The sequence below is a fragment of the Neodiprion virginianus genome, chromosome 6 (assembly GCF_021901495.1).
Source record: "Neodiprion virginianus isolate iyNeoVirg1 chromosome 6, iyNeoVirg1.1, whole genome shotgun sequence".
Taxonomy (NCBI): domain Eukaryota; kingdom Metazoa; phylum Arthropoda; class Insecta; order Hymenoptera; family Diprionidae; genus Neodiprion; species Neodiprion virginianus.
The window spans coordinates 5,902,026-6,120,079 of NC_060882.1; the positions used below are offsets into that span (position 1 = coordinate 5,902,026).

The 218,054-nt window shown below is 42.0% G+C and overlaps 23 protein-coding genes and 1 long non-coding RNA gene across 55 annotated transcripts; 14 read left to right on the forward strand and 10 right to left on the reverse strand.

Moving 5' to 3' along the window:
* Positions 1-256: 256 nt before the first annotated feature.
* Positions 257-1,403, reverse strand: LOC124307865 (uncharacterized). The gene is made up of 3 exons (XR_006908878.1): positions 1,354-1,403; positions 679-787; positions 257-556 (listed from the first exon to the last, which is right to left on the reverse strand). It is a non-coding gene; the product is annotated as an uncharacterized LOC124307865 (long non-coding RNA).
* A 2,383-nt stretch (positions 1,404-3,786) lies between these two features.
* LOC124307863 (U11/U12 small nuclear ribonucleoprotein 35 kDa protein-like) lies at positions 3,787-5,603 on the forward strand. 2 transcript variants are annotated; one of them, XM_046770014.1, is made up of 4 exons: positions 3,787-4,229; positions 4,659-4,866; positions 4,964-5,177; positions 5,409-5,603. In XM_046770014.1, exons 1-4 carry the CDS (start codon positions 3,946-3,948, stop codon positions 5,504-5,506), a joined length of 804 nt encoding a protein of 267 aa, XP_046625970.1. In that variant the 5' UTR covers positions 3,787-3,945; the 3' UTR covers positions 5,507-5,603. The 2 variants fall into 2 exon arrangements, with proteins under 2 accessions (XP_046625970.1, XP_046625972.1); XM_046770016.1 differs by having other exon boundaries at positions 4,220-4,355; positions 4,651-4,866.
* A 3,021-nt stretch (positions 5,604-8,624) lies between these two features.
* LOC124307862 (troponin T, skeletal muscle) lies at positions 8,625-21,433 on the forward strand. 2 transcript variants are annotated; one of them, XM_046770013.1, is made up of 14 exons: positions 8,625-8,765; positions 10,545-10,590; positions 13,393-13,413; positions 16,403-16,420; positions 17,855-17,885; positions 17,983-18,087; positions 18,168-18,264; positions 18,396-18,432; positions 18,543-18,645; positions 18,723-18,941; positions 19,034-19,126; positions 19,228-19,308; positions 19,647-19,725; positions 20,658-21,433. In XM_046770013.1, the coding sequence occupies exons 2-14, from the start codon at positions 10,565-10,567 to the stop codon at positions 20,888-20,890; spliced, it is 1,143 nt and encodes a 380-aa protein (XP_046625969.1). In that variant the 5' UTR covers positions 8,625-8,765; positions 10,545-10,564; the 3' UTR covers positions 20,891-21,433. The 2 variants fall into 2 exon arrangements, with proteins under 2 accessions (XP_046625969.1, XP_046625968.1); XM_046770012.1 differs by lacking the exon at positions 19,647-19,725 and adding an exon at positions 20,141-20,219 and having other exon boundaries at positions 8,631-8,765.
* Positions 21,434-27,415: 5,982 nt separating this feature from the next.
* LOC124307864 (uncharacterized) lies at positions 27,416-31,148 on the forward strand. Of its 3 annotated transcripts, XR_006908877.1 has the most exons (3): positions 27,497-27,630; positions 28,003-28,171; positions 29,483-29,581. XR_006908877.1 is itself a non-coding variant. In XM_046770017.1 (2 exons), the coding sequence occupies exons 1-2, from the start codon at positions 27,416-27,418 to the stop codon at positions 30,816-30,818; spliced, it is 546 nt and encodes a 181-aa protein (XP_046625973.1). In that variant the 3' UTR covers positions 30,819-31,148. The 3 variants fall into 3 exon arrangements, 1 of the variants encoding a protein (XP_046625973.1); XM_046770017.1 differs by lacking the exons at positions 28,003-28,171; positions 29,483-29,581 and adding an exon at positions 30,488-31,148 and having other exon boundaries at positions 27,416-27,630; XR_006908876.1 differs by lacking the exon at positions 29,483-29,581 and having other exon boundaries at positions 28,003-28,602.
* A 60-nt stretch (positions 31,149-31,208) lies between these two features.
* Positions 31,209-40,878, forward strand: LOC124307262 (eye-specific diacylglycerol kinase). The gene is made up of 11 exons (XM_046768780.1): positions 31,209-32,365; positions 32,650-32,800; positions 32,883-33,556; positions 33,644-34,038; positions 34,104-34,513; positions 35,180-35,498; positions 35,567-35,720; positions 35,808-36,092; positions 36,287-36,571; positions 36,695-36,858; positions 37,098-40,878. Exons 1-11 carry the CDS (start codon positions 31,209-31,211, stop codon positions 37,145-37,147), a joined length of 4,044 nt encoding a protein of 1,347 aa, XP_046624736.1. The 3' UTR covers positions 37,148-40,878.
* A 530-nt stretch (positions 40,879-41,408) lies between these two features.
* LOC124307861 (cytoplasmic dynein 2 heavy chain 1) lies at positions 41,409-59,843 on the reverse strand. Its single transcript, XM_046770011.1, has 43 exons — positions 59,148-59,843; positions 58,724-59,082; positions 58,298-58,651; positions 58,072-58,184; positions 57,755-57,997; positions 57,452-57,672; positions 57,211-57,364; positions 56,902-57,146; positions 56,522-56,763; positions 56,121-56,444; positions 55,981-56,047; positions 55,561-55,897; positions 55,096-55,385; positions 54,576-55,025; positions 54,259-54,421; positions 53,927-54,146; positions 53,714-53,840; positions 53,308-53,628; positions 52,953-53,246; positions 52,603-52,855; positions 52,013-52,529; positions 51,521-51,925; positions 51,270-51,449; positions 51,011-51,177; positions 50,742-50,940; positions 50,555-50,673; positions 50,170-50,486; positions 49,955-50,103; positions 49,557-49,835; positions 49,238-49,473; positions 48,969-49,106; positions 48,643-48,891; positions 48,038-48,456; positions 47,189-47,763; positions 45,561-46,832; positions 45,153-45,381; positions 44,886-45,039; positions 44,200-44,404; positions 43,822-44,145; positions 43,272-43,678; positions 42,918-43,189; positions 42,386-42,686; positions 41,409-41,876 (listed from the first exon to the last, which is right to left on the reverse strand). The coding sequence occupies exons 1-43, from the start codon at positions 59,376-59,378 to the stop codon at positions 41,593-41,595; spliced, it is 12,405 nt and encodes a 4,134-aa protein (XP_046625967.1). The 5' UTR covers positions 59,379-59,843; the 3' UTR covers positions 41,409-41,592.
* A 1,049-nt stretch (positions 59,844-60,892) lies between these two features.
* On the forward strand, positions 60,893-62,840 carry LOC124307590 (transmembrane reductase CYB561D2-like). The gene is made up of 2 exons (XM_046769428.1): positions 60,893-61,609; positions 61,874-62,840. The coding sequence occupies exons 1-2, from the start codon at positions 61,454-61,456 to the stop codon at positions 62,375-62,377; spliced, it is 660 nt and encodes a 219-aa protein (XP_046625384.1). The 5' UTR covers positions 60,893-61,453; the 3' UTR covers positions 62,378-62,840.
* A 3,549-nt stretch (positions 62,841-66,389) lies between these two features.
* On the forward strand, positions 66,390-67,576 carry LOC124307592 (transmembrane reductase CYB561D2-like). Its single transcript, XM_046769430.1, has 3 exons — positions 66,390-66,537; positions 66,655-66,850; positions 66,979-67,576. Exons 2-3 carry the CDS (start codon positions 66,695-66,697, stop codon positions 67,483-67,485), a joined length of 663 nt encoding a protein of 220 aa, XP_046625386.1. The 5' UTR covers positions 66,390-66,537; positions 66,655-66,694; the 3' UTR covers positions 67,486-67,576.
* A 2,905-nt stretch (positions 67,577-70,481) lies between these two features.
* LOC124307583 (sodium- and chloride-dependent glycine transporter 1) lies at positions 70,482-79,642 on the reverse strand. Of its 2 annotated transcripts, none has more exons than XM_046769411.1 (10): positions 78,528-79,642; positions 78,146-78,398; positions 77,241-77,399; positions 76,965-77,172; positions 76,593-76,764; positions 75,972-76,328; positions 75,678-75,887; positions 75,247-75,588; positions 74,876-75,122; positions 70,482-74,805 (listed from the first exon to the last, which is right to left on the reverse strand). In XM_046769411.1, exons 1-10 carry the CDS (start codon positions 78,579-78,581, stop codon positions 74,615-74,617), a joined length of 2,193 nt encoding a protein of 730 aa, XP_046625367.1. In that variant the 5' UTR covers positions 78,582-79,642; the 3' UTR covers positions 70,482-74,614. The 2 variants fall into 2 exon arrangements, with proteins under 2 accessions (XP_046625367.1, XP_046625366.1); XM_046769410.1 differs by having other exon boundaries at positions 78,522-79,642.
* A 1,833-nt stretch (positions 79,643-81,475) lies between these two features.
* Positions 81,476-85,135, reverse strand: LOC124307588 (NADH-cytochrome b5 reductase 2). 6 transcript variants are annotated; one of them, XM_046769425.1, is made up of 5 exons: positions 85,118-85,135; positions 83,893-83,955; positions 82,556-82,897; positions 82,266-82,454; positions 81,476-82,161 (listed from the first exon to the last, which is right to left on the reverse strand). In XM_046769425.1, exons 2-5 carry the CDS (start codon positions 83,911-83,913, stop codon positions 81,778-81,780), a joined length of 936 nt encoding a protein of 311 aa, XP_046625381.1. In that variant the 5' UTR covers positions 83,914-83,955; positions 85,118-85,135; the 3' UTR covers positions 81,476-81,777. The 6 variants fall into 6 exon arrangements, with proteins under 6 accessions (XP_046625381.1, XP_046625379.1, XP_046625378.1 ...); XM_046769423.1 differs by lacking the exon at positions 85,118-85,135 and adding an exon at positions 84,412-84,693; XM_046769422.1 differs by lacking the exon at positions 85,118-85,135 and adding an exon at positions 84,282-84,340.
* An 87-nt stretch (positions 85,136-85,222) lies between these two features.
* Positions 85,223-86,427, forward strand: LOC124307593 (transmembrane protein 60). 3 transcript variants are annotated; one of them, XM_046769433.1, is made up of 3 exons: positions 85,223-85,301; positions 85,608-86,022; positions 86,113-86,427. In XM_046769433.1, exons 2-3 carry the CDS (start codon positions 85,807-85,809, stop codon positions 86,287-86,289), a joined length of 393 nt encoding a protein of 130 aa, XP_046625389.1. In that variant the 5' UTR covers positions 85,223-85,301; positions 85,608-85,806; the 3' UTR covers positions 86,290-86,427. The 3 variants fall into 3 exon arrangements, with proteins under 3 accessions (XP_046625389.1, XP_046625388.1, XP_046625387.1); XM_046769432.1 differs by having other exon boundaries at positions 85,247-85,358; XM_046769431.1 differs by having other exon boundaries at positions 85,259-86,022.
* Positions 86,428-86,779: 352 nt separating this feature from the next.
* LOC124307591 (uncharacterized) lies at positions 86,780-88,484 on the forward strand. The gene is made up of 5 exons (XM_046769429.1): positions 86,780-86,929; positions 87,169-87,408; positions 87,483-87,617; positions 87,711-87,816; positions 87,946-88,484. The coding sequence occupies exons 2-5, from the start codon at positions 87,169-87,171 to the stop codon at positions 88,128-88,130; spliced, it is 666 nt and encodes a 221-aa protein (XP_046625385.1). The 5' UTR covers positions 86,780-86,929; the 3' UTR covers positions 88,131-88,484.
* Positions 88,485-89,166: 682 nt separating this feature from the next.
* On the forward strand, positions 89,167-90,516 carry LOC124307263 (uncharacterized). Its single transcript, XM_046768781.1, has 5 exons — positions 89,167-89,182; positions 89,276-89,404; positions 89,694-89,814; positions 89,984-90,164; positions 90,317-90,516. Exons 1-5 carry the CDS (start codon positions 89,167-89,169, stop codon positions 90,383-90,385), a joined length of 516 nt encoding a protein of 171 aa, XP_046624737.1. The 3' UTR covers positions 90,386-90,516.
* A 385-nt stretch (positions 90,517-90,901) lies between these two features.
* LOC124307580 (dedicator of cytokinesis protein 7) lies at positions 90,902-159,010 on the reverse strand. Of its 7 annotated transcripts, none has more exons than XM_046769407.1 (21): positions 158,821-158,952; positions 158,394-158,574; positions 157,998-158,176; positions 157,542-157,683; positions 157,243-157,446; positions 156,974-157,165; positions 156,529-156,753; positions 156,184-156,464; positions 155,781-156,096; positions 155,333-155,638; positions 155,032-155,237; positions 153,184-154,953; positions 152,990-153,117; positions 152,631-152,893; positions 152,241-152,500; positions 151,641-152,075; positions 151,202-151,554; positions 150,924-151,126; positions 150,494-150,813; positions 150,336-150,380; positions 90,902-91,047 (listed from the first exon to the last, which is right to left on the reverse strand). In XM_046769407.1, the coding sequence occupies exons 2-21, from the start codon at positions 158,532-158,534 to the stop codon at positions 91,029-91,031; spliced, it is 5,988 nt and encodes a 1,995-aa protein (XP_046625363.1). In that variant the 5' UTR covers positions 158,535-158,574; positions 158,821-158,952; the 3' UTR covers positions 90,902-91,028. The 7 variants fall into 7 exon arrangements, with proteins under 7 accessions (XP_046625363.1, XP_046625364.1, XP_046625362.1 ...); XM_046769408.1 differs by lacking the exon at positions 90,902-91,047 and adding an exon at positions 91,144-91,233; XM_046769406.1 differs by lacking the exon at positions 90,902-91,047 and adding an exon at positions 131,324-131,801.
* LOC124307584 (mitotic spindle assembly checkpoint protein MAD1) lies at positions 91,363-95,053 on the forward strand. Its single transcript, XM_046769412.1, has 7 exons — positions 91,363-91,512; positions 91,638-91,924; positions 92,041-92,271; positions 92,447-92,889; positions 92,983-93,435; positions 93,564-93,868; positions 93,983-95,053. The coding sequence occupies exons 2-7, from the start codon at positions 91,649-91,651 to the stop codon at positions 94,333-94,335; spliced, it is 2,061 nt and encodes a 686-aa protein (XP_046625368.1). The 5' UTR covers positions 91,363-91,512; positions 91,638-91,648; the 3' UTR covers positions 94,336-95,053.
* LOC124307587 (uncharacterized) lies at positions 119,512-131,457 on the forward strand. 4 transcript variants are annotated; one of them, XM_046769418.1, is made up of 5 exons: positions 119,512-119,580; positions 119,931-120,100; positions 128,864-129,121; positions 129,978-130,207; positions 130,749-131,457. In XM_046769418.1, exons 1-5 carry the CDS (start codon positions 119,567-119,569, stop codon positions 131,133-131,135), a joined length of 1,059 nt encoding a protein of 352 aa, XP_046625374.1. In that variant the 5' UTR covers positions 119,512-119,566; the 3' UTR covers positions 131,136-131,457. The 4 variants fall into 4 exon arrangements, with proteins under 4 accessions (XP_046625374.1, XP_046625375.1, XP_046625376.1 ...); XM_046769420.1 differs by having other exon boundaries at positions 119,547-119,580; positions 119,927-120,100; XM_046769419.1 differs by having other exon boundaries at positions 119,512-120,100.
* Positions 158,926-161,736, reverse strand: LOC124307585 (probable dolichyl pyrophosphate Glc1Man9GlcNAc2 alpha-1,3-glucosyltransferase). Of its 3 annotated transcripts, XR_006908838.1 has the most exons (8): positions 161,428-161,736; positions 161,087-161,359; positions 160,830-160,998; positions 160,489-160,698; positions 160,094-160,333; positions 159,851-159,996; positions 159,177-159,668; positions 158,926-159,067 (listed from the first exon to the last, which is right to left on the reverse strand). XR_006908838.1 is itself a non-coding variant. In XM_046769414.1 (7 exons), the coding sequence occupies exons 1-7, from the start codon at positions 161,595-161,597 to the stop codon at positions 159,239-159,241; spliced, it is 1,638 nt and encodes a 545-aa protein (XP_046625370.1). In that variant the 5' UTR covers positions 161,598-161,736; the 3' UTR covers positions 159,167-159,238. The 3 variants fall into 3 exon arrangements, 2 of the variants coding, with proteins under 2 accessions (XP_046625370.1, XP_046625371.1); XM_046769414.1 differs by lacking the exon at positions 158,926-159,067 and having other exon boundaries at positions 159,167-159,668; XM_046769415.1 differs by lacking the exons at positions 158,926-159,067; positions 160,489-160,698 and having other exon boundaries at positions 159,167-159,668.
* A 263-nt stretch (positions 161,737-161,999) lies between these two features.
* LOC124307586 (synembryn-A) lies at positions 162,000-166,231 on the forward strand. The gene is made up of 10 exons (XM_046769416.1): positions 162,000-162,408; positions 162,741-162,880; positions 162,968-163,083; positions 163,224-163,522; positions 163,605-163,768; positions 164,014-164,263; positions 164,349-164,493; positions 164,623-164,770; positions 164,856-164,975; positions 165,223-166,231. The coding sequence occupies exons 1-10, from the start codon at positions 162,319-162,321 to the stop codon at positions 165,311-165,313; spliced, it is 1,563 nt and encodes a 520-aa protein (XP_046625372.1). The 5' UTR covers positions 162,000-162,318; the 3' UTR covers positions 165,314-166,231.
* An 804-nt stretch (positions 166,232-167,035) lies between these two features.
* LOC124307581 (brain tumor protein) lies at positions 167,036-180,231 on the reverse strand. The gene is made up of 10 exons (XM_046769409.1): positions 179,989-180,231; positions 178,795-179,625; positions 176,195-176,526; positions 175,808-176,012; positions 174,704-175,193; positions 174,411-174,581; positions 174,037-174,287; positions 173,569-173,926; positions 173,230-173,462; positions 167,036-173,127 (listed from the first exon to the last, which is right to left on the reverse strand). The coding sequence occupies exons 2-10, from the start codon at positions 179,458-179,460 to the stop codon at positions 173,023-173,025; spliced, it is 2,811 nt and encodes a 936-aa protein (XP_046625365.1). The 5' UTR covers positions 179,461-179,625; positions 179,989-180,231; the 3' UTR covers positions 167,036-173,022.
* A 1,736-nt stretch (positions 180,232-181,967) lies between these two features.
* LOC124308230 (immunoglobulin superfamily member 10-like) lies at positions 181,968-184,645 on the forward strand. 2 transcript variants are annotated; one of them, XM_046770744.1, is made up of 3 exons: positions 181,968-182,284; positions 182,830-182,955; positions 183,075-184,645. In XM_046770744.1, exons 1-3 carry the CDS (start codon positions 182,267-182,269, stop codon positions 184,134-184,136), a joined length of 1,206 nt encoding a protein of 401 aa, XP_046626700.1. In that variant the 5' UTR covers positions 181,968-182,266; the 3' UTR covers positions 184,137-184,645. The 2 variants fall into 2 exon arrangements, with proteins under 2 accessions (XP_046626700.1, XP_046626701.1); XM_046770745.1 differs by lacking the exon at positions 181,968-182,284 and adding an exon at positions 182,300-182,713.
* A 1,035-nt stretch (positions 184,646-185,680) lies between these two features.
* LOC124308229 (NADH dehydrogenase [ubiquinone] 1 alpha subcomplex subunit 9, mitochondrial) lies at positions 185,681-187,932 on the reverse strand. The gene is made up of 7 exons (XM_046770743.1): positions 187,801-187,932; positions 187,401-187,609; positions 186,994-187,287; positions 186,737-186,903; positions 186,496-186,624; positions 186,232-186,418; positions 185,681-186,131 (listed from the first exon to the last, which is right to left on the reverse strand). Exons 1-7 carry the CDS (start codon positions 187,838-187,840, stop codon positions 185,943-185,945), a joined length of 1,215 nt encoding a protein of 404 aa, XP_046626699.1. The 5' UTR covers positions 187,841-187,932; the 3' UTR covers positions 185,681-185,942.
* Positions 187,933-190,751: 2,819 nt separating this feature from the next.
* LOC124308227 (zinc transporter 1) lies at positions 190,752-201,817 on the reverse strand. 7 transcript variants are annotated; one of them, XM_046770741.1, is made up of 8 exons: positions 201,804-201,817; positions 193,883-194,089; positions 193,655-193,759; positions 193,267-193,568; positions 192,924-193,177; positions 192,340-192,518; positions 192,133-192,219; positions 190,752-191,858 (listed from the first exon to the last, which is right to left on the reverse strand). In XM_046770741.1, exons 2-8 carry the CDS (start codon positions 194,069-194,071, stop codon positions 191,451-191,453), a joined length of 1,524 nt encoding a protein of 507 aa, XP_046626697.1. In that variant the 5' UTR covers positions 194,072-194,089; positions 201,804-201,817; the 3' UTR covers positions 190,752-191,450. The 7 variants fall into 7 exon arrangements, with proteins under 7 accessions (XP_046626697.1, XP_046626694.1, XP_046626695.1 ...); XM_046770738.1 differs by lacking the exon at positions 201,804-201,817 and adding an exon at positions 201,257-201,712; XM_046770739.1 differs by lacking the exon at positions 201,804-201,817 and adding an exon at positions 200,638-201,712.
* On the forward strand, positions 195,815-208,401 carry LOC124308225 (protein SPT2 homolog). Of its 2 annotated transcripts, XM_046770732.1 has the most exons (8): positions 202,696-202,766; positions 202,898-203,077; positions 203,315-203,461; positions 203,802-203,931; positions 205,518-205,675; positions 205,780-206,755; positions 206,922-207,134; positions 207,432-208,401. In XM_046770732.1, the coding sequence occupies exons 2-8, from the start codon at positions 203,024-203,026 to the stop codon at positions 207,515-207,517; spliced, it is 1,764 nt and encodes a 587-aa protein (XP_046626688.1). In that variant the 5' UTR covers positions 202,696-202,766; positions 202,898-203,023; the 3' UTR covers positions 207,518-208,401. The 2 variants fall into 2 exon arrangements, with proteins under 2 accessions (XP_046626687.1, XP_046626688.1); XM_046770731.1 differs by lacking the exons at positions 202,696-202,766; positions 202,898-203,077 and adding an exon at positions 195,815-195,937.
* A 2,062-nt stretch (positions 208,402-210,463) lies between these two features.
* On the reverse strand, positions 210,464-216,460 carry LOC124308226 (glutamate receptor ionotropic, delta-1). Its single transcript, XM_046770733.1, has 9 exons — positions 216,203-216,460; positions 215,188-215,321; positions 213,975-214,151; positions 212,826-213,052; positions 211,876-211,985; positions 211,591-211,784; positions 211,384-211,495; positions 211,124-211,313; positions 210,464-211,009 (listed from the first exon to the last, which is right to left on the reverse strand). Exons 1-9 carry the CDS (start codon positions 216,300-216,302, stop codon positions 210,565-210,567), a joined length of 1,689 nt encoding a protein of 562 aa, XP_046626689.1. The 5' UTR covers positions 216,303-216,460; the 3' UTR covers positions 210,464-210,564.
* Between the last annotated feature and the right edge of the window lie 1,594 nt (positions 216,461-218,054).

A 218,054-nucleotide genomic window follows, 5' to 3' on the forward strand; every position in this document is an offset into this window, starting at 1 on the left:
AAATACGAGTCCAATTACCTTACAGATGGCATTACATTGATTTTTGCCTTCTCGCGTCGAGTTATAAATACAGATAAATCTCAATGTGAGCTCATTTCTATAAGATTTATTGCAGTGCTATATTCGTAGCTGTACCTGATATTCTATATTATATACTGTCCTAAATTTTAAACACACAGCACAACAATGGCTGAAAACACAATGGCAAGAAGAGAGGAGCAATCTTCATCTTAATAAATATTCTCTTCTTTATACGTAGCACAGCGATGTCACGTCGGAGGATATGTACTAGTGGATCACTAGGTGTGGCACAGAACTGAAACATAATTGTGTTGAAAATCTTTAACATCTCTCACAGAAAGTAGGTACGTTGCCAGACCTTATATACCAACAATGAATATTCATGGAGGCTATAATCATAAATACTTACAAAAGTAAGCTAATATTAATAATAATAATACTCAGCTATTAAAGTTTCGCTGAGCGCTCCGACCAAGGATTCCATTTCACCGAGAAGCTCTGTTAATTAATTGGCCAGTTGACAGCTGACGCAGTTCTGAAATCAATTGTCAACATGAAATTCCAACTTCAATCAAGACCGTGCAAACATAGATGTTTTGATACAAATGAAGACAAGGCGATATTAGTATACAAGTTAAGAATTCTTGATCTTATTACTTTCTTCGTAGAATGGTGATCCTAGAATCTCCTTACTTCTTTCCAAAGTTTCATCCACATCCAGTAGAGATCCTTCGGAGTCAACAGACCGTTCCATTGACGGACTTTCCTGCAATGCGGAATATTAAAAATTAGTTATATCTTGCAATTACAACGTTGAAGAAAAATGATTAAAATATAAGCGCTAGTTAAGAAGGTTCCTAACTAAAATTACTCTGAGTAAATAATATGATTTAAAAAGAGCAGAAAAAAGCGGCAAGGTGTGGTAGGAGGTGGACGGAGATGGTTGGTGGTGTTTGGCGGGGGCAGGAGGGGGTAGGAAGTGTTTGGCGGTGGTTGGAAGTGAGCGGCGGTAGTCGAGGAAATCGAGGACGACGAGGACAACGAGGCGGCGGAAGAAGAAGAGGACGGGGACGAGGTGAACGAAGAGGACGAAGGTGGTCGGAGGTGGGAGGAGGTGGTTGACTACTTCTGATACTAATTCTTCTCCTGATCCTACACCTACTCTTGATCCTTCTCCTATTTGTACTTCTACTGCTACTCCTACTCCTACTCCTACTACCACTCCTGATCCTATTCCTGATCCTACTCCTACTCCTCCTTCTGATCCTACTTCTATTCCTACTCCTGATCCTGATCCTACTTCATCAAATATTATAAAAATGTTGAACTCACCGAGCACAAACCCTCGTCTTCCTCGTCCACCTTGTTCTCCTAGTCTTCCTCGTCCTCCTCCTCGTCCACCTCCGACCACCGCCTACCACCTCCAACAACCACCGATAACCACCTCAGGTCATTCCTGGAATAGTGATAAATATTTTCAGTATAAGAACACGTCAAAAATATCGTGTTAGGATTGATATAAATGATTAATTAATTAATATTAATAAAGTTTATTTGCGCATTTGAAGCTACTGAATATGTGCTTGCGCGAAAAATCAATTGAAACAACTTATTGTAAACATGACAAGTTCGAAAAATTTTAGAATATAATTACAATTGCCATTGAATATTATAAAAATGTTAAACTCACCGTGCAGAAATCCTCGTCCTCCTCGTCTCCCGTGATCGCCAGCAAGCACCCCTAACCACCTCCGTCCTCCTCGTCCACCTCGCACTCCTTGTTCTCTTCGTCTTCCTTCACCTCCTCGTCCTCCTCGTCCTCTCTCTGAAGTCAAGTTTCACCGGGTATCGGACCTGGAGCGCAGAAACCACTAAGCTTGTCCATGAAATCGAGGTGCACAAAGTAACGTACCCCGAACACAGAAACTACGGCGCGCTCGTCCCTAAAATCGAGTTTCACCAGGTAGCGGACTAGGTCCGCAGAAACCACGGAACGCTCGTCCCGGAAGTCGAGTATCACCAGGTAGCGGATCCGCAGCGCAGGATCCAAGAGGTAGAGAACCCGGTAGTCGAAATCTGCGGAGCGCGAATCTCGTACGTCCGCTCTATTGCACGGTTGTTTCCAGACTGAGAAATTCGGCTAGCAGATTTTCAAGCAGATCGATGACGTCAAGAGAAAAAAAAATTCGGGTGACGTCACTTTCTGAACATCCGAACATCCAAACTTTGATTTCGAACTTTAATACTATTTATCATGTATCATGATGTATGATGTATGATGTATGATGATATGATATGATGTATAATGATTTCAGTTTCTACATTTCAGACAAGAAATACGCACTTTATCTTTCCTGCCGATTCCAGACTCAAGCGGCTAGGCCCTTCGATGGTCAGCCATTGACTAAAGATATATTTTTCAGTTAACGGGTCAGCTAATAACGCTACCGTTCTGCGACAGTTGAATGATAAAAATGTTTGCTCGTACCTTTCAAATGTGTTCAAATATACTGGAAGTTTCAAGAAGCTTTGTTCTATCTTTCCCTATCAAAAAAAAAAGAAAATCGCCGACAATCACCTTTTTAGGTCTTTAAATCAGGACAATGCATTAAATACTGTCTCATATACGAAGCATCCATTTCATCTCGTTCAAAATTAGCGCATCCGTGATGTATTACAGTTACTCCGAATATTTTTCCATCCGAACACTTTTCGAAAAACAATTCTGCTTCTCTACCCAACGTAGATACTTCACTTGCGACTAGATAAAACAGCGTTTCGATTCTATGCCAGCCAAAGTTTAAGATCGAGAGAGCAAATGACAACTGGTTGGAATAATTATGAATATTAATGTTATGGAATACATCGAGCGCGTGTCGAATAGAATCCCATTTCGAAATGAATAATTCTTCTCTTTTCATATTAAAGCCCTATTATTGTAGATAATCTAGTTTGTCTCTTGGAAAATTATAAAATTCATAGTATGCATCACGTATTAATCCTAAATGTATCATATATATCAATATCGTACATGGACCGTATATGCATATATACTTCTTGGTCTCTGCATCATTATCAAATCTGATCTGTTATTATTTATGATGTATATATAAATTTTTCTCTCGGGAACCTATACTTCAATTGAATTACTGTTTTGCTACGAATTCTGGAAGAAATTTACTCTCATTATTAATTTCTTGTATCGCCGACAAGTCGGTAACGCTTCAACTCGATAAGTACACACAGGCTAAGTACTAGCTTGGGCTTACTATTGCGAAGCCTGTGTTACTCGGAAGGTGAATGCAGCCAGCATCATGTCGAAATCGGTAACTCTCTGATGTTCTGCAATAAGTTCTCAACTCTACAGCTGGAACATCTCAGGGAGCGAAAGCGTACGACGATTTTCGGTTGTCACACCAAAGCCCATTAGGGCAACCGTCTTTATATTGTTCAGTCAACGTAGGGGGTGTTTGAAGGAGGTTGGTGGTGATCGGAGGAGGTCGAGAAGAACGAGGACAACGATTACAACGAGGGGGGGTGGAGGAGGTGGATGAGGAGGACGAAGGTGGTCGGTGGTGGTTGGAGGTGTTCGAAAATGGTAGGAGGCGGTAGGGGGTGGTATAAGGTGGTCGGAGATGGTCGGAGGTGGTAGGGGGTGGTAGAAGGTGGTCGGAGATGGTCGGAGGTGGTAGGGGAAGGTAGGAGGTGTTCGGAAATGGCAGGAGGTGGTCAGAGCTAGCAGGAGGTTGCAAGAGGTGGTTGGTGGCGGTAGGAATTGGTCGGCTGCGGCAGGGGGTGCTAGGAGTCGGACGGAAATGGTAGAAGGTGTTTGGCGGTGGCTAGCGGTGATCGGAGGTGGTCGAGGACGACAAAGGTGGTCGGAGGTGATTGGCGGTGGACGCGGCTCCGCTTTTGCTCACGGTGATGACCGAGCTGATCGACATTTCTAAGTCGCAGTTGACAAGTAGTCTGACGTACTCGCTTTGTACCGACTCGATCTCAAGCTTCTATACCGACACTACTTTGGCTGCTACGAATGTCGGTGCGAGCTCGTTGGGTAGAGTCGATACGCTTTCAGGCCCACCTGAGCCCGCCTGCCCGCCGAAAACTGCACAAAATTTTACCCAGGAGTATCAGTCTTCGTGTTCTTCAGTCAACGACTTGTGTCAAGATCTTACCAACGGAGACTTGATATTGACTCGAATGTGGTAAGCTTCTGTCGATAACTGCTAGTGTACTATCTGCTCTGGGCTTCCTGACAACCTTTCACTTAACGTCAACGAAGGTTTCGAACCAAAGAAAACGTGTGAATTGCTAATTCACATTGTCAAATGGTGCGTAACAATTAATAAAAAATAAATAACCATTTGCAGAATCATTATCACAAAAATGGCTTCAGCACTTTACGAAATTTTTATTTTGTATCTAAATCACGACTTTTTCCCAGTTTCAAAGTTAGGTTAACAAATTCAATAATTCGTGTTTTTCAGCTTCGATTACCCCGTAGTTCAAACAATTAATATTGTTCAAATTACACCAATTTATTGAAGTTACATTAAATTGTGGGATATGAACTATAATCGTGTTCTCGACAACGCAGAGAAGTAATCATGTTTCTTGTTTTCCAAGGAGGAAAGTCAGAAGCACTGGAGCCCTTACGCTCGAAAGTACGATCCACTCAAAGCTGGCAGCATAGATGGCACCGACACAGTACCTCACGACAAGGCGGTAAGTCGAGCCATCGAAGCGCACTATGAACCGCCCAGGAATCTGAAGTCAAAGCCAGAAAGAACCTTGTTTGTGGGCAGACTAGGATCTAAAATCACAAAGCACGATTTGAAAGAGGTTTGTTGATGAACATTTGCCATAGGCAGTACTTGTGTTTTATTATAATGCAACTAAAAGCCATGTTGACAATTGAGTTAACTCATTTACTTTGCAGTGTTTTTCCAGACAAGGAGACGTGCTGTCTGTCAAATTGATCGTAGATGTTGTGACAGGACTTCCTCAGGGCTACGCCTTTGTTGAAATGAAGAATGTAGAGCAGGCGCACAGAGCTGTAAGTCGACTTCACGACGTTTCGCTCAACGGTTGTCGTATATTCGTTGATTTTGAATGCGGACGAACTATGAGCGGATGGAAACCCAGACGATTAGGTAAAACATCAAGTATTGAGAACTTGGCTTATAGTTTTGTTGAAAATCCAGTCGTTCAGGATGTGAAAACTCTAGTCTCCTTGTATATTAAGAAATAAAAGAACGATAATTATTCAAGCACTCAATAAATTTATACAATGTGTAGAAACACATGAAACTATAAATAAATGTGAAGTGTGAGAGAATCGATCAATTCCACAATTAAATTCAAATCTTTATTTTATTTTAAAGGTGGCGGCTTCGGAGGTAAGAAAGAATCTGGGCAGCTGAGATTTGGGGGAAGGGATAGACCTTTCAAAAAACCTATTCTACCAGTGTACAATCAGTGAAGCGAATTGCCAAAAATCAAATATTCTAATTTTATTTCCGTGTAAATAATGTAATAAAAACGAGTGAATTCCTGAATAAATATTTTTTACAAATTGATGAGGCTTGAAATTTTTTTCCCTAACTGCGAGATATACTACGGCCATTGTTTGTAGCGATTGTATTTTTTAACAGATATCTTGACGTATAAAATGAACTAGTTTCTAGCGATCCGGATCTCAAGCTATTCGATGATTAGTATAGCAGAGCTAGAAACTGTAAAACAGCTGTTTGAAAGCGACAGAAACAGCGGCAGATCTCGAAATACGCGTTTTACACGTACATCATAAATAAATGTATTTTTAAAGCTTACATTTCAGGCGAGAAAGCCGAGCTGCTAGCCAACGATAAGTTACGCAACGTTACACAAAGCTCACGAAATCTTGGGGTCGATGTTTCACGAAGAATTGGGTAAAAAAAAAATTTCATCAGCGTACCAAACTGTATAAACTAATCAGATTAGTCCCGAGAACAATTACCGAAGAGCCCATTCAAAATTATCGCATAATTATTAGCCAGCATATTGCGAATCGTAAATTGTATATTCGCCACTTTCGTTTCGTCCTCGTTTTTCCTGTTTATTCATTTTATTTTCCATTACATTAACCCGGAGATATGAAATATAAGGACAATAGTGGAATTGTGTTAAGACGTTGGAAAAATTGAAAATTTTCATTACTTCCCATGGCTAATGTGCAAATTTCAGGAACGACACTCGTCGACGCTCTTGAAGAGCGTAGCTTAATTATATTTGCATCGTTATCAACCAACTGTCTATCGCGATGAATCATTAATTTAGTGGAATCGTGCATTTTTAAATCTGATAGAAGTTTTTAGATACGGTTAATTGAAAATGATCCTTGATGCGTGTAACAGGCAAATATTTTTAGCACTGATTATAATCTTGATCTGACGTAACTGCGTGACGCGATGGCGCGTCAAAGCCGAACAGACGTCGAAAACCGTAATTGTGATAAAATTAGGGCCTGTAGAGTCCTGCAGGAATAACTGGATCCCGTTTCTTTTTATCTCTTCGTTGAACCTGTACGAAACGACAGCTAAGGATGTTGGGGCTTGAGCATCCAAAATCTGTTGACGTCGATGCATGAGACGAGCGCTGTGCAGGGTGACCTCGTTTCGCAAGTCGGACAGCATTCTGAAATAGGGCGAAAAAGCTCACGCGTGATTTTAGAAGTTCACCTAAACTCCTCGATTTACGACAAGCAATATTGATATCCGTCGACGATCAGATTTTCTCATACAAAATAAGAGAACAGAAAACAAGCCAGAAGGACTGATTTTTCGCGATATATTTTATCGCCATAAAAAAGGAAAAATCTGTCGGTTTGTCCGACAAACTTTAGCGGTCATCTCGAAGACGACGGAGTGAAAAATCTGAAACTGATAGGACTTGGCAGCCAAATGAAAATGTTTTGAAAGAAAAATTAGAAACTTCTTTTTTTCTGAAAAACAAAGTATTCTTAAATTTTTTAAAAATAAACGTATAAATTGGGAAAAACGTAACACATAAACACACCGAGATTTGTCTGAAAATCTGTTTTTTTGATTCTAGAAGTTCGAAAACGAATAGATTCGGTGAAATTATAAAAAGTGATTTTCGATCAACACAATGCTTTTCTTATATCACGAAAGGTCGTGAAAACTTATAAATACAGGTTGATACGACGAAGTTTTCAAAACGCGTTTGACCCATTTCGAGGTTTCGGACCAAGTCACTCACGTCAGAGTTGACGCATAGCTGCGATAAACTAGCTTTGCGGCGAGAATCGGAAAGATCAAGTAACCGGATACATCGGGTGCGATATCGACGTCTAATTTCAAACCGTTTGATAATTCTCGAAAATTAGGTGTAAGATTCAGAAGATTATTTTCTGCAAGTTCACTGAAACATTTTTTTGTTCCATCGTGTTGGCATCGTTATATACTTAATTTTAGAACATTGTACCGATGTAGATTACGATCAACAAATGTCAACATTAAATTGATTGAAGAAAAAAAAAAAGAAAATTATTTTTAGTGGTTTTGTAAAAAATAGTCTTCCGAATAGAAATATGAGCCACGCTACAGTGACTTTGAACGAGTCAACTAGATTTTCCATCACTTCGAAACTACTCGAATCGAAGCGTCGAAAAAGCCTCTGTTTATAATCCCCTTTGTTTTCTATTTTTATATTTCTAAATAGATCTTCGCAGGTAATTGGGAAAATTGGTACAAAGCATCGATTTTCGGTCAAAATCGTTCGTAACAACGAAGCTTGCGTTCAAATCATCAAATCGCATATTTGAATTAAATCCAGCCAACGACAACGCCTCTCTTAATTCCCGACTGATTGCCGTCCCCCCCAGCGTCGATCCAAATTCCTTAAGATCCAGCGGCAAGCCTCGAAGATAAAAAACCTGATCCTGCAAATACCTAGGCGTGGTGGGGGCGCGTATTTATCCGCGTCGGCACAACATAGTTCTAAGGTGCACGCGAGGCTCTCCTGCTATCGGTGAACGATGGCGTCCGCGCGAGTCGCAAACCGCGAGAGCAACTTTATAGGCGTCGCGACGCCCTCCCCCGCCATATATGGCCGCGACGGCCGCCGCGCTTCGCGCTCTCCCGAGTCGGCGGAGGCCTCGCGCATAATATTATATCTGAAACTCCGGGTGTCATCGGTTCCCCGGTTTGGGGAAACTCGGGGCGAGCTTTCCCGGCCGCGAAATCCGGCTCGAAAATATCCCGGGCAAAAAAGGGTGCCGATTAAGCTTGCGAAGCTCGCATCTCTGCACGTACCGCAACGCCCGCTGACCGCAAACACGCGTATATTTGCACGCCATGACTAAAGATGGATCGTCCCGATATTCAGGGTCAACGTTGGGTCAGATCAGGCTGGTCGTTACGTCGTCCGTGACCAATTAACTCCTCTACAGCTACGGCTACGACTACGGTACTTTTCTCGCTCCCCTTTCTCCGCTGTCCCTTTTTACCTCCGGCTCGCGGTAACGAGCCGAGCTTTAGGCGCTGGGGTGAAGAGGGAGCTTTTAGGGGGCGGACGGATCCCGACGAAAATAGTTGCGGCAGACGCGCGATGCACGGCTAAAACCCCATCATCGGGTAAGCCGAGCAAACGCGACCGTGCTTCGCATCTAATCGGTTCGATCTCGCTGTGCGGAGAATCAAGGCTCTTTGCTGCATCGAACCTCGCGCCTAACTCCTGAGGTAAGTTTACCCCGGATAGACGGACGGGGTAAGGGCACGACGGGGCTTTTTCCCCCGCCCTCTGCGTCCCGCGGATCGCGCGAACATCGGCGTCGGCTCTCCTCCAGGTTTCGCGGTTCTCTTCAATCGAGTAGCGTTATTAATAACTTTGAAAGAAGAGTCGGGTCGGGTCGAGCCTCGGTTTGGTCGGCTTGGCCCCGGACGCTTACTTGCTCCCTCAGAGCCGCTCTAGCTGTCGCGGACTCCACATTCCACCAGAAAAGCTCTTCCGTGTGTGGTGACCAGTCAGTCACTCGGCTAGGGCCCAACAAGACCCTACGACTCGTTAACTCTAACTCTCCCCCAAGTGTAAGTTTCAACAAAATCGACATCGATCTCGACGTGAGACAACCACGATCGAACAACAATAGTAATAAGTTCCGGCGACGGCACGAGACGCGAATTTCGAATTCCGCACCGATTCTACTTCCGAATTTGTATCTCTAAAACCGAAAAAATATCATCAACCGTGTCCCCTGTACTCGTACTACATTTCACGCGGCAGTGCATCCCGTTCCCGACGTCGCCTTGCCGTTTCCAACCGTGATATTCCACGCTATCGTAATTACTCGTGAAAAATGTGAAGGACAGTTTCAGACTACGTATAATTAAGTTATACGGGCAATGGGGTTACCGGGTGATGGTGGGAAACGGGGCAGGGGAAGTTCAAGAAAAACTTGATCAAGTGCAACCCAACCGCGACTGGAGAACGGGAAAATGGAAGTCGTTCAGCACGAACGAGGAATCAATGGCCGGAGCTATCCGAGAGATTCCGGGCAGTGTGGCCGTTGAAGGCAAAGTGAATTTTCCGTTGAACCACATCCCCCTACATGTTTCGACGTGTATACCGGAATCAAAATCAGCAAGTCATAATCGACTCGAACTGGCTTCCGCTTCTAAACGCTTTTAAGAACCTTGGCGATGATTTTGGCGAAACCGTGTTTGCGGAAAATTCTCTTTGCCCTCGACGACCGAGTCGCTGTGTAAATATCTGCAGGGCTTGCAGTTTATGAAATGGTTGTGCGTCTGTGCACTCGCAAAAGGTGCCGTTTCAACAATGTTCAAGCGAATCAGTGATCGTCGACGTTTCGTGCTTGCAATATCATCGTCACGTCAACCCGGAGAACTACCGCAAGGTTGTGTAAAACCTGCTGAGGAATCTCCGAGTCGACGGTCCCCGTCTGGATACCCGTAAAGTCGGAGAATTTTGAAAAAAAGGAAAAGCACGAAGCGTCAAGTAAAAGCTCCAAGTCCAAACCGCGGACGGAAGAAGCTTCCGCCGAGCTGTACAATCTAATGGTGGCGCATTGAAAGCTCTTTCTGCTGCTGAGATCTATAATTAGTTTGGCGGGTCCATCGTGAAGGGTGGGAAAAGGGGCGGGGGATAAGGTGAGGGAGTCGGGGAGGGGGGAAAAACGTCGGTCTGCTCGGCTCCATATAGAGCTTGCGACGAAGAGCGGTGTCGAAGCGCTATCGGATTACCGCACCAGCCAAATCTATCCGTCGAGCTTAACCAGCCCCCGGATTGCCAGCCGGTGGAACGCAGGAAACCCCGCGTTGTAGTAAAATTTTTTTTTACACGGTGCGAATTACCCGAAATTCCGTGTCTTATTTTATCCTGCGCGTAACGCACGCGGAATAATAGGAACCGGATATAAGCGAAAGCTGGGAGTCGGATAAGTTATTCTAGGACCTGAGGATATTCGTAGTTTTTATACTCTTTATCTCTGTTTGTTTCAGACCCATAACAAGCAGCCAACATGTCCGACGACGAGGACCAATACTCGTAAGTATTTTCACCCCACCGCAGATCCTGGACCTTAAGGAGATTTTTCCTCGTCGCGATCGCAGTCGTTGTGAAATACCGCGAATGTTCGAAAAGTACATGCCGAACACCGTTGAATGAGAATATATGTAGCAAGCTCGACCGCGAGCTTTTCTCCCACCGCAGGGCTCGTCAATTTTCATTATCGAATATGTACACTAGTAGTTTTACAATCAGCGGAGGTATGTTTTATGGTGAAACGGAGAACGGCGTGGGTAAATTTTTTTTTTTTTTGTAAAACATTATCGTTGTCTTCACCCCGTCGTTTTAACCCTGATATTCGTCTGCGTTCTGTTTTCTCCAAGTACGTAACCGAGTTTTTTGTACACCCAAGTTATTTTGTGCCCTACGATAAAGTTCGCGTTTGTATTTACATATATATATATGTACGTTTTGCCCCGCGAGTCAACCCTTCAAATTCCCTCTGTTACATATGTTATACATGTATGCACCCTGTCACTGTCAATGTTTGTGAGAGAGGAAAAAAACCATGTGTCCGTTTGTTGATTTACAGCACCGAGGAGGAGGAGGAAGTCGAGGAAGTGTAAGTGTCACCCCTTTGAGTATCTAATAAAAGCGTTATGTAACATGACGAAGAATATTATAAATACATATCTATAACACTCTTCATTTACATACGTTTACCTATCATTTCTCAACGTAACTCCGAAACTATCTGCATCCTTTATACTCATACATGTGTGTTTTTTCTCTCCTTTTGCAGGAAGTAAGTGCAGCCAGATCTCTTCACCGTTCGACAACTGTCTAATAATTCCTTGAGAGCAAAAAGCAAACAAAAAAAAAAAAAAAAAAAAAAGTAACAGTATTTTAGTAAAAATTCACGAGTATAACTGATCGATTTTACACGATATATAATACATACTTACACCTGTATTTAGAAAACTAGGTATCTAGTCGTGTATACGAATACAGAGTACGTAGTGCACAGTAGACACATATAATAACTAAAAAGTATAAGTAGCTAATCAGCCTGCATGGGATGTACCTATACATATCATTGCGTAGTTTAGGTTTTCATCACTCGCTTGAAAAAAAAAAAAAAAAAAGAACACAACACTTTTTTCGCTAGTATTTAGGGATACGTAACATACAAATCATACATACGAACGCATATTTGATTGGAACAAAACTAGGATGGACGTAGAATCGAGGAGGCGCCGGGATTGATAGAATTTTACGCGTGCGAATAATATTGTCAGTGCTCATTGCAGTTATTAGGTAGAGGAAATAGAAAAAATACAGCAACGAAAATCTAAGGTATTTCGGAAGAGTCGAAGAGTAAAATAAAACGTAACAATCTTTCGATCGGGCAGCCCAAATGCTTAAAAATACGATGGACCGACGTCGGCGTCGCCGTAAGCCGTCGCCCTCGTCATTCGGGATAAAAATAGCCGGCTCGGCTACCGTTTGCTATTATAAATAAATTCAAGATACGTATGCATACATATGAACGAGACTCTGCGTTTATTACATAGAAACGCTTCATCATGTAACGCGTACGGTTATGCAGATTACAAAATTGTACTCGTATACGTATACAAATATACGTATAATATTCATTTGCAGTATATTTTATACGTGTATATCTAGCCGGAGAGTTGTTACAGAAATTAATATCACAATTTCTAAAATATCTATGACCGACGCGTGCATCTGGTAATATTTCGCGGCTTGTTACACCTGATAAGTAACCAGGCATGCCGGCTGTAATCCCGAGCTGAGTAGCAACTTTAGGGTCGCATATGCGACTTAGGTAATTATAGTATGTAAGCCGTCCTCGTATTTAGGCATGAGGTGTCGTTGGAATACCGCGGTGCGAATACGTACACCCTCTGGTTTCCCGGCAAGGAGTTGACTTTGCGAAATTCTAATAGCAATCGTATTCTGAAAAACGGAAATTTTCAAAATTCGAACAAAAATCGATTAATCGCGGAGATTTTACTGGCTTTCTTTTGTACGACTAGTTGCAACTCAAATAGATCATCAATTATTAAAACTCCTTGTATATGAATACAGAAATTTGCATGTTACTTTCTTTTCTTTTCTTTTTTTTTAGTCAAATGACTAAATTGTCGTAAGGTGTACAAACTTGATCGTCTATTCTTAGTCCAACGAAACTCTATACGACGCAGGCAATCTAATTGAGCAACTGTATTCACTTCAATTACACATTTTTGCAATAACTGTGATCTAAATCAAGATTTCAAAGAATTGTAAATTACATTCACATAACTACAGATTTTCTTCGTCGAAAATGACTTTTGCCTACACGACGAAATGACTTTGATTAATGCTGGAGAGGTTTTACGCACACGTTTGTCACAGTCAACAAATTTCCCGAGGGAATCAGGCAATGTTTCGCAACTCCCGCGGCAAGGTTCCTCGTCGTATACCTACCCCTCAGGGAATGTTCGAAGAATCGAAGTCTCTGATACACTGTACATACTAACAGATCATACAATCAGCCTACGATAGTGAAAAACGAAACCAAAGAAAAAGTTCAAAAACTCAAAAAAGAAAAAAGAAAAAAAACCATTTAACGAAATTCAAAAAACAAATCACTGACTCTGGTATGTATCTCTGTCTCTGTTTCCCCGCACACTCAACAAACCTTCCAACACACGAAACCAACGCACCGCCGTACGAACGAACGTGTACCTACCCTGATCACGTCTGTCTGTCTGTCGGTCGGTCGGTCGGTCGGTCGGTTCGCGCCGCGATCCCTTGATTCGAACGAAACAGGCACCCGGAGAAGAAGATCGAGTAAGTTCTATCACTCACTCACTCACTCACTCAATCACTCATTCACTCGCTCACTCACTCACTCGCTCACAAACTCTCTTTTTACTTCTCTCAAACTTACCGTCTATTTCCTCTTCTATGGAATATCTTTCTCTCTCTCTATATTTTTGTCTCTTTACCTTTTCATGTTTCTCTCTTTCTCTCTCTCTCTCTCTCTCTGCGTACGTGTACAGCGTATATGAAACACTGCGAGAAAGATTTAAATATTTTTAGAATCAGAAGAAATTGCGGTACAAGAAACTCATGAGTGGAATTAAAGTTGTCAGTAAAACATGTTCTGGTTACTGCAAAGTTATGTTTGTTTTTTTTTAGTATACTAAATTTTTTCGGCTGAACTAGGACTTGGCGTTAATTTTGGTTTGACCAAAATCAAATTATCAAAACAGTTGAAATAATTTTAAAAAATACTACAATTGCGCGTAATGAAAAAGAACGGTAACGTGTTGAGTCATTCTCGTTGTTTGTCAAAAACCATACTTCTATCGGTTACGGCAAAAATGAAATTAGTTTCGGTCTTTACAGTAACAATGATATTGGAAATTTCTCTCAGTGAATTTGCGTGAGGCAAATTTCTATAACGCAGGTACATGCCACGGTCCTTTTTCCCTGACATGTACGCGACGTTTCAATTTGCATTTACACTTTCATGTACGTACTATACGATTTTGTCCGTCCGCAGTAACCGCAATTCATGTACTTCTATGTCTTTGTACATCTATGATCTACATCTATCCACCTGTCTCTCTTCACACACATTACAAATTTTTACATGCCGTTTTATACTTGAGCCGATTTGAACTTTACTTCGTTATTTTTATTAATACGCATATTATTCATTCAGTTTTTGTTTTTGTCTTTCATTCTCTATGCACCTATTTTTATTTTTTTGTTCCCCTTGTCTTCGATTCGCTCATTATTTTCGTTTGTAATATCAATAATGTTATTGTACATGTAACCGCAACGCAATTGTTACCTGTTACTTTTTTTTTCGATAATTTATTCACTGTATTTTTGTAACTTTTTTCCTCATTCACTTCTTTGGCGTATTTTTTTATTATTTTTCGTCCGTCCGTAAGTCCGTCCGTCCGTCGTGTACGTCCGTTTGCGCCTACGCTGAAGAGCTCCGCAGGAATGTTTGGGAAAATGAAAGATTGTTGTGTTTGTCTTGTTTACTTATTCTTCCACCATTTTCTATTTATTTTTTTCAATCACACTATTTTATCCATCCGTTTTAAGCTGTTGCCATTTCTTTCTGATCATTATAAATTATACTTTACAGTGTCATTGTTCAATGCTTTCCCACATCGCATAATCAATTTATTATGCACTTCAAATCGCGTTGTACATTTTATGCATAATACATTAAAATATATGAATATATGTGCAGCTTTGAAGTCGATGTTTTTAATGCACATCGCTGTCGTTTTTTTGTTTTGCTTCTATTTCTGTTTCCACTTCTTATTTTCGACTTTGACTCATTGCCTTTTTATTCATTTTAAAACCAGCACTGTAAAATTCATTGTTACACGTGTATACTTCTGTTTTTTTTTTTTTTTTTCAACTGTACTTGTGACTTGTATCTTGTTTTTGCAACGCGAGCTTTCCGTGCAGTTTTTGTTACGTGGGTACTTTCAAATTAACGGAGATGTGACGTTTATACATTATTGTTTATTTACATATATATATAATATATTTATTATTATTGGTACGATGGTAATGATGATCATGACGATGGTAACGGTGATGAAGATGCGAATGAAGAGTAAATGGAGACTATGACGATGATGCAAGAATAGCGATGCGAATGAATTGATGCTAGTAGATGACAAGACATGAACTAACTTAAATTCGAAAAACCCCAGAGAATATTATAGAATAACAGAAATAATATAGCAATATCGGTAGTTGTACTAGCAGCAGCTGTAGTTTTTCTTTTTTTGTTTCCCCCATTTGAGTTTTACCCAATGAATTAATCGTATGCATAACACAAAAGTAGTTATTTATAATACGTAGGAAGAAATAGTGAAACGGTAAACACTACAATGTTTATGACAATGATATAATAACAAGAGTAGTGAATTATCATAATATATAGCTGCAAAATTAACAAGAGTAACGATTGTTGAAGGGAATGAGTAAAGCGGCCGTATCATACAAAACGAAAATAACACAACAATTGCAACAACAAAAAAATTTCCCTGCAACATGCACACACACACACACACACGCACATATCCGAAATAACAAAATTAATAACCAAAGACAGAATTTCCAACGATCTTTAACGATCGCCACATTATATGAGACACTCCACAATTCCTCCTGACAGCCAATTCAAAATACATGCATAGGAGATACAATTACTTCGAAGATTTGCGCAAAACCTACATAATACATCTTTGCTAATTTATTGAGCTACACGGGCTGTAAAGAAGCGATAAGTACGTATACATGTATAATGTGTATACTGCAGTAGCTGCTAGTCTATAATATCAAGTGCCAGCATTGAGAGATAGGAGAATCAAATACGTCTACGTCGTCTAGGTATAATTCTAATTCGCGATTGTCATTTATTAGCCATAGTCAGGTGATAATTGTCCGTTCGTAGCTTTAGATATCACGATTATGCTGATGATGATGATGATTATGATGAAGATTATGGTGATGATGATGATGATGGTGATGATGATGATTATGATGATTATGATGATGATGATGATAATGATGATGAAATGAGGCGATGAATTAATAATAATAATAATAATGATGATGATGCTGATGATGATGATAATAATAATAATAATAATGCGCATAATGAAATATGGTGTATAATAATAATAATCATAATAATAATGAAAGTAATAATAATAATGATGATCATTTGAAATCGTTAACTTCGGGATGAAAAATAAATTGTTAATTAACTCAAGTTTTGCTTTCTGTTTTATAGGGGTAGGGCGTCACAAAAGTAAGTTGACCTCGAGGTGTTCAAGCTCGTATGACGTGGTGTTACACGTGAATAATACTCGTTGTTCCTCACCCATATGTATAATAATTATTTTATTTATACCTGTGCACGTATATACGTATATTATTTTCTTCGATTAAGAACCAATGCTCCTCCTCAATTAATTCTTCAATCATTAACGAACGACGATTTGGTATTCTTTTTTTTTTTTTGTTTTTTTTTTCTCAGTCTTATCTTGCTCTTCAAATTCTCATTTGTAATACACACGTGAGGTACATGTACATATTACTTTTATATTTTTGTGTCTTATATCTTTGTCAAGTTTTTTTCGTTTTTGTTTCCCCGTGATTTGATTTTTCTACCTCTACAGTCCACGGTTTTTCGGCACTCTTTTTTACTTTTCACCCCTTTTCGTTGGTTGAATAAAATTTCGATAACGATCGACCGAGACGCGTGAATTTTTTGCGAATCAAAGCGGTAGTAGCGATTCTTCGCGTAACTGTATTCACACAGTTTGAACAACGTCAAACGGGATAAATATTATGATAATAACGGTGAAAGTAACGGGGGATGGATGATAGTAACAACAACGATCGCACTGAAGTTACGTTGTAAAACCGAAAATAATTACTGGCGAAATTATGCGAATGACAACCGTTAAAATAATACCAGTATTTGTTACGAGGATAATTATCCACACCCAATACGACAAGGGTGCGGAGGTGAAATACATCGGTGAAATTTATATAACGACGGCAGAGACGAAGTTGGAACGGAATGAAATTCTTGCTCCAATTATCCGTCCCCCTGTCTCATCGTGACTATCGAATAAATTCTTCGCTTTCCCAGCCCTCCTCGCCCGATGCAAATTTCCTGATCCCGAAACTCCCGACCAACTGATATATCATGGACCTGGATTAGCACGGCAAAGGCATTCTGTGAACGTGCATACCTTCAAAGCCTGACTGTAACACTAATCCTCCAAACGTTGTCGTAAGCCGACAATGTAAATATAACAAGACGTGCGAAAAGTGCTCGTAATTTTACCGCATGCCGCCTGCACCTGCCAGCCTATACGTTTATTTATTTGCGTGCGTCCGGCTGTCTGTTTGTCGCGTGTATATACATAATATACACGTGTGTGCGCGTGTGCGTGTATGTATATGTATATATATATGTATGTGTACAATAAGTGTGCGTGATGTGTGCATATTGTGTAAAATGTATATACGTGGGGGCGTGAATGCACGTAAAGTCGGGGGAAAAAAAAAAACAAAACAATATTAGATAAAGAAAGAAAAGAAAGATTTCAACCAAAAAAGGGGAATTCAAAGGGGATGGGGAGGTTTGATTTAAAAAAAAAAAGAAAAGGGGGTGAAGAAGCACGAGGGACGAGACTAAAACGACTTTTGTTTTTGCTCCGGTGATCTTCAGGGAATCCGGCGAGAACCCCGAGTTCATGAAGGTGAGTGAAGAGAGCATCGGAATATTATAAGGTCTGTCGGTTTTCAAACGTTCCGACGTTCACTAATCACGTCGTAATTATTGATTTGCGAGTGCAGAGGCAAGAACAGAAGAGAAGCGACCTCGACGAACAACTGAAGGAGTACATCGCTGAGTGGAGAAAACAGAGGTCGAAGGAAGAAGATGAGCTCAAACGACTCAAGGTGCGTGGGTTATAAACGTCGCGTCGTCATTGTGACTCCTGCCGATTACCCGGAGCTAAATAATTTGCATATTTTAACAGGAGAAGCAAGCCAAGCGCAAAATCACTCGCGCTGATGAGGAGAAGAGATTGGCCCAGAAGAAGAAGGAGGAGGAAGAACGTCGCCAGCGCGAAATTGGTGAGCTATCTTACCTTGTACTGCACTTGAATCCAATTACCGAAAGGATCCCGTTTCGAGCGGTTTTAGTCACGTTCGCGTCATTCGCGCATTACCCCGTCTCTGAATGATGGTGTTTAATGTCTTTTCAGAGGAGAAGAAACAGCGGGATATCGAGGAGAAGAGAAGGTGCGTTTGAAATATTTAACGATCCGTAACTTTGATCTTTTATCCCACGATAAATACGATTTTCCGGTATTTTGCACGACAGTGTTTTAAGATTGTATTTTTTCACGCAGGCGCCTTGAGGAGTCTGAGAAGAAGCGTCAAGCGATGATGCAGGCGATGAAGGACCAGACCAAGAAGGGACCCAACTTCACCATCACCAAGAAGGACCTCGGCGTGAGTATCGATCGTGGTGTAATTTTTGAAGGCACCGTCGAGAGTCGGAGAAATGAATACCGATTTTTTTTGCTCAGGGTAACCTATCCTCCGCACAAATTGAGCGCAACAAGACCACCGCCCAGCTCGAGGAGGAGAAGAAGATCTCCCTCAGCTTCCGTATCAAGCCCCTTGAAATCGAAGGCCTGAACATCGACAAACTCCGATACAAGGCCACCGAACTATGGGACACCATCGTCAAGCTCGAAACGGAAAAATACGACCTCGAGGAGCGCCAGAAACGCCAGGACTACGACGTGAGTCTAATTAGATCACAGCCTCTCCGCCGATTGCCTTGCCCGCTTGCCGATGGTGGAAGTTGATGCTAATTTTACCGATTTTTTCACAGCTGAAAGAACTTAAGGAAAGACAGAAGCAGCAGCTGAGGCACAAGGCGCTGAAGAAGGGTCTCGACCCCGAAGCTCTGACTGGCAAATACCCGGTTCGTCAAATATTTTGCATAAAAAATCGGAGCCGTTGTAACAGCAACGATCACGCGTGAGAAAAATTCTAAGTACATAAGGAAATCTTTATTCTCAACAGCCCAAGATCCAGGTCGCCTCTAAGTACGAACGTCGCGTTGACACCAGGTCCTACGACGACAAGAAGAAGCTGTTCGAGGGTGTAAGTATCAGTAGCGCGGATTCCCAGTGAACGATTTTCGCTGAAAAGTTGAATTCTGCGGACCGGGACTCGCGGAACTAATCGCGAGATTGCCGAGTTTTCCGGTCAGCTTTTCGGGGTGAAATTATTCATCGGGAATCCGACAACTCTGACCGTACGATGACGATATAGCCGACGAATCCGATCGCCAAGACGCGTCCCTGCGTATTTAAAATCGCGATTCGCAAGTCTCGATATAGTCCAGGATGTGCAAAATCGGGAGTGTAAGATACGTAGACTACAGATAAAGAATTGTGTGGTTGCCGATGATTAACCGTGGCGTTTAAATTGAACCGCAGGGCTACGACACCCTTCTCGCGGAGTACAACGAGAAAGTTTGGAAACAGAGATCAGAACAGTTCATGAAACGCAGCAAAAGTGAGTCCCGTGCACGATTGAACAACACATTTGTCTGACCCTTCACCCCTTGACCTCGCTGGCCACACACGGTTTGAATTTGAATGTGTATTTCATTTGCTTTTGTCCTTGGATTACATCACTTTAAGCACACGGTCTCACGTACACCACGTTCACTACACACCAAATACGTTTAATTTTCCCAGTTATACAGTTATACTCGTTAATTTCACTCGTTATACCGTAACCACAAACTAAATTCACTCCGATCTGTCGTGATTGAGAATCTTTTCCGTCCCTGCACGTGAACGTTTTCCGATACGGTATTGACCCGCATAGCCGCATAGCGCAGAGCTCATCGTCGACAGCTACTCGGGACCGATCGAGAGTACGTAAGTGATCGCCCCTAGCATGCCACCTTTCGTTGATGTTCCAGGGTCTCACCGATCTGATCAAGGAGAACCATGAGAAGAACTGGGCCGAACAAAAACAACAGTTCCAGGGACGCCAGAAGGGTAGGTACGCCTCTGCGAGGACTAGAAGGGCTTCATCCCCCGTCCTCGGTGACTTTCGTCACGGCAGAGTTTAGCTTTTTGGATGACTTTTTTCTGCAACGTGAACGCGAGACGATTGTTGGCAAAGACGAAGAAAGTTAAATGGGCTAGTCGGGTACCATTTGTGGCCACCTATACAGACGTTTGCGTTTATTAATTTTAAAATCCGACTTTGAGCTAACCTTAGATAGAAATTTTTCATACTCGGTGATCGTCATTGTTTGAAAATAGTTGTCTACGTTGGTCGAAAAGCACTTCTCGATGCCCATAATATCAAGTGGTACCAAAGTGACCAAAACCTGTATCGGTACTAAACAGTTTCTCGTCTTGCCGACGATCAGCTCGCGGACAGTCCGCGATCACCTACGACGGTGTCTAACCTCGGTTTTCGAACAACAGCGAAGCTGCCCAAGTGGTTCGGTGAACGGCCAGGCAAGAAGGCCGGTGACCCAGAGTCTCCCGAGGGTGAGGAAGACGTGAAGGCCGCCGCCGACGAAGACATCGAGGAGCCTCAATTCGAGCAGGAGGAGGTTGAGGAGGAGGAGGTCGAGGAAGAGGAGGAGGAGGAGGAAGAGGAGGAAGAGGAGGAGGAAGAGGAGGAGGAGGAGGAGGAGGAGGAAGAGGAGGAATAAGCGCAACATCAAAACCACAGTACGAACAGAGGACAAGAAAGAAATAAAATCTTTAAGAAAAAATGATCACAGCGACAAGAATTGCCTACAACAACGAAAGCAAACGCCACGAAAAATAAACAATGAATAATTCGCTCTCTCGCCATCATCTCTCTCGCTCTCCGCAACTAACCCGTAAAGGCCCATCCGCCTCTAGTCATGATTTTCATCACTCATCCTTCATCTGTCCGATAAGCGGCAAACGTGACAAGCGTCCACCTCAAACGCCTCCGAAGAAGCTTTTCGTGTCCCTCGACAACCTTACGGCAGCCGGATTATGCAGGCTGGGGTGCGCCTCCGCACCGTGTGTATAATGCCATACCGTTGAGGGGCGTGTCTCGAATATCACCGTATAATAATAATATATAATATACACTTCACTTATGTCTTAACGTAACGGGGACGCTGCTGGTGCTGCTGCCACTACTACTACTACTACTATTATTATTATTATTATTATTATTATTATTATTATTATTATTATTATTGATATATATTATACAAGAAAAGAAAAATGGAGAAGGTAAAGAAAGAAAAAAAAAAAACGAAAGCAATATAAATAATTATTTAAATAAAAACGGTTTATCATATAAACTGCACAGTAATAAACTCTTGATCGCTTTATCCCTTTATACTGTACACTCACACTTGCACCTCCCGCTCATATCTCTATCCGCACTTCCGTCCTCACACACAGACGCGTTATCATTTTCTGCAAAGAGTTCGTTTTCAGTACTGTATATATTAATCATCAAGAGGAAGCGAGTAGGAAAATAATTTACATTGTTCGCGTTCTGGATCCAACAATTACGATCAATTATAATTGCACCTTCTTTCGATCAGAGATTCTTCAAATATATTGCGGAAGGTAAGATGCCAATAGATTTGAATGAATTGAGGTCTAAAACTCCGAATCGAACCAGGAGCGGAGGACCCGCATTCTCATAATTTACGACTCGACTAATGGTGGCGGTAAATCAATCCGCGAACCTTACAGATGCACGTCATCGAGGGAAGAGAGTCATTTCAGTGGCTCGTTAATCCGAAACAAACTAAACAAACTAGCCACAATTAATGACTTTACTCGTTAAAAGGACCGATAAAACCACTGCACCATCGGAGTACCTCTGGAATCGGGTGAACAAATTAGCATTGATTAGTTACAACTATTCTCCATAAAGGATCGCCTCTCTCAACGCAAGGTGTAGCCGATCGTATACCCGTTACCCTAGCCAAAGCGGGCATAAAATTAAAGTTTGAAACACGTGCTGGTGTCGAATCCACGTGTGTCCGATCCGTGTTTCAGTGCAGCTCTCATCTCGCGAGAAATTGCCTAAAGTGTTTATTTCTCGTTTCACGAGTGTGCCAATGCGGGTTTTTCGCTTCTCTCTCTCTCTCTCTCTCTCTCTCTCTCTCTCTCTGTCTCTCTCTCCTTATCTTGTCGTCCCCAGTCAACTATTTATAATAGCTACTAGGTCGGCCGGAGCACGTTAGCGTCGCGGCCCACAGTGTCACCGAGAAGTTTCCCACTCGACTCGTTCGCAAACGAGTTGGAAATACCTCGCCTCCGCCCCCGCCGCCGCCGCCGACTCTGTTCTTTGCGTCTAGCCGCGGCCTAGCCTGGCCCACGTCGTCGTCGTCGGTGCCGGTGGCGACAGTAGTGCGACGCTAATAAACAATTTACCCACCGAGAGTAGAGTGTGTGTAAACCCAAGTTGAGAAAGAGAGAGAGAGAGAGAGAGAAAGAGAGAGAGAAATAGTGTCGCCACGACGAGTGAGCATTGGAGTGTAGCCGCCGACTGCAGTTGCGGCAGGCGGTAGCCTCGGCATTACACGCGCCACGCGAGTTTTCGGTCCCATGTTAGACCCAACTTCGCGTCATTTTGGGCCCCGGTTCTAAGGGAGGGGAGAAGGGGGGAGGGGCGGGGAGGGGGGAGGGGGTGGAGGGGGGCTTAGAGAGAGCGAGAGAAGTCGGAGGAAGGCGGTAGGTCGGTGGAGTCGCGTATTTCGCGCGAGGCGATAATCGGCGGTACATAGAACTCAAAGAATCGCTTTAGGTGCCTACCTAACGGAGTGGGTAATGTAACGGTGAATAAGCGTCGAGCTGCAACGCGTCGCGACGCAACTCCGATCGAGAGCCGTAGCTGCAGGCTCGAATTAGTGGAACCGGGCGAAAGAGCGAATCTTGTCGACCTTGACTATCGCGAGTGTCATGGCCGGAGCTGCGGCCGATCAAGATCAACGGCTTCGTCTCCCCCAGGCGAGGAAGAGGAGCCCCCGTCACACCTGCAGCAGGAGGAGATCAGGAAGCGGGAGGATGCGGAGCTGACTCGTAGACGTGAGGAGGCTTCGTTCCACTGGCGGAAAGCCGTCCATGCGGTAAGTCAGCTACGATACGGGAGTGCCCTCCGCGATTTATACCTCGAGGTGCAAACGGCAGCCGAAGAGCGGATTTCCGGCGCGATAAGGCCGCCGTAGCGACTTCCGCTCTCCTCCAGATATCGCTGCCTCGTTTCGGGCTATTTTCACGGACCCGTGACGTGCTCTGCACGCCAAAGATGAGCACGCTTCCTGCAGAAGGGCACCTTGTATCTTATACCTATTTTTTCGTTAATCGCCCAGGAACGACACAAGGCGAGGCGAGATCACCGTTATAGGCGGAGACCCGACGCGTGTAGGTGGGAACCTGTGTCATACTTCTTGTATAACCGTATAATACAAGATTACGATATTTGTACAGTTGCATTGCAAGGGGTTCCCATTTCTGTCCGATCCTGCACACCCAACGCAATTTTTCTCCAGCTGTGCTACGGCTGCGTAGATAAGTTTTTTCAACCGCATGCGTTATCGTTCGTCTCAACGTATCGTCATCGTTCCTGTCGTACACGAGTTTGTGAGCTGTTATTCCTTGGAAATTGCAACGACGCTCGGGGACTTTGTAATTTTAATCTGGTATACGGAAATGCATGTACCTACGTTGTATATTATACTACTGCGAAATTGCCAGTTTCGTCACCAACCATTTTTAACCCGACAGCATCTGTTATTCCTCATTTCGTATGCGCCGTTTCGTGACAGTAAAACAACTGATATTATCATGTTTTTCCTGGACTGTAAAAAATTCTAAGAAAAGCAACCGAAACTTGCTCACAATATTTTGTACGCATGCATAGGTATAGCGTGTTACGTGACTGGGAAGCAAAGAATTTAATTTCACCGAGTGGACGACTCTCAACGAGGAAAGGCAGTTGTATTCTTCCTCGGAATTGTATAGCGGTCCGAACGTTGGAATCTGATCGTGAGTTGAACGAATTTTTCCGCTCAAGGAATACGGAAAATTAATTATTTTTTTTTTTCCTTGGTCAACTAATAATACATCGCTACAGGCGTAGCAGCACGTAACAAGTGCTTATTCTGGACGACGAATAGAGATAAGCTTAATAATATTTTATTCGTCGTAAGATAAAATTCTATTCTAAACAACTGCGACCATTTACCTGCCGCAAATAAATCCGAGGGACGCACAAGCCGCGGCTTCCACTATAAGCCGATGCTTGAATCTAAATAACGTCACGAATTTTTTCTCTCTCTCTCTCTCTCTCTCTCTCTAAATATAATTTTCATTTCCGAGGATGAGCGTTTCGCGAATATTATCTAATTTAAACAAAGCAAGAACACCTGAGATTTGAATAAAAATCAAAGTTCAACCGGCGCGAATGACGCAACGCGTAATCTGGGTATCGAGATGTTGTATGTAGGAAGAAATAAAAAGTGTTGTCAAAAATTTATTCTCAATGACGAATCAAAACGATATACATAATAGACAGCGTCAGCACATGCCTGGCAAAGCACGTGTTTGCTAGACGAAGGCAATATTAGTAACCTTGAGGAACACCTGTCGTGGAATAAATATAGACGTTTCAACGTGAAGAAGAAGTACATAAATCGGATTGTACTTCGACGTGTGAGCGTAGTGTGTTGTACGTATTACGGAGATGGAAAGTGAACCATCAACTCACGCGCGGTTGTCCGGATAACAGTGATGGCGATTGTCGAGCGAAGGTGGATCCTGGTTCCTATACCCAAGCGACAGTCGGCCATGTCATGCACGAAGAGACGTGGACAGCAATCCGTGTCGCAACGAGCTAGATTCCGAGCTACGTCAATGTCTAGGTGAACGTCGTCCCGTCTTCCAAACTTGAAGGCCAAGATCACGGGGTGATAATAACCGATGCCAAGGGGACCTGGAGAACGGCTGGATGACAGCGGCGCACGTCGCTCGCTTATTTAATTTGGAATAGCCAGCTAATTGTTGGGCCAGTGGATTAGGCAAGGTCAGGCGCGTAGTCTCATTCCTCCTAATATCTTGAGGCTCCCGGAGGAATGCGGGGCGGTACCCTGCAGGCTAATAGAATCAGCGTATTAAACAAAGTAGAACGAAGCGGGGAATCGTAGGACTTCGGAAGCCGTAGGTGTAGCCGACCGGCCCTCCGGATCCTCCTCGTCAACCTCCAGTCGCTTCATCACGCCAACGGACCTTGGTCATCCGCGCGTGGTGCCGTTTCGCTAACGGGCAGCGATATCTTCTTGGCTCCCCGTCACTTCCGCCGATTCGTTATCCATCCTCTTGCGAAAAGGGAGATTACCACCATTTCCCGAAGTTCAATTTTCCTGAATAGACTCGGACACGATTTAACCGTAAAGAGTAACTTCCCCACTGCGGTGTACCACTAGTGCCAGCGACACCGACTACGGTTGCGGATATGTCCGAGGAGGACACCGAACAATCGTCCCCGAAGGACGAGGACACGCAGGACGACGGGTGAGACATTATCGGAGTGATCGAGCGGTCTCATCTCCGCTGATCTATATGCCCTTCGGCAAAGTTATATAAGAGTACAACGCTTCGAAGTGCTTTTGTAGAAGTATCTAAGTACCTAGTTATGTAGTGACTGCATTATAGCGTGTATGATAATAAAGATGACCTTGTAGATGGTATAATACATATAGCACAGATAGAAGAACCCTGTTAATGCCAAATTCCAATTACGACCGAGGAATACGTACTTTTCATCGCATCTTCGAGATCTGACAAGTGATCGCCGTGTGCGCACTTAGGTGTAAATTTTGTGTTATATTGTTACCGATTCGAGTCGCGCTACCCGGCACAATGTCGGACTAACCGGTTTTAGACCTGTACCGGGAGTCAGCCAGTCTTTGAACCCGGTTCGTGCGTCATGGAATTCGTTAAGTTGAAGAAATGGACGGAGGGAGAGGATGCCGCGAGTTTCAATGCAATGCGGGTCCGAGTAAAGCGTTAAAATTGTGCTCAAATGGTTGCACGTCGAGTCTTTTTCACGGTGAAATTATTTGTATAACCGCGTAGCACGATTCAAAGAGGAAGTCGAGCTCTTGTCGAGCTGATATTAACGAACGTTGATAATAAAACTGTTCCAATTTACCTACTCAAGGAAAAATTTTGTTCGCGTATACGCGGGCATGAATATCGCGGTACACCCACACCGCGTTAACGCGGTTTGAATTTATCCGCAAACTGTACATTGCAGTGAGTTTCGATAATATACCTGCGAGTTTGTTCAGCCTTGACGTTGAGACGCTCTGCTACTGGCCAGCACGATTAATTCATAAATATTTTACGATCTGAGACAGGCAAAACGACACAACGATCGTACTGAACTCCTGACATTTTCACGATAGGTGATGCACGAAGATCAGAGACGAAGGACGTACGCAATGGCGTGAAAAATTATTCAGATCGAGCGAAGATGAGAGTACAAAAATTTTGCCTAGAATCTTCCGCGAACGTACCATTCGTCCAATCTTGACATTAAACCAACTACTCGAATCGTCAGACTGGTACAGAAATGACGAAACATCCGCGATGGAATGGAAGTTGAACCGAAACCGGTTCGCTGATGCACCGAAAATTTCCAGATCAAGATCATTTACAATTTATGAAAATGTCATACCGTTGCCGATGTATCACTCAAGGACTGTTCGTCGACGGTGTAATGTGAAATTCGGCGTCAAACTCGACGGCACTTTTCGCGCGACAAAAGTCCTCCTCTACGCGGACGGTGACTTCACCGTCTACATCCTGCAACAGAACGGCAATACTATTCTCAACGAAATGGTGATAGACAGTAGTGGCGCGTGACGATGGGCAAGCCTCGTGCACCCGGAGTGCCTCCCACCTCTCGTCCACCTCACCTGGTTTTCCTTGATCTGCCTACAGTCGAAACCTTGCGCGATGTAACAGTCCGCAGGTAAAAGTTTGGCAAGTTAGTATCGCGGGTCAGTCGTCGTTCCGATCGAATCGGCGGAAAAATCGCTCTCCCGTCGATCGTCGATCCGAATCGATCTCCTCGACTAGTCTTCATCCGCGCAAGTGAAACACCTCTACCCACCTCGAAAGTGAATCAAAGACCTTCCACCGCACTCGTCTTTTCGCCTCACATCGACCAGATGATAATTCCGCCCTCTTCCTGGCTCGATTACGTCGCTAATCTCGATCGGCCTCCCGCACCTGCTCGACGACGTAGACTTTTCCCTCGAGCCGGTCGCGATCCTCAGCGTCAGGATCACAAAGCGGACATGGTCCCCGCCCTGGACTGGCCGCAATCTCTGTCGGGGTGCGAAGTGCTCGAGAGGCAAGCGCCGATCAACAGCGTTCGGAAAACGTGAGTCCGGAGAATACGTTAACGTCTGAATGCCAGACACATCTGCATCCTCATCTCCTCTTTCACGCTTCCATTCTCCGTCTCTATTCGCTTCTGTCTTTGAACTGCTGGATTGAATGCCCTTTCAACTTGCTCCTCCGCATTGTTATAATCGGCGCGGGAGTCATCTCCGCGTCCCAGGACACAGTGAATGGTTTATTGTGTTCCACTCTATTCTGCTTCGTTCCATTTTCTGTCTCTCTCTCTCTCTCTCTCTCTCTCTCTCTCTCTCTCTCTCTCTCTTTCTATCTCTCCGTCTCTTTCCCTCTTTGCACTCTCCATCTAACCATTTGTATTATTTATCTCACCCGTCTGTCTAACGCCGCTGAGCAGTTTGCATATAATGTACCTACTCACCGAACCAACGACTCACTGCTGGTATGACGGGCTCCAATTCTCTCGGGGCTACGGTCGGTAGACCTTAAAGCAAGGTGACGCAGAGGTGGGTCATACCTGCTTGCTTCTACGGCCCAGCAGCCAGCCTGCAGGATTTCTGACACCCGTAGGGCGTTTGAAAGATAATAAAAATTAAATTTCGAAAATCCAGTTTGATTTTTTATCCCACCTGTTTTCGATACCATGCACCGTGATACAGATCGCGACTATTTTTTGGACTATAGCTGTTGACAATTTTTTTGAGCTTCTTGTTTTGTGTGCAGTGTATTGATAAAGTATGAGTTGAAAATATTTCGATAATTGTTTTCGATGTTTCCATAGACAATCTCTGAGTAAATATATATGTTCTCTCAGAAAGTCTGACAAGGAACGTCAGTTCGATATGCCCCTCCGATTTCGTTGAGGCTCGTGTATGTTGTAGAACATTGAAAACTAAAGGACGCGTTCTTCTTTTTAGCGGCGACATGATGGTTTAAAGGGGTGAAAACGACTCCCAAAGATGGGCTTCCAATGGGGTGGTTTCTCAGTTTCGGACAGATGCGCGCGATGTGTTTGATGGGTTTCTATTTACGAATGAAACATTTAGGCATTGATTTGAATTCGAATACAACAAGCGCATCAAGAAATCACCCCATTGGGTGCCCACCTTTGAGGGTTGTTTTAACCTCTTCAAAGCATTTATCCACCGATAAAAAGAAAATATCTGTCTTTTAGTTTTTAATGGTCTACAACATACTTGAGTTGCAACGAATTCGAAGGAGGCAACCAAACTGGTTTTTCTTGTAAGCTTCGTAGAAGGTAATTTATTCGCACCTCAGGTTCATGTTTTTAATGAGATTATTTGTTTAATGCATATGGAAAATCGCGGTGGTCGCTGCTCTGTTTTTCCTTGAAATCACAACTGAAATTTGAATACTTTTACGTGGGGGCTAGGTTTTGATTGATATATTCTGAAAATTTCGCGAGATGAAAATGTTCGAGCCTCTGATTCGGATACTATAATAATATTTCATTCCGCTAACTTTTTATTGTTAGTATAGTATACTAACGCGAATAAAACGTTACTGCTCATTCGAAAATGCATTAAATTATAGAACTTTAGTGAAAAAAATAAGATAAATAAACATTCTCTAACGTGTGGTGCATTGAAGAAATTGATTGCCATCCTATTCACACCGCCAATATCGGATATAAAATGCCATCGAATCGAAGAACGCGATCTTTCACGTGTGTCTACGCACCGAGGGACCGTATGAAAGCGGGTCCATTTAAGAGGAAACAACCGTGTAAATACTACATGAACCTGCTACTCGTGGCTATATGGTTTTGCCTGCAATATGTATATAATTTAAATAATTTCTTTCTCGTACCTCAGGCTTACGTATTCGCGTATGCACTATTATAATCTGCATTGTAGGTTACTCGGATTGGCACCCGGGCTAGGACACCGTGTGCATTTCGAGGATGGGTTACGAGAGCAGCTTCGCTTGAAAGCTAGTATCGAGGAACAGGAAAGGTTGGCATATACCCACCCACGTCAGCTTAACGAAACCACGCTATGTGAATTGCGAGCCCGTTGCATTCGGGGTCAAGGGGTTATAGATCGCAGACGATTGCAGGCGGGGGAATGAAAAGAGGATCCATAATGAATAGCCGCGAAAGAGGCTCTTGAATAAAGGAATGCGAGAGGAAATAAAAAAAAAAATAAAAAAAAAAAAATAAAAAAACATCCAGCACCCAGAGGATGCTTTCATCCCCGAGACGCGCCGCGATCAGCGCGTTTCTGGGTGCGCGCAATAGAGAATCTTGAAACCGAGTTGGCGCGCTAGTCGCAATAAAGCTTTCGGAGAGCGGCGGCGTCTCGGGGGGCGGCGGACGACGGGTGCCAGGTAGCGAGCGAACCGACCCGACTTGCGCTACGGGGAATAATAAGCAAGCGGGCGAGCGTACGAACGAGTGACTTGCTAGCGAGTAAGAAAAACGAGGGAGGAGGACGGCGCAGTGTGGCAAAGGAGAGGTGGTGCTCCGTTTTCCATACCGTCGGTTACGATGGCGGTGACCTGACTCCATCAGAGTCCCCTGGTCTGCGGAGCGCGGGTTATTCGCCTACCTGGAGAAGCCGGGAAACGCGCGAGTATACATATAACAGTGAAATCGAATTCTAAATAGCACGTCGCGGCGCGCGTCGTCGCCAGCTTCCCCTCTCCTCCTCGGCCCGCGAGTTATAATCATAGAACGCGTCGGCTCGCGAGGCGCGAGAGTAAAACGCGTGCGGATCAAAACATAAAGAGAGATTAATACAAGATATTACACGTACGTGCGTACGTGCGAGAGGGAGAGCGAGAGAACGAGATATATGTATATATATATATATACATAAAAGAGCGTAAAATACTAATGGTCCCGTCGATGCCGCATGCAGGCAGGATCCAGTGGTCAACGTGCAGTTTCGTGGGTGTCTAGTAGACGCTGCGGGACGTTCAGGTGGTGACGAATACGGGAACCGTGGTGCTGGAGGAGCGAAAGTGCGAGAAGTAAAGGGAGGGGAAGGGAAGCGAAGGGACGGTGGGGAGGGCGCTGCGCGGTGTAGAGGCGACTCGACCCCGCGGCACCGTAGGCGGCAGGGGGCGGCGGCAGGGCGGGGGAGGGTGTCGGATCGATGCCAGAGCCCAGGCCAACGAGCCGACGCCGTCACGAGCCTCGCGTCGTCGAGTGATCCGTCAAAGGCACGCGCGAGCCTCGGAGACGACTAGGGAGAGAACCGAGGTGCGACAACTGCAAGCGTTGAGCTGGCAGGGAGATACGAGGAGAAGTCGGGGCCCGGAGCCGTTTGCGAGGAAGTAATTAGTGGGGTAACGGTCGGGGTTCGGGGCAAGAGAAAGAGCCTGGAAAGAGAGAGAGAACTCAGGTGGAGGATATACAATTATTACGGTGACACTGTACGATGGGCCGCGACGTCGTCGCTGCAGGCCACGGGGATGAGGTAGCGGCGACGGCGAGACGGAGCAACGCGGGGGCGGAGGAGGAGGCCGAGGCTGGTATCCCCAGGGGGAGGTAGCTGAAGGCAGCCGGCGAGGTGCGGGCGAGCGATGCAGCGGCTGCGCTCGACGTTCAAGCGGTCGCGAACGCCGACGGGCGCCGAGATGAAGTCACAGTCGAGTCTAGAGGTGCCGAAGCAGGTGAGGTCCGCCTCCTTCGACGAGATACAGCTCGAGGCGAAGCGGCAGGACGGGGCGCGGGCGAGAGAACAAAGCCCCGCCGATCGGGCCGCGGCGGCTTCGTGCAACCCCCAGCAACCCTCGTTCCGGTCGGCATCATCCGCCTTCACCTCCGCCGCCAGCAGCTCCGCCGCGATCGCCGCCCCGAGCCGTTACTCCCACCACGAGTCGGCCGTCAGGAGACTGACGACCCTCCGCGTACCCCAGCTGCGGAGCAACCAGCGTTCGAAGAGCTTCGATGCTTGCGGCATCGACAAGAGAAGCACGGGGAATCCTTCGCCGCCGCCGATTCTCCAGGCATCCGGATGCTACCACTGCGCCTGCGTCGAGGAGTACGAGCGGCGGCAGGCCAGGAAGAACGAGGCCGCGGAATCACCCTCCGCGATATTCGCAGCCAGGACTATCCTCGACGCGAGGGTCGGGAGCACCGAGGATGGTGAGGACGAGGAGGAGGACGACGAGAGGGAGGAGAACGAGGACGAGGACGACGAAGACGCCGACGCCGATGACTTGCAGGACGCGGAAGAAGACGCGCTCAGGTACCGCGAACGATCCTCGGGGAGTTCCTGTTCGCAGCAGGACTCCCAGGAGAGAACGGACCGCGAGAACAGCCCCGAGATTCTGGTCACCCTGACGAGCACGGACTCCTCTTATCCCTCGACGAGACGGAGGTCGGTCGCCTCGCCCAAACTCTCGAGACAGGAAGCGCTTACCTCGTTTCCCGCCGACCTCACCTCCACCCTTAGCATCAAGGACCCCGAAGACGACGAGGGCGACGGCAGCTCCGATCCATCCGCGACCGACGTCGAGTCCGAGGAACGGACTGGACTGAGAGGCGGACGACTCGTCGTCAGGGACATTTTCCTCACCGTTCCAGAGCTTAAGAGAGACCGTGCAGCCTCCGTCGACTCCTGCTTCAACGGCAGCAAGGCCTCCGAGAAGACCGGAGAGAACCAGCAGGGCCTCCTTGCCGTTCCTCAGCAGAGCTTGCGATCGAAAAGCGTCGACATCGTCCTTCCCACCGACGCTCAGACCAGATACACCACCCTCCTACCATCCAACGAGTCTCGTCAGTTGCGAGGGTAGGTTTGTCCGTCGCCACGGCGAAGGGATCTGAAAGGGAGCCTTACTGCGAACTCCCCGTTTGTCTCGGGCACAGGATAATCCTGAAATAGAAGGGAGACGGGGGGGGGATGTGGAATCGTCTTTTTGACCACACAATACCCGATCGTATGCCTGTAGTGTGTCCCCATGCCTGCAGTAGCGTTTATATGATTACCTTAGACCCGTAAGCGGGAGCTGAAGAGCGCTTGATCGCGTAGCGTGCATTCCTGTCCAGCTAAATATCACTACATGTTTATTTCAGAGGGAGAGAGGGAGCAGATGGTGGGTCGAGTGCTGGCCAACAAAGAGAACCCCGATCGACGCCAGACTGGGGACCGAGCGCGATCAACGGGGAACATCTCTGGGTCCCAACCGCTGCTTCCGGGGACTTTTGCTACGTCACTGACTGTTCCGTGAGTCCTGTAACCAGTACATAAATCACTTTTAAAAGCGGTCCAAGGAAGGGTGGGCAAACATTAAACTTCCCTGTTTCAGAAACACGGTCCGAGGCTGAAGTGCGCAGCGTGTCGAGTAGTGGCTCACGCCTGCTGCGCTACGGGACTCGGGTTTGCCTGCAAGCCTAGTTTCCGGGACGTTGGAGTGCGGCAGTACCGGGAGCAGACATCGACGCACCATCACTGGGTGCACAGAAGATCGCAGAAGGGTAAATGCGCCAACTGTGGTAAATCGTTCCAGTCCAAGCTCAGTTTCAGTTCAAAGGAGATAGTAGCGCTGAGCTGCAGCTGGTGCAAGACGGCTTACCACAACAAGGAGGCATGCTTCAACGTCCAGAAGATCGGCGAAAACTGCGACCTGGGCCGTCACGCTTCGGTGATAGTTCCTCCCTCGTGGATAGTAAAGCTTCCGCGTAAAGGGAGCTTCAAAAGCAGCCTCCGTAAGTCGCCCCAGAAGAAAAAGTCCGGCTCGGGTGGCGGCGGCTGTTTGGCCGGCACCGCCTCCACCCGAAAGAAGAAGGACAAGGACAAAGATAAGGAGCAGACCAGACTCTGGGTCGTCAAGCCCATACCGACGGCCAGCGTCAGGCCCGTCTTGGTGTTCATCAACCCCAAATCAGGCGGCAATCAAGGCGCGAAACTCCTTCAGAAGTTTCAGTGGCTCCTCAATCCGCGTCAGGTCTTTGACCTCACACAAGGCGGTCCGAAAATGGGGTGAGATTTACTCCTCGTTACAAGCTTATTCCGCCGCTTATCCGTGATCAGTGTGCGACAACCTTGACCTCCTTCCTGTCCCCGCAGATTGGAGCTCTTCAAAAAAGTCCCGAACCTCAGGGTTCTGGCTTGCGGTGGCGACGGTACCGTCGGCTGGGTCCTCTCCATTCTCGATCAAATCGGGGCATCGCCGCCGCCTGCGGTTGGCGTCCTTCCTCTCGGTACGGGAAACGACCTTGCTCGGGCCCTCGGCTGGGGCGGCGGATACACCGACGAGCCCATAGCCAAGATACTCTCGAACATCGGGGACAGCGACACTACGCTTCTAGATCGATGGCAACTGACCGTTGAGAGGAACACCGACGCTCCGAACGACGACGAGGCTGGTAAAGGGAAGGAGAACCTTCCCTTGAACGTGGTCAACAACTATTTTTCCCTCGGCGTCGACGCTCACATCGCCCTAGAATTTCACGAGGCAAGAGGTGAGAAATCCTGATTTCACAATCGACGTTACAAGATTTCTAAATACTCAATTTTTTCGTCGCAGAGGCTCACCCGGAAAAGTTCAACTCCCGGCTCAGGAACAAAATGTTCTACGGACAAATGGGCGGCAAGGATCTTGTCCGCCGAAAGTGGAAGGACCTCTCGGAGTTTGTTACCCTGGAATGCGACGGGCAGGACTTGACTCCAAAGCTGAAGGAGCACCGAGTCCACGCTATAGTATTTCTCAACATCGGATCCTACGGAGGAGGAACTCACCCCTGGGCTGCGGGGGGTGGTGGAAGCAGCGGGGGTGGCTCGGGAGTGACTGGCGAACCGGCTACCGATGACGGGCTGATCGAGGTCGTGGGGCTGACGACTTATCAGCTTCCCTTGCTGCAGGCAGGCGGTCATGGAACCTGCATAGCCCAGTGCAGCAAGGCGAAGTTGGTAACGACGAGGACGATCCCGATGCAGGTACAGTGACATTTGCTTGCTCGACTGTCAGTGTTGCCAGCCCATACCGTAATTATGGAAACGTAACATAATTTGCCGTCTATTCCCATGTACCATAACGCGTGTACCATGACTCACAAATCTATACCATAATATTACATTTCTTAGATTTTTACCTAATTTGTACCGTATTCCACACATTTGGAATAAATTCACTGCCGTAGATTGTACAATACCGTAAAATTCTGGACTGATAAAATTATCGAATTAAATACCGTATTGTTACTGTAGCTTGACCTACTTCTATCCTTAAAATTTTCTTGTAAAAGGGTATTACAAATTAACTTATACACAATTAGACTGTGAGACTAAAAGCATTTACAGAAATTATACGGTTTAACGTTAATTGCTAAATAAACTTCAGACTAATCACCATAATCCCCCGTAGCAATTTAAATTTAGAAAATGAGCTTTCTTAGTGTTCTCTTAACGGTGACATGAGATGGTAAAATTATCGGTTACAGTTCAACTCTCGTTCATATATACGGTCCTGAGGGAGGTCCTATACACGTACCATAAAAGTACCATAATTTTACGATCCTCGGTGGATAATTTAGTCTCGAGAGGCTGACGACACTGCGATGATCATTTTTCTCACATTCTTTGACCGCGTGTCTAACTCGATAGGTGGATGGTGAGGCGTGCCGCTTGCTACCGTCGACGATCTCGCTATCGCTGCTCAACCAAGCGACGATGCTCGCGAAGCGAAGAAACACAGGAAAACCGCAGCAGAACGTCGGAGCGAAACTGGAGCGGCTAAAGCTGCCCGTTATGAAGATCAAAATGTCCGACTACGAGGCGTACCACTCGGACAAGGAGCGACTCAAACGGTCGGCTGTCTCTTGGCTGCCGGATACCCTCGACCTGGACGCCACTCTGGACCTCGAATCCCTGCGAGGAATACTCGCGAAAGATCTGCCGATGGACGCCTGTTGCTTTTTGGACTGTAAGTGACGATGTCGCGGTAAAGCGAAACCCGCATGAATTCACGGTGGTGCTTTTCCTCCCCCCCAGCTTGCACGGCGGAGCGATTTTTCAGGATCGACAGAGCCCAAGAGCAGCTTCACTACGTCACCGACGTCGCGGCTGATGCTCTTTACGTTTTGGAGGAGGGAGTCGCGGCGGTTCCGCACCCGGATGCGGACAGCGTCGCTCAGCCGTCACCAAGGTAGGTGCAGGTTCCGGCGCGGCAGGGGGTCGCGCTGTTGTCTCCCGGGGGACGTGACCGCGTCTTGAAACGAGGGAACGGTTTCAGCGACGAGGCGGCCAAGCCGGGGACCGGAACTGTGGCCGAGGAGAGGCGACTCTCACCGGGACGCGCGTCTCCCGTGCAGGACCAATCGCGGTCGGCGCGAGAACCGGAACCGGAGCGACGAGCGTCGAGTCGAAGGGTGCCCGAGATCGCGGTCGCCGGGACCGAGGAACCTGGCAAGCTTCCGGATACAACGCCGTCCAACGGCGCCAAGCCTCCCGCCAACAAATCCAACGACGCCTCGTCCGCGGCGTCCAGCCAATCTCATCAGCCTCTTGCTTTCGTCAGGTAAGCCTCGTACGAATTGATTTTCAAAGTTTTCAGCTCGTCAGGGTACAGGGTATAATGCGCACACTTGTGAGAGAGAAGAGCAAAGGTCCGCACCTGAATCTTGGACGTAAACGGCAAAAGAATCGATACCCATTTTGAAAGCACCGAAAGGGCTCAACGCTTTATTCTGCTGAATTGGGGATGAATTTCAGTTCGAGGGATCGTTTGTTCGGACTGAGTGCGGAGGTGCACGAGCACAGTCATACCTTTGGCGGTGGTCTCCTCGAGAAGACGTGCGACGGCATACTGAGGGCGGCAAAAACCGGCGACCTGCCGGCTCTGAAGGATCTGCACTCCAAGGGTTACTCGCTTCTCTCGATCGACGTGAACGGACAGACTGCTTTGCACCACGCCGCGAGGCACGGCCACAAGGACATAGTGAGGTACCTGATCGCCTGCGCCCCTTCGACGATCCTGAACATGGCGGACAACGACAAGTACGTGAAATGCGTTGGGGACACTTGGGGATGAAAAAAGAGAAAAGAACCGAAAAATCGGATAATGATTACCTAATTTTACCTGGCGAGGGTGTACTTTTACTGTGATATTCTCGGTTCCAGGGGACAAACAGCCCTTCACAAGGCCGCCCAGCAGAAAAGGCGCTCGGTTTGCTGCATGCTGGTGGCCGGAGGAGCGACTCTTACGGTTCGAGATCGACACGGTCACACGGCACGGCAGTTGGCCCTCAATGCAGAGGATCGGGAGCTGGCAGCATACCTGGAGAGTGAGTGGAAATTTTCAAGTCTTTCTAGTGACACATATTTAGTAACTTCATTTCATTCCATCCAACGTCACATGATAGTACATTAACTCCATATTTAAAAAGAGGATATTTTCGGTTCATCTTCGATTGATTACCTTTTGAAAGGTTTTCAATTTTAGTGAGTGAATAACGTCCCGTCAGATTTTTGTTCTTGCTTCAGAACTAGCTTTGAAATTGAATCGATTAATGATTGATCCTAGGTCAGGAGCAATTTCACCTGGTGACAGTGGACATGGAAAGCGTTCTTTGACCCACCGAGCTTTATGGTCTGGCTTAAACGAGCCTGCAGCGAATTTAATCAGTTATGTATAGTTACATTATAATATTATTATATATTATATAGACTATTCGCACGTTAAAAGGAAACGTGTGATAATATTCGGTTAACGATATGATATATGTACCCGTAAAACACAAGTATAAGGGTAGGTATAGTAACAATAATTCTGACGATCTTTTTTTTTCTTTCGCTAAAAAATATAAAGATTTTTCACCTTATTCGATCGCATGTGATATAAAAGCACGCGTAAAAGCATTTAAAAAAAGCAAAAACCGAAAATTAAAGAAAAGAAAAAAAAAATACCCACACGTTAACAATTGTTCGAAAAATTTACTCAAACTACGACAAGAATCGAAGTAATGAAACGAAGAGAACAGAATTATATTAAAATTAAATCAATTAATTATTAATATAACGTTTAATGATATTCAACGTAAAGTGTATAATATTTCCTACATAATATCTATGCTCGACAATTTTTACTCTGCTCCATGACTAAATATAGTCTGTTATTGTATATTATATACGTACTATATACAAATTCGCGGATACACGTTTGTTTAAATACATACACCGACGCTAGGCTGTGTTACGAATCTGGGGAGCAGCTTCAGTTTCTAATATTCGTACGGTATACGAATATACCAAATTTAGATACGCGGACCGTACACCAGTTTACATTCAAAAACGCGTAGGGTGAAACCTATATATATATATATAATATATATATAGAGCATACCTATATTCACTCTGTTGACAAATGAAATAAGTATGTATTGTTCGGTACCAAAAAAGAAAAAATGAAAAAAAAATTTGTGAAATGAACGGGATCAACGTGAGAACACCAATTAATTCTTAGATGCGATCAAATGCTACTGCGTATATCTTCTCCTATAATATACATATACATAATTATACATCGTATTATTACGAATTATTACGAAAATTATTCCTTGATATAAAAATTTTCTCAATTTTCCTATGACAACTAAAAAAACACACTAATGAAAAACAAGGATAATGAAGAAAAAAAGGAGTGACATGCAAACCTACACTTTATAGTTACATAATACGTAACAAAGAGATAATCGAACTTGTATTATGAATTCACACATATAAATTATACCAAATTGAGACCGAATATATTATCGGCTTGATTATCGTAAAGTAGATCATCGAATTCATTCAATTTCGACTTGAGTTTTATCGATTCTCCTATTCTTATACATATACCTTGCACTGTTTAAACGAAAAAACGAGAAAAAAGCAAAAAAAGAAAAAAGAGAAAGTTAAACAAGAAAATATTTAACAATACTTGTATACCATTATATTTGTTGTACATATATGTACGTGTATATTACGTTTCGAGAAACGATTTCGCGTCCATCTGTGCGCTATTTTACCGCGTTTTAGGTCGACGCAATTACACGAATTGAGTCTCGTAGTTCCACAAATGATTCAGCAAACAACGGCGGTTACGAAAATAAGCACAATTTGGGTTCCGAGCCACGGGGACTGTTTGATTTTTATATGTGTTAAATCAAGTATCGGAAATGAGCTTACGCGTCAATGAATATGGCATTGTTACGAAAAAACGTATCGTTCTAAATGGAGACAAAGTACGTATGGTAAAAGATTTTTGCCCAAATGACGCGGTAATCGATTAAACATAAAAATGGTGTCACGATTATACACCGTGCAACCACTTGTAATCATATATATTTCGTCTATATTTTTTTGTACTTAATACATAGTGATATTATTTATTTATTTATTGTACAGAAGCGTGCTCGAAAGAGAGAGCAGAGATGGGCGTTATTCCTGGAACTTGTAGTATATAGGTATCATATATGCATATACAGACATATCGATGCAAGTACATATATTATAAATATATAGTACATTAAAATTGTATATAGAATAAGAAATTTAACGGAAATGCCTTCTACGGTCCACATAAAGATATTATTGTATAGTTGAAAAAGATGCGAGAAAAAAAAATTAGGATAAAACGCATAAAAAAAAATTTAAAAAAAAAAACATAAACGCAAAAAATAATAAACCAGAAGAATAAAACTGGTATAACGTAAATTATTGAACATAAAAAAAAAAAAAATTAAAAAAAAATATTTAAAAATTAACGAGAAACTGAAACACAGTATTGCCTTCCTCGAAGAGGGTTTGGACCGCGAGTTTCGTAATTTGTAAAGCAATAAAATGGACAATCATTAATTGCGGTCCGAACCCTTTACACAATATGACCTATATTGTTAGTCTTTATATTTTTATTTCTAATCTTTACGTATAACTATATAAGTGAAAGAATCTCCTACGTGCATACATACCTATGATATATATATATATAATATATATTGTATATCATACATATGTATGCATAACCGTTATCCGATGAGACGACAGGCATTCTGTTGTAATCTATGATACCTCTCGAGTTTCTATTTCTTTCATATTCAACACAATTATTACCACGATGTACAATTTAATAAGTATATTACATTATTCTTTTTCACTCTACCCTCCCTCCGTCCCTCCGCCCTTTGTAGTGCCTCCGTTATACTCAATGTCTTGACACGAACAAATTTTCACGTTCATATTATATATGTATGATAACGTATATCTATTATGTATAGATATTCTATTGATCCACTGAATTTTACAGTTTTACGTAAAATTTATTATATATTATATAGATGATACCATATGTATAATACATTCGTGCATGTATATATATATATATGCATTATCGAATAGAGTAACGGAATACATAGTTATGCGTTGTAACCATCATGATACGAACCGGTTTCACTTAGGCCTGTGTCACACATTGCACACCTTTTCATTTTTAGCCTCTTCGTTGTCACACCGTATTTATTCATTGTAGAATCGAACACTTGTAGTTTTTATCAATATCTTGTACTGTTTTTTGATACTGCATTATCATTATTGATTTGTTTACTATTAATATTATTATTATTATCATCGTTGTTATTACTATTCTTTTTGTCGTGAAGCGAATTCTCTAAAACATTGGGCATAATTTAAATCACCGTTATTTAAGCGACAACATGCATAGACGTGTAATTATTTTATTACGAAACACGATTAGTAATCCGTAAACTCTGAAAACTCGTGCATGTTACTATATTATACCTCTTGTTCAAGTTTTTATCGTTGCTGTTGCTATTTTTATTATAACTGATACCGATTTGTCGTTACGAGATTGTTGTATAACGTATAGAAAATGTGACATTGCAGATTTTAGTTCTCTCAATAATACCACGTTTCTAAAACAAACAAATAAATAATAATAATCATACACATAATCACAATAAAAAAAGATAATAGTAACGATAATACTGAAATTAATAATGATAATGATATATTATAAATTAAAGAAATATACGCGGAGTGTACGCGGACTCGTTATATAGTCAATTTGAATTCGAAAAAAAAAAAAATCCTAAATAATACATGAACGATAAAACAGGTGAAATATTATGGTTAAACTATAACTATTATATAGTTGCTCTGTTTCTAGAGTGTCGAGTTGATATTCGTTGCTGTTTAACAGAAGAAAGAGAGGAAATTATTAACGTAACAGGGATACTCTACGCAAGAGATGTAAGCACGTAATATCGTTGACCAAATAATCGCGGAGTAGGTAATTATGGAAGAGGGGAGAAAAAAAAGATTAACGAAAATGTGATTGGGAAAAGAAGTACTCTACGACACGAAGCGTTTCATCTATATTCGCTGTTTATAAATGAAACACTCGTGTCTATGGTATATGCACCCATCGAATGATGCAAAAACAAAAAGAAGGAAAAAAATTATTACCGTTACATCAACTTGATCAATTATAATACGTTATATACTATTATTATTATGTTTATTATTACTATTACTATTATTATTGTTATTATTATTATTGGTTTATAAGTTTGTCGCTGACGTCGAAGTAACCGTATACGTATATACGATTGTAGAGTATACAATATGAAACGAAAGCGGCAAATAATCTCGGTACTTTCCAATGGAATCTCAACGTACTTCGTATAAAAAAAAATACCTATATAATAATATACTATTACTTACCTTACAATACATATATACATACATAAACATATATTTTCCTCAATTAACAACGTTTATCTGTAAAGTTTATTAAATTTTACGATAATAAATAATATATTCAAAATATTATACATATTACACGCAGGTGTATTTTGATTTCAATGAAACACATCCTCGGCTGGAGTCAAATTTATTTCAGCTTTTTGACTGGAATCTCGACGCATTTCATCGACAAGAAATAATTCTCATGTATAAATTGCGTAAGAAGTTGTCATTGTAATTCTTACAATTTATTTGAAAAAATTATCCGGTTGGCGGATTTACGACCGGGCAACGGACGAGGCCGTAAGATGGAGGGCGACTCCTCGCCGCAGCCATACATCGCGATTTTCGCGATCACAGGCGACTGGCAGGGCGGATATCAGCCGGTTTCTCCTGAGATCCGCGTAAACCGGAACTTCGACGAACCATTCATGGGAATGCCGAGTTGATCCGAACTCACCGGACGTCCCGATCCAGTAGGAAACGCGGCAGCGAGGCGCCGACAAAACCGGAGCTTCGTCAGCGCCGACCTCTGCGAGTCGGCCGCCGCGAATTACCGCACCTGCCGAACAGGATCGCGAAAAATTAAACGAAGATCCGGAGCCGTTACGCGAGTTTGAAGGATACATGGAACGTACGGTCAGGGCGAAAATTTGTTGAAGCAAAAAAGTGACAGAACAACATTCAAAAAGTGCGACTGGAGCTAATTAAGTTCGATCTTATTTAAAAAAAAGTCCCTGTGATTTAAAACGAAAAATCTGAATTACAGATTTTTTATTGTAATCGCCCATTTTCTGTCAACAACTCTAGATACCTCATCTGAATCTGACAAGAAAATTGAATTTTGCCGGTTCAAAAATGACAAAACAATGTGTGTCTCTTATGTTCTTACAATAGCGAACGGTTTACAGTTAAAATTTGCAATTTTAGTTCCTGTGTTACGGGGAATTTTTTTATGTAACACCATTCAAATCATTGTTTTACAATATTTTCAGCTGCAAACTTCGGTTTTGACCTAATTCTACAGCCCATAAGTACTTGCTTGAAACTAATTAACAAGCTCATACGTACCGGTCAAGAGCAGGCCTTCAACTGTGGCACCACAGCGAGATCCTTCGTCCTGATTCACGTCCGATTCCGACCAATCCGCACGGAGCAGAAGCTCCTCGATGGGACGTCCGGTCCTTCGGGCCGTCCTCTGCTTGAGAGCCGCAAAAAACGCGTCCGGTTTTCCCAGCCAAGATAGATCCAAACAATCGGGGATCTCCGTGACTTCGCCGCACAAAAATCGGTGCCTCTCGATCGCCTTCCAAGCAAATGGTACCGCCTCGATTGGACCCGTTGGCCATTCTTCCAGCCATTCTTTAGGCGTCTAATGATAAATCGTTCGTTCAAAAATGAGAAAGTTTTGTTTTTCTAGTCAATATGTTATGGGGGATAATTTATGAAGGATATTAAAGCAACAATTGTAAAAGTCAGATGCTTGGATCTTGAAGCGTCGAAATGAGATCCTCGTTTTCATTTCCGCAATGCAGGTCTTCAAAATAACGATGGTAAATACGAACGAAACACACATGGTACGTACTACATCCGTGTTACAAACCTTTGCATCACCGGATCGGAAATCTTTGTTCTGAACTACGCGTTGAACGCCCTTCAACAGTTTCGTAGCCGCTCTCCTTTCCTGATCGAAGAATTCATTCAGAGGATCCTGATCAGTTTCGCCATGAGATTTGTCCTCCGCAATTCCATTTTCCTTCGAGCTTCGCTGTTTGACCAGCTCATCCAAGAGCTTTTCGACACTGTCGGGACTCGTGGTTCCAACGTTCGGAACACTGTCTCCGTTTGCAATGGGTTCGGACTTCGCTGCTATACCTTTCGAGGTGACAAATTGGAGTAGAAGAAAATCTCAGTTTTCTGGAAATAAAAAAAAAAAAAAAAGAAAAACAACACGTACCACGAAGCAGGAGCAAAGCGGACTCGGCTGCGGCTCTTTCCCAGGCACGGTCAGCGTTGGCAGGAAGTCCGAAGTAATCGCTCGGGGGATCTTGATCCGGAAGTCGGGCAACGGCCTGGAGGATCCGTTTGATATCCTGTTGAACAGAGGCGTCAAAAACTGGAAGAACACCGCCGAGGTCACGACGTCCGGAGTACAAATCCCCCGCCCAAACATCGGCGAGGATAGCACGCAGAGCACGAGCATCGTAAGCATCCTGAAGTCGACCACCGTAAACGGCGGCGTCCAGCAAGCCCCGACCTTGCTCCCAGTCACCCTTTGCTGCCGATCCTGCGACCAGTTTTGCCGCTGCTTCAAGGTCCGTTTCACTCCATTCGTAAGCCTTGATCCATCCCTGCGGTACGAACCTTCGGCGAAAAGATTTGGATCAAGATCCAACGTCAGCACGAAATGCAAAATTGAAGATCGAATGAACTATTTAACGCATTATCGAAATTCAATTATTTCTTGATTACATCTTGACAATTTCCACATGCTAAACTTGTGTCACCTTCTGCGTTCTTGAAGAGTCGCGTGGAGCCAGGCAAGGAGAAGCGACTCTGCCGGGTCGCCGATTTCCTGCCTCTCTTGATACAGTTGCTGCAGCGATCTCCTGACATTTCGTTTGACGCCTTCCGGTGGCTCGTAAGCCAGTTTAGCACAGAGTGCGGAAAGCCCGGGATAAAACCCAGCCAGGCATTCTTCGGTGGTTAGCCACACCCGAGTCTTCGGACTTCGATCAGTGGTGCAGGCCGGGGATCGTAGCAGACTCTCCAATCGTGGTAACCAATTCAAGGCGAGCTGAAGGTTGCTGAGCAAGACCCAGCCTCCTTCCCTGCAAGAGATCGGCATTGAGAATTGCGGCATGTAGGAGAGATTAGCAACTCACCTGCAGGCCACCTCCAAAGCCAACTCAGCTTGCTTCAGCTGACCCTGGCCCATGGAAACTTCGACGAATGTTGTACCGGCGTTCACCGCCAGGGACCGCAGTTCGGGACCAGGATCTGCACCCGGGGAAAGAAGCAAAAGAACGGGACAATCCTCCCAGTCACCTTCACCGAGCGACAGTGCTGGAGGAGCGATGTCTCGAACACCTGGTAATTTGATTTTGGTTACTGGATGGGTTGAAAGGAATTGATAAGAGTAATCGAAACTTTTATTACTAAGTATAGAGCATTTTATAAAGGAGCTTTATGATGTTCCTCAGAGAAAAAAATTTTACAGTATCTATTGCGGCAGCTGAGTGATCTTCGAAATGAATTTTGGAATCTGAATTAATGCTTAAGTTCAAAAAGTCGCAGTTGCAAAGAAAATCGATGTTAGATTTTATTCTCTCAATACATGTCCTGTGAATGAAATCATTGAACAATTGACATTTTGCTGATCTTGAAAATCACCATAAGAAACCTTCTATCAAATATAACTTACATGAATAATTTTGAAAAAAAAAAACTCTGTCACATTCTACCGACCGTGGCGGTAACACAAAGAAATTTACTCAAAATTGCATATTTATTTATACCCTTCCAAAATCATTCACCCCCAAACCAGATTCCTTAGATTACTTATACTCACCAAGCTGACTAGCGGCAAGTTTAGATAGAGCAGTATGAAGGTAGTCAGGTCGCAAGACTCTTACGACAAGAGCCTTCTGGAGTGGCGTCAATGTTGTGTCAGCGAATATCTTCCCAGCGTCTGCAAGCCAGGCAGGACAAAGCTTCGAACCGAGCTTTTGTCGAGTTGGCAAAAAACGGGGTACCACATCAGCATCATATTCTCGCCCGGTGTCCAATTTTAGAAACGAGGTAAATTTCATTTTCATTTTTTATTTTTATTGCGTACCTGTGGCCGAACAGCTATCAGCGCAGCGACAGCCGACTTTCGCTCATCCGGTACCCATTCCGGTGTCATTGCCGCTCCGACGCTCGACGTCGCGCTTTCACTTAGCAGTAGATTCTTTTCTGCAATCGGTACGTCGCCACTCAACGCTAGCACCAAATGTAACGCCAATGCGAGCCTGTGCTTGCGATAAGCTGCTCTAGTGCAATGCTGCAGCGTTAACGCTATCAGTCTGAAAATAAAAAAATCAAAGATGGATTTGAAAATAGTTGAAATTCATTGTTCCATAAAGTCAGAAGCCATCCTTCAAAGTTAAGGAAGGCAATGAATTAATCTGGTTTCAAGGGTTGATCTCAGACTTTTGACAGCACCTAGGTGTAATGTTTATCCAATCACGCATTCTGCACCCACCTCTTCTTCCTGTTCTCATCAACTCTGGATTCGCCGACAATATTGCTTCCAACAATGTCAACATCACGAGGCATCAGTGCCTTCAAATATATGAACGTGAATTCCTCAGCAGAGAATACATAAAGAGGTCCAAGTCGCGGCAGATCCTTAACAGCTTCGTAAAGCCCAGCGGCAAAAGTGGCAAAAGCGGCGTGTTGCTCAGCGCGTTTAGCGACTTCCTCGAGACTCTGCCTGCTGTCTTTCAGAGCGCGAGCGATCTCCTTAGCTTTGGCCTGCGTGGCTTCTAGGGAGCCGAGCAAGCCACCACCGGACGCTTGCTCGCCAAGGAGAAGATCCTGTCCGCGTGCAGCTCCGAGTTGAGCCAGAAGGTCAATGCGTGCAGCGTCACGTTCACCAGCAAGTTTTTCCTCCCGTTCCAAGGCCGCTCTGCGAGCCTCCTCGAGACCGGGAGTTTCACGAAGAAGGGCGCGTTCCACGAGACGCTCAGCAAGGCTGCCGATCCCGGCGCCAAGGACAACCTCCGCGACGACAGCCTCCCTCGGAAGTCCCTCGCCCCTTGTGACGGATTCCCTGCGCGTAGCCAAGAACAGTTTGAAGCCAGGTTGCGCGGCAAGAACTCGATCGCCAAGACGGAGAGGGCCGCGTCTTAGGAGCGGAAGAATCACCGAGGGCAGTGAATCGATCTCCTCGACGAGGAGCGGCTTGCCGAAACGCACGGCGAGCTCCAGGGTAGTAAGGAAACGGGAATCTACGGGACTCGTGACCTCCAAACCGCACGAAGCCTGGTTCGACTTCAACCAAGCAACGGCGACCCCTGATGGATCCAAAAACAGCGGAACCAGGGGCCCCTTCAGGGCCCGGACCGCGCCGACGAGGCTCTCACTGTCGACCGGAAGACCCTGCGCCCTCCAGGAAAGACGCTCACGTTCAGTGGTGAGCAGATCGACCGATGTCTTATCCTCGTCTCGCCGTTCCCCGGAACTCTGGTAAACGAGCAGCGTCGCCGCGCCCGCTGCTTCCCTTGACAAGCGCATCTTTCTCTCGGTAAAATGTCGATGCTGCTCTTCCCAGTCACGGTGCTCCGCGCCCAAACCCTGCAGCAAACCTTGAGCTGCCGCCAAACTCGTCTCTGTGCTTTCTGCTCGCAGCTGGAGCGCCGCGACGCCCCGCGAATGCTCTGCAAGCTCCAGTTGCAGCTGACCAACTCGACCCTCCACAGTGTTCAAACCCGCTGCCAGTCTGCCCAGCTGAGCCTCCGCCATAGAAAGTCGTCTGTGAATTTTCATTTTCTTACAGTCAAATCTATATTTTTGGGTATTCAATTGAAAATGAACGTAAGACTTATCCTTCTTCATTCCTTATTATCAAATTATTTAACCTTCAGACTGCCGGAATTTTAAGAGCTTTATTTCCCTTAGAAAGTCTGAAAATGTGGTGCCTGTAAATTTCCGATCACAGACAGAGACTATACTTAGACTTTCGGGCAGTATAAAGGTTACAGACTGGAATCATTGTAATTATTAGTAAAATTTGAATTACTTTAAAACTCAAATTCTCCGTAACTTTAAACTACTCGCAAAGTCCTAAAGTAAAAAATATCTCCAACAACTAATTCTCATCTCACTCACTCGGCAAGGACTCGCTGCTCCCTCTCAAGTGGAGCGACATCGCGGAGGACCTGGCCGTATCTGAGGTTGGCCAGAACCCACGTTGCAAGAGGAGCAGCAGCAACAGACGCCCTCCTTGCAGTCTTCTCTTGAAAGCTATCCGGCTTTTCGGTTACGAGCTTTTCGACGGCATCGAGACTTGCGGAAGAGCTTTGCCTCGCATCCCAAGTCCTGAGCTCATCTTTGACGCCACGTTTCGCGAGGAAAGTCTTCATGCTATTCCAGGATGTGTCGCGGATTCCCATTAGCCGTAAAACACCCTCGAGGACATCTCTCACCGGCGCGGGAGGTGCTCGTAACGAACGCACTTCCGCCAGGGCATCGGCACTGATTCCTGCGACCGCCTGAGCGGCTTCTGCTACCAATGGTTCTACCCTGCCCAACTCCGCCTCGATGTCACCCTTACGACGGGCCACCTCAGCACTTTCACGCTCCGTCTCAGCTTTCAGAGTCGTCATTTCCTCCCTTTGACCAGTTGCGCCCCGCATTGTTGCCGTTATTTGGTCTAGAGCCGAGGCTGCTTTGCCTTTTTCAATCTAGGTGTCATCATGAATGAGAAAATTGATTAAACGATTGAGGAAAACAGAGCTTGACCTGTTGATGATGAAAAAGGGTTCTTATTCCTCTGTCACAATCAGGCAAAAAAAAGAAATGCTCATTCGGTTTCAATTATAAAGTACCGCTTCTGCTAAACCAAAGTCTTTACAGGACAATGGATCCCAACCAACCTCTCATATAAATATTTAATATTCAAACCACCGCTAAGTAATAAAGATAATCCTGAATTTGTTACAAGTTATATAGGCATACCTCTAGCTCTTCGCGTTGTTTCGATGCCTCTGCCTGAAGTTTAGCAACTCTTTCACCCGCTTCCGTGAGACGTCCGATACCAGCCTCAAGGCTAGCTATCTCCTGTTCGACGTTCTGCATCCACTGCGTTTTCAGAATTTCGTAGGAATGTAAGAGTGCCAGAAAACTTGCAGGTGTCTGCTGTGCAGGATCAGCTACCGCGAGATGAGCTGCAACTACGATTCCTACATCGGAATCCTGCTTCTCATCCCCATCCGCACATCTTCGCACAGCCAACTCAGTCAAGACTGTCTTTGAGGTCCACCAACGATCTCCTCCAAGAAGAACGCATTGTCGCAACACCCCCGATCGCAAAATCCATTCTTCTCTTGTGTCACCCTCGTCGAATATCATAGCGACGCGAAGCAGTCGCTTCAAACCTGATTATGAATTATAGGATCAATGTGATCAACATTGTTTGGACAAAATTATCAGAACAGAAATAGATAATTCGAGTCGTCCAATTTCATACAGCTTCCTGTGATTATTTGACATCAAATTGCATCCAACCATAGACCAATTGGTCTCTCTTTCAAATTTACACAAATTATTGCGTGCTGTCTTACGGTGCTGCAAGTATTGCTCCAAGCTCCCGGTAAAGTCTTCTCTACGTGCCAATTCGCCAAGCGGCACGAGCATGCCATCCAGTTCCTCAGAACTAACGAGCCCTGGAATTTCGCCCTTGTCTATCAGAGCGGCAATCAGAATTGCAGTTTCCTCTTCCCTGAGGTGATGCTCTTCCAAAAGTAAAAGTGTGGGCTGTCCGTCAATTCCCGCAGTTTGAACAGCTGCCTTTACGGCAGTTCGTCCTCGGCCTGAAAACACACACGTCACGATGCAAAACGAGGGGTGAATAAATTTCTTGAGTTACAAGGATTTTGTACGCACGTACCGGAAGCAGCGTTGATCAAGTTGAAAGAGGAAAGCATCGCGGCAAGCCTCACCGCAGTTCTTCGACCTGCACCAGGACGTCCAATCAGGACAAGCCCTCCCTGACCTTTCTGATCTTTTCCAAGTGCCCAACTGACTCCTTTAACGAAAAGTAAATGTGTTCGTAAATAAATTTAATGATTAAAAACTAAGCGACAATAATTTGATATGATGGACAGTCAATCACGCCTTGGTACAATAAATTATAATAAAAAAATAAAATAAAATCACCTGCGACCAACTGCAAAAATTGAGACGTCATTTCCGCCTCAACCGGTTGTCCTTCTCTCGCACATCTCACTGCAGCATTAGCGACTTCTTCGCGCCACTGTTCTAATGCAAACGGAATCAGCCCCGCACCATCGCCATCCCCTTTCCAAGCATAAATATCATCCCCAGCTCCCTTGGTGTCCGGAAACCTCGAAAGAACACTCGATTCCCAGCGTGATCTTTCGCGCTGGGTGAGCCTGAACAACGTGTTCAATTGAAGTATGTAACAGATGAAAGACAATAACAATTTTTATGAGTCCTTGGTGAGCACGAGTTTTACCTTGCGGAAAAAAGGTGACGTCCGGCATCCACCATGTGCTGAACTGCCTCGGAAACGTCTTCTGGGCTCGGGTAAAACTGAAGAGCATCCGCCCAGGTCGCAAGATCACGAGCAGTCCATTCCGTCTCCGTTGATGCAAGTCCCCGAATAGCTTCCAGCATCGCGGTTGCCATTCGAGGTGCAAATGTGTCCGCAGCATCCTTTTTCCCAGTATTATGCCTGAGCGCGGACCGCAGATGAAGCTCAACGATAGCCAGCAACTCCTTAGACCTTGGTTGCCTATGAGTAATGTTAATATGCTTCGCGCACTAGCAGGTGTATATGATAGTTAAAAAGAATCGTCACAGCCATTACTTTGATGAAAAATTGGAAGGTCAAAATCTGAACATTTATCTTACGACATATGGTGAGTTGCCAGAAGAGCTTCCAACCTCGGGTGAAGAGGCGTAACGGAGTCAGCTGTGCAGACAGCAGAAACTGGAAGTTTAGCAAACTCCAGATCATCTTCATAGAATCCGCCTTCCTGAAGTATCTGTCTTACGAGTTCCTGAAAGTAAAAGGAAATGCATAAGCATGGTTAAATATGTAAAAGCACCATGGAGATGAAAGGTACCTGCAGATCCTTCGAAGCCAAGTGAATATTCTCGAGCAGCAGAATCAGGCGTCGCCCGCTCTTCGGTCTGTATGTTCTACCGTTAGCTGTGGACGCGTCTACTTGAATGCAAGCTCGTTTTAAACGCGCCACTAACTCTTCAGGACCGTGCAAAGAAGAGCCCCGGACCACAGAGGCGCCGCTTCGCATATCCCGCGTTGACGCGAGAGCCGCCGCAATCGTTGAGCTTTTTCCACACCCGGGTGAGCCTCGCAACAGAACTGGATGACCCGATTCTATCCAGGGGCTCACGGCTGCCAGGGCAATCTTTACGGAGCCTGTAAAGGCGGGAAATTGGAGTAGTATAAGTAACGTTTAACAACCAGGTATCAAAAACATCGAGTACCTGACAGGAATAGCGGGCCTTCATCCGTGTCCAAATGAATCACAGCATCATCGAGTGGCTCCAGTCGATCCCTTTCCGGGTCATACATAACAGCACAGGGTTTTTTCGGATCTGGACATCTGCCCGTGTAATCAATCGTTGTGATTAAGTACCGATCTCGAAGTTTTTGAAAACAGTAACGACTCACCTGCAGTCACAAATCTCGTATAGAAATCGTGCCAAGTTATCCCGAGATACAGGATCCTCAATTTCACCACACAACGACTGGACTAGAGAAAGAGCTGCTCTAGTGCGAGTCCTGGCTATCCCCAGGTGTGTCATGACACCGTCTATTAGTCCTGAAGCTGATGATCGGTGTCTGTTTGTTTTGAGTGCCACCTCGACACCTAGAAAGAATAGAATGGCCAGGTTATCGGAGAAAATCGCGTTATCAAATCTAGTTGTCGAATTCCTTACTTTTTGATAAATGAGTCAGGACGACCTCCTGCACCTGCGAAGGAAGGTTTTCAAGACGTGATGGCGAAATCAGCGACTTCACGGGAACGGAACCGAGATGTACGACACCCAGACGAGAGACAGTCGCAGGACTTGCTCCGTCGAGCCGATGAGTCTCAAAGATGAATCTTGAGAAGATGAACAAAGTTCGAACTTCAGTATTTCTCCACTTACATCAGGCTTAAGGTAAACATAGAAACATGATGAAGAGGTATGGTACCTTGTTCCAGTGCCTAAACGGACGCCGACTCCATTCGGCAAGGTCAATAGACGGTTGTCGTCCAAGGCGGAATTTAGAGCCTCTGCCCAGGCAGGTTCGACATCTCCATCCAAGACGATCCAAGTCGGCGTGTCTCCTGCGGAAGCAACGTTGCCAGAGAGGAGGCCTTCCTTCCATTCCCTGAGTATTGAATGGTGAATACAGTACCAGTGCAGTTGTGTCTAAAGTACAATATAGATGTGGAAACATACCTCGTCTGTGGATCAACGCGACCGAGAAGTTTCGTCTTAGCCACCGCACCGGGGTAAACTAGGAACTGAGTAACTGGCGTTCCAACGCGCGCCATAGCGCTGACAAGTGTTCGCCGAAGCAGAGTCTTTCCGCAACCTGGAGGACCAACGATAGCAACGCCAGTGCGAGCCTGGAGCTGTTGGTCGAGCTGAACACACCTCTCGGCTATGTCGGTGCCGAGTTCTGAAGCTTTACAAATAGTTTCTACAGCAATGGAAAGCTCGCTGGCATTGTCAAGAGATTGGACACTGGTTGAATTCGTCGTTTTCTCATTTGGAAACACGTCTGACAATAAAGCCGCAAACTTGGACGAATCAGACTCGGTTAGTTTCGGCATTATAGCGATCCGCAATCCTTCCAACAGTCTGAAAAATGTTCAACTATATTTGAACAGAACAATTTTCACCAATCTATGAAGCAAATTGCCATGGACAAAGCCTGGAAGTTCTTACCTCGTAGTTTCAGCATCAGACCGTTTTCCAGAGGTTCGATAAACGGCCTCAAGGACAGACCTGAGTGCCCTGAGCCCCCAGTCGTAGTGAGGCTGTCTGGATAAGAGTTTGTGCGCCAAGTCCAGTGTCTCGACAAGCTGTTTCGCGAGAGTCCGAGCTTCTAGAAAACCGGCACATTCCAAAAGTGAACCAGCAATGTCGAGTTGATCAGGACGCGCCATAGCAACGGGACGGAAGAGTCTTGCCAAAGAATCGGGTAGCCTGTGTCGCCCGCCGTACTCAGCGCCGGCTGGGTTCATCGTGATAAAAATACAGCAATGCGGGTCCAACTTGACGCGATCGGTCCCGAGCATTACCTGAGCCGCACCATCACGAACTGCCTCTTGCAGCGGACCGACGAGCATCGAAACCGCACTCAACGTCTCCTCCTTCAGCCTGTTGAACTCGTCGAAACAACCCCAGGCTCCAGCCTGCGCCAAGCCACCCAGGATTCGACGGACGCTACTTGCATCCATTCCTGCAAGTCGAATTACGTTCAATCTGTTCGGTTTTTACAGATAAATGATCCCGCAACTCCACTACCAACATACCTTCATCGCAGTTGAAAACGAGGACGAGTCTTCCCAGGATAGCGCCGAGTGCCTTGACACTCTCAGTTTTACCGGTCCCAGCTGGACCAGTTGGACTACCACCCAAGCCAAGCCTCATCGCCTGGGTCAAAGCCAGGAAACATCTTTCCGTAAGCGAGGTCCGAACGAGCCCAATACTGGCTCCTTGATACTCAAAACGATACGGAAACTCCGCACCAGCACAACGAATCAGCGGTCCACCAGTTTCGGCAGTCTACGAAAGATTTTGTTCATTTTATACAAGTTGATTTTTTCAAACAACGGTTTCCAAGATTTTCTGAAACTCTGAAAATTCACTGAGTGGGACTCACCCCCCTGTAGGTCCTCAACTGCCGACTCCAGTCCCAGGAGATCTTGGTGGTGCTACCAGGTGCGGTCATGATCGAATTAACCAATGACCGGACAACTCCGAGATGATGAACGACGTCAAGGAGGAGTCCGCGAGCTTTGAGAGCGGTCAGTTTATCCCCAATGTCCTCCAAGCCCCGGTACCGCGCTCGTTGTGCCTCTAAAGCCTCTACAAGGTTCTTTAGAGACGTAATACCTTCACGCATCGCTCGCTCACATCGTTCCGTGAACCGAATTCGTTCCGAGAGAAGTAGAATCTGTAAAGATTTGGCACAACGCTTTATAATGTCGAAATAGAGAAGAAAACCTACGGCTTACCTGGGCGGGATAATGCGAAGGATCGGGTGACGAATCTGCCAAACACTCGTCTAAACTCAGACGCAAAGCATCCCTGATGCCGGCTTCAAGAGCGGCGAGCCACTCCGGTAACGGTTCTGTCAGCTCAATATCTTTGGGCAGCTTGATCACCTCACCCTCCGGAGATATAACAGCTTTCAAAAAATGTTGATCCGTAACAGCGCCACCAAGTCCTGGAAACAACTTCGGCAAGTGTGCCTCCAATCCTCGTCCCCCAGACACCAACTCCAGAAGGTCTTCGTCACTCAGGAAATAGAGCCTCGGATATGCAGCACGCTTTTCCTTTAAATCATTCATATGACTCATGCTTATAAGGAGAACAAACCGAGATGACAGAAAGAGAAAGATAGATCCGCGAGAAAATTACCTCGAGAAATTCGTCTAGGCTGCGCTGACACCGGTCCAAAGCATCCTTGAGATCTACTAGGGCAGGAAGAGGAAGTCTTCGTAATGCTGGGACTCTGGGGTCCCTTGATATATCCGCCATTAGATACCTTAAAAACGCCAATTTTTTTTAAAGAATTCTCTGTCTTTTACTGTCTGCACACCCACAAAAATCAATTCTGGTTTCTTTGCGTACCTGAACTCCTTATCAGCTCTCATCCATTTAGCAGCCTCGTTGGGCGCTGCACCTCCACCGAATATTGGCTCCAAATAAATCCACTTTCTCTGAACTGCGCTCAGGATTCGTACCCTTTCTTCCAACTCGGAGAGAGCAGCTTCCCAGCGAACTGCTCGAGCCGCAAATCTCTCATAGCAAGAAGAACTTCTCGCTCCCTCCAGGAGAAGCCGTAACTCACCTGTTATTGACATTCATTTGAACCATGTACTTGGTGAAAAATTCTCATTGTGGATGTGAAGTATGGGCTATATTATCCATCTTACCCACGTACAGTATACATGAACACAAACCTGCCCTCGCTAAGAGACCAGCGTATTCCACAACAATGTGCACGATTACTCCCTGGCTGTCCTTAGGCGATTGCAGAGGAAGCGAGGCGGATCCTTCCCAGGATTCAAGTTCAGCGAGTGCCTGACGAATACCTCCCTCAGCAGCAGCCCTCTTCGTCACCATCTAGAGCGATGACCCCCATATAATACGTCGAGAGGAACAAAAAATCATAAATATTTTCTGAAAACTGAACTTATCTTAAGACTGAGTATTGCCTCTTTAAAGGGTTTAAATTTTTGCCACTTTTATTCAGTTCGTTTTACGTCCCCATTCTTACCTTGACATAATCAATTTTTTCGTTAATGACAGGAGCAGCGTTCAAAACATGACCAAGAGTTACATCCTGGAGTCTTTTGGCTGGCAGATCAAGGATCTCGCTGAGTTCAGCCCAGTGTTCATCGACCAGATCGTCCGAACGAAGGTGCTGTGCCCACTCGACCGCAGACCTGATCTCACGAACTTTTTTTTCAACAAAAGTAACTCTCCTGGTTGGTTCCTGTTCAAGTCCCGCTCCAGGACCCCGAAGCCGAGCTTCCCACGAGTCAAGCCAGTCCTGAAACCGGGGCAACCTCCTCCTCGCAATGGTCCACTCCTCCGCTTCCTGCTTGCCAAGTTCCTCCATGAACTCAGCTTGCACTTTGCAGTTAGTTTCCAGAGCTTCAAGTTCCGCCTCAATTTCCGCAGACACTGAAAGTCCGCTGTCATCTAGGCCAGTTTGAAGGTCATCCTAAGGTGAAATGAAAATTATTCCAGAAAAAATTGGCCCAGAAAAGATAGAGAGAAAGAAATATACTAACCACCCCAATTTCAACGGGGCTCAAACCGAGCCGATGGCACTCCTCATCAAGCCCCTTTTTTATCGCCTTCAAAGCAAACCATCGCTCTCGTGTCGCTACGAGCCACTCAACGTCAGCCGCTTCCGACCTCGAACTCCACCTCACCTCCCATCGCTCTCTGTCGTCTCGTAACGCAACGTACCTGTGCCGAAGATTCAACTTCGCATCTTCCATCTGCCGCGTTATCACTGTCTGGTGTCTCTCCAACCGATCTCCAAGGCCCTCCCATGCCGCCCTTGCACCGTTTACCCCTGAAGGAAAAAAGAACTATGTATTTTCCACGAATTAATATAATGTAGTTTTTAAAGTTTACACAGCAAACATCAACCTACTAGATTGACAATGTCTGACTATATCTTATAATAATCAGTTTCCGCAACATTCGAACTCCTCGAAACGGGAGTATTGTCAGCTATCGAATCCTACCTTCCAGTCGCTCCCTGGTCCAGGCTGCCAGGACTCTCGCGAGACCAGCGATGTCTTCAAGCTCTTTTGCAATTCCAGTAGCATCATCACGTATTCTTGCGTATGCTTCACGGGCTAATCCAATTTCCTCTATGCTTCTCGGACGTCGGTCGAGTTCCTGTGAAGCCGATGAGAGAAACTCAGTAACTGCAACTAATCGTGATGACGCCTCCGTTCTCAGATCCACCGAGAGACGCTCCCAACTCCTTCGCGTTGTAGACTCAAGGTCTGCTCTTGCCGTACCTGTGTCCACCCGAATGCACCAAAGGCGGATCTCACTTCCCCTCAATCGGCCCACCTGATGAGAAATGTTCAAATGAGTAAAGGTTGTTGGAAAGGGAAAAGAAATTGTTCTCGAATGTGTAAATGGAAAAGTCTCGCCTCCTGGGCCCACTGCTTGGCATCCTTGAAGGCCTTTTCCCACTCGACAGGCGGACGTCCCTTCAATCTGTAATTTATCAATTATTATCAAGTCGATCAAGTGCATGAGTTATTAATCTGCAGAATAGAATTGAACACACCGTTCACCAGGGTCCATTCTTGCAGGAGCAGCGAGTGGTATCCACTTGACACGGGTCGCTTCCATTGCGGCAAGAACGATTTCCGCTTCCGCGTAAACACGCCCGAAGAGATAAGCGCTGCGTCGAACGAGGCCACCGAATTGTCCTTCGGCAGCATCGCCAACACCCCTGAAATTCGTGGGAATTGCAAGGAACCGACGGAGCGCGGAATAAACCTTCGCACGGACCTCTTCCATCGGGGGCCGCCACTGAAGACGGCCATCGTGATATACAAGTTCAACTCGAATTTCTGGAAGCTTCTGGAGAAGCGAGGGTAGCGCAGCCCTGTGAAACATGCAACAAGGTGAATTTAGGAGTGACATAAACGGACGTTCACAGTCAAAGCAGTCAAATTTTCCCACCGGTAAGCTACGCCAAGTGCCTTCAACAGCTGACGATCCCAGTGCAGCTTCCACGCCTTAGTGTTGCCGTACTGTCCTTCAACTGTGTCGACCGTGGACCGCATATTGCGCAGCGTCTCCTTCCATCCGTTTTGATTAGTCGCTAAATTGACGGCATCCCCTTTGAGCAAACTCGCCACGCGTTCGCACAGAGCCGAGTGTTTTTCAGTCAACTCCGAATTCTGTTGCGCAAATTTTCGCACCTGGAATACGATGATCACATAGATCGTCAACGGATGTTCGTAACAACAGTACAGAAATTTAGTTACGAATCGTTCAATTCAATTCACTGTGGAACCACGCCAGTCAAGATTTACTGAAAAAATGGAAAAGACACTCACTAGCTCCCTGAGTCGCGCAGTGTAGGCGTCCACTCTGTGGGGGTCGTTCCATGCAACTCCTGACTGTTCGCGAACGGCACGAGCCAATTCCAACGCAGCCACAAGCATGAGGGGCCTTTGAGACGGGACCATGCGATCCCCGATTGTGTTGTGAAAGGTGGCAACCTGCTGCAAGGCCCTAGCGCGGCTTGCCAAAACTCCTGCCCTCTCGGCCAGTTGGCCAATCTCCCGAGGAAGTTCAATTCCTGGGTATGATTGTAGATAAATTTCTTTGGGTTTTCGATACGTTTCATTAAGGGAGATGCTCACCTTGCCCAGCCAATGCTCGGACTTCGCGAACGAGTTGCGTTAGCCGCGGGTCGTAAGTAACGCGCATCATGCTCGCACCGGTCAGCTCAACCACTGCACCATCGGCGTCAAGACTCAGCTCCTTCGATATCACCGCCGTTCGAACCTCGTTGGTCTGATTCAATGAGTGAGAAGAGAATTGGATTGATTATGAGATCGAAAACCGGTGTCAGTCTGACTGCTCACTCCGCACTCGCCTTACCCACGACTCGATGAGCTCTTGTCTCCGCGATGCAGCTTCTTTCAGAGCCGCGGTGATGGTCATTACCGCATCCTCATATCCAGGAAGATCCGCGAGCAGCTCTTTGACGAGGTTCTTCAGTCCCTCAAGCCTGAGCTCGGCTGTCCTGGCAGCCTGGATATCTTGAAGGATGCGAGGATTATCGAGGAGGCGAACCGTGTCTGGGCCGACTTGACAAGATTCTGTAACCATGCATCGCAATTGTTCGTACCAAGGGGTGGGACGAGATTCGGATCTTTCACTTGAATTAAGCGTTCAACGAACCCACAAGACCACTGACAGCCGAAAGCAGGGCCTCTCGCTCGCCGCGAAGCGCCCTCCTCAGAGCTTCTCTCTTCAGGAGTTCCCCATAGCGACGAAACTCTGCAGCTAGACCAGCCGGACCTCGAACCCCAGAGAACTGGGCACGCAGCTTTGCGGCAACCCTTTCTTCAGCGGGTCCCAAAGACTCCTCAACTTTCCGTTTTGCTCGTTCCCATGCAGCCTCGTCCTCGTCGGCACTAAGGCCTTCAAAAAAACAGGAGAACAGTACAACATGGTGACACCCTAACGGTTCACCTGTCTCAGGTTCAGTATCGTACCTTGAACTTCGTCGAAGACTCGCAAAAGACGATCCGCTCCGAGAGCGGCACGCTCACCCGGCGTCAATAGTCTAACAAGCTGCCGGTGTTGAGCACGAAGTTCCGTAAGGAGCCTGAAACAAAATAGTATTTCAGAAAAGGTGATTCAATTATGCAAGGGCGAAATACCGAAGCACAAATAATACATTTTTTAAATCTACAGAAAGAGGCCTTTCATCTCATATACCTAAGTCGTTTTCCCAAGCTGGCGCATCTTTGAGGCGTGTGAACTGGGCCTTTCCAAGGATGAAGAGATTGGTGAGGCCAAAAGAGTCCGGTTAGTCTTTCACAAGAAACCATCCACTTCTCGCAGAGGCTGGCCCCGACGGCCACAGCTTCATCCCTCGCCTGGGGTCCGTCACCGGCACCAATACCTTGGGCATTGACGAGAGACTCCGCGACGGAAACAATTTCGTTACCAATAACGTCGAGTAGCGATCTCATTCTATGCTCCGAGTATGCTGACCCCTCGAGCTTCCACAGGTCGTCGACGTACCCAGCAACCGCTTCCAACGCCTCCTCAGCGGCCTCGAGGCTTTCCCTGTTAATCGGATTAAGCGAAGGTGAAACACAAGTGCGAGATCATGAGGTCAGAGGAAGAGCCGAAGCCAACCTCGAGGCTGCAGCGCGATCCAGCTCAAGTCTCATTCGCTTCAAGGTCTCCGTAGCTTCAATGGCAACGCGTCGTTCCTCAGAGCTTTTCCCCCCGCTAGCCCGTCTCTCCCAAGTTGCCTGTTCCTCGAGGACCGTAGTAGCCGGCCGGGGTCCAAGAAGACCCTCTTCCAGCCTCTTCAGCAGATCTCCAGCGACCCCCGCCCGCTGTAGAGCCGGGCCCCAGACCAGGCGAAGGGCGCTCAACAGAGCCGAGCCTTCACCCGTGTTGGATGAACCTGCACGCTTCGCGTTGCCACCCGTCGTCACGACCTGAACCAGGTCGTGAAAGTTCTCGTCTGTCACTGCGGCAGCTTTCACCTGAAAAAACCCAAGACGAGTCAGTGCTTGTGATACAATTTCGAGTTAAAAGCGAATCTAATCACCTTGAAGAAGACCAAGGTGTTGCCTCCACGGGAGGGTAGCTCGATAGTGAGTTTTAGTCCCATGTCCTCCGACTCTCGGGGCTGGGCGCACAGCGTCCTGCACGAAGGTTCATCGAGGAATTTTTCTACCTCAGGAGTACCCGCGATTGCTGGATTCGCGTCAACCGGAACTCCGAAATAATGCGAAGCCGTTGATACTATCAACGATCTCCCTCCGTCAAGCTTCACCATTTTCGAATATCGTGCAGTTCAGTTTGAATTGTTGCTGAGTCACTTTTACCCGAGCTCATGAAATGACAATAGACTTGACAAAATGCGCCAAGGTTGAAGGAGAAATGTCACTTGGGTTGTTTGTTAGAAACGATGTCATAATGTACCGTCACTGTTACCAAGGTACGCGTGACAACCTTGTTTGGCCACGTGCGTACCCATGACAACCACATGCAGGGCCGTGCCACGGTGAACACCAAATTGAACCTTCATCGTCGGGGAAATATCTGCCGGCAAAGCAGACGGATTGATTATTCAAAACTGTCCCAATGATAGGAACTATGTCATCATTTCATATTATGGCAACTAGAAGATGAAAATTATTGCATAGTCTCAATCGGAATTTCCAATAATGTTCTCAAATAGTCATACTAGAGACCAGGTGAATGCTGTTAATTGCCAGACAGACAGTGCGATGATGAATTATAATTGTACGTTCCAGACCTTGGTATCTTCCCGATGGATTATATTAGAAAATTGATAAGATATATGTGAGTTCTCCAACTTGGCGAATAATCTCTGACTAACCATCGCCTTGACTGATGTGCGTTACTCACGATCAGATACTGGGAGCGTGTAACAATTCGACCAATTTAATAATCTCCGGAAATTGGCATAAAGTGTATCAACACCAAAAGTTTATTTGGCGGTATTACTGACGTCATTTATACGTGCGGAAGTATCAGACACACGTATTATCTATCATAAAATAGGATATCAGTCAATTGAAATAAGTATACCATGTGTATACTCTTGCGATCGGTTATCTCACATTCAATCGACGGGTGACGATGAAGCTTATCGGTAACTCGCATATGGTTCTTGAATATTCAAATGTGATAGAATGTTCCAACGTTGATGCTTTAATCAAAAACCGAGCATTATATCGCGCTATGTCTAATTACAATATTTCGTGTCACGCACAAAATCATGCGATAAATTTTTGTAACGCGTCGGGATTTTCGAGAACTTTAATGTGTAGAATTTCGTCGTTTATCTTCTTCTTTTGTACAGGTATGCGATAACAGATACTCTCTGTACACCAAATAAATGTAATTGCTTGTACCTAAAAGAATTTGTGACAAATTATTCGATTTATGAACATTGTAGCATAATAACAGTGTTATAATCTCAAGATAAAATATAAATTTTCAGTGCCACGAATGGGTTTTGATTAAAAGAAATTCAGCGTAATAAAATCTTTAAAATATACATGGCCACTTAAAATTACTTCAATGCTTCTAAATTAAATCCGCGACACAACTGCAGCAGGATTTCACGTCTATCTTGATATTTAAAGCAAATTTATTGACATACTGATACGTAATCAGATCGATGGCGTAATTTTTTAATTAAAACCTTTACGTACGTAATAGTACATTGAAAACTCGCGCAGCGGAACAATGATAACTGTTTTACTTTATTTTGGTATTGCTGTGCAGCAACGCAGTGATTTGGAACTATTATATTAGACTAATGCAGATAAAGAAATATTGAATTGCACCTACTACTACTACCATGTAATGTCGTATCACTCAGTATATGATTTTTTCCCTTGTCCCTTATTTTTAACTGTTATTATAAACTTATAATGCTCGGCGCTTCAGTTAACCGAGTCCTAATGCTCAATGAACATGATCTATTACTTTGTTATCTGACGTTATCGCGGACAAATCCATGTACTCGTCTGTAATCAGAATGGCATTGCACAGGAAGAAGCAAAACCCAGGGTGCCTCAGGCATGTGAACGTCGCATTTTTTCCGATTCAAGTGTAATACAACGATCGCTTGGAGTAAAAAATAATTTACGGAACTAACAGTGATTCATTTTAAGACGGTAAACCAATCAAGTGTTTTCTAACATGGATTTTATAACTTTGATACCTCACCGTCGTATATAAAAGTGTTCGCGCACAACTAGCGTGTGAAAATTTCATATCTCGCATTCGTGCCGAAATATTATTTTCCTTTTGAAACCATTATAGATTGGTTTTCACGAAAGTAGTACAACAGTAAATCTCCCCAAATTCCAAACCATGTTCGCCGAGAAAAGTACCAAAATTTGGATGGATCTCTGTCTGAGTATCACAGCCCACTTTCTGATCTTGGCGCCTTCCATCTACATCGTCGTCCTCTATGCACAGACCGACTACAGCCTCTTCGTCTGGCATCCGACATGTTTGACAGTTGGGGTGAGTGCCATTCAATAATATAAAAGCGCTGAGTGAAACGTTCGATGAACATTATGCTGATTCTAGACCAATCTGCAATGTGGCTGATAAAATGTAATCACGGATGAATCACGAAAGTTATATACATATACATATATCATCGATTGCGTGTGAACTGAGTTGGAGTACCTTACACATGTTGCTCTCTTTCGGTTCATACGATAAATTCAATAGACAAAAAAACCTTCACCCTGTACCTATTATTAACAATCATAATTCCCACAGTGCGCTCTGCTGATGACTGAGGCCATACTTGCAATATCGGGGGAGAATTTACTCCTCTCGAAAAGTTCGAGGGTAAATCGTATCAGGGTTCACTCGCTGTTACACATCCTGGGTATGGTGCTCATGACGGTTGGGTTCGGTGTCATCATAGCCAACAAGATAAACAACAACAGTAATCACTTTACATCGGACCATGGAAAGCTGGGTTTGACGGCGGTGATCGTCGCCTACGTCGTCGCCCTGGGCGGAGTTTCCACGTCGTATTCCGGGCTGCTGTCTCCGAGAGTGAGCCTTGCCAGCCTGAAACTTGTCCACGGCTGCTGCGGCATCGTCGCGATTATCCTGCTCTTCGCCACCCTCTTTACCGGCCTCTATAAGAGGTCGTTCCCCGGCAGTGACCTTGGCGTAAGCCTCACAATCTCCTCATACGTTGTCGGCCTATTTATCGTCCTGGTCAAGCCCCTCTACACGACGCTAGTTAGAATTCGCGGGATTTTCACATAGTAGTGAATCGTAGTTACGACTTACTCGAATTCCTCCCTCTTTACCTACGCAAATGAAGAATACGTTTTTTTAATCAACCAAACTAATTAGGTCAGGGATATCATTCGCGTTGGCTAAAATTCGCCGCATTTCTTGAATTGTGGAAATAGCACATCGCAGTGGGATCAAAAAATACGATTGATGTAAGATACGATTTTTCGGATCTAGACGAAACTTCCCAAACCCATTATACTTATGTTTTCTTTATTATTTTCATTCGAACCACCGGCATTCCCCTTTAGTAATACTGGTGATGAAGAATTGCAAGTTCATTTAAAATGCACTCCTTCTGATGCATGCAAAAGATTAGTACTGCAAACAGTACTAATAGTACTATAATTAGTACGCGTTATATTTTAAAAACCACAGTAGCGGGTAGATTATACACAAAGTATACATTATACACAACAATGCTGTAAAACAACAATAATAATAACAATAATAATAATAATAATAAACGTATGCAAACATTTATGATATGACTGAAGTGTCTGTTATACCGAATCCATCCTTCAACTACGAATATTTTTACACACCGTGTTGAATAAAAGTTATCCAAAATTTTGGTATGTACCGTATTGTCAAATTTTCCAAGTACCGAGTTGACGAAAAGAGCTGTTACACTTTCAATAATCAATGCCAATAACTTTGTCAAGTTTATTCAATGGTGCAAGACCTGCCAACAATTTAGGTATCACGTAAGATCAAACAAGAGTTTTCATCCCATTCCGTAAGATATTTTACGCATCTCGTTTCGTACCATAAATTATTATTAAGAAACACTGGGAATATTATCTGACAGTAAGTCAGGTGTTAATTAATATATGCATTATGCACAGCTGTGCAATAGCTTGATAACGAGATATTGCATGTTGCACTCACCACGCTACTCGATCGCAATCAGTCAGAAAGTAGTCCTCCTCTGCAGTTCGCTCTTCAAATGATATTAATAATAAAATATTTACACCATGATAAGTACATTTTATGTATCGATAAGGTAATATATCCATGTTCATATCATCAGGTTATACGGATACAGACTTTCTGACACGAAAGTTGGTTTAATTTATCTTTAATCACTACTTCTATCAAATATTTCCTATTACGTGACATCAGTCTCGCATAGTGTGCTAATCTCGTAATCTTTGTAGAACAATCTGCGTGTCAAAAGTCTCTCGCAACCAATGTTTTCAAATAGATCCAGGATTATCTCATTGTCAGAAAAAGGCATGCAAGAAGTAGTACAAAGTTGTTTAAATATCGCGACACAGCCTTGGCACCAAGGGACAATAATTACGAAACTAAATGGATGACCATATTCCACAGTAAACATTACTGTACATCTAGAAAGATTTTGTCAAAAAGATTCAATATTTCAAACTCTTGAGAACTGTTCTGCGTGAGCAAAAATTAATGATAATGATCAAAAGCAGTATAAAGAAATTTATTGCAGGCTTAATGCTTATGCCGGCTGAGAAAAGGTACGTGACTAGATTACGTACACGATAGGTAAATAGATGCTTAATAAGGTTGTGCTTCTTCAGCCTACGTTTACAGGCGCATCAAAACCGAATGACAATATCATTGTTCCCATCATTATTCTCTGATAGTACTTGGCGCAGATATACAAAAGAACCAGTGATTTTATTCGTTCCACAAAGGAGTCAGGAATCTCCAGAGCTCCTCAGGCAGATAAACTTCGTATTATAAGGTTAGTTAACCCGAATTTGCGCCACCACCATTAAATAATTGTTGAACAGTGAGCCAACCACGGTAATTATTGTAGCGAATTGATATCGTAAGCGTAATCGTAAATCTTTTTATCTCATTGATCTTGACATTATTTTACTGGGTAAAGGTTGCGGTGAATTCAAAAACGATGATTACCAAAAAGGATGCCACTAACTGGACAGCCATCGGGATGTCCTTTATCATCCACCTTATTTTCTTCGCACCAGCTGTCTACATCGTTGTCCTCTGCGCCCAACTCGACTACTCTCTCTTCATCTGGCATCCGACATGCTTCACGGTTGGGGTTAGTACACGTCATGTATAAACCATCGAAACTTTCCGCAAAGGTAAGATACAAGGATCCAGTCAACACACTTTTAGCTCTCTCTCTCTTCGGAACATGAAGTTTTGCACGCAGTGTAAACGTGTTCGTAATTGACCAAACTAATTCCCGCAGTGCTGTTTACTGATGACCGAGGCCATCCTCGGGATTTCCGGAGAGGCTCTTCTCTCCTCGAAGATGCCAATATCAAGTCGCATAAAGCTTCACTGGATCCTCCACTTCCTGGGATTGGGACTACTGGCCGTTGGTTTAGGGACGATCATAGCTCATCGTATCCAGTTCGGTTCTCTTCACGCCGCTTTCATCCATGGGAAACTGGGTGTGTTCGCTATCGCGTTGGCTCTGATAGTAGCTATGAACGGTGTCCTGTGCTTGGGCACTGGAATGTGCTGTGCTGAAGCGAGCATAACTCGCCGAAAAGTCCTTCATGGATGCGGTGGTATTTTCTCGACAATTCTCATCTTGGCCAGCCAAATTACCGGCATTTACACGAGTTGGTGGCCCAGCTCCGAAATCGACAAACACTTGACCGGGGCGGCCTACTTCGTCGGTGGGATTCTCCTCCTCGCCAAGCCTCTTCATACAACGATATTGAGAATGCGAAAAGTTTCTTCTTGATGACTGTGGTTCGCCACACCATTCCTACATGAATAGATTACTGCGTTCATGGGCTGCATTAACTTGGGTCGATTTTTGGGTAACTTCAGGAATTCAATGAAACGTTAGTTAGACTATGATCAAACTGTTGCTCTCAAGGTTTGTTTCTCACCTTTGAAACGTCATCTATATCAGGAGAAATTATCCTCCACCATTGAAATGGTTCAAGTTTATAATCTCATCAACAACTTTAGTCCAAATTTTCAATAATGGCACGATGAGTAGTTGACAAATATTTAGATTAAGACACTCGTTCATGCAGTGAGAAAAATTTCATTTGTTATAGTAACTTTGAAAATTCAGTGAAAGAGGCATTGTTACAAAAAGTGTTTGAATATTATTGGAATTAAGAAACAGCGAGGTACACGTAACTGTTTTGAGCTATTGTCGATGCTACATTTTCTGGTACCTAATTGCAACGCAAAATCAGTTTGTTCCGTTTACTGTACTTTTATAGTTAAATAAGACCTTGACATCAATTCATTGTTACACAGACATAAAATTTTGCAACAGTTACAAGAAAATATAGTAACAGTGATCATAATCAGAAAGAATAGTAACACATACTAGATTTTCTGTTAACAGCAACAAAATTAATTTTCATTTTTTACCTAGAACTATATTTTTAGATTGCCGTAAAGAATGAAAATAGTTAAGGACTGTGCAGTAACCGGAACTAAAAATTTCTCTCAGTGCACATAACAAAAATGTAATTTGGAAACGAGATGTTCCTATGACGCATAAGAAACTTGGAATACGATTTCAGGGTTCCGTTTTCGTTGCATAAGTTGTAAAGTTGATATGATTCCATTTATGTGGGGCAGACTGTAAGGGAATATTAAAAAAATCAGAAGTACCTGATAAATACACTTTACGACGTGATAACGAAATATTGTACGTTCTGCTCCCCAGGTTATACCATCGTCAATCACGTCCAGCCCTGATCTCCCCGCTCTCCAAAAGATATAAAATATGTAATGATTTAAGTAAGATAATAAAGGTACATTATGAAAATCGATAAGTCGTTGCGTAAATGCAAAATCGCTGATTCGAGTAATTTCACACATTCCATTTGAAATGTATGTAAAAGCAATCAGTGATCGAAGCATGTAGACAAGAATTGTAATTCCTTCCCTTATAGCAGCAATCAGTGATAAATGATCGAAACTTGTAAGAAATTAATCGTAGATTTTGTTAACATCCGCAGGGAAGTTACGTGACTAGATTAAACAAACGATATATAAATACGTGATTCACGAGGATCACTTTTTGAGCAAACGTTCGAAAGTTCGTTTGACAGACAGTCGTTTAACTTTTTCACTATATTTCGTTCGTTTTTTGACACACGCCTCTGCGAGATTATCCGGGATCCCGATAATTTAACACCAAAGTCAGTACCAGCCGTATAACAGTGTCCCGCGTAAATCAACTTATGATCCTCTATTCAAATTTTGGCAATCTCATCCATCTTCTTTCCACTCTAATTACAATATTTCACCTCACAAAGGTCCTGTGTGGGATGCACGTTGCAGCCCAAACGCTGAACCATGACCGCTGAAAAAGGTTGCATAAACTGGCTAGCGATCGGCTTTTCCTGCATCGTTCACCTTCTCTTCCTGATACCAGCTGTCTACATCGTTGTCCTCTGTGCCCAGCTCGATTATTCACTCTTCATTTGGCATCCCGCATGTTTCACGGTTGGGGTTAGTACAATAACGATCACGAATGGATCGCTAAGATTTTTCGCTCTGCAATGACTGAAGCAATATAATTTCGGAAGTATCCATTCCGTATTACATGCGACCAAAACTGATCGATCTAATTACCGCAGTGCTGTTTCCTGATGACCGAGGCTGTCCTCGGGGTTTCCGGAGAGGCCGTACTCGTCAAGTTGATGTCAAGACCAGGTCGCATCAGGCTTCATTGGGTCCTCCACATCCTGGGTCTAGGGCTGCTGGCGGTTGGTCTTGGGACAGTCGTTGCCAACAAGATGAACCACGGATCCCACCACTTCAAAAGCGACCATGCTCGCGTGGGCCTGGCGGGCCCCATATTGAGCGTTATCGTAACCCTGAACGGTGTTCTGTGCCTGAACACAGAGGCCTGCTTCGGTAAGGTGAGCCTTGTGGCCCGGAAGGTGATTCACAGTTGTTTGGGTATTATTACGATGGCCCTGCTGTTGGCCGGGCAAATAACCGGCGTCTATAAAGGGTGGTGGCCCGGGACAGAGACTGGCAGAGATTTAACCGTAGCCGCTTACATCGCCGGCGGAGTTCTCCTCTGCGCCAAGCCCCTTTACACGACGTTGTTGAGGATGCGGACGGCGATATGTTCTTGACTGCGGTCATCGTAATTCACACCTGTTTCATCTACGTTCAAATTAATAATACAAGAGAATATGAATAAAATAAAAATTTTATGCAAAAATATTGTTCTGAGTTTCGACCGTTTCGAATTAATATTAACATTGTTGAGCGAAAAGCTGTACAGCACTTTGTGGCTGTTATATCGAGATTCGAAGTAGTGACCACCGACCTGTTGGGCGTAAATTGATCTTGAAGATTTGGAGAGGATCCGAAAGTCCGTTGCGTGAAACGGCGGCACGGTTGCCCGTTGAAAAAATCCAGAGAACAATCCTCTTGTACTACAGAGCCTGAATATTTTAAACACATAATTATAAATTATTGCACCTACATTAAAGATTCATCGACCATGTATATCAACACTTTATTAACTTCACGAATCATTGAGGATTATAACGTATACATGTAATATATATTATATTATATGTTATTCTTTTTCCATATAATATAGTACATATTTTTATTAATATACATAGATATACCTGTCTTTTCTTTGTATAGTTCGTGTAATAAATACAGTGGTAGTGATACAGTACATTTTCCCTGTCTAAACGTGGTGGTTTCGTTTATCATTCTTTGCCTCTGCACCTCTAATGGGATTCGATGGAACCCATCAAATGACTCATATACTCGTATTGGCTGAAATTATCATCGAAGCTCCTGCGGAAAATTGTACGAATTGAAATGAATGAAAGTAATAATTCAGGGAAAAAACTTGGAGAAAACTGCTTGGATAATTTGTCTCTGAAAAAATCATGATGTTAATAAAATAAGGCATAATTCAATATTTTGCTCCAAACGATTATACACAACACTTTTGCAATAGTTCGAAAGTCAAGAAATTTCAAAAACATCGTCGAAACTTGTATCGAATATGAAAGCAGAGTCAGCAGAGACGGAGACCTGACTGTACATCTACACACTGTATATTCACCTGTTTCGATCCTATATAATTACATATGTACCGAGATTTATGTATAGTATGCTTAACAACATTACTTAACAACTTGCTAGTTTACGGGTTGTTGCAACGTTACAATATATACATATAATGTATATGTATACCTTTACTTTCAGTAACGCGCGAAAAACGCATAATATACATATGTATAGAATGTCATTTGATACAAGGATATAATAGTAGGGGAGCCCAAGAGGGGATTTTGGGTGTTATTCAAGCGCGTCAGAACAATATAAGGGAGGAAACCTTGCACCCTGTTATGAACGACCACCATATATGAACCCTTAATATACAAGGGTGCGCCTAGGGTAGCCAATCAGATTAGTAAAAAAAAATCGATCCTCAAATTAACTCGAGCTCGTCAGATTAATAGAAGGTAAGTTAATTACATGGAAAAAAGCGTCAATTTCAATATTCTGACGATTTGATCATGGTATAAGAGAATAAGCGAGTAATTAGTTTGCAAAAAAAAAACGTCACCTGGAAGTATTCGAGCGCGGTTATTTTTTTTTTTAATGTGAAGGAAATCATGTAAAAATTACGGATATAATATAATCTGACGGTTTCTACGCCGTAAAAAAGCTAAAATTATTGATAAAGTGAGGTACGTGCAAGTGCTGAGAACTATGTATTTCCCACTCCGCGCCTCTCTCCCCTTCTCACTTTTTCTCTATTTCTCACTCTCTCGCACCGTCCCCCCACTACTTTCTGCGGCTGATCACAATACTACGCGGTCGTGTTCGTAGATTTGTGACGCTTTGGTTTGTTTATTGTGTTTTAAAAAAGTTAAAAGTTATTTTATTTAATAACAGCCATATTTTTCTTAGGATTGTTTTCAAAAACTGAGAATTATTAATTGAGGATATAACTAGTAATTTTTTTCAAAAAAAACATAAACAAGCAGTATTTATTTTTTTGTGAATAATTTTTAAAGTTGGTGACTTGCGATGATTCACGCGAGTGGAAGTAAGTGAGCGATAGTCGGTAAAGAAAGACAGCACTAGTGAGTGAGAAAGAAAACAACAGCCATTGACTATTGGTGTCCTTTACATGTCACGGTACTACCTTAAGCTGTCAGAACAATGAAATTCCTCCACATAATTATCAGATTATAGGTTAGCACAACAAGGACATCCAGCTGAACTGTCTGCATATAAATCTGACGAGCTTGAGTATTTCAAGGTCACTATTTTTTTTTACATTTTCAAAAATCGGCTGTGAGTTCTGACGGCATCCAAATCGTCAGTCTTTTGAATAGGATACCTTTTAGAGGTCACTTAACATTCCCCCTGAATATCTGACGAGCTTGAATAACTTTTTTTTTTTTTCATTTTCTACCCCTTCGTGCTGCCACCCCCGACTTGTAAGCCGTCAGATTAATACTTCTCTGTTACCGGAAGCACATAGGGCGTATACGATATTAATGTCTGACGCGCTCGAGTATTTCTTAATAACAAATTTTTTTTACATTTTTGAAAATCAGTACCTACTTTCCCCGGCAGTAAAAGAGCATATATCATATGAACTTTTTTTCTTTTTAGTATCTAATCTTTATGATCCAATAGGTTCTCGCAGCGCTCGAGTGACTTACCATTTAGCCTCTTTTCCTCCCCTACTATAAGGTGATTGCAGATATTATTGCGCTCGCTCGAATTCAGCAATATAGCTGCTCCTTTCGTCTTCGTGACAGTGAAAAAAAAAAAATGGAACACGAGCTGGCATTCTATGTAAACATTGACGATGAAATCCCCCGCATACTATATACATATGTAAATATGTGTTAGCATGTGTTTGTGTACATGTATTAGACCGCCTCAAAAAGAAAAAATCAATTTTTTTTTCGATCTCCCGCTTCTCGAATCGACACGTAGCAGAAAATTTTTGATCGCACCATAATATCCCTCTCGCACTCATATCTCAGTTAATCCACCTTTACAGAGTATTCAAAATTTAAATGGAAAATTTTTATTTAGACAAAAAAAAGTATTCTGTAAATGAGTACTTTTTTTGGAAGATTCAAAACCTGGCGCATGGACATGTTCAGTGTAAAAATAGTATTTATCAAGACAAAATATTTTTTATTGCTAATTTTATTTTCCCGATAGACAGGCACATCGAGTTCGGTTAATTGAATGAATTTAATGTATTTCATGTATTTGAGAGATGTTATTCAACGGTTTACTGTGGCACAGTCGAGGAAACTGGGCGTTTATACTAGGTACCCATTTTTCAAAAAGATGAAAAACCACGCTTTACGCAATCTTGAATATCTCGAAGATCGTGCGGTTGAAAATTTTCTACCACGCGCTGATTCCAAGAAAATATATAAGTTGTCAAACCCTACCATACAGAATTCCGTCCGTTGTACAGAAAAATTATTATCTCCCTCCAACCGTTAGAATTGGATTTCTGACGTGTCAAATGGCGAATACAAAAACTCAATTCGGCACCGTTTAAAAAAATCACACGGCGATTTCCTCTCACTACCTTCAATATTATATTATAAACAATGTTTTCATAGAGTAAGAGATCGAAAAAAAAATTAAGGTTTTTTTTTGTTGGCAGTATAATGTGTATATATATTATATTTCTATTGTATGAGTATTTATTTATTTGCATCTATAGTCTTCATTCGTTCGACGGTTCTTCAACGTTTTCGTCGTGCCTGCACTCGTCAAAATATCGCGCTCAAATTCGTGTTCTACTGTTATCAACCAAACCGCCGGTTATGGTATTTTTCCGCAGTGTTTCAATTTTAATCACGGGTATAGAACAGTGAGTTAATTACCTGGATATTAGTTAACAATAATAGGTACAGAACAACGATAACTCTATTCGCATTAAAGAATCACGCGGATTATATTATATAAATAATAATTACCAATTTGATCATTGTCAAACTTAGGAAACATTTTTATACTTAAGTCACATATTGCACGTGAAACTGCCAAGCTACGTTGGACTTGATTGTAGGAGCGACCATAACGCTGGGGAATCAACTTATACTTATAGACAATATCAACTCAAACTACGTCCATGATCTTAATTACGTTATTTCGCATTTTTGTAGATAATTAAAATTTCTAAATATTCAACATAGAGGTATATATGTATGTATAATATTCAATTCTTCTACAATATTAGTGTATGTGTATACATATAAGGTACATCTAGATCTGGACAATTCCGTATGCCTTTTGTCAACAGTTATGTGTATATACTCGTATATATATATATATATATATATATAAGTTTATACTTAATGTAGTATACGTATATATGTATATATGTATACGTTGTAAAAAAGTTTGGTACAATTTTGTGATGATGAGGATTTTTATGTCAATTTTAACTATTTCAATTTGTTTTATAAAACAGACCTTCTCCGATCAGTTTTTATTTTTTCGATTCGTTCTGCGTGTTTTAACCTTTGAATCGAAGTCGTAACGCGGTATTACATTTCTCAATAAATTAAAAATAAAATATCGACAAACGTGTGATTTTTCGCTTCCACGCTAGTACAGCACCAAAATTATTTACAACGTATAATGTATTCGAAATATCTAACCATCTGGACTTTGTTCGTTATACTAACATCTGTAATATTGTAAGTCTAACAAAATACTGTTTTCATCTCTGCAGGTCACCGCACCGATAAATTACACAACCGCTATGTTATATACTTAATTTCTATACATGTATAATACGATTAATTATTATTGTTACCATTTTTGTTTTCACTATTATTACTCTCACTATTATATCATCATGATCGTGATCATCGTCATCATCATCATCATCATTATTCTTGTCTTTGTTGTTGTTGTTGTTGTTGCTCTTGTTGTTATGATTATCATTATTGATGTTGTTGTTTTTATCATTATTATCTTACACATAAGCGCGTGCAGAGGGGACGCTAGCACCCAAGATATAGTACATAGTTATAGGTACGTACGACTAATAGATCTATGATTGACTATACATACATATTCTACATGATTCTCGATATCTTCACGTTTTTCATTCGACAACTTATCGAAACAGAAAAACGTGCTACAATATTAACATGTCCCCGTATACACCTAATGATTTTCTGAGATTTATTGACTGGACGCTCTGATTGAGTTTGATAATTATATGATGTATACAGTGAGGGATAAACGCATTCGTGCATTTAGTGTACTTACCATAACGGCTATTTGCCTGCGCAACATAAGGTAACAAGTCCGATTCTGTATGTTTGTTTACGTTAGTGTCAAATTGAATTTAAAAAAATTAATTAATCAAAAAAATTATTCCTCATTTTATTTAAATTTATTTGCCCTACGAATACTTTTTTGCCTCACTGTATATATCACATTATACATATATTACGCATTAACATGTACTTATTGTACGATATTTTTTTTTTTTTTTTTCACAGTTTACTTTTAAATTTTTTAATCAACTTCATGATTTTGTTATAGGTATGTCTTCTGATATATTTTTCCAAGTATAACTAATAAATTATGAAATTTCCAATTCATTTCATTTTTTCACTCTTCCTTCTGATACAGTTTTAGTTTTGTTTTAAATTATAGGGACTCATTTTTTTTCTATATCTCAGCCTCAAAGATAACAAACTATATATATATATATATATGTATATGTGTAAACTCTGTGGTTTGTATAATGTATATGTGTATAACATCCACGATAATTACGACGACAATTAAATCATCTTAGTGCTATTTTTTCCACATCGAACGTATTTGTTACATATTTTATGGCTGAAAGCAAATCCCGTTGTTTTCTAAATGTTTTCGAAATTTTTATCACCTTAGTACTGTTTTTTCCACATCGAACGTATTTGTAATATATTTTACGGCTCAAAGCAAATCCCGTTGCTTTCTAAACGTTTTCGAAATTCTTATTCTCAATTTACGCGTTTTGTTTAAAATTATTTGTTGGATTTCTATTATCTTTTATCTCATGTATTGATTGATGCATCAATATATTCCAGAATCTTCATATCCGTATTATACCTACGTAGGTAAATCATTATATAGTTGATAATCGACACAATAAGTCGCAAGGATTAGCCCACGCACCCAGCGCGTGCAGGCCGTAATAAAAAATAACGTATTCTTACAAATATAAAAAACATTGATACAAATATAACAATCGATATAATATATCCATATTTCACTATACGTCGTATAATAGGGGGCAGCTTTCTTTGAGAAAAAAAAAATGCAGAAAGCGATGGCGGCAATTACCGTTTACCCTGCTTATATATTTGCTTAGAAAACAAACAGCCCCTGAAGAAAAAATCTCTCACCTTGGGAAATAAGAATGCCAGAAAGTAACGACAAAATTTTTAACATAAAAAATAAAGTGGAAGATGAAAAAATTATTTCTGTACAAAATACAAATAGTAAGAGGAAAGGGCCGTGTAGAAATTTATGACCTGATTAAGTGACAGTATAATGCGAGTTGTGATCAAGTCAACCTTCAAATGAATCATAATACCTTAACATCTTAAACAATACAACTTCAACAATTCAAAATTATTAAAATCACCCCAATTTTCGGCAGAGAAAATAGCATCCCGAGATACGAGCTTCGGCTGTACTCAATATGTTGGGATTAAAAATTACTCGTTTTAGAAGTTGAACGAAATAACGATCAGCCCTATTTGAACGGAGGCTCATTTATAATGTAAATAGAGAAATTTGATTTTTATTTCTTGTACTTCTTCATCATTCTCAATCTCGCTCCAAGTTACCCGAGAACCACAATCTAATTCTAATATATCTCGCCCCGCGAATCTACGAGGATGATAACCGGCACCTAGGACACGTATATAGACACGTACTTAGATAATAATAATACCCGCGCCGGCGAGGCATTTAATACGTTCAATATCTAATTTATGGTAAATTTATGGTAAGTATACCGGCTAGCAAACCGTCGGAACTCTTTATAGTCGAGATAGGCTCTAGACGACAGGCGTCGCTATAATTTTCTCGTCTATCTTTTAGTTCAATATTTTCTCGTGTGATCGTGTTTATACATTAGTGTTTGTACGGCCTTACGAGTAACTATAATAAACAATACCAACCAAAATCGCACCTCAAACAGCGCCAATTAACAACCTTTTCTCAGACCTGCTGCGAGGTGCAGACGAGATCCGTTTTGCTCGAGTTCTTCAGTATCGAGGGTCCGGGTAGCTTCGTAGCAGTAACAAGCCCGGGACACGTGGGCGGCTGAACCATCGGCTTCCCGTTCACCAAGACGATCGTGTCCCGAGCCGAGTCGAATCCTCCGGACGAGGATCCTCCCGCGCCATTTCCTGATCGAAGGAGAAGTGGAAAAAATATTGCCAGAAAAATGATCACCAACCTTATGATTCTGGCACGTACCCCGTGTAGACAAGGGTGGCGAGGTACGCGCTTGCGTCCTGGACGGTGTCGCCGGGCCCCAATCGGGGGTCGGCTGCAGCAGGGCCCGAGCTCGGCACCAAACGGAGGGCCGAGAACGTCCCTTAGACTTCCCGTCGGCGTCCACGTCGCCGAGATCGTCGACCTCGTCGTCGTAGTCGTCGTCGTTCTCGTCGTAGGGGTATTGGGAGCGTTGACAACGCCGACGTTGACGTCCGCGTAACTGGTTCTGAAATGGAGACGAGTAACGCTCGAAAAAACGAAGTCCTATCGAGATCGGAATCGCGCTGTAGGACCTGTGACACTGGTTTTAACTGCGATCAGGAATATGGATCAGGTCTACGTCAACTCACAACGGCTAGTCCGACGATGACGAGAACTGGCAGCAGACCGACGGCCCATCCGACAGCATCGGCCCACCGAGGGTAGATGTAAGTTCCGTAACTCAGAGGCTCGTACTTTACCCAGTTGAAGAATAATATGAAAAACAAAGCGGCCGGAGTAACGACCTTCCACATCCAAGTCCAGAAGAAGCGCCAGCAACGACCACGAGGCCCGATCATCTGCTCAACATCGTCGAGAAACCGATCAGCCCCGTAGACCCAAGCGACGAGAATGCACTCGCCGATGGCTATCAGAAGGACCGACCAATTCGCAGCGTATTTGTCCATCAGCTGCAGCCAGTACATGCCAGCCTGTCGATCAAAGTAAGAACGACGAGTTGGTTGGGCCGTATGAAGATGTAATTCTTGTACGTGTAACGTAAGTTTAAAAGAAGACGTACGTTGGTCGTGAATATCAGTCCGCCCGCGTATCCCAGAATCGCGGCGCCTAGGACAACCCAGAACTTGTAGTTCCTGAGGGCCGGGACGCCGTCGAGGATCGCCGTTGTTACGGTCTCCATCAGGGCGAACTGCGAGTCCAGACCCAGGGTTAAAAGCATCACGAAAAATAGGAGAGACCAGAGTGGCGCAACCGGGAGTCGAGCGACGACCTGCGGTTGTTAAGACAGCATCATTGTTACACCGCCGTTTTAGCGAATGAATTTTTTACTGATACGACGATATCGTTCATCTACCTCGGGATAGACTATGAAGGCGAGTCCAGCACCCTGGTCGACGACTGAGGCGACCGGCACCTTGAGCTCGTTGGCGAGGAATCCGATTACCGAGAATATAACAAGCCCGGCAAAAAATGAGGTACCGATGTTGCTCACCGCCACTATGAGCGAGTCCTTGTAACAATTGTTGGTGAATTTGTTGTAGGAGCTCAGGGTGATCAGTCCTCCCCAAGCCGGGCTCAGGGCGAAGAATATCTGAACCGCCGCGTCGCCCCAAACCTTTGCCGACGCCAGGCGTCGCCAATCCGGAGTCAGGTAGAAGAGGATCCCCTCACCAGCACCCGGCAAAAGTATTCCCCGGATGAAAAGGGCGATCTGTACAACGTTTAATCGTATTTAGTGATATTCCTTGTAATTTAGTAGTTTAATAGCTGAATAAAAATGATCCTTCGCGAAGACGTAGAAAAAAAAATAGTTAACGAGGAAGTTATCGGGTGAGAATAAAATGACGAGAACAAGGTAATCTCAAGATCTGTGCAAGAGTTAAAGTTAACTACACGATAGTATGTTATATAACATTATCTGTGCGATAATCTATATGAATGAGGACGAGCTTAACCGAGATATTAGATTACTTGCCAGAACGACGTACGGGAAGAGGGCCGTGAAGTAGACCACTTTTCCAGAGCTTTGAACACCTTTACTGAGGCATAGAAAGACGATCACCCAGGCGAGGAAGAGGCACACCGCCAAAGGCGGGCGAATCGAACCCGTCTCTTCGATACCAACGCTCAAACCCAAGACATGGTTGCTGCAAACACAAAGTTAGAAAATTCGTATGAAAAACAAAGTTGTAAATCCATATTTTCGGTCATTCTTCTACAATGTTTTACAACGTTAAACAGTGTTCACAACCGCAAATCAAGTAATAAGAAGTACCGAAAAAAACAGGCGGAAACACAATGGGATGACTAAAACCGAGATGAAACGATGATACAAGTATGTACTAACTTGAAGTACTCCTCCGCCGGGGGCCGTCGGACGGTTGCAGTTCCATTTTCCACGTCAAGAACAATCGCGGTTAGCTGAGTACTATTCAGACAGTTTCCCCTGAAGTAGGTTGTATTTTGTCGGGCACAATTCTCCGCAGCCTCGGGGGTATAACAGTCTTGGGTGCTCCAGGCCGGGTCGCAGTAAGCCCACGGCAGAACACCGGCACCTGTGGAATTGCATAACATGGTTGGCTTACACTGGACTCGAAAAATAAATAAATATCTCAACTCTCACCGGCCACGGAGGCAAACATGTAGTAGAGTGTCCAGGCGATAATCAGGTTGTAGTACAGCATCACGATTGAGCTAACCAGGACCATGCCGTAACCGAGACCTCGTAACAGTGGGCAGAAGCGTTTGTAAGCAGCCACAGGACCCAGGCTTGCGTATTGACCTAAATTAATAACTCCGTTACATGTAATCACAAAAGCATGAAATTGCGCAAGGTCTTAAAAAATCTGTCCTTCGTGTGGTGAAAATTGTTTTTACAAACGCTTTGTGCAAAATATTTCAAAAGTTTTCATAACTTGCAATTTTTACATGTAAAAATTTTTTATTTTGACAATTTGAAAATGAAATCGTAGTGCTACGAGACATTAGACCTTTTTTTTTGATTCACTCTTAAAATTTCACCTGTAGTACTTTCCACCAGAGTTCCCGACTGATGGAAACTATTTTTCTTCTAAGTCTAAATTATCTGTCATACGCCACATTTCCATTTATTTTACACGTATATTTTTATCAATTTCACTCAACCCCGTCATACTTGATTTACGCGATACAATCGGCAGTTAACGCTTTGAATAATTACAACTTTTAGCATCACAGAGAAATTAAGACAATTCTGTAAGTGAAGATTGAAAAACGCAGTAGGCAAAACTTTCAACAAATACAGAACATTGTTGAGAAATACAAAAGAAAAGAGTTCGCCGAGTTTTTTTAGAAAAATTTCTTCTCACATTCTAATGTCTCCGAAATTTCTTCTGATATATATGAGTTATTCGCAAACTTGCGGATCATATTGCAAAAGGTTATATAAAAAAACATCACCAGCGCGACAATCAGAACATAACGCTAAAATTTCTTCCGCAACCAATTGCATTCAAGTTTACTGTTTTCTTGTAATAAATTTTTTTTCACCTAACGAAAGCTCCATGAACATAAGGGGTAGTCCAGCGATGATCAGCATGACGGTAAACGGTATCAGGAAGGCACCACCACCGTTAGAGTAGCAAAGATAGGGAAATCTCCACACATTGCCGAGGCCTACGCTGTAACCGAGGAGGGACAGAAGGAAGTCAAACTTCCCCGTCCACGTGCCTCGCTCAGGGTGATCCTCCTCGGCGCCCTGAAGGGGGGCTTGGCTATTGGCCACTGAGTATTTGTCTTCATTCTATGTTTTCCAGATTTTCAACGGGTGAGCTATTAGTCACATTTTATTGCGGTTCTTTGTTTTCGATAGGGGGATACGGGTTGTAGGGCTATAACGCGAAGGGTGATAATAATCGACACGCACACTTACGTCCCAGGAGTCGAGGTAGGGACGCATCCGGGCCGGCGAATCCTCCATTATCATCTTCGGAAATGAGGCGCTTCGATCCGTGCCAACGCGATGATCAATCGCTCACCTGGCCAATAGCGCGAATCTTATCCATCGCATTTCATACTCGTTTTTCCCGCTGGTTGGCATGGCCACTTGAGCGATTACAGATCCCCTTTCGTTATTCGCGAGGTATTCAGTTTTCGCACCATTGTCGTCGTCATCATCTGGTGGAGGCACGCGACACTTTCTAAAGCCTCGCAAAAGCTCCTCATTATTTTCAACACGCGAGAAAACCAGCTATCAATGACAATACTCGTATTTTACCTTCCTCGCTGTAAATCTCAACAACGAACTCGAGCCGTACCAACAAATTCAATCAAATACCGAAGATATTTAAATTCTCAAATATCCTCAGCTTACAATCGATCCAGCCCCGTTTGGCCAGTTGAAAATTTGAAGGTTTCGCGTACCCAGGCAGCGGCGGCGAGCTTCCGTTCAGTTATAAATCGTTAATTCGTGCAGCGTTCGGACGGGATGAATTCGAAAAAATATACAAACTTTAGCGGAGTTCCGCGGGCGTTTATCGCCGTCAAATTACATAACGCCATCGTCTGGTCACCGCGGGCTCTGACACGACTGGTTCGAAATAAATCACGGACTAAGTTCCGTTCTCCCACGGGATGAACGGGAGATCATCGCGAGAGAACTGGCGAAGCACGCGCGTGTTGCGCTGGCGCGCGCCTACGGAGCAGCCACCCACGCAACCACGCACGCACGAACGCAGCACAAGTCACAGATCGCGCGATACCAGGCGTAAATTGTTAGGCTAAACAATACGGATCCTTTCCCTTTATCGTATTCCATCTGCCGTTACACAGGCAGCGCAATACGAAATCAGATGAAAACTGAAATTTACGACAAATTCCCGAGCCATCGGAGTCGCGAACTAGCTAACCAGCCCCCCTCTTTGATCCCGACGCGCGATGCTGACTGTCAAATCGATATTGCCGCTCCTGCGACCTACCTTTCATCCCACCTTCCCTCAGGACCGCCACAAACACGGCAACTTGACGCTCGCGTGTACGTCGTTTATCAGTCTCTATATGTGTTGGTGTTTTCGATACACACGTTTACGCGGAAGGCGAGATTTGTGGAATGTATAGCCGCGAATGTACGTATAGGTATGTATGTATATACGTATACGTATACATTAGCATATGGCCGGGTGGTTTGCCAATTTCTAGTCTTTAGCCCTTTCCATCACCGTCAGCAAAATTCCGTTTCAAGTAGGCAGGTATCAGAGAGAGAGCTTGTTCTGGGACCGAGATGGTGGTGGGAGGAAATTATCGACAATGGTTGTCGAGGGCGAATCTCTATAGATGATTCTCATCGCGCTCGGGCGTAAGGACCTTCGACATTATAATTTTACTCGTATATAGAGCGGCGCCGAAAGATGCTGGATCGATTTAAAACGGAGAACTCCACCCAGGGGTTGGGGAAACGACGCGTATACGACCGGGCTTTCGACTCAAGTCGACCCTAGTCTCGACCACAGCCTCTCGAAATCCCACCCCGCAATCACGATCTTCCGTAACTTACCTCTCCCGGTATCTAAGGCTCGACCTTCATACGCTAATTGATCCCCGCTAGCTATCGCATTATTCAATTAACAGCCAGTTTACACAGAATATCTTTTGTGAAGATTCATCCCGTTCTATAAAGATGATGATAAAATTCTCACCAAAGTTTCTGTCCAAATTTACTATTATAAATTGGATATTAAAATTTCATTCTGCGACAATGTTGAATTCAAAACTAGTTGTGACGATTACTGCTTAATCATAGTTCGATAATTTTGAAACAACTTTCTGTATTCATTGGAATTTTCTCAACAATTTAACTAATTTAATCTTGCCACAAACTTGAGGGAGAATTTCGTCACCATTAACACTGTTTGGCGGGGTGCAAATTTAGGTGTCACTAAAGGCATTTTTTGGCGAGCACTGGTATAACAACCAAAGTGTACCAAAGGGTACCAAACGCGTTTTCGCGACTCTGGTGCTTTCAAGCGGTTTTGGTATAACCAGAATAAACCCTACTCTGTAGCATGGTCGAAACTGGTTGAACTAGAAGCAGGGCGGTCTCTGAGCCAAAATTTAAATACAGGCGAACATACGATCGGGAATTAGACATGGAATATGTTGAGTGTATCGACGAATATGGGGAAGAAATTGTTAAATACTGATAAAACTTTGGAATTCGTTGCTACACTTGAGTCTTCTTCCCAATATTTCGCGCCTTTAATCACGAACAGAACGAACCAGAGCGTTTTAGTGTGACGTCATTATACTTGACCAGAGTTAAGCTCCACCCATACCAGAAGCAACGACGGTTTATGCCACTAGTTTATACCGCTGTATTCGCCAAAAAATGCCTTGAATGAAAGGTTTTTTTTAATCTGACTAATTTACACAAGCTCGTTTCGCGAAAACTAAACCTCCTTGAATATACAGATGTGCTTATACAATTTTTATTATATAGTCACCAGTCGTTTAATTTGTCAGAGGATAAGATGTGTGTAGAATTTTTACGCAACACCCCATGTTCCAAGATACTGTTAAGTAGAACGGAATTGTTGAAAAAAAAATTATATTGTACTCTTAATGCTATCCCTTACTAATAACGAAATTACAAACATCTGTATATCAGCGCTGTAATCAAGCATTTTCGTACCTGGCCGTATTATGAATTATTCTTGGTAATACTTGAAAATAATGTCATAACACAAGGCTGTCTAAATATTAAAATTCTTCCTGCTCTGGCATATTTTCATTTGCATAGAAAAATGATGACTGTGTAAATATTATTTCAAAATGAAAAAGGCCAAAAAAGAATTTCAATAATATTTTATCGTCAACAATTCGTAATTCAAGTTTTACTCGATTTTATTTTTTTCACAATTACTAACGATTGTCTACAATACGCAACAATTCTACAAAGGCTCTATACTTTGTACAATCATACCGAATGATGCGGTGAATCAAGGTTCGCTACCTACGACGGATCATTTGAAATTGAAAGAAATCAACGGCAAAACAACGGGGGTCCGTATTCGCAACAAACCCCGAATATTACGTACAGTTTTAACGGTAGTGATTACACAAAATATACTTCTCGCTAGAGATTCAAGTGGGAGAACGTGTAGAATAGTTTCGTAACCGTAACATAATTAATAAGCAAACCTGAGCTTAGCGTCATAACCGAGTTTATCCAGATTCGGATTGCAGGCAAAGTTTATCATGGGAGGAGGGCCGCACATCAGAACGATAGTGTCATCAGATGGGGGGAAGAGATGCTTTGATATCATATCCGCGTTTATGTGGCCAGTACTGTACTGCCAACCTTCGCTACTCGTATCAAGCGTATACCAAAGTTTAAACTGTTGAGGATGCGCCTTTGCAACCGTTTCCAATTCATCTCGTAATAATATGTCCTTTTCCGTTTGGTTTGCGAATAACAAAGCGAGTTGAGTATCGTCCGACGGATCCTTGGTTATCTGACGGATTAGCTGCAGCATCGGCGTGATACCGGTTCCTCCAGCGATCATAGCCAACTAAATATACATCAAAACGTTCACAAATGGAAGTACTTTGCACACAGATTGGAAAAAAAATGAATTCCCTAACTATCCCAACATTACGGCAGACCCGTACTAACCTTCTTAACGGAATGTTGTACTGGCGGGTCTTTCCTGAGAACCTTTATGGAGAAACTGCCAGCCCCGTTGTAAACAAGGCGGCCAGAAGGACCACGGAAATCGATAGTGTCGCCAATTTTCAGACTTTCCAAATATTGCGACATTTTGCCACCATCAGGGAATTTCGGGTGGACATTTTTGAAATACACCTAAAAAGAATGGAACATGTCATCTAGTTTGGCGCATAAAAATATGTATATAAATGTATCATAGAAGAATATCAGACATAAAAGTAAAAACTTTTATTCACCTTGACGACGAGATCTACAAAGCCATGATCTTCATCACTTGATACAGGCGTATAAGCTCTGATCACTACATCTCCTCCGATCTTGGCTGAGAGATGAATGTGCTGTCCGGTAGGAAGGCCCAGAATGTGTTGAGATGATGGAAGTTGAAACCGATAGCGACGTGTGTCATGGCTTAGTACTTCTTTTTCTGATAATGGCAACGGGTACTTTGTCGTTGGATCAACAAGAGTGACTGGCGAAGACCTCTTCTTGCGACCTCCGGATTTTCCTTTGGATATGTAAACTTTTGCCGCCCATGCTGTGGCTACTATAATCCCTACCGCAGCAAGGATGGGAAAAACCTGTAGAATAAAGGAACAGATGTAATTAAGACGATAAATGTCAATGAGTCCTCCTTTGTTAAGACTTTGTACTTGAAACTGACGATCTAATAATAATATAGGAGCTAAATTACTGAACAGGAATTCTGTGTAGGTGAAAACAAAATCCCAGCTTTTGAGTATAGTGTTATAAGCGTGCTGGTTAATGATCATTTGATTAAACAAGACTTGCTGGCGCAACAAAGTGGAAAACCTGTTTCCTGGCTGATTATCCTTTAAATAAAACTGACTTTTGTGAAAGTTTACTTTCAAAAACCTACTGAACTAAACAAATAGATTTCAATGCAATAATTTTATACCAGCCACCACAACGACATGGTTGTAATTCATCGACTGTGTTTCAACCATTTGAAATTTTGCCACATCTATCACGTACGAGTGGTAAATATCTAATAAGATAAGATAAGGCAAGTTTTGAACACGATTAAAGTATGTCGTGTACGGATTATCTCATTCCCTCGATACGTCACAAGTCCCTCCCTCTCCCTATACTTCTAACTTTTGTGCAAATCATGAAATCAAGCTTTTATTTCTGTCATACAATTTTACGAGGACTCCAAACATTCGAGGGTCATTCTAAAACAAGTTTTTATGTCGCAGTCAAACAAGTCGTAGTTACATAACGGGGAATCAACATGCAAATGAATTTGTAGCTACGATCTAAGGTGGAACAAATCTGTTGTTATATTTTACTTCATACTTGTTTAAGAAATCAATTATTCTAGTACATGCAACACAGATGTATCATAAAACAAAAAAATCTTCCGATAATTTAACCGATGTGAAGTCAAAGAAATAATACTTTGTTAGTGTGTTAGGAGAAAAAATAGCTACTAGTTGCAACAATTACATTACTACTGTGTGCAAGTGTTCTTTATTATTATATATCAATTTTTAATAAATATAAATAAGTAAGGGTTCGAAAACGAACAAACGAGTATGCAATGTATAGTTACCACCGAATGTGTATTTAACATTTCGTCTTAACTTTCTTCACAGATTCAACGAAGAGTTTAGGGCTGGAAAGAATGCAGATGAGGTTATGGTAATGAATGACGTAAATAGAAAAATAAAGAAAGCAGAGATATAATAATGGAAGAGCGCGATGGCGAAAATAATATCCGTAATGATTGTTCCTATTTCTGTTTTAGTTATTTCATTCCAGATCTGACAACGGACGCGGTTTCACGCGGGCCTGACCCGGCTTTTTGACCCTGACAGAATCACGCTATGTATTGAGGCGAAAAACGTTGCGCGCGACGTGATCATCGACATACCTCTCGAAACTATTCGTATTTCGTAATATGTGTCCTCCGTACGTGTTGTACAGTTAAGGTTAACGTACCGATTGGACCTAACACGTGAAAGATGTGAAAGCCGATTGTGGGCGACCGCACCTACGAACTACAATAACCCTAGGCTTTAAATAACCTTTTTCTAACCCAAGAATAAGACTTATTTATAGGCTTACATACCGCAGAGACATCGAGCGAGTCACCGAACATGTTCAACTTGTTCCGACGGAGGTTAACTTCGTACTATCGGTGCAGCATTACCTAATCTTACTTCTGAACCGAGATTTTAAAACTTATTCTAGACCTTTGACCCCCGACAAATCCGATCTCCTCTCTTCAAGCCTCAAGGTCTGTGCTGCTTTGGGAAGGCCTACGCAGTAGAAATAGTAATTGCCTGAACGTCGATTCAGACATTTATAGCCAAGTCATCGTCGTACCGTTTGCAGGCATACAAGTTATTAGTCATCAACTGACATAATTGATTACGCAATAATTCCTCCCGCAGATAGATAATATTACTTTTCACAATGCCATCAATCAATGTAACGACATATCATTTTGAACCTCTAATCTTCATGTTCACGTTACATCGAATCCGTAATATACATCATCGCTTTTGATATGCTACGATCGGCTGGATATCGGCTGAATCTACAATAACTTTCTACTATACTAGTTCAGGGATAAATGCGCCGATCGTACCGGCTACACAGGTTTGTGAAGGCCGAAGCTGGTATGAAAATCACAAATTTTTTTAGACATTCAAGCAGAGATGAATAGGCAAACGGGGTAGGACTGATAAAGACTATCTAGAATGAGTACGAAGATCCCAAATATCAATAAGTGAGAAAATCCGATGATAATTCGGAATTATAATGAAAACTACCTCGTCTCTGCTCGTCTCTCGGCGTTGATTGAAAAAACGCTCGTAGAATATAGCCACTTGTAGTCGAAGAATTCGATACACCGTATCTCGTTTCGCATGTTCGATTTTCGATGCATCGCTACTGTCGTAGTCTGCTTAATTTAAAGAGCCTTAATCACGTCAACGTCAAACGCACAAACGTGATGTAAACAATTTCCGTCGTGATATCTCGATCGGTTTTATTACCACAAATTACATACCGGTGATCAACATTCCAGTGATTTTTCATCATCATTCACTTCTCATGATAACTGAATTGTTTATTACATCCCACAACGATCGAATGAATCATAACCTCAAAATATTCATCGGATCTTAGCTATAGCATAAACCCTAATTATAGATTGACCTAAACTCGTAAAAACAATTTTAAACCAACCGTCAGAATCGTTACTTGAAATAACATCGAATGTTCAGACTGTTATACAACAATCTTCTGTTCTGTACGTAGACAATTAAAAATGAAGAATTGCTGATTTGAAGAATGATCTCACTCTGCCAATCAGATGACATGCAATGCAATGTAGTAATTACACGGAGTTCCTAAAATGCATTTGCTACTGAAGTAATAGCAATTAGCAAAAAAGTGACAAGTTTTAAAAGAACAAGAAAAAACTTTCTCCGAAAGATCTACACCTTCTCGTGTCAGTATGGCTGTTTTACACAGAGCATTGTTCACGTGGTTCAATCTATTGATATTCCTAATACTCTTGGTGTTGAGACTGGATCTTAGGATACAATGGAATTGGTTTATAGTTTTCATACCAATGTGGCTGTACGACAACATTCTATTAATCTATATAATATTTCGCATGATATCGCACTGCAAGAACGGACATGATCACATCAGCAGTCTACGTCGTAAAGTAATAAGAATAATCCGTGTTAAGATACATGCTTATACAACACATATTCAGACTCATCTTACCAACAACTAATCAGCTTCAATTTTTCAGGCATGGTACATGACTGCTGTTCTGACTAAGCTGTCCGGTCAAGGTCTTCTCTGTCTTAAATTGGAAGCAACGCAATTGACATTACCAGCCAAAGTTGTACTCGCCCCCTTGTGGGTTTTACTCCTAACACTAGGGTGCGATGTCTTTATCCATCTCATTCAACACTCTCGATACTAACTGTCCAATAATGTACATTATCACACGGCCAAAGATCCACAGTGAACAAATTCACGTCTCCCTGGTTTTTGGTTGTGAATAACACATTGCATCATTATTTCTCCACATATGTTATGAATAAATTATTTTTCACCTAAATACCCAGTTATTTTTTCTTTCAACTGAAAGAACCTGGCCCAAAATTGTATAAATAGGCAGAAACAATAAATAGAAACATACTTGGTTGAAACAAAAATGTGAAAATCTTTTTACATAAGACATTTTAGCTGTTCTACGTTAGAAATTTGATATCAATTTATTGTCTATTCAATGGCAACTTCGAAACATTATATATTCGAATTAGCGTATTTTTTTTAAAGAACCTTCCATAACTAGAGACAAGGAATGCTAAAATGGATGAAGCAAAATGGTCACAAGACAGATACTAAAAATAATCTAGTAGATCCAAGGATGAATAGGACAGAGATATAAATAAATATATCGAGTAGTTCTTAGTTGTCTAAGCAGCCAGTAAACGCACAGGTAGAGCTTATTATTTAACACTTTACTGTGCATTGCAGCTTAGCAACTGAAAACAGAGTAACCTTCCTAGGCTTGACTCTGGTACAAAAATTTCGGAACTGCAAAGAAAATTCGAAAAGTGAGAACTAATTTGATTTTCTTATTAACCACAATGTGCTAAACAAATATACGGTGTTGAAAAATTATATTTACACATGCTTGTGATAACAAAAACTAATGTATTTTGTTGAAAAATAACTAGAATCGCAAATTTTGTGAAATTCTCAAACCAGCAACGTTTAAAAAAGTAATCATTTCTGAAAAGTGTACGATATTTATAAATCGTTTAAAAATATTGTTCTGTACAATTATGCGTAGATGATTACATGGGTACTGGTGATAGCTCTCATAACGAGCGTAACATGGGTTAGTGAAGCTGTGATTGTGAAAGAAGTTAGTGCTGGCCATTTAGCCGAATTGCCATGCCCAAGTATCGACGACAATCATCGTTTCATGTATTGGGAGCTCTCTAATAAAAATAATATCATAGGTCCAGGAAACCCACAGAACCCAGAAAAATATAACTACCAAGTACTAACTGGGAAGCTCATGATTAGGGTAATATAATTTTCCCAAATATTTAGATAGAGCTCTGTTAGGATAATTCAACTTGGGTAGTTTTTTGTCACCAGGGTGTTTCGACTGCTGAATCTGGTTTCTATAAATGTATCTCGAGAGGTATAAATGATGAATCTGTCATCAGCATGGAAACGGTTGAGCTGATAGTTACAAGAGACTGGGAAGATGTCTGGGAGAATGACTTTGAGGCAAGATTTTTAGCTTAGTTTTTGCTTTCGTGATATTTTTTAGACTGTAATGTAAGACGGTTGAAAGAAGTAAATGCCATTTTTCTATTTTAGACAAACTTATTGAGAAGCTTGGCTGCTGTTATGGTAATAGTTGTAATCATCGCCTTGCTACTGTACGTAATTACGACCAAACGACGTAGAAATCTTAAATATTTTGGTGAGACGCTTCAACTATTATATCATATCCAAATACAAGTGGTGATCAGTCAAATCAATTATCACATATGACATAAAATATCAACATCGAGCGTGCTTTACTACATGAACTTCGTTCAATCAATTTCAGATATGGAACCATCAAGGGAAAACTCACCAGTCAATTATAGAGATGGAACACGTAGGTCTGCAGGAGTAGTTCGCAATAACACGCCACCTCCAGAAGAAATAGGCATTGAGAATGCAGCAGTGGATGTTGATTTCCCAAAAGTATTTAGTAAGATGCATCAGGAGCAGGCTGTTGAGATTCCATAATTTTTCATCAAAAGTTAGTAATACTTACAAACGCTGTTGGAGCCTAATAATTTGGGAACCAATACAGAAATACAGTTTATAAAAAATGAATATCGAGTGGTCACAATGTATTGCGCAATAAATATAAATGGTCAAGGACATTATGTGACAAGGTATGACATTATATCTACAAATGTGAATGTGATAAGCATAATTTTCATAACAATAGAATAATTAACTTTGTTAAGAACAAAGTAGTTGTACCAAATCTATACTGAGCAATTATAGCAATTGAATAGATTGATATACATGTAGAACAATGAGATTTAAGATGCACAACTAATGAATAAAAACTACTTACATTTGCTCAAAGAATCTCACTGTGGAGCTGTGTTTGTACTAGCACCAGCAGTGGTATCCATTACGCTATCATCTGCCTCTTCTGCTTGATCTTCATCATCTTCATCGTCATCTTCTTCCTCAACTTCTATTTCCAGTATACGAATTTTACGGTTGCTCTCACTAAGAATTGCAGCCACTTTCCGGGCTCCACTTACAGCCAAACGACTCGCCGCTATTCCTTGAACAGGTTTTGGCCAAGTTCCACCAGAAAGTTCAACCACTTCACTAATACCCATATTCTCTCTAGTATCAAATGTGAAAACATGGCCAAGAGGCAGCTGCACGAAATACGACGAATGCATGTGATGATCCAGAATGAGCAGACTTAAATAATCTTGCGAATAAAATTGCAAGTCTCCTATCAAACTACTACTGCTAGCAGAGATATCTTTTGTATCGCAACCTGTAAAAAGTTACATAACATGATAGTACAACCATGATTTGAATGTTGTAACGATGATTTAATTTTTATTTGCTTCGTCTACCTTGTCGTCGATCCGCGTCAATGCTTGCACTTTTGACTGTTAAAGAGTTTTCAGTACCCGGATTTTGGACGACCTTAAACATCTGTAAAGTTTTTCCATTCAGGTCTGAGAAAGCAAGCAGTAAATCCTTTTCAGATGTTACAAACTGTGAATGCAACGATGAGTAAGAAATGGTCGACACAGCTGGTAAGCTCACGACTGTAGGAATGAAGAGATTCACTAGCCCCTGGTAAGCCTGACCAAACACGACGCTTATCGCGTCAACCAATTTCGCATTAGATTGTAGCAAGGACAGCGACAGGTCTTGCCTAACCAATAGCGGATGGTTTTGTAAACAGACATTCTCGCTGAGCATAGCAGCCCATTCACTACCATCCGGGGTTAAGCATGTCCGAAGAGGTTCTTTTCGTAAGTACTGACCGAGTTTTTCAAGATTTACACCTTTCCTAGCACCTTCTTTATCTCCAACTTGATCAAACCCACGTAAAAATTCAGCTATAAAAGTCAAGTCCTGTTGACTAACTCTGCTGACTTCAGGTGGCGCCCGTTCACCAGTCAATTTGAGTATAACAACATATAGCCATCTGAAAAGCACAACAATTCTGTAACAAATAAACGATTTGTAAATTTTTTTCTACCCACCGAAAAAATGCTTTGTAATCACGCATACTATGATCGATGACTTGTTGTATTTCAGATGCTTTGGCAAGAAAAGCTTCCGATGCCCGAAGAGCCTCGTTAATTACACTTTCGGAAGTAAATCCCAGGGCTTCGTATTGTCCACCAAGTTTAGCCATTCCAGTCATTTCAGCCAGCTGGTATGTCAGTGCCATTCCGACGCTACTAAGATGCTTTAGGACTAATTTCTGCACAAAAAGATTGAGAACTAATTAGAATATCCTTGGTTATTCCCAAGAAGTAAACGAACCTGAATATTACTGTAGCACATTTCAATGCTATGTCCTAATTTCTTCAACCCTTTTTCAGTCAGGTCTCTCAAGAGGAAATTTTCCAAATTCGCAGAGGGAATGCCGATCATAAGAAGGTCCAAAAAATCTGCAGCCACTGCTCCAGGAGGGTTGGCCTCAGCGTAACGAGACAATTTCTCATCCATTTCCAAGAGAATTGTTTCCCATGCTTCGGAAATAGCCATCAGCGTACGATCGAGGTAGTCCATCAGATATTCAATATTAGCTTGCGCTTGCGCTACCTTTTAGAAACAGACGCAACTTTCAGCACTGCCACCTTAATTTTAAGGCTACAAAATAATATAGATGAAGTGAAACTCACTTTTAAAAATGCTCCATTACTTTCCAACAGTGGACAACACAGATGAACGACACTAATGTTTTCCAAGGATCGCAGACTGACCCAAATTGGCCCCCCTGAACCACCGTTGATTTCCTGTACGGAACCTGGCCCTATGCTTAATGTACCACAATTAAACATCCCAAAGACATACATAGCAACAGTGCCCGCTTCAGTTCCAAGCTGTAAAAAATTGAGCACATTGTAAATTACATTGCGTTTTATCTTCGACTATTGTCTATTTACGATTCATACGTGTGAATAAATGAGTAATTAAAATGAGACATAACAAAGAGAAATGAATTTGTAAGAAATTTTATTCTTCTATGTATTTTAGCATTCATTTCTTGACATACTTACAAATAACATGTCCAAGGTTTGGGATAAGCTTTCCTTGTGCTCAGGCTCATGCCCAAAACTTCTGTTCAAGCTCGGCAAAGGTGGAAGATATTCTCCAGTTGACGAGGAACAAGTTTTGATTCCAGTTCCGCATTTTTCAGCCTCTTGAATGCCCAATGGTAGCCAGGACAAAGTTGTAACAATTGCCTGTGAACTTTGTTGAGTTTTATGAAGGATATTCTTGTTTTCAACATCAACAAGATGTATGAGATTTGATTCTTTATAAACAACAGCAATGAGCTTTCCGTTTGGTCTCCACGTCAGATCCTGAACCAAATCTGTTGCTTCAGGCGGGGGTAAAAGCCAGACACGCTGCCACGTGAGCCTATGAAGTGCTATTTCCCCTGAAAAATGCGAATCATCGAAAGTAAGGATAACGATACTCTCTCTCATTTATTGTCGGCGTTTTACCACTTCATAAACAACGCATATCATACTAACCTCTCATGTTAGCTATAGCCAACAGATCCATTTTTGGTGACCATCGCATCAAAGTCAACTCCACCGACAATTGTCGCTCCTCCAGTTGTCTTATAGCACACGACATATTTTCTTATTTTTAAATGATATATTATACGAGTTAAAAGACGATTATTATAAGATCCGTCAGTTGGACCGGCCGCTTAGTGCAGTTTTGCAAGCAAACTTGTATGTGGATTTAGCCAATGGCGGCGTTTCGTCGGCATTAATGTAAAGCTGGCAAAACGGCCTGTGCTTCTCGCAGGGCTGCTCATATACGTGTAAATGTGTGTTTGAATTGTTTGAAAAGAACTATAAACATATTTATCCGTATAGGATAGTTGAAACACGTAAGTTACGGTAGCATTTGACGATTTTTCTACGAAGCTACAGAACTGAGTCAGTGTGTTGATACAGCATCTGACTCGACCCTCAAGAGGTTACCTTTTCGTAAACAACCCTTAAAACTTTTCAGAATTCCAAATCATGGGTGACGACGATCCAACCTGTGTTGTCAAAATGATCAAGGATCTGCGATCAGGTTCTGGAGGCTATCAACGCAATAGCCTAACGTCTTCCGGGTTACGGTTGTCCTCGGCGTCTTACATTCCCTCTTCTTCTATCATCAGTGACATCGATAATGATGATAGCAAACGTACCCCAAAACGACCTAGACTAGATGAAACGAATACCAGTCTTAACAGATCTAGTCTGGATGGCGCACCTGGAAGTCCATGGGAATGGAGAAGGTTGAGGGGAGAGGTGATTGTTGCAAAAAAATGTTACTTGAAAACTAAAGGAATGCGTTAAATATCGATGACTTTTGTCATACGAAGCATTTCCCTTTGCACAAGCTTACCACTCGTATACTTATGTAGGTAATTTCGTTGCGAACAAGACTGTCGCACCAAGAGGCCACAATAGATCAGCTCCATGGTGTTAGAAGGCAAATGGAACAAGTCTTTGACAAGCAAAAAAAATTGTTTGAAATGCAGGCTGAACAAGATAAACAGTCAATAAAACTGCTAGAAGCTAGATTGGACATGGCCCGTCAAACAACACAAGAAGCTATAGAGGCCCAGACTAATGCTGAAAGAGAGACTGCCCAGGTAATGTGAAAACTTTGAAAATTTTCACGTACCTTCTAATACACTGTTTGTTCGTGGTTTATTTTCTGCAAGAATTTCGAAGAATGGAGAATAAAGAAACAGATTTTCGAAACAGAAATAATGTTGCAATATATTACATGCTTTTACAATTTTGCTTTACTATGTTTTTGCTTAGGTGAAGATGAAACTAGACCAGAAAACCCTTGCATTGATGAATGACAATGCAAGACTTCAGGATGAAACTAGACAAGCCAACAGCCAGCATCGGCAGCAAATCCCACCAAGTGATTGTAATGAGGATGTAACAGAAATAACACTGAAACTCGAAGCTACTGAGAAGAGAATTCTACAACTAGAAGAGAGCCTCAGAGAGGCCAGAAGTGGCCAGCAGAAGAGTGAATTGCTGGAATTAGAAGTACAAAATTTGAAGATGAAAATTGAAAAGTTAGAATCTGAACGATCGCTATGTGAGGAGGGCAAAGCAATGGCGGCCAGAGCTGCACGTGCTAGCGATCTAGAGCGAGAACTTCATGCCGCCAATAAACAGATTTCTACTTTGCGAGAATCGGTAAAAGGAAAGTTGCTACTCGAAGAACAAATCTGCAGCATGCAACAAAGGTAAGAAAAAAGTTTTCAAATAGCAATCTTGCCGATAAACTATGGCAGGAGTTCATCAACCTAGATTTATAAATAATGTAAACTTGCCATCAGGGTTCAGCATACGGAGAAGTTGGAGCTGCGAATTGCAAACCTCGAAGCACAGCGGGCGGAGCTACTGTCACAAATTAGGGAGTATGAGTCGATTGGTATTACTGGTGGACCACTAGCGCTAAAAAAAGAATTACAACGTTTGCAACAAACGGAACTGATCTTAACAGCCGAAGAAGGTCAATTAAAGTCAAAGATGGAATCTGCTCAGAGAGAATGTCAAAACCTTAGTAAAAAGTACGAGGAAGCTAAGACGATAGCAAACGATATGACAGGTGTCAGGGAAAAATTGAACAAATTGGTTAGCAGGCTACAAAAGAAAATGATGCTAGTTACCCGAGAACGAGACAGTTACAGACAGCAACTCGACTTGTACGAAAAGGAAATGACCGTTGATGGCCATAGTGTACTTACCGAACGAGTACCAGCTTTGGAACGAGCCATAGACGGATACAGGTAGATATGAAAACATTGTCCTCTCTCTACTTCACGTGTATTGATTTTTTATTTCTTTATTTCTACACAAGAGAAAATTTCTAATATTATTTACATACCTTAATTGCGAAATGCTATTCCACTTTCAGGGAGCTTGTCAGCAAATTAGAGTCAGATTTAGAAGCTGCCGATGATTGTGTGCAGAAGGGTCAGTGCCAAAAGTTACGAGAAGAGATCGAGAGACTCAAGGGTGAGCTAGAACACAGAGCTCTAAAAGGAGATTTCAATTGCAATGCAAGGATCCTGCACTTCAAGATGAATCCAGCCGCTCTAGCAGAGAGACAGGCGGACGAAAAGTACGAAGCTCTTCTACGAGAGGTCGAGGAACTCAGAGCTAGAACGGCCTCTGGCACTTTGAATTTAGGACCCGTAGGATCATCTGTTCAAGCTCAAGGTAAAGAATTCTTTACAGAAAAAGAGTAACAAAAATACATTCACCAATGCCTTGGCTCGAATATATCAATTGTTTGCTCATATCCAAACGGGTAATTCTCAATCGTTGTTACAGAAATTGCCGAGCTCAAGCAGACTCATGAGATCAAGATCACTCGCCTGAAAGAAGCATTCAAGGCGGCTTCGCAGGAGTACCGCCAGGCCTGCTATCAGCTTTTTGGATGGCGAGTCGACAGGACAAAGGAGGGACGGTACAAGCTATCGAGTCAGTACGCAGAGTCGCCGGACGACTTTCTATTCTTCCAAGTTGGCGAGGAAGGCGTTGATCTTTTGGAAACCGATTTTTCCGCAACTCTCGGTAGCCTCATAGAGTGTCACCTACAGAGACAGCACAGTGTCCCGATGTTTATAAATGCCGTTCAAATGGAACTTTTCTCTCAACAGACCACTGCGACTGTGACAAGCTGAACTTATCCTTATATGAATATTACAATAACTGAAAATAAACCAATTCATTAATAGCTGTCGATTGTTGCGATTTGAAAATGACGAGTCAACTCTTTAAATATGTAATTCGTACCCAGCTTTAAGCCCTTGTACGTACGACTAAATACTTCAACAAACTTTTAGTATGGTGTAAAAGTATCGTGAAAATACATCTGAGATTCCATAATCGATATCTATAATTATGATTGATATTATTACTTTTCATATAAATCGTATAATTACTTTTTGTTTAAAGCAAATGGATATTTAATTAGTAAATAATTTAGAGCTGAATTGCCATTCGCTTTTTATTTTTACAAATTTCGACACATTGTTCTGATTTGTGATCCGAATGATAAAGAACATTGTTTGCAGAACGGTTTGTTTTACACAGATTCATATTGCACGATTAACTTGCATTCAAATTAAAATTTTAAATGATTTGAATTAATTAGCTCCGTACAAATTAACAAATCCCAAGTCCAGTTGAGCGTTAAACGAGTCCAAAATTAAACGCATCTCAACAGCCGTGGAAAATAATCTCTGCAGTCACGCGGTATCTCCAATTAACTCCGAACGTGACGGTAAAGTATGGCAAACAACAACTAGGGTTGTATCTATTCTATGTTTTATGGTTTCTATTCAGTTTTAACGTTTAATTTCAAAATTCTTGTATAAATCTTGAACTTTTAACCAACCGATTAAATCCCACGAGACAAATTTTTATTTTTTTTTCTATAAATCCCCAATAATATAACAACAGTAAAAACTAACGGAAAATAAAAGCATGAAAATCGGGACCGACAATTTGTTACGAAATATACGCAATTGATGAAAACTCGACTCGTCGCGTCGGAGGGGCAATATCAATCCGAACCCCATAACCGTCACGTAAGGTTCGTCCCATTCGATCCGACGATTAGTATAATACGTGGTAATTATCTCTAGACATAGGTGGAGAGAACCGGCCAAGATCTATGGGCACATAACAGTCTCGTAGTACTTGGGACAGGGTGATAATTTGTGCCGGGCGAAGAAGAAGTAGAGGTTCGTTGAGGAGAAGGAAGGGCGATTACGGACCCCCGGTTATATACACATGCCCATAATGTATATGGTACATAATACGGAGATACATAGCCGGGCACAGAGGTTCGCTCTATCGGTCGGCGGCAGCGAGCAGCACCCCCGCAGGACACGGGGTAAAATAAGGAAAGGCTGGTGCGGCCGCCCTCGGATCCGCTTCATTCGGGAGCTCCGAAGGGCTAAACTCCATTATCGCTAATTATAATCACGTTTAATCGCAAACTCGTCCTCTCTACCCTGCCCGGCGTCGCCCTCCTCTTCCACCCCCCATATTCGACGACCGCTTTCGTACACAGAGACGCAGGACGACGCGACGTGTATGTGCTCACCCCGAGACCTCGTGCCCGGCGTCGCTCAGTCCTGATTATCAATCTGGACTCTCTCGCCCTCCCTTCCTCTCTCGCTTATGCCCCGCTTCTCACCCCTCGCTGAGCCTACGTCGAGGAGCCACTCGGCGTAGTTATATACTCCAGAGATACTCCAGGTGTCCGGTGCACGTAGAGACAGACGCAAAAGGGCTGCTGGGGCGGTGGAAAAAGGACTCGAAGAAAACGCGTTTATTTCTACCGTCTTCCGAGAGGCCCGCAAAGTACCTCGAGCTTTTGTGCGGTGTACGTATGCATGCGTGTACGTGTTCACGCGTGTTTGCGTGTGTGGCTTATACGTATACCTCTGCCTGTATGACACACACGATTGCCGTTCCACACTGGCGGGTATCGGTGTGCATGGAGAACGGACAATGGTTCGGGGGTTTCTCATACATCGTTTAAACTTATTCCCGTTCAACCCATCGTGCACCTTTCTACCTACAGCCAATTTCATATAATCTTCATACCTTTGCCCCGGCCCCAATTTGAGTCCGAATCAAATCTCCTCGCCCAGGATCGATATTCCGCAAATTATTGACGATCAACTGCAATGCGGTTTATACTTACCTTGACTTCTACACAGCTATATTTACACCAGCTAAACAACCGTCGCGTTTCAATGCACTTTACACGGCTTGACTCGTTCAGACATGCGTTTAATACATGCACGAGTACCCGCCGACAAAGGCAATTCGGTATAGGCATGTACTTGACAGGCGTTTTCCATGAAAGTTGACGAAGCAACGTCGGCGGATAGATAACCGAAACCACATTTTTAACATCAGTTACTTAATATTACTTCTGAAAACAATATCCGACGCGCACTCTTATCAGTCCGGTTACAGACGTAGAATGCAGCGGCGACTGTCTATCCGAAAACGAAGACGATACAAAGATTATAAACGAGACTAGACCGTAGCGAAAAGTATTAATAGAACCGTTGTTCGTTACAACACGCGAGGAGCGTAGAATCTGCGTCTTAAAACGAAGGGTACCGACATTCGAAATGCGCTAATTTACCCCCGGACGCAAGGGTGCGTGCATGATTATACGTGCCGCATGAAGCGTCGGAAAATCAGACCCCGGAGTGAGGGATTGGAGGATGATGAGGGTGGTTTTCGGGGGTGGCGGATCACCTGGCGAACTCGACGAGGGAGTCGCGTTGCCCCGTGGGGGTAATTGTCCGTTCCTAGGGTCCATTACGTCTAAGAGCTGGAGGGTGGCGATGCGTCCGTGACTGCGAACGGCGGAGGGGTGGGGGAGGCATCGGAAGGACGTGACGGGAAATAAGAGTGCGGGCGAGTGGCGGCCGGAAATTGCGCCCGGCGCGCGATGGTCTCGAACCCAAGGGAGGGGGGGGGGGGGGTCGAAGGTCGGGGGCGTTTGGGAAAACGAAGGTCTCGAGAGGAGGACCGAAAGGCTCAAAATCGCGGAGACGACGTCGTCGTCGGTCCTGTCCTGCAGTGTCCGGTCGAACGGAACGTGGTGTATTTTGTCTGCACGGATCGACCCCCCTCCCCGCCCCAAACCCGCGAATAAACGAACGCTGCAGAGCATCGTGGAGGGAAAATAAAACTGGAGGAGGAAAATGGGGAAACGTGGTGGTAGGTGTGTAAGAGAACGAAGCGACGGACGGACCTGTCTCCTCGAACTCTGCGGCAGTCTTCTTCGGACCTTGCGTGACTTCCTGGAGTTACGACGGGCGAAACACGTGCCTTAAGTCCGACCGGGCACTCCCTTGTTTTATACTGGCGTTATTATGGATATACCTGTCGGAATACCAAACTTTTGCTGTTCCTTACTGCTTTTCTTGTTCCTGATAAAAGTGGGAAAACTTACGAACGGCATTGTCACGCCACCGAACAGCGGGGTATACTGAAATCCCGTTTAGTTTTTTGTTTCTTAAGCGGCTGGATAATTTGGTTTCTGTTTCTGTTAATTTCAAATTTTTCGAACCTGTTTTTGGATTCTTGTTGTTATTTGAGACCCTTTTTCATTTTGTAACCGTAACAGAGTAATTAGAAATTCTATCCATGCTTAATGATGTACTCTTCCACTGTTGCATAACATATAACTATGCATAACCAAGATCTGCGAGAGCAAATGCAAAGGAAGGGCAAAAATTTTTTTCAATCTTTCATGAAACTTTTCTGATTCTCTATGAAGTAAAAATACCTTAGAGATGAAGAAAAATTTAGATAAGGATAAATTAATACGTGATTACTCGAGAATAATACACCTGAAAGAGAATTAGTTAGAAGCAAAGCTGTCTAACATTTTTATCTACTGTATATTTAAGAAGGACCAGACAGCGTTGTTGAGCTTTTCCTCCCCTCTGACCAAATTTGAACGAATAAATTTATTCAGCTTCCGCCCCCTGGGTGACCGTAGATTTATGAGGGAGTTCGCAGGGGTGTTCGCGTGTCTAGAAAAAGTGAGCAGCTTTTCGAGCGGAAGGATCTGGACGTGTGTCAGACGCGGCGATGCGAACCGCGAGGTGTAGGCGGCAGGCATCCGAAACCCGAAGTGGTTAATCGCAAGTGTTGGCGGGATCGAATCGGGGAATAAGGGATGCGCGTCACGTGACGGTGGGCGTCGGGTTTGAAAAAGGCGCGGCTTTTTAAACTCGCCCCAGGGGGGAAAGCCGGATGGACGCTGATCACCGCGCGAGTTTCTCTCGTGTTTATCCCGAGTACAGGAGAAGCCTCTCGATATTCGCGGCAATTTCGCATCGCGGTCTCTGCCGGGGAGCTAAAAAGTTCCGTCGCTTCGGGGCGGGAGCCGGATATGATCTCGGGAGGAGCTACACGTGCAGCAAAGTCTCGCCGCACGCGAATGCGAGCGCCTTTATCTCTAACACGTGATCGGACGAAGGGCGAGATAGTTTCGGAATATCGTATTCCGAGGTTGCAGGTTCCCCGGGGAACGGCCCAACTATAAGAAATATACGTGCCGACGTTCACCGGCTCCGTATTAAACGAGGAAAATTTTCGGGGAGTTCGGTTGCAGCCGCCTGCATGCGGCGAAAGCAAACTCGGCCGGGTAATGCTCGAGGAAGAGTGCGCAGGGTGATACGTGTAATGTGAAAATACGCTAAAAGAGAGGATGGATGGAAGCGAGAGTGAAATTGTATACCCAGGTCTGTACGGTATTGTACAACGAAGAAGAAAGATTTAATTCCACGGGCCGGGCGAGTCGAGGACTGCGAATCCGACGATAATATTGTTTCACCGGTCGAAAGCTCCGCCGCCGTGCGCCGCTTGGTTCAGGAAGATTGAAAGACTCGCTGCACGGACGTTTCGGTTGATCTTCAGAAGTAGCGAATTTAAGTGAAACAATGCGAGAGACAAAGCGGAGCCGAGGAGTAACTGAACCTGAGGAATTTCACCTTTTTCGACTGCACACACATACACTGCAGACCCGTACCCGCGTCGTAATACATAAAGCACATAAAGCACGTAGCGAACAACGTCTTGAATATTTGAGCCCTCGAGGAGAGGAAAGATCCCCTTAAAAGCGCGCGTTTTATGAATAATTTAGCAGCACGGGGCCCGGTTCGCCGTCGATATACGCTCTCTTTCTATAATTTTTCCCAGCTCTCTCTCTCTCTCTCTCTCTCTATCTCTCTCGTCGGCGTTACAGATACGGACGGGATCGTCGCGGAAATTGCGACGGTTTACGAACTTGAGCTTTCGATTAAAAACGCCCCGTCTTCGGTAAACATTTGGGGCCTGTTTCTAGACGGCTAAATTGGCAGCCGGGTTTACTTGGTCTGAAAAATTAATCAACCCGTTCTTCGGGGCGACGGGCCGCACGCCGTGGCAGGCGGGCATCGGCCCGGCGGTAAGCCTGTAAATTGTAACAAACGGGGCGCATCGTTTCACCGCATTAAAATTAATGACAGGGGCGTGACGGCGGGGGCGGACGCGAGCTTCGGGGAGCAATAACGCAAACAGACACGCGATAATCCGGCGACGAGCGCCCCTCGTTAGCGAGCCCTGCCACCCTCCTGCACCACCACCGGGAGCAACGGCAGCAACCCTCCTCTACCCCCGCCACGACGTCTTTCCATCCCTTCGTCACCTGCGAGCCGGGTATGATCTATACGCCGTATTACCCCGGTACATGCTTAACGCAATATTCTCTACTTGTTGTAAAAGCGTGTCAAGATATACGGTGCCCCGTATCTTGTAACATTAACGCGACAGCGTTGCGGAGAAAAATTTCGTTTCTTATACAACCGTGATGGAAAATGTTAGAAAATGCTGGCAGAACGGGTATACTTATCGTTGCGGCAGCGTGTTAAGTAATATCGTTGATATTGGACGAAACTTTTTTTATACCCATAATTATTTTGTGTAATTACGACGCACCTCGTGCACAGTTTTAATAACAAAGAATACGGTAACATGTACTTGTTCTTCTGCATGGTTTCAGCTGAAAAAGAACAACTGATTTTCGTTATTTACAGAGAACTATGTTTTTCATTTATGGTAAAGAATGAAAATAGTTAAGGACTGTATACTAATGATAGCTAGAAATTTAAGGTTCGAAGGGCTTTCAGCTGCATCTCTCTAATTATTATACTTAAAATATCATGTATTACGGATATCGTTATAGAATTATATCGAATAAAAATAAAACATCTCTCGTGCCATCCAGCTAGCATAGTGTTGCATTTCTATAATTAATTATAACCACCCGTTAATGAGAAAAATACATCTCGAGCATTCAGCGACACTCAGACTGTAATTGGATCATACGCTGTGAATTTATAACAAATCAAGTGATACTTGAATCCGTACAATTTTGAAGATAATTGAAATGCAATAATTTGACCCGCGCGAGATTGCAGAATCAGATATCGTACCTAATTACCGTGCAGTATAACATGAAACTTCGCGACCGAAAAATGTTCCCCCCCCCCCCCCCCCTAACTTCTGGTGTTTCTCGAACAAAAATATAAAAAAAAAAAAAAAATTCCACGTCTTGGCATACTGGTTTGAAATATTTCATACAAAAATCCCAAGAACCAACAATCTCTCCAAACTCTGCAACGGAAACTTTGGTTTAAAAAATTTTTTTTCCAAATGCTTGAATTCTGCGAGTGGTTCTGTTTCCCGTGTATAAATTTTCTCCAAAAATAAATGCGCGCATGTAGAAAGGTGCTCCGTGTGAAAAAACAAAAAATAAAAACAAAAAAAAAAAAAAAAAAAAAACCAACAAACCAACTCAACATAAGAGGAAAAAATGGTAAAGAAACAGAAACGAACGACGCGCGTTCTCCGAGGATGACGAACCGAACACAAAGAATAAGTTCGGTACGCATCGCGGCCGTCATGGGGGAGAGAAAAGTTTCAGGTCGACGACAGTTTCGCGTGAGCGAGCCGCTATACGGGGTTACAAAAGATCATCGACTTCGGGTGAGAAGGCGCACGACGAACAGCGGTTTCTCTCCTTCTGCCCCCGAGATCCTCCGCCTCCATCGCCGAGTTCGCCGGCTCCGGAAAACGGGAACGGGGTTCGGAGAATCTCTGGTTCCCTTCCGCCCTTCTCTCTCTCCTCGCCCGGCCCGTCATCCCGAGGGAAATTTTAAAACCCCGCATCACGGGGGTTCGCTGCACCCCCCGCATTCCGATATAACTTTTCAACATTTACTCGGATCCGCGGATCATACCGTCTAATATACGCGCCTTCAGACCATCGGCATATTTACACCCCGCATCGTTATTCGCACAGGCATAAACAAGGCGAAACACCGGAGGAACAGACGCTGGAATATAACTCCGAGTCAACCCCCGACGTGTGCGCGGGAGAGGAAAAAGAAAGCGGAAAACAAATCATTTTTATCAAATGAATGTTTGCTCCGCTGATATGACAGTTACTTCCAACTTTCTTGGTATCGGTTTACGTTTCTTCATCACCGGTGATTACTTTTTAAGTTCATACTCTGCTCTAATCTATATACGTAATACGGAATTCGCAGGAAACCCGCATATTCGGTGTATAAAATCAACTGGAGTTGGTTCCAAGCTTTCGAATCCTGCGATCGCGTACGAATCAGAACAGGCGCATCATATTTGTGGCCGCTTTTATGAAAGCCTGTATTCACTGCCGTGACTTTTCGTCCGCAGTCCAACGACTCCAATACTTGATCAACTGCGCGGAATGAATACAGTTAAAGTTGGATAAACCTGTGACCACAACGGATACCGGGTGACCAAAGCCGGTTCATGTACTCTGCGGTAGTACACTTGGATATCGGAAAAGTCTTTCGGACCTTTTACGTTTTCACGAACAGAACTCTCGCGAGGTCCTTCTCGGATCTTTGAAGGTACGAGAGACTCGCTGGCGTATTTTTCGAAGCAGGTACTGCGAGGTTACAAAATGGATCATCGCGTTCGGGATGGTCGTCGTCCTGGCAGGGTTCTCCAGTTTGCTCTTGGCAATTGGACGGTCCCGCGTTTACCCGTCTCTGGATGTTATTCTTGGTACAGATGGAGGTGTGTATTCTGTACCGTCGACGAACGCATCTCTATACCCGAGATAACAGAACCGAAGGTAACTCCCTGACGTACGTACCGTAACATAACTCCCGCAACCCGACGCTGACCGCACCAGGAGGCGCCTTCCCCGAAGTGCGTTAAAATTACACGATTAACACACGACCGCCGCGAGTTATTGGATACATTCGGCATGTGTGCTACGTGCGAATGCCGAATGCGTCAAATATCTCAAGCTCGCTTTAGGATAATCGAAATATGTATCCCGCCGCTTTACGTAACATGAATATCTGATGCCGCGGCTTTTCGCAATTCCTTATTCCCTCCGTTCCTCGCTATTCTTGTCGGATTCGATCGTTCGGTGGTTGAATGGAATTAGGGGTTTAAGATACCGGGGCTCGCAGCCTCTTGAACATTATTTTGAAATATGCACTGTCTTGAATTTCTTGCGACATGTAAGAAGCGTTTCGGAAGAAAGAAGAACAATCTTGCACATCAGTCGCGACGCGTCTGTACGACAGGATGAACGAACGGTACGATTCGAAACGTGTACCTCGCTGTAAGATTTGACGGTTTTAAAATTGACCAAATGTGACCGGTGCGGATTATTATAGAAGAATTTTTTACAGTCAATTCGGAACTTGAACCTAGGATAGTATTAGATTGACATGAAACAGTGTTGGATTGACACAAAAGAAATATTCTACACAAGTCCACACCGCATTTTATTTTACAGTGGGCGGAATACTTGCAATTTTCGAAACGTGTACCACTATTATACCGTTTTCCGCTAGTCATCGGATGAATTGGAACATTTCTATTCATGAATTTTACAACTTCGTTCAACTATCATGGAATAATTACAGATATCAAAGGTTTTTGGCACTCTGTTTCGTTCCGTGGATCGCGATCTTTGACGGATCGTCCAGGGTGAGCACGGGGTGACTTTCAATCGACACACGACGCTTCGACCCGGCGCAACGGCTGCACTATCAACGCCTGCAGAATTCCTCCTGTGGTTTGGTTCCCGGGTTGAGAACGACCGTGAAAGGGATGCAGGAAGAGAACGTTGGTGAGGGACAGAGAGACAACGGAATCGAGTTACGCGATATTGGCCCCTAGGCGCTCGCCAGAATAAATACACTCAACTCGGTTCCGCGGCCATTCCTCCCCCACCCCCTCATCCTCGACCTCCGACCGGCGGCAAATTCCCACCCATCGCTCTCCCTCGGATTCTGTATTTTTCTATACGGTCGAATCGCTCCTCTTTTCTCTCCTCTTCTCTCCTTTCCGGAGACCGAACGAGAAAAGTCCCTCGGGTACCGGATCAAGCGACTCTTCCTCACCCGCGACAATTACCACTTTCGAATGAATTCGAATAATATAGGTATAGGTGAGCGTGCAGGCCTACCTGCGGGTGTAAAGTGCCAAAAACACACACACGCGCAAATGCTTTTCCAAGCACGTCACCGCGAAACCTTCTCTCGATCTCTGACCGTTCGTGTCCTACATGAACAAAGGTCAGAGGTGAGCGTTGTTCGATTGACGAATGCCTGCACACAGGTCGACCTGGCATACGGTAGGTATGTGCTTTATCGAATGGATATTGGCACCGTGGGTACTTTAGTGCTTTGGTATATTAAGCTTTCGATCGCCGTACCGTTTCGTTGCTGGTCATATTATTGTTATTTATTTTTTGCAAACCCAGCAGCACGTAGTTATACCTGTACCGAAGTGTTTAACTTCCTTGTTTAACTTGAAAATTCATTTATACGGAGGGGAAAAAAAAATTCCACTCCAAATCGAGTCGTCCCGTTTTCTCCCGGCACGTTTTTAATACCGGTGGTATACCTGTGTTTATGTTGCTCGATGTACATCGCTGCAGGGTGCAGCGTGCGTGTTCGCAATATGTGCGTACGGAATTATGGCTAAAACTGGCGTACAAAATGCTATTACGTACGAGACCTGCGTGAAAACGATCCTGTAAGCCAGAGTGGAAAATGCAACAATGTTTCTCGATCGATCCTATACGTATAAACTCTCCGGCCGGTTACGTGAGTAATGGCTGAATTTCTACAGGATCTTACACAAAGTGCATTCAACGACTGCGGGATTCGAAAAGAATTCGAAGCAAACCGGCGTTTCTTTAACCTACCGAACGAGCAATGTCACGGGGTGTTTGCCGAGCAGGAAAAAATCCTTTTTCTACAACAATAACGTCGGCAAAAATGATCTGCTTTTTAGTTTTTGCACTTGGAATCTGTTGTTTAAAAATCGGGCAGCTGCAACGGATGATATTCCCGGCCTAGAATCCCGCGAGAATTGAGATCGTTTCTAGGTTGAGTCATGCCGCGAGAAGATGACCAACGATAAATGAAAACCGTTTTAGACGAGTTTCGACGTCGGCCAATCGCCGCACGATCGGCTTTATCCGCATCTCGGCTTTACGTCTCGCCCTGCGTGAGTATGAAAAAGATGTTTATTACGTGAAACACGCTGTAGCCGTCGACGCCCCTGGACGTGAAAACACCTATTTATTAAAGGAATAGTTAACGGGGGTTGGTGTTTGTTATATATTTTCCCCTGGTGCATCGGGGCCCGCAGAGCGGCATCAACACGCGATAGCGATCTGCAGCCACCCTCACCCTCTCCCTCTCCCTCTTCCTTTCCCTCTTTTTTACGACGAGCGTCTTTTATCAAACGAACGACCCGCGGGCGAGCGAGAAAGCCATAAAGGCGAGGCGGGGGCGGATGGTTGGGTGGGTCACGGGAACTACAAACCACAACCACCCACGAACCCATTCGAGAATCGAGGCTGACCCTATCGGCTCTCCGCATCTAGGTATAATATGTACGCGTACAGTTGACGTCGAAGCGAGAGCGAGGGTGCGACTCCCTCGTCGATGGGGTCGCCCGGGTTATTGAATTATTAATTAAGCCAGCTGGTACGTGGTTAACGGACGCCGGGCTACTGACCGCTCCGTGGTCCACTTACGAACCCTTCAACTCTGGCGGAAATTTCCTCCGTTGCGGAAAAACCGCACCGCGCATCGGACAAAAGGGCCGCGCGGCGTCCGAGCCAAAGAGGGTAGTGATTACGAAAATGAGACGAACGATCGCCTCGACGCTGCCTCGCTTTCGCGAGATTATCCGATTCCGCGGATCTACGAACGCCGACTGTGTATCACCTGATCTAGGCGATCGAGTAGAGTCCGTTATGCGGATCCTACCGTGGTCGTTCAACCTGGTCGGACTAATAACGACGGCCCACCTTTACCCTCGGACCGTATGATAACGGCGCGCCGTCTACTTACTGCGATCTGCATACTATCGAGTTCAAAACTACCGGGACGAGTAACGCTTCTGCAATCAGACGGATTATTCCCCGACGGTAGAAAACCTAAAAGGATAGATTAACCCCGCGTTGTTTCCACCGACGCATCGTCGTCTGCATAGAGGATGTTATTAATTAAAGTACCTGCAGGGTGTTACGGTTTTTCTGCAGGATTGCGAAAACTGTGTGAATTTGCAAAAAATAAGCAGAAGAATCATAGTTCTCAGCTCGGGATAGTGATTATATTTATTTTCAACTTTTTAGATGGAATACAGAATCTTGTTTTTTTTTTTTCTTTTTTCTTTTTTTTCTACCTAAACAAGTCGATGCTTGCTTGTTCGTGCATTTCGTAAGTATAAGGCAATTGCGGTGAAATCGGGTAATTTATGGCCCGACACCTCCGTACGAGGATGACTATGATGGTAACGATAACGAAACAAGCGGCAATAACCAGCCTAATATGAATATAAACGCGGTGAGAACATTATGCGAGCAGTTTCAACCGCACAGTAGGTGCAAAGTATTCGACGCACGCGATGCTATATTTTTTTGCTATTGCTGTTGCAGAGCCAGTGTAACTATGCATACGGTGCTCCGCTGATTACTCAGCGCCGACTTCCATGTCGGGCAACACGCTCATTAGCGAGAAACTCGCATGTGATAACCCGAATTTCGTATTGCATACTTCAGGTTTAAATATCACGGTTGAGCAATTTCGTAAATTCATGAAAAAAGTAGCTCGCTTCGCGTTCGAGAATAATGTAAACAAATTGCTCGAAGGAATGTGCAATAAAGAAAGTAAAGGAAACGTAACGTCTGACGAAAGGATTTGTATGATATCATTTATACGAACGGACGTAATCGTTTTTCATACCCTGCACCGGTTTGGGTTTCAAAGAAAAAATAATTTCCATACGAGTTCCACATCATAGATGTATACGCAATTTCGCTACGTGGGTTGCAGGAAATTCGGGCGGAGAATTGAAAGCCAACGGCTGTTTCCACCACAAGGCACCTAATTTATTTAGCGATTTCGCGCTGCGGTTAAAACCCGAGCTTTCCACCTTTTACCACCTATCTAATTGAGCAGGTTCGAAAATTGAATCCGGGTTATAACTGTATTACACGTTTATACCGTGTAATTGATATCGATACAACGGTGTATAAAATACAGGTCTTGCCCGAGTATTAATTATCAACCCTCGACGTTCGTAAAAGGGTCTACATCCGGTATAACTTTTGTCGTCGGGTCGGATATTCTGCAAAGCGGAATGGGGTTAACCGCAAAACACCTGTGACATCCTTTTATCACCGCGGCCTGTCTCTTTCGGTTGATACGACTGAAAAATTTTCCGATATTATACACCCAAGTCTCGCCGGCGGGTGGACGAGTATATGTATATAAAGCAATTTAATTATGTAGAAACGGGGGCTTAAAACCGTGTTCCAAGTGAAGCAAACTTCATTGAAGATAATACTGCCGCACCGAGAATGAGCTAACTTTTTCATTTTCTCCTGACCACTTTTTTCCATTAGCGTCGCCACCTAATTTTAGCAAAGTCAAAATGAAGAGAAACAAAAAAAAAGAAGAAAATTCTCGACGGCAAACTTCCACGACACATAAGCGAGAGACACTCGAGTCAAATCCGTTTCGGTATTCAACCGTTTTTCATCTTCCGCTTTTATTTACGTCACACTGTACACGGGGAAAAATAATTACGATTATGCCAATGACGACAGGCTTATCGTTAGACCTTGCCCGACCAGATCTTGTTTCACCGAAATGCACAATCGGAAGCTCTATTCGATCATTCTTCGTTTTTCTTCTTCAAATTCTTCAATTTTCGAGCGCAACTAGAGGCATCGCGGTATTGAAAACGGTAAAAGAAAATCGTCTGTCTAACAATATAGTCTCGGAGTGACAGGCGGATGAGTAAACGTCTAAATCCCCCCCCACCCCCCCAAAAAAAAAAGAAACAAACAGACTTTTGCGGTATCTTTTATCTGGCACGGGCGAAGAATCGCAAAACGCCTTCAGCTGATAAACGAATTCCGCGGGTTTTCCTTCGGATTGACCTTTCTCTACTCTCTCCGTTTAACCGTTCGTCCCTTCCCTCCCTCAACCCCATCCCAGAGATTTTCAAATTATTTGAAAGCTCCACCCCTCGCCGTCGAGTATCCTTGTGTGTAAGTTCAAGCCGCAAAATGTCACCGAAGCTGCGATACGCCTCGGGACTTTTCGAGTTTGTGCCGGAGGACGGATCCGCGCTCATCCACAATTGCGTTTATAAATTGTCAATTATTCCCCCCATTATTGATACCGGACATTTTTCTCTCGTGTTTATCCCGAGTACAGGAGAAGCCTCTCGATATTCGCGGCAATTTCGCATCGCGGTCTCTGCCGGGGAGCTAAAAAGTTCCGTCGCTTCGGGGCGGGAGCCGGATATGATCTCGGGAGGAGCTACACGTGCAGCAAAGTCTCGCCGCACGCGAATGCGAGCGCCTTTATCTCTAACACGTGATCGGACGAAGGGCGAGATAGTTTCGGAATATCGTATTCCGAGGTTGCAGGTTCCCCGGGGAACGGCCCAACTATAAGAAATATACGTGCCGACGTTCACCGGCTCCGTATTAAACGAGGAAAATTTTCGGGGAGTTCGGTTGCAGCCGCCTGCATGCGGCGAAAGCAAACTCGGCCGGGTAATGCTCGAGGAAGAGTGCGCAGGGTGATACGTGTAATGTGAAAATACGCTAAAAGAGAGGATGGATGGAAGCGAGAGTGAAATTGTATACCCAGGTCTGTACGGTATTGTACAACGAAGAAGAAAGATTTAATTCCACGGGCCGGGCGAGTCGAGGACTGCGAATCCGACGATAATATTGTTTCACCGGTCGAAAGCTCCGCCGCCGTGCGCCGCTTGGTTCAGGAAGATTGAAAGACTCGCTGCACGGACGTTTCGGTTGATCTTCAGAAGTAGCGAATTTAAGTGAAACAATGCGAGAGACAAAGCGGAGCCGAGGAGTAACTGAACCTGAGGAATTTCACCTTTTTCGACTGCACACACATACACTGCAGACCCGTACCCGCGTCGTAATACATAAAGCACATAAAGCACGTAGCGAACAACGTCTTGAATATTTGAGCCCTCGAGGAGAGGAAAGATCCCCTTAAAAGCGCGCGTTTTATGAATAATTTAGCAGCACGGGGCCCGGTTCGCCGTCGATATACGCTCTCTTTCTATAATTTTTCCCAGCTCTCTCTCTCTCTCTCTCTCTCTATCTCTCTCGTCGGCGTTACAGATACGGACGGGATCGTCGCGGAAATTGCGACGGTTTACGAACTTGAGCTTTCGATTAAAAACGCCCCGTCTTCGGTAAACATTTGGGGCCTGTTTCTAGACGGCTAAATTGGCAGCCGGGTTTACTTGGTCTGAAAAATTAATCAACCCGTTCTTCGGGGCGACGGGCCGCACGCCGTGGCAGGCGGGCATCGGCCCGGCGGTAAGCCTGTAAATTGTAACAAACGGGGCGCATCGTTTCACCGCATTAAAATTAATGACAGGGGCGTGACGGCGGGGGCGGACGCGAGCTTCGGGGAGCAATAACGCAAACAGACACGCGATAATCCGGCGACGAGCGCCCCTCGTTAGCGAGCCCTGCCACCCTCCTGCACCACCACCGGGAGCAACGGCAGCAACCCTCCTCTACCCCCGCCACGACGTCTTTCCATCCCTTCGTCACCTGCGAGCCGGGTATGATCTATACGCCGTATTACCCCGGTACATGCTTAACGCAATATTCTCTACTTGTTGTAAAAGCGTGTCAAGATATACGGTGCCCCGTATCTTGTAACATTAACGCGACAGCGTTGCGGAGAAAAATTTCGTTTCTTATACAACCGTGATGGAAAATGTTAGAAAATGCTGGCAGAACGGGTATACTTATCGTTGCGGCAGCGTGTTAAGTAATATCGTTGATATTGGACGAAACTTTTTTTATACCCATAATTATTTTGTGTAATTACGACGCACCTCGTGCACAGTTTTAATAACAAAGAATACGGTAACATGTACTTGTTCTTCTGCATGGTTTCAGCTGAAAAAGAACAACTGATTTTCGTTATTTACAGAGAACTATGTTTTTCATTTATGGTAAAGAATGAAAATAGTTAAGGACTGTATACTAATGATAGCTAGAAATTTAAGGTTCGAAGGGCTTTCAGCTGCATCTCTCTAATTATTATACTTAAAATATCATGTATTACGGATATCGTTATAGAATTATATCGAATAAAAATAAAACATCTCTCGTGCCATCCAGCTAGCATAGTGTTGCATTTCTATAATTAATTATAACCACCCGTTAATGAGAAAAATACATCTCGAGCATTCAGCGACACTCAGACTGTAATTGGATCATACGCTGTGAATTTATAACAAATCAAGTGATACTTGAATCCGTACAATTTTGAAGATAATTGAAATGCAATAATTTGACCCGCGCGAGATTGCAGAATCAGATATCGTACCTAATTACCGTGCAGTATAACATGAAACTTCGCGACCGAAAAATGTTCCCCCCCCCCCCCCCCCTAACTTCTGGTGTTTCTCGAACAAAAATATAAAAAAAAAAAAAAAATTCCACGTCTTGGCATACTGGTTTGAAATATTTCATACAAAAATCCCAAGAACCAACAATCTCTCCAAACTCTGCAACGGAAACTTTGGTTTAAAAAATTTTTTTTCCAAATGCTTGAATTCTGCGAGTGGTTCTGTTTCCCGTGTATAAATTTTCTCCAAAAATAAATGCGCGCATGTAGAAAGGTGCTCCGTGTGAAAAAACAAAAAATAAAAACAAAAAAAAAAAAAAAAAAAAAACCAACAAACCAACTCAACATAAGAGGAAAAAATGGTAAAGAAACAGAAACGAACGACGCGCGTTCTCCGAGGATGACGAACCGAACACAAAGAATAAGTTCGGTACGCATCGCGGCCGTCATGGGGGAGAGAAAAGTTTCAGGTCGACGACAGTTTCGCGTGAGCGAGCCGCTATACGGGGTTACAAAAGATCATCGACTTCGGGTGAGAAGGCGCACGACGAACAGCGGTTTCTCTCCTTCTGCCCCCGAGATCCTCCGCCTCCATCGCCGAGTTCGCCGGCTCCGGAAAACGGGAACGGGGTTCGGAGAATCTCTGGTTCCCTTCCGCCCTTCTCTCTCTCCTCGCCCGGCCCGTCATCCCGAGGGAAATTTTAAAACCCCGCATCACGGGGGTTCGCTGCACCCCCCGCATTCCGATATAACTTTTCAACATTTACTCGGATCCGCGGATCATACCGTCTAATATACGCGCCTTCAGACCATCGGCATATTTACACCCCGCATCGTTATTCGCACAGGCATAAACAAGGCGAAACACCGGAGGAACAGACGCTGGAATATAACTCCGAGTCAACCCCCGACGTGTGCGCGGGAGAGGAAAAAGAAAGCGGAAAACAAATCATTTTTATCAAATGAATGTTTGCTCCGCTGATATGACAGTTACTTCCAACTTTCTTGGTATCGGTTTACGTTTCTTCATCACCGGTGATTACTTTTTAAGTTCATACTCTGCTCTAATCTATATACGTAATACGGAATTCGCAGGAAACCCGCATATTCGGTGTATAAAATCAACTGGAGTTGGTTCCAAGCTTTCGAATCCTGCGATCGCGTACGAATCAGAACAGGCGCATCATATTTGTGGCCGCTTTTATAAAAGCCTGTATTCACTGCCGTGACTTTTCGTCCGCAGTCCAACGACTCCAATACTTGATCAACTGCGCGGAATGAATACAGTTAAGGTTGGATAAACCTGTGACCACAACGGATACCGGGTGACCAAAGCCATGTTCATGTACTCTGCGGTAGTACACTTGGACATCGGAAAAGTCTTTCGGACCTTTTACCTTTTCACGAACCGAACTCTCGCGAGGTCCTTCTCGGATCTTTGAAGGTACGAGAGACTCGCTGGCGTATTTTTCGAAGCAGGTACTGCGGGGTTACAAAATGGATCATCGCGTTCGGGATGGTCGTCGTCCTGGCAGGGTTCTCCAGTTTGCTCTTGGCAATTGGACGGTCCCGCGTTTACCCGTCTCTGGATGTTATTCTTGGTACAGATGGAGGTGTGTATTCTGTACCGTCGACGAACGCATCTCTATACCCGAGATAACAGAACCGAAGGTAACTCCCTGACGTACGTACCGTAACATAACTCCCGCAACCCGACGCTGACCGCACCAGGAGGCGCCTTCCCCGAAGTGCGTTAAAATTACACGATTAACACACGACCGCCGCGAGTTATTGGATACATTCGGCATGTGTGCTACGTGCGAATGCCGAATGCGTCAAATATCTCAAGCTCGCTTTAGGATAATCGAAATATGTATCCCGCCGCTTTACGTAACATGAATATCTGATGCCGCGGCTTTTCGCAATTCCTTATTCCCTCCGTTCCTCGCTATTCTTGTCGGATTCGATCGTTCGGTGGTTGAATGGAATTAGGGGTTTAAGATACCGGGGCTCGCAGCCTCTTGAACATTATTTTGAAATATGCACTGTCTTGAATTTCTTGCGACATGTAAGAAGCGTTTCGGAAGAAAGAAGAACAATTTTGCACATCAGTCGCGACGCGTCTGTACGACAGGATGAACGAACGGTACGATTCGAAACGTGTACCTCGCTGTAAGATTTGACGGTTTTAAAATTGACCAAATGTGACCGGTGCGGATTATTATAGAAGAATTTTTTACAGTCAATTCGGAACTTGAACCTAGGATAGTATTAGATTGACATGAAACAGTGTTGGATTGACACAAAAGAAATATTCTACACAAGTCCACACCGCATTTTATTTTACAGTGGGCGGAATACTTGCAATTTTAGAAACGTGTACCACTATTATACCGTTTTCCGCTAGTCATCGGATGAATTGGAACATTTCTATTCATGAATTTTACAACTTCGTTCAACTATCATGGAATAATTACAGATATCAAAGGTTTTTGGCACTCTGTTTCGTTCCGTGGATCGCGATCTTTGACGGATCGTCCAGGGTGAGCACGGGGTGACTTTCAATCGACACACGACGCTTCGACCCGGCGCAACGGCTGCACTATCAACGCCTGCAGAATTCCTCCTGTGGTTTGGTTCCCGGGTTGAGAACGACCGTGAAAGGGATGCAGGAAGAGAACGTTGGTGAGGGACAGAGAGACAACGGAATCGAGTTACGCGATATTGGCCCCTAGGCGCTCGCCAGAATAAATACACTCAACTCGGTTCCGCGGCCATTCCTCCCCCACCCCCTCATCCTCGACCTCCGACCGGCGGCAAATTCCCACCCATCGCTCTCCCTCGGATTCTGTATTTTTCTATACGGTCGAATCGCTCCTCTTTTCTCTCCTCTTCTCTCCTTTCCGGAGACCGAACGAGAAAAGTCCCTCGGGTACCGGATCAAGCGACTCTTCCTCACCCGCGACAATTACCACTTTCGAATGAATTCGAATAATATAGGTATAGGTGAGCGTGCAGGCCTACCTGCGGGTGTAAAGTGCCAAAAACACACACACGCGCAAATGCTTTTCCAAGCACGTCACCGCGAAACCTTCTCTCGATCTCTGACCGTTCGTGTCCTACATGAACAAAGGTCAGAGGTGAGCGTTGTTCGATTGACGAATGCCTGCACACAGGTCGACCTGGCATACGGTAGGTATGTGCTTTATCGAATGGATATTGGCACCGTGGGTACTTTAGTGCTTTGGTATATTAAGCTTTCGATCGCCGTACCGTTTCGTTGCTGGTCATATTATTATTATTTATTTTTTGCAAACCCAGCAGCACGTAGTTATACCTGTACCGAAGTGTTTAACTTCCTTGTTTAACTTGAAAATTCATTTATACGGAGGGGAAAAAAAAATTCCACTCCAAATCGAGTCGTCCCGTTTTCTCCCGGCACGTTTTTAATACCGGTGGTATACCTGTGTTTATGTTGCTCGATGTACATCGCTGCAGGGTGCAGCGTGCGTGTTCGCAATATGTGCGTACGGAATTATGGCTAAAACTGGCGTACAAAATGCTATTACGTACGAGACCTGCGTGAAAACGATCCTGTAAGCCAGAGTGGAAAATGCAACAATGTTTCTCGATCGATCCTATACGTATAAACTCTCCGGCCGGTTACGTGAGTTATGGCTGAATTTCTACAGGATCTTACACAAAGTGCATTCAACGACTGCGGTATTCGAAAAGAATCCGAAGCAAACCGGCGTTTCTTCAACCTACCGAACGAGCAATGTCACGGGGTGTTTGCTGAGCAGGAAAAAATCCTTTTTGTACAACAATAACGTCGGCAAAAATGATCTGCTTTTTAATTTTTGCACTTGGAATCTGTTGTTTAAAAATCGGGCAGCTGCAGCGGATGATATTCCCGGCCTAGAATCCCGCGAGAATTGAGATCGTTTCTAGGTTGAGTCATGCCGCGAGAAGATGACCAACGATAAATGAAAACCGTTTTAGACGAGTTTCGACGTCGGCCAATCGCCGCACGATCGGCTTTATCCGCCTCTCGGCTTTACGTCTCGCCCTGCGTGAGTATGAAAAAGATGTTTATTACGTGAAACACGCTGTAGCCGTCGACGCCCCTGGACGTGAAAACACCTATTTATTAAAGGAATAGTTAACGGGGGTGGGTGTTTGTTATATATTTTCCCCTGGTGCATCGGGGCCCGCAGAGCGGCATCAACACGCGATAGCGATCTGCAGCCACCCTCACCCTCTCCCTCTCCCTCTTCCTTTCCCTCTTTTTTACGACGAGCGTCTTTTATCAAACGAACGACCCGCGGGCGAGCGAGAAAGCCATAAAGGCGAGGCGGGGGCGGATGGTTGGGTGGGTCACGGGAACTACAAACCACAACCACCCACGAACCCATTCGAGAATCGAGGCTGACCCTATCGGCTCTCCGCATCTAGGTATAATATGTACGCGTACAGTTGACGTCGAAGCGAGAGCGAGGGTGCGACTCCCTCGTCGATGGGGTCGCCCGGGTTATTGAATTATTAATTAAGCCAGCTGGTACGTGGTTAACGGACGCCGGGCTACTGACCGCTCCGTGGTCCACTTACGAACCCTTCAACTCCGGCGGAAATTTCCTCCGTTGCGGAAAAACCGCACCGCGCATCGGACAAAAGGGCCGCGCGGCGTCCGAGCCAAAGAGGGTAGTGATTACGAAAATGAGACGAACGATCGCCTCGACGCTGCCTCGCTTTCGCGAGATTATCCGATTCCGCGGATCTACGAACGCCGACTGTGTATCACCTGATCTAGGCGATCGAGTAGAGTCCGTTATGCGGATCCTACCGTGGTCGTTCAACCTGGTCGGACTAATAACGACGGCCCACCTTTACCCTCGGACCGTATGATAACGGCGCGCCGTCTACTTACTGCGATCTGCATACTATCGAGTTCAAAACTACCGGGACGAGTAACGCTTCTGCAATCAGACGGATTATTCCCCGACGGTAGAAAACCTAAAAGGATAGATTAACCCCGCGTTGTTTCCACCGACGCATCGTCGTCTGCATAGAGGGTGTTATTAATTAAAGTGCTTGCAGGGTGTTACGGTTTTTCTGCAGGATTGCGAAAACTGTGTGAATTTGCAAAAAATAAGCAGAAGAATCATAGTTCTCAGCTCGGGATAATGATTATATTTATTTTCAACTTTTTAGATGGAATACAGAATCTTGTTTTTTTTTCTTTTTTCTTTTTTTTCTACCTAAACAAGTCGATGCTTGCTTGTTCGTGCATTTTGTAAGTATAAGGCAATTGCGGTGAAATCGGGTAATTTATGGCCCGACACCTCCGTACGAGGATGACTATGATGGTAACGATAACGAAACAAGCGGCAATAACCAGCCTAATATGAATATAAACGCGGTGAGAACATTATGCGAGCAGTTTCAACCGCACAGTAGGTGCAAAGTATTCGACGCACGCGATGCTATATTTTTTTGCTATTGCTGTTGCAGAGCCAGTGTAACTATGCATACGGTGCTCCGCTGATTACTCAGCGCCGACTTCCATGTCGGGCAACACGCTCATTAGCGAGAAACTCGCATGTGATAACCCGAATTTCGTATTGCATACTTCAGGTTTAAATATCACGGTTGAGCAATTTCGTAAATTCATGAAAAAAGTAGCTCGCTTCGCGTTCGAGAATAATGTAAACAAATTGCTCGAAGGAATGTGCAATAAAGAAAGTAAAGGAAACGTAAAGTCTGACGAAAGGATTTGTATGATATCATTTATACGAACGGACGTAATCGTTTTTCATACCCTGCACCGGTTTGGGTTTCAAAGAAAAAATAATTTCCATACGAGTTCCACATCATAGATGTATACGCAATTTCGCTACGTGGGTTGCAGGAAATTCGGGCGGAGAATTGAAAGCCAACGGCTGTTTCCACCACAAGGCACCTAATTTATTTAGCGATTTCGCGCTGCGGTTAAAACCCGAGCTTTCCACCTTTTACCACCTATCTAATTGAGCAGGTTCGAAAATTGAATCCGGGTTATAACTGTATTACACGTTTATACCGTGTAATTGATATCGATACAACGGTGTATAAAATACAGGTCTTGCCCGAGTATTAATTATCAACCCTCGACGTTCGTAAAAGGGTCTACATCCGGTATAACTTTTGTCGTCGGGTCGGATATTCTGCAAAGCGGAATGGGGTTAACCGCAAAACACCTGTGACATCCTTTTATCACCGCGGCCTGTCTCTTTCGGTTGATACGACTGAAAAATTTTCCGATATTATACACCCAAGTCTCGCCGGCGGGTGGACGAGTATATGTATATAAAGCAATTTAATTATGTAGAAACGGGGGCTTAAAACCGTGTTCCAAGTGAAGCAAACTTCATTGAAGATAATACTGCCGCACCGAGAATGAGCTAACTTTTTCATTTTCTCCTGACCACTTTTTTCCATTAGCGTCGCCACCTAATTTTAGCAAAGTCAAAATGAAGAGAAACAAAAAAAAAAGAAGAAAATTCTCGACGGCAAACTTCCACGACACATAAGCGAGAGACACTCGAGTCAAATCCGTTTCGGTATTCAACCGTTTTTCATCTTCCGCTTTTATTTACGTCACACTGTACACGGGGAAAAATAATTACGATTATGCCAATGACGACAGGCTTATCGTTAGACCTTGCCCGACCAGATCTTGTTTCACCGAAATGCACAATCGGAAGCTGTATTCGATCATTCTCCGTTTTTCTTCTTCAAATTCTTCAATTTTCGAGCGCAACTAGAGGCATCGCGGTATTGAAAACGGTAAAAGAAAATCGTCTGTCTAACAATAAGTCTCGGAGTGACAGGCGGATGAGTAAACGTCTAAATCCCCCCCCCCCCCCCCCCCAAAAAAAAAAAGAAACAAACAGACTTTTGCGGTATCTTTTATCTGGCACGGGCGAAGAATCGCAAAACGCCTTCAGCTGATAAACGAATTCCGGGGGTTTTCCTTCGGATTGACCTTTCTCTACTCTCTCCGTTTAACCGTTCGTCCCTTCCCTCCCTCAACCCCATCCCAGAGACTTCCAAATTATTTGAAAGCTCCACCCCTCGCCGTCGAGTATCCTTGTGTGTAAGTTCAAGCCGCAAAATGTCACCGAAGCTGCGATACGCCTCGGGACTTTTCGAGTTTGTGCCGGAGGACGGATCCGCGCTCATCCACAATTGCGTTTATAAATTGTCAATTATTCCCCCCATTATCGATACCGGACATTTTACACAAGGTATAAATTCTTATAAATTCTACGGTAGGCTTTTCGATAAGAGCGGCGAAAATACTCGCTGGCAGTTTTCCGTGAAACTTGCCACTCGACGCCTGCACATAGGCAACCGATACTACGTTTCGTATTCCCACATGTTCCAGATGTAGCGTTCGTTGCCTATTTGCCGGCGTCAAGTGGCAAGTTTCAAAGAGTATTCCCGATAATACTCGGACAACATCGTGTACAGTTCTGACGATCGGTAAAAAGCGGCTCGGTAAAACGCCTCGGGATCCGTGCGCGTTACACTAATTCGAATCCTTAAGTCAGAGCAAACGCCCCGCAGAAATTAGAGAACCAGAAACACCGCGAACCGTGCTTAATGACCTAGACGCCGCTGCCACCGAGGGTTCAAGAGTTTTCCCTGTTTTCCCTCGGTTCCTTGCCCCGGGCGCGTAAGCTCTCCAAGAGTTTAACTTCGTCGCCTATTTTCGCAAATTGAACACTGTTGGAAATGCGACGTTAAATATAGCACCGAAAATATTCTGTAGAAATCCACGCTGGTTTGGTTTTGATTTCAAGACCACTTGGTGTCAAGAATAGAACGATTTACACCGGTGATGTTTAATTTTAAGCTAATCGGTGTGAGCTTTTATTGGCACCGTGAATTTTCTGACAGTGCACGAAAGAAAAATTTCGGATTTTCATCTTACGCTTTTTGCAATTTGTAAACGGATTGCAGATTGTCTGAAAAAATTTCTGTTTACACGTAATATCAGACCCTGCGTGGGTGTTTTATCCTTAACGCGACATTCGTCTCCCAATTAAGTGCTTTATGGTATTGTTACAAAGGGTGAAATCACCCGTTTTGTCCCCTTTTTAATGATCTAGTAGTCATCATAGATAAAAGACGTTTATAAACCTCTTATGTCTTTCAAAAGAATAAGGTTGCTGCGTCAACCAACATTATTGTAAAAACCGTCTGTCTCGAGACTTTAAAAGGAGAGCTTCGTCACAAAATAAATCCTTTTCCTCTCTTAATTTTCCGCTTTGTAACAGTATATTAGTGGAACGCTAATTTACAATTATAAGCTACTCATCTGTTTGACGCATTATGCGAAGGAATAACTTTACCTGGAGAATGGATAAACAACCGGCTTACAATTAGTCGAGAAACGGCATTATTCATCTATTCATCAGCGTCGAACATTCGTCAATTCCTCGTATGCCGTACCTATACTGTGTCAGCATATAAAAGCCAGGACTATGTCAAACGCAACCGTTTCGAATTCCACGAATAATTCGCTTTCGTTGCTCGGTTTGAAATTGCTGTATCATCTTGATAACAAGTAACACAGCAGATCATCTAAAAAGACCTGCAACATTCCAAGCCAGCCTAAACTAAATACCTGAAATTCGCCCGTATAACAAATCACTGACTTTAATCACAAATCTGTGTATAAACCGTGAAACTTTTCTCCCCGTAACGTGAAAAATCATACAACAAGGCACAATTCACCTGGTTAAAATTAGATGTTCCATAATTAAAGAAATCAACGATCTTTGAAAAACATCTGAAGCAATCCGCGTGTTCGAGAAGCCGCGAGGTAAGTTCGCAACACCCCTCCACGAACACGAGACAAATGATTTCCAGGTATCGTAAGCGTCTAAGCCGTTATCAAGGTGGTAGTTGGAACATCGAAAAGCGGCTCGATTCTAAAATTTTTAAAAATCGAATCGTATTACGAAAAATCGTACAAGGCATGGCGCGAATTCCGCGCCAACCCCTCCTCCCCCTTCTCCCAAGTAACACCGTAGGTAGATTTCACAAAACGAGAACAATCAAAAAGCGCGTTCTGCAACACCCGTGTCGAACACTGCAGAATCCAACCGGTCAAGTCGGTCGCTGCCACCCCCGCTCCCTCTTAATACTAGAATTAATTGGTTTACGACCCCGCCGTCCCCGCCGGCCACGTGCTCGGTGTGTCGGAGGTGGGGGTGGTGGTGGAGCTTGCAAGGGGAGGGAGGGGGGCATGCGCGGATCCCGCCAAGGGACTTCTGCTGTCCGTTGTTGTCAATCGCCGGAGAAGGTCGCGCTGCCGTTATTAGCCTGCATGGCAGTCAATCGGTACTGGAATAATTTCAATTTTTTTTTATAATTATTGTGCCGTTAAAGTACAGTGAAACACCGCCCGGAACGCGGTAATTGTTCGGTAGAATTGTTTTCGATTCGAGTTGAAAACGCGATCGGATGAATAACCGAGCGGTGAAACCGCCGCGGATCGCCGATCGCCGCCGATCTCGCCGGCCGGTTTTATTATTGTGAGATTGGAATACATATATATATATATATATATATATATATATATTATTATTGTAATAACATACCGTACGCGAGTGAAATTTCTATCACACGTCGGTTACCGTACAGTGCTGTTTCGTTTATTCTGTATTATTTTTTTTCTTTGCACAAGGAAGTCGGGTCAAGAGATTCGACTTTTTTGGTAAAACCGGCCGATTTTCGCGACGCGAAATCGGAGATATGCAGCCGGCCGCGTCTGGGCGGCCGATCATGCCGCGACTCGCACTACTTGCTGCTGCTGGCGTCTTTTTCTACTGCTGCTGCACGATGAGGGGGACTCGTTTAGGTAAATGAAACAGCCAGAAAATCAGCTATGACGAATCGAGATTTGTGCGGTGTTGTACGAGGGTTATCGATTTGTGAGATATTAATTCCAATTCACGTTACGCGTATAACATATGTTACATGTTACACGTACGTACGTATACATCGGATTCCGGAAGTTGGCAGAAAATTTGACGATGATGGAAATCGCCGCGTGAACGGGACACCCTGCAGCGAATATATGCCCCATCCTACACTTTATATCTGTATACCTAATACCTCTGCCTGTACCGACATTTGCGTGATGTACACGCATAATCGGATTCACGCCCGGTTAACCACGCTTGTTACTTCCGGTTTCTCGATTTGAGGCTTACCATGATTTGATAACCAACTGTAACCGGGTATTATACGGGTTTCATCGATGTCCTTTGATTACACGCGGATAAAAAATTACTTGCTGGAGCGGAAAATTTTCATTTTCAATACGGTCGCAGCGAGAAAATATTTGTTTGCAACAGCTGGGATTTTGCGAGTTTAGCTTACGGGTTTGCCGCATTGACTATTCTTGCAAAACCTTTGCGAAATGTTACGGCGAAAATTTTTACCTCTACAGCTAAAATTTACTGGTCCAACGAATTACTTTTTTCCGTGCAAAAATACATATTGCCAAGCGTAGATCAGTTTTCGACCGGCTAATAATATTCGATTGCTATAATGATTGCGAAACACGAGAAAAAAAAAAAAAAAATTAACATCTCGGTATGTTGGTTGAAATTATTGCAAGGGGTGTTTCGCTTTCACCGGACCAAAAGATTTTTGGTACTAAATTTCTCACAGCTAGCTGCACCGAATCTGTTTACACTGCGTTGAAACGGTTGGCAGCGGAGCCGGAAGTGTAACGAAATAACTCACACTCACTGGATCGAGTCAGGAGAGCGTGCTTGAAAATTTACAATTAACAAATTATCTCAGCTGGCTTATAACAAAGTGACAATAACAATAAATATCAGCGAAGTGCATGATAAAACTAATAACGCTAACAACAAGTTTCGGTCATTGGATGAAAAGCACAACTGTATTGATCTACAGGTATACATAACCGTACAAAATCTGCACTTCCTCACACGTCTATACGCGCATATGTGTATACGTGTATACATAGGTATATACATTACGTATAACAGGCTGCGGATTATGCAAAGGAGTGCCGCCGATTCGGTTCAAGTGCATCGGAAATAATCGTCGAGATAGTTTTCCCCCGTTCTCCGGGCGTTCCAACATCGCGCCGGATTCTCGACCAATTAAACCTAGGCAGGGTACAACGCGGGTTATAAAAACGGTTCTGCAAAAATCAACCGATCCCGAGCACAGGGCGAAAAGCTCGGTAATACGAGCATCGTTACAGTGCCCGTTCCAACGCGTAATATAAATACCTATACCTGTATAGGTATACTCGCGGAGCAGATGCACGGATACGTATACATATTATAAAAGCGAGCGAGAGAATTCATTGTTACGATCGGAGTATTTTCTTTCGTCAATAATATGTAATTCCTTTCGAGACCATTCAGATCTCGAGGTATAATCCGATACTTGTTATAGGTACCTTATACCTTGTACACGATACCTACGTAAGTATATAATACGTATTTACGCTTTTATACACAACTCCTCGAGATCCCAACAGCAGACTTATCCACTCGAGCCTGAAAGAAAGAGTCGATTGCTGTATACGCAGGCATTATTTCATTTCTAAAGTGGGACCCCCGCCGCCCCCCCACGTTGTAGGAACGAGGTATACAATGTACAATGAATGAAAATTAAGGGTGTTCGCTGTCTGCGACTTCTTGCCGGCCACTCGATCCCGATTCCGACGAATCTCAGTTTTTTCCAATCTTCGAGACAAGACTGGAGCCTTGCATTTGAAACAACGACTTTCTCGATTTGGATCAGTTTGAGAGTTTGATAATCGGGAAAGACAGCAGCGAGAACTTTTAGCTAGTTTATAACCACCGGGTTTGCCTCAGAGTCGGAGGAACCCTTTCAATGTACAAATTGTACAAATAATGCGAAATTCATTCATGCTGAAGCAGAAAAATTACCGCATGAATTGTCCAGAAAATCTGTGTTTCTTTTTTTTCTCACTTTGATATTATACGGACATATGTTCAAAACAATCGATCGAAATGAATGTAATTGAAAAAAATTTGAAGAGATTGAGAAAAATGATATTTTTTAACGTGAAAGAGGCTTGGCCGTTAAAAGGTTAATTCTAACATCGAGTCCTAGTTGAAAAACTTTTCCTCGAGTATACGCATAATATAATATACGTATCGTACAAGAGGCGTGCAAGAGTCTTCGCATATAAAGCTTCATTAAAATCCCCGAGCAGTTTAGAGGGGGGGACGTTATCGAGATTCAAGATGGCGGTAGGGGGTCAAGTAAAAGGCGGTGGATAATTATTTTTCCCGCATCTGGAGCATTGCACGTAATATAATCGAAAAAATGACCGGGTGAACGAGTCGTGAATAGAGAAAGAGAGAGAGAGAGAGAGAGAGCGGAGCGCCTGCAGATCCGAGAGCGACCAGACGATTCGAGTTAGGTCTAGTTAGTCGAATTAACAACTCCGCAGCCTCCGAATGCCGCGGTTCTTGCCGAGAGAGGCTCGATCCTCGATGCTGTTTGCTCAGCGAAGAGGTTGAAGACGTCGCCCTGGAAGAGGGAGGACAAAACGAGAAGCGAGCGATACGATGTGGGCGCGAGGTCGAGGTGTCAATTGGCCGAAGTAGCGTCGCGTCGCGACGTCTTTGCGCGTACGAGGAATTATACCCACTACGCAGACAAGTGCGTAGAGAAGAGAGAAAGAAGCTTCGGATAAGCCCGGGTGAAACGGCGCTCTCTCGGCAATTGGTTAGATTGGCCGTGCCATTAGAGGAATGCTGCTTTCATTCTTATTCCTCTTCTTATTCTTCTTATTCTTCTAATTCTTGTCCGCGCGGTGCACCGCGCGTTTTCGGTATACACAAGGCTCGACAAAGGGCGGGGAAAATAAGAAAGCCGAGCGTCGCGACGCGGAGAACGAGGCGTCGCTTCGCTCTCTTGAAATTGTGCGCCATCCGCCTTCTTTCCCTCCGTAATCAAACCTACCCGCAGCGATAATCGTCCGAACCGCGCGACGACGGATTATTTACTACACATCTTGAAGCCTGCAGCCCGCCGAGCTTTTGCCCTTATTGTGCTTTTTCCGCGTGTATGCGGTCTGCGTATAGAAAGAAAGGAATAACGACGAATTTGCCGTAGGCTGCTTCCATTCTCCTTGCGGTATACGAGTCGTTGTATACAACTTCGCTCGGCGAACCCTGATCGCGATCCGCATGCCTCGGCGAATCTTATTAACGAACATTTTACGCGGGCACGATGTAACGACGATTCGATAACGGGAAGGAAGAAAAAACGAAGAAACGAAAGACAACAACTAATATTCGAACGTTGTTTCACACGCGCGTGTGTTTTTACAACCGATCCAATTATTATAATTCACCGATCAAGAACACACTTGACGTAGGTGTGATATAATACACGCGCGATTACTTCCAGACGATCCCTTGTTATGTACACGATATAAGTTATACGTAAATTGGTGTAACCCGTATTGTATAACACACCGTCCTTACTTTCTTCGGAGTTTTGAAAAATTGATGGCCGGAGGAGAGTTTATCTCTCCCGTTCCCGCGTTTAATTCGTTCTTTCTTGCCGCGTTTAAATTCTTATCGCTCGGTATATACTTTCCGGAGTTTCGCAGGGATCGCGGTTGAAAAAAATATAGGCGGTCTCCAGTGATAAGTATGTACGTATGTATGTGTGTGTATATGTATATCGCATATATAATTCATGTATAATACTTGTTCGAGAAAGCAATTAATTACCCCGAGGAGAATCGAGATGCCTTATATATTTATACGAAAGCCTCGCGTCGAGGGCCGGTTCTGTCCGTATAATTTAAGTTTAAATCTGTGCTTTTCGTAATTCGTTCACTTCTGCGTATCTCTCGAAGACAAATTAGCCTGCATGAAACGTTGGAAGTAAATGTAAATCTCACTCGTTCAAAGAATCGCAAAAGGGGTCGGGGGACTCCGAAATGGGTCACGAGCTAGCCAAACAAATATTTGAGCTGATTTTTTTTTAAAGATAATTGATTTGAAAAACGCGTTCGAAGGATAAAACTTTCGTTTCGCGTTTGAAAATCCGAAAAATCTTTATTCCTTGCTGAGATACACGCTATTGATAAACGGGTCTTGAAAAAGTCGCTGGAAATATCAAGACAAATATTAATATTAAAGAATGATCAACTTAATTTTCATCTTAAATTTTGATTCGAAATTTGACTCTGGTGTTTCAGCAATTCTTCTTTATTCTTTTTACACGACATGAAACGATTCTTGTAATGCATGAGTCAAAACGCGAGCTTTCGGGTTAAAATTCTGTTTTCGGGACATTATCAAAAAAGTCGGCCGTACGATGTCGCGAACTTATTCAAAAATTGGCATGCTAGACAACAATTAATCAAAATTCAATCGGGAACGACGAACCACCGGGCGGATAAAACGAACATTTGCGAGATTTTTCGAGACGGGATAGAAGCGATTTTTTTTAATATTAGGCAATTATGTATGAATTATTCGCGATTTTGGAATATGAAAAATAAGAAGAATAAGAGAAAAACAAACATTATCATCAATTGAGAGAATATAAATTAATCTTTAAATCATAGTTTCAGACGAAAATTGAATTCAACGTTCTTTGATACTAATCTTTTTTCAACCTCCCAGCGACTCTTTCAAAAACCATTTTTCAAAAGCACGTATCTCAGCGAGTAAGGAAAGATTTTTCGGATTTTCAAACGTAAAACTAAAGGATTATTCTTCTAATTTCCGATTTTGTTGGTCTTTTAAATTGGTACGGCTGTTTTTCGGCTCACCCTGTATATATATGTGTCTGCGTGAGTGTGTGTAAAATTATAAAAAATATGTGACTGCCCGCGTACATAATAACCAGCAGAATTCAGCCGAGAGAGCGCGGATACCGCAGGAAATTACAGCTTCCGTTGCAAATTTAACGGCACATGACTTTAATCGACGAGAGCAAAGGAGGATGAAAGGTGGGCAGAAAAAGGCAGAAGAATTGAACGATGAAAAGAGATCGTATGAAATTTCGCCGGGTTCAATTTTAACCTCACTGCGTTTTAGCTTTGATAGGTATGAAGGGTGAAAAGTTAATTTTTCACCTTATTATACCTTTTGCTTCGTGTGTGTGATTCTTGTTTGATGTATATATATATATATATATATATAATTATAAAAATGATGCGGGTAACAAATTGCAGGGATTCATTGACTAAAAAAAATCCGGTAAAAAAAGAAAGAAAAGTATAAAAATATGCTACTTTGACGTTAAAAAAAAAAGTTCATCGGGTACGAAAAAATGATAAAGCAGAGGTTCAAAGATGAGTCGAAATTGATAGGGTAAATTTCATAGATACAATATTCTTCGGCTATAAAAATGATTTATAATTAATTAAGTTTATAATTAAGTATCCACTTGTCAACATGTTTACGGCATACGAGTTTGACGTCAGTTACAGATAACTTGTCTGAATTTCAATGAACCGTAGAAACTTGTTCCGCCTGCAAGTAAATGCTGCAAACAAATCGTCGAACAGTGAGTGATGATATTAATCACCTCAACTGCCAAGTTGACGAAGAACGGAAAGTATAACAAAGAAGAAAAAAAAAAAAATGACCGTTTTTATACAAATTAAAAAGTTATAAGCCAAAAATTATTGGCGCAGTTATCAACATTCCATGTAAGACTATTCAACGAATATCCATAATTGTTCAACATGAAATGAGATATTATTCGATAAAATTGGACAAACGATACGGTTTCGGCGCGTTGTATAATATTAAAGAGAAGAAAGATGAGAAGTAAATTCATCGAATAATACGATCACTCTGAATTTAACAACAGAGTTCTATTGAGTTGAAATTTGAGAATGATCGTACGAAAAACCAGGTGCACGGTGTTAGTTTGATTAATTTCAGGAGAATCACCTTCAGCCGCGCTTCTAAACCCTTGTTTGCCACGTATAATAAATCTTTTTTCTTCAACTTTATCTCTTAAGCTGTGTACATACATATTGTACAGGCGCACACGCATCGGCTAGTCCGTCGCTCCGACTGCCCGAGGGTAGTTCGGGGGTAAAAAGCGGGGAGGGGGGATGGATGGGAGGAAAGGAATAAAAAAGAATAGAGCACATAAAATAATAAAAAAATTAAAAAAAAAAAAATAAAACCGCGGGAAAACGAGAACGCCGTAAGAGAAGAAGCTGCACACGCAGGCCTCCAGGGGGACGGTCGAGAGAAGTAAGGGGATTTATCGCTCCAGCGCGGGCTGTGGATCGAGTGAGCCAATTAGGCCAGCAATTAGTTTAATAATTACTGGACTAATTAACATGCCTTGTCCACGGAGGGGGATGGGAGGGGAGAGGCGAGTGGCCGAACCGTAGGACGGCGAGAGAGCGAAGCGAGTTGCGAGTGGAGAACCGAGAGTCGGAGAACACGTACAATGGCCGCATCGCTCCCCCAACCCCTTCACCCTTCACCCTTCACCCTTCACCCTTCACCCTCCGTCAACCCCCGCGGCTGATAGACGCGCGACATATAACTCTACCGATCCTGTGCAGCTAGGAGCGAGTCTCTCCGCTTGCTGCAGGAATTCACGAATGTTCCAGAGCCAGGACTGCATGAATATTGCACCGTCCTGCCGCTGCAGGCGCATTATTCTATGCAGATCCGTAGGGGTGAGCAAACGCGGACCCGGATTTTCAATGGCGACGCGGTTTAACGTCATCTCGATGCACCGGCGAAAACGTATTCGTCATTTTACCGTATAGAAATTCAGTCCGGTTCAGCAATATTATACGCAATATATATATATATATATATATATATATATATATAATATAATATACGTACATCATACGTGTGCGGGCGCAGTTTTTAAACCGTTGACACACGGGGGATAATAGGATTCGATTAGGTATATATCCCACCTTTCCCCCTTCCCCCATCCCCCCGTTCCCATCGGGAGAAAAGGATCACGCGGAATTCAATCCTAGTTCGCTGCATTTGAAACCAAATTTTATACCGTGATGGAAACGCGATGCCGGTTCTAATGCTCCAAACGACCGACTGGGTAATGACTTTAATCCACAGATGCAACTGCATCGGAATCACCCTTTGTGCAGTATCCGCATGCCTCTCCTAATCGTTGGTAGTTTTGCGCGTTTGCTGCATGTCGTACGTACCGTTAATTCCAGCTTAACGGAATCGATGATGAAAGCTACAATGGGGAAAAATTCGGAAAAATGGTGTACGGGAAATTTGATAAGATAGTTTAACAGTTCGTGTTTTAGTATTTATTTTATTTTTTTTTTTTTTGTAATTTAGAATTCAGAATGTTAAATTTATTTTGTACAATTATATCGGTGTATATAATACGGTTAAACAAAAATGCAAACGCGTGTGAAAATGTTGAAAAACGAACATACGTTGTGTGATAAAACGTGCTTTCAGTTCGGAGAGACGCTTTCTTTCTTTTTTTCATTTTTTGTTTTTTTTTTCCTTCGATCAGCAACGTTTCATCGCGAATATCGGATCATCCGTGTAAAAAACCGTGCGTCATTTTACTCGGCGGCCAAATCCCCGAAAGAAATAAGAGAGACGTTTCAAAGGCTGAAAAATTTTGAAGAAGGTTTCGATTGATCGAAGTTTAGGGAAATAGGAAAGAAGAAAAATGAAATGAAAGCATGAAAACCGTTGAAAAACGATCACGTCTGTCTTTCCAGATCGATTATTCAATTCCAGAAACGTTACCTTGACGCAATGTAACTAACGTAACGAGAGCACGACGATGTCATCCGCGGCTTTGAGAGACGACGGAGCAGAATATAAGAAGTCGGAACGGAAGTAGCTCATTTCAGTAACTATCAAAGCAGTGCCACAGACAACCGAGCTTGTAATCGGGTTAACGAAGCTTTTATCCCATACTTACACGGTATTTTCTTCGAACTAAACGAGCCGATGAAACATCGCGAGTCGTGTGCCGGATGAAAAAAATAAAAAACAAATAAAATAAAAGAAAAACAAAATGAAAAAAAAAAAACGGAAATACGAAAACCGCTGCAGGATTACCGGAAGTAACGTACTGCGACGTGTGGCGAAAGTTTAACCGAAACGAATTGAATCCGCTTGGCTGATTGAGCGAAATGATTTCGTACGCGTTACGTTTGTTGCACGTAGGTAAAAATATTCAATTTCCGTACCCCGCGGGATTTTACAGTGAGGGTGAGACGGGATGGAAGGGTTGGGGGAGGGGGCTTGCCTTCGCAATAATTACGAACCTACAGCGGCGGGCTGCTCTGGGTTTTGAAAGAGTACTAATTAGTCGTGTTACAACTCGCCGCACTCGAGCCGCAACAAGAATTCAGTGTTTAATCCGCAGCATGCGGGAAATAAACTTGTTATCCGTACCGCGATGCCTGCAAATTATTCCAGAAATGGAAACGTTAAAGGGTAGCGAAATGAGCCGTGTATACGTATTTATAATTTCCTAGTAACAGGATAGCGAGGAAGAGGAGGAAAATTGAAAGGACGCGAAACGCCCGCTCGTCCGAAGCCTGCGTTTATTCTCACCGATCTTGCATCTCGGGGGTTGGTTGCAGGTGGCGTCGAAGCTCTGGAGCTGACGAGGCTGGACGTACCGCTGTTCGTCGATCCGAGATCGGCAAAGGTCGCGCTACGGTGCGAATACGACTTGGAAGGGGCGGGGCTCTACTCGGTGAAGTGGTACAGAAACGACTTTGAATTTTTCCGCTACAGGCCTGGGGCCCAGCCACCCGGACAGGATTTTCCCCTCTTGGAGGTAAAAGTCGACCTCGAGCGATCCGACGCCGAGCAAGTTACTCTCCTGGGGCAGGAAGGTGAGTGTTCTCTCTCTCTCTCTCTCTCTCTCCCACTCTCTTTGACGCACCATACCGCCCGCGTCTCCGCACATGCATGCATATTTATTATACGTACCTACGGAAGGGTGCATTACGCACACGCACCTTTTGCACGCTCGAAGGTGTGACGCGCCAGGTGCATCACCAATTCCATGAGTGCTAGTCTTTCTAGTCTGGTAGAAATAGGTCTGGGTTAAATATATTCGGGTACACGGCTGCATTATCGGGTATAGAGGAAAAATACCTTCGGGAACGCAAGTCTGATGTCAGTTTTTGGGCTGTACCTATAACCGACGTTTCGAGAGAACAGAAAACAATTTGACATTTTTTTCGCGTTTTCATCACAGATTAATATCGATAGATGAAAAATTGTTTGACCGTCGTGCAGGGCGGAAAAATTTACATCGAATTATGTCCTCGTATGTCGGAAACGGATTCGGATTGACAAATTAAGAAAGAAGATATGTTTTTATCAAAATTCCCCCAGATGTCGTCGCTAAGTAAAATTTCTTAACCCGACTCCGTTTCCGACGTATGAGAACATAATTCGATGTAAAATATACCGCTCTACACGTTGATCGTGTCATTTTTCATCCATCGATAGCAGTTTTTGAGGAAAATGAAAAAAAAAACTTCAAATCTTGCCGTTTTCTCGAAACGCCGTCCGCGCATCGCAAAAATGACTTCTGATTTCACTTCTGTACCGAATATTTTTAATTCAGAACCATTTCGACCGGACTGTCTAATTCCCCTGACCGACCCCCCCACCCTGGGGAAGACGTGCATAAGGTGAGGACGGTGCAGCCGAATAACCGAGCGAATTCCACCGTTCCAGAAGGGGTCAACCTCGCCGGATCCTACATGTGCGAAGTCTCGACCGAAGGACCCCAATTCCTCATCAAAGAAAAAACGGCCAATATGAGCGTCGCCGTCGTGCCCAAGAGGGATCCCGTCCTCGAGGGCGTTAGGCCGACCTACGACCTCGGCGAACTGCTCCAGGCAGAGTGCACCTCCGCCCCCGGCTACCCTCCCGCCAACCTGACCTTCATCCTCAACGACAAGCAGGTGCGTCGAACGGTTATTCTCCCGACGTTTTCCACTTCTCCTAATGTATCAGACGGAGGATATCATCCCGACGTAAATAAGAGCCGGATCGAGCCTTGAATAGTTTATTCATCGTCGGCCGGTTTGTTCAGTCTTCGATGAAACACGCGTTCGCTTTCAATATCGTCCAAGTACCGATTTTCAGAAGAACATGAAATATTAAATTTGATTCGCAGCGTGATTTTACTCGTCACGGAAAATTTGACGATTGTCTAAAATCGTTGAAAACTCCAAGAATTGTGAAAATAAATTCCCTGCGAGCAGGCGTCGCGAATTACGACCCGAAAGAAACTAACGAATCGTCTCTCGAGCTCGCACGCCCGGACGGAGTGATTCATTTTCGCACGATCTTCCCGATCTTACGATCGTTGCAGAAACTGGTATAAATTGGTACAACGGAGAGAGAAGACGTCGCGAAAATAGAAAGGGAAAGGATTAGATCCCCCGGATCAGCACCCATCCAATTTATTATCTCTCCAGCGTCGAATCCCGTGTTTTCCAGGTTCCGTCGGCGCTGACGCGAAACCTGACGCCGGATGTGACGCTCCCCATGGACGTCGGAGGTCAGCCTCTTCAGCTATCAACGACACGCCTGGGGTTGACGCTGCGGCTCGAACGCGGCCACTTTCCAGGCTCAAGCCTGAGTCTCGTCTGTCTTTCCACCCTGCCCGGGATCTCGGCGGCACGAGCGAGAAAAACGGAAGTGACGTCGACGCTGGCGGCGAGCAGCGGCCGCCTCCAGCAGGAACCTCCGTCGCCCTCTTCGGCGACCCTTAATTTTCTCTCGATAAATTTTTTACCGTTATCCCTGACGGTGATTATTATCTCCGGGAAATTCCTTGACGCCGAATTACCCTTCGCGCAATCAACCATCTCCCGGGGTTACTAGATAAACGGGCTCTCCCCAAATTACTCGAGGGGCACCGAACCTGCCGCCATTATCCTCCAGGGTCCAGGATGATATCCCAAAGAGGTTGGTATTATTGTGATTCCACCGGTGTATGAGTGTGTTACATATAAATATGTTTACAAGAATTACACATACACGTACATATATATATACATATATATATATACATATATATAAAGATAAGACTTGGTTAAAGATTATTTTAAAAAATACTGTGTTGTACATAATAGGGTATGAGTGGATATAGTGGTTAGGTGTTTATTGAATAAAGATACGACGTGAATGACGGTGATACAATGTACTCCAGGTTCTTTACATTCGAACGATCAATTTCCTCGTACCTACCCATAATCTACGCTTCGCGCATTTCTGTACAATTAAGTACAATGCAAATTCGACCGCAACGCTAGTTTTTCCAAAAGAGACATCATCGTACAGAATTGGAATTAGCAATCGAAAGAGCCGACGCTGGTACAAAGATTCTTCGAATCCGCTATCCACGCACCGTTCCCTTATTTCTGGCCCGCTACGTATTAACCGGGTTTACAGTTTATTATACCAGCTGCAAAGGGCGGGCGTTTCAAAGAGAAAGCACCGGCCGAATCCCTTTGATGCTTTCCATTGGAACGCGGTGCCAACAACAAGCTGTAACAATGAACGATACGTGGAAAAAGTGATACGACGTAAGTCATTCGACCGGCGGTATGTTGGAAGAAAAAAAAATAAAACACACCGTGTCCATCGACACGGTGAACCGAAAAGTTCTGTAAACATTTATCGAATGTTCGCCGCAGGGTTTCAAGCCTGGATATGACACTCGCGTGGCGTAACGAGCCTGGATACCAGGGCTAACGTAGGCGGAGACACCTTGTCCGATAATACCGGTTAACAGTCCGTAACATCCAACCGAACGGGCGGTGTACGACCGAATTATCGTTCTTGGGTCGGGAGAGTGCTCGTCTATATCCCAGATACGGCAAATTTGATGAGGACATGGAGGACATACGGCTCCGGGGCCGCCTATCGCTGCGGCATGGCCGCACTCGGTTTACTTGGACGTACTTATACGGGCGGGACGTACGTACGTACCTGCATTTACCCGTGTCGTGTGTATCGAGGCTCGTGTTACAGACAATAGGTATGCCAGCGATTGCCCCAGGCGTGTATGCTAATTGGGCTTGACTACCTCAACAGCCAGGGTTGACGGGCGGAACGACAATCTCAACCGCCCGAAACGCGTATCGACTCTGTTGAGGATCGAACCGAACGGATCGGAATGGTAGAATTTTTTTAAGAGATCGGTGAACGGAGAATAACATCATTTTTAGACATTTTTTTGGGAGGTGTGGTCGTATTTTTCAAATTATTGTAATCGCGAGAAGCGTGAGGCTCTCGAGAAAAGTACAAAGATTTTGTGCGCTGGAATTAGGTAGAGAAATGCTTGGACGAGGGGTGGCAAGGGAAAACTGTGTAAGTGACATTGTCGATTGTGTTGAAGTGACTGGAAATAAAGCATCAATTTCACAGCGTTTGTTTGCGTAATTTCGGTATTTGCTATTTTCGTATTTTTTTTTTTTTTTTTTTTAAGGTATCTTTGTGGCCTACGAATTTATCAATTTGATAGATGCTGCAATAGATTTTTTAAACAAGCTACTTTTATAGACACGCGGTTTTTGTACGCCGATCACATTCGCGATCCAATTTATTGCATATCCAAACATGCAAATTCGTTCTGGGATCGTCAAAAGATTACACGAACTGACCCCCGCTCCCCCCGCAGCTCCGTTTCATCCTTATATTATACGTACGAAACGTTGAATATAAAATCAATGATGAAAACTGATGAAGTTTTTTTATCGGATCAGTTTGAAAGCCCAGCAGGTATATGTGTATAAAACATAAAAAGAAGAAAAAAGTTACGGGGTTGCAATTTTTCACTAGAAAAACCAGTAGAGGTATAATTTTTTGTTTATTTTTCTTTGTTTTTATTATTCGCGCATACAAACATACACATACGCACACACACACACACACTCGTGCAAAAAAAGTAGAAAAAACAGCGTTAAGCAATTTCGCCCGCATTTCCAGCAGCGAACAACGAGGAAAAAGGTACTTTATACATTTCAGTTTGAGGAGCAAAAAGATATGAAAAGAAAAAAATTGTGCCGACTCCGCTAGATTTACCTTATTGTTAGTTAGTGATTTATGGTGCTGTACAGTAATCGCGGAAACGTGCCGGCACCGCGAGTATAAAAAATTGTTTCAAACGTACCGACCTATAAATTTCGGTCATTTTAAACATTTTAGCATTTCGCTATTCCATTTCCTTCTATTCCTTTTTTTTTTTCTTTCATCACCTGTTTACAGTCAGCATTATGGTTTAGCAGACTTGTTGATTTACAATCGGAGGCAGGATTGATATTCCGAATTTGAAAAGTTCCGAAAGCGCCTAATTCAGAGTTATTTGGTGGCGAACCTTCAAGTAAAGAAATCAAACTTTGAAGAAACAACGAAGCTTCGTATGTGCGGAAACCCGACGGCTCAGAGTTCCGAAATGCTAGATCTCGAAAATTCAAGTTACGATAAAGCAAAATTCCGAAAAATTAAGTTTCGATAGAGTAAAATTCCGAAAGTTAAACGGCGTAAATTTACTCAACGATTGGGAGTAAAAAATAAGAACAACAGAAGATCAGAATGAGCAGGATTCCGAGCGTAAAAATATCGAAAATCCGAAACAAAGAAAGATCAAATTGGCGAAATTTCACCAAGCCGGAAATTCACAGGACTGAAAGTCTTGGATCATTCGGAATTTCGATGTTTCATTTTTTGAATCTTTCGGAACTTTGTGTTGTCGGGTTTCGGACAATTTGAAACACTGATATTTCGTCAAAGTTTGATTTCTTTACTTTAAATTTCGCCTTCGAAAAATTCAGAATTTGGCGCTTTCGGAGCTTTTCAAATTCGGAATTTCAACCCCGCCCCTACGGTCCCGCCCGCCGAACTTGCCAAGGGTAAACGCTTGCACGGCATTATTTTATGGGCAAACACGTATGAACCACATAACATGTACATAATAACATACGTACGTACGCCAGTGTCTATTTACCTTGAAAATATGTACTCGAATTACCTGTACAGTATGTGTATATAGGTATGCACGTACGTAGACACGTGTGCATGTATGTATACATACATGTATAGGTTTGTAAACGTTCCCCGGTATATAAGCCAACAACGATTACTTTCAATCCCCTCATAATTTGCCAAACTGCCTCGAAATTCTGACACCAGCATTTCACAAAGCCTCGCGATATTTGCTGTTGTCGATTAAAATGCAGGCCTTGCAAAATTCCTCGCAAATTATCCACGTCGCGTTCCGCTCTGTTCGTTTTTATCCTTTTTTTTTTTTTGTTTTAGCTGCTTTCATTTCTCTTCTTTCCCCTCGTACGATCGTTTCAAGAGCTGAAACGGTCACCAAAAATCAGCGCCGATACGACGATTTCATCGCATTCGGATGTCAGATCGGCTCAAGTTGCGGATGTTCCTAGGTTTTCACCCTTCAAAGCTGCGATCTATGCCGGGGACGATATTCGAACGCGATATCGCGCAGCTATGAATATACCAGTCGATCTTCCGAAATATATCCCCACGATATGACCGAGAAAAAAATACCGCCAACAGTTTCGATTGGGAAAAGAAATTTCGGGGAATATCCGAAGACGTCGTCCGATAAGCATAAAGGGTCGCGGTCCTTTTGGCACTTGAGCTAAACCTCCTCGAGAGGTCCTCGCATCTAGGTCCTGCATGTTAGGTATGCAGCGTCGCGGGGCTGGCAAATGGGGAAGGTAAAAAATGGGCGGACCTACGTATCGAGAGAGCGATAGAGAGCGAGGATCGCTTGCGAAACGGCGGGTTTTTGCGACGTATCCCACGCCTGTTACACGGGGAGGAAAAAAGTCTCGCGTACCTCGTTCCCCGAGGCTACCCCCCAAAAACGCTTCTTCATCCTGGCGTAAATATTGACTCATCTTTCCAAGGTACGCAGTTTTAATTATATTCTATACATACATATATATTAGTACATTACAAGATGTACCGTATACCGCACATGTGTATCATTCTGCGAATTTAAATTCTGCGAGGAGGAATTTTCGCGACCCCGGCACCGCGGAAGTTGCCATATATATATATACATATATACCTATATATAATGTACGGATGTACAGTTTAAGGGTGGGAGCTTTCGTTGCGGAATTGAGGAGGGAAAGGGGGAAGAAGCTTGGCCGACTCTTCAAACACCCCCCTTCGTGCCTGGCTCTCCGGGCCGATCCGGGTCCCGCTTCCGTCTAATGGGATATCGATATATTCATAGGAATTTCGAAGTCCCGCGAGGAACGCGGGGGATGGATGAACGCCGGAGTAGCGGGTGAAGGCTAATTGTTTTCGGCCCCCGCGGATTCCTCATCGGGGTTCAGGGATCGTTGCGCCTTGAACCGAAAGCCAAGGGACAAGGCAAGCCGAGCCAAGGCAGCCCTCGTCTCTCTTCCTCCGCTCCTCCACTCCTCCACTTCTCCACTTCTCCACGGTCGGACATTCGGCTCGGGACTGCGGGCCAAGAGTCGGCGAAGGGAAACACGACGAGGTGAAGAGAGAAGCTAGGGAAGGGAAAGGGGAGGACGGGATAGAAAGGGAACGAAAGGAAAGGAAAGGAAAGGGATCGAAGGGAAGGGCGAGTTAACGCTCCACTTGGGGTGCCACGCTCCGCACTCTATTTCGCGCTCCGCCACGTAATCTCTGACGTGAAGGGAGGCGCGACGACGACGAGGAGGACGACGAGGAGGAGAACGAGGCCGGTGACGACTGCGCCCATTCCTTTGCTTTGCATTCCCTTTTACCGCCCAACTCACAGAGCCCGTCCAGGTATCCTTTAAAGCTGCGTTAGACCCGGGAACGCGTTATCTTTGCAGTAGCTCGATGGCACCCTCCCTGCAGTATAGCCAGGTTATACCCGCCTTTGTACCGGCGGTAAAACGTCCCTCTGTTTTCGGGCTCGGATACGTTTGTCCGTAAAGTAGAAGAGAGCGAGGGAAAAAGGAGAGGAACGAACCTGGTATAGTTTTTTTTTTTTTTTGTTTCTTTTTAGTTTTTCTCCACCTGGCGTCTTGTTTGCGACCGATAAAACATTCGCGGTATGCAACGTTGATGCAGATCTTTCTTTTTTGTTTATTGCATTTTTTACCCTGTACAAAGTCGGAGCAACGTATAAAATTAAAAGCTGGCAATTTTCATGCAAATTATTCTCTCGTTAATTATTTTTATTCGATTTATTCGCCGAAAACAATCAGCTGTTCAATCTGTTCGACGCCGTGTTGCTTCGGGGAGAACTGATTTTTTTTCGGTCTAATACGAAGATGAATTATCCTGCCAATTGATAAGTTTGCAATTGCAGCGAGTTTCGCTAAGTGAAAGATATAAACTCCCTTCGTTGCGATAATACAGTCGCTTTTGCGAGGGAGTGGACGAGAGTAGCAGCGACAAAAAGATTGTTTCCTTAATTTTCAATGAAACAAGGTTTCTGTAAGAGGAAGTATAAGGTATATAAATAAAATAAGAAGCAGGAAGTATGGAGTCACGGTGAGCCGCGTGCAAAAGCAGTCATACCTCGGGTATAAGGTATACCTATAATGTACAAGACAAAGAGGAAAGATGCGCCTTTCCGGGTGCCTTCCACCTCTCGTTTCTCCCTGAATTTTCCGACTCGGAATCAGGGCGGGGAGGTTCGTTTAGAATAAAGGGAGAATTGCTTCAGCGGAATCTAAGACCCTCGCGAAATTGAACAATCATTCGAATCCGTTCCATTAACTTTATCGAGGCAAAGATTTTTGTACAGCCGGCGGTTTCCGGCCCTTTCGGTTGAGCGCGATCAGGCCTGTATTAACTTCCGTTTCGATTTTCGCAGGCTCCCAGTGACGCAAGTATCCGCGTTTACAGCTTTTTCCTTCTCCCAATTCCGCACGCGATTGCAGGTGAAAAGGCCGTCGCCGCAACTCGCGCTTATTTATAATCAAAGCGGTAAATCTCAAGGCAGTTCCGCAGAGTTCCGTTCCGTTTTATTTCCTCCCCGCGTTACGTCTAGATTTCCATTCTTTCCTCCGGCCCGCAACCGCCACCCCCGCAAGTTTTCCGTCCGAACGAATCGAGCTCGCTGCACATCCTGAAATACACAAGCTTGCGGGTACACGTATGCGAAAACCGCTGTCCCGAAGAAGTGGGACAAGGACGAAAACGTCGGTCGACCAAACGCGAATCGAATCTAAGCGCCCGCGATGGTCGAAGACCGACGTCGAGCGTCGGGACGCTCGGATACCCAACGCATTCCAGACGCCATCCTGCTGGGAAATTCGGCACCGCCGTCACCGTCACCGGAGACAAGATGACACGCCTAGAGGCGACGACACCCCGACGGCGTCCGATATGGAGGGTGGTGGAATAAGAAGAAGAAGAAGAAGAAGAAGAAGAAGAAGAAGAAGAAGAAGAGGTAAAAGAGGAGCAACAAGAAGTTATTGGAACACATGGGGCGATCAGATTTCTCCGTTGTATTCCTTCATCTTATTTCGCCCCGGTTCCATTCATTTTTTACAATTCCGCACGCACGCCCCCGGAGCTATCCTCGATCACTGAAATCGTCGCGAAAAGGTAGCGCGGAGGATATTCGAGGGCGTCTTTCTTTTACGGATATTATTATTATGGTTAGGTATACGAGAGTTATCCGCAACCGTCGAGTACCGCGGCCCACATCCTTATACCTAAGGACGTTACGTCTGGCCGTGCGTACCGCCAAATTGAATGCCCGGAGCTTCTGACCCCGCCAGCGGAAACCGGGCTCAAAGAGGAATTCGTTGGTTTCACGGAATGAGGATAAGATTTGAGAGGCTCTGTGTGCGCGTGTCTACCTACGCATCAACCATTTCGACTCGCAATCGGATCGGAGATGAGGGAGGTTTTCACTCGCCTGTTTTAGGATACGCTTGGCGAAGGTTTAAAAACCGCAATAGTATTAAAAATTGATATAAACGCGCGTAGACGCGATGCAGCGAGAGAACTTGATCCGGGCTGGGCGCAGCTGATCCTAAAGAATTCAATACAACTGTGAACAGCGTGCCACTCCAGCTGCTGCACGAAAGTTACCCTCCGGTTGGAGAACGGTAGTTATATTAGACGTAGGATACAGGGTGGAATATCGTCGCTGATATTATCGCTTCAAAGTTTTAAAAATCTCGGCTTGCACGCAAAAGAAAAAAGTAATTCGTACTCGATATCTGAGGGCAAAGATCGCGGTGCTGAGAAATTCCGAATCACGATTTCCGTTAAGTATATCCACCCCAGCAGTACCCACAATCCCAATAAGAACTAATCAAACCTACACCTAAAACTGGACTCGAAATACCCGCGATAAGAAAAACTAACATATTTTATTTACACCGCGTGCAGAGATTCAGCCCCTTACCCCATAATCGGCGTATCCTCGTTCCAAAGCTAGGCGAGGCTGGGGGTGAAAAATAACGTAAAGGCCGGCAAATCGCGTTGCAGATGCAGAGGGGAAGGTTACCGGGGCGGTAAATAAACCGTAACGACGGATGAAATTGCAGGCAAACCGCGAACCCGTCGACGTCGACGTCGTCGTCGATTCGACCAGACGCACCTGCACCATTGCACCTCCGAGCCTCGGAGACGCTCCTCGTCGTCGATCCCGTCTGAATATTGGAATAAATTGTGGGACTGCTCCTCGGGGTGTACCTTCGCCGCCCGAGACGCGCCCAGGGTGTGTACCTCAACCCTCGACCACCCCCAACCCCCTGCCTTACCGGGATGCGCTCGGAAGACGAGGTGAGGAGGGTGGGGGGGGGGGGGGGGGAGGCCCTTATCGCGTCCACGCTTCACTGCGCTTCGGGGATGAAGGCACCCCCCCCCCAGCTGCACCGAGTCCCTCGATCTCGACGTCGAGATGCTCGGTCGTACCTAGATAACGGGTGATTCGCCTTATTACTTACAAGGTGCAGGGGTACACCCTGGAATCCGTGGAATTCCGATGGTGTAAAAGCCGAGGAGAAGGCGATTCTGTGATTTTACTAGACAACTATTAAGGTGTACGTGTGTAAGGATGATGAATTACAATTGGAACATACATACGTGCATGGTACAATGGGCTTCGATAACACCATCTTCGTCGGTCCAATTATGAGGATGTTTTGAGAGGTTTAAAATTTTTCAGTAGGTACTGCGTCGGAAGGTGAGAATCTTTCAACTATTAATAAGTTGTAAGAATGATTTACCCATCAAGGATAGGATGAATATCGAACGCGGATCATTATGTGACGTGTAGGTTACCAGTAAAATAAAATACCCGAAGCTTTGCGTAGCATATTGGGAGAGATTGTTAAATTTCCTCGACATTGAAAAATCTCCGGAATCGAGTTCGAGCCTCGCTTCGAACGAAACAATAAAATCAGAGAACCTGAAGATAAATCAAGGACGCGCATGGGTTCTACACGTTCTGCCGATCTTTTTTCCTAACGTTGTATAACCGACATCCCACAACCTCTGGAATTCACCCGCGGGACTCGGGATGCTAGTGAAGACGGACTGCAGTTTATCGGGGAGCAAAGTAGGCGGGACGGATAAGTGCGCGCGTGTGTGTGTGTGTGTGTGTGTGTGGAGCAGACGACGTCTTAGACCCCGGTTTTCCCGGAGACGGGAGAGGCGCGGTGTGGTCCAAGTCTCGTTCGACCTTTTGCAGCATCGACACTTTCGCGGGGGATGGCGAACGGGTCGTTTAATTCGAGCACGTATAAGGCATTCGATCCGTCTAGTACATGCGAGAAGACAAGCGAAGTGCAGAAGTGCAGAGAAGCGTTGGAAGCCGGCTGCGCCGCAGACGTCGATGCTCCGGATGAAACTTTGCATGGAGCGGTTTCCGCGGGGGAGAAACGACGCGTTTCGATCGGATTTACCGCGATTGGCTTTGTTCGAATATACGTATAACCTTACCGCTTCCCTTTTCTCTACTTTTACCCACTTTTTTCGCGACAAGAATCCATCCATCCCTTAGTGGGCATCGATCGCGGTCGCGTTCCGTCGCCTGAAAACCGCGAGTGTCGATCATCCGTCGATCACTTTTGCAGGGGTCGAAGAGTCACCAGGGATATCCTTGTACCGTTGGGTTCGATACGACGGGCGTTACAGAGACTCAGACACAATTAAATCCGTCTCCTTCCCTGCCTAATTTACCAGCTAATTTACTTTGCCATCTGTTCGTCGTGCTGCGGATCGACCGCCGTACTAAAAATCAATCCCCTGGAAAGCATCCGTGCAAGCCGACAAGCCGCAACTTACCAGCCGCGTCTACCCGATCCTGCAGAAGCTTTTCATCCCCCAGGCGTGTACGACCGCAAGCTCCCCGAACACAAATCGGTCGCTCTTTAGCGACCGCCTTGCGCCGTCAATTAACTCTTTTCAATTCTCGTTCGCAACAATCAACCGTTTATATGCGAACCTGGTTTAGCTGCTGTCAACAGTTTTGCCCGATTTCTTTGCGGTGTGCTGGTACGATAAATTCCCGTAGGTGATTTACCATTTCCACTGAATTAGCCATACCGGAGTGGAAGTTGTGTAAACGGCCATTTCGGAGAACGGACTAATTAACCTTGTTTGTTAATTATGCATTTGTTTAATCACGAACATTATACACTAGCGGCGCACGTTCACGTCCCGGCACCGGAATATTTCAGAAATATAAAACCACGAACCAATTCCCAGCTCCGGTTCTGACGAACGGGATGTAACAATGCTTGTTAAAAAGTTACGTCATGTAGCCAGTCGCTACAGGCTGCGACGAGGTAAAATGGGCACGAAAGTCTCGACGCTGTTGGTCTAAAGAGTACAAAAACGCCAATTGTCCAAGTTCGAGTTTCCGTCGTTCCTATATTTGAATTTTTTTCACATTTGCCAACTTGCAATAAAATGCAGCGAGGATTATTAGATGGAACGATTTTTTTGCGGATCATTTCGGAAAGTGTACGTCGGGCAGTGTTGCGAATCAAAAAGACGAAGGATATTACTCGCAGCGAAATTTTTCCCGCGGTCTGTATTCGGCACGTCTGATCGTGAAACAGGACTCGAGGAAATAATTCAGCAGTTGCCTACGAGACAGAGTCGAAAGCTCAAAGCGACAAAGAGCAGCTCGATACTGCAGTTTTGGGGTCTCCCGATTTCCCTGCGGGAGTCGTGTAACGACCCTGGGAAGGAAGACGACGGTTCGTTTTATAGGTGCAGGTATAGGAAGGAACAAGACGAGGGAGGTGCTTACCTTATACCGTCGCGCTTTGCCAGAAGAAGAAGAAGAAGAAGAAGGCGATTCAATTTGCTCCTTTTCTCTCTCTTCCCCGATCGCGGCTCCTCTGCTCTTCGCTCTCTTATTTCTATACCTTTGTTTTTCCCTCTTACTCATTCTCTGCTTTATCGCTATCTTTTCTCTTAGCAACGGCAATCGAACTGGCGGCCAATTTCGCGAGGGTTCACCACCGCTGGCTGCAGGCGCTACTCGAACCACTCTCTTGGCAACCCCAACCTTCACCGACCACCCTTCACGGATGTAGTTTTACGCCTAATGTAAACCGCCGAATATTCCCCAGGGCTATAAAGCACGGGTTAATTTTATGTCTTTTCAAATTCATAGCTTTTTATTTATCTATTTATTTATTTATTTATTTTGTAACTTTCATCAACTTTAGTGATATAAGGAAAGCTAGTATTGGTTTCGATGGAGAATCGCTTTTTTTAATTTCAGCGAATATTTACGTTTTCTAACTTCTAGAATCCGCAAAAACCGATTTTTAGAACAATGTCGGCCTGTCCGAAAAACTTCCGCAATGATCTCGGAAACGGTTTGATGAAAAAACCTGAAACTTACAGGATTTTACAACCAAATTATGGACGTGAAATCTGTGTTTCTTCTTTTTTTCGATTTTCTCATGGGATGTTTCACGTGTCTGGCGTGCAGTGTAATCGTACGATACATCACAGGTACGTAACGAACATATCTGTATAAAAATACCGAAAACCGGCGGATCCAATTATAAATCTTTGCATACCCGCGACGCAACAATTATGTGAAACTGTTGAATTACGAAGTAAATAAATCCAGATCGATGTGGTACATGATGTTCCCAACTCTTGTTGTAACCAGTAAGTAGTTACGAGATACGAAAAAACATTACTGTAAACAAGAGAGATGTGCGTAAAGGTCAGTCTGTTTTAGATAGTCAGTAGGATAGTGTAAAATTAAACATCATTGGTGCAAATCGTTCGATTCTCGACACTAAAACGTCCTGAACTTCTATAGAATATTTTCGGTGCGACATTCAACACCGCATTTCTAACAGTGAAGCCGTTGTCTGTAATGCCGATGTATATTTAACAAACTTAATTATACATATTACAGTACGGAAAATTAAAAGTGTGTTTTACTGCTGACAAAATCTCAATCCAATTCCCCACGCAAATTTACAAAAACACATCGCATATCCGAAAGCTGCCGGCAGGTACGCGCTTCATGATTAAACAATATAACGAACAAGAGCCCCGCGGTATCTCCCCGTGTTACACGTATTATACCTACCGAATAATTTTTTCGCGATCCTTTACGCGGTTACAATTTTCGCATCGCGCGTGATTCTCTTTTTCCCTCCGGCACCGCGTTTTATACATTTCCAAGGGTGCGATTCCCTCGACTCGAGTGCCTGGAGCGACGAGGTTTGCCGCGGCCTTTGACTCCATCCGTTGCCTTCCGTTTCCACCCTACGATCGGCAGGACCAAGGACCCGAATCCTGCCAAATAAATCCCTCGGGTCCTATCTTCCGCGGGTTCGTCATCGCCGGTTTGATCCGCGGCTCCCGCCCCCCGATGCTCCGTTGACAATTTCATTTCGACGCGTGCATGTGTCGACGGTAACTTTGTTCGGCATTTATCCTCGCGTCGGATCGCGTCGCGAGTCACTCTTTATTATATAATACGCGTACATCCCCAACCAGGGTTACATTACGTTACATTACCGTTAGATTACACGCGGAATCCTTGATGGTGTGGATCAGCTTTGAGCAGCGCGGATCAAACGACCTGGGAACTGATGATCGCGTTAACGCTGTTAGTAAGATCGCTTTTATCTTTTCCTTGGATCTCAACTCTTTGGAGTCGGGTCGTTTTAATGAGAATTTTTAATTCCATGCCTGTCCGCGAGAGGCTTTCGCTCAACTGCTGAGAAATTTAGTCCCTCCAAGGCACGTCAAATATCAGCATATAGCTTGTTTTGAAAACTTTCAATCAGCACAATGGCTTGGCGGTGCTCAAGCCAGGTAATTTTAGGGCAAACAAGGGAAAGCTTTGTGAAAATGAGGGGGCATTGGGTTTCAAATATATTTTCGCAGTACTGATCAAATAGTGCAAAACTATATACACAGCAGGGTGTCCGGTATTTTGGTCGTTTTGGAATTTTTTTCGATTGCACTAAAAAAATGTATTCATATTACAGTGAAAAAAACCTATATATAAAAGTTTTCGGATAATTTTAACACGTGTGGGAATTCGGTTGAAATGTTTAATGTAAAATACGTTGAAAATTTTTCACGTTCTTGAATTGTTTTTCTTTTCTTCAACTAAAATGTACCGATAAAATCAATTTGATGCTTCAGAACAATGTTTATACTTCCAATTAAATTTAGGAACAAAATAATTTGGGATGATCGCACGTATTCCGTAGAGAACGATACTAAATTAAACCGTAAAACTAATTGTTCTATGAATTATAAAAGAGTTTGGAGATTCAATGCATATTTTTGATTTTATTTTTATTTTTTTGTTCCCATGTTAAGTTGAAAGCATAAAAATTGTTTTTAAGCGTCGAATTGATTTTTCCAGTCCATTTCAGTTGATAAAAAACAAGCATCTAACTGGTAAAAATAAGAGGGTTTTAGGGGACACTTTCAGTTTTAGACTGCTTACAGGGGAATAAAAAAAATTGGTTACTTTTAGGGAAATAGGGGATTCACCGTGCAGCCTGTAAGCGTCAGCTTTATTTTAATTTTTTTCTTAAGACGTCAATTGAAAACCAGGAAGCTGCAGAAACGGAGTAATTACAACCGAGTTTTGCGCGATTGGTGCGACGTTACTTATCATTTCGATCGCGTGAGATTCAATCCGAATGCCAAGTTTTCAATTCAATATACCATCTCTCTCTCTCGCTATCACTGCACCGACTAATTAATTCAGACGTAGATGCTAAGGCGGCTCCTCTTCGGTGTAGGGGTGTATAACAGTAACGTTATAAAGCTACAATTAACACGCGAGAGCTCCGAAAGTTTCCTCCCTTGATACCTGCGTAATACATGAGCGAACGTAGGTCCCTGCGTTTCTACCGACTCATACCAGGCTCGGACAAGACGTAGCGAAAGACTGGAAGCTGAGAAAGGGAGGAAGAGAGGGCGTGGAATGAGAGGAGGGGAGGGGAGAGATTCTCGAGAGATTAGATCCGCCGAGGCGGAGATCCCGGAGACTCGGCAGTTATTAACAATTAGCTTCCGTTTCCGAGTCGAGCCTGCAGGAAGAGGTCCTCCCTCAACCCTCGAGCCTTGACTCCGACTCCAACCCTCCGAAGTCCCTCTATAATACTTCCGAGTAACCGGAGTAAATTCATCCGGCAGTTATTGCGGGGGAAAAGTTTACGCCGGAACCGCCTTGCCTGTCAACGTTCCTCAAATGTGATAATAAATAACGCATCGATGTACCTTATAACGTATATTCACGTTATTTGCGCGGCGCAACGGCGAATGAGACAATTTTAACGTATGTTTATCTCTGAAACGTGAGACCCGGTCGTTACACCGATCAAATTTATAATTTGTCGCCTCGTTTAATCTGCCTATATTTCAAGATTTTCAATAAAATTCCCTCATCTTTTTTCTACATCTATATATATATATATATATGAGGGTATATGTTTCACAATTGATTTGAATTTCCCGGATTTCAGGCAAGGTAGCGAAATTTTATGTGTATAGATGTTTCGGGTTTTTGCTCCGAATATTTGAAATCAATTTTAAAGCCCGAATGCTTGCGATGTTAGAGGGACGTTGAAAAAACCCAATTGAAATGGAATTTAAATTATAAGCATTCGATTAGTCAAGTATTTTTTCTCGGGATCCCTAGTGGAAAATTTTACAAACTTTCTGGACATTTTTCTTACAAATCTGCGACCGGCAGAGTTTAGTTTGAAAAATTGATTACTCCAACGATTTTTGATCATTCTCATTAGTGTTGCGGTAGCACCTTGTCATTTAAAAAAATAATCTTCCTTATAATCAGAGTTAAAAACGGCTATAAGGTACGATTCGGATTAATGCGCAGGGATAAAAAATTATGGGCGTTAGATGCGGCCAGAGATTTTTGGGAGCTTCGTTATTTCCAATTTGAAAATTACTCTCCTCTCCACAGCGCGTGGTAATCTCGTTGGCATCGTGCCCACTAAAAATATTCGAGCAAATTTTATTCCCCGACTTTGCTCCGACTTTTCCAATTACAATTTTGTCTCGATTAAGAACCGAACCAATATTGACAATATCGAGCGTCTAATAAACAAAGCTTCTGATCAAACGGTATTCAAAAATACGTTTACGACTTATTTAATGGTTACGGAGGCGAGCATATGGGAAATAATAGTTTCTTACAATTTTGCTGTTCCTCTGGAAAGCTTTTGTCCTGTCTTGTTCGTATGCCTTCACGAAATTTCCTTACTTTTCCCTGAGTTCCGTGACGATTTTTCGAAACCCCTGACTTTTCCTCGACCTCCGGGCTTTCGGTGACCAGTGGCCACTGCAAGGTTGGTAATCCAGGATTCTAACGACCCTGGAACAACTCTAGACGAATCTCGCGCAAGCCTGATGATAATGGAAAAAAAAAGTAATATATGAAAAAGGAAGAAGAAACGGCGAAAATTTTCCAGGTCCAGGAGCAAATTCCGGGACAATTACATTATTCGAGGATTTCCGTGACGACTGGACACAAGTAGGTAGGTATACGTATATGTATAAAAGCCGGTCGCAAAGAAGGGTTAATATTCCCCCGGCATGGATGAATCTCATCCTGGAGGATGGCGCGGCCCGCAAGTTTGTCTCCGGTGAGTCCGGATGACAACGGTCGGCGGATAGCGCGTGGGTCGGCACTTAATTACACGGGTCCACTTCCACGAGGGATAAAGTCGAGTTTGCTCGTTGTCCATCTCGCGCTTAAAGGTATATATATGTACCGGCTTTCGCGGGGAAGGCGGTGTGCGTGGGTGAGCATATTTGTGTACATGCACACCCAGCTATAACGCGGAGTGCCGATAGGAGCGTGCCTTGGTATGCCAATGCGAGGTAACGCGGGGCGATGCGCGCGTTAGTTTAACAACTAAAACCGACGCACGCGGTCCGTGGAAATAAGCGCACAAAGGGAGAGAGAGAGAGAGAGAGAGAGAGCGGTTCGTCGGAGGGACAAGTGGGCTAATAAAAAATTAATGTAGAGCTGAATTAATATTAACGAGGGTTAATCGGTCCGAGCTTTGATTAGAGGGAAGGCTCGTATCACCCCTCCGAACCACAATCTGCAAGTTCGAGGGTTCGTTCATCCTTTTCGCCCCTCTCCCGACATTACGGGACGGATCTTAAAAAGTCGAGTTTCAGATTTTCTGCTTTTTCACCCAGCCCATCCCGCATAATCTGGCAGAATTCCCTCTCGTTATCCTGATAACAACATAAGGGTAACATTTTTTCTTTCATCTCATTTTTTTCATTTTCCTTTTTCTACCTCTTCGAATTCTCCGCAGAGTTTCACGACTGTTTCACAACTTTATCTACTAAATGTTCAAGATTTGCGAAAGTGTGATGTGAAAGTACGATAACACCGGCCTTTTATCTCTTCCTACTCTTTTTCAGCTCAACCCCACCTACCAAAAAAAAAAAAAAAAAAAAAAAAAAAAAAAAAAAAAAAAAAAAAAAAAAACAGAAAAAAGAGCACCCAGTCAGTTCTACTAGAACTACCGACGTGAAAATGCATGATACTTGCAGCAGTTCGAGTTCCGGACATCTGTTTTTAAAAAAAGCAAAAAAAGAAAAAACATATAATCCGAGACTTATTTTCTCTATCAATTCAACGTTCCAGGGTATTAAAATGAGTCGGGATAGTAGAGAAATATATTTTCAGAGAATTACGGTGAGTAACGGTGAGTAAAAACGAGGGCGCGAGTTGTCAGCATGATTTCCTCCGTTTCGGGAACAACTTGGTAAATTTGAAAAGCGGATCACGTCGGTACCGAAACGGTGAAACCAAGTGGGAAAACGTTGGACGAAAAAAGGACGGCTCGCTTGTCTCCTGTAGCTAAGAATCCGCACGCGTCTTTGTTTACACATGGCAATGACGGTAACGCGATCCTGGAAATCCGCAATCAGCATGGTTCACCGATACCGAGCGGCGCAGTCGGAGTCGATCGATCGGAAAATCCGTTCTCGTAACATTTTCAGCCTCAGTTTCTTCGGGCTCCTCGACAGTTTTCCACGCAGCAATTTACGGCGCGAGGGCTTAAACGACGGTCCCGCAACTGATCGTGAGATTCGGAGGGAGACCGAACAAAAATTAGTTGCGAAAATTTTCAGTTTCAAGCATGTATGTATACATACCTATATATCCCTATATATTTTGTTTTGAATGCATTGAAAGAGAGGAAAAAACAGTGAAAAAGCAAAGAAAACCAGGGGAGCTACTCGACTGAGTAATAAATGCACATGGAAAGCGCACGGGACACTGTCTTCGGCGATAAGTGATTAAAGAATAAAATGAAAAAGACATGGTTTTTTACTCGGAACGCGACGTTTCTCCAGCCTAAATATTTAGACACCGTAAAAATTATATACGCATGTACGGGAGGAGCCGAGGCCTCGAGAAGCGCAGCCTGGATCCATTACGTGAGTGGTATAAGCACAGACGCTTGCAAAGCTGTACGGACTTCTTCATGTTAATTCTACGTGTTTGCATCCGAGACATAAAAGCACAGGGTTGCTATCATCCGAGTTTCGGTAATCCCGGTAATTTTTCTTCTCTCGAATAAAACCGTCGCTAAAATTTGGATTCCGATACAAAGAAGACAACTTGATAGTCAAAGAAATTGGTCAAAGTAAATAAAAAACTTTAAAAATCTTGTGTTTGCCGCAGCATACTCGTTTGTCCTACGACTTGTTGACAGTGATTAGCATCCAGATCGCAAAGAATTTGTCTGAGTAGATATCGAAGCAAGAGGACCAAGAAAATATTCCCCAAATCTGGGCAAGTCCGTATGACAATCAATTTTCCAACCCGAAAACTAAAGTTCGTGACGCTATTCGTATGAAATTTTCTCCTCCAGATATACTCTGAAAAACTGGAGTCTAAATCAGGGTTTCTGCTGAGTAAAGAAAAAAAAAACGTTTTTCTCTTTGAAACGGAGGAAGTACGGACTTGAAAGGATTCAAAGACGTTGCGATATAGATCTAGTTGGACGTAAACGAGAAGCAGCACCGCGAGGTCATCGTCAAAATTTGAAAAAGCTCATCTCTGCTACATTTTCAAAGTAGTACAGAAAGGTTTGCCTAACTCGAACCGAACTTCAAATGGAACATATCCAGGCTTGGAACAACTCTTTAAATCGGTGAATTTGCTATTTCTGTACACTACACAATAGTGTCATCACCAACCGTGCAGTTTTTATTTTTAACTTCTCCCTTAGCGTAAACGATACCGAGTAAATAAAAAGGCTGAAAGTTCAACCCAGCAAAGACGATCCGCGTAGACCGCGTTCTACGTACAACATACACAAGACTACAGGTTTTACGAGAGGTTAAAAAAAGGAAAATATTGCGCCTCTCGTAAAAAGCAAGCCGTTATTCATCATTCGAGTTTATTTTCCACGTAGATCTTGCGGCCCCTTTCCGTCTCCATACCGACCACCCGCAGTGCGCGAAAGCGAGGCGTGACACGGGAGACGGTGCACCCAGGGGCCCGGCGAATACGCCTGCTAGATATACGTTACGAGCATGTGTACTTTGCAAGAAGCATATATGAAGCTCGGAATATGCGAGGCCACTCTGAAATGCATAAGGGGGATAAAAAGCTGTGGCTGGTAATCCCCCGGGAGCCCAGTTACCGCCCCCCAGGCCCGCCGTCGACTCTCTCAGGTTTTATTCTGGCTGATTCGAGCGAACACGACACGTGCATTACACCTGGCGAACTCTGTCGGGAGGGCTTGCGAATTATTCAAATATCCAGTGGCGCGAGATCGTGAGCTACGCGTTTTTTTTTTTGTGGTTTTTTTTTTTGGATCAAATCATTGGGATCAATCGCGATCGTTGGGAACGAGCGACAATCGAGATATCAAGACACACTCGGATATATGCTTTCGTAGCTTGGCTATCATGACAAAATGTATATATTTATATAAGTTTCGTTTTTTTCCAATACAAAATCGTACATTACTTATTATAAGTAACAATAATTGTTATAGTATACTATGTGCTCGAGAGCTATAAAATATATCATCAACTGTGCGTTTCGGTATAGTTAAAACCGTATTTCTAGACGTTATTTTTCTCAGTTTTACCCACCCTCGAATAATAAAATGATAGCACGCTATACCCAATCTTGAGTATAAATAAAATATTTGGCGAAATACTACACATGTGCTACCCGACATGTTCGCCAATTCTCGAATGACTTAGACATTGATATACATATATCAGAGATACTCGGTAAATTTATTGCCCTTTTTACGGCTCGCGAATCAAGCGCTATATGCTTGCTATTACACGCCAGCACTTTCTCGGTCACATTGAATATTCCAATTTTAAGATCGCAGTTCTGCGCACATTTTTGTGCTACACATTACGGCACCATACGTGTATAAATATAAAATCCTATTGCATAAATACTAGAGTATTTAAGTACTTTTTTCGTAAGTACTCTGGTAGATGAGATTTCTTGTGAAAGAATATTTCAATACGATACGAGTATAATAATATCTTTGGTGAATACAATCGATAACTGTATAGAACGAGGGAACTTACCAGCGCGGTGACGTTGGTAACGTCTGGTTTGCCGACGCTGGTCCGCTGAAACAGTATAAAAACAAATTTGCAGATATATTGACAACCGAATATTTTATTAGTGAGACACAACGTACTATTATGCCTAATGATTATTTCATAGGGCTCTTTTACCGTACCTCCAAGCGATCAATGGTGTCAATCTTTCGGTCAACCTTTGGTAATTTCGTTCCAACTCTTTTTGGTAATCACGCTGATCGGGTCCGATCAGGTTTTTGTTTCGCCTCAGAGCGTCTAGACATTTTTTGGAAAAGTCTTTAAAGCAGAGCCGAAGTTTATGCTGTAGTCTTGAGGGCTGAGTATTCTGCTCTCGCAGGCCGGATAAAAAGACTACTGCTACTTCGGCTGGACCTTGATTCACCGTTGTCCCGATGCATCCCTGCAGAACCATTTGTAACATTTTTGCATCCGGAGGTTCCTGAGCAGTCGCTGCTGCTACCTGCGATAAGACAAATAGACTTCTTTCATATCGTGATAAAGAGATGATCATCCTTCCATAAAATTCCGTCACGAATAGCAATACTGCTCTATCTGCAATAGATTTTTTACCTCAGCTGTCTTCTTCTGTATATCTTCAATCGCGACCTCGATGGGACTTAACACAATCAGTTTTCTCGCTACCACCCGAATTCTCGTCTTCAAATACGGAAAATGCGTCGCTACGGTCAATATCGTCTTCCGCTTGCACTGTTCCCGCAACTCTCCGTGAGCCTTTCCACTCGGAGTGAAGGGGGTAGCAAATACAAAGCGTTCTGTAATAAACAAATTCTGTCAACATGGTGTTGATGATAGACAAATAGTTTCGAAAAAATTCAATTTTTCCTTACTGATATTGAAATTTCGGTGAAACACCGTTGGCCTATGCCGTAATTCATGAGGCTCGAAGTAAGGCTCGACGTAAGTTATTTGAACATAGGCTTTGTCCGGTTCCAATTTACTAGGATCTACCGGGTTCGAATCCTTTATTATTACGGTATTATCAGTGCCAAATCTTTCAGCGTAAAAATTCTCAAGCCTGGAAAATATCTCGGGAAGTTTCGTCAGAGTCGGCTCCTTGTAGACGAATTCGTCTCCAGCCAAGTCACCAAATCGCGTTCCGTAAAATCCAACTCTAAAATACGTTCCAAAGACACGCTTTCCAGCAAGCTGCTCCACTCTGGTATACGACTCGTGCAATTTCCTAATAAGCGAAGTGAAAACATATCGAAATGTGTGAAACCAAATAACATTTTTCACGAATAGTCGGTTTCATAAAGAATATTGTACCCGTGGATGTTCGCTAATTTTTTATAATCATGAGCGGCTTCGGCTATCGGCAATAACACTCTGTAAACGTCAGCGATGGCCTCGTACATTCCAGCAGCGTGGAGTGAGCTAGCCGCGTGTTCAAGGAGCCCAGCCAAGCCACTTTCCGAAAAATCTGGCCCAAGACACAAGCCTTCTTCTCGTCTTGCCAATACGTCATCTCCGACCGCACTTTCCTCGAGAGCGTTTGGTGTCACAGGTGCCAAAGCGACAGCACCAACTGGCCTGCCTCCTCCACCGGGTTCCAAAAGGTGAAGATACTCTGCAACCAGAGCTGCGCTGTGCACTAGACACATGGCTGCTTCCGTGTGATTCTTCCTCTCCATATGCTGCTGCGCCATATTTGCTAACCAAGTCAATCTCAGATCTGGCGATCCTTGATATCCCTTTGCAATTCTAGGAAATTTTATGAATAATCATCTTTTTTGCTACAAAATTAATCCTTCATTTTTGAAGTAGATTTGCTTCAAGCGGCAAGTGAAACTACGCAAAGATAAGTAAATGTAATGGAAGATGCTTTTGCCTCCCTATTGAATAAGTATAATAATGGTTTACGTGTACCTGTACATCAAGTCCAAAAGCATCTCGGGATCTTCCTGGAACTCTTTCATCTTCACAGTATCAGATAAAATCATATGGAGATTGAATAACAAGTCCTTAACTTGCTCTGGAAAACTCGTATCCGCTAATTCTGTGTCACGTTCAGCATAGACCAAGACGGTCTTTAAGGCTCGCCTGAGAGCTCCTTCACTCGGTGCTCTACCACGACCAACTAACGCAGATAGTGAAGTTGTGACTTGCATCTTTACTCGGGCAAAATTCTGACGAAAATGAAGAAAAACGTTATCAGGGGAAAATTTTAAAAACTCATGATTAGTTATGTATGCATGAAGTTGTTTTGAATGTGAATTGAGCAATTAATCTGGTTTCATATAACTTTCGTCAACTCACATTTCCAATTTCAAAATTTTGTCGCATTAGCAGATACAAACTAGCTGCTGCATGGCTTCTGACTGCACTTAAAGGCGAACTACACCTGGTCAGCAACGTCAGACACAAGTCTCCACACCTTTCGCTTTCCTCGTCAAAAAGCGCGCTATGATACTTGAATACCAGAGCTCTCTGAGTGTTAAACATATGCTGGAGAACTAAGGTGCTTTGATTTCTGGCCAATGCTCTAAGAAGAACTTTTAAGACCGCACCGACTACTGCACCTGGAATTAGATGAAATCAAGTTGGTATTAAAAGTATTAAAATTAACATTTCTACCGTTTTCTTTTTTATCATAGAACTTGAAGCAATTTTTGTACCTCCTCCGCCATCAGCTTGTACAACAGACTCCAGTGTATCCAAAACTACAAGCGAAGCTTCAGCTGCAAGAGCCCCTTCAATATGAGCATCCTGCTCAACAGCTCGGCCTTCGGTCTGCTCAGTTGGCCTGATTTCCACAGTAAAAACATTAATGCAAAAACTTCTAGTACAATTTTGCCAATTAACAACTCACCTATATGGCATTTGATCTTTTCTCCATCTTAGTCGGTCCCCACTGGATCTTTCCTTTCTTCTGAGCATCATTTCGCTTCTGGCACTTCCCTGACCCAGTATAACGTCTTCCAATCTAGACCTAATGTCACTTGTGGCAGCAGCTTGAGGTGGACATCTCTTCAATGCCTTTTTTCCTTTGTATTCAAACGCTGCCGTAGCAATATTCAGGACTTGTAACAGACTCAGAACACGTCTAGAGCTCAATTCAGAGCACCACTGTGCCAAAGCTGTTTTTTCCAATCCTTTTAAAACCCAGAGAGCACACATTAACAAATGCCTGGTGGCCTCGGAGCTCAAGGAAACTCGACATTGCGTTCCAGCTACATCGGTCGACGCGCCTCCTGCTATTGCGAGTGCTACAGATTGTGTAATGGAACCAGATTCGTCCAGATAAACGCTCCTCTCCTTAGAATCCCAATGATAAAGTTGTGGCAGTGCGTCCATTATAATGTTTAGGAGTGGCAAGTAAAGTGCAGCCACACGGGATTTAGCTGATGGATCTGTGTACCTTGGATCTACATCGTGACAGCCCATGAAATAGCGAACAGTACCAATAGCTTTATTCTGTAGCATAGGATTTGGTATTTCGAGGGTATTGGCAAGGTCTGAGAGAACCAGACCAACGAGGAAATGCTGCTGTCTAAACTCCGAACTGAGTTCTGAGAATCTTGCTCGGTCTCCTGGTACCAGAGTTGATATTAAACTCCCGGAACTCCCGGTTGATGGACTGGGTGAAGCTGGAGCTGATCCTGACCACCCCATGTATCCAGTTCCAAAAGGAAGGTTCAAGGCCACGTAATGTTCGTGAGAACAGATTGTTCTGACCAAATCAAGCTTGAGGGCAAATAGTGCAGCAGAATCTGGTACATGCATAGATGATTCAGAGAGAGAACAACAACTGACACGAACCAAAGAGAGAACGAATCCTCTGTCCATGATGGACAGTAAATCAGAGAGAAAATTTCCAAGGCTTGAAATAAGATTAGAAGCTGTGCGGTTTTCTTTTCCACAGCGTAGGATCACCTCAGACGTTAATGCCGCCGCGAGGGTGGCAACGTCGTCTGAAAACTGCGGGGAAAACCGCGATTTCCTTGGAGGTTCGACTCCGTCAATCTCTGACAAAGATACCACCATAGAGCGAACTATAAGCTCGAGGAAAAACCAGGAATGCGTCATAGCTAGTTCCCGTGCCTGCCCTGTTGAAACAACCCAATGTAAAGCTAACTCCTCATGCAGGAGCCTTCCTGTCGCCTGATTGTTAACAGACGGCGATTCCTGACGCATTGAGGCTGTCCTATCCAGACCCCTGGTATGGGCTTCCATTTCTAGGTCTTCAACAGGTAGATCTGGATTACTTCGAGCTCGAACGACGCTCGAGGTGTGTGACAGAGTCGGTAAGCAGCATTGATATGCTGTGTAAGTTGCCAGTAGAGGATGACGCCCGTGGGTATCGACTTGGTCATCTGGTAGGTTTGTCACATTCCTGACCAGCAAACCGAGAGCTTCGAATACAACAGCTGCTATATTCAAAGGCTGAGACGGTAAAGCTGGAGGCCTGACTAATAAGCAGACGAGCTGATCCAGCAGCTGAGGAAGCGAGCGGACTAATGCAGCCGGCGACGCTCTGGCCAGTTCCAACATTGAAGATTTCAACTCTGATTCCATTCCTGCTTCACCAATTCGTGGAGGTATGTGACCAGTTTCCAGAGAACCACAAAGTGAAAGGAATCTGGATTTATGAAGATTTTGTACAAGTTATAATCAACTATACATTCTAGGAATGATTGAAATTCTGTTCAAATTTTACCTGTCAATATACTTGTCTTGAGGATGTACACTAGACACAGGCTCTAAAATGAGCGTAAACACTCCCTTGTGAGCGTCTACCCATCTTGTACCTGGCAGACATACATCTGGTGCTATGTACGAATAATTTGCTGGTGGAGGATCTAATGTAGCTGGTAAACAGAATTCTCCAGACTGCAAGTGCCCATCCCTGAGCAGCTGTAGCCACTGAAAAATTAGTTATCATCATTGTTATTATGCATTTTCTTCTCGATCTCGTCTAGTTTCTTTCAGTTGCACTACTTATTGATAACTATATTCACCGTGTAAGCAACTGGCATTTCGACGTTCGGTTGTTCAATCTTTTTCTGGCAGCTGATGTGATAGAATGTAAATAATAGATGGTGCTTAGCGCTCAAATCGGCAGGAAGTCTTATTTTAATTTCATCGTAAAAGCTGGGGTTTTTATTGTGATAAGAAACGGACGTGAATGCCTCGTGCGTCATTTCCGGGCATGAAGAACGACCAAATATCGCGGTTAGAGCATCTGCCTCATGCTCACCACCCATCAATTGTATTCTCACGGCTATGTTACGAGCAGACACTGCCCTTGCACTGAAATTAGCTTCCTAAAAATGAATAAGATTACGAACTTTGTTAGAATGTGAAGGAGGTATAAACTATTGTACACGAGATCTTAACAACATTCAATCAGGATTATGAGTGAAAGTAAAGGCTCAAATTGACATACAATAAGTATACCCAGCTTACCTTAGGATAAATATAAAGCAGATTACGATATGACAAGTCTGGGGAGACTACTTTGCTAGGAAATTCAAGTATCTCTTTGAATGGTCGGCTCTTCTCGTCAGGATAAGGTGTCAATCTTCTCAGGTCCGGATCCAAGCATCGGGGAAGTTCATCAGGTCTTGGACTAAGGTCTAATTTTAGAATACCAGGTAAGCATTTCAATCTTTTCAAGTTAGATCCCGGCCTACGTAGCTCTGCCAATAATTTATACAAGTCTTCATCCCTCAGTCGCTCACCCTCCTGCTTGAAGAAACTTGATACAGTCAGAGTGATAGGCCTACGGAAAAAAACAAAAAATAAAGCAAAACAGCTTACTCGACAAATACAGATAGGGATCATTGATCATCAATAAAAATCTTCAAACCTAAAACTATCTAAGCAGTTGGCAAAATCATCCTGGGACCAGCTACGTCGCTTGTCAGAGCTGCGCCTCTCCAAGGAGCCTCTTCTTGTTGGAGCTTCGACTTTCTTTCTCCATTGCTCTAGTCCTCCAGATTTTCTATCCAAGGATCCGGCACTTCCCGTACTCTCTGAATCATCAGTGCAGCCCCCACCAATAACCCCGGAAAGATGAATGGCTGTCCATGCCAAAGGCATTCTGTAACGCCCAAGTCGCTCGCATGCTGCCACTGCAGCTGCTCTTACCTGTGAAGCAAGAGAAACAATGTTGTAATTTAATTAAGTTCAAATGATTTTTGAGTCTCATTACCTTATCTTTATTTTTATCTTCCCGCAAATATGGCTCGGCACATTCCGAGATGTCACCTTGCAAAACCTTCTCCAATCTTACGACCAGGAACAAGTCTGGACTTGGTTTACTGATATTGAAAACACAGCTTCTAGCCAAGGTACTTGTATCACTGTATGCGATATGACTTCCAAGCATTCGTTTTAATCCCTCAGGATTCATATCAACGTAGAAGTTCTCTGAAACCTACATCAAGTATAAGGCTGTATTATTTGCAGAACAGTACAGAATAAAACTTGTGATCAATATCTTGTTACTTAACTACAGTGGATTACATAGTAAACCAAATGCATTCGAAACTGGTTGATAAGTTAGGACGTATAATCTGACATAAACAATATCAATAAGATCCAATTCTTTTTTATTTTATATGTAAAACAAAATAATTGTGCTTCAAGCAACAAACCTTCTTTTTCTCTCTGGCATCATACAATGCTAAGCTGGCAAATATTGGTTCAACCTCAAGCTCCAACTTCAATTGTAGGCATTTGACTAATATTTTGTGAGAGAATGGCTCGGAAGGTTCTAAGGCTGGGTTTATCTCCTGCCACTCATCATCTGGTGAGGATGGAGGTGCATAAAGTGGAAACAAAGCTTCCTGAAATACATTTCAATCGATCAATTCAACTGAATTAGTCTTTTGTTGTCATATAGCTATCATAATCCCTATCGCACCTGACGGTCTTCGGAACGTTTCTCTTCATTTGTCAGATCCACAGTTTCCGGGCAAACGCGGTCCAGAAGTCCAGGTAATAACGGGTCATGCTGAGAGTGGCGCAGATCCAGACTAGCCCACGAACCCCGTGGTGTATCCGCAGAATTTGAAAAATCCTCATCATCATGAGGTGACAAAGCACCATTAACATCTTCTTGATCAACCTGATAAGAATTAAATACAAATGCAATTGAACTGCATTAAAGCAGGCTTAGTGAAAGTTTCAATAAATTTGGAAATCAGATTATTAAGATGATACCTCAAAGTCCTGTCTGGGTGTATCTTGCAGAAGCCGATCTCTGGCAATGGGAGAAACTCGTCTTTTGTACTTTCGATTCACTATCACCCAATCTGATGTAAAGGTCTCTACGCATCGCCGTACGTAAGGTGATACTGCATCCCTTAAAGAGAAATAGTGCAACGATGTAAACTAATATCATAATTACATGTAATTTGTCAATCAATGATTATTAAGCTTCAGATTAACACGTTGAGCGCCACGCGTATTTCTAAGACAATCCCGTTCAGGCCACGCGCGCCGCTGTCAGCCACCGATAAGTCTAGTGTCAGCCACCGATGGCTGACGCGGCCTAAACGGAAAGTCCAGTGTCAGCCACCGATGGCTGACATGGCGCTCAACGTGTTAAGAGAATTGCATAAGAGTTATTGTGAGACAGTCTTTTCTACCTAGAACTCATTAAGCTCAATGTCTTACAGTGTTTCAGATGGGACAACAGGTTCTTCTGTTCGAATTTTTCTTTTAACAACTTTCAACTCGACATCCCCTTGTGGGAAATCTAAGATTGGTCGCAATGGATCACGATCCAACATCGTCTGATGCTGGGCCAAAAATTCTTCATAGTCCAAAGGCTCCAGCACCTCACAGAGTGACATCTTGAGAAAAAAGATCATAGGGAACATATAAGGGATGTGAACACAACTTTGTCACAGTATCGTGTCACTTTGATTAAGTCAGAATTAGACTGCTAAAAATCATTCATATCAAAATTGCATTTTGTGATATGTTTCATAGAATTCATTGTACCTTTAGAATGAAATTTCCCACTTTCTTAAGTACATTAAATTTAAATTGAAATGATTGCAGTATTACCATTGATGAGAAACCCGAGACGCTGCTGCCACTTTTTGACAAATCTCTTGAGTAAGATGTTGAAGTAGCTATCTGACGTCTTACGTCAGATGCATGCTGCTTGCTCAATTTATGAGCAAAGGCACGTTGAACTGATGACATTGTGATCGGTGTATGCGTGAAAATTCGCTCTATTCAATTCCTGAAAGAAGCAATTTAGGTTAGGCGAATTCTTGAATTAGCATCATTTATACGTAATTTATCACTCCACTCAGTTTCCACTTGATGAAGTTTACTTTGCCGCAGATAACAATATCGCCATGACTCAAAAGTGAAACATTGTCAAGTGTCAAGATAAAATCAAATTCTAACAAGGTTACATACACGAATTTTACAACCTATTAGTCGGTCGGTACCCTTCGAAATGTTAAGAAATGAATTTACTTGCTTGACATAAGATTATTCCATCAAAGCCCTGCCCATCGTTTTTCAAGTTTATATGTCACGATCCCATTTCTGGGATATTGTTATGTCATACACAATTCACCATTTAATTGACTGATCAGGCTGATGCACGTTTGACACAACAGTCAAAATGGCGTTGACGGACGGAGGCGAACGCCACTCGATGAAATACGGGCAGTTGGTGGAGTTGGTGCAAGCCACTGCAAGATTACTAGTAAAACAGGCGTTGTCTGTAATATGATTTAAAGAATTTTTTACAAAAAACTGAATAGGTTTCATTTATTGAATTCAGTTAGGGAAATCAGAAAGATTGGCAGAAACAATTACAATTATTATTACTCTTAGTTTATCTTCCGATTATTAGAGACATGAATGTAATCACGTCTGTCAGCTCCTCATCTCTACAAAACTTTGATCTTCTTTTTACTCCCATCCAGTGTCACTGCAGTTTCCGTCGTGTATTTACCATCTCGGAAAAATGTTATGTTTAAATACAGCCAGGAGTAAGTAACACCGACGGCACAGTAGAGCGAGGTGAGGGCTAGGGGGAGGAATGGTAGACGATCACCGAACAGCAGTTTGTGCAGCACGTTTTCGTACACTGGCAGAAATGGCAGCCAACTCATATAGAGCCATTCGTAATTACTCAGCAACGATTTATTATGCAGATTGAAGAGACTTATTATAGTGATGCTTGTATACGTTAGAAGCAGCAATATTCGTAATGGAGCAAAGATAATTTGGTGAAGTAGCGGTAGAAGAGCCGTATGTCCTGCTGCACTCAGAATAATAAAAATTTTGGCATCACCTGCATCGATTGTTGCCAAGGCACTGAAACATTACATGATCTATATTATAGTTCAGTTGACAGAAAATTGTATAGAGTACAAAAATTCAAAGTCTCAAAAGAAAAGGATCAGAAGTGTAGTTCGTTAGGTATGTCTATTAATTCTCAATACACTTGACATACTAAGTAAACAGAATATGTGAATTTATAGTTGTTTAAAACATACCATAACGGAATAATCGCAGTCAGTATAGCTTTTTCATGTACATGCCAGCCAAACATGAACGATGTTAGACCGCACAGAACGACACACCTTATAAAATGCTGTGGCGTTTTGTGACTGTTTCGAATAAACAAGACCCATAAGCTAGGCTGCAAACAAAGCAAAATTTCATTCCTCTGTCAGGGCAATTGATTAGTGGTTGCAGTCCGAAATATCTTTTTAATAATTAATTGACAATCTCCTTACAAGCATCATTGTGAACGTTATTACAAAAGTTGCAACAGGAGTGGGAGTAGGTAGAACAGCATAAACGTTCTCCTGAACCAATCCAGCAGTCATTGAGGCTGCACCAGATGCTGTCGACCAACCAAATTGCTTCCAAATTATTGACAGTACTTTATCACATCCTGTGTAAAGGGCCCAAGCATTAGCTGCCCAGTAAGCGTGGACTAAGCCCCTTTTGAACGGAAACAATCTTGTTATTACCTGAATAAAGTTAAACACGATATTTATTTGTACTGAAAGCTTTATTTTGTCGTGCTGTACTTCTGTATGTTGGGTTCTGTCAAAGAATTCTAAATTTAGAAATAAATGAGCTCTACGAGGGTATAGAAGTATGTATATTTTTCGAAATTTTTTACCTGTGGTAATTGACTTATGAATGGCCCAAAGGACAATGTTGTAGTTAGAATAACGATACTTCCAAGTATTAAAATTCTAACTAGACATTGTCTATTTTTGAAACAGTACATTCTCAGCAACCACACAATGAATGCTGGAGCTACATATACGTATATGTGTTTTAAATTGAGGAGAACAGTAAACCAGAATGCTCCCTGAAGAACCTGGCTCTGAAAAGTAGTGTATTTTAGTAACAATGACCTCTGTCAATAACTTGTATAACATTGCAAACGATTAATCAATTCAAAAGGTAGCTGCAAATACCACAGTCAAAGATAGAACAGTACTGACGATAATTTACCTCCTTCGAAATCCTGGTAACTTTGGACAAAGACAACATAAGCACACCGAGCAGAAATCCATTGTACTGGAAATGAATGTGATCAACGATCAGTAGTCCAACGTTGCACAAAGTTAAAACTATCAACGTGGCAAAGCTTTTTTCATCCTGGTGAAGCGTTTGGCTTAGTCTGAGATTTAAAAAGAACATTTCTTCACATTAAAGGAGAATTTTGCCACAATTAAGTCGGCGTTTACATATCATCTTAATAAACTTACTCTTTAACACCATATGCATATACAAAGTCCGTAACAATTACAGTCGAACGTTGAAATATTTTTGTTGCCACAGACGCATACCCAAGATTGTTCACATTCAGCATTTTCGGATCAACAGACTTCGCAAAATTACTGAGAAAGTATTCGAACCAGGCAAAAAAAGGCGGGTAGTCCAAGGTCCACTCGGATTTTGCATTGACATACCATTCTTTAATTGGCAAGCTGTGAGTTATTGCAAGCCAATTTCGGTGCACTTCAAAGTCCGTCGAGTGACTAAAGCGTACAATTGTTGAATAATGAGATGTCCATAAAGAAAAAATAGCAAGAGGGAATGTACTTACTATGTGGGAGATAGAAGAAGTTTGACACATGCTATCAAGGCGCAGAGAAACCAAAAGGACCGACTTGATCTGTTAGAAGGATCTTCCACTGCTGCCGTATTTTCCTTTGCCTCTTTTTCCGAAGGTTCGACAGTTTTTACAGATTCTTCGTTCTTTTTCCGCGACAACATTCTGATACGGAGCGGACGTCGAACCGTCGTCCTCGGCGAATATCATATCAATGATCGATATTTGTGCGCTTTCAAATTTTCAGGTTATCCTAAACACCCGACGTGTTCTAACCATAGACTGTTCCAACGCTGTGCCGGGCCGGTAGAATCCACGGTAGAAACTCATCATATCTTTCTCTATCTCTCTCCCTCTGCGCGCTGATTGGTTCAGGAAGCACCCTCAGCCAATCACAGCGCAGAGCGAAAACGATAGTGTACTCCAATTGCCTTCAGCCTTCATCCATCACGCATACGAACATTGGAATGTGTTAAGGTGGCGACGCCATCTCTCGGTTGCTTTGGCGGATATTTAACAACGAAAGCAGGCGGAACCTTGATATTTGTTGGTACATAGGCATCGGTGACGATTGTCACGCACAGTCGCAAATGTATTACATGTAAATACATACCTATAGTCACACGCTTCGTAGGGCTTCTGTAGAAGCACGTATAGGTTCGTCACGAAGAAGCCGGGACCGAAGTCCGAATTACAGTTTGCAGGTTTCGCGTTCTAATATACGATACACCACAAATTCATGAACATATTCTAAGTGCTCTAAAATGTAATCAAGTGTTAACGCAGTTTCGTTATTATACCTTTTCAACAATACAACGAACGCTGTGTAATTGCGGCATTGTATACTATACAATAAACCTATACGTCACTGACAGTTCGAGAAGGATGATACAGAACATGGGAGTTGTGAAATTTGATATTTTCTCTGGGAGTTCCGATGAACTAACTCAAAATTTGAGTCAATTCATTGCTGAGGTAAATTATAAAATAATTTCGCCCAGGCGAGGTTATCTTAACAGCTCTTTGGCAGCCTGTCCTACAGGTGTCGTAGCTCTTTAATTTTTTTTTCGCTAACTCAATTACTAATTGTCGATTAGATTGAATTTGTTCATTCGTTATGTCCAAACTCTTCAACAATCCTTTATTACAAAAAAGAATACTATTTCTACTGAATATTTCAACAAGTACCTTCATACCTCGTTCTAATAAATTTAAATTATTAAACTCAACAACCACACCTATTTGCTTCTTGTCGAACATTTTGCCAGTTGCTAAAAATATAGAATTATTTTGATTATTTATTACAGCATGAAACACAGAGGAATTTTACCGAGCTTAATGAAAATAATCTGAGAAACAGAATTTGGACACAGTTATTCGATACCCTCAATAACGAGGAGTATAAGTCAACACATCAATTGTGTCTAAGTGCACTCAGATTGCTCAGGTCTAACTCTATTCCTGTTATAAACCAAGTAATGTATTTAAAATTCTTCTTATCGGGATATACCAAGTAACATTCATTTATTCGCAGCCGAGATAAAACTGACATTGATGAGTTGGTGACAGAATCAAGAATAGCAACTCTATTAAGATTTGCCTACTTAGACACTAACCTTGACAATGAAAATGTTGCTTCCAATTCCGAAAGTGAGTATCACTCCGTTACCTTAGCTAATTTGAGTAAAGACCTAAAATTTGTCAAGTAACTAAAGGATTATATTTGCAGAAAATAAATTTATGCCCTAAGTAAAAGTGTAGATTAATATGCTATTATTTTGTTGTTTCAGCTGTCGTGGAAACTTTAAAAGTGCTATGTAATTTGATATACAACAGTCAACAGGCAAGGACCCTTGTGATACAAACATCATCTTGCCTCTCCCAAACAGTTCAACGATTGAGCAAGCAAAGAAGCGAACTGACACACGAAGGCAGACTGTTTCACCTTAGACTACTTTTTCTAGTTACTGCTCTATGTATAAATACTAGAAGTAAAGTTAAAACTGAATTGAACGCAGAAGTCCATCTTATTGAGATGCTGGAAGAAACTTCTGAGCAGCTTAGAAATAGGCCACAATCTGTTCTCAAGGTATTGATCCTAGCTGGAAATTTAGTCGTTAATTTGTATTTAAATACAACTCAGATTTTTAATTCCTTACTTCATTTAACAGGTCAATGATCATGCTATTGCCTGTGAAGTTTTGAAAGTTTTATTCAACCTTTACATACGAGCCGAAGATGAACAGACGGAAGAGGAAAAGAATGAAAAATTAGTATCTATTTTGTACGAGCTACTGATATGCGAAACTATTGAAAATCAGGATGAACTCATATCGTGAGTTATTCCAATTTACTATAAATAGAGATAAATTTTCTTGTTGTTTTATGTATTTCTACACAATTGATTACAAAATAATAAACAATCCAGTCAAGAAAGGTGGTGTCAATATACATTGGAACACTTTAAGGTTTGGAATTTATTCAGTTAGACTGACACAGGTTTTTTGAGGTTTTTTGTACTTCCAACATTTGCTATACTTTGTAAAAAAAATTCAAGTTGGTTCCAATTGTATATTTCAGGCATGCTGTGAATTTGTTAACAGTAGTACCAATAAATTCGTATAGCACATTAATTCCACCCGTGCAGAGCGATAATGTGAAACTAGTCTATCACAACATGGATATGAGGGCAGTTTCTACGCTATTGAAATTTTTGAACAAACGTCTAGATTCTGAAACTGATCTGACAGAAAATATCTCACCAATTGCTACGGTTCTAATAAGACTCGCCAGAGCTCAACGGTTGGCTCGAAAGTACATTCGATTACAGGTACGAAATTACTTGAGTGATGAGAATACCTACGAAAAAATTGAAAGAACACAAATTCTAATTATTGTTTAACTCAATTCTATAGATACTTCCACCATTGAAAGATGTTATGAAACGACCTGAGGAAGGTATAACACTTAGAGCAAAGTTGTGTAAGCAATTAACTAATCCACAAACAGACCTCAGAGATTTAGTGGCAGAGCTGATTTTTATACTTTGCAAAGAAAGTGGTAAGCATATTTGCCAATTGTGTCACGTTGTTTAATTGAAGACATGTACTTCTTTTATTACGTTCCAAAAAATAAAATAAGAAAAATAAAATTGGAAATCGAATAAATTACATTTACTACTTACATCAGTTGCTAGAATGGTAAAATACACGGGGTACGGAAATGCAGCTGGCATGTTCGCAAATAAAGGACTTCTCGGCGGTCGTCAACCAAAAACAAATTATTCATCCGAATCAGAGGACAGTGACACAGATGAATACATTAAATACAAGGAACAGTAAGTATATCAAAAGATAATGATATTCGACTGGCACTCAACATGTACCCAAGCAGAATGTATAACACTTCGATTTTTCTTACAGAATTAATCCAATAACTGGCTGTTACGAAAGTCCAAAGCCTAATCCTTTGGAAGGAATGAGTGAGGAACGAAAGGAATATGAGGCTGTTCAGCTTGCTAATCTAATGGATAAATTGACGAGGTACTGACAAATGAAGTTATTTTTCCATTTGAAGTAAAAGGGTGCTCCTCAAGTTACGTCCAACAGAATTATTCGATAACATTGAAGTCTTGTTTGGGATAATGGCAGTTTTGATTTTTAGACTATGCTTTACTGCAATAGCCCGAAAATTGAATTTATTGTTCTCTGGGCATATCTCGAGTGATGCAGTTTTTAAATACGATAACATAGAAATCACTCCCGTTGAAAAAATATTTTTATTTTTTAGGGAAGGAATTGTACAGCCATGTCGAATTGGAGAAGATGGCAAACCAAAGCCGATAGAACATGTTTTAGAGTTACAGAACGATTCTAAATAAGTCTCACAGATCAAAATTTACCTACATTCTCTATTACCTCTTTCTTGAAGTATAGAGTTCCCAGCCAATAAGATCGCATCGAGATCATACCATAATTATTACTTATTTATGCTTTGACCACTGCATATACGCTGTGTTAATTTATTTATTATCACTTTCCGTTTTGTTTTAATTGATCTAATTGCTCTGTAGTTTTCAAATAATATCCACTTAATTGAAGCGATATAAATGATTGTAGGTACTTATGCTTTAATTAAACATTATTAAATGACGTACATAAGTATTCATTTACTCTGTACCATTCGCGTCATTTTATTTAATTTTTTTTTTTTTTTTGGAACTACCCAAGTTATATTATTTTTTTTTCACTTCGTACGTTTTCAATGCCTTCTCTAAATGTTTTTAAATTACAATAATTTAGCTTGCATAGATATGCGTCATGAGCTGGTGTTGTATATGAAAGCAAGGCTAAAATTTCATTTCAGTTGGTCTATTTTCTTACATTTCAAGAATTCGACACTCCAGGTATTGTATAAATCTGAATCAACCATGATTTGCTGAAAATCATTAGCTCGTGTGTAAAACAATTGTAGAAATGAATAAAGACCCACTTGGTTTGCTTACTTTATTGAAAAAGAACAAAGAACAACGTTACAAATTAAACAATTGGCAGGAAATAAAAAATATAACAGTTTCGAAAATCACATGAAATGTTAAACATTACAATTTTCTTTGTTTCTTGTAACTTGTGTTATGTGCTTTGTGAGCATCACAATATTATTATTGCATTGCAGCCTATGTGCACACAAGAATGTATGCCCCTACATATTTTAGAGAACTGCTTTAGTGATAGAGTAATTTGAAAATACCTTAATATAGAACAGTTTGTATATATTGGCAGTTAATGTCTAATCGAGTTGATATGATGAAAAAACCTACATACTGTCAACAAAGAATATTTTCTTTAAGGCTAACATTATCCATTCTATATTAAAATATTTCCATCTTAAAACATTTGATGAATATACAAGTAGCAAATGTTCCATATTTTTTACTTTATGTAATACGGTATGTAGATTAAAATATTATATTTTTTTGTAAAAGTGTATATAGATGTGTATACGTATAATACAATAAATTTTAATATTTCATATAAAAATGAAACTAAAATTTTGTAGGTACAAGGTAGAAAAAAGCTGATTTGCCTCAAAACATAAACGAGACCCCTGTTTCAGATAATTACGGACTAGCCTTAACAAACTTTGGAAGAATTAAAAAAAAAAAATCATAAACGAAATAGTAAATTAAAAAAACAAAAAAAAAAAAACCTGAAAACCAAAGCATATTTCCTAAAAATAATAAATCAAGAGTAAACGACTAACATTTAATGAAATCAAATAAAATACTTTGAAAATCAATTTTTTAGTGACAAGGTATTTCAGTACCAAGGCTGAGTAGGTTTTGGGAGCCGATGTTTATAGACAGCCAAGACTAACTGTCTGGTCTTTATATGGCTGTGAATAATACGTTTTACATCATATCCTGAGACCATGTTCCTCGACATCCCATTAGCATATAAAAAATATATTCATACATACGTCTTCCATATTGCATTACAATTTATTTTTTGTTTAAATTATTTATTTTCTTCATTTCGTAAGTTGTACTATTCTCATTCTGGTTTTATAGTTTGGAACGTGACATAGGTGATACCCGGGACACTTTAATAGTTTAGAATTTTTCAAGTTGTTTTTTTTTTTTTTTTTTGTTATATAAAAACAGTCAATCAAATAAAATAGTACCAATGGAAGTTGTTGTAGGAAAACATGGCTTACAATCGAACTAATCAACAGATTTTTCATGAATTTTAAGTCACAAAACTGATATTTATGCAAGTAGCGGCAATACTCCACAGTACAAAGTACTTAATATGTCAAGTTGTTAAAATCTTGTCTTTTTCACGATATCGCTACTTAGTTACATGCCTCTTGCGAAACTACGTTACACGTTGACTTTGCAAGGATATTATACCGAGTATGTGAGTACTGTTGCAAACCTGACGAGTCCAGTATCCATTATACAGAAGAATGAATATTTTACCGTATAACGTCAAGCGCAGAGGCGTGTAACACTAGTTAACAGTAGAACTAATCATTTTAATCTTTGGAAACATTTAACAGCACAGATTAGTGATATAATAACCATTTTTCCTTAATAATCAGCATTCGCCAAATATTGGTTTAAAAATCACAATATACAAATTATCAGTGGGAACACACAGAGATCACGGAACATTTAAAGGTATGCATCCTCGAACCCTGATAGACGCAATTAAGCATACCAATGGAATGCAACTGTGTCGTTTGGTGGTCAATTTGATATGTAAACAAAGTACCTCGGAAAGGGGACAATTAGGGTATTGAAAAAAAAAATTAATGAATGATAATCTACAGGGCGATTGCATGACCTTTTCCTTTTTTACCCTCTCTCAGCCTGTTAAGTATTACAACAAGTAACTAATGCAAATAAATAAAGCTAGTGCTATTGAGGAATGGAACAAAGTAACACTCATTACGCTTGATGCAACTCTCATCACTTATCAACTAACAATAGAATACATTAAATATTTGTACTTTAACTGACTAATCAAGGATTTAATCGTAAATTTTTCTTACTCTAATTACCTCGATACTTCACACGGCACAAATTCAAAAGTCTGAATAATAAAATAACTCATAAGCAATACTTATTACGTATAAATATTTTGTTTGGCACTAAAGAATTTATTTCTTGTATTTTCGATTAAATACCAAGAAACGAAAACAAAATTAACGATAGTAAAACAATAAAAATATTCGAAAGTAAAAATAAAAAAATCGTCAGAAAGTTAAAAGGAAAAAAATAAACTCAGATGGGAACAGTAAAACGATGTATCATGAAGCGAGGGAAAAGCAGTACCTATTTAGTATTTACTATGTGTGTATATGCGTGTGTGTGTGAGTGTGTAGATGTACCGTGTATTTATGTAGCAAAGATTTAGCACTTTGTATTTGCTGCGTTTTCTTTTTTGTTTTCGACATGGTAAATATTTTGGAATGCAGATGATAGATGCAAAGTATAGTATGGGTATCTTATTATTTTATATCTAAATACTATGCAAACTAATTAGTTATTTGTATGAAGTAATGGTGTAAGCCAAATAGCATGGCATCATCGCACTATCTCAGAGTGAGTATTTGAAAAAAAAAAAAAATTACTAGTAATAACAATATTCAACTATCTAAATAATAAACTTCACTCCCCAGTAGAGAAGCAGATTGCAACAAAACGTAAAATAAATGTGTAATAATATTTTTTTTTTCTCTTTTCCACTTTTCTTCTCATCTCATTTAACGCAACCACAAATATAGAACGTAAAATAATTGAATCAAACGATAATATAGTATAAATAATATAAATACAAATTTGTGGAAGAAGTTAAATTCTAATAATAATAATGAATAGTCACGTAAATAAAATGTTTGTAATAAAGCAAAATATCAAGCCTAGATAAATGCCTCCAGCAAAAATTTGGTAGAGAGGCAACCCTAACATATTGAAATAAATACGCTATAACAGCGTTGTAAACAGCCAGAACACATAATGCTTGCATAAAGATAAAAATTAATCATATTAAATACAATGTATAATATATGAATGACTGAGGAATAAAAATATTGTTACAAAAATAATGATGAATACCTATCATATACGGATGAACGATCGAATTTTTTTTTTTTTTTTATACGTTTTGTTTTTTTTCAGGTTTTTCTCAATTTTTGTTCATAAACTTCTTTTATATATAAATATAAGTCAAATTATGCTTAAAGAAAAAAGATCCTCAGGAATAATGTATAAGCCATGTTTGCTAAAAAGGCATATAGCAGTTAGAATAGGGCGCGTTTCATAATAGTTAAAGTCGCGTAGTAATTGGAACAAATTCTTTTCGCGCTTTATTCCGTTTGTGACCAGCCAGTATATTTTTTCTTTTATTTTTAAATAATTGGCCGTGCCCTAACAATTATAGCGAAGTCATGAATATTGTATTAGGATTCTAGGAAGACTATGATATTAACCGTAGGCTTGAAGTAGTTGCTTATCTTGAATCGTACTAGTCCTACCATTAATATTATTATGTATGCGAGCGCCTGATCCTGTTTGATGTTTGTCGAATTCAGGAATATCATTTACTATGTTCAACGCAGTACGATATTAAAAATGAGGAACTTGCTTCGTGACGGAGCAGTTTTGATAGGCTCTCGTTAATCTTTGTCACATTTCAAGTATACATGATATTAAGTCAGATCGTTAATGGTTCGAGAATAGCAATTTCAATGCCTTCCCCCTGCTATCATGGTTACAAAGTTAACGGACTGAACGAGTTCTGAAATTCTACAGTTCCCTGGTGCCAGCTTGTGTAGAGAACTGATAAATTTGAAAAATCGCCAACATATATATGTATTTACATATATGTATGGATATATTTCTGTATGTATGATAATAAATATCGCAAGATATTGTTCTACACAGAAGAAAAACAAAGGTAAAGAATCGCGTGGAATTACCAAGAGGTACGATAACAGTGCCTGCAGATCAGTTTTGCCCAATACACGACTATAGAGTTGCCTAAACGGGTTCACTTATGTTTTAGTATACCACGTCGTGCGACTGAAACTAAGCAAAGAGAAAGTGTGATTCTGAGCGGTTTGTCAATTGCAGGGACAGTGATGTTAGCGATGATGATAATAATAAGCCATTGCTTTGACCCCTTTTATCCAAGCCCGAAAAATATGATAATTGTGTATATTGACAGTGTTCAAACTGTTAATATTTAGTAAGGTCAAATTTTAATATTAGTTTAACAGTGTAAGCAGAGTATATCTATTACGTAGAGAGTGACTCTATATAACTCTATACATATTAGGATAATGAGACTTTTGAGATTGTAAAAATCATCAAAAAATCTATCACAATTACCATTTACGTAACAATTAATCCTCATTTTAATATTATTATTGTAATTCAAACATCAAGGCAAATAAGGGGTGAATTTCAACAGTGGCCTAAATTAGCCAAGTAGTCTTCCACAGATAAAAATATGTAAATAGAGTAAATCTATACTAAAATATTCAAGTATATATAAGGTGAGCGTAATATTATAATTTTGTGAGGTAAAAGACCCCATTTTTTTTCTCTTCCTTCCTTCAAATAATGGTCATCATCCATTTGTTATGCTATGAGTTTTTGTTTGTATAATATGACTGACAAAAAATTTGCAACATATTCTCTTTATCTTTATCTTTTTTTTTTGTTTTCTTTTTTCCTCTTTTCCTTTTCCTCTTCACTTTTATTCATTTTTTCGTTTTCAGTGTACCGCATGTGAGACTGTTGGTGGCGCCATGTTGGTGTCGTTGTGCATTTTTGACGTGAACACACCTACATGAGGCACACACCAGCTTTCGCTCGTTTAGTACATCTAATTATATTACCTAGCAACAACATCAGAGACTCTTAAGGACACAACTTATCCTGACGATACTATTATCACAGGCATTATTTTTATAACTCTGCTAACCATGACTATTATATATAGTTCAGGATTAATTTTAATGGCATATATAAAATTAAAACCTCGCAACATTTACCAGATGATTATGACTGGTTTGTTTCAGGTGTAGGTAGGCTCTTAACGCAATGCGATGTATATACGAAATGTGCTGATGATTTACGCGTAAAACTACACTGGTTGGTTACTCTGTTACTACACTTACTAATTCTCTACATGACACTGTTTTTTCAATTGTGAACCGATAAGCAATTTGGGTACGTAATACTAGATTCAGTTATTCCGTGCTTGATGATCGTGTATAACCATATGCAAGATAAACCTAGTAAAGCTGTTTGAATATAACTATTAATAACGCGGCTGTGTTACCTAACATTTGGTATGGCAAGAGAAGTTTTTATACTAACATATATAATATACATATACTAGTATAGATAGTACATATATACATATATATTGTTAATAATATTATCATGGATAATAATGAGTAAGGTAACACAGTAACGAAGAACTGTCAAAATATACCTGACGATGCATGTTTTAGCTTGTGTACTTTACATATTTTAGTTCAATCAAATCTTAAGGCTGGTTATGTAAACAACCCTAAAAAATATGTGTGTTTCTATATAGGTATGTTTTTTTCTTTCTTTTTTGTAATTTTTTACCTTTTCCTTATATGGATATTTGATGAATTGTGTTTTCGTATTTACATAAATAGAACTTGTTTAGCAAACTGTACGCTATTTTACATAGATAAAGTATCGTCCCTATGATACTAGTATAATATTCATCTACGAACTTTATATTGAACTATTCAATTACTTCCTTTCATTGTAAAATGAGAGAGAGAGTAACTTTTGCAATTTCATAACAAATACATTTACAAGGTATGGATATTGGACACTAGCACCACGAACCAATAATTCACACTCTCGTATATATAATATATTTCATACGGTGGACCATAATAAAGCATCCTGAGTAAATATTGTTAACCATTACGTGTCTCATCTAATTTAACAACGCGAAAATCGGAGCTAAAAACAACTTTGAATTTTATGCTGGCAATACTTAATTAATCGTTTCGTTTCACGTTCGTAGTATGCTTTGTAAGTTTGCTTTTAAATGTTACTAAATGTTTGATTTTCAAAAAGACGTAAGTTTGTATTTTCTTCTCTTTTTCTTTTCGTAGTAACATATTTTATTTTATTTTTTTTTTATTTTTTTTTTATTTTGTATATATTGTATTTGATATTAACTACGTTATTAAGTGAAATAAGCAGGAAAGTCAGGAACATGGCGTTCACGTGGTTTAGGTGAGTGTTGTATTAACGACTACATCTTTCTTTCCTTTTTTTTTCTTTAAATATGACGATATGAAGGGTAAGGAGCAGGAAGTACTAACAGCTATCTCGCAGCATGCAACACTTTAGTTATTCAATGAGATAAAGATTTTTTGCGAGCTATCGACGATAACTCGACCCATCTCCAAAATACGTTTTACAAAAAAATGTATGTTCTAAAAGCCAAATACTCGTTCCAACTCTTGGTGCTTTTTTCTACTCGCCAGATTCGCATTATTAACAGGCAATCAAAGCAAAGTAGAGCTTTTATTTATACGAGTAAATGGATGTTAGCGAGTTTACTCGATGGACTTTGCCCCAGACTAGATTAGTTTGATTAACGAATGTACCTAAAATACTGACGTGTCAAAAATGATGTAAAATCAAATTTGACAAAAGGCCATGTTAATTGCTTTTCGGCCTCGAACAATAATACCACTGTTTCAAATAACGTAGCTTGTGTATTTCAACGGGTTTCCCAATGTAATCAGGTAACTAACTTCTATATTTTATACTGTTTGGTCGGAGATGTACGCTTACCTTTTTCCCGGATGTGTTACTTTCATTTTAAAAAAAGGACGCATGTACTGTATTACTATATAAAGCTGCATGCTGCTGCACTTACTATTGCTTTGATAGGCCCGAAAGTCAACCGAAAAATTGCCCTGGGCATGCGTTTGTCTTTCGTTGCAAGCAAAGCAGTTCCAAAAGGTTCCACTTGCAGGAGGAAGTTAAGTTATAATTATTGGTCTCACCACGCCTCATAATATGTATAGGGTGTTGAGAACAAGTACGTGGTGGTTGTTTTTGGCCAAGGTGACTATGTATCCCTCTGACGTGATTTTGAGTCCACAACAACGTGAGACCTGTAATATATCAATATAGTTATGAATCTGTCCCTGTCTTTATTTAACGATACCAAAACGTAACCAATGTTCATTCAGAGTACTATAGATAAATAATATTACCTTGACGTACGGACACTCGAATTCTGAGACAAGGGAACCATCTCTTGTGAAAACAGCCACATGAAAACGGTTACCGTGCGAATCACCTATAAGCACGTCACCGGCATCGCCAACATCAATGCCGTTTGGAAAGTTTGTTATGTTCTCACAACCGATACGGCGTAAAAATAGACCTTCTTCATTGAAAACTACTACACAATGTCCTTTAAAATCGCAAACGAAGTACTCCTTCCCTAAAATAACATAGTTTTTATATAAATGTTGGGAGTATCTTCGAATACTTGCTCATAGTCGCAGAGAAAAGATTACAAGCTGAATAATAGGTCGTTCCAAACTCACCACTGATAGCAATATCACTCGGCTCTCTCATATAATCGCTGCAGTCAAACCACCGGAGAAGTTCTCCAGTGTCACTGATGACAAAAACAGTCGGAGATACGCTATCTACAGCTACAATCTGCCCTTGACTAGTGACTGCGAGTCCAGCTACTATGTCGATATATCGAATAGCTATTTTCTTGATGAAATGGCCATTTTTAGTGAATATCTGCATTCTAGAGCGCTCGTTACCTCTGTCGCACACAACAAACTTCCCACTATTTCTCATCACTGCGACCTTTCGTGGGTACCATAATTGACCTTCTTCTTTTCCAGGGATACCGAATTGGAATTTGAATGTTCCAATCTTCTCGAACACCTTGTATAAACGAAATTGCACTGCATTAAACTTTGTGAGGAAAATTTCAATCTTTGGATTCTTTCCTGCATCAATGCTAATTCTTTATTTCCTACAACCCCAAAAAGTACCTGAATTCTGTGGTTATTGGTATCAGCTACTACTATGTCCTCGTCTGTCCCCAAACAAAATCCATGAGGCGAGTTAAATTGTCCTTTACTCGGTCCTAGCTGTCCAAATTTGCACCTAATCTGCATAGGGGTAAGTTTTGGGTTGCTGGAACGTGGGTGAGCATAATTCCCACTTCCAGTACCACTAACGTTACCTACTGTGCCACCGACAGCAACGGGGATGTTGTGCATTGAGTCTCCTATAAGATCATCTGTAACAGTTTTGATTGTCCCTACTGAAATCGATTTATCTGATACCATTGAATGCAAAAATTCAATAGAAAGAATAATATAGACTATAGGAATAGTTCCCTGAAATTTATTACTTCACTTACCTGGTCCCCGCGAAAGTATTGGCGATGTTGAAGAAGAGAGTGATTGAAATCCTCCGTTTAAAATACTATTAGCAGTCAAAGATCCTAGGCTAGAGTTGTCGACCAAACTAGGAGATGGACCACGGCCCAGAACTAGGCCCCCACCTCCGTTCAAAGCAGTGTTACCGAGATCTGTATACAGTGAGTTGTTTAATTATGATGATCTTAAATAATTAATTGGGCTCGGGTGTTTGGGAAGTGGAAACATTGTGAAAGAAAAATTAAAATAACATATTGTTGATGTTGAAATTTACCTTGATTACCAAGTGTGTTTCCAAGCTTGGCTAAAGCCTGAAGATTGTTGATGGCATGACTTGTCGAGCTGAGGTCCCCGGTAAACAATTCAGCCAATGTGAAGGACGGAGTAGGGCTGGAATTTGAGCTGGGGCCTACAACGCCACTGTCACCTGCCATCTCCACTTTTTCAGCTAGACTGGCAAGTTGCTGAAGATTGTACTCTTGAATACTAGTGAGACCGTGAATTGGACCTGGGGGAAGAGAGACAGGAGGCGGTGGTGGCGGTACATTTTGGGGACTGGAAGTCGGGGGGATAACGAATGACGGTTCACCTTCAAAGGATGACTGCATAGAAGCAGGAAGTGAAATGGGGGAACTGGTAGTAATTGAACTAGGACAACCCATTGAATTATGGGCCATCTGTTGAACGGAAACTCCAGTAACGCTTGGAGCTTTTTCCTGAGTCCTGGTTGGCGTACTTTCCGTGCGAAATTTACCGAAGGATTCCTGTAAATCACCACAGGGGTAACAGTTAGGTAACAACTCCATAAAAATCCAATCAGGTTGTTACCTAAATACTCCTATCATTTTACAATCCCATGGAACCACGCACTTGGAATTATAGTTGCTAAGTTTGTCGTTTGCCATCAGCAGTACCAAACATTGCTTTATTAGACAAGTAGCCCAATAGTGCTCAAACATTGCACCAACCAAAACTATTATCCCGCAAAACTGTTTTATTTATTGGCGTTTTATTTTATCTTGCTTCAAGTACAGAAAAGTTTTATGGAAACTTTGAGAACAACTAAAGTTATATTTGGAAATTGATTTCTGTGAATATTTGAGACTTTACTGATGGGCTTACTAACTTCGATAATTAGAGTTCTAGACAAGCCACTAAAGAGGTTCAACCTTTTTCAAGTCTTCTGTTAGCAAATTGGAAATCCATTGAAAGGAATAATTTCATATAACACTTCTATGGCGTCAAAATGATTTCAAAGTACTCGAATTTTCCTCATCTATTAAGCTTATCAGTAATATCTTACCTCAGGTACAGTTTTCACAATTTTTTAACTACCTAACTAGAATTTGAATAATTTGCATTACTGCAAACTACTTACCTTGACAGTCTTTTCAAAGTGGTTAAAGTCCGTTTCAAACTCAATAGAGAACGTGACGTTTAGCTTTGGTGTACTTTTGATTAGGCTCAATAGTTGTGAACCAACTACTCTTCGAAGAGCTAGAATCTCGACTGCATCTCCGTGCTCTAATAGTCTTGAGGTAAAACGACAAGCATCTTCTATTTTCTCGACGGTTTTCTCGACGCTGGAAAAAGAGCAATTTCCATAACTTTTATTAACTCAATTATACATCTCTGCAGCAAATCAGTTGGTTGAAAAAATATAGGCATGATTTCCACAGAATTTTACGATGAATCCGAAGGGGAAACAACGGAAAGACAATATCATTCTATAGAAAATAAATTTTGAATGAAGGATTTTCTTCACCTATGGAAAGTATCCATTATCTTGAGCTCACGTTCGGAATGTAGTTGTTCAAGTGTGTCTAGAGCATTTTCCCGGCATTTTTCGAGAACTGCCTTGTAACTTTGAAAAGTCTCGTTAATTAAATCTTTGGCCTGGTCATGTTGAGCTTGCAACTCGCTAAGCGCATTGTCCAACTGAGACGAGGCCTGATCGCATTCTGCAATTCTAGATTTGCTTTCAGTCATCAAGTTACAGAGTTCCTCTTTCTGTCGCGGCTCTGCATCCGTCAGTCGCTCGTACTGGTGATCCGGAGCCTTGTGTTCAACCAGCAAGCACTCGTTGCATATTGGCTCCTGTCGCACAGAATTTAACATCAAAATTAGTTACAAGTTACAGAACAAAATCATGAACTATTCAAAATGGTACATGAATTAGAAATTCAACTGTGAAAACCATATATTGTGTTCTGATACTTGAACTAAAATTGTCAATTCAATATGGATTACGGACGAGAATCAGTGCATTGAATGCTGGACCTCTTTCATCAATAATTGTGCTAGGTTTTTCTAAATAATCGTGATGTCTTTGTAGAATGATTGTAGTATTTCATTATATTTTGGATAGTTGTATTGTCAGTTAAAAAACTGCCAAGACATAGTAGTTTTCGTTACTAGAGTATAAAACACGGTTTTACACGCCAAGTGCCTGACATGATCGCACAAAGGTGTAAATCGTTACGCTCGTGATGCATACAATCTTTTTTGTCCTACCAGCCGTAAAATTGAAAAAGATTGTAAAAAAATTACAAAAAAAAAAAAGACAGGATGAAGAAGGTCGCGTACATGGGCACGGAAGGGCAAAGCCCAAGTGGGGGTGAGCAGCCCCTCCTTAAGAACAATAATACTTTATTGTTAAAAAATATATTTATTCATATTTATTAAATGTAATGATAATATAAATTTTTTGATTCATCACAGAAAGGTTTGTAACTGAATGAAAATATGAACTGGGTTCAATTATGTGATTTACAAATGTAAATTTAAATCAAACAACCTTTATCAATCAATTGTTAATTTTTGAATTTTCAAACTCAAAATGAAAGTGAAAATTGTTAATTATGCCTTCCGAAGCTTGACCTGTATTTTATCCCGATGTTGATTTTTCCTCTTACATACTTTTTCAACTTAAACGTACAGGTGTGTAAGCGGGATTTTAGACCCACAAAACGGACCGTAAAATCCCATTTTATCCCTACATGGGGCAAAAAAATCTAACAGGTCAACAGATTGTAATTTTTTTTTCCTATCATTTCATTCTGTGTACAGACGTTTGAATAAATATTAATCAAATTGGTAATATTTTCGTAGGTATTAAACATTAGTGGACTAAAAATTGCAATTTGATAAACTGATTTTTATCTCCTGATGATTTAAAGATCGAACATTGTTCTCTATGTAAGCTTTTAATTTCAATTTTTACCAGGCAACTGTTTTTTGTTGGGTCGCTTTTATCAATATTATCTCTAGCTACGTAAAGTAGACAATAATCAATCTTTAAGGTGACTAGTGAAAGATGTTTGATCTTTAAATCATCAAGAGATAAAAATCAACTTATCAAATTGCAATTTTTAATTCACTAATGTTTAGTGCGTACATTTCAAATGTTAATTTTTCACAATTTGTTACCTATGTCTTTTTAAGAAAAAAAAATATGATATTAGTTTCTCTGTTAGAGTCAGAAAGTCTGGATAAAATACGTGCTACATTTAATTGTACACAAAATTTCAGAATGTGGTTGCCACAAATGTCGAAGTCATTTAAATTAAAAAGTTAGAAAAAAATTAGGAGAGAATTTATTATATTTATTATGAAATGCAAACGTATTTCAATTTGTTTTGATAGCATAGACAAGTGGGTAGGAAAAATGTTGAAAACAAATACTAAAAAAAAAAAAATTCGGATTATTATGTTTCAAGTTTGGAAATTGACTCTGATGCTAATTCTTTGGGATGCTAATTATATGAATATCGAAAATTAAGTTAATCAATGGCATTCGGTACTTCAGTTTGCATTCATTTCTTCTAAAAATAACATAATTGAATCAAGTCTTGGATTTCTTGAGCTTCTAAAAGTGCAGATATTGATTCAAATAGATTTGCAGCAAGAAATATTACTCGTGTTTGTGTTATTTAGTATGAGATTCATTTTATTCATTATTCACGAAACGATTTGCATGTTGTTTATATTTGTGTCGGCGAGTCAATTTTGTAGCTTATGACGTTTGCTGTACTTTTGTGAATTTGCAGTATACGAATACAACAGATGCCTCAAAATTGTATAACAAATATGTACCACGTCACGAGTTCTTTACATTTTCTTAATTTCACTAGCAGCAGCAAGTAGCGAGATTAGTTATGGGAGCGATGTAACAAAAAATTAAGATAACTCATAAATAAAGATTCCAATTCATAAATATGATATCTTATAACTCGATGGAAATTGTCAATCCTCCTGCTCTTTTCAGATAAGCTATTGATGACTACTGTCTAAATTGCAAGCATCACGAGTGACACAGATTGTTATGCGCTTAAAATACATTGTAAAATGACGCAAAGTACTAACCTGACACGTGTAGCAGTAAAATTTCATATTTTCGGCAGGATGAGACTCACAAAAAATAGGTTTATGTATAGGTATAGCTTCGTTGGATTGTTTAAGCTCTTCAAAAGCGATGACCTTGTGACTTTCAAAGCACCTCATAAATTGGTGAGCAGTATTACAGTTCGGGCAAAGAAAATTGGCGCAATCGGAGCATCGCGCGACCGCGCTTTCCTTAGTTTTGCACGACGTGCACAACACGGCCATGTTCTCAATGGCGGACATATCCAATATATTGGTAAGAACGTAGTCGCACATGAGTGACCCAGCACCCTTAGGTCCAACCCTAGTTTCCTGTTTGCACTGAGGACAGCTCAGAACTGAACCAACTTTAGAGTCCCCGGCTTCGTCCATCAAAAGTTTATCCAAACAAGCTTCACAGAACACGTGTAAACAGCCCAGGACTCTAGGAGAGCACAATTTTCCCTCGCAGAGACTACATGCCTGGTCCCTAGTGTCTTCGGCTCCGCAGGTGATCTCCTCTAAAGCGTCTCCAGGACTTCCCGCAGCATAAGTTCCATTCCTGTCGCCAAAAATGTCGCTTCCGTCGGTTTCCTCCATCCCTAAGGACCCTCCGGTGGTCGGAAGCTGAGCTGTTCCGGAGGGAACAGCGATAGCGGAGGATGCCATTAGTCGATGATATTATAAGTTTATGATAATTTTTTTATTTCCTTCTTTTTCTTCAAACTTTTTTTGCACTACTTTCATGTAAATTGTTTGCTCTTTATGCGTAATGTATCGAGGGTCGCAGAATAGGCCAGTTAAAGTTTGCTCTTGTTGGAGTTAAGAGAGGACCTGAAAAAAGCAAAAAAAAAACGAATAATGGGGAAAAAAACATAAATTAATAATGCGGAAATAAACTTTTTTTTCTTGTTCGATTATCCACGCTATACCAGAATACGTTTGATTGAGCCCGTAATAGCGTTGATCGATACTTGGTTGACGAGAGACGCCGAGATTCAAGGGAAGCGTATATTTTTTCATACAAATAAACGCATTAATATGCGATCGTGCCGCGATTACAATGCGGAGATGAAAAAAATGTTGCGCTTGCCGTTCCGATGACCAGAACGGACATCGTGTCCACGGATATTTCAGCTCAGAAGTTAACGCGATACGTGGTACTCCGTAATTTGAGTAATTCAACGTGCTACGAACCTTATGTTTGAATGCTTTTCATATTTACATCACGCTTCTTGCACATTTCCAAATGCCCACCACTGCCATTTTGGATTTTAATTTTTAATACAATCAACTTTTCGACTTTCGTATACCAAGGATCCTGCGACCACCATTATTGAACGCGAGGAACACACTCCGAGTATTACCAGTATTTCTTGTTCTCCGTCCCGATTGGCCCCCTTCGTCCAACGACGCTCGACTATTGGCTCAGCGACGGATGGATGCCACCGGTACTCCGGGTTTCCGATGCGCTTGCCTACCTCGGACCGAGAACAACTAACGCTAATAGAGTCGGTAACACGTATGAGGAAACGACGGTCGATAAATTCAAATGTTATAAGCCGCTGCATGGCGTGCTTCGGCACGCGCCTACAACCTCTTCCGGCTTTTGCGCATTGCCGCGAGCCCCGTTTGCTCGACAAAGATGTATCGAATAAAAGGTCACGATCACTGGATTCGATGAGCTTTCATGCCCCCACACATGTCTTCCTGTCCTTGTAACACATATCCTATGTATACATACATGTCGATACATACATCTTACGCTATCCGCAATTCCGCATTCAGGCGATTTAGGTTGAACCCGTGGGAAAGGGTAGAGAAAAAAAATCAATCGCTTTGTAATCTCAATTGCCTGTCACGTATTTCTCGAGTGTGACACGATATCGAAACCTCAATTAAATATTTGGTACGAATACAATCAGTGAAGATACATAAATCATGATCTTTCACGATTTACTGAGGCAAATGAAGTCCGGATGAATTCTACCCTAGTTTTGCTGCGAATTTATTACCAGTTGCCCTAGTTCCTTATAATACGATACATACTGCAGTAACTCGTACCTATGCATGGTAGGGTGGTCCTCATTTAGAATGTTGACGAATTTATTCCGAATCACCCCACCAAATAAACTATAAATAATTCAAAAACAATTCACAATTTTTTCCAGATTTTTATATCAACTGTAACCCGTGCCTGTAAGAGGAAGGATTTCCCAATTTAAAATACACGTATTTCGGACACGTCCTTAGTATATATTTTACTGTAAAAGTAATAATGTTCGAAAAAATCCATGAATGTGAGGTTCTAGTGAGCATTAGTGCTACTATCTGAGAAAAAATTCACATCATCATACCAGGTTATATAGACAATTGCATTTCTTATAAATAAAAAGAAAAAGTCAAATTTCTAGGGTGTGCAAATCGTCGAGATTGGTTGGTATGATGATGTGAATTTTTTCTCATATAGCAGTACTAATACTCACTAAATCTTCGCAATTACAGATTGATTCGAACATCGTCACTCTTACAATAAAATATATGCTGAGAATGTATTTGAAACAGGTGCATTTTGAATGGTGATATCCATCCATTTACAGGCACGGCTTAGAATTGATATAAAAATCTGAAAGAATTATGAAATTGTTTTGGAATTATTTATAATTGATTTGGGGGGTGGTGCGAAAAAAAATCGTCAACATCCTAAGTAAGGATCACCCTAATGTATGGATATACCTTTATTTACACTGCAGCATCGTTATATCACGACGAGATGGCTGTTTTCCGAGTATTTGATTTCAGACCTTTAGTACCGATGACGATTGACGCTGTAGTATCCAGACATGATACGAATATCCCTTGCGTGAAAAATAGTATAAAAATTCTACGTTCAGAGCTCCATATCGGGTGTGATGATCGTAAAATGGTCACGACTAGTTTATATTTTCCGCAAGCACCGCATTAGGAAAAACTTGTAATATCGACCTAAGCGTGCTGTACGATTGACGCCGCGATGTTGAAATTAAACATCCATGATAGCTGTTGCGTAGGAAATTTATGATGTCTAATATAGTACAAGTTAAACGTATGCAGCTTGATTCGCTAATTAAGTGACATTTAGCATTACTGCATGAACAGGGCGAATAATTATGAGCTTGCGCACAACGACGAAGGTAAAGCGAAATAAAGCAGAGCCGGTGTGCAGCCGGGGTTGTGTAGGCGCGGCTGGAAATCGCTCCTGATCATTAAGCTCAGGGGTAATTTGAGCAGAGCCGAATCGAGGCCAACAGTTTCCACAGTTGATCCAGTCCGACGACTGGCTAACGCCTCTGCAATCACTCGTCTTAAGTACGACTCCTGAAGATACGATTTTGCGATTTCCTACAAAAATATATTATCACTGCTACATATCCCAGTCTGCAATCACTGAACCCCTGATGCAAAGGCATGCGCGTTATCGAAGAAATCGGAATTAATGGATTGGGGCGCGCAGGTACATATCATATACCCTTAGCATGCTTAGTTATATTATAATACTGATTTTACGGATTTTAGATTTTACCGCTTTTACCAATACATCGCCGGCGCTCTTTAACACTTGATTAAAACTCAAATTATATATACAAATAATCAAACCAACCCTCCAATTCAGAACTTACTCGATCCCAGTTGTGTTTTTAAATATGAGTAATGTATTACATATAATATAACGTAGCTGGAATTAGTTTTATTCATATGAGAAAAAAAGAGGATATAAAAATATTGGTACACATACTCAAGGATCTCATTGACCTCATTGAATTTTTGTCACGATAATATCGTGAGAATATTAGAAGAAAGAAGTAAACAACAAATATTATTATCAGCAATTAATATATAGTACCGGATCAGTGTATTATGCTACCAATTATAAAATTTTCTGGTAATAAATGTTCATTCAAATTGATACCCACACTGCAACAAGCTGTGAAAAAAACGAATACACTTCAGTGTATTCTTGCCTCATGATATTGATTCAAATTCCTTCTTTTTGTGCAGATATTTATGCGTTACTCGCTATGCCTGGCATTAGTGAGCTTTCCGCTCGCTATGCAAGAGGAGACGACGGTATCGAATGGATCGACGAACTGCCCTGCGGAATGCATCTGCCTATCACCGACCCAGGTAATGATGACAAATAGTTGTGAAACATTTGATTATTGTATTTCGATGAATGCTAATGCTAGAGCAACGAATAATTTCAAAATGAGAATCTATTTTCAACTTGAACTGAAATTTGGCAGGTGCTTTGCAACACAGGCGGCTTGGTGGAAATCCCTACCCTTCAATTACCGCCAACAGTCGAGGATCTTTCTCTTACCAAGAATGATTTTCCAATAATAAAAAGTGACGCTTTTTCTGGGCTTCGAGGTTTGCGTAAGCTGAGCTTGGATGGAAATAATATCTCTTCGATAAAGCCCTTTGCTTTTCGTGGTCTGAATAAGATGCGAGAACTGTCCATTCAGCACACCCCATTAGGATTTATAGGTCAATTTTCTTTTGCCGCCCTGCAAAATGTCACACTTTTATTTTTAGCTCACAACAAGATAAAGTATATCGAAGGATATTCCTTTGCTGGGACTTCCAACATTAAATTAATTCTATTGAGTAATAATCCGCTGCACTCTATTCAGAGCAACGCGTTTTCTGGCCTGACTAACGTCGATCATTTAATTTTTCCGTCTGGTATTCGAGTCATTGAACCCGATGCGTTCAGCGGATTGCAACACGTTGGTTTACTCAAATTAACTTTTATGGATTTATCCAGTTTAATGCCGTTCACGTTCAGAGGGCTGAGCTTTGTTCATGTAATTAACATTCAGGAGAGTGATCTTGGCGTCGTAAGGAAAGATGCATTCTCTGGGCTGAGTCATGTAAATAATCTCAATATTTTGAAAAACAAAATCGATGTTATCGAACAGCTTTATTTAACATCTGATCTCGCTATCAATGTATTGAGATTCCATGGTAACCACATTTTAGAAGCACCTCGAACAGGTGACACTTTGTTGGACATTAATACTATAAGCGCGATCGACAATCACTTTCCATGCGATTGCCAGATACACGATATTCTGGAAAGTGATTTTGCCACCAATTCTACCACTGAATTCCAGAAACACAATTATTGCATTTCCCCAATTGAGTACAATGGTAAGTTAATGAGCTTCGTTGATTCAGAAATCATTGCAAAATGCCACGACAAAGTAGTTAAAGGTAATTTAGATTCTGGGGCGGAATTTACATTATCAATATCGATACCATTCCAAATTACGACGATACTAGCATTTACTACATTTTTATAGAAAGTGACTTTCTATGCTTCAGCAATCCGCTTTTTAAGCTAACGTTATCAAAGTTCACATTTTCTAAGAAAAAAAAAAGAAGACTTTAAGTATAGAAATATTGAAATTTCTTGCAGATATGTATAAGCTAGGAATTTATCCAATGTCCAGAAAGTAAATGAAATTAATTGTGATAGTATTGTACCCTTTTAGACAGAGCTGAAAATCAGTCAAAATATTGGCAGTCCACTTGCCAACTAGATATAAATTTTGGCACTGTCCATTCCTAAGTAAACTTACTAAAGATATAAAATAAGTTATCTTACAAATTTGTAACGATTATTTAAGACTGGCGAGAACTTAACTAACGATAAGTGTGAGCTTCAATAATTGGTAATGATTAAATATTTTTAATACCCATTTTAATTCATTCATATTTCTCAAAAGCATTGCAATCACAGCGATCGCTTACAATTACTCCATACAGCGAAATTCGAGATATTCCAAAAAATGTAGTCAATCGACCAGCACAAATTGCATATTGTGATGATTGAAATTGTGCCAAATTGTAAATAAATGTTTTCATCAGAACTTGGTACAATTACCAGAGTCATATCAGGTAGAAAGCTTAGTTGCAAGACTATAAATTAACCCTTTCCGTGCTTGTTAAGAAAACTGTCTGCTTTCAATCAGAATAATCATTGACAAATATGTGTTTACGTGTACATTGTTCATGCAATTTACAACAATTCTGGTTACATAAAAAGGTGTACTAAAAGTAGTATAAGATAAAGTAGTAACTGTCATATTCTCTTCTGACGTAGTAAGATATAAGTTTAAGAAATAAGTCAATTAAAGTTCAAACTCATTATGTACTAATAAACTCAATTTAATTTCCACTCAGTAATCGGAAATCAAAGGAATATCGTCAATACATAATGTTCTAGCGTGTCACAGTGTTATTGCAGTTTAGCTATTTTTATGCCAAAATATATAGTACTGCACTTTGATCATTATTATTGGTAATTTTTGGGGAAAAGTATTGTGGAAATTGAATGATATATGTGAATGCTCAATAACTATTCTTGACTATAAAAAGTTCTTCATTTTTACGATAACCTCTGATGAAGAGTTTTGTTTGATTACCATTGTTTTAAGTGTTATTAATTTTTTGTATATATTATGAGTCTATTACCAATAACTATAATGAATATCCTGTATCCATATCTATGTAAAGCATATACCATGTCGGTTATTCGTTTCTAGTATCAACCACGGAGATACTGATACAAGCTCAACTTATAAATCGCGTAATTACCGAATAACAATCATTGCTCATAGTTAAGTCATTCTACCTCGATTTGATTCACGTTGTCTTTAATCGAGTTCAAATTTCATACAGGCAGAAGTGATTTCTCAATTTCGAATTATAGTTGCACGTTAAATCAGTGCTTATCTAAAAAGTTAATGTGAATGTATATTCTGTGAATGAATTTTTTTTAAACTCATGGTAAAAAGTGTCAAATTACTGGTTGCCTGCTTACGTTGGTACGAGTCGTCTACCATTTGATTAAGCATTGTATTTTATTGAATATTAACAAGTGTAATTTTCATTTATACGACTTTACAATGTAGTTCTTGATAAATAAAATAATTGCAACTGTAGCTCATTGACCACAGGGAAATTTCAATTTACTATACATACCCTATACAAAACGCGTTGGTTAGAAATCCTCTGATGTAAATAAGCATAGAAGAATTTTATATAGGTACTAACACTGTATTGTATTTTGTAATTTACATTCACTAATGATCAATGACTCAATTCTAAGCAAATTGAATTGGAATCGTTTTAGGTGGATCTGGTGTTGGGAATTCTCCAATTTCGGGCTTGTAGTACGGATATGCTACATAAGGCTTCACTTCCCAAGGTACTTGATCTTCCATTTCAGTAGGTGTTATTCCAAGGTCTTCTAAATCTGGTAAACCCTGGATTAGTTTGTCACTAGTATGTTCCTGAAAGTGACGATTAGTCATTTTTGTGAAAAGGAATAACTAAATTACCGGAGCGTTGATGATAGATAGAAATCTGTCAATAATCCAAGTTTATACCCACTATTTCTATTTGCTCCCAATGCAAGTTTCCGAACGGGTAACTAGGACTGAGAAGTTCATTAGCGTATATTCTGGCCATGAAAAATGGGTCATAACGCAAATCATATCTGGAATATCCCCATGATTTATCTTTTCTCATTACTGCAAACATCCAATCAAGCAGTTCCGATAGTTGATACCGCTTTGGTCTGAAAGGTTAAAAGATATAGTTCATGTAATCAATTCCATTTTTGAATTCTGTGCGTTTTCACCATGATTAACATACCCAACAAATTGATAAGTTTTTCCAACAGAATTAGGATCTCTAATTGCCGCTACTATACCAGCTGCAACATCAGATACCGCAACTGGTTGTTTTTCAGTCGCTTCTCCTTTCTTCCACAGAGGTAATGATCTGTAATAAAGGTTTCACAGTAGATAATTAAATGTATAATTATTTAGAGAATACAAAAACAGATTATATCCACCCAGATTAGTTGTAAGGTAGCCCATACAAATAATTTCACCTCAAGAAGGATCTCAGAGGATGAATATAATATTTGATGAAACGATCTTCTTGTCCATAAACAACCGAAGGTCGGATAATGGTAGCTCCAGGAAATTCTTCTTTGACGGCAAGTTCACCTTCTGCCTTCGACTTGTGAAATCGAGAACCCTGACTCAGTACGATAGGCTAGCGAATGATAGAAATAAAAGTCTTTTTGCAAGAAATGAAACAGAAAGACAGAAATAACTGGTAGCGGAGAGTAAAATTAAGGTATACCGTAGGATTTAAACTGGCATTCAGAGCAGACAGGTGAATGAAACGCTCAACACCCGCCTCTTTGGCAAGCCGTGCAAGTCGCCTTGCTCCTTCCACATTTACGTCATCATATTTGAAGTTTTTCATTTCCCACTCACGACCAATTAAATTAATCACAACATTCGAATACTTAATACATTTCCGTATAGAATCTTCATCACGCAGATGAAATGGGTGAAACAAGACTTGGCCTAAGTCGCCCGTAACTTTTAGTCGCTTGACATCATATTCATCTCCGCGATAAGGAAGAATCATCTACAAAGTGATAGAGATGAGAACTAAATCCATGGAAATTTGTTTCAGCGATAGAGTATCTTTATTTTCCAGATAAACAAATGGAACGGCACTTGTGTCGGGCAAACTTGTACCTGGGTGCCTATCTTTCCAAGCTTATTGCAGACATAACGACCGAGGAATCCTGTGCAGCCAAAGACTGTGCAGACGATGCCATTGAACGAGCTGCGCCCTCCGGTACCGCGTTTGAAAGAAGCTGGATTGTCATTTTTTATCAACCTTGGAGAATCAGAGTAGCAGCAAATTTGTACAGCGACGCTGGTAGAGCGTACCGTTTGTCGTTCTGTGCAAATAACAGTAATAGTTGATCAGTCGATATGGACAACAAAATTGTTATTAGTTATGTAATTGAGCAGCATTCTAGCTGGTTGGTAACTGAAGAAAGGCGCATGGTGAGAAACAGAGCGAGAAAAAGTAAAGGTTCGTATGGCCCGATGCAGAATTTAATCGTAATGCTGTTATTGCAAACCTTACTTGCGATTCGAAAACTACTTTTTGGTATCAAAGCAGCCATCGTTCACTTTTTGAGGTTGGAAGATAATCCAACCGGTGAATGCGTAAGCAATAGATTAACTCACAGATGCATGTTCACGGCAAATCTCGAATCAGAATATCCACTCTACGCCACCTGGTGGCACGAGCTCTGATCTCTGCGATGCAAAGCTCTGTAGACTTTCTGTCGTGTGATCCGTATCTATGCTCACGTCAATGTCGCCGTTCTGTTGTTTAGGCAGGTTATAAGTTGACCAACGATGAGGTCTAAGAATTAAACATTGAAAGGGAAAAAAGGAATGATCTCTTTTCTCTCAAGCAATTATTCTTCAGAAACAACAAACAAAAGTGTTGTATCCAAAGATACAAGTCTACCCTGCATTCGGTAAATAGCTATTTTATCATTTATCACGTTTCTACTTCAAATTCAAAATGTCAAGATTCGTATTATTCGCAAATCGTGGCTCGACAAGCGCTCGTCAGTTGATCACGTGATTCATCAGTGGAACTGATTTCTGTTATATTCACTTGCAAATGGTGAGTTCGTAGTTGTGATTAGAGATCCTCGGTTGCGACTTGTCCCGAACGGGGTTATTATTGCCGGGTATCACGAAAAGACGAGATAAGAGAGAGCTAATTGGCATCCAACCGTTGCAGTGTCCCAGCATTTTGCTGCCCGTGAGAATCTAGCCTTACTATTACGTCAGGCGTCAAACAATTACTTTTGAAGTTGTGCATTAGTCAGTTCTGCTGTGGCAGCAGGTCCGGCAGCTTGAACATGCGTTTCAATGCCCGGCTTATAACGCATTCGGCAGTGTATGTCCGTTCCTAAGGCCTATAATTACATGATTCAGTCGTTTAGTGCCAAGTTGTTTTTACAAAGGAGTGCGTCTCAAGGTCAATTGTTTGTTTCGGCACCGCATGTGACAAACGCTGGTGATATATTTCCGGGACTGAAGACTCTGAAGACGGGTAGTATTTGACAGTTATTTCTGGAGCGTCGACGCGTGAGTTACGTACGTACTTCTTGTCATCGGAGATTCGATCACTTGATTTTGAAGATCTTGCGTGGATGTAATAATTATTGCCTGATCGATTTATTTAATTGTATATGATACGTGATTGAATATGTTTAACATGGCGTGTGACGTTAAGTGCTGAACAACAAGTGAGTTATATCTCGTGATTCTGTGCAAATTGTTTCGAAATTACTGTGCACTTGTTTTTCTACCCAGCGAAACCCTCGATGTCGATTGGAATATAAGTGCGAGTGACATTGAGAGCGTATTTTAATCATTCACCGTGTTTAGTGCTAGAAGTTAATGTGAGTTCGATGACTAACCATCACAGAACCTAATCAATGTACGTTCCGCCAAATTTCTCGTTATATTTGATGAATTTTTTCTGCTTTTAATCAATGTTTCGCGGTATTCGTTTCGCGGAATAATAAATTACTACAATACGACATTTGCGACAAGTGCGTGTGCAGTGTTACAGTGAAAAGAAGACTCCCTCTCGGAATGCAACTGCAGTTGCGGCGGAGGGAAGCGGGTCAACATCCTGTAGGCGTTGGGCGATCGGTGAGCTTCGCATGCGTTTTGTACCTCGACACTCTTTCAGTTCACGAAATGGTCTACTATTAGCAAAGCGAGTATTGTAATACTCACATCTGCCCCTTCCGTATTTACTGTCTTGTGGCGAGGCAGCAATGATACGAAAACACGATGATGTGTTTACATTTGTAGCTCAGGGATTAGTAAAGTCGTCATATGTACATACATGCCTAATATACCTTGCCGTAGTACATTTCGCATTTAGAAATTTAATGTATGTATATCGTACTCATGCATGCGTCATATACTGTTGTACATGCATATACTCACCTGTTTGCGCCTGAAAACGTCACGTCGAAGAAGATTGCCGACCGCCACACCACCGAACACATTTCGTACCGTGTCCATTCCTTTCGTCTCTCTGTAGAATCAATTGTTTCAACTTTCTCAACTGTTGAAAGTTGTAAAATATACTTTGAACACTGTTATTTATGTATATATGTATATACATTCATTGACTATTATGAAGAGAGATTCTTTCATTTGGTATTGTCACGTGAAATTTGATTGTTCCAATAATTAATCAATGCCTCGAGAATTATCTGATTTGCTCTGAACGGAGGCAGTGAGCCGAAAAGATTCTATTCATATCGGTGATTTAAATACCCGGAATGGTCTTTATTATTGGGACAAGTCCTTCAGAATTCATTTTGCGGTTACCGTATCTACAAATCTTTGTTAAATGAACACTTGTGATATCAATTAGATATATGTGTAAAATACTTATGAACATTAATTTGTATATGTTTATTGCGGCTTTTACGCGTCTCTGTGCATAGTCGGTCATTGGTTATGCATTTTCTCGTTATCGTTTTGAAAGACCGATATTTACCTTTGAGGTTTAACCCCGCTATTAGCGCGCGGACTTGCTACTCCACGGTTCTGATGATGAGACTAGCTTATACCGCGGAAATCCGGTGCCGTAATGAAATCGAAACTTGGTGAATTTGTTGACGATGTTTCGGCACAGAATTTTTCTTGCGATTAAAAAACTATGGTGAAGTACTATTCTTGGTCATATTTTCAAAGGGGTCTTTTAGCTCTGCAACTGTCGGAAGTGATTTTTGTATGTACACCAAAATGTGACTGAACGACAGAAAATTCAGTGAGCTTCAAGATTACGAACACGTGCAATTTTGTGTGAGGAATTTTATGTAACTGTGTACATTATGAAAAATATTTTTCATCAAAAATCGCATTGCTATGCCAACTTATTTTAGTAACATATTGCATTTCATTATACACGTACCGGAACAATAATAACGATTTGTAGCTAATCTTCATTTCCCAGCAAAAACAGTCGATCGAATAGCCAGCTTATTAACAATTATTAAATAATACTTTATTATTCACACCGTTAAGGAACACTTTCATCTCTAGCCGTTCGAATTAAAATCCGTCGACCGTTACTTAATCGTAAACGTCCTGGGAAAAAATCCCACTATGAGTTGAGATGTTTGCAATACAAGGCGTTTGTGAGTTTTATAAAGTGAAACTTCAAACATACATTAGAATGGAAAAGGTCATTATATTTTTGAACTATCAATTCGCTTCCTCTTTACAGAATAAAATTTCACTTAGTCTATGATTCAAAAAAAAATATTCACGTAGGTAGGAAAGTAGGCTTAATGCTTAGATGATGTACGTGATACGTTGCAATTCAAGGCTTATTAGTTTAGCTCCGCTCACATATGGAATTAACTTCCATTGCACAATGTATCGTCCGAAAGTTTGTGTAACGCAATTTTTTCCACAATATACATGTCAATCCTTATTCGAAATCAGGCAGTTCGACCCGTTGCTAACAACTGAAAAACTGATCCGTCATGCGTTTGCAGATTTATCATCAAATGTACAAACAAGTCAGCGATTTCGCTCATCAATTGCTCATAATTTCACTCATCCATCTCTTCTAGGCGCGGTTTGCAACTCCCGTTTGATCGAGTCTTCGTGAAAATCAGACTTTTTGAATAAACGAAAGAAATGAAAAATAATCAAACCATTACTTCTTCGGTATTATTATGCAAATCCACTTGTACAGTTTTCGGAAACTGATGGAAGTACCATTGTGTCTTCGATATCAACATTGCATGTTTCCTTTTCCACGACTGCTTTGCTCGTGTTCGTTATATCTTCTGAAATTTTCTCAACGTTTGCCGAATCTGCTTCATTTCTAATCACCACCGTCTGACTAGATTCGCAGGAATATTCGGCAGCGTGGGGGGTAAATCGTTTCAAGCTTATCGGCTGTGAGTCTGGGACGATTTTTTCCATTTCAAACCTCCTGTGTATCCCCTGACGGTTTGTGCTCGTTGGATGGCCGGAGTCGCTGTCGAGCGATATATCTTTCGAGCAACACTGAGACAGGCTGCAATTTTCACCTCGACATTTGATCAGACAGTCGATCTTCTTCACCTCTGGTTTCACCTGAAATTTTGATTCACGTATTATGCCGATGTCGAAAAGAATGAGATTGAAGTTGGTAACGCTATTGTAACAATAAATTTTTAGAGGCAAAAAACTCGTCAATACGCAACTTTCGAATACAGCAATGATAAAACTATTTTGCAAATTCAACTAGTTGAAGGATATACCGAAGTTGAAAGTCGGTTATTTTTATTTCAATGTTTCGGAATCGTCTTGGAGAACATGAGGATGTTATAATGTTATAAAAATATGATTATGTTAATAGATTTTTTACTTTTTGAAATTCCGGTTGAATTGTAACCTGCGTTATTCCCATTTCTACGAAAAACTCGGTCACTTCGTGTCTGATACATGCGTACATCTATAAAATCAAAGATTCGATAATTAAATTAAACTTTCGTCAAATTATGAAAGTTTATCAGTCATTCCCAATGCGAATATAAAATCTGGGGACGTTTTCATTGTAAGTAATGTAACTTGCCGTTGGATCGATGAATATTATGTGGGCCGTAGATATTATTTTATCACCCGTCAACTGCCATACGTGTAAATCATGGACGTTCACTATCCCGGGAAAAGCTTCTAGCAGTTCCTTCTTCAGCGATTTTATGTCAATGTGATTTGGTATTGTTTGCAACAAAATCAGACCGGATGCCTTCACTGTGGAAATAAGAAAAAGAAACACACACGATCGTTGAGTGCCCTAAAAAATCTGTGAGAAAATAGGGAGAAGAAGAAAAAATGTTGAATTCAAGGGGCGCTTCACCGGAGTAAAAATTAATACCACGATGACTTACATTTTGTAGAGGGATTATAAATTATACTTTGATTACGCGACTTATCATGATTTCTAAAATTTCACGTCATTTCTTAAGATTACGAAGAGATTACTGTAATCCTAAATAAGTTCTCATGACTATCAATAATTGCCTTGATGACCACTAATGCAGAATTTTATTTTAATATCACTGATTTCAGAGTGATTTCGAATGATATCGACGCCTCAATCGCTTCGGTGAAACACCCCTCGGTTAAATTTCGCATCGATTACCTAGGTATACTCACTGTACGGATAGCTGAGAAATAAAAGAGAGGTCGACGACACGATGGCGATTATCGGATCTATAAATTTGCCCACGTAGGGATCCGTGTAGTAGACGGCTAGCGAGTCGATCATAACGAAAACGCAGCCAAGCACGTCTCTAAAAATACCCCGGAATCCTGGTCTTCCTGGGAACCTGATTGCCGTTGTACAGTTTCGCGTTTCAGACGAAGCTAATCGCTGCTCGCCCGCCGGAATGGTAGCTGGGGCGATTTTTCTGCAAAAATTTCCGCACGCGGTTTATCGAAACGATCGTTTTCTATCATCGACACGCAGATTGGGGACTCGGGTTTGACGATTGCCTACTTTTTCATTATCACATCGCCGTTCTTCGTGACCTGAAGCGAACTTCCGTGGTAAAACGTGTATCCACCGATCATGATGTAGCAAAATGCATTCAGCAGAATTCCCACCGCTCCGATGCCGAATACCGTAAGTGGCTGGTGCAGAGCGTCCAAGTGATCGATGTGCAACAAAGTTTGAACAGACTCGACCAGCTCCGAGAAGCAAAACGAGCCCAGGCACACGCAGCAGACGAGCATTGTCAGGATGTTTATCCTCGCCCAGCCGAAAGTGTTCTTCAGTCTTTGCTCCGATCGCGATTCATGCTGAATTATTTGCAAAAGGTTGAAACACGCCGAGTACCTTGTTCGACGTATCCGGCGTATATCCTTAAAAACAATATCACACTCACCTTCACTTTCGCCGACAACGACGGCACTGAACCGGTAGAATTTTCCCCCGAGATAGCGACCGCCGAATTTTCTTCCTCGTCGTTGCTGTTTTCGCGATTGCTGTACTATATAAAAATGCGTCTCGAATGAAACTATTTTTACAATTAATTCGACACTAGCCATTTCCGGGTAACTCGAATCAATCGATGCGTTTAAAATATGTATTAATAACACATTGCTCGGCTTACTTTTATCGACGCGATGCAGCCGATTAGCGCGATGATGTTGCATAGCATGTAATAGGTGTTCACAAGAAGTGTCAATCCGTGGGTGAAATGGCTCACGATTAACTCGACGATCACGAAGGCCGTCGTGAAGAATAATACCAGGTAGATTTGCACAGGTTGCAGCTTTCGGAACCACTCCTTCACCGCCATCGTTATTCTGTGATGATTCTAAAGATAAAATAATAAATAAAAAAGTAAATCAATTGCAAAAATCGAAGATCAAATAGCCGGTCAAACGAGTCGATGAAGATCAAATGAGACGACGCTCTGCGAATGATTAAAGAGTTCGACGATAGTTTGAAAAAATCGCGCTTCGAACACAGCTGATTATTTCTATCAGCCAACTATACCGTAACTTATGCATCATACATATGCGTGTTAAAGAGAGGATATTTTCTCTCTCAGTATAGGCAGGTGGGGATTTCAAGGCGCCAAGATTTTCTAATAATACAACACATCGTTGTTATAAATTTGTGTTGTCTTACGAGCACGTGGGTGTTTCTACACTCCCCACTCTCTAACTCCGGATTGAAATAGAGACAATGACACGCATTTGCCACGTGTGTCAAATCATCGTATCAACGCGTTATCCCCGGATTTTTTCTTGCTAAATACTCTCAAATTTCGAACCTTTTCGAATAATCGCGTAATTCTCAGGCGTAATAATATTGCATGTTCGATTCTGTTAAATATATTCTTTTTCTTTCCTCTCGGAGACAGATTTCTAGTAAGCTGAAGCTTTTATGCATAATAGGTATATCACTTATACTCTCTCTGTACTATTTATATTATATGTATATTTTATATACAGATATATACAGACGTCTTCTGGAATGCATGGAAATCGCGATATCATTTGCCAATCGTTGTCAATGCTAATTTTTCTATCAGTGGATACAACCGTCGTGATATGTAATTACGATGACAGTTATACGCTTGCGATAATCAACCGATTGGATTTACGGAACTGCCTGTATGTGAGGCATTCCACACCAAACCGATCGAATTAGTTAATCCAAGTAGACCAACCGATTAGTTTCAATTTTCTGTTTTAATTAAATTCGAAAGTAGGATAGGTACAATTTGTCGTCGAGAGTTGACGAGGTGGGCGTCGTTATAAGTGTCGACTGTAACGATGAGCGTTTATATGAAATGTTAAAGCAGGCGATTCGCACGGTGAGTGAAAAAACGGAGCGAAAAACTGGTAGATGTACATTCAAAAGTACAAAAGTCGTGTGCGTGGGAAAGATGTCGCTTTCTCGAAGTTTTAACACGCAAACGTGCAATATGTAAATGTACATGTGATGCGAAATAATTTATACTCGTATATTATGTATACATACGTGTGCGATTATATGTACAAGTGTATTGTATCGAACGAAACCGAAATTTTGTTTGTTCGAAAAACATTTATTATAAACGATACAGAAATACGTATGATAAAATGCATATTTTTAACGAGGTCGAAGTTGGTAACCTTATTGTAACGAAACATTGGTAAAAAATCACTATTTTCATATTTTTACAATGATTTTGAAGGAACTAAGATCGCAAAATATAAGTATGTTTTGTTTTATTATGATTTACTAAAATTCGAAGAGTTCCAAAATTTCGAAATAACGCTTTTTCTTCACCACGAATCGTTACGGTATAGTAACGTTACTAACTTCAATAGGGTTATTTTTACCTGCAAGAAATTAAAGGTGAAAAAAAAACCATGCTCGACTGCACCCTCGAAGATCGATCAAACATCCCAACTACGCAATCGCTACACATACCTATAATTACGAATTTTCTCTTTTCTCCGTGTTCAACACATACAATGCAACTGCTTATCCAGCATATACCTACATATAATACATGGTTTTACATGGAAATATGCAACCATGAGTCGAATTATCGCCGCAAATGACGAGCGCCGTGCACATTTCTGCAACTTACCGCAATTGTAATTTTCTTTCTCCGTCTTTCTACGATTACTTTCGCCATTCACAACAGAACTATTATCCTGGTCATGTAAGTATGATAATATTGACTCTAAGAATTATACCTCCCGTGTTTCCGCTGTTGTTTCTTTGACTAATAAATCATCGCACGAGTCCAATGCTCCGCGATATTGACTCTGCGTGTGTGTGCGCGTGTCTTTTTTTCTCAAATTTTGGGTCAATTCTTACACGTTTCTTATATTCATCTTCTTCTTAACTCCGTTGTACCGAATGCAATTCATGTTTTTAACGCATTTGTATCGTTACAATTATATTTGCAATCGGTTAAAATTTCTCACCGATATTCTTTGTTAAATACGTAAATAATGAAAAACGATAGCTTCACGAATGTGATTGTCGTTGTATGTTAGTATAATTAATTGGATCACAATTTACATTACATATAAATATACAAACTTACCGCTAGATTATTCCACAGTCAAATTTTAATACGGTAATGGAGTTATGCGATTAATTGTTTGAAAAATCTTTCACTACCGTTTGTCACTTTACTTTCACTATTATTTGTTGTTACGTTATTTTTTTATACTAGCGAAAAATTCAGAACACACTCGAACCTCGACGATGCAAATCCCTTGTGTTCGGTATTGCTTCTGTTAAACCGTTGTAAAAGTTGTCATCGTTCAAACCGATATTACCTCGAACTCGGCTATCTTTCGAGTATTGCCCCTCCCCCATCTCTCTCCCCCTCTCACTAACTACCACAATAGTAACTATCCGATGAATATTTTTTATGTATAATACGCTTTGCCCAATAATATAACCCTTTCAGTCGTAGTGGTGTATAAACATTCTTACCATCTATTTTATATCCATTTTTTTGGATATTTTGAGAACTGTGCAACATATTTCTTTGCTGGATTTTTTATATTTCTGATAGTATATTGATAGATTTTCAGTACACGAGAGCAATTGTTGTGAAATAATGTAAATTATTTTTTATAGAAACAAATTGATTGAAAAAATTCGTGAAAATTTAAGGAACAGTTTATTTCCGAGAAAGTTACTCTTCTACATATATACATGTTTTGCATCAATTATAAGTTTTCGAGGTCGCTGATTACGAATCTGAAAGCTGATTTTAGAAGTTCAGTGTGGCGAATCCAATCAGCGACCCGAAAATCCTTGCATAGAGTTTTTTTACCGTATTCTATAAAATTTGAAATTTTCGTACGCCACATTGGATTCGCCGTTTTGAATTTTTGAAATCTGGTTTCAGATTCGTAATCAGCGACGCCAAAAACCATTGAATACTATCTTGTTTCAAAGGTGCACTCGGCACAACAATGCGTGACTCGAAGGAATAACGACAAACTGACAATAAGTCGCCGTTCCAGCTATTCCAGAGTTGTCTTTTCAAACAAACGAACTAACAAATCATTTCCTAAACGTCGTTTGATTAAATGACGCCTGCATCCTACCGTATCTACGTTACACACAACTATACATTAACTCGCATCCACCGCCGCTCGGGTTCAAAAGTTTAAACAATGATGTGTTACATACAAATAATGTGTAACGCGGATTTAAATAAAAATTCTCGAATTGAAAATAATCGTGAACGTTCGAAGAATCGTTGGGTTTGCAAGCCATGAATCGTCTAAGCTGTTGCATATTTTGTGTACCATACACGGAAATATTTGTGCGTCACAGACCGCAACGAGGCGAAGAGGGTCCGAAGTACGAGACTTGATGTACCCTTATATACCCTAAGCTGAGAAAAACTGTTTACTTTAGTCAATATTTGTATACCTATACAGACATAATGCAAATAACAAACACACGCGTTCGATTAAGTACGCAGGGTACGTTACTGGTAGAGAAAAAAAAAAAGAAAAAAGTAAACCGTTCGATTCCATGCGCTCAGGCAGGAATTAGCTGGCTGCATCTCAACTACATCCGTAGCCAAAGGATGTCCGATTTTCTAATTTGTGTAATATATGTACAATAATCGCGCAAGGACGTGTCCCAATTGATTATACATCGTGAACTTATTGATTGCAAATCACCAGTAAACTGATTACAATTATTATTTATCTTGAATTTATCTGAAGGTTATATTTTATTATATTGTACCTGATACAATCCGCTCTTCGATAATATCGCGGAATTTTTTGCTTCCGATTTCACGGTCATGACGGGCACAGTATTACAAACATGTTGTACATACGTGTATAATTTTATTATAATTTTCAAATCTTTTGGAAAATAATTGTGTAATAGCTGTTACATCCCGCAGTGCGACGCGTCATGTTTATTCATACAAGCTCATACTTCCAGTATCATATGTAGTTTAATAATTTCACCATCGTTACTGCAGACCCAACCACGTTTCTGTGCGTGTCTTTCTGCATGTATACCTATTCAGAGTTGAGCGTATGGCACCGTATTCGTACGAACAAAAGGACGGACGTGTTAACAAACCGAAAACCGTGAAGAATTATAACGCAGTAGGTACATACGTGTTATGTCTGTTTTATTATACGAGTGCTATTGTCGAAAGCGTTATCAAAATTGTGGTCTTATTTGATCAAGAACCACAATTCCCGATCGTTGGATTCTTTGTTTGTTTATTAGACCTGTGCGACAACGTGTTCGATTGAAAAGCCCGTTTCCGTGATATTATTCTATATGCGGTGTTGAAATAGTCGTGGTATCACGTTGTACATCGAATTAAGTAAAATTACAAGTATTATAGAATGTCGCGATTACTATATCGGGAGCCGTATAATATGTCGAGAGGCAAACGTCGTCACACGCAGTGTATGATTATAATTGTAAAAACTTGAACTTGTTCTGGTTGTTAAACCCGGTATGATAACTCGCGGGTCAAAGGGCGACGCGGCATTTTTCTACATGGGTTCCTTTGAACTTGAAACGATATTGTGTACAAATTCATCTAACAATGAGCTCATTATTCTCTTCGTTAATCCAATTAATTAAGATTCATATCAGACAGTTGATTATCAATTTTCAAATGAGGCTAAAGTCAGTAATGCTATTGTAATGATAGCGAAAAATCGTTATTTCAAAATTTATTGCAGGAACGTTTAAAAAAATTGAAATTCAATAAATCGTAATAAGGAGAAATGTATTCATATGTTGAAAACTTGCCTACTATAAAGTCACTGTATAAACCTGCAAAATAGTAATTTTTCCCCCTGTATAACGTTTCGTTACGTTAACGTTCTTAACTTCAGCCTCATATATTTACAAAGCGTATAATATTATTAAAAAATGCCATTTTGCCACCATTGTAATCTGACAATTAAATTGATTCGTTTTAAAAATTGAGCAAGAAATGAGATTTCAAGATCGGAAACAAGTTGCGTTACTCACAAAAACCAAGCACCTAGTCAGAGTTCACGTCACGTTGTAAACGAATGTCTCCAATCATTAACTATATCATAATATTACATGCCGGACATTCATGTCGTAAGATCACATATAATAATTCCACACTTTGAGCTGATTGTTATGTATTATACATACGGGTTGCACAGGTATGTGCAGCGTCTCGTATCGTCGGCTGGGAGGAAGAACGCGGTGTTGTCTTAGCTTTTCCACGGCGAAGCCGAAACAAAACCTTCTTCCACCCATCCGATGACACGAAGTATGTTGTCATTAGCAGAAGATCAAGGCTGTAGCTGTTCTCGTTGCAAATCGGTGTAATTATTATTTCATAGTCGTGCAAATCCCTGATTACAGTTCACTACACTGTACTTGTACACTGCGACGGATCATCTCGCTGCTACGGTAATCATCTTATTCAATTAGCATAAAGGTGCAGAACATTGGGACGACAGATTGACGCGACGTTTTATAAATCACGACTATAGGTTGTATGCAATGCAACTCTGTATTCATCGCGTCTCTTTGTACGGACGTGCTTATACCTACACCTATGCGTGCAATAGGTACGAAGTATATATAGCTCTAATTGTCCCGGCGTTGGTTGTGAATATCCGGGCTTAAATCATCAAATGGCTTTAGATTGGCACTTATGGAGTTGATTGCGTAGTGCGGAGACTAGTAGAGTTGTGCAGTTCGGCCAACAGTTTCGACTGTTAAAATGTCTGTCTGAGAGGCTGATGAAAGTTTTTCTTCATTATTGTTATTATAAATCGTACAAACGAAAAGAAACTGCAGCTTTTAGAATTTATTACCGGTGCGTTTAATTGTAGTTAAATATTGATGCGACGAAGGAACGTTCTCGAATTACGATATTGAAGTTAGTAACGTTATCGTGACGATAGATTGGAAAGAATCTATTTTATTTTCAATTTTATAACGTCTAAAGGAACTATGGTTTCAAAATATGAATATCTCTCGTTTTATTTTACGGTTTACTAAATTTCAGACGTTTCTAAAGTCGCGCAATAATGCTTTTTTTCATTCACACGAATCATTCCTATAACGTAACTAACTTTAATGTGTCTCCGTAAAATCTCTGAATTTCATTCATAATTAGACGATCGTCCAAAGCAAGTCTTCTTTCAACGGAAGTTTGATATCACTTAAAGGCTGTTTTCATATTTAATTGAGTCCAAAATCTTAGTATTGACAATCTTTGACACAACTCGATATAATCGCAACAATTAATCAGTTGTATTATCAAACGATTCGCTTCATTGTATCCATGGGTGTAATAATCGTGCATGGTAATAATGTTTACGGGGAAGTGATGTAGATCGAAAGTCACAGCAGTACCTTTTTATCCACCTCGCGAGCTGGTATTGCAGTACGTCTCGATCGAGTTACTTTGCTTCTTTGGGATGTCCGCAACGCAACGTGTTGCAGCTTCGCAGCTCTTGATAGGAGCTTACAAGTTCCCGCACTGGTACTCGATCCGATTGAAATGGTAGCGAGGAGAAAAAAAGCGGTCGCCACTATTCTAGTTATCTCGTTTATCAACGGTATCTCAATGAGTATAGTATAGGTACCGGTATCTCGTGTTTCTTCATCTTTTTACCTTCATTGTCCAGCGCAGATTCTTATCTACATTTTTATTATGAATTTATTCTTATAAAATACGAAAATGGGTTGAGGTTTCGCACTAGTTTTCAGCATATTATTACTCTTGATATTTCGTTGAATCGGCACTGCTGCTGCTCATGCTGCAGCATCGTGACATGTACCTGCGTAGATTAGAAAAACAAATTTCACCGTATAACTGTAAATTGTGTAGTGTGGAGCTGCTGTGGAATAACAGGTAGTGAATAAACTTCATGAACGTCATTCGCGTTGCGTGTGGTGATGAGAATTCAAATTGTTATTCCAGTTCATGATTTATGTATGTTGAGATTTTTGTATAGTTCGACTTTCGTACCGTGTGGATTCGAATCATACCGATGGATTTTTACGCACGATCGACGATCGTTTCCGTGATCAAACGCGTACGCATTTATGCGATAGCTGCTTTCGTTTTAAACTGAAGTTTAAGCAATTATCCACCGCAGGACGAAACAAGACAAAAAAATTTATTATTCAAACTATCCTCACTGTCACACTTTTCAAACTGACATTGCTGTTGCACGTTTTTCTTACATTGGATAGACTAGAAATTTTTGAGTTTCTTTGCAGACTTGAATAAAAATAGATCGCGGAAAGAAACGTTTGAACAAGAGTCTGTATTAAATCAAGACGCGGGTTTATATCGCCGTTCGCTTTCCAATGTTTTGCATCGATATGTTTATCACATGTATGTTTGCAAGCCTCGTGCTCCCGAGCGTGGAAGCACAGATCTACGGATCTATTTCACTCTGGCGGTGCTCACGGTAGACTGAAGAATGATTCACAGCGACAACCTCCTCTTACTTCCCTAGATACACGCGGCTTATCCTCGATCATCATCGTATGATGCGATCTCTACTAACCGTTGTACATAGTAGGCGATAAGCTGGATGATAATTCGGGCTGTTATATTTCATCAGCATGCAAAAGCGAGACCCCCTTGTCGCAGTTATTTTCTCAATGGGTGCTCAGCGGACGAGAGTTCCATATGTATAAAAAAGGAAGTAATAGAAAGAATAAGGGAGTTAAGAGATTTCAGCATAAATTTAATCCGAAATTATCGAATTGCGAAATCGTGCAACAAACAACCAGAGACAGAAAAAACGCCTGTTGCGAAGATTACATTAATTTCATTATCTTTTACTCAAGTATTATACTATAGAATGGTCAGTTTTAGGACTAATGTTTATTATATTGCTTAATTCGGAGGTTCTGAGCGTTGTATATAGTATGTTAAAATCGAATTCTCATTAGAGATTACATAGATCACTGCTTTAGTGATGTTTTACGAAGAATACTTTTATTTTCTGATCTTACGTATATGCATATTTTCGGACGATCAAGTTAAATTAATTGGTATAACGGCTGCAATCATATTACCGACGTGTAAGTTAGGTTGCCCGACCTTCAGGCGTATCGTCTCGATCGCTTTGAATGTGAAAAGTAATAGCCAATTCTTGCAAGGATTATTGTGATATACGAGAGGACGATTCTGATCCATTTTTCAGCGTGGAAACAATCTCGATAGGTCTGAATGTCTGCCAAATTTAAAAATTCCAAAACGGAACAAATTACGAACATCCATTGGTTCCGTCATGCTAAATACGGCAGAGTGTTGGACGGTTACCGACATACGCCTACCGATCGAGTGCCCTGCAAATAAGTTTCGTAAACCTATTTTGTGCCAGAGAGCGTTACCAAATCATCGACAGTCTAGACAATTCTTGTATGTCTATGGCTCAGTCACTTTTATTTCGCGATGTTTCCGCATTCGCTTTCTGCAGCAGTTTGCTTTGCACCCGTATGGAAGATGGCCGAAGTGTAAGGTGAGAAGACGAGAAAAAGAATCTGAGAAAAACAAAATAAATAAACGGTTCATCGCAAGTAGCGAGCAACGGCGCTAATAATAATAATCGGAAGCGAAATAAGATTCAGTGAAATCTTTCGGTGGTTTCAGATAATGTTCAAATCAAGTAATCGCCGTTCTTGTACGCGATACAATTGATTGTTCAGACGTTGGAGAAATTAACCCAGTGAAGTATCGTATTTGCGGATATTTTTCCACGTATGAGCGCAAAGGAAAATGGATTTCGGAACATTGTTGAATGTAGCGCAAAAGAACGAAGGTGGAAAACAGGTATCCGTTTTGCGTACATATGTAACTCGGAATTATATCGTTCACTGTTGGTGGTTAGACTCTGAAATATCCACACAATCCTGCCTCCCACCTTCTTTCCCTTCCCATCGTCGATCTAGATTCCCTGATTAATCATTAACCATTGCTTACCTTTTTTTTCAACAAATTCTATTACTTACTCTTCTCAACCCAATTAATGCTACCAATCGGCTAATTATCAATATGCTGTGTTTACAGCCGGTCGCCTGTTATCAGACAAAGTTCACGCCGCCCAAAAAACAGTCCAAGTCGTCGAGCAATTTATCGTCTAATATTAAAAAGTTTCTCGCCAAGAAAGAGGAGGAGGAACGACAGAAGGCTTTAGATGCTAAAAAGAGAAAAGAGGTATACCGATATCATTTTCTGTCATATTCTTCACAAAGAGTCTTATCGTTGCGAGATTTGCCGTCACTCATACCAACCGTTGTCTTTGACAATACGGCTTATCGGTTAAGTGAAAGAAGAAAATGAATCTTTGTTTTCTTTCGTCGTTTTGATAATATTACAGTAGCTATGATTATTGAGAAAAGTACAAAAGTATGTGCACATTTGTTGCATTTGTCATGTTTTCAATAGTTTTCCACCTTGTATCGTCAATAATTGAAATATGTAGCAGCATGTCTGATCATCTATAATTGTGAAATTTTTCTAATACTCGATGTTTTATTCTTTTGCTTCGTTTCAGAATCTTTTAGCGTTACGAGATCACAAGGCTCAGAGTAGAATCAATAAGCATTTAAAAGTCTGTAAAGCTGCTAATAAATCTGTACTTGCAGACGCTATTGATAATGACAACACGGCCGTTACTATGGCAGGTATGATATAACGCTATTGTGTTGTATTGCAATGTAGTAATTGATAGCCTTACTGATGGGGAAATCCAAAGAAAAAAGTTAACGCAAAAACGAATGAAAATGAGATAATGTGTGATTGCACACATTTTATGACAGAATTTTCGGCACTGCTTATTGCTCGAATTACAAATTTAGTATGATTCGTAGCTGATAATTAATTTTACAGCTCGTTGCTATAATTGACCTGTAATGTATACAAGGCGAACAAGTCTTCCTATATTCTAAATTTTTGGCCAGCAGAGTCACATAGTTTAAACAATCTGTTGATTAATATCACTTCAAATTATGTGTAAAAGCACAAAATGCATTAAACGTTACCGATTGTGAGATTGACGAATGAATTTTCTCTCTATTGAGGTAATATTGATCTTAAGAGCTGTATTTGTACCGAAATGAGTTTCCAAGAGGTATGTTTCTAACATCTAGTTAGTGAAAAGAAAGAGAGACAAAAAAGAAAGGGGAAATAAAAAACAAAAGCACAAGAAATTACAAGCTTGGAAATAATTGTAGTAAAAACTTTTTAGTATTGTTTCCTACATTATTCACACGTAACGGGCAACGTTTTTGCCCACAGGTAATAAACGAATTATAGTGAAAGTGATACAAATGAATAAACCCACCACCCATAATTGCATCAACCAGAAAGAAATGATTTGCTGGATTTTACACAGCGGAGAGAGGATTCTGAGGGATATATTAAGGTCAGATAACTAATTTTAGAGTAGTGTAGCGGGTTTGAAATATCAATTTTCTTCCGCCATCCCATTTCTATCATCCCTGAGAACAGAAACTCAATACAACTAATTGCTTACTATTAACAGTCGTCCATTCTTTTGTTTCTTGTGAATTTTATTTTCTCGAAACCCCCGGTAAATTTTTGTCACACGAAAACAAACAATCGATTTATAGCATTCGTCTCGGTTGTTTTTACCATCGTATAATGTCATTAAAGTTGAAATTCAATTTCGTTTTCGTCATCTGTACTTGCTTTGTAACACACGTAGGACTTCAACTAGTAACTTTTGTCTTTTCCTTTTTTTTTTCATAATATTTGAACTGAATTAACGTTTGGTGTTTACTGTATTGGACGTACATATGACTATTTGCTGCTTTAAGTTAACCAGTGTTGAAATTTCATGCAATGTGCGATAAAAGTTCATATTCCCATATCGTGTAAATATTCTAAGATTGCTTGCTCTTGCACGTTTTGTCTATAAGTATTTTATAGTTCGTTGACTTAAACTTTGAGCAAGTCGATTCGAGTACCAATAGAGAATATTGAAATAATTTTGACAGAAGGTGATGCGTTCAGAATAACCGGTTGTTGTGTAACAATGTGATTAGAAGCACTACCTCTTGGAATCTTTTGGATTGACGGGAAAATATTTGGGCTGGAAAATGTCAATCTTAAGGTGATTGTAGATTCTTGAAGCTTAAGTTTTTGGCAATAAACTCTTAACAGCTGTTATCGTAGTAGCAAGTTCGATATAGTGCAATGCTTTTGAGAAGGAAGTGCTGAACTTTAGACTATATTTAATTAATTATAGGCCCTTCTCAGCCGGATGAGGATGATTATGGTTACGTATCTCAGGAGGCTTCGGCTTTTTACAATCAGCTTATGAACAAGTATAAAAATCTGCCACAAGAAAAACCATTGTTTTCCGAAAGTGGAAAGAAAACCGTTAAGGATATCGCGACTACTAAGGTAAGTAAAAAACAAAGATTAAACGTTCGATATTTATGTTCACTAAATTTCTGTTCCCTTTTTGTGATTTGTGTCTGGTAAAAACTGGTCAATCAATCTGACAGGACAGAGTAAAACAAGCACTGAAACAACAAGAAATAGAGGATTCCTCGGGTCATAAACGAAAACGAAGATCTCAGGTTACGAGTGGTGAGAAAGAGTTACCGATTCCTGAACCAGATTCTAAACAGGAAAAGGAAAGAACAACAGTGCCTGAAAAAGAAAGAGACGAAAAACCGAGGCCTAAGAAAAGACCACTACCTCCGCCGATGGATTTCATGCAACTCCTACAGATAGCTGAAAAAAAACAGCATGAGCCCATTGTATTAGAGACGAAACCAAAACCGACGAAAATTGAAGAACCTGAAAGATTGATGACCAAAAAACAGATGAGGGAACATCTCAAGGAAAAGGAATGGCGGGAGAGAAAAGAGCAGCGAGATCGTATGAATGAAAATTCGAAAAATTCTCACTCTCCAGTAAATTCTGGTAAGACTGCCAAACCCGCAGTTAATAGAATTCCCAAATTAAACGGTACAAAAAGTGTACCGAGTTCTAGCGTTACGGAGAAAAATACCTTGTCGCATAAGCCGCCCATAGGTACTATTCCCAAGAAACCGTCTGCACTCAGTGATAGAGTCGGTAATCATAGCAGTAGTAATAAGCCTTCAGAGAGAGAAAGTAAGCCTTCGGAAAAAGACAAGCTGATCGAAGAGCGCAAGAAAATCGAAGCTGAAAAGAAATTGCTCGAGGAAATGCGTCGCAGTATAGAAGAGGAGAAGAAAAAGCTGGCACTTGGCAAAGTTAAAAGAGTGGAGGAAAAAACTGTGAATGGATCGTCGAGTAAATCGAAAGTTCCTGAACAAAAGTTATCTGGAAAAGATTCGAAACTTAGACAGGCTCTCAAACCCGACGCAAAACCACGACAATTCCTTCCTGCTGATATCAAGTCTAGACAGTTTCCACCACCTGACGTCAGACCTGCGAGGCCCAAGCAATTCCCTCCAAAGGATGTGAAACGGAAACCCGTGGTCAAGAAACGTGAGATAGTCTTTCTTCTAGTTTGACTTGTGACATTGGTTGGACTTTTGGTTTTATTTTAAGCTCCATCTGACCGCTATCTTCGAAAATGATATTTTAAACACTCATATCTTACCTTTTTGACCGTAGTGTAATCTATTCTTTTGCAATTCCTTTCCCACCGCAGGACGCATTTACGATGACGATTCTGAGCACGATTCAGAGTTGGATGATTTTATTGATGATGGGCCGGGGGATGGGGCGGAAGATTATAGTAAATATATTAGCGAGATATTCGGATATGACAAAAGTAAATACAGGGATCTTGACGAAGACGACGCTGGTATGGAAAGCAATTTTGCTCAGCAGCTCAAGGAAGAATACGTTTCTACAAAAATTGGTAATAACCCTAAATCTGTGAAATATTCTGCTCCTCTAACAGATTTGCATATAGCTAGTAGTCATAGCCTGTTCTTAATATATCGAGCCTCGTTGATCATTTTCCATACAAATATGAACTGTCTGTTAGCAGTTCTTAATTACTTTGTTTCGTTGCTAATTCTTCCAACTTTTATCGATGTAGATTTTCCCGCGTGCAAACACGTGGTTGTTGGATGGTTTCAGGAATTTTTATTGCTTCATCCATTTTTTATCTGATCAGTTTTGCTCGTGTTAGACATTGCGTGAAAATTTTCAGGCATTATGGAAGACTTGGAAGATATACGAATGGAGGCGCTTGAGAAGAAAAAGAAGGCATTGGTTAAAAATAAGAAGCCAAAATAATGGAAATGAAAAAGGAGCGGCGTTGAAGGCTGTTGATAATTATTGATTATACGTATGACGAAATATTTTCGTAATAGTAAATTATTCCATTATTTTATGATTCGGAAGTGTGATGATGAGGCGGATTGAAAGCAGTCAAAAAACCTTTACATACATATTATAATATATCTCGTAGTATGTTACAGATAAACATATATTTATGAACATCCAGGATGTGAATTGATTTGCGTGTGTTGTATATAAAAAAGACGTTGATGAATGTGAAATTTATACATTATATAGTACATCACGGTTATATTGTATAAACTAGACAATAGTATTCAATGATCTACTAAATCGATTCTCACGTGTACAAGATTTTCTCTTTGCATTCCTCACAGCCAACGAAAATATTTTAAATTTAAAAAGGATAGAAAAAAAAAATTATCCAACAGTAAGACAATAATGATAAAAATACCCAACACAATCTGCTTACACGATTGTTGCATAGTTGAAAATTTGGAAATGCTACAGCAAACATACAGGTATAACAATTAATTGTTGTGGTAGAATGAAATCAATCAAATACTTTAAACAAAAATCGTCAAAGTGCCAAGACTTATATACTAAATAAGGGATTTAATCGATTTTGTACAAGCTTAGTCGAAGAAATAATCGTTCCTCGAATAACAGTTTTGCTTTTTTGTATTCTCTTCTCTCTTCACTATCTCATTCTCGTTTTGGCAACTTAAAGTGCCGTTGTTGATTGTTATTTTTTATTTTGTTCGTTTTATATTAAACATATTATTTTATTTACGGCATAGTAAAATATTAATTGCGTTTTGAGTTTTTTTCTTGTAAAACTGACCGCTTGATTGTTGGCTATAATAAAATTTCTGAATTAACAAGTGTAAAAGATATATTTATAATTATCGGTACACGTTAATGTCATACAATGTATTTAAATCGTCAAATTTGTATCAAGAGACTCATTTAAGTCTCGCAAAAAGTGCGTTAAAAAAAGTTTATCGAAGCGATAGACTATGCTATTTTTTGCTACCGGTATATGCCTGGAACAATGGTTGATTTGAATTTATCATTATATTCTATCATTAATTGGTCAAAGTGCGGATAATTTAAATAAATAATGCAATAGATTTGAAATTCAGCCGGAGCTAATAAAACGCTGCTTGTTTTTTTTTTTAAGCCGGTGAGGAATCTGAGTTACCATTGGTAGAGGATAAAGGTAAAGAAGAATTCTTATTTCGCGTAAGAACTACAAAGACAAGAAATTAAATTTAAATAAAATGAAATAATTTGATGTGATATTTTTTTTTATTTACGATGGTAACAATGATTCAGCTTAATGAATTTTGCCTAAGTATAAGTAAACGTAACACGCGCCGTGGTAATCCCGAGCTTTTAAAATTATAAAGTCCGGAACTTTCTCAAAGTTTGATATAAAAATATTATTTCGATATTTCGACAATAAATTAACATTGCTTTATATTCTGTAAATTTTAATCATAAGATAAGGTGAAAGAAATTCCCATGTGACAAAGTTCAAACGAACGCGAGCACCAAATTAATTAAATAACGATTCTCATGATTTTTATACATAGAGATAATAATACGATTGACACGATTTACGACGGCGTTTATTAATTGGTTGTTATTGCTTTTCTTCAGAAAAAAGTTGTCTGAGTAAAACACAAATCGTTTTCCTCGTTTTGGTTATTTTTATATCCCCCACTGAGTCACACATGTTGTGTAATATATTCCAGCTCTACTCAACTATTGACTTTCGTTCACTGTACTAAATACGAATTGTCTTTTTTCAAATTTGTGCGGATGTCGTTTCACCCGAGAATAAATGAAAAACGAGATTTAAATTTATATACAACTTGTTTAGCAAATTGCATCCGATGTGTTATTTTTTGAATTTTGATTTTATTGGACTTTATTGGATCCCATTAAAATATTCAACATGGAAATAGACATCCGCCTATAATTTGCTGCCTTCCAGTCGCTATAAGGTTCAATAATCGTGAATAATAACGTGCGAGAAGTTCTTTTGTGTTTGTTCGTATACAATTGAATAAAAAAAAAAATTCATTTTCGCGAAGTACGAAACGACGTTACAGCCAGAAATGAAATCATCGTTTGCGCTAGTATATTTTCGTAGCATTATTTCTGACTAATTTCCACCACACAGGATGTAGTGACGCTTCTAATCACGAGACGCACGGCCGCTACGTGGACAACAAGGATATGTTTGCATATCGTGGTCCGATAAAATTTGTCTTATTATACATACATGTATATATGTATGTACATTCATATATTATACATGTATATTATATTTGAGCGCATATTCTGTACGTTTTCTAGATCCCGATAGCATAAGTAGTAGCTTGTTTACCACAGTTTATTCCGCATTATAATATTTCGAAAAATAACCCACCGACACGAATATAACATTTGCGCTGTAATTATTTTGCATATCTTTTCCAGCTCTTTGTTGTCTCACGCATTTTTGATTACAGTTACAATTTTGTGTATATATATATATATCTGATAGTGCTTGTATACCTGTATTAAGGTAACGCCTTAAATAAATTACTCAGATGCATTTTGCATAATATATTACAACATGCGTATACCGGTGGATTCGGTATTTTTTTTTTTTTCTATTTTGTTTGTCATACTTTTCACGATTATACTTTTACGCTGTTTCGAGCAATCTGGAAAAATGGGAACAATGGGGATTTTTAATACTCAGAATGAAAAAAAAAAGAAAACGAAAATATTATGTGTTGAATGTTTCAATCGATTAGATTTGATAGCCACGATTGAAAAAAGTTTTCTCATCGCGATGTTCTGCTCCTTCATTCCGTATCAACGTTTTTCGTAAATTTATAGTACTTCAAAGTCTGCGTGGTGTATCAAAGATTTTACGATTCGATGAATTATTGCCAAAACTCATTTTATTTGTAAACGAATACACGAAAGTTACAGTAGTAGTTAATTTGTATAATATTTTACACTCTGTGAGAAGGTTTTCGTTATCATGCAGCATACTGGAACAGAAAAGCGGATGGCGCTCGTACGGGAACGAGTCTTTTCTCGCCGTCCTTTTCCCTCACGATGTAATAATCGCGACCATTGATCGACTGTTTTTTCGAGTAATCCTGGATGTGGATATTTTGGTAAAGCGGCGGCGGACTTCTCTGGAAGTTTGATTTTTCCGCAACGTTTATCCGGTACGCCGGTAGCTCGGGTTTCTGGTTCCTCAGCTTTTCTCGCTTTATGACAAGACGGTAAATCACTTCAACCGTGAACGCTGTCAGAGCAACGACGAACCCGATACCGACACCCTTGTACGTCATTACCAGGTCCGAGTTTCGCAGCTGCCTTTCGGTGGATCCCAAATTCAACGGACATATCTCGGTGCCGGGAAGATGCTCCGAAGTCTTGAAACTTATGATCCCGGTTTCTACCAGCGCCAAAAGCCTGTTTCAGGATTTTCGTTGTCGTTTTTTACTTCGGTTTAATTTCAGAAAAGCTAACAATTTTCCCGGCTCGATCGAGCCACCCAATTATCACCTGTTAAACCTATTTACTGACCTCTTGTTAATGGCAGCGTCGATCGTTGTGTTCAGCTGAAAGGCGAACGCCTGGCTCTTCGTTATTATACTACCCGGCATTATCACGAAGGTGCATCGTTTCGACTCGAGAACACCGTCTCGCGTTTTATTCATGTAATCGTTGAAGAGCAACGACGTCACTATAGATCTTTCCCGCAGATACATTTTGTCTGAAATACAGGGTGCATGGGGTGAGGACAGGGTCGCGGGTGGGGTGAAATTCACTCGTTTCGTACTCACTCGAACTAACCAAATCGAGAATGTATTTGTCGTCCTTGTTTGCCAGGTTGAGAAATATTCCGTATCCCTTTTCGACGGATCGACGAAGCATCGTAAGTTCGTCGTTGTCCTTCTGCGTGTAATCGTGCGGTTACAGAACGCGAGGTTTCCTCATTAGGTACCTCAATTATACGCAACCTTTAAGACACACCCTAATTTAATTCTCACCTGCGTTATCATCTTTTCGATCGCGTTACCCTTCTCGGCGATCCATTGCTGATGTTTGTTCGCTAAATCACTTGCCGAACCTATTGGCAATGTGAATTGCGAGAGTGTCAGAAATGCGGTCAAATTAGCCGTGTAGAATGAAGTCAGTACCGTTATGAATAACCACCAAGTAGCGAATAACAATCTTGCGGAATCTGTAACGAGATTATCGAGACTTGTTCAACTTTTATACATCTCAAATCAGGTATGTACCTTCGATGCGAAAGGTGAAGGAAAAAGGCTGACCTGTTACCGGCGACAAAGTTGATCCTTGTTTGAGGAGAGCGCCGTATACGAACCACATGCAAGTCGCGAGTGAATATTTTCGCGGTTCTCCATCCCGGCATAGTAGGAATCTGTACATGCGTGGAAAAGAAAAATGTGGTGACGATATTCATATTACACGCTTAAAAAACACCAAATGTTCTCTTAGACGATGTCATCGCTCGTAATACGTTTCTCTTGTGTTACAAGCAACGGTCTAATTGTACAGGTAACCTTAAGTGTGGTAAAAAATTAAGTGAAAATTAATATATATACACATATATATATATACCTTGTACTTCGCGAGAATTTTGAGATATAAAAAACTGTCGGGTAGAATTTGACGGAGCGGCGTGTGAACCGCGTAAATAAAATTTAAAGATTGCAAGCGAGTCTGACGATGCGTGACGGCGCGTGTCTTATCTCTTGGGACTAATTTGAGCGGCGCTTATACATTATCAACAAACTAAATTGGTATTTTCAAATAACAACGGTGTCGGGGCGGGTGTAGTCGCAACAAAAACACACAGAGTACGTTACATATGTATAACATCGAAGTTTGTTTACCCATTTAGGGAATTCCGTTCTAATCTGATTGGACTTAGAAGGAATTATGTTTTTCGGCATGTGTATAATAATAACGAATTCTAAATACGAGGCTCGCGTATACACGGCTTCAGAAATATTCCAATAACAATATATTTTCACAACAATTCAGGCGTGAAAAACAATAACACTCTTGCGTATACGGAAACTATAATAAGATATGAGTATAACGTAGAACTTCTCTCCGTTTATAGTTTCTCGCGTTGAATGTGTTCCAGGAGTTTGACGGTAACGATATTTCAATTTAGGATCTTTCTTTCGAGAGAAATTTAGAGGCGCGATAAAAATCTTCAATTCTCACTTTTACGTCACGCGTTCGTCGTTACCTTACAAGAATCAAAAAGTAAAGGGTCGGCCCAGCTGCAAGTACGGATATTACAATGAGAATCCAGACTTGGGTGTCAAAGGGTGCGAGGAGACCCGAACCGGTCGCGGATTCTCCGGGTCTCTTCATCAGGATGGTCCATTCGGCCTCGTCCAACTCGGTGCTGTACTTGATGAAGTTTCGAAATTCCGGTACGACGGGAACGAAGGCCACCGCCATGTCGACTTCCTGCAGCAGAGAATAAAGAAAGAGAGTTTGCAACCGCTGCAGTACGGTCATCGTACGTGTTGTACAATAAACGTTTAAGGATGTAATTGACTCGTTAACGCTGTACGATGCACGTAGGTACAAACTCGCCGTTAGATAACTATACGAAACGAATCTCTCCCTCCTCCTTCTTATTACTCTTCCCGACATTCGGGTCGTTTCATTAGCCTCGATCCCACCTCTTCCTCTAACTCCGTCTAACTCCTTCCAGACTGACAATAAGTCCAAGTTGGAGTCGGTTTTACAGACGTTTTTTTCACTGCAGGCACGCGCGCAAGTGTAACACGTTTCAATGCAATTTACGACTGACCGATAACGTGAATTTATCACGTGGGAGATCTGCGAAAAGCGCGCGGATTGAAGCTTTGATCGAGAGGAAAAAGAAGGGGTACTAAGAGAAATTTCACTTTGGAAAAGAAAATCAACGAAACACCGGATGTTTCTCGTTATGCGTAATAATCGCACCCGGCAATACTCGACATTGATATTCGTATGACTAATTACATCCAACGCTGATTACTTAATCAATGTTTACGTTATATTTTCAGAATTATATGACGCAATAACGGAGCGAGAGGGTCACACAGCGTCCGTTAATAGATCGTTGCAATTATAATGCTTATTCATTACGCTGTATACGTTATTGCTAGGGGGTATTCGCTCGTTGATCGGGCGACAAGCGATTTTAGTGATTTCGAGCGATCTCGAGCGATTTTTAAAGTTATCGCTTTCCAAAGCGGTTCGCCATTCCGACAAGCGAGCGACACCCTAGCGTTATTGTTGCAAGGCGTGACGCGTGTTTGGAACTCCACCGACATGCGTATTCACCTGTCAACGTGAACTAACAGTGTCGTATATTTGTAACAAAAAACTTTGCGCCGACCTTTCTTACTAGCTGTCCAAAAATCCCGGTTTTCACGTCACCCAGCACGCTCTCCTTCGGCAAGACGATCTTGTAGGTGAAATTCATCTTGCTGCGTAACAGTTCGAAGATGTAAAAGGCGTAACCGACACCCACCAGCGTCCCGTTCTCCATTATGGTACCGGAGAACGGCATATCCTGTGTGCATATGAATGTAAAAAAATTTTGCCGCGAGGGACGAAACATAATTCCTCAAGACCGCGGACGTGTATAACATGAGGTTATTGAGCGTGGAAAAAGATTTTCATTTTAATTTAAAAAAGTTGAAAAAATGAAATAAAAGTTAAACCACGGGATAAATTCTCGTCGGGTTATTACTATCATTGTTATTATTAATTTTTTTATTATTGATATTATTATTATCGTCATCCTTAAATCCGTATACGTTGCGCGAATGACCGCTCGATCTTCTCCAGACACGTGCAGACCTTCGGATCTTACATACATACATATATGTACATATATTACGAATAGCGGCGGCACACGCCGCATCGCCGTCTCCGCTTTCGAGGTCGTAAATTATTGCGTTTGCGTGTGTATGTGTGGGTGGGTGTGGGTGGGTGAAAGAACAAAGGATGAAAAATTAGAAACTAAACTCGTTCGGTAGAAGATGCCGCGGTTTGTGGCTAGAGTTTTTTGCCCACACCTATTTACGATTTAACACAACGATACGAAGGACGACGAATTATTTATTCACCGCGTGTCTAACGAGCTGCGCGTGGGTGGCGGATCTCTTCGCACGGTGTATATGAGATTTGTTTTCCTTCGTTATCGAATATCTTTGTATACTCTCGTCAATATAGTGTGTAGTTGAGGAACCCGACCGACGATCCGGTGGCGGCTGAGGCGGCGGTCCCATAATGACTGAATCAACGTACCAAACGGAACCGTAGACGACACAATCGAGCACCGACGTGCAGCAGCCCTCGGATATTGTTTCCGATATTTTTATCTTATATATTTTACTTTTTTTTCTTCACACCATTCGTTGCGATACAGATTCGGAAGGGATTATCGTTCGGTGTTCTTATGCGGATCGGTTGTAGATCGGTTATTGTTACACGCGACGATCGCGGTTAATGCGGTTCATCGGCGATGCCTTTTTTTTAACATCGTACAAACGAGACGAAGATGAGAAAGAAACAACGATAGAAAGTAACTGAGAAATATTTACCTGCAAGGTTGTTATCAGCAGTTCTGACGGCATATTCGTATCGACGGTCTGATTCATGTCGTCAGCCTCCGTAGCAGCGCCACGTCCAACCACGTCAACCTCTGATTCGCTCGGGTTGACGAACTCGACTTCATCTGGAAAGGAGAAAAAAAAAAAAAAGAAAAAACGTCTCCAATTCCGACGATGAGTGTAATTTAGTTGCGTTTTATATACTTTGTTGCCGGTTCGTTAAACGGGTAGCATACTTTGATGTGGTTGGAAGAATGTATCGTCCGTTAAGAATATAGCCGGGTATGGGTGTGGTAATTTAAGTATTACTTGGTACCTTTTAACGGTCGTTATGCAAATTTAACGACACGAATATCACAGCGTATGAAAAGCAATTTGAATTTTTATTTACCCGAGTGCAATCTGCGCGCGTAACCCGTTCGAATCGCTTGACGGCAAGTGCTTGGCAAATGATTATCAGGATTTCATTTTAAACTACAATAATTGTACCTGTTGGTGGGTTACCTAATTTAGAAGCACGGTGCATACCGGGGCTGGCGTACAATTTAGCTTGCCACAGCAAATATAAACACCGCCCGACGAAAGCTGTAATCACAATTTTTCGTTATAGCTCTTGATTACATTCGTTTCCGACGCTCAACACGATAAACGTATACCTCGCTCCCCGTAATGAAACGTTACGGATATAATGTGAACCCGTTAGGAAAATATCGATACAATTCAGAGAGGAGAATTCTCCTGCCGATTAGCCAGCCGAGCAGGATATCGGATTTATTTATAACAGCACCGTGATTGGGTCTTCATCCTGGCTTCGGGTTCGAATAAGATTCGATAAATCACGCGGTCGTCCGCAGTCAGCGACCATATTCAATTTCTGAAAACCGACGACTCGCAACCAATTTTGATAATTATTCTCCGAGAATAGATTTCACCGAGGAAATCATTGAGAGAGGGAAAATGACGATGGTTAATCAGTGACGAAGTTTGAAACGACCGTGTCTCGTACCTTTTGGACCGCTGAAGAGATCGCTCCGAATCGCACAGTCGATCGCATTGGGAAGGATTATACACGCGATGGTGATCAGGAGCTTATTAATCCCTCCCATAATTGTCCCGTGTACTACATTTTTTAAGGTTCAGAACTCGGCGCCCGATTACGATCCTCCAATTATCCCGATCCACCATCCACTGACCCGACTGACTGACTGCCTGACCCAAACAGCCACGGATTATCCACTGGCCAGGTATCAGGGTCACTGGAGCTGACCCGAGGCTAACCTTAACCGAAATCAATACAGGTGACTGTGTTTTCGTACTGCTAGTATGAAGTATGCATATATATGTACATATATATATATTTGCATAATATGTATATGTGTAGACATAAAAGTTGCGCGACGTCGGTCTTGTCACCCCGTGACAGTCAGGTGTGGAAGAAGCACCCCTATGACTTCGACGCGTTGACTTCCTCGCGCCCGCGCAGTCCGAACATTTTTCACTTGACTAATGTCTAGGTATTATTTCAGGGATCGGAAACTTCAGTAACAATTATATCGTAGATTTTTCGCCCAAAGATACAAGAATTTTCTACAAATTTACCTGAAAACGCGTAAACACCGTTGCTTATCTTCGATACGCACTTATTTTTGTCAAAAATATTTGTGAACCATTTCAGCGTCGGTTATGGAATTTCAAAATGGATGCTATTGACGTACGGTGAGCGTGACGTGGTCTTGCGGGACGTTTTTACTTTCAACCATGGTTAAATCGAGTGGATTCATTTTCATACCTTACGTCTTCCGGGCTCGATAGCTCATTAAATATTCAAGACAATGCAATTTTTCTTCATAGGATCGCGCTGATTTTTTTCCGGAAAAATCAGGCGGCATACGGATTGATATTGAGTCTGTATTAAAAATCATGTTAAATTAATGGCGATTTGCGGAAAAGTGACGGACGGTGAAAATAAATCTTTTTGGCGTTCGAATTTCATTTAATCATTTCGATGGCCATGGTAGGTACAACAATTTATCGTCAACGGTCACCCGTCCGATTGACGCTTCCGTTCCAATAATTTGATAACTTTACTGATTTTCATTGTACGCACAGGTGTGTGTACACAGATCGTGCCGTGCGGTTTGAGGTTCTCGTTCCGCATTTTCTGGCGACGTCTCATTAATGCCGGCTGCCGATAAGGAACGAGGGAAATTCCGAAGTCGAAACGAATGCTAGCCGATAAACGGAAGGTGATCCTAACGCACGCATCGTTGGATGAAAATTTAAATTCGATCCGCTGCACGGCGCGATCGAAATATATGGGTGAATGAATGACGATACGGCCGATCAACGGAGGATGTGGAGTGTTGTCCTATAATTCTCACCAGCCGAAGTCTATTGGTACACGTCACGTCTAGCTTCTGCTGCATATTTCAGAGCGAACTAGGACGCAATACACATTATTACCATCCGACCTAGTTTTTATTTTTTTTATTTTTTTTTTTTTCCTCTTCTATTTCTCGACCTCTCGTTCGCACGTCTCTCTCGTCGTCGGTCAAACAAACGTCCGCGGAGCGAACGAGACGACCTAAAACTGGCCGAGGTTCGCACGTATCGGCGGCGTAAATTAACGTCGCGATAACGTGGAATCTGGATCGACGACTACGACGACGCGTCCGCCAGACTAGGCGGGCTTTATCTGCATGACAATAAGCCTTTTCTCCCGTGGCAATATGCAAACTTGAAACGACGTTACACACACTCTTACTACGACACAACGACCACGTTGTCCGTGGTCTGGACCATCGTCGTCTCGTCGGAACCTTCGACCAGTCGAGCGTAACGTGCAAACTTTCCAGCTG

Bases quoted from the DNA above. Each gene is read 5' to 3' on its own strand.
- LOC124307863 (XM_046770014.1), top strand. From the start codon at position 3,946: ATGACCGAGCTGATCGACATTTCTAAGTCGCAGTTGACAAGTAGTCTG. The intron at 4,230-4,658 runs GTAAGCTTCTGT...CAAGGAGGAAAG, and splicing joins TTGATATTGACTCGAATGTG to TCAGAAGCACTGGAGCCCTT. The intron at 5,178-5,408 runs GTAAAACATCAA...TTTATTTTAAAG, and splicing joins ATGGAAACCCAGACGATTAG to GTGGCGGCTTCGGAGGTAAG.
- LOC124307862 (XM_046770013.1), top strand. From the start codon at position 10,565: ATGTCCGACGACGAGGACCAATACTC. The intron at 17,886-17,982 runs GTGAGTGAAGAG...TTGCGAGTGCAG, and splicing joins AGAACCCCGAGTTCATGAAG to AGGCAAGAACAGAAGAGAAG. The intron at 19,309-19,646 runs GTAAGTATCAGT...ATTGAACCGCAG, and splicing joins AGAAGAAGCTGTTCGAGGGT to GGCTACGACACCCTTCTCGC.
- LOC124307864 (XM_046770017.1), top strand. From the start codon at position 27,416: ATGATAATTCCGCCCTCTTCCTGGCTCGATTACGTCGCTAATCTCGAT. The intron at 27,631-30,487 runs GTGAGTCCGGAG...TGCCGCATGCAG, and splicing joins ATCAACAGCGTTCGGAAAAC to GCAGGATCCAGTGGTCAACG.
- LOC124307262 (XM_046768780.1), top strand. From the start codon at position 31,209: ATGAAGTCACAGTCGAGTCTAGAGGTGCCGAAGCAGGTGAGGTCCGCC. The intron at 34,514-35,179 runs GTACAGTGACAT...CTAACTCGATAG, and splicing joins CGAGGACGATCCCGATGCAG to GTGGATGGTGAGGCGTGCCG. The intron at 35,721-35,807 runs GTAGGTGCAGGT...GAACGGTTTCAG, and splicing joins GTCGCTCAGCCGTCACCAAG to CGACGAGGCGGCCAAGCCGG.
- LOC124307861 (XM_046770011.1), bottom strand. From the start codon at position 59,378: ATGGTGAAGCTTGACGGAGGGAGATCGTTGATAGTATCAACGGCTTCG. The intron at 56,764-56,901 runs GTGAGTGTCTTT...ATCGTATTCCAG, and splicing joins CTGCGCGACTCAGGGAGCTA to GTGCGAAAATTTGCGCAACA. The intron at 51,450-51,520 runs GTATGTTTCCAC...TTCAATACTCAG, and splicing joins CGCGTTGATCCACAGACGAG to GGAATGGAAGGAAGGCCTCC.
- LOC124307590 (XM_046769428.1), top strand. From the start codon at position 61,454: ATGTTCGCCGAGAAAAGTACCAAAATTTGGATGGATCTCTGTCTGAGT. The intron at 61,610-61,873 runs GTGAGTGCCATT...TAATTCCCACAG, and splicing joins CGACATGTTTGACAGTTGGG to TGCGCTCTGCTGATGACTGA.
- LOC124307592 (XM_046769430.1), top strand. From the start codon at position 66,695: ATGACCGCTGAAAAAGGTTGCATAAACTGGCTAGCGATCGGCTTTTCC. The intron at 66,851-66,978 runs GTTAGTACAATA...TAATTACCGCAG, and splicing joins CCGCATGTTTCACGGTTGGG to TGCTGTTTCCTGATGACCGA.
- LOC124307583 (XM_046769410.1), bottom strand. From the start codon at position 78,581: ATGATAATGGAGGATTCGCCGGCCCGGATGCGTCCCTACCTCGACTCC. The intron at 77,173-77,240 runs GTGAGAGTTGAG...GCAATTCCACAG, and splicing joins CATGTTTGCCTCCGTGGCCG to GTGCCGGTGTTCTGCCGTGG. The intron at 75,589-75,677 runs GTACGTCTTCTT...TTTGATCGACAG, and splicing joins GACTGATATTCACGACCAAC to GCTGGCATGTACTGGCTGCA.
- LOC124307588 (XM_046769421.1), bottom strand. From the start codon at position 84,441: ATGTTCGGTGACTCGCTCGATGTCTCTGCG. The intron at 82,455-82,555 runs GTGAATAAAAGT...CATTCTTTTTAG, and splicing joins TTGTAGATCTCGTCGTCAAG to GTGTATTTCAAAAATGTCCA. The intron at 82,162-82,265 runs GTTAGTACGGGT...ATGTATATTTAG, and splicing joins TACAACATTCCGTTAAGAAG to TTGGCTATGATCGCTGGAGG.
- LOC124307593 (XM_046769433.1), top strand. From the start codon at position 85,807: ATGGCTGTTTTACACAGAGCATTGTTCACGTGGTTCAATCTATTGATA. The intron at 86,023-86,112 runs GTAATAAGAATA...TCAATTTTTCAG, and splicing joins TCAGCAGTCTACGTCGTAAA to GCATGGTACATGACTGCTGT.
- LOC124307591 (XM_046769429.1), top strand. From the start codon at position 87,169: ATGATTACATGGGTACTGGTGATAGCTCTCATAACGAGCGTAACATGG. The intron at 87,618-87,710 runs GCAAGATTTTTA...TTTCTATTTTAG, and splicing joins TCTGGGAGAATGACTTTGAG to ACAAACTTATTGAGAAGCTT. The intron at 87,817-87,945 runs GTGAGACGCTTC...AATCAATTTCAG, and splicing joins TAGAAATCTTAAATATTTTG to ATATGGAACCATCAAGGGAA.
- LOC124307263 (XM_046768781.1), top strand. The intron at 89,405-89,693 runs GTAAGTACTGAC...GTTGTATTTCAG, and splicing joins TGTCCGAAGAGGTTCTTTTC to ATGCTTTGGCAAGAAAAGCT. The intron at 90,165-90,316 runs GTAGTCCATCAG...ACTTTCCAACAG, and splicing joins GCCATCAGCGTACGATCGAG to TGGACAACACAGATGAACGA.
- LOC124307584 (XM_046769412.1), top strand. From the start codon at position 91,649: ATGGGTGACGACGATCCAACCTGTGTTGTCAAAATGATCAAGGATCTG. The intron at 91,925-92,040 runs GTGATTGTTGCA...ATACTTATGTAG, and splicing joins GGAGAAGGTTGAGGGGAGAG to GTAATTTCGTTGCGAACAAG. The intron at 92,890-92,982 runs GTAAGAAAAAAG...ACTTGCCATCAG, and splicing joins ATCTGCAGCATGCAACAAAG to GGTTCAGCATACGGAGAAGT.
- LOC124307587 (XM_046769418.1), top strand. The intron at 120,101-128,863 runs GTAAATGAAACA...GGTTGGTTGCAG, and splicing joins GATGAGGGGGACTCGTTTAG to GTGGCGTCGAAGCTCTGGAG. The intron at 129,122-129,977 runs GTGAGTGTTCTC...CCACCGTTCCAG, and splicing joins TACTCTCCTGGGGCAGGAAG to AAGGGGTCAACCTCGCCGGA.
- LOC124307580 (XM_046769405.1), bottom strand. From the start codon at position 158,534: ATGTCATCAGTTCAACGTGCCTTTGCTCATAAATTGAGCAAGCAGCAT. The intron at 156,465-156,528 runs GTAATGAGACTC...CTTGCTTCACAG, and splicing joins AAGATAAAAATAAAGATAAG to GTAAGAGCAGCTGCAGTGGC. The intron at 151,127-151,201 runs GTAAGGAAAAAT...TGTTTATTACAG, and splicing joins TCACCGAAATTTCAATATCA to AACGCTTTGTATTTGCTACC.
- LOC124307585 (XM_046769414.1), bottom strand. From the start codon at position 161,597: ATGTTGTCGCGGAAAAAGAACGAAGAATCTGTAAAAACTGTCGAACCT. The intron at 160,699-160,829 runs GTAAATTATCGT...ACTACTTTTCAG, and splicing joins TTACCAGGATTTCGAAGGAG to AGCCAGGTTCTTCAGGGAGC. The intron at 159,669-159,850 runs GTATGTTTTAAA...GTAATGTTTCAG, and splicing joins ACTGCGATTATTCCGTTATG to TGCCTTGGCAACAATCGATG.
- LOC124307586 (XM_046769416.1), top strand. From the start codon at position 162,319: ATGATACAGAACATGGGAGTTGTGAAATTTGATATTTTCTCTGGGAGT. The intron at 162,409-162,740 runs GTAAATTATAAA...TATTTATTACAG, and splicing joins TGAGTCAATTCATTGCTGAG to CATGAAACACAGAGGAATTT. The intron at 163,523-163,604 runs GTATTGATCCTA...TTCATTTAACAG, and splicing joins GGCCACAATCTGTTCTCAAG to GTCAATGATCATGCTATTGC.
- LOC124307581 (XM_046769409.1), bottom strand. From the start codon at position 179,460: ATGGCATCCTCCGCTATCGCTGTTCCCTCCGGAACAGCTCAGCTTCCG. The intron at 173,927-174,036 runs GTACTTTTTGGG...CGTTTATACAAG, and splicing joins CCAATAACCACAGAATTCAG to GTGTTCGAGAAGATTGGAAC. The intron at 173,128-173,229 runs GTAATATTATTT...GATATATTACAG, and splicing joins TCGAGTGTCCGTACGTCAAG to GTCTCACGTTGTTGTGGACT.
- LOC124308230 (XM_046770744.1), top strand. The intron at 182,956-183,074 runs GTAATGATGACA...GAAATTTGGCAG, and splicing joins TCTGCCTATCACCGACCCAG to GTGCTTTGCAACACAGGCGG.
- LOC124308229 (XM_046770743.1), bottom strand. From the start codon at position 187,840: ATGGCTGCTTTGATACCAAAAAGTAGTTTTCGAATCGCAA. The intron at 186,904-186,993 runs GTATACCTTAAT...ATCATTCGCTAG, and splicing joins ATGCCAGTTTAAATCCTACG to CCTATCGTACTGAGTCAGGG. The intron at 186,625-186,736 runs GTGAAATTATTT...CCTTTATTACAG, and splicing joins CCTCTGAGATCCTTCTTGAG to ATCATTACCTCTGTGGAAGA.
- LOC124308225 (XM_046770731.1), top strand. From the start codon at position 195,830: ATGACGAGCGCCGTGCACATTTCTGCAACTTACCGCAATTGTAATTTT. The intron at 195,938-203,314 runs GTAAGTATGATA...CTGTGTTTACAG, and splicing joins AGAACTATTATCCTGGTCAT to CCGGTCGCCTGTTATCAGAC. The intron at 205,676-205,779 runs GTAAGTAAAAAA...TCAATCTGACAG, and splicing joins AGGATATCGCGACTACTAAG to GACAGAGTAAAACAAGCACT.
- LOC124308227 (XM_046770734.1), bottom strand. From the start codon at position 199,527: ATGGGTGGAAGAAGGTTTTGTTTCGGCTTCGCCGTGGAAAAGCTAAGA. The intron at 193,178-193,266 runs GTAGGCAATCGT...AAATTTTTGCAG, and splicing joins GGCGATGTGATAATGAAAAA to AAAAATCGCCCCAGCTACCA. The intron at 192,519-192,923 runs GTGAGTATACCT...TTATTTCCACAG, and splicing joins ATTTCTCAGCTATCCGTACA to TGAAGGCATCCGGTCTGATT.
- LOC124308226 (XM_046770733.1), bottom strand. From the start codon at position 216,302: ATGGGAGGGATTAATAAGCTCCTGATCACCATCGCGTGTATAATCCTT. The intron at 215,322-216,202 runs GTACGAGACACG...TCTCCTTTCCAG, and splicing joins TCTCTTCAGCGGTCCAAAAG to ATGAAGTCGAGTTCGTCAAC. The intron at 211,010-211,123 runs GTCAGTAAATAG...ATCCTGAAACAG, and splicing joins GACGCTGCCATTAACAAGAG to GCTTTTGGCGCTGGTAGAAA.